The sequence below is a fragment of the Stenella coeruleoalba genome (genome assembly GCF_951394435.1).
Source record: "Stenella coeruleoalba genome assembly, chromosome: 3".
NCBI classification, from domain to species: domain Eukaryota; kingdom Metazoa; phylum Chordata; class Mammalia; order Artiodactyla; family Delphinidae; genus Stenella; species Stenella coeruleoalba.
In genome coordinates this window covers 13,727,821-14,016,178 of record NC_137148.1, presented here as the reverse complement: position 1 = coordinate 14,016,178, position 288,358 = coordinate 13,727,821, and the positions used below count along the sequence as shown (strand labels likewise).

Sequence of the window (288,358 nt, the reverse complement as noted above, 5' to 3'; positions counted from 1 at the left end):
CTTCAATGATCTTTCAACACTTCCTTCCCATTTACCAAAGAGAAATTACTAATTTAGGAGTTCATGGCAAACAAAGTCAAAAATTTCCAAATTGTTCTCAGATCTTCTGGTGAATTCTCACTCTGTGATGAAAAGAATGTTCCCTAAAGAAACCTGCATATGCTAAAGAGGGAGAAGAGGAAGCCTGAGGCACGGATATGTACATGATTAAAACACTATGCTTGGTATTCAGGTTCATATTTCAGGTGTGTGGCTTAAGCATGTGTGTTAAGGAGGGAAAGGCCAGGCAGTTACTATAAACACAGAGTAACACTGGTTCATCACTCTCCACCCCAAGTCAAAAAGTGTGGCTGATAAAAAAGAATGAAATAAGGCCACTTGCAGCAACATGGATGGACCTAGAGATGATCATCTTAAGTGAAGTAAGTCAGAAAGAGAAAGACAAACACCGTATGATATCACTTATATGTGGAATCTAAAATATGACACAAATGAACTTATCTATGAAACAGACTCACAGACGTAGAGAACAGACTTGTGGTTGCCAAGCGGGAGGGGAGGAGGGATGGACTGAGAGGTTGGGATTAGCAGATGCGAATGATTATATATCGAATGGATAAACAACAGGGTCCTACTGTATAGCACAGGGAACTACATTCAATATCCTGTGATAAACCATAATGGAAAAGAATATGAAAAAGAATGTATATATACGTATAACTGAATCACTATGCTGTACGGCAGAAATTAACACAACATTGTAAATCAACTATACTTCAATAAAATAAAGTTTTTAAAAAAGCGTGTCTGATTACGAGACAATGAAGAGAAAGACAGGGAAGTTCAGAGGTCACTAGATTTTCTTCCATCTCACCTGCACAGGGGTATTCTAGCTAGTGATATCAGTTTAGGGAAAAGACCATTTAAAATTAGTTGTTTAGAGAGGACATTTATTTTCAAAATGTTTGGAACAGTAGGAGGATTATATAAAATATAGAATATATACAATAAATCTGGCAGATTGTTTTAAAAAATGGAGCCAGAATAAAGAGAGAGTATTACCTACACTGTGGAAATAACACATATTTCAAATTGATTTCATCAAGACTCTTTTACCTGGTGTCCATGTGCCACAGCATTCAGGGAGCCTGCAGACATGAAAGGGAAAAATTACCTTTCTGATTTTTCTACTCTCTAACTGAAACTGAGCTTTTACTTTAATTATGAATATAGATTTCATTAGACTGTCAAAGGGATGAGTGGCACAAAAAAAGATGAAAACTTCTGGATTTGTAGTATCTTTACTAATAATGAGAAAATAAGGAATTCTCATGTTTGAACCAAAATATCAGTGTACTAAACTAGTATATATATTTATATGTATATACTATATAGATGTATATTTACTAGTTGAATATATATATATAAATTTAGTAAGCAATAGTTTAGATATAAGGATACTGATAATGTTACTCACATCCTAAATATTTTTCATCTTAGTCTCTACAACTGATATTTTCAATTTAATTCTATTTGCTTTTTGAGTATCTACTGTAAAGCAGATTTGTATAAGGTTCTGGGGGCTACAATGGTTGCAAAATCTTCTGGGATTTTGGAGGAGTCTGGCAGGTAATAATGACTATGATATAAAAAAAATGGTGTGATAATTTTTTAAAATTGAAAGATAAAAAGCAGTGATTCAGTAACTTACTTCTGTATGTATTGGCAGGGAGGTTAGGTCCTCCTAGTATTCACATTTGCCCTCTTCCATTCCTCTGTGGACCCAGTTTTTGAGCATCCGCCTTGTACAAGGCATGGGGGGGGGTTAGCGTTTTAATAGGCAGCTGGAGACAGCCAAACCCCTCACCCACAAAAAACTAACATACTCTTCCTGGTGATCTCATGCAACCCTAACCAGGTAAGGTATTTCTACCTCCTTAACTTCCTCATCCGATTCTCCAGGTCCCTTGAACCTATGGACAGAAAACTGCAGAAGATTGTAACATATTCATTCTTTTGGAGTACAAATAAAAGCTTGTTCCCCAACAGTGATGGTCCAGAAGTATCATCTGTGTCTTCAACATAGGCTGCTTTAGAATAATCAAGACCTTATCAGGTTTGGGTAAAGTCGACTCATTTGATTTGTGCTCCTTATTCAAGAAGAGATAATTAATGGGAAGATATTGGACATTTCAGCTGAAATGCTGAGTCTCCTGATTTGTTGCTGAGACAGCTACTTTATTTTATTTTATTTTTTTAAACATCTTTATTGGAGTATAATTGCTTTACAATGTTGTGTTACTTTCTGCTGTACAACAAAGTGAATCAGCTTTATGTATACACATATCCCCATATCCCCTCCCTCTTGCATCTCCCTCCCACCCTCCCTATCCCATCCCTCTAGATTGTCACAGAGCAACAAGCTGATCTCCCTGTGCTATGCGGCTGCTTCCACTAGCTACCTATTTTACATTTGGTAGTGTATATATGTCCATGCCACTCTCTCACTTCATCCCAACTTTCCCTTCCCCCTCTCTGTGTCCTCAAGTCTGTTCTCTACATCTGCGTCTTTATTCCTGCCCTGCCACTAGGTTCATCAGTAGCGTATTTTTAGATTCCATATATATGCGTTAGCATCCAGTATTTGTTTTTCTCTTTCCGAAATACTTTACTCTATATGACAGACTCTAGGTCCGTCCAGCTCGCTACAAATAACTCAATTTCGTTCCTTTTTATGGCTGAGTAATATTCCATTCTTTATATGTGCCACACCTTCTTTATCCATTCATCTGTTGGTGGACACTTAGGTTGCTTCCATGTCCTGGCTATTGTAAATAGAGCTGCAATGAACATTGTGGTAAATGACTCTTTTTGAATTACGGTTTTCTCAGGGTATATGCCCAGTAGTGGGATTGCTGGGTCATATGGTAGTTCTGTTTTTAGTTTTTGAAGGAACCTCCATACTGTTCTCCATAGTGGCTGTATCAGTTTACATTCCCACCAATAGTGCAGGAGGGTTCCCTTTTCTCCAGACTCTCTCCAGCATTTGTTTCTATATTTTTTGATAATGGCCATTCTGACCGGTGTGAGATGATATCTCATTGTAGTTTTGATTTGCATTTCTCTAATGACTAATGATGTTGAGCATTCTTTCATGTGTTTGTTGGCAGTCTGTATGTCTTCTTTGGAGAAATGTCTATTTAGGTCTTCTGCCCATTTTTGGATTGGATTGTTTGTTCTTTTGATATTGAGCTGCATGAGCTGCTTGTATATTTTGGAGATTAATCCTCTGTCACTTGCTTTGTTTGCAAATATTTTCTCCCATTCTGAGAGTTGTCTTTTTGTCTTGTTTATGGTTTCCTTTGCTGTGCAAAAGCTTTTAAGTTTCATTAGGTCTCATTTGTTTATTTTTGTTTTTATTTCCATTACTCTAGGAGGTGGGTCAAAAAGGATCTTGCTGTGATTTATGTCAGAGAGTGTTCTGCCTGTGTTTTCCTCTAAGAGCTTTTTATAGTGTCTGGCCTTCCATTTAGGTCTTTAATCCATTTTGAGTTTATTTTTGTGTATGGTGTTAGGAAGTGTTCTAATTTCATTCTTTTACATGTAGCTGTCCAGTTTTCCCAGCACCACTTATTGAAGAGGCAGTGAGACAACTACTTTAATTTTCAAAAGAGATTGTAAAAATTGACTCTTTTAAATACCAATTCAACTATAACAATATTTTAAGAATAATCAGCTTAGACAATAGAACACTAAGATCACATACCACTTAAGGCTTATGTAAACCAAGAAAATCTCATGCTGTGCTTGTTAGCAAGTGGAATATATTAAGAAAATACTTAAGTTATTTGTTGTTTAGCATTCCTTGCCCAAGTAAGGATTTACATCTCTGCCCAATACTATAAGGAGGGTCTCCAAGCCCTGGTAATCACATTCTCTCTGACACTAAGAGATGGAACCAGTGAAAGTAGGGTTCTCATGGCCATAGAGTTTCAGGGTGTGCTGATTGTTAGGCTACTAGCTTTGCACTAGCCATGTGATCTTGGGCAAGCTAATCTTGCCCCAATCCCGGTTTCCTCATCTGCAAGATAGACATAATAATAATAGCATCTACTTCACAGGGTTACTAAAGGGATCAAATGAGATAATTCAGGTAAAATGCTTAGCAAAATGTCTTGCACACCAAACACTTTTATCACTTTTATTATCATATTGTTATTATGCACTCCAAAAATCACTGGCATATACTGTACTATCTTCCCAGTCTCTTGCCCATATATGAATTTTATTTTCTCCAGCTCATCCTTGCATTAGTCATTCAGTCCTAGGATGAGGTATACTTCCTCCTAACAAGGTGCTATTTACCACCTGGATACTTGACCTCATTTCCTCACATCCCTTCTTCCTTGATTTTCAATTTCTTATTCCCTTTGCCTTATTTTTCTTCAGTCTATAAACATGGGCAAACCCATTTGTTGGGTGCTGGTTTCAGCCCATTGATAACCGGTGTTGTGGCTGGACCAGTCCTTGTGGTTCTTACTATGATTGCAAGATGCCCTTAGCAATAACCATCAGGGAACTTTGAAAAAGAAAAGTTTATTACTTTGTCCTGGTAATTACATGGCACACTTGGGGCCAGAGTATACTGGAGGACGAACCTTCATGATGTCTTTTCTAGGATGTTAGATCAAGTAAACAATGAAGTAAATGAATAGGTAAAAACGCTCTCTCTCTTTCCTACCGCAGAGAAAGTAGCCATCAGTTAAATATGAAAATCTTTAGCTTAGAAATATTAACATAAGTACATGTCATTAGTTTGCTCATCATAAATGAGATTTAGTTATTACATAAGTCAGTAGATGAATTGATAAATGGATGGATATAGTAGAGAGAAAAATGGTCTGGGAAGCAAGAGCCCTGAGTTCTAGTCAGCTGTGTGAATCAGCTCTGTGCTCTTAGTGAACACATTCTCTTAATTTGTTAATTAATTTCTTAAATTCTCCTTACTAATACCTCTTTCTTAATTTTACCATCTATAAATATGGAGATAATAGCATTTGCTTTGTTTACATGATGGAGTTGTTAAGAGTTTCAAATGAGACAATATAATCTGACCTATTTAATGTCAAATTGTCCATAATTGTATAGTGTTGTTGTTAATACAGACACAATTGTTATTCCCAAATAATTTATAATCTAATAATTTACAATTGATTGGGTAGTTATTTCCATTACTATGATGAAATCATACCAAGACCCGCCACTATCTTGTGATTATATTTGCCTGTTTATACGAACATTTCCAAGGTAATTTAAATCCATTCTTTGCATGTCAGATATAACTAGGGATATAGATTTATTTCTTAACTGAAACCTTTGTTATTCTTATTTAACTATAAATAAATACCTTGAACACCCTATTATGTTTTTCAATTAAAATTAAATTTAAACTTAATTTACGGTTTTAAATGGCTATTTTTTATCTTGCTTTTTCCTCAAATTTCAGTTGAAGTTCACTTGGGGAGTGTGGTAGATGTGGCTCTTTCTTAGCCAATTTCCCTTCTTTCTTCTTCCTTGCTAACAGAATACCAATTTTGTTCAGAAAACTGTCAGCGATGGTTTATTGGCCCCTTCCTCTGGAGATGAATCACGATTGTTCTAAGCCAGTCATAGCAACCCCATTTCTCTCTGTCAGTTTAGGGGTTGGCTTGTGACCCAGATCTGACTTATGAAACCTGAGAAGTCTGTTGTTGAAGGAACGAAGGAGGTTCTGGGAAGGGTTTTCTTCCCAGATAAAAAGAAGTAGACATGTAAGAAGAAACCTTCTTCCTCCTTCCTTCTCACTTTTGCAAAAATGTTGTTGTGAGAGGATGTGGCACTGTGGCAGCTGTCTTGAAACCCTGGAAGAAAAGTCAAGAGACCTACAGAAAAGCTGATATTGGTAAGCTACTGAATTCACCAGCTCTGGAACTACTTACCATTAAGAAAGTAGAAAGGCAGGCCACATAATGGGAGAAGGTGTTTTCAACAAAATATAGAGAGAATTTTTTAAAATCAATAAAAAAAGATGAAAAATAGGTAAAAGACCTGAATAGGCATTTTGCAAATAACATACACAAATTGCCTATAAATATATGAAATAGTGGTGAAGTATCATTGTTCTTCAGAAAAATGCAAATTAAAATGCAAGATGCCACTGTTTAACCACAAGAATGGATACATGGAAAAGACTCACAAACCAAAGATATGGAGAAACTAGAATTCTCATAGACTGCCATTGGAAAGGTAACGTGGTACAACCACTCTGGAAAATTCTAACAATATCTACTAAAACTGAACTTATGCATACCTCTTGAACCAGCTGTCCCACTCCTGGGTATCACCCAACAGAAATGTGGAATGTGTTTACCAAGAATATTTAGAGCAGCACTCTTTGTAATAAAACCCAAAAATGGAAACAGCCTAAGTGCTCATTAGCAGTAGAACAGATACATGAATTGTGGTATATTCATGTAATAGGATACTAAAGAACAATGTGAGTATATAAACTACTGTTACACACAGCAACATGGATGCAAATTTCATAAACACAATTTTGAACAAAGGAAGACAAGGCATGTCATATAATTCCATTTATATAAAGTTTAAAGCCCAGCAAAACTAATCTCTGTTGTTAGAAGTCACAGCAGTGACTGGAAGGGGGACCAAAAGGGTTTTTCTGCTGCTGGCAATGCTCTATTTCTTCATATAGTTTTCGATTCCATGTTACGTTGACTTTACATATGAAAATTGAGTTATGTGTTAATATCTGCATACTTTCCTGGATGTATGTTTGTGTCAATAAAAAGATTTAAAAATAATTGAAAGGGAAGAAAAATAAGGTAAGAAGAAATATTAGCGTTGAAAAAGGAATGGAAAATAGGTGAGGAGTATAAAGAGAAACCAGTACAGAAGGTCAGTGCTTTGTCAAGGGCACCTGTAATCCCCAGCAAGGCTGTGCGAAGGCTCTGTAGATTAAAGGCTTCCAGTGTCTTTGATTTCTTCTAAAAAGTTAGAATTCACTATCTGGAGCTATTCATCTGCCAGAAGTGGTCAGATCTTGCTATTCTGGTTCTTGGATGATTTCGTGGTTATGAGTCCGTTTCTATCTCTTGGTTAAGTACCTGCTTTTAGATGCAGAAGTTTAATTTGTGATACATGGAATAATTTGCTAACAAAGTCAATATATTCACCTAATATAGAATACTGCTTTGGATATGGCATATATAATCAATTTGGAATTTAGGTAAAGACTTCATTAACTAACAATTTTTTTTTTTTTTATGTTGCAAGACCTTGACTGATTATTTGCTTCTCTTTGGAATTTCTCTAACTTTAGCCTCTAGTCCTTGCTGTTGACCAATGAGTTATATTCTGCCTTAGACTGTTGGCAGGTTTTGGCTTTTCTTCCATGTAGGCTAGTCTGGGCTCCCTACCTCCACCATAAGCCATTTGAAGGTAGGATCCATGTCTTATAATCTTTAAAAAATTTCTCTAACCTTGGGCTTTCTTCATAGTAAGTGCTGAGTTTTCATTGAATAATTGCTGGTCACTCTCATGCTTAGGTCATTTCAGATAAGGAAGGAGCGTGCTCATGGGCGATTGGCAGGGGATTTTTCTTGGCAACACTGAAGGATAGAGTAGGCATCCTTCTGCTTATAGTCTTACAGAAACTCAAAGAAATGAACTAGGAAAATCATGACAATCTCTATCCGTTCTGTGGCCTGTGTATGTGATAAAAATAACAGGCAAGGTATTGTTTGGCCTACCCAATACCAAACAACCCATTTGACTTTTTTTTTTTTTAAACAGAATTGACTAAATTACCCAATTGTTTTGTCTTCTTGAAGGCAGAGCCTGGGATTCTATTGATGAAACCTTATTTCATGCTCATGGGCTGAAACAGCTGTAGTTCACCGATTTGAAATGACTTAATGAGGTATTGATTTTGCTGCTCAACAGGCTCTAAAACAACTACCAAAATTGTGAAGTCGACATCGTAAGGGAAGAGGGAGAAAGAATGATGAATTTCTAATGAATGCGCCAGAAGAGTTCCTGTTTATTTATTGTTTGAATTGGGTGCTTTAGAATTAGAGACATGAATTATGTAACTGGAGATGAAAAATATGAGTTCATTTTGCTCATTTGGAATTGGAACGGAATCACATGCACTTCAGGAAACATAAAAGTTTAGAAAAAACTAGCTCAGAGATGAATTATAGTGGTAAGTTATTTTTCAAGCCAATTTTTAGTTGTTCAAACTAGAAGAACTGGAGAAAATCTGAGTGGAAATAAGACTCTAGGGAGAGGAAAGAAAGGAACTGTTCCTTTTGCATGTTTCCTGAATACTCCCTGGTGACTCTTAATGAGCTGCATTATTGTGTTTTGGCTCTGGAGTTGGATGGAGTTGCGCCATAAATTAGCGAGCTGAAGGGAATTTGAATGAGGGTACTGCACAGGCAGGTATACTGGAAACCTCTTCCCCATATTCCATTTGGCTAGATTCTGATTCCAGGGATAAACGGTTGGCATCCTGTGGGCTATCTCAAAAATATCCAACTTTGCAAAGTACTTTCTAGAATCAGTGGGTCGAACACTATGCTCATCCGGTAAATTTACATTGACCAGGCGCATTTCCCTAAGCCACTTCCCCACAGTCTTTCCAGTTGCCCCATCTCCTTTCGTTAAGAAAATGTGGCATTGATGATTTGTCTGAATGAAATAAATCTGGTGTTCCCCACAGACATAGAGCACTTCTATTACAGGACAGTTTAGAGCTAGCAAGGGTGGCACAGTATACCACAAGAGGAAATGGTCCTGAAGCAGAGGAGCCCATTGGGTCATAAGGAAGAATTTCCAGTGGATGGCATATGGAGAGGCCTCCTGGGTTAAGAAAATCATTGGGAAGAAAACAAGCAGCCTCCTACCATGAGGGAGGAGTCCTCTTAGGGCCCTTCAACTTTCAAATCTTTCCCAAATTTAAATTTGACTTGCTTTCTTGATTTCAAGCAGTTCCCTTAAAGCAGTGGTTCTCAATCTGGGGCGAGGGTGATTTTGCCTCTCAGGGGACATTAGGTGGTATCTAGAGACATTTTGGTTGTCACAGCTGGGGAGGGCGGAGAAGAGGCCAGGGATGCTGCTAAATGTTGTAGAATGCACATGACTGCCACCGCCCACCCCAACCCCCCACCCTAACAAAGATGGATTCGGCCCCAAATGTGGAGTGACAAGGTTGAGAAAGCCTGGAAGGAATGACAAATTTGTGTGGTCATGGAAGAAGGAAGAACTGATAAAAAAATTAGAAAGACCTTAAGCCATGCTGACTAAAGTAAGAAAAGACATGACCAGGTGATGTAATGCTCTTGTAGGTATATGGATTTCCATGACAGAGGTGTCTGGACTGTGTGGCTTAGAATCACTTTGGCTACTTGCCCAGAACCTCGGGGCTGTCACAGATTTTCATATAATGATATGTTTACAGAAAATATGTAGTGAGAGTTACATAAAACAGCAGTGGGTGTTTTTTGTTTGTTTGTTTGTTTTTTAAATGTATCTCTTCCATTGCTAGATAATGATCATTTTTTGAGCTTCTGTTGGGCTTTGGAACTGTGTTCAGTATATTTTTTCAAGCTATTTGCATTTGGTTTCTTTTTGTTTCCAAAGAGCAACCTACATCAGCTATTCTCCTGAAGATAGTTTAATTGTTCCAGAAACAGAAGGAACTTCTTTCGGGTCCTTTGTTTTTCCATATGTAGAGTAATTTAGTACAGAGGAAATACAATTTTGGGATGGAAAGACTTTCAGGGATTCTGCACGAGGAAAAATAGGCCTCATGCTCTTGAAATATTAACAATCCTAAGGAGCTTAAAGGGATTTACATGTCATAACCTGAAACAACCTTATTCTAGGTCTGTTTCCTGGAGTCTAAAATGAGAAGTTCGTTCTGATGAGCGTGAAAGTTGCTTTGTACCTGAGAGTCTAGGATTCTGTCCTTTTCTGCCAGCCAGTTAGAGGTGAGGGAGTTGGGTCATGCACTCATCTGAGTAGGCTGCAGGATTTGTAACCATTTATTTCAGGGGGTTCAGGAAGTTGGTAAAATTGCATGCCAAGCTTTTTGAATATGTGCATTTTCCTAGGGTGACATTTCATATTTATATGATAATTTAATAGTCTGTGCTCTTAAAACAGTTAAGATCTACCGCAATAGGGTGTGATGCTAATAATTTCAGGATGACAAGCTTCTACCCTCTGATGCATTTGTGGGGAGGAAGGTGATCTCCACGTCTTACTCTTCCGCCATCTTGAAGCTCCTCAAGCTTCTACTCTCTATGGCTATTAATAGAGGAGACTCTATCCTGTAACCCTACACCTCACAACTGACCCTGGGGAACTACACAGAAATATGTGCTATTAATCACAGAGGTACTAGGGGAAACAGCACATGTGGGTCAGCAACCCCATTTCTTCTACTCAACATGGTGGTCTCAGATGAAGAAGAGTTGTAATGAAACTTCATCAATCAGAGCTACATGTGGAATTTTGGAAGACCAATAAATGACATTCATCTTTTTCTCCACATTTTATAGCCAGGAGAGAGACAGGCCAGAGAATACAGACAGATGGGGAGTAAAAAGGAAGTTGACTTTATTATTGATCAAGTTGGTGGGGAAACTTGGCTTTAAATGTGGGCCAAATAGACATCATAATACTCTTGCTGAATTCGGAAAACTTATTCCAGCTGTTCCTGGCCCCGCTCAGACAACAGGTGAGCTCTGTTCCTTTAGCTGAAGAGAATGTCTGATCTGCAGAAGGCCATATCTCTCTAAAGGGACTGAATCTGGCACTGCTCAGCTCTGTCTCCTGACCTCACCAGTCTGATACATCTCTCCTGCCAATAGGAGCAAAGAATGAAAGGAGGAGAATAGTTTTCCCCGATAACTTTCACCTCTGGGGTATTAGATGCACATTATCTGCTCTCTTTAGAACATCACAAGTTAGCAATAATTCCCCGTCCCACCCCCCCTCAGTTTAAGTGTATCTCTGCATCAACTGCAGATCGAAATACAATATTGGTGGGGAGATATCTTGAGTGACTTATTTCCAAAAATGATAGTAAGAGTCCTTCAAGGCCATGTAAATCAGGAAAATAATTGATCAGAGGTTTCTGAGAGCCTGCCCATAGTGAGGTGGATCTCTTTTGCCAATACCTCTTAAGGCCAACTGATGAGAGTTAAACATTGTTGAGTGGAGCTAAAATGTGCTGGGAGGGCGTTTCACTTCTGTTTTCCTTATCTCACTTTACCTTCCTTGACACTTCAAAAAGTTTTCTGACTTTCTAGCAAACATTTTATAAACTTTAAACACTCTCAGAGTGTCAATCTTCTCAAATAATAGCAGTAGTTACCTTTGGGGAAGGTGGAAGACCCAGCCTTTTAGGGGGAAGACCTACCAGGATCTTCTCAAGGTGATTTAATTAGGGTTCTTATTTGTATGGTGACCTAAAGTCCCGATTTGTCTGATGGATCTCAGTTTATACCTGATGTCCTGGTATAACAATTAAATGCACTTCCATTCAGCCTCAAGAGTGTTTTGGTTCAGATAATAAATTATATGGTCATTCAACTTTTCCTTTAATGTTTAGTATTTTTTCATCTTAAAACAGGAATGGATTTATTGTTACTTGTGTAATTAAAATTAGTTTTATGGAAGGCTATGACATGATTTCTGCTTCAAGGAGAACCAACTGATTATTATAATATTAAAGCAAGCATTGATATGGTGCTTTTCAACCCACAGAACACTTTAACAAGTCTATTTAAAGGGTTGAATGGGGAGGGGTTCAATATTTTGAGTAGATGAATGAATAGGTAAAGCTGGAGTAATAGGCATGGCAGGCATCAATATATTAGTTACACATAAATTGTCAATATAATCTTATGCTTGTGTACATTTGTTCCTACCTAACCTGATGACTTTATTGTGTGAAATTTCCTTCTTGACTTTTTCTTGGTGGCCAATGATACTTGAAATTGTGCTGGTCTTTCAGAAATGTAGGCATTCCCCACAACTGCTAATTCATACTTTCCTTAACCTCTAATTCAATCTCTTTATTTCCAGCTGCCATCAAGGTGCTAATTATCACAGGCATTATTGTATAAAGTGAAATAAAACTGGTAAGTGGGTGAATATCACTGGTCTCAAAACAAACTCTTGTGGGGCACTGTTTCCCAGTTTCTCCTATCTGACATGGAGTCATTGAAATCCTCTTTGTATTTGACCCTCCAGCCTGATCTTCCCTTGTATGTTGTGAAACTCATCCAGTCTTTCTCCCATTTATTAGTGGCTGTGTCACACAGAACAGAAGGAAGAGCCTAGATAAATCAAGATGGATTGCCTCTCTCTTTTCCTTCCCTCAGTCTTCTCTGTCAAGGAGGAGGGTGGGTGTGGTGGGATTGGCAGTATCTAGATTCACACTGGTGGTTGTTTCAGGACTGATAGCCAATCCGTAGGCCCCTTCTATGTTGGTACTGCTTGTTAAAATAGGAAAATATTTCTAAACCAGTTGATAAATAACAACTGATTCAAAGGCTCCCTTTAAGTTGTCCTGTCCCCGGTTTTCCTGACTCTCCCCTCAGGTACCCCTGGATGTCTCCAGTCCCAGTAAATAAGGGACAACACCTGGCATAGCAAGGGGCTACTGGGACCTTGCTCTAACCTGTTCTGATTAGCTGGTGCCTATGCTATATAGGTTGTTGAATACTACCCTGGGTTGTTTTCCTGCATCTCCTCTTTAAGGTGGTGAAACATGAATTTGGCATAACTTATCACAATTTAAAAAATAGAAATCAAACTAGTAGTCTGGAATTAAGCTTAATTCTTTCCTGAGTTTGTGTGTGTGTGTGTGTGTGTGTGTGTGTGTGTGTGTGTGTGTGCACGTGCATGCATAGCAATGACCCTGACCCATTTTCTATCTCTTAGGGTGACTACAGTTAACATTACTATTCAACAATTTGGCCAACTGTTCTGTTTTCATAGAAGAGACCCTTTAGAGGTCTTCTCTTTAAACAATATATGGGACTTTCTTCTAGTACCTGACAGATTGTCATCAGTTTTTGGATAACTTTGGTAATGGGGAGATCACTATCCATTTTCCCCTCTGAAGTAATTCACACAGGACCACCTGCCCTCATTTCTCAGAAACGTCTCAATCACAAAGAGCCATATCTGATAGTCAACAACTGGCTTAGTCTCTCTCTACATAAAAATGTTTCTCCAGATCATCTTCTCTTAGCCATTCTCTCCATGTGCATATTCAAGCATGCGTCACAACATTTGAGAAATATCATAAACCTGAAGAGACCACATGGTCTCGAGTCCTGCCTTTTGGATGAGAAATATGTTTTGTACATATTTAGGTAATCAGTCGTCAGGTAATCAGTCATTTCTAGCAAAGGAATGAATGAATGAATGGATGAATGAATGAACAAATGACGGACCCCAGGCAGAAAATTCTTTTTAGTCTTTATAGAAAATTCCACAAGGATAGAAATTTCATGACTTCTGATTGGCCTATTTCAGTATTTTATCATAGCAAAGATCAAGAGTCTCCCCTTATACCCAAAAGAAATCTCTCTACCTTTCATTTAAGCTAATTTCTTCTTCTTCAGTGCTCCGGGTGGATGTCCTTCCTCTGTCTCCATTCCCAGATCATTGTTGGTGTTGACAGGGCAGTGGCAGAAGAAAGGTCAGACATGTATTATAGGAGTCTGGTGTTATAGAGAACTCTATTTATTACCAAATTTATATCCCCACAGAGTAAAGGAGAGCATTTTCCTTTATCATTCTAGATATCTGATTATGTTAAAAAGTTTAAAAAACGCTATTCATTTTGTTACAGCAAATGAGGCCAACTCTCTTTGTAAACCAGGTCATATTTCAGCTTTGGATATTCAGAGAGATGAAAAAGGCTGACACTGTAAACAAGTAGGGGAAAGTGTTGTTTTTTTTATTTTCTTCAATTTCTCTAGAAAAGCTATCTGTTACAGTCTATGCTCAAATCTAAAAGTTAGAATTATGTATTTTGTCTTTTGAGATTGATCTTCTAACTCTTAATTCGGCCAATTAAGATACCTTCACTGACCTTCCCAGAGTATAATCAGGAAAGCACAGAAAGAAGTTTTATCATGAGACTCCTAGCTCTAGGGCTTTTAGTTCTGGTCATGTATCAATGGATTCTTTAATGACAAAACCCATGATTTTACTTGACTTTTAGTTTCTATGATTTTTTGTTTGTTTTGGCCCTGCCGTGCGGCATGTGGGATCTTAATTCCTTGACCAGGGATCGAACACATGTCCCCTGCAGTGGAACTGCAGAGTCTTAACTCCTGGACCACCAGAGAAGTCCTAGTTTCTATGATTTTGAAAGGATACTAAGTCTGAAAGAGACTTTAGAGACTCGATAGCTTAACCCTCTGTTTTGTAGAAGAGGAAATTGTTGCTCATGCATTGACCATAAACAAAGGACTGAGCATTGAGGAGCAGTATTGATCAGTATTGAACAGTGGTATTGGCCTCTTTAGATATATCTGGATCAGATCTATCTCCTGCCACCCCACAGTCATGGCCTACATCAGTTAGAAATAACCCTCCCGCACTGTTGGTGGGAATGAAAGTTGATGCAGCCACTGTGGAAAACAGTATGGAGATTCCTCAGAAAACTAAAAATAGAATTACCATATGACCAAGCAATCCCACTACTGGGCACATATCCAGACAAAACTATAATTCAAAAAGATGTGTGCACCCCTATGTTCGTAGCAGCACTGTTCACAATAGCTAAGACATGGAAAGAACTTAAATGTCCATTGATGGATGAATAGATAAAGAAGATGTGGTACCAAAAAACAAAAAGAAATAATGGCATTTTCAGCAACATGGATAGACCTAGAGATGATCACACTAAGTGAAATAAGTCAGAAAGAGAAAGACAAATACATATTGGCCTTTATTCTAAGGATCACTCTTGCAGCAATATGGCTAAGAGAATGGAAGGAAACAAAACTAGACTAAAGGAGTTACAAGACGATTGTAATCCAGGTAGGGGAAGGTGGTGATCAGAACCAGAGAGGTGGCAGAGGAGATGGAGTGAAAAGGATGGATTTGAGTAACACTTAGGAAGTAGAATGATTAGGCATGAATGAGAAGAACAATTTAAATGAATGATCACATACGCATGAGAACAATTCAAGGGTGACTTCTAGAGCTGCGGATTCTGGATTCAGTCAGCTACAAATCTAAAGACCAGTGTAATTTTCCATCTTTCTGTTTCTCTTCCTTTATTTAAGGGCCTATTGTATATTCAGTTAGTCAGCTAGCCAAGCATCTCTTGCAGGTCTTCATGCCAAGGAGATCCCCTATGTCACAGGTGGGACTGTGTTCCAATGACACCTATTGTTAATAAAGCCTACATAGTTTTTAATTTTTATTGGAATATAGTTGATTTACAATGTTGTGTTAGTTTCAAGTGTACAGCAAAGTGAATCAGTTATACAAAGCCTACATAGTTTTTAAGGTGAGCTGACCATCTTCTGAATTCTGTTCAACAATGAATATTGCTGAACCGAACATCTGAGAATGATTATGTCAGAAGTCTCCATGGCTCTGTCTACATCAAGTGACCAACTTATCATTAACTCACTCAACTCTTCTTCTCAAAGAGCAGGTTTGAAATTTTGTTTTCCTTTTCTGAATAAACTGTTATTGGCGGTTGAGTTGCTCATCACCCTTTGCTTTCATATTGTGAAAACTCAATACATCTACTCCCCCACTGAGTCAGAAGGGGACAATTGAGATTAATATTATATTATTTTAAATGCCTCCAAGATACTATCTGATTCATTCTCATAACAATTTTAGGAGGCAGGAAGGAAGCAGGTAAATGTGCATTTCACATAGTTTTTACTTAATGGTAAATTTAGTGCTGTTTGGTCAAAGATGAAAAATGAAGAAAGTATTCATGTGGACTCTACTTTAAGATCATCATTCTTGGTGACAGTTATGACTTGCTTCTGGCAGGAATTTTGTTTGTTGTATTAATATGAGGAATGTTTTACTCATTGTATTTGAAGGTGACACCTCATAGTTGCACATGTGTTTTGAGATATTTTTCTAATGGAAAGGACAGATTTTCATTAAGCCATTGGCATTGTCTCTTGACACAGCGATGACTGACACACATTTCTGATGCCTGACTTGGGATAGGTTTTACAACCATCACCACAAGCAGAGAAAAGCAAATTGCCTGCCTGGGGATTTGAACTGTTGCCACTGGCCTCATTAGTATGGTGTGCTAACCAACTAGGGTAGACCCGGGCATGCAATTATAAAGCAGCATTAATCAATCCTGGTCTAGGGTCCTGCAATTTAACCTTTGAATATATCCATTAGCCTTGACACGTCTCCATGGAAGAGTGTGGCCTTTCTCTAGAGGCATATACTGCAGAATGTTTTGCAGCTATCTTTCACTGAAATTTATTTTTCAAATTTAATAAAGATAGAAACATTATTGAATCTTGAAATAAAATTTAGTGTTTCTATAACACTAGGTATTTAATTTTGAATGGTGTTTATGAATATGTCATTCATCTGTGACAATTGCTTTCAGTAACTTCTTTTTAATAGTAAAGGCATGCTTGAGCCACATCTGAATTTATGTTTATTCACATGTGGGAGGGAATAACATTTTAGAATTAGATCACAAATGTCAGAAAGCTACTCAAAGTGGGAGCTTCATAGAAAGGTTAGAGAGTGGAAGGAGATCCATGAAGGCATTATTTTTGAAAAGCAAATTCTTTGCAGTCAACATATCCTTGCAAATTACTCTGAAAATGAAACACTCAATTACGTTGTAATATTAATGATTTAAAACTAGTGGAGGTTGTATGGATAAAAAGCTATTCAAGGAAGAGAAGATGCTATGGAAATGGATGTTATACTCTAAACTATTAGTTTGCTTGGGCTGATATAACTAAATACTGTGGAATGGGTGGCTTACACAACAGACATATATTTCTTACATTTATGGAGGCTAGGGAGTCCAAAATCAAGGTTGGACCTGTAGATTCAGTTCCTAGAGAGGATTTCTTCCTAGCTTGCAGATGGCTGGCTTCTTGCTGTGCCTTCACATGATGGAGAAAGAAAGTGCTCTGGTCTCTTTCTCTTCTTCTTCTTCTTTTTTTTAAAAATAAATTTATTTATTTTTGGCTTCATTGGGTCTTCATTGCTGCATGCAGTCTTTCTCTAGCTGTGGCGTGTGAGATTCTCATTGCAGTGGCTTCTCTTGTTGTGGAGCATGGGCTCTAGGCGCATAGGCTGAATAGTTGTGGCTCATGGGCTCTAGAGCACAGGCTCAGTAGCTCTGGTGCACGGGCTTAGTTGCTCTGCAGATGTGGAGTCTTCTGGGACCAGGGCTCGAACCTGTGTCCCCTGCATTGGCAGGTGGATTCTTTACCACTGTGCCACCAGGGAAGTCCCTCTTTCTCTTCTTATGAGGACACTTACCCCAGCATGGGAGCCCCATCCTTATGACTTTATCTAAACCTAATTACTACCCTAAGGCCCCACCTCCAAATACCATTACACTGGGGGTTAGGACTTCAACATATGGGTTTTGAGAGGACGTAAACATTCAGTCCCTAATATAGCTGAAAGTAGCTTGACTATTTGGACTGGCAAACCATTTCCTCTGTCTCCCTCATGTCCCTGATTCAGTCAGATGTCAGGTCCTGCTTATTCTACCATCCATCCAAATATTTTTCTGATTCAAACCTCATGGCAGAACCACTGTGCTGGTCCAGACCACCCCTCATTTCTAGTGTGGATCACAGCAACAGGTCCCAACTTCTCCTGTCTCCAATTCTGCCCCTCTTTAATCCATTTCCCAAAATTGATAACATTGCGAATGAGATGATGTCACTCTCCTGCTTCAGTTCTTTTCAAGGACTCCCGTTGCTCTTATGATAAATTTCCCAATCTTATCACTCCTTACAAGGACGACTTCTTAAGTGGGTATTGTGTGGGCACTGGGCAATGTGTGTGCATGTGTGTGTGTGTGTGCACAAGTGTTTTGAGAGAGGCAGCCTCACACTAAAGGAAGACCACAAATTTATATTTCTTGTTTTATCTCCAAATGAGATTATTTACATAATCATTGATGTTTACATATTTGTGTTGAAGCATTAAAGTGCAAAGATTTAAAATACCTAATTTTTTTTTTTTTATAGAGACCTTTTATTTATTTATTTATTTATTTATTTTCTGTACACGGGCCTCTCACTGCTGTGGCCTCTCCCGTTGCGGAGCACAGTCTCCGGACACGCAAGCTCAGCGGCCATGGCTCACGGGCCTAGCCGCTCCGTGGCATGTGGGATCTTCCCGGACCGGGGCACAAACCTGTGTCCCCTGCATCGGCAGGCGGACTCTCAACCACTGCGCCACCAGGGAAGCCCTAAAATACCTAATTTTTATAACCCCTTTTTGACATTTCTTTATTTTCTTGATACACTGGTAAAGTAAGGAAAAACAAATTGAATTGGCCTTGATTTCTCTCCACTTAGAAGCTCTGCCCACCAAGAACTGCCTTGCTCAAATTTTATTCCTCCAGGCTTATTTCTGTCTGCCCATTGCCCATCAGTGCACACGCTAAGCTCTACCTTCATGAATGTTTTTCGCTTTCTTAACTGCTTGGTGCTCTCTCTCCTACATAGTCCAGGAGAGAATGAAGCATCCCAAAGGCACCGAATACATCCTTGTTCCATAGAAGCTCCATGGGAGCAGGGACGCTGGCCCTTTTGTTTAGTTCATGGGGATATTCCCAAGCACCTGTGAAAATGCTTGGCATGTACTAAGTGCTGTATATATATAAAATGGTTCTTTCTTTTTTTTTTAAAGACTACTTTTTAAAGAGCAGTTGTAGGTTCAGCAAAATTAAGAGAAAAGTACAGAGATTTCCCGTCTAACCCCTGTCCCATTATCAACACCCTACACCAGAGTGGTAACAGTTGTTACCGATGAACCTACATTGGCATGTCATAATCGCCCCAAACTCCATAGTTGGTATTAGGGTTCACTTTTGGTACTGTATCTTCTGTAGGTTTGGACAAAAGTATAATGACATGTATCCATCATTATAGTATCAGAAGAGTATTTTCGCTGCCCTAAAAATCCTCAGTACTCCACCTATTCATCCTTCCCCAAACAACCTCCAACCCCACCAGCACTTGGCAACCACTGATCTTTTTACTGTCTCCATAGTTTTGCCTTTTCCAGAACTTTACATAGTTGGAATCATACAGTATGTAGTCTTTTCAAACTGGCTCTTTCACTCAGTAATATCTTTTCATGGCTTAAAGGTGATTTCTTTTTAGCCCTGAATAATATTCCACTGTCTGGATGTAGCACAGTTTATGAATCCATTCACATGTTGAAAGACATCTTGGCTGCTTCCAAGTTTTGTCAATTATAAAGAAAGCTGCAACAAACATCTGTGTGCAGGTTTTTGTGTGGATATAAGTTTTCAACTCTTTTGGGTAAATACCAATGAACATGATTACTGGATCTTATGGTAAGAGTATATTTGTTTTACAAGAAACCACAAACTGTCTTCCAAAGTGGCTGTACCATTTTGCATTCCTGCCAGCAAGGCATGAGAGTTCTTGTTGCTCCACATTCTTGCCAGCATTGGGTGTTGTCAGTGTTCTGAATTTTGAACATTCTAATAGATCAATAAATCTGGTCAATATAGGTCAATATAGGTCAATAAATGTTTATGAATGAATCTCACCTATGTAATAGGAATAGTAATAGGAATAGTATGACGACAATGAAGGAGCTGAGAGCTTTGTTAAATGCTATAAATATGCATTGTTCACATCAGGAATCAGAGTACAGATGTTATCTTATTGTCATCCTGTTGTAAACATGGACATATCAAGGAACAGCCATCATGTCTTTGTTCTACCCCTATGGCTCATCAGTGTTTTATCTTCAGAGAGCAGGAACTCATGCTTGTCAGTCACCAATTCTTTTTTTAACAAATTTCTTTTTCCTTTGTAATGAATTCACAATAACTTGCTTCACTGGGAAGGAAATAATTTATGATAATTATTTTAAAAAATGGATTGTCTTTAACTCTGCCTAATGAAAACTTAGCTGTATTTTTGCCTAGATAATCCAAAAGACTGCTAACTCTAATTAGCTAAGAATACCAGTACAGCTTCACGGTGAAATTTTTCTACCATAGCCCTGAGTTCATACATATGAAAATCAGAAAGGCTAACCACATGGTTTTTAATGCATCAAAAAATTCAAGTAATAGTTAAATGTTTAAAATGTTTTCTGAGGTTCAGTTTTCTAAGATCTATGTCTATGCTCTATAAAATTAGGAAATAAATCTAAATGATTTTCTCTAAAAAAGCATAAAATAGGCTTTAAATGAAGGTTGACCAAATTCTTAGATGTTAAGATCCTTTTATTATTGGATAAATGCTTAATGGGAATAACAATTTATAATAGCTACTAATAATTGCATCTCTGTTGTCAGGTTACTGTTACTTTTACATATATAAATATAACTTAATCCTCACACTATTTCTGTAAACCAAGTATAATTATTCCAGTTTTGTAGAAAAGGAGACTAGGCATCAGAATGGTTAAGTGGTTTTCCAGAAGGCACATAGGACGAGGTAGTTGTGGAGCACAATGTCCCTTGCTTAGTTCAGCCCCTTCCTCTGAGTGTGTCTTGGACTCCAGTTAATGACTCGCCAAAGAGCTGTCTAAATTCTTGTCATTTAAATATTATTTTGCTGTATCTTATATTCCTGGAAATAAGTGGGCTGTCAGGGAAAGGTTCTTAAAGAGTGGTTTGTACTCAACTACTTCCATTTTCTATTTCCACTACTCAGCTTTCATTCAACACTCTCACTAGTCTTATGATTGACCTTCACATCAGCAAATTTGATGGTGTCTTTATTTTTCTCTCTAGTGTTTGAAAGTGCTAACTCATCTTCTTTTGAAAAACTTTCCCTTCTCACTGGCAACAGTCCAACCACACCTCTGTTAGTTTCAGAGCTTGTTCAGTGGTTCCACAGGCATTTCAAACTCTACATGTCTGAAACCAAACTCATTTTTCTGCTCTAACATTTTCCTTCCTGTGTTAGTGAACTTAATGATCAGTGCTACCATCATACTGGTTGCCTGTGATGGTTAATTTTATACTTCATTTTGGCTGTACTATTGTGCCCAGCTGTTTGGTCAAACACTAGTCATGATGTTGCTGGAAGGTATTTCAGCAACATCATGAAATACCTTGAAGTAAAGCAGATCATTCTTTATAATGCAGGTGGGCCTCAACCGATCAGTTGAAGATCTTAAGAGTAAAAACTGATGTTTCCCAGAGAAGAAGGAATTCTGACAGAGACCAACAGAAGGTAAGATTTCTTACCACAGCTGCCTTCCAGATTTCTACCTGTGAGGTCTGGTGGAAGGGAAAGTGGTAAGACTCCTTTCCTCTCTCTCTAAATTTAGATTAGCAGGAGAAAATACTTGTGGAGCTAGTTTCTTGCAATATAGCAACTCTGGTGTTTGTAAATGAGTACTCTCCATTTTTATGGATTCTTTCCTCCCAGAGATGTTTGTCTTTGCCTATTGTGTCATTTGTCATAAGAAGGAAGAACCATAGGGCAGAATGCCAGGCATAGGGCCTATAAGCTTGCTCTTTGAGCCAGCTGGTGAGTTAATGATTCTCCCCAGACCAACATCTATATAGACAGCCTTTGCCATGGGTCCTATATGTAAAAAAACAGATGGAGTTTTCATTCCATCTTGTTCTATGTGCTGAGAGCTTGGTTTTGTGTCTATTGAGAATATTTGCACTAGTCTCTGCCATCTGGAAGGTGCATTTACCAGGGTGAATCTGGTGGCCAAACAGACTGGAATTCCAAGACACAAAGTCACAAGCAAAACACTCTCTTTGTCTGGCCGTGCCAGCGCTCAGGAGAATTTGTCAAAAGGTGTTCCAGTCCATAAGGGACCTTTGTTGTCTCAACCTTTGTTGCCTTGTTAGTGTTGGAAAAATCCCATTTCTGGAGTGCCTACCTGGTGTCACAGATTAGTGGGTCTGTCACTAGAGGCATCCCATGTTTTCACAGGAAACTGGAGACACCATTTTCACTGCACCATTCTTACCACCTGCAGCAATGAAATGTACCTTATTAGACTAACTCTGGGCATAAACTTTCTAGATCTCATGACAGCTACATATTCTCTTGTGAGATGCCTCTTGTGTCTTTAGCTAAGCCATAAAAAAGGCTCATTGGTTTGAGTAACTATTTGATTTGATTTTTTTTGTTGTTTGTTTTTTTTGCTACACGGCTTGTGGGATCTTAGTTCCCCCACCAGGAACTGAACCCATGCCCTCAGCAGTGATAGCGCAGAGTCCTAACAACTGGACTTCCAGGGAGGTTCCCTGAGTCACTACCTGAGATTAATATGAGATCCTACTTGTCAATAACCAGATGATGGATCCTTTAAATTGGCTATATTTGAATGGAAATTTTTGAGAGCTCTCATAATTAATAAACAGCTGTCATATTGGTACTAATGAGAGAATCAAATTGAAAGGAAAAGAATAGTGGCTAGCCTTAGGGAACCCTTATTCAGATGAAAAAACAGAAATTAGACTTAAAACAAAGATCCAATGTAAATTCCTCTTCTTAAAAAAAATTGCCCCATCTCCTCAGCAATTCCCCAGGTCCTCCTACAAATAATCAGGAAATTGATCAGCTGGAAGCCAGTATTTAAGGACTAATAAAAGCAACTGTCTTTGTCTTGCTAATCTCTACAAAATCAGAACTACACCTCTAAAAACAAGTCAATGCCCACTTACCTTTACCAATCCCAAAATGACACCTATTCCTCTCAGATGCTTGTAGATAATTATAAAAAAGCAGGATATTGGAGCAAAAGTATTCTGTACTTAAAAAGACAAAAAATTAAATAATGATCAACCTAAGACTTATGATAGTAGACAAATATACCCCAAAACCCCTAGGAAAAAAATTTTCTCTGTCCCTTAAAGTTATGAATTTTATCATACCTTTGAAATATAAACACAGCCCACAATCACCTGAGACTGAGCCTGGATTAACTCAATCACTAGAATCTGAAACTAAAAACAGAGGGAAAGGGGACTTTTAAAATACAAACTGCTAGAAGAAGTCTCTTGCCCAAACTCTAAATTGCAGTCTCCTTAAAAATTGCTTGTCAAGGGCAAATACAGATCTTAAAGGTGTTCTTCACAAATAGTGAAAACTTTAGCCGTTGGAGTGAGTAAATGATTTATTCCAACAGTTATTTATAAACTGTTGAGTTTTCCGTTGTACCTGATTCATGATTAAAGTTTTAAAATGAAAATTATGAGATTTCTGGTTGTGTCTATATATATGTGTACATTATAGATATGGTATTTTTTACCTTCAAAAGGTATTGTCAAAAGTAATTTGTAAAAGAGCTCTATTTAACTGGCTTATACACTTACACACAAAAATTCTCAAAACTATAATAAAAAAATACACCCAAATGTATTTCAAGTTCATGTGATCTAGGATAATCTTTGGTAAATAAAAGCTCATTTTAAGCTTGTTGGTTTAATTAATACAGGTATGTCTTCAGAGTTATTAGCATTAAATACAATGCAGATAAACAAATTTTGTTCTACCTCTGTTTACTAGTCAGATGGGCTCACGTTGTCTCTGTTGCAAAGTTTGTCAGCAAAAAACAAACAAAACCCACAAAATTTAAGACAATGACTAACTACTTTAATGTCTCATGAAATTATCATGAGTAGTCTGATTGTTAAGAACAAATGTATTAAATCGATGTAAGTAAGAGTTTTTAGGTGAACTTTCAAACGATAATTGTTTTATGATATGTCTACTTAAATAGTTTCCTAAATCTCTTTGGTAATTTACACCCTTAGAGTTTTGCTAAATTAAATTAAATAATAGGAATTTATTGAATGTCTAGATCATTTCCAAATGATGTAAAATACTGAAACATTAAGTGCTAGACAACTCTAAGTTACCTACTTTTTGACCTTTTGTTACAGAGAGAATAAATATTTTGGGGTCTATTAGTAAATATGTATATCTTGTGCATTATTGAAAGAATGTACTATGAAGTAGCGTATATTTCTAGAAATTATGAAATGTATTTATAAATTTGCCAACCCACAAAACACTAACACAGTTTGCAATTTTATTTATTTTCTCCCCAAAAATTAAGGTTTCAAAGGATTAAGAAATCTAATTAATATGTGTGGTTAAAGCTACTAGAAATAAGAAAAGTAAGATATGTTTTGGGGTTTGAAAAAAACGCATAAGGAATGGAGATTTTTGTTAAGGAAAAAGAAAGTGATTTTGTCCTAAAGCTCTTTATTTCTTTTTTTTAATTTTAATTTTTTATTTTTTGCGGTACACGGGCCTCTCACTGTTGTGGCCTCTCCCGTTGCGGAGCACAGGCTCTGGACGCGCAGGCTCAACGGCCATGGCTCACGGGCCTAGCCGCTCCGCGGCATGTGGGATCTTCCCATGGCGGGGGGCACGAACCTGTGTCCCCTGCATCGGCAGGCAGACTCTCAACCACTGCACCACCAGGGAAGCCCAAGCTCTTTATTTCTAAATGGGAAAGAGAACAAGGGACAAACTAAAATAGACATAGAGAGTTGTAGAAAATTTGTAAAAAAGGAAATATTTGCAAAGGAATTTCATTGGAATAAATTTAATTATGTAAATGAGTTTTAATATCAAAAATAAGCTGGAACAAAATTAAAATTTGTTTTTTCTTTCCATTAAAAGGGCAAAGTTTTTAATTTAAAAAATTATTTATTTTTAATGAGTGCAATTAATTTTATTTATTTGTTCTTTATTTGTTATGCTTTTCTTTTACTGAAGTATAGTTGATTTATATTTTATTAGTTTCAGGTATACAACATAGTGATACAAAATACTTGTAAGTTGTACTCCATTTAAAGTTATTATAAAATATTGGCTATATTCCCTGTGCTGTATGCCCTTCTAGGCTATTTATCTTATATGTATTATTTTTGTACCTTTTAATCCCTTACATTTATCTTGCCCCTCTGCCCTTCCCTCTCCCTACTAGTTACCACTAGTTTGTTCTCCACGTCTGTGAGTCTGTTTCTGTTCTGTTATATTCATTTGTTTTATTTTTTAGTTTCCACATATAAGTGATAACAGACAGTATCTGTCTTTCTCTATTTGACTTATTTGACTAAGCATAACACCCTCCAGGCCCATTCATGGCACGACTGTTGTTGCACATGTTACGATTTCATTCTTTTTTATGGCTGAGCAGCATTCCAGTGTGTGTGTGTGTGTGTGTGTGTGTGTGTGTGTGTGTGTGTATCACAGCTTCTTTATCCATTCATCTGTTGATGAACACTTAGGTATGCTCTTAATGAGAAATTGTAAATAAAGATTTTTTTTTACCTTTAATGTAATCTGTCTAGAAAAACAAATATTCTATATTTTGTTTTCATCAGGTATTTAATTACATAGGAAAAAAAACCTTGAGTCTTTTCAATATTAAAAGAGGTAAGGCTTTTAACAACTGTTTAATTTTCTGTATTTGCCTGTGAAGTCTTTGATTAAATGGATACCTACGTATTGGTTCACAATGATGTATGATTCTATTTGACCATGTGTTTTAAAACCTTTTTGATATTTTTGACAAACTTACCCAAAATCAAATTCTAAATGAAATCTTATTGACCTAGAAATAACGTCAAAGTTTTTCAGAGGGACCCTGCAGTACCTCAAAAGATTTGTTTTCTCTCCTTATAAAAGAGAACTATTTAATGAATTAAACTTATTTGGTATATTAAATTACATGTGAAGCATTGTCAAATTATGTTAAACCTTCTCAGGTTATATTGTATGAGTAAGTGTTATTAATGTAAGTATTCTAGAAATTATATGAAATTCCTAAAATTTGGATGTGTCTTAGTTGTTAGTCATAATTCTAGTTATTATCTTAAGATGTGTCACAGAGATAACCAAATTTTCTTGTCAAATCCATTATAATGAATCAGATCTTTAATAATGTACATTTTAAGTCTTTTATCATTTATAGACTGTTGTTATTTTACTCAGATGCTTTTACAAAAGCTTCCTGCAAATGTGTTTTATTTTCAGAGAAATTTATGGGAAGGAATCTGACAAGTACTCTAGAATACAAATTTCTGATAACTTTCAAATCATACCACTGAATTGGGTAAGAGTTTACAGATCTGTAATTAAAAGAAAACTGATGGCTTCATAAAACTTCTAACAAAAGATCAAGCAGAACAAGAATTAATTATATGGGGCTAAATGAACTGAGGAAGATGATTAATCAATTTTTTGAAAGACAGTGCTGGTTTTTTAAAAATGTTTTGTTTCTCCAAATTTAAGGAAATTTTTTCCTCTTTTCCCTTAAGCTAAGTATACCTTAGAGCAATTTGGTAAATTATAACTTTGTAATCAAAATTGAACCATTTATCTTTTTCTCCCTACCTGATTCCTTCAGAATTCAGAAACTATCAATGAGTGTTCTTATTTTCTTGGTAATAGAGTTATTTTCATAAGTTCAGTAAGAATCTATTCTCCTTATAAAGGACACAAATGGAAATACTGATTATATTACCAAAGCTTTGACTGGAATGTCATATTTGAGAGAGACATACATAGACTCAGATATGACCAGACAGTTTTAAGGAACTAAAAATGTTCCTGTACAGAGCCAATAAAGTCCCTTGGAAAAACAGTCTAGCACCTTGCTTACAGGGTCCCTAGAAGCCTTACCAGGTGAGTAAGGAGGTCACTTCCTGGCAGCCACAGGGACCTCAGGATATTTTAGAGACCCCGAGAAGAAAGGAATTCACCCAAATCTATAGGTGTTGCAGGCAAAGACTGATGGCAAATATTCGGCTTGGCTTCTTAGCCTCAAGAAGCTATTAAAAGCTCAATCTGGAGATTCCTTATGACAAGTTTCAGCAAAACAGACTAAAAAGAGCCTATATGATCAAGCACTCTTCTTGTTAAATCTATGTAAATAATCAGGCCAAGTTTACTGAAACTAGACTTACTTTGCCAACAAATTATTCTTAATTTGGCTATCTTTGGTAGAAATGAGGGTGATTTTAGATAGAAAAATTATGTTTCAGTAGAAACTATAATAAATAATAGTTATTATATTAGGTATTCGATTTTAGTATTATTAATTTTCCTTGAGGTTTAGTTATTTACCTAAAAACTAACCTGGATCATGAATTTTTCTAGTTTCCTCCAACCTCTGGCCACAACCCTCCAAACTAATATTTGCAATTTTCTCCTACCCTTTTGATCTGGAATCATTGAGAACTAAAACTGCCCTTTTTCCTGAAGCCCTGAAAACTGAAGCTGGACAACTTGACATAAACTTCAGAGAAATTGCCACAGCAGTTCGTATTTAAACGAGCTTGAACGCCTGTCACTGTTTGAGCCACTCAGGAAGTTTACCTGAACATCTGATGACATCATCAGAAACATAACAAACTGCAAAAGATGTTTCGCCTCTGACATCTAGAAATCTTCTTGACTGACTGCCCTTGGGCTCAGAAACTGGTTTATAATCTGCTCCAGTCATTAACCTTTGTTTTTCCTTATGTTTCCATAGACGTGCCTCTTATTAAATACCTGATTGCTTGCATAACGTAGGCCTGACTTTGGGAGCTGACCCGCATCACCACCTCCTGAAATGAGTTTAAATGAACTGACCTACGGTCAAGACTGGTTCAGTAAAATGAAACCATCTGCCAGCTCAACTTTTAATATGCAAAAACTTGCAAGGACGTTTCAGAGGAGGTAACTGCTGGGGTCCATGTCAGGCTGTCCCCAGATATGCCTCAATGGCATATTGATTATTTTGAATTAAAGTTACTTAAGAAAGGACCAAGGCAAGAGGGACACTCTGACCCTCCTCCCTGTCTCTCTGAAAGCAAGAACTAAATCTCCTACGTGAAAGGTGCACCCCCTGCATCTGGAGGTAGAAGGACACCCTTATAGCCAGAGATGGGGAACTTGAGGCCAAGAAGGCTATATAAACAAACCCTGTCACTTCTCTAATCTACTACTCCATGCCCAAACTATTTAGATTCTTCACTAATTAAGCACCCAAAGCCTAAGTTTCTTTGTCCTGTCAATTCCTCATATATTTATTGCTTCTTTGTCTAAAAAGTATAAAAGCTGCCTGCTTTGTAGGTCCCATTTCTATGAGACCTCTGTGCCCACAAATTGAAATGTGTTTCTTTTTCTTCTCTCAATCTGTCTTGGGTCAATTTTATTGTTAGTCCAGCCACAAGAACTCAAGAGGCATAGAGGGAGAAATTTCTCCCTCCGTGGCAGTGCTTACAGGAGAAAGCCTCCAAAAAATCCCAATAGTATGAGAATCAGGAAGCTTCCAGGTTGGCGAGCACATCCATGTACTGGGAAGGTGACACACCTGACCTCCACCAGGACACAAGCTCCTTTGCTGGGGACCCTCCTAGAACGTGTCCTGTGCGTCTCTTCATCCGGCTGCTCATTTTGTATCTTTTATCATATCCTTTAATAAACTAGTATATGTAAGTAAGTGTTTCCCTGAGTTCTGGGAGCTGTTCTAGCTAATAACAGCTAGATTAAATAACATAATCCAAGGGGGTGGAGGTCATGGGAACCTATGATTTTTAACCAACTCAGACAGAAGTTGTAGGTAACCTGGGGAGCTACTGCTTGTGATTGGTATCTGAAGTGGCGGATGGTCACATGCGACTGAGCCCTTAACCTTTAGGATTTGATGCTACCTCCAGGTAAATAGCGTCAGAATTGAGTTAAATTGTAGGACACCCATCTGATGTCACAGAATTGTTTGATGGGGGAAAAGTCCCCACACATATGGTGCCCAGAAGTATCAGAAGTGAAGTGTTCTGTATGGGTAGTAAAAGAGAAACCCAGGAGGGAGGCCTGGGTTTTTCCTGATTCGTGTGGAAGACTGCTGAGTTTTTCCCATAATACAAGATGTATATATGTATTAAGAGCCAATCTATAATACTATTTTATACTTTTAAAATTATATGAGTAGCTACACATCCAAACCTGTGTAATGTATTTGAAACTCAACCTTGATGAGGGACATAGAACTATGTGATTCTTTTTACCATTTTCCAGATTCTTCAGTCTAATGCGGGCCAGGGAATATCTCCAGGTGGCTGAAATATAGATTCCACAAGATCATATCTGTCTTGTTAACTACTGTATCCCCAGTCCAGAGCCTTTCCAACACAGATGCTCAGTTAGTGTCTGCTGAAAGGACTGAAGAGAGTGCCAGGACTAAAGGTATCTTCCAGACCAGCTCCAGGGCACTTTCCCATACCTGGTTCTATCAGCACCAAGAGAACTATTGATCCCCAGAACTGTGACACTAGCTCCTGGGTCAGAAAATTCTAATGCATGAAATCTCATCATTCTGGAAGTTTTCCTAAAAATTGGTTTTTGAATTTACGTTAAGAGAGCAGAACTGGTAATCAAGATTAAAAGTAGCTGTTGGATACACACACTTCCGTACTGTCATAAAAGAACATCATTAGTATTTGAGAAGAGCAAGTCTCCATATATTGCTGCTATTAAAACTTCAGCACAAAGCTCTTTCAGGATGTTTGAATGATCAGGGAATGACTTAACGAATGTTGAGCTGGAGGCTATTAACCCTAACTCTGACCTCTATTAGCCATGAATTAAGGCAGAGATGCAGACTGCTAGGAAGGGATCAGAGTAAATATGGAGAGTAATTAAGTTTCGTGGGCCCCGAGATTTTTGCATTTCCCATTGTAGTAACCTGTGTGATTGCCAAAGAGGGTTGATCACTCTTAACCTTAAAAACAAAAAGATATTTTATTCTTTGATTCTGGATTTTCAGGCAGATTAAATGGTGTGCATTCTTCTTTCTCTGAAGACAGTAGGTGGGAAAAGAAAGAGCCTTCAGTAGAAGTAAAATTGATGGCAGAGGAAAGTAACCACCAAGTTTTGGACCATATAATACAATTGTCTGGGGAAATGGCTTAGTATTCATATTTTCACCGAAATAGATGTCAATAATTGGCCAAGTGCAAACACAGAGGTTTTGAAGCACATTTCTTCTAATCAACACTATATCAGATTAGGTAGCGTATTGTTCAACTCTAATACATCAAATGCAATGTTTTTTTGAATATTTATGAATCATCAGGAATTTTATTGGTCAACATATTTACTTTGCAAGATTTTCCATTTGTTTTTAATTTGTATCATTTGAACAAAAGAAAAATCATATCTAAAGGTTATGATTTAAAGGCAAATTTTCCTGTTTCATGAACCAAATTGGGTCAAAATGTATTTACTTTTTAAAAATTGGATTTTTTAGTATAGGGCTTTAAAATTCTGGAGACTTGTAATCCTATTTATCATTAGAAAGAGAGAAAGGAAAGAAGGAAGAAAGGAAGGCAGGAAGGAATGAAGGTAGGAAGGAAGAAAGGAAGGAAGGGAAGAAATAGTTCTTTTTATAAAATTAAATTCTTTTAAAGGGCAACATAGAGCCATGGTGGATACTCTAGGTCTCTGAACTACCGATGTGAAAACTTATGTGAGGGGTTGATTATTACTGATCATAGGAGTCCCTAACTAGGAAAAGGAGGGCTTGCAAACTGTTGGACAGTGCACAGGATTTATGACAATACATAACTCTTGGATTTAAGTTCCAATGTGCATCCCTTATAAAACTGAACCATAAGGGATCACAAGAGAGGCACAGTTCTTCGATAGAAATGTTTGGGGAATCCACCTCCTCTCTACTCCTATCAGGAAGTTGAAGGATTTGCCCCCAAATTTGTATCATCTGAGAACGGTTTTTGAAAAAGCAAACGTGAAAAGGAATTGAATATTATGTATCTGTACTGTATGTATATGTGTATATGCATGTGCACACACACAAATATTTTAAAACATGGGATGGAGGCTGAGTTTATTTTATTTTATTTTTCTACTATGTTCAGCCCCATTAAATCAGGCAGTTTTGGAAGCTGCAAGTTCAAGTTCAAGCTGCCACCAAGGTCACGTTCTGATGAGACTCCTCTTCCTGGTTCACAGTGGGCACCTTCTCAACTGTGTCCTCACATGGTGGAAGGGGTTGGGATCTCTTTGGATCCTCTTTTTTTTTTTTTTTTTTTGCGGTACGCGGGCCTCTCACTGCTGTGGCCTCTCCCGTTGCAGAGCACAGGCTCCGGACGCGCAGGCTCAGTGGCCATGGCTCACGGGCCTAGCTGCTTCACGGCATGTGGGATCTTCCCGGACCGGGGCACGAACCCGTGTCCCCTGCATCGGCAGGCAGACTCTCAACCACTGCGCCACCAGGGAAGCCCTGGATCCTCTTTGATAATAGCACTAATTCTATTCACGAGGGCTCCACCCTCATGACTGAATCAGTTTCACAGGCCCACCTCCTAATACCATCGACTTGTGGGGGTGGTTAGGAGTTCAACACATGAATTTTAGGGAGATACAGCCATTCAAACCATTGCGCATGCTTACTTTCCATGAAGTTGAAAATTTCCGACCACCTGGGGGCTTTGGCTATCTCCCAACTGGATCAAAAGGGCACACACTTCCAAGGTAGATAAAGTATTATTTTTCCAGCTTTACTGATGTATAATTAGTTCACAAACACACACACACACAATTAATGTAGACAATTTGTTGAGTTTGGGCATGTGTATACACTTGTGTTTCCATCACCACAATCTGGGAAATAAACATACTCATCATCTCTGAAGGGCAGATTCAGTTTCAATCATCTCTTTTCTGCCCCAAACTGTTGTAACCATTTTCTCATTAGAAAGTGAGAGCTGAGAGCTTCAGTTCTTCTGACTAGTTATCTTACTGTCAAAACCATACTGGGACAGCTGAGCTGCAGATGTGGAAATTCTAAATGGCATAACTACTTAAAAGAAACTGTTTAGTTGGAGGCTAAAAATCATTTAGGAGAATAAAATGCTGATCTGTATGTAATAGCTGTAAAAATTGTCCTTTCACAGTGTGTCTGTAACAATGGAAACTAAACTTTAGGGATTATTATTATGCCCTATTGAATGTAGCCTTTAATTTCTAAAAAATCCTTTTTAATGCTAATTAGTCATAATTGGTGATAATACTTAATGTTTGTAATTTTAGAAGACATCTGAACAAGATTGTCTTTATGTTCCAGAAGAGCTTTGGAATTTACTTCCTCTACCTCAACGCATAAAGGTATACTGATGATTCCTTATGTTAAAACAATTTGAATAAATGGCTGATTACTGCCACATCACTGGGAAGAGACTTCAATATTGTGCTAATGAGGTAGGATGAAATAAGTAATGTAAGAAGAACCATAATTAAGGGACAAAAAGGTCTTAGAGGTAACAAAGTGATATAGTAACATGAGATTGATAGCAGTAAGGGCTTATGGAAGACTGGGGGAAACTGGTTCCAACTGGGTCTGTTTTGGGGGGAGTTGAAAACATTTGTCCCCATCAAATGCCTCTCCCTTTATATGATCAGCGGGATCATGAAAGGACCCGGCATCTCCATGACGCGTTTTGGTTTTGCTTGAATGTGACATGTCTAAAGAATAATGAGGCTGAATTTTTCTTGTGATTTAAGGAAGTAGGGCAGAGGGATTGCCAAGACCACTTCCACTTATGTTGAACAGAGCAGCATGTGGCTCCCTGGATGCTCAGTCTGCTGAACTCAGGGGAATGTTTTTCTCTGTCCATACAAAAGTTCTGGCTCAGAGAGCAAAGATTTAATACCAAATTTGACACGAATTTCCATAAACCAAGGATAAATTATTGGACATATCAATTATAGTCAATTAAGAGATGGAGTAATGCTACGATCAGGAATTTATTTTTTTGCTGTCATATTGGATTTTTAGAAGGCAGGAGAGCACCCCAGCAGCAATAAGCACATCAAACACCCTGCTCTTGGTTTTTTATGACAGTCTCAAATAAAAGGAACCCGGGCTTTGGAGAAATGGCTTATTCTAGAACTGAGGCAGGACATATACAAGATCAGAGCATCTGGTAACATGAGAAGGTAAAGAAGTGCCTGTTACCCAAACTTTCCCTCCAAAAATATATCCATGCAATGATAGGGTGTGTCAAAGGAGCACAGGAGACAACGGAAAGAGCTCCCAGTGGCCCAAACTAGAAGAATTTGAGCAACAAAACAAACTAGTATTGGATTATAACCCAAAGTATGAAAAAAGTATACATGAGCCCATACTGATATAAATAAATGATAAAGTTAACAAGTACAGGAGAAGAGACAAATCTCCTGTGCAGAAAAATACCAAGTAATTTACACAGATATTTCACCCTCAAGGTGGGAGAGCACAGCTGCCCATTTTGTAGCTGTGGGCTGCAAATAGTGACAGCATTCCAGTATGGAAAGGAAGAAGCAATAAAAGAGTCAGTCTACAGTGGACAAATTTGACAGACACTACTTTAGCCAGGTGACCAAGGTCAATACCAACAGTCTTAAGTCACGTGGATGGTAAATACCCATGATATGATGAGACGAAAATGGCCATTTACCTTTGTGTTCTTCCTCCTGATAACCTATAACCCCAGTCTTATCATGAGAAAAACATCAGAGAAATTCCAGTAGGGAGCATTCTACAAAATACCTGACCAATACTCAAAACACCTGAACAGGATACTCTCAAACCAACTTCATCTATGCTATAAAATTATCTATGCCAAAATCATCTATGCTATAAAATCCCAAGATATCTGAAACCTGAAAAAGTATGCTTAATTAATAGCAAGTGAGGAAAATATTGACTTATTTTGTGGCTGTTGGTACCTTTGATTTTGCAGAATTTACCCAGTATAGGCAAAATATCACATATCTTAGCCAGAAACTTGAAAGTCTCTGAGTCTGTTGATTCAAAAAAAAAAAAAAAAAAAAAAAACCAAAAAACCCTGAGATGTCCCATTGTCTTTTTTTCCTCCAAAATGAAATATTTCAAAGAATTAGAAAAGTGTTAGGTTGTAATATAATGAACACTCAGATTCTCACCAATTTGTCAACTTGTGCTACTTTTCCATATTTGCTCAAATTTTCCTTGCCTTTTTTCCTAAGAAATAAAATCTGATGGATATGGTAGGTTATATATGCCTCCTCATTCCCATGATCCTTCCTCCCTCTCCAGTTAAGTATCCTCCTAAAATTTGTTCTTTATCATTCCCGTGCATGTTTTTATACTATCATTAATATGTATGTAATCATAATTTATAGTTGCTTTGCATATTTTAAAAAACTTTATATAAATTGCATCCTACTGTATATATCCATTTGAAATATTTTTCTGTTGTTAAAAATTATGTTTTTGAGATCCATCCATGTTGATACATGTGGCTTTGGCTACTACAGTATTACATTGTGTAAATATGTCTCTTGACCATTATAAACACTTCTGTACATGTTAGTCCTTGTCTGTATCTCCTTGTGTGTACAGCTGAGAATTCTCTGGGATTGCTGTCTGGGAGTAGGTCTATGTTTCTTCAACTTTACTAGAAATCAACTGATTATTCTCTGACGTAGTTATGCCAATAATGAGCATTTTTCATTAGATCATGGCATATTTTCTACGAACATTTTTTTTTACAAAAATGTTATCACCAAATCTAATCACTCACCTACAACTCTTGTTATTCTTTCTGAGTGACTTCTGACTCTATCCAGAAAGCCCATACTCACAGGTTAAACTTCTATGTCACTGAGCAGTTTCTAAAGGATTTGACATAGGTCTGAAAGCAATTTCGTGAAAGGAGCCCCTCAAATATTTTAAGCAATAGTATCATCTTTGAAATAAGTATATATCTCCCACAGCTTACAACTCTGCAGAGCTATTTCTCATGTTAATTTGTAAATGTATCATTTATTTAAAAACAAAGAAATATTAGTAGACAAAAGCACACAAAAAAGCTTGGAACAGTTAAGAGAGATGAATAATATTGTAAAATCAATTTAGTCAGCATCACCTGTGGATCCTTCTTTCTACCCCAGAGATCATAACCCTGAAAGTGGAAAAACAGGATTCCTGTTGTTTAAATTAGAGCCCGGTTTATTGGGATCATTCTTGGCGGGGGGTGGTTGTCAACACAAGGCACTCATCATTCTGGTCAGGCTGTATTGCCTCCACCTACCCTGTCCCCAACCCCCTCCTCTTGCCCATCCATCAGTCTTTGAGGTGAGAACAGAGAGGACAGAATAAAGAAAGCTCTGCACTGCTTTCTTTTGTAACTTTTATACTGCTTTACTTCAAGCAAAAGTAAATCTTACCCCCTCCTCTTTCTAGCCTCCCCATTTCCCACTCTTGCTGTTTCCTGAGTATATCACCATTCCCTTCTTTTCATTTTTCCCTTCTGTCCTCAAAGTAAAAAATATCAGATATACGATGGCAGGTAGGAACATGCTAGGATGGTGAGAAAATGTCCATACTCATGCTTGGATGGGGCTCGGGGGGAGGACATAGGATTTTCCATCACCTCAAGGGCTGAAACATTCTTTGTTTCACTCCTTTTAAATCTTTTGGCCTTATTTTTCCCAAAGCCTTTCGGGTTAAGCAATGACTGATGCTCTCCTGGTCTCTCCTCCCACCTATAAGAGTACATTACATTTCCTTCTGTGCCTTTCTGCAGTGGGGAGAGAACCTGTTAGACAGCTGATAAAAAAAAAAATCTTCTAAATAATTTGTCCATAACATTAAAATTCTATTAGCGAACAGTGTCATTTTGGGAAAAAGCATCACTTTAATTCAAAAGAACACAGTCCAGCTGTCAACTTACAACTGCTGCCATTTCCCAATCTAGAAAGTGAAATTTAGGAGGTCATTTGGTAGAAAATGGCTTTGTCAATACACAGCTTAATGCCACTGCTTTGCCTGTGTTCTACTCTCCTAAAGCACAAATGGACTTTGTAAAAATGCTTGGTTGGATAGAGGTTAGCATTTTTCAGAACTTTAATGGAATTCCTGAACTTGCCTTTCTGCAAGTAATAAGGTGACTTGACCTCAATAGAACAGCCATTTAGAAAAATACATGCAGTCCTCCTAGCTCTACAAACACTAATTGGGAGAAATGGGGTAAATTAAGGGATTCATCTTCATGTGTCCAGGTGGTTGAAACAATGTTGCTCACCTTTTATGTCACTCACATAAGGCGCATTAGAGTAGGGAAATGGCTTTCAATAGCTCCTTGAATTTTTCTTCATATGGATAGTATAAGGGTCTGAGAAATTTTATACCCATGGACTTGAGATGAGGTTGGGCTAACTCAAAATATGTTTATTAATGCTAATGACATGCCTAGCAACATGGGTGACTCTCAGATAGAGTATAACTCTGAAACCCTAGTCCCCTTCCCCAGTAAGCTTATTACCAAGTGTGTTAGGTTCCTAGGGCTGTAGTAACAAGTTAGCACAAACTGAGTGGTTTAGAACAACAGAATTTTATTCTTTCACAGCTCAGGAAGCCAGAGTCCAAAATCAAGATGTCAGCAGAATTGTGTCCTTCTGGAGGGAGAAACCATCCCATGCTTCTCTCCTAGCCTCTGATGGCTGCTGGCAATCTTTGGTGCACCTTAGATGATGCATGACTCCACACTGCCTTCTTCTCTTTGTGTCCCTGCGTCCCCTCTCCTTCTTATAAGGATACCAACCTTTGAATTTAGGGCCTACCCAAAATCTAGGATGATTTGTTTTTCTCTTTCTGACTTACTTCTCTCTGTATGACAGTCTCTAGATCTACCCATGTCCTAACAAATGACTCAATTTTGTTTCTTTTTATGGCTGAGTAATATTCCATCATATATATGTACCACATCTTCTTTATCCATTCATCTGTCGAAGGGCATTTAGGTTGCTTCCATGACCTGGCTATTGTAAATAGTGTTGCAATGAAAATTGGGGTGCACATGTCTTTTTGAATTATGGTTTTCTCTGGGTATATGCCCAGTAGTAGGATTGCTGGGTCATATGGTAGTTCTATTATTAGATTTTTAAGGAGCCTCCATACTATTCTCCACAGTGGCTGTATCAATTTACATTCCCACCAACAGTGCAAGAGGGTTCCCTTTTCTCCATACCCTCTCCAGCATTTATTGTTTGTAGATTTTCTGATGATGCCCATTCTAACTGGTGTGAGGTGATACCTCATTGTAGTTTTGATTTGCATTTCTTTAATAATTAGTGATGTTGAGCAGCTTTTCATGTGCTTCTTGGCCATCTGTATGTCTTCTTTAGAGAAATGGCTATTTAGGTCTTCTGCCCATTTTTGGATTGGGTTGTTTGCTTTTTTTAATATTGAGCTGCACAAGCTGTTTATATATTTTGGAGATTAATCCTTTGTCCATTGATTCATCTGCAAATATTTTCTCCCATTCTGAGGGTTGTCTTTTGGTCTTAATTATGGTTTCCTTTGCTGTGCAAAAGCTTTGAAGTTTCATTAGCTCCCATTTGTTTATTTTTATTTTTATTTCCATTACTCTAGGACATGGATCAAAAAAGATCTTGCTGTAATTTATGTCAAAGAGTGTTCTTCCTATGTTTTCCTCTAAGAGTGTTATAGTGTCTGATCTTACATTTAGGTCTCTAATCCATTTTGAGTTTATTTTTGTGTATGGTGTTAGGGAGTGTTCTAATTTCATTCTTTTATGTGTAGCTGTCCAGTTTTCCCAGCATCACTTATTGAAGAGACTGTCTTTTCTCCATTGTATATCCTTGCCTGCTTTGTCATAGATTAGTTGACCATAGGTGCGTGGGTTTATCTCTGGGTTTTCTGTTTTGTTCCATTGATCTATGTTTCTGTTTTTGTGCCAGTACCCTATTGTCTTGATTACTGTAGCTCTGTAGTATAGTCTGAAGTCAGGGAGTCTGATTCCTCCAGCTCCGATTTTTTCCCTCAAGACTACTTTGGCTATTTAGGGCCTTTTGTGTCTCCATACAAATTTTAAGATTTTTTTGTTCTAGTTCTGTAAAAAATGTCACTGGTAACTTGATAGGGATTGCATTGAATCTGTAGATTGCTTTGGGTAGTATAGTCATTTTCACAGTATTGATTCTTCCAATCCAAGAACATGGTATATCTCTCCATCTGTTGGTATCATCTTTAATTTCTTTCATCAGTGTCTTATAGTTTTCTGCGTACAGGTCTTATGTCTACCTAGGTAAGTTTATTCCTAGGTATTTTATTCTTTGCTGCAGTGGTAAATGGGAGTGTTTCCCTAATTTCTCTTTCAGATTTTTCATCATTAGGGTATAGGAATGCAAGAGATTTCTGTGCATTAATTTTGTATCCTGCAAATTTACCAGATTCATTGATTAGCTCTAGTAGTTTTCTGGTGACATTTTTAGGTGACATTTTGGTGACATTTTACACATTATCTATGTGTAGTATCATGTCATCTACAAACAGTGACAATTTTACTTCTTCTTTTCCAATTTGTATTGATTTTATTTCTTTTTCTTCTCTGATTGCCGTGGCTAGGACTTCCAAAACTATGTTGAATAATAGTGGTGAGAATGGACATCCTTGTTTTGTTCCTGATCTTAGAGGAAATGTTTTCAGTTTTTCACCATTGAGAATAATGTTTGCTGTGGGTTTGTCATATATGGCCTTTATTATGTTGAGGTCGGTTCTCTCTATGCCTACTTCATGGAGAGATTTTATCCTAAATGGGTGCTGAATTTTGTCAAAAGCTTTTTCTGCATCTATTGAGATGATCATATGGTTTATATTCTTCAGTTTGTTAATATGGTGTATCACATTGATTGATTTGCGTATATTCAAGAATCCTTGCATCCCTGGGATAAATCCCACTTGATCATGGTGGATGATCCTCTTAATGTGTTGTTGGATTCTGTTTGCTAGTATTTTGTTGAGGATTTTTGCATCTATATTCATCAGTGATATTGGTCTGTAATTTTTGTTTTTAGTAGTATCTTTGTCTGGTTTTGGTATCAGGGTGTTGGTGGCCTCATAGAATGAGTTTGGAAATGTTCCTTCCTCTGCAATTTTTTGGAAGAGTTTGAGAAACATGAGTGTTAGCTCTTTTCTAAATGTTTGATAGAATTTTCCTGTGAAGCCATCTGGTCCTGGACTTCTGTTTTTTGGAAGATTTTTAATCCGAGTTTCAATTTCAGTGCTTGTGATTGGTCTGTTCATATTTTCTATTTCTTCCTGGTTCAGTCTTCGATGGTTACATCTTTCTAAGAATTTGTCCATTTCTTCCAGGTTGTCCATTTTATTGGCATAGAGTTGCTTGTAGTAGCCTCTTAGGATGCTTTGTATTTCTGCGGTGTCTATGGTAACTTCTCCTTTTTCGTTTCTAAGTTTATTGATTTGAGTCCTCTCCCTCTTCTTTGTGATGAGTCTGGCTAATGGTTTATCAATTTTGTTTATCTTCTGAAAGAACCAACTTTTAGTTTTATTGATCTTTGCTATTGTTTTCTTTGCTTCTATTTCATTTATTTCTGCTCTGATCTTTATGATTTCTTTCCTTTGGCTAACTTTGAGTTTTGTTTGTTCTTCTTTCTCTAATTCCTTTAGGTGTAAGGTTGGATTGTTTATTTGAGATTTTTCTTGTTTCTCGTGGTAGGCTTGTATAGCTATAAACTTCCCTCTTAGAACTGCTTTTGCTGCATCCCATATGTTTTGGATAGTAGTGTTTTCATTGTCATTTGTCTGTAGGTATTTTCTGATTTCCTCTTTGATTTCTTCAGTGACCTCTTGGTTATTTAGTAACGTATTGTTTAGGCTCCATGTGTTTGTGTATTTTACCTTTTTCTTCCCTGTAATTCATTCCTAATCTCATAGTGTTGTGGTCAGAAAAGATGCTTGATATGATTTCAATTTTCTTAAATTTACTGAGGCTTGATTTGTGACCCAAGATGTGATCTCTCCTGGAGAATATTTCGTGTGCATTTGAGAAGAAAGTGTAATCTGCAGTTTTTGGATGGAATGTCCTTTAAATACCAATTAAATCTATCTTGTCTATTGTGTCATTTAAAGCTCCTGTTTCCTTATTTATTTTCATTTTGGATGATCTATCCATTGGTGTAAGTGATGTGTTAAAGTCCCCCACTATTATTGTGTTACTGTCGATTTCCTCTTTTATAGCTGTTAGCAGTTGCCTTATGTATTGATGTGCTCCTATGTTGGGTGCATATATATTTATAATTGTTATATCTTCTTCTTGGATTGATCCTTTGATCATTATGTAGTGTCCTTCCTTGTCTCTTGTAACATTCTTTATTTTCAAGTCTATTTTATCTGATATGAGTATTGCTACTCCAGCTGTCCTTTGATTTCCATTTGCAAGGAATATCTTTTTCCATCCCCTCACTTTCATTCTGTATGTGTCCCTAGGTCTGAAGTGGGTCTCTTGTAGACAGCATATATATGGGTATTGTTTTTGTGTCCATTGAGAAAGCCTGTTTCTTTTGGTTGGAGCATTTAATCCATTCACGTTTAAGGTAGTTATCAATATGTATGTTCCTATGACCATTTTCTTAATTGTTTTGGGTTTGTTTTTGTAGGTCCTTTTCTTCTCTTGTGCTTCCCACTTAGAGATGTTCCTTTAGTATTTGTTGTAGAGCTGGTTTGGTGGTGCTGAATTCTCTTAGCTTTTGCTTGTCTGTAAAGCTTTTGATTTCTCCATTGAATCTGAATGAGATCCTTGCTGGGTAGAGTAATCTTGGTTGCAGGTCCTTCCCTTTCATCACTTTAAGTATATCATGCCACTCCCTTCTGGCTTGTAGAGTTTCTGCTGAGAAATCAGCTGTTAACCTTATGGGAGTTCCCTTGTATGTTATTTGTCGTTTTTTCCTTTCTGCTTTCAATAATTTTTCTTTGTATTTAATTTTGGCAATTTGATTACTATATGCCTCAGCGTGTTTCTCTTTGGGTTCATCCTGTATGGGACTCTCTGCACTTACTGGACTTGGGTGGCTATTTCCTTTCCTATGTTATGGAAGTTTTCGACTATAATTTCTTCAAATATTTTCTCAGGTCCTTTCTCTCTCTCTTCTCCCTCTGGGACCCCTACAATGTGAATGTTTTTGCATTTAATGTTGTCTGAGAGGTCTCTTAGGCTGTCTTCATTTCTTCTCATTCTTTTTTCTTTATTCTGTTCTGTGGCAGTGAATTCCACTGTTCTGTCTTCCAGGTCACTTATCCATTCTTCTGCCTCAGTTATTCTGCTATTGATTCCTTCTAGTGTAGTTTTCTTTTTAGTTATTGTATTGTTCATCTCTGTTTGTTTGTTCTTTAATTCTTCTAGGCCTTTGTTAAACATTTCTTGCATCTTCTTGATCTTTGCCTCCATTCTTTTTCCGAGGTCCTGGATCATCTTCACTATCATTATTATGAATTCTTTTCCTGGAAGTTTGCCTATCTCCACTTCATTTAATTGTTTTTCTGGAGTTTTATCTTGTTCCTTCATCTGTTACATAGCCCTCTGCCTTTTCATCTTGTCTATCTTTCTGTGAATGTGGTTTTTGTTCCCCAGGCTGCAGGATTGTAGTTCTACTTGCTTCTGGGAACACTCTTCTAAAAGAGATTTAAGGAGCTTGTTCTTATAAGTTTTTCCAGGTCTCTTCTTAAATGTCATCTTCTTGAACACCTTAGCTAAAATGACCACCTCACACATTGATCTCTCTCTTTTATTCTTGGCTTATTTTGATTCATAACACTTATTGTCACCTGAGATTACATGATATACTTATTTGTTTAATTGTTCATGTTCAGTATCTTCCTCTGGAATTTTAATTATGTGAATATATGGATGTAGTCTATTTTGTTTACTGATATATCCTTAGGACCAAGAATGAGACCTCAGTGCTTGGAACATAATAGGTGCTCAGTAAGAATTTACTGAGTGAATAAATGAGTCTAAACATATTTTCACATAACACTCCATTATTTCATAAATTATCACTGTATAGTGTCACTTTATGTCAAATCATGTTTCACAGAACTATACTTCTATAAGGCAAATGCTTGCTATAATAAGGTTAGCAAGTAAAGTAGGCATTAGCCTTAGCTTCAAATCCAATCAAAGAATCTGAATTCCACTCTTTAGTCCTTTTAATTCGACAGTAGCCATGTTTTGGTACCCAAAAGAACAACTGACCTGTGATATTCGTTATGAAAAAATAGTTACGGTAAAGTTTTTTGGCTTGCTATTTGAGCTCATTCAAAAGGGAAAAACGGCACCCAAATGGGTACAATGCAATCCAAGCAGGAAAAAATTGTACCCAGATGGGTACAATGACATCCAAGCATGATAAATTGTACCCAAAGGGAAAAACTGTATCACAGGGGAAAAGTTACTTAATGCCAAGGAAGGGCAAACTGTGTGACTATTGCATTTAAGAGCTTGACGTGGTTGGAAATGAGAGGCAGAGACATAAATGGTTAAGAATAGAATCACAACAGGTGGAGATTCTTTCATAAAAGCAGTCAAGTAGAAGATTATTAGGTAATAGGGAGCTATATGGGTTCTTGAGGGAGAGCAGTGACACGATGAGCATGACATTTACAGCACATGTCCCTGAAGGCTATGTGCAGGAAGGACTAATGACAGGGAATAAACTTGGAGATTCATGTTGGGACTTATATGGATCATGTAAAGGGGTCTGGATAATGGCAGTGTACTGAACTACCCTGGCTGAAGTGAAATTTTGGACATCTATATAATGTGAGAGAATACCTTTTTCTAAAAAATTTATTTTATTGGAGTATAGTTGATTTACAATGTTGTGTTAATTTCTGCTGTACAGCAAAGTAACTGTTATATATATAATCTTTTTCATATTCTATTCCATTATGGTTTATTACAGGATATTGAACATAGTTCCCTGCTCTATACAGTAGGACCTTGTTGCTTATCCCTGCTATATATAATAGTTTGCATCTGCTAATCCCAAACTCGCAATCCATCCCTCCCCCCAACCCTTCCCCTTGGCAATCTTTTGTTTGTTTGTTTGTTTAAGCCAGTGTGAAAGATAAATTCTTAGATTTTTCAAAGGAACTGATATAGCACTGTTCCTTCCTAACTACTTTGAGCAACTGGTAGAATTTCCAGGGTCGACAGGAGGAAAGTTAAGTAATTTATCATGCTTGAATTTATTCTGAGGCAGAAAACACTGAGCAAGGGAGAGAAGTACATTAATAATTCGTCCTTTTGATCGAATAAGATCAAAACTGTCTTTTTTTGCAAAGAACACGAGAAACGGTCTCTTCACTGTAAGTTAAAATTCATGTTCTAGTTTTTATAGACAGAAATATTTCTGCATGAAATTATGCGATTGTCGAAAATTTGCTTTAAAATAATCCAGGAGTGGAATGGTGGTTGTGGTGATTATGGATGAACAATATTGCTAGACCTGAAAATTTATCATGCTTTTTTCCCCCCACTTTTGCATATGTTTGAAAGTTCCCTAAACACTAAAAATGATAAACAACAATAACAAAAAATATTTAAGACTTAGATTGAGTTTTCATAATACCCCAAATAAATGAAAGTAAATAAAATCTTTAAAACTAAACAAACAAGCAAACAAACCTCCCCCAACTCCTCTTACCTCTGTGATACCACCAGAGGAGGTCAATCAATGTCTGAGCAGCCCAGGAGAAAGGAAGGAACTCCAACATTAATTGAGGAGAAGTTGTAGGAGAAGGGGGCCTTAGAGCCTGCTCAACGTCTAAGCATCCCTCCTGCCCAGATGCAATGTTGGCGCCATCACTGGGTGGCCTCTGAATGCTCCCCACTGGATCCTGAAAACCCGATCTGGAGACTTTTTTTAGCCAACTCTCCAGTTTATCTCTGCATGCTGGCTTCTGATTTGCTCTCTCTCTTCCTCACCCAGTCTTTTTCTCTAGTGCGAACCTCCACATTTTCCTCTGAGGTTATTTCTGCCTTGAAAGTTTACTTCCTTTCTGTTAAGGCTCTGATCTACTCCTGGTTTGACACACGATTCCTCCGCGGACTTGGCCTCTATTACCTTCTCTAGCTGGCTTCTCTCCCATATTTGTTACCTAGAGTAGAAGGGGAATATTCACCCCAGGGCTCTTTGTCATTCACTCTGTGTTTCCAGCAGCCGGGACAGGAGTGAAGCCCTTTGGACACCAGTAGGTATGGGAGATACTCAAAATACCTAGCAACTGGTGGGGCAAGGGCACCAACCAATACCTGATACCGGCCCAGAGCTGACTGTCAACACCTGGCCAAGTCTCACCACCACAGACCCCCTCAATGTCAGCCCTGCTCCCGGAGCTCTCCAGATTTTCAAATAATAAATCCCTCCTGGAAGTTGGAATTCCACAGACGAGCAGAAAACAACATTAACAACCATAATCATTTATGGAAAGACAGAGATTGCACACTTTCTAGTAGCCTTACTATCCTATGGAAGCTTGATATATTCTAATGGAACTTTTAAGAGATTTATGTGACTATAAAGGAAGTCCTGAAATTTCTTGGGCTTCCTTACCAATTTAAAGGAGATAACTTGAATTCCTACCTACCTTATTTGGTGATGACAGGCGTGCTAATGCAAGTATGATCAGACATGCATTAGGTTGTTGATCTACATTTGTTCAGGGGTGTACTTACATAATTATATAATAATACTTATATAGTTAAAAAGTAATTAACAGATACAAACTACTGTATGTAAAATAGATAAGCAACAAGGATTTACTGTATAGCACAGGGAACTATATTTAGTATCTTATAATAACCTATAATGGAATATAATCTGAATAAGACATAACGGAATCACTTTGCTGTACACTTGAAACTAACGCAATATTGTAAATCAGCTATACTTCAATAAAAAAGTGATGTAACTGATACTTTTTAAACCCACACTGACATGTTCCTTTCCACATGATCACTGCTCTTCTCACACGGATGTCAGAGAACACAATTCAATGGCTGAGCCATTTTCTGCAGCATCTCTTTGAGAATTGTTTCACATAGATCTTTTGGAATACTTGTGGTCATAGTGGCAGGTTGTTTTCCTGTGAGGATAGATCCAATTTTTTTCCAACAACTCTATCAGTCAGGAGTTCCATTTGTCCTTAAGTGACTCAAATCCAAAATAGCAAATCTTAGACAAGATAGTTTATTTTTCTCTCACTAAGAGTCTGAGCTTGCGTCATGATCTGCTCTGCAGAGTCTCCAGGGGCCCAGGACCTTCTGTCTTGTTGATCTGTCATCACTATAATACTACCCTTTGGTTGTTTCAAGATGCCTCATCATCCAGGAAGGAAGGAGGAGGGGGGGCAAGGTAGAGCACACCCCTTCCCTTTAAGGCAGTAATTCCAAAGTTGCACACATTATCTACACTAATACACAGTTGGCCAGAACCTGGTCATTCGACCATGCCTACCTAGCTGTGTGGAAAGCAGAGAAATTTGTCCTTATTCTCTGTGCTCATGTATTACATACCAGCTAAATGTCAGGGGAGTTATTATTACAGAAAAAAAGGGTGAACTACTGTTAGGTGATGATGGGCAAACTTGGGTAATGTACATCTGGTAAAAAATAATGCCTCCCAAATTCTAGAATCACCATATTTTAATCAGCTGACTCTTGTGTTCACACATATGTGTGTGTATTTGCATGTGTGTGTGCATGTGTATTTGTGTGTGTGTGTGAGAGAGAGATAAACTCTTGAAAGACTGATAAACTCTCCCAAAGAGGAGTTCAGAAGTTTTGGAGGGCATCATTGGAATAAATCTATAACCTCCCAGGGTAATGCCTCTGGTGAGGACATCAGTAATTTGAGTTTTCATGCCTGCTGTGTTTGTACTTTATACAAATGCATGAGGATGAGCCTCATATTCTGTGTATTAAGAACATGAAATGATTGATTCCTGCATAACCAGATATGTGGTCTAACAAAGGACTTCTTAATTTCCTCATTAGAATAAGTAATCATGACTGTAAACAGCTATCAGTATGATTACAGGGTTTAGTAATACCTGTGGATGATGCAAACCTGATTTTAGGTGTAATGGTCTATCCATCCCTCTCCCTCTTCACTTTGCCTTGACTGCTGTTAAATGTTATCATTTTAATCAGTCTTGATTGCTCTGCTTTGCTCCAAGAGTTGCTTAGAGACTCCTCAGAGGCACATTGTTTCGTGCGAGACAGCTGTTCTTTCCTAGCTCAGACTAACTGCAGTTATATATAGTGATGATATTAATAAATTGTCTACACATACGCACACAGCACATGGGCACCCACTGATGAAAATTAGTGTTTTATGCGTGTGTACTGCTTTCCTTTGATTGCATTTACAAACACCCAGCTTCACTGTCTCCCTCCAGCTGCTGCAATGTACCTCCTTAGCTCCCAGAGGTGTCGGAAGTTGCCCCTTCCACCTCCAAGTCTCTCTTGTCATTTCCTAATTAACACATGTATTGTCTAAATTTCCCTTCCAGTTCCATTGTGATAGAAAACGATTCAGATCTCCTAGATCTTTAATTTTGCTTTTATTCTGTTAATATAAACTGATTTCTAGATAAATTCCACTTACAAAAATGCAGTATGTGTGAAATTGATATGTTTGTAAAATTCAACTGTATTTCCTCTTTCTATGAGGCAACAGTGACTATAAAAGCTGAAGGGCCCCTTGGTTTAAAAATATTGATGACCATTGAGAAGAAAAGTGAAATTAGATCCTTATTAATGTGTTTGATAATATACTCTTCTTTGTTTAAAATACCAGTTCAAGTTTCTTCACTGGTCATATAGAATTTGAAATAAACATATACTAAACATGGAGACCACCGATTTGAAATAACATACAGTACAGTATCATTTTAAAGCACCCTCCAGTGCATAATGTGTTTTTTTGTGGTGTCAGCCTAATCAGGTCTCACACACACAGTGACAAATGTCCCCCCTCACTGCCAGATGGAACAACTCTAAAGGAGAAAATACAATTGCTCACCACACTGGCCTTTCAATAACAATCTGTTCTGAAGTCAACAGCTGTATTAAAGGGCGTGACATTTACACTATGGCAAGCATTCTTCAGGGTCTCTGGTTTTTATTTACTTTAGGTCTTCATATTAACGTTATTATTTCTTTTCCTACTTTTGCATATCTTTATGCTATCTTTTCATTGGCGTGGAAAATCCCATTATTTTTCCTTCATTTCTTTTTTTTCATTTTGGACATCACAGCATTGTCTTTAGTGCAATTTACCTCACAGTTCACCACAGCAGCGTAAATGGGGGCTATAATTTCTCCATCTCCTGTTTTATTTCCATTGAGCCATGACCTTAGAGTAACCTAGATGGCCTTCCCCCAAAGAGGGAATTCTGGAGAAGGGCACATTGCGTCTGAGGCCAAAGATAACCCCACTGGCCACGTTGCATGTGATACTCAAGGTCAGGAAAGGGACCTCTCCCATTTAGAACCTTCTTGCCAGTCTTCTGGGCTGGCTTTCCTCTTTCTGCACATCCAGGACATGCCTTTCTTGATGGCCACTTTCTCTGGATGCAATGTACTAAGCTGCACTAGGTAAGGCTTCTCTGGGCTCTAACTCTTCCTCTGTCGATTTTGATATGCTTGGTGGCATCTCGGAACGTGTGTACTTACCTTTCAAGTGGGTGTAGTGTAATGGAAAGAACTTAAAGGTAGGCCGACTTGGGTTCTAATTTTGGTTTGTCTATTGCTAACTGTGTGACCTTGAGCGGCTTACCTCCTCTTCTTAGGATATGGGCACAATGCACGAAGCCAGACGCTTGAAGGGTCAGCCTCCAACCAGAGGTTTATATTTCTCTGCTTTCTTGTCCTACCGACATTCCGCCCCTTGTGTGAGGGTCTGGTTAGATAAAATGAGAGAACCCATTTTGAAAATTGCCTGATAGAGTTCACATGGCGTTCAGTGGTGGAATGCATAGTCAGAAGTACATTTTGATCAGACAACCATTAGTGATGACAATAGTTAAGTTAAAAAAAAAAAAAAACACACCCCAGCCCAGTGACCTCTGAAAGTGATTCAGATGCAGATCAAGTCCTTATGTGTATTTTATTCACTCTTATTTTCTATTTTTCAGTAATCCTGAATGATGTGAATTTCATGGTGTGGCTGATTCCCTCGGAAACTACAGCCAAGGTCCCTGTCCTAAGGTTCCAAGTCTCACTGGGCTCCTGTGACTCTCATTCCCGTCCTTGCCCCTGCAGTCTTAGGATGGAAAAGACTTCCTCTCCTGTCACTCTCTCTTAACCCTAACCCATAACTCTGGGAGAAGTCCCTTCATTAGGACCTCTGTGTTTGAATCATTCAGGGTGGATTCTCTTTCCTGCTGGGATCCTTAACTCTTAGTGCCTTCAATTTACCATAAGCCTAGACAAGAGATATCCAGATTCCTGGCTTCCTCTTCTCAGACCCTGCACCATGTTAGATCATGAAAAAGCTTCACCTCTGGGCTCAATCTGATTGTTCCTGCTAGAAATGCCTTCAGTTTTTTTTTTTTTTAATTTATTTATTTTGCGGTATGTGGGCCTCTTACTGCTGTGGCCTCTCCCGTTGCGGAGCACAGGCTCCAGACGCGCATGCTCAGCGGCCATGGCTCACTGGCCCAGCCGCCCCGCGGCACGTGGGATCCTTCCGGACCGAGGCACAAACCCGTGTCCCCTGCATCGGCACGTGAACTCTCAACCACTGCACCACCAGGGAAGCCCTAATTATAGTTTTATATGTTCACTTCAATTTGGGGGTGAGGGTGGGGTTGAATGCTAAGTACAGGCATGAAAAACATTTTATGTTCTTTAAAATTGTTATCTAAGCAAATCTCTGAAGTCATTCAGATAAGCATCCAGACAATAAACTTCTCCACCATGAAAAAAAATATTTTTCTTGGTCTCAATAACTGTGATTATTGAATATCTAATTTCTCTATAAACTTCCCAAAGCATTTTAGGCAGTACTCAGGGTATAAGTTACACACACATAAAATGACATTACTATTATTTTTATTATGTGATGAAATCAGAGGTCTTTTTTTCTTTTGGTACGTAGGCCTCTCACTGTTGTGGCCTCTCCCGTTGCGGAGCACAGGCTCTGGACGCGCAGGCTCAGCAGCCATGGCTCACGGGCCCAGCTGCTCCACGGCATGTGGGATCTTCCCGGACCGGGGCACGAACCCGTGTCCCCTGCATCGGCAGGCGGACTCTCAACCACTGCGCCACCAGGGAAACCCCAGAGGTCTTTTGGCAGTCAGGAAGAGATTGCTTTTTCTCTGGCTAGTGGACCCTCCAGTTTTTAGTGTTAAGGAGGTAGGGACTAAAATGATGAAATAGTAAGGAAAGTTGAGGGACATAAATATCTATACAATACTGAACCCAACACAGTACAGAAAATGTTTCAGTATTAAAGAAATAAGAGGAAGAGGGAAAAGAGAGATAAAGGTACTCAGGGTTTTTAAGAAAATTGAGAAACAACGTATAAATGGACAAAAATTTTTATATATGAGGGAAGGGCAGAATTTTACAAGATCTCCTAAGTTAAGATGGCCTCCCAACCTTTTGACAAGCTAGATGAGAAAATTTTTTTTTAATTATCTAAGGCTTTATGGAGAAGCTGAATATGAGCGAGAAAGTTTGATTAAGTAAAAGAGGACAAATTATTGGTAGCTGTTAAAAGACTAGAAATTATCCAAGAAATTAAAGTTTAGAGGGAAAAGGGTATATATATGTGGTAAAAAAAATCAGAATGCCAGCATTAAGCCAAGTGGTTGAAACGATTACATTTCCAGTAATATAGGAATAAAAAAGAGAACCTCCAGAAAAAAGCACATATGTTAATGAATGAGAAAAAATTTCATGACTTTTTTGTAAATGGCTTGAAGAAATCAAATTCAAGGTTGTTTTTTTTTTAACATCTGTCATATATATACGAAAGGATATATGCTCTTGAGTATATTGCCACTAAAAAAGAGTTGTTACTATCTTAATGAATCATCTGTGGGATCAGGAAGGAGTTTCCCCAAGAGATCTCTCCACCAACTAAAAAGCAAAATGTTTCAGTTAGTAAGCACTGAGAAACTGTAAACTTCTGTTTTGTGTTCAGTTATGTCCCCCCAAAACAATATGTTGAAGTCCTAACCCCTGGTACCTATGAATGTGACCTTATTTGGCAACAGGGTCTTTGCAGATGTAATTGAGTTAAGATGAAGTCATACAGTGGGCCTTAATCCAAAATGACGGGTGTCCTTGTAAAAAGAGAGACATTTGGACACAGGCACAGACACACAGGGAGAGCGCCATGTGAGGACAGAGGAGAGTTTGGAGGGATGCCACTGAGAGCCAATGAATGACAAGGATTGCTGGCAACTATCAGAAGCAAGGAAGAGGCAAAGAAGGATGCTACCCAGAGCCTCAGAACTGTGACAGGATAAATTTCTATTGTTTTAAGCACCCAGGTTGTGATACCTTGTTACAGCAGCCCTAGGAAATGAATACAACTTTCTTCTTTTTCTTGTCCTTCATGGCGGAGTACTGAAGGTGGGGTCTTGGGAGAGGTCTACCCAGGGTGCAGGGAATAAGGGGGTGTACGGTTTGTAGAGAACTTGTAAACAGTAATTACACTGGACTAAAATTTGTTCTGTTCTTTATCATCACTGTGCATCACCAATTCCAATCCATATCAGTGATCATCAATTATGCCTCCCCACAGATGTGGTCCTGGTATCAGATCTAAACATTTGCTGCACTTCTCGTTGTTAAGATGAGCTTCAGATTAGCACTCTTAAATGCTGTCCTTGAACGACAAATGTATTCTATGTGAAAGTTAATTTGGAGAATTCAGTTACACAGACAGTCTGCACCAGAGACAGGGGTTAGCCACTCACATCCCTTTTGGAGTAAAGCTTCAGAATTGCTCAAGCTCAAAGGATAGCCAAGACCTGGATAGCACTGTGGTTTCTGGAATTTCTTGTGAAATAGGATTTTGATGAATCTCTACCAAAATTATTGTTGCCTTTAAGACTTTTTCTAACTACTTATAGGTCTGTGGCTTAACATGAAAGACACTCTTCTAAAAGGAAATAAATATAAAGGGTGATTAAATCAACTATGATTGGGAATAGATGGACAAATCTTATTATGCTGTGTTTGGAACATGGATAGGTGAAGATCAGTGTTGATGAAGTCATTGACAAATGTGTGAAGTTAAGGTTTGAAAATAGAAACTGTTACGCTATTAATCACTGTGCTAAATCAATATGTAGGCATAAATCTTTTGCCCTTTTTAAAAATATATACTTTGGGTAATAAAAAGTACTAATTCGTTATGGTGTTAGTTTCTTACCACAAACCAGATGGCTTAAAACAGAAATTTATTTTCTCACATTTCTTGGGACCAGAAATCTGAAATCAAGCTGATGGCAGGGCTGATTGCTCTTGGGGACTCTGAGAGCAAATCTCATGCCTCTCTCCTAGATTCTTGTGGCTGCTGGCAAGCCTTCCAAGGTCTGTCTCCGGCTTCTCACACCTTCCCCCTGTGTCTGTGTTTTTCTTTCTTCTTGTAAGGACACTTGTACTTGGATTTAGGGATCACCCAGTTAATCCAGAATGATCTCATCTTGAGATCATTCACTTAATTACATCTTCAAAGACCCTGGTATCTTTTAGGGAGACACAACTCAATCTAATAAAGTAACATTTTTCCTGTTGTGTACTGCAATACTTATTTTATTATTTTAATTTTTTGGCATGATTTTACATGCAAATCTTTATAAAGAAAAATTTCACTGTCTCTATTGCTACTCTGGCCATTATTTTTATTTGTTTAGTGATAAATGATACAATGATATCTGACTTTAGTATGAGTTCACCAAGTACAGAGGTTATTCAGAAGAGGATGCAAGAAGGGGAACTTACAATCGCTTTTTAGTTGCTGTGCACGTCAGGGTGCAACTATAGAGACCAGGTGGGCCCTGGAGAGCCGGCAAGTGCTAAGCGGATCCTGGCTGCTCAAGGCAGAGGGATAGCAGGCTTGGGAAGGGTGGCTATGGACAATTAGAATATGACATGAGGGCGTTGGGACTGGGAGAGAAGGAGCCAGCTACCCTGTGTTTATTCTTTCATGAATAAAGAAACAATGGATAATGAAAGAATGAATGAGATACACAATTAGTAAGCCATAGCATATCAGCTCTAAATGAGTCTTTAGAGAAGAAGTCATCCAAACTGCCTCATTTTAAAGAGGAAATAGAAGTCCATAGAGGTCTAACGTGTTATCTAAGAAGGCTCATTACATTTGTGTGGGAACCACTATTCCAATGGTGTGGGAAAAGCACTTGTTTAGTAAGTTGTCATCATCTGACCTGGGGACTTCTTTTAACTCTGTACTACATATTTGTATGAAACGCAAGCAAATACGCCTCTGCAAGTATTGCCATTATAGTCTCAAATTTATTATAGGAAGATCAAAATAAAGTAAAAATATCAAAAACTGAGTCAAATGATACTTTACTCAGAAATACTCACCTTGTGTATATTTAGTCTCAGATATGTTAAATGGCAACCACTTAGAAATGCATTACAGAATTCCTTTAATAAAATGTAAAATCCAGAGTTAATAGCTATATATATATTTTAATGACACACATTTATTGCCACACATAATTCATTGCATACATTAAGTATGAAATTTCCTGTGGGCAATAATAAATGTGATTTATAAGTCACAAGTTTGTGTGAAGTCTATTTCTTATTCTCTTGACAACAGTTCCAAAAACCATCAAAAATTAGAAATAAAGTCTAAAACAATTGGAGAGTTATTTCTTTGTGGCATAATCTTTGTTTTAGTTCATCCTACAAAATATATTTTAAAATGAAATTAGCTTATTTATATTCCTATCATAAAAATTATACAAAAATTAAAAGATGCAATTTTAAGGCTTTCTTCATTTTAATCATTGGAGTAATATACTCATTTGTGGGGCTTCCCTGGTGGCGCAGTAGTTGAGAGTCCGCCTGCCGATGCAGGGGACACGGGTTCGTGCCCCGATCCGGGAAGATCCCACATGCCGCAGAGTGGCTGGGCCCATGAGCCATGGCTGCTGAGCTTGTGCGTCTGGAGCCTGTGCGCCGCAACGGGAGAGGCCACAACAGTGAGAGGCCCGCGTACCGCAAAAAAAAAAAAAAAATATATATATATATATATATATATATATATATATATATATATACACACACTCATTTGTTTAAAATTTTGAATAAATAATTTTCTTCTGTATTTTATAAATTAAAAACAAACTTTATTAGTACAAAATTAGTGAATGTAAATTGTAAAAATGTTAAAAATAAAAATTAAGAAAATTAAGACACTATATTCCCAACACAAAAAGCACTTTAATAAACATGGCTTTATATTTTTATACATATGAATCTTTTACCACATGATATATAATGTGGTATGATATATAATGTGTAGGGAGTGATCTTCTTTTGTCAGTTAATATTTTTTATTTTTCCATGTAACTAAAACTATCCCATCTGGTATCCAAATCATATTAAATTGCCCCAATTATACCTAAAATGTCTTTATAGCTGGGTTTTCCACGAAGAATCTAAATCAGTACTGTATATTGTAACTTGTTTTAAGTCTGTAATCTAGAAGAGCTGAGGGCAAAGCCATCAGGTTGCCTGTTTTTGTAAATAAAGTTTTATGGGAATACAGACACTCTCATGTATTTAAGTGTTGTCCATGGCTGTTTTCACTCTATAAAGACAGAATTTAGTAGTTGTGAAAGAGGCCATATGGGCCACAAAGTCTAAAATATTTATTATCTGGCCCTTTACAGAAAAAGATGTGCTCACCCCTGATCTAGAAGAGTCGTATTTTTCATGACACTAAATTGTTGATGTGTCTGGATGTGTTATCCTCCAGAACGTCACACCCTCTGGATTTATCTGGTTACTTCTTATAATATCTTAGTTTATTCTTCTTACTGGCTATTTTTGCCCGTGCACTACAATAGTCTCAGTTACCTTAGTGTCAGTGTGACTGGGCTTTCATACACACTAAAAGGACACATGCAAACAAATGAATGTAGGGAATTCCCTGGTCCTGCCAACTTTTTCTTAGTTTTTTTCTGAAATTCCTTTAACTTGGGGTAAGTCTTTTTATTTTCTCAATAGAAAAAAATGATTTCGAATGAAAATGCCTCGGGAGAAAGAAGAATGGAGGAGACAGCACAGCCAAATAGCTGAATATTCAGGCAGGGGATGAGGGGAAGTAGGGAGGATAAAGCATAGTGGGAAACCCAATCAAACAAGGGGTGAATTACAGATAAGGTCCAGGCCGGTGAGCAATAGAAGCAAGAAGCCCACAGGAAGGTTTTGGTTTTCTGAAAGGGTGGAGAGAAGAAAAACTATAAAGAAGGAAAAATGGGAATTTCAATGACAAACCATGTCAGTTCCAGAATTTTGCCTGGAGCCAATTCTGAGCAGTAAATATTGAGTGGGTAAGATGGATTGCAAGCATTTCAAAACTCTTTCATGTTTCCATCTTCCTAATGGGAGGCATTGCATAGTCATAGAGATGAATAAGACAGATGTACCACTTGCCTAGTTCAGATTATATTTCTATGACATTGTTAGCTATAAATTCCAAGTATCCTTTAATGGTCTAACTCTATCCTTTACCCTGCAGTATTCATTTTCAGCCAATGACTTACAACAGAATAATTGAACACTATCATAATGTTTACTACTACTCTAGCTTTTTAAGTACTGGGTAATTCTTTTGCGATCTTTGATTTTAGCATGCTGATTGACTCTAGCCCAAGACCAGCTGATTAAGCAAAGCCAGGTTCACTAAATTTCCTGCAGCAAAGGAGATCATCACCTTATCTTAAAAGGAGGAAGTAAGGGAAGGAGTTTTTTGGTTTTTTTTTTAATAAAGTTTTGAGGTTTAGGCCAAGTGCGTAAGATGGGTCTTTCAAACAGGGACTGACCCCAGCCCTAACCCTAGCCCTCACCCTAAGACCCATGGCTTGAAAATACAGGTTTGGTGAACATAGCAAAGCAAGGTTCTGATGAGCAAGCTGTTGGTACAAGGTGAGCAAATCATTCTGATGGGAGAACTATTTGCCCAGATGAGCAAGTTGTTTGCCTCGATAAACTGGCTTGCAAGGATTTCCTGAAGCAAATAGTAAAGTTAATTATTAGTTTACAGTCTTATCTTCTGGAGCATGAATTACCTGGAACAATCAGGTCACGTTAACATAGGTGGTCTCAGTTTTCAGTCTAAATGCCAAGTTGCGTTGTTTGACTCAGGTGGTCTCAGGCTTCAAGAACTTCAAGTGAAGTGAAATTTTAAGAAACAAAGACATAAATCATTGTCTTAATTGTTTTAATGTATTAATCAGAGAGATTTGTTTTATTATACCAAAATTATGTTGGAAATTTTCCAATTTGCTTTCAGTGATTATTTAATTTATTATGATCATTCACTTTGAATGACATGATTTGTTATTTATAAGAACAAATATTAAGGGTATGGTATTGATGATATGGGGCCTTTTCCCTTAGTGATAATTATAGCTACTTTAGACAACTTTTTTTCATTAAAAGAGTATATCAAAACCAGCATGCTCACTGAGGGCTTCTGGACTCTTGTTCTAGTAAAATCTGTGTTTTTCAATAGATAGTTAAAAACAATTTTGACAATTAAAGTGATTCTTAAGTTACTTTATATAAAAAAGAGTCAGTTTTTCATTTATACTTTCCCTTACATTTATCAGATATTTATTGGGCATCTATCACTTGTAAGACACTGTATAAATTCTCTAGCAATTTCAAATATGAATTTTTCCAGTGCCCTGACCTCCAGCAGCTGATAGTTTAATAAAATGGATAGCACAGAAAACCATGAGTGAGGTAGATTTTGTGGAAATTAAGAGGAGTCATATAAAGCACTTCCAAATGATAGTGTTAAAATATAATTTCTAAAAAAAGGTTAAAATATGATTCTTATGCCAATATAGAATGACATAAGTCAGAGTTTTATTAACTCATTAATGAGGGAAGCACTAAAATGATAAAGCTGCTCCAAAGAGCATTTTGAGGAACTGGGTCTTTCTTGGCACTTTGAGAAAAGTATGTTAGAATGTGATGGGTAGGTTAGATACAAAATTGGTAAAGGTCTAAAGGGCAGTAAAATTGTAACCTTGAGGATTGTGTTTTCTACCAGAATAAAATGTACAAGTAAACATAATTTCACAGAGTCTAAGCCCTTAATTAATAGTAAATAGCAAAGTCAAATGGGGTCTTTCCTGAGATAATTAAATAATCTTTACATGAGCCTATTTTATACATGACATTGAAAGTAGTGTTTTCATGCAGAAATTCCTATATGACATTTCTTGGGGATGTCATTCGAAATCCTGAATCCCAAGAAAAATCACCTGAGATAATAGAAAACAGGAAGAAGTATTCTAATTCTTCTACAAAAATTAAAGCTTCACAATCAATGTAGAGGTATTATTGGATCAAAGGAATCCACTGACACCTACTTGAAAGCAAGAGCAATAAATGATCTTACACAGAGAAGAAGGTTATGGTCAATGTTACTAGGGACCAGGAAAGTTTTAGACAATTTTTCTTAACAGACATAAGAAGAAGGATCAGGGGCTTCCCTGGTGGCGCAGTGGTTGAGAGTCCGCCTGCCGAGGCAGGGGACACGGGTTCGTGCCCCGATCCGGGAAGATCCCACATGCCGCGGAGCGGCTGGGCCAGCGAGCCACGGCCGCTGAGCCTGCGCGTTGGGAGCCTGTACTCCGCAACGGGACAGGCCACAACAGTGAGAGGCCCGCGTACGGGGGGGGAAAAAAAAAAAAAAGAAGGATCAGAAAACACTCTTAGAGAAAACTGTTGACAAGGTGTAATTTAAAGTTGCAAATGCAGATAGGGTGCGGGTAAGGAGAAAAGAAAGGCTTTCTAAGCAGAGGGACCTCTGTGAACAGAAGGTGTGAGGAATCTATAAAACTTTTAAAAATGGGAAATTAAGGTGGGACCAGTTGGTAGAAGGTCTTGAAATTCCGTGATAGGATTTGAGTTTTAATCTGTGAGCAGAGTGATTATATGATTACAAGTGGGTTTTGTGTGGGTAATTAAGGCTGTAGATTGTTGGGAATGGGATGAGTGAAGTTAGGCTGAAGGACGGATGAGGCTGGAGTCAGGCAGAAGGGTTAGGGCGACGTGGGCACAGTTTAGGTTAGATGTAAATCTGGTCTTAGCTAGGTTATGGCAGTAGGATGGAGAATAAGGGGAAAACAGGTATGCTATTTTGGTAGTAGATCCCAAAAGGCAGGGCAGATGCTTCGATGTGTGTATGGGAAGGGAAGGGACCGATAGGAAGGGAAGAAGAGTTAAAAAATAACTGTGAGACTGGAATACTCATATAGGAAGCCTAGATTTTCTGCTTTGCCATGATAATAAGCTTGAATATTCATCAAAGAAGGGTTTTCTATAAATTATTTCATTTGAAATAAATTTTGTTTCTGTGTCGAAGTTGCAGAAAAATGAAAAAATATATTCTGTCTTTTGCACAAGAAGGTCATTTAGATAATAACCAGCATACAGTGAGGGCAGTGGTCTTTGGAAATAAGCCAGCCCAGATAGCAAGGGTCTGGAGAGAACCTCATCAGCTGAAAACCCAAACTTGGGTTCTTTTCAAGCCAGTCTGTGTCTTGGTCAATATCTCTTGGCCATTGGCATTGTGAACTGGCAGTGAGGAAAGCAAGGGAAAGTGTTTTGGAAATAGAAGGGCTCAGGGGAAGGAATAATTTTCCCCTGACCTTGGACAGCATAAGAAGAAAGAGAACAGATCTATTATAAATCCATGAGAAAATGGAAAATTAAAATCAATACAAACTATTCACTCATCAATTCGTTCAGCCCTATATAATAACTCTTATTCTGAGGATCTTGGATTAGCCCTCTGTTTTATGAAGTTTTCTGGTTCTGTACTAAAGAGAATCCTGACTCAGGACACTTTTGCTCCTTATTTTTCTAAGCTATAGAACGCTAAGAATGCTATAGATGTATACGTAATGGGATGTGTATGATGTGTATATTTGGTATATGTGTGTGTATATGTATACAACGCTTAGTTACCTGTGTTTCAGTATTCTATCTTACACAGAAATTATCTTGATATTCAAAGACTCTCCATTAACTAACTCATTTTAATTATTGTCTAAGGTGTAATGTTATCTAAGAACCTTAGAAATTCTGTTCAGGCTGATATACTACAAAACATAATTACTGTTCTAAAAATGTTAGACTCATGCTTCAATCTACTTGAACACATAAGTTTATATTTTTACATTCCGACACATTATGTAGAATGTTAGTTTTCTGGTCAATAAACCAGTATAAGTCATTTAAGATATCAGATGAACTAGTGTCTTCATGTGAAAACAAAGTGGAATTTCGTGCTTGTGTTACATGCTTCACTGATAACCTCAGGGGAAAAGACACATAGTTGTTAGGTGTTATTTGTGTTTTGTCAATCAAAATTATTAAAACAAGTCTGACTTGTCCAAAGATTCACCTTAAATATGGGAACCCGAGTTCCTATTTAAAAGAAGGTTCTGGGGGCTTCCCTGGTGGTGCAGTGGTTGAGAATCCGCCTGCTGATACAGGGGATGCAGGTTCGTGCCCCAGTCTGGGAAGATCCCACATGCCGCGGAGCGGCTGGGCCCGTGAGCCATGGCTGCTGAGCCTGCGCGTCCGGAGCCTATGCTCTGCAACAGGAGAGGCCGCAACGGTGAAAGGCCCGCGTACTGCAAAAAATAAAAAAATAAAGAAGGTTCTGGGAATTCCCTGGCAGTCCAATGGTTAGGACTTGGTGCTGTGACTTCCAGGGCCCCCGGTGATCCCTGGTTGGGGAACTAAGATCCTGCAAGCTTTGCAGGGTGGACAAAAAAAATTAAAAAATTTAAAAAAAAAAGAGCTTCTGAGCCAGCAGTTTCTGATACAAGTTCATTTTGGGTTTTGTTTTACTTGAAAGGCTAGCATAATAAAATATTAGAAACTCTTTTTATTTTCTCGAAAATTTGGCAAATAATTGATTTATATAAGCACACATTTATTTCTGTAAAACAATCAGAAGAGAAGTTTTTTAACTTAAGAGGTGTTATAATCTAACTTAATAACAGCCTCTGAAGATAGGAGAATATTTGAGTGGTAAAGGTCTTTTCTGGTTACAGACACCCAGGTATCCAAAGAGCTTATAGTTTCAGTCACAGATCTCACAGGTCAGAGAGAACACAGAAACAGAAAGCCTCACCAGTCTAGCTCTCAAAAAGCTTATTCTCTCTGAATTGATCTGTGATCACATGTAAGCAAGAAAAGAGAAAAGACTAACCAACTGGAAACTGCCACCCTTTACCAGCTCAATCCACACAACTCATTAAATGGGCAAACCATTAAACCAGGTTCCTAGTCATCATTCTGATAACAACAATAGCAATCGCAACAATAACTTACCAGCTATGTGCAAACACATAAGTGCACAGACACAAAGAGAGCTTGCAGACTTCCACACAGACCAGAACCAGAACCAAATTTGGCCAAGATTTGAAAGGAAAAGGAAGGGCTTGGCATCAGGTTAAAGAAAAAAGAGAAGAAAGAGTGAAGTTCCAGTACTGCTGGAAAATTACCCTGGAGGCCTAGAAAAGACAAGTCCATGCAGAATACTTCTTGGAAAAACACATTAATTGGTTCTGGCTCGGGAGTCCACTTGGACATGTTCAACCATCTCCGAAACAAAGTCTAATTTTTGGAAAGTTAAAAACATTGTCCTTGTTCAATTATAGAAGGATCACATGACAAAAATCGTATTCTTGTTAGTTAATGAGGGAACCAGCAGGATCACAAGGCTGATTCAAAGAAGAATTCATGGAACAAAGATGTATATAATCAGAAAGTCAAAGGAATGCAGAAACAAATTTTCTAATAGATAAAAAATTGGTTAGTGTCTTATGGGACCATACAAGTATAATAATTGGAGTTGTTATTTGTACCAGACTGAAATCTAAAAGTAGACTTCTAACTTCATAATGTCTATGCTTTGATCAAATAAATAGTGAAGTCTCACACAGGTGCATTTGCCTAAATAATTAATTATGACATGTGGGGACCTTGAAGGCTTTGAATAGACTTTGGATTTTACCCAAAGTGCAGTGTTTTCAGGATAGTGACGATGGAGGTGTGGCTTAGGGTATTGGCAAGGGAAACGGAGAATGCTCTGTGGATTCTAGATATATTTTAAGGAGGAAGATATCCAGGATGATGATCAGATTACTGACATGAGCAACTGGGGGTATTTGGGTGTCATTTACTGAGATAGAACTGGAAGGGGAGCAGATGGAGAGGGGGATGGGAAATTTAATTTGGGAAGCAGTAGGTGGGAGATGTTTGTGAAATAACTAAGAGGTTATTTTAAGTAGACAGTTGGACATTTGGGTCTGGGGCTCAGAGGAGAGGTCAAGATAAGAGATAATTGACAATTTGGGGATGGGAAAGTGAGGGCATGGGTGACCTCAAGGAGGGGAGACTCAGAGTGAGATATGTGCTTGGAATGGAGGTCCTGGCACTCCAAACTTGAGAGGTCAGGGAAGAGAGGAGGAGTCCACAAAGGAGACAAGATGAGGGGCCATTGAAATCCAAGAACCTGGGGAGTGAAGAGAAGAGAGTGGGTTTTGAGTGTTTACCAAAGAAAACTCTGAGACTTGGTCACTCTTATGGGTTGGATTGTGTCTCCCCAAAAGCATATGTTGAAGTCCTAATCCCTAGTACCTCAGGATATGAGTGTATTTGGAAATAGGGTCTTTGCAGCTATAATTAGTTGAGATGAAGTCATACACGTGCTGAACATTCATGACTTGAGCTAGAGTGGCCTTGCTAAGGGTGAGGCAGAGCCATACTGGAGTGGTCGGTGGAGTAAGCCATGGACACGTGGAGACAGCTTGCACAGAGCTATGATCCCCAGACTTCACGGGCTCATAGAAGCTCTAAGAAGTTTTGGAAAACTGTGTACCTCCAGCACATTGGTACATGGACAATGTTCATCATAATTTTAAGTAATTTCAAAATATGTATGTTTAAATATATATATGTTTCAGCATTCTTTTGGGTTCTGTACCCAATTTCAATGTGTGTCTGTGTGTGTGTGTGCATCCCACTGAAACTGAGTAGGATCCTGTGGAGGTCCTGTGCATGCAAGCCTTTCTGTCCCCCATTTCTTGTAGGAAACAGACTCCAACCTCCATGACCTTTCCTGAGTTCCAAAGGGCAGGTTCGAACAGTTGCTAATCCAGGAAGGGAAGGGATACAAAGACAAGGGAGGAGAAGCCAAGAAACAATAGTGCAGCCTAGGGGCAGGGTCCTGGTTCCTCCTCAAGGGAGACACGCAACAATGTCTTTAAACTCTTTATAGAATTAAAACCCAACAAATGGAAGATGTCAGCATTCTTCATACCAGAGAAGCTCATCAAGATTACCTGAGACCAGATTAGAGGAGTACACACACCTTAATCTTATCAGCAACCCCACCCTTGAACGGTTGCCATAAAACTCCTTATCAAACTCCCTTGGGTTGGGACACATAGTTTTTGAGGGCAGGAGCCTGCTGTGTCCCCCTTTGCCTGACAAAGCAATAAAGCTATTCTTTTCTACTTCACCCAAAACTCTGTCTCTAAGAGTTGATTTGGCACCAGTGCACAGATGCTGAGCTTTCAGCATCACCACCAACAAGAAATTTTCAGACACCAGCAGGGTGTCCTACAATTCAACTCAATTCTGACACTCTTTATCTGGAGCTAGCATTAGATTCCACATGTTGAGGGCTCAGTCCTATAGAGGGCACCCTGCCTTCCCTTCTGACGCCAATTACAAGTTCAGGTTGTCACCTGTATTTCTGTGCTGTAGATTGGGGGTTCCAATGACCCAATCCCCCTCCCTGGGTTTGATTAATTTTGCTAGAGGGGCTCACAGAACTCAGAGAAATATTTTATTACTAGATCACTGGTGTATTAGAAAAGGATATAATTCAGGAACATCTAGATGGAAGAGACACAGAGGCCAAGGTATGTGAGAAAGGGCTCGGAGCTTCTGTGCCCTTTGAGAGCACACCATTCTCCTCAAATCTCCATGTATTTGCTAACCTGGAAGCTTTCTGAACTCCATCCTTTTCAGTTTTATGGAGGCTTCATTACATGTCCATGATTGATTAAATCATTGGCTATTGGTGACTGAACTCAATTTCCAGTTCCTCTCCCCTTCCTGGAGATCAGGGAGTTGGACTAAAGTTCCAACCCTCTAATCACAAGGTTCTTCTGATTATTAGAGCCCATCCTTAGGGAGAGTCCCAAAGCCACCTTACTAACATAATAAAAGACACCTCCATCACTCTTTTACAAATTCCAAGGGTTTTAGGAGCTCTGTGCCAGAAATGGAGATGAAGACAAAGGGTCTATATATACTCATTATTATAAATCAAAATATCACAGGCATGTTGAAATCTTAAGATAAAACTATTGTATAGTCTTTTAAAATTTACTTAGGAAATCCACATGCAATCACAATTTGATATTCAGAAATTTTACTTAAAATATCCATGAATGAGTTGGAAATTTTATGTCATTCTTTTTCCCTTATAATCTTATTTCCATTTGATTTCTTCTACAGAATTTTATCGTATTATATCTTTATGCTTGGAAATCATTTTCTGAGCAATGTTTGCAGCAAATTATAGACACTGAAATTAAATTTTTAAAAAGTCCCATAACCATAATCTTCTAAGTATTAAATATTTTTCTTCTGGGTTAAATATTTTTTACAATTAATATTTGCATACAGTTAGTCAAGACAATAGGATGCATTATAAAATTTGATAAATTATTGTTAAACATATAAAAGTTACTAGAAATGTGCCTGTTAAAGAGATAAATGGAGGTTTTTCTTCAAGTAATTTAAGTATCCAAGGTTCAATATTATTTTTTGTGAAAATGAGACAGAGTTCTGCATCAATACTTTTCCTGTTTTTTACTTTTATTAATATATTCCCTGAGAAAACTTTTCACAGAATTAAGTAGAAAAGAGCAGAAGCACTTTGGTTCTAGCAGTGCCATTCATTTCTTTAAATGCTTTCTGAGGTTTATGGCAAAAATCAGAGAATATATATCAAAAATCATTTTAAATAGCTTATTGGTTGACAAAACGATGCAGTTTTCCTACAGTTAGGTTGAAAGTAAGAATTAGAAAATGATCTTTTACCCAGTTGCTACAATTATTCACTTTCTCAACATCTATACCAACATTTTGAATTGCCCCTTTGTAAGGCATCGGAAGGGTAGGGTGGTTGATACCTGAAGGCAATGAAATTCATGAAGTTTAAGCTTATTGATCCCTCAGACAAAACTATAATTCAAAAAGATACATGCACCTCTATGTTCATAGCAGCACTATTCACAAGAGTTGAGACATGGAAACAACCTATGTGTCCATCGAGAGATGAATGGAAAAAGAAGATGTGGTAAATATATACAATGGAATACCATTTAGCAATAAAAAAAAGAATGATAATGCTATTTGCAACAATGTGAGTGCAACTAGAGATTATCATACTAAGTGAAGTCAGAAAGAGAAAGAAAAATACCATTTGATATCCCTTATATGTGGAATCTAAAATATGACACAGATGAACCTATCTATGAAATTGAAATAGAATCAGAGACATAGAGAATAGACTGGTGGTTGCCAAGGGGGAGGGGGATGGGGGAGGGTTGGATTGGGAGTTTGGGGTTAGCAGATGCAAACTGGTATATATAGAATGGATAAATAACAAGGTCCTACTGTATAGCACAGGGAACTATATTCAATATCCTGTGATAAACCATAATGGAAAAGAATATGAAAAAGAGTGTATATGTATATATGTATAATTGAGCCACTTTCCTGTATAGCAGTAATTAACACATTGTAATTCAACTATATTTCAATAAAAAAGAAATTATATATAAAAAAATGCACATGCCCTAGCAAATGCTGTGAGTTAGAGTCTCGCTACTTGAAGTGTGGTTTGTGGCTGGGCAACACCAGTGTCACCTGGGCATGCCCTGGGCATTGTCAAATATGTAGACCCTCGAGATAGCCTCATCCCCCAGAGGGCAGACATCATAAGCAAGAAGAACTAAAATCCCACAGCCTGTGGATTCACAGAAAGATAGACAAGATGAAAAGGCAGAGGGCTATGTACCAGATGAAGGACCAAGATAAAACCCCAGAAAAACAACTAAATGAAGTGGAGATAGGCAACCTTCCAGAAAAAGAATTCAGAATAATGATAATGAAGATGATCCAGGGCCTCGGAAAAAGAATGGAGGCAAAGATAGAGAAGGTGCAAGAAATATTTAACAAAGACCTAGAAGAACTAAAGAACAAACAAACAGAGATGAACAATACAATAACTGAAATGAAAATTACGCTAGAAGAATTCAATAGCAGAATAACTGAGGCAGAAGAATGGATAAGTGACGTGGAAGACAGAATAGTGAAATTCACTGCCACAGAACAGAATAAAGAAAAAAGAATGAGAAGAAATGAAGACAGCCTAAAAGACTTCTGGGACAACATTAAACACAAAAACATTCGCATTATAGGGGTCCCAGAAGGAGAAGAGAGAGAGAAACGACCCGAGAAAATATTTGAAGAGATTATAGTCAAAAACTTCCCTAACATGGGAAAGGAAATAGCCACCCAAATGCAGAAAGCACAGCAAGTCCCACACGGGATAAACCCAAGGAGAAACATGTCGAGACACATAGTAATCAAATAGGCAAAAATTAAAGACAAAGAAAAATTATTGAAAACAGCAAGGGAAAAATGAAAAATAACAAACAAGGGATCTCCCATAAAGTTAATAGCTGATTTCTCAGCAGAAACTCTACAAGCCAGAAGAGAGTGGCATGATATACTTAAAGTGATGAAAGGGAAGAACCTACAACAAAGATTACTCTACCCGGCAAGGATCTCATTCAGATTTGATGGAGAAATCAAAAGCTTTACAGATGAGCAAAAGCTAAGAGAATTCAGCACCACAAAACCAGCTCTACAACAAATGCTAAAGGAACGTCTCTAACTGGGAAGCACAAGAGAAGAAGAGGACCTACAAAAACAAACCCAAAACAATTAAGAAAATGGTCATAGGAACATACATATCGATAATTACCTTAAACGTGAATGGATTAAATGTTTCAACCAAAAGACACAGGCTTGCTGAATGGATACAAAAACAAGACCCATATATATGCTGTCTACAAGAGACCCACTTCAGACCTAGGGACACATACAGAAAGAAAGTGAGGGGATGGAAAAAGATATTCCTTGCAAATGGAAATCAAAGGACAGCTGGAGTAGCAATACTCATATCAGATAAAATAGACTTGAAAATAAAGAATGTTACAAGAGACAAGGAAGGACATTACATAATGATCAAAAGATCAATCCAAGAAGAAGATATAACAATTTTATATATATATGCACCCAACATAGGAGCACCTCAATACAAAAGGCAACTGCTAACAGCTCTAAAAGAGGAAATTGACAGTAACACAATAATAGTGGGGGACTTTAACACTTCACTTACATGAATACACAGATCATCCAAAATGAAAATAAATAAGGAAAAAGCTTTAAATAACACAATAGACCAGATAGATTTTATTGATATTTATAGGACATTCCAACCAAAAACAGCAGATTACACTTTCTTCTCAAGTGTGCACAGAACATTCTCCAGAGTAGATCACATCTTGGGTCACAAATCAAGCCTCAGTAAATTTAAGGAAATTGAAATCATATCAAGCATCCTTTCTGACCACAACACTATGAGATTAGAAATGAATTACAGGGAAAGAAACGTGTAAAACACAAACACATGTAGCCTAAACAATACGTTACTAAATAACCAAGAAGTCACTGAAGAAATCAAAGAGGAAATCGGAAAATACCTACAGACAAATGACAATAAAAACCTGATGATCCAAAACCTATGAGATGCTGCAAAAGCAGTTCTAAGAGGGAAGTTTATTGCTATACAAGCCTACCTCAAGAAACAAGAAAAATCTCAAAGAAACAAGCTAACGTTACACCTAAAGGAACTTCAGAAAGAAGAACAAACAAAACCCAAAGTTACCAGAAGGAAAGAGATCATAAAGATCAGAGCAGAAATAAATGAAATAGAAACAAAGAAAACAAGAGCTAAGATCAATAAAACTAAAAGCTGGTTCTTTCAGAAGATAAACAAAATTGATAAACCATTAACCAAAGTCATCACAAAAAAGAGGGAGAGGACTCAAATCAATAAAATTAGAAACAAAAAGGAGAAGTTACAATAGACACCACAGAAATACAAAGCATCCTAAGAGACTACTACAAGCAACTCTATGCCAAAAAAATGGACAACCTGGAAGAAATGGACAAATTCTTAGAAAGATATAACCATCTAAGACTGCACCAGGAAGAAATAGAAAATATGAACAGACCAATCACAAGCACTGAAATTGAAACTGGGATTAAAAATCTTCCAAAGAACAAAAGTCCAGGACCAGATGGCTTCACAGGAAAATTCTATCAAACATTTAGAAAAGAGCTAACACTCATGTTTCTCAAACTCTTCCAAAAAATTGCAGAGGAATGAACACTTCCAAACTCATTCTATGAGGCCACCAACACCCTGATACCAAAACCAGACAACGATACTACTAAAAATGAAAATTACAGACCAATATCACTGATGAATATAGATGCAAAAATCCTCAACAAAATACTAGTAAACAGAATCCAACAACACATTAAGAGGATCATCCACCATGATCAAGTGGGATTTATCCCAGGGATGCAAGGATTCTTGAATATACGCAAATCAATCAATGTGATACACCATATTAACAAACTGAAGAATAAAAACCATATGATCATCTCAATAGATGCAGAAAAATCTTTTGACAAAATTCAACACGCATTTAGAATAAAAACTCTCCAGGAAATAGGCATAGAGGGAACCTACCTCAACATAATAAAGGCCATATGCGACAAACCCACAGCAAACATTCTCAGTGGTGAAAAACTGAAACCATTTCCTCTAAGATCAGGAGCAAGACAAGGTTGTCCACTCACGCCACTATTATTCAACATAGTTTTGGAAGTCCTAGCCACGGCAATCAGAGAAGAAAAAGAAATAAAAGGAATACACATGGGAAAGGAAGAAAAGTGTCTTTACTGACAGTGAAACTGTCACTGTTTGCAGATGACATGATACTATACATAGAAAATCCTAAAGATGCTACCAGAAAACTACTAGAGCTAATCAATGAATTCGGTAAAGTTGCAGGATACAAAATTAATGCACAGAAATCTCTTGCATTCCTATATCCTAATGATGAAAAATCTGAAAGAGAAATTAAGGAAACACTCTCATTTACTATTGCAACAAAAAGAATAAAATACCTAGGAATAAACCTACCTGAGGAGACAAAAGACCTGTATGCAGAAAAATATAAGACACTGATGAAAGAAAATAAAGATGATACCAACAGTTGGAGAGATATACCATGTTCTTGGATTGGAAGAATCAACACTGTGAAAATGACTCTACTACCCAAAGCAATCTACAGATTCAATGCAATCCCTATCTAATTACCAATGTCATTTTTTATGGAACTAGAACAAAAAATCTTAAAATTTGTATCAAGACACAAAAGACCCCGAATAGCCAAGGTAGTCTTGAGGGAAAAAAACGGAGCTGGAGGAATCAGACTCCCTGACTTCAGACTATACTATAAAGCTACAGTAATCAAGACAATATGGTACTGGCACAAAAACAGAAATATAGATCAATGGAACAGGACAGAAAGCCCAGAGATAAACCCCTGCACCTATGGTCAACCAATCTATGGCAAAGGAGGCAAGGATATACAATGGAGAAAAGACAGTCTCTTCAATAAGTGGTGCTGGGAAAACTGGACAGCTACATATAAAAGAATGAAATTAGAAGACTCCCCAACACCATACACAGAAATAAACTTGAAATGGATTAGAGACCTAAGTGTTAGAGCGGACAGTATAAAACTCTTAGAGGAAAACATAGGAAGAACACTCTTTGACATAAACCACAAGGTCTTTTTTGATCCACCTCCTAGAGTAATGGAAAAAAACAAAAATTAAAAAATGGTACCTAATGAAACTTCAAAGCTTTTGCACAGCAAAGGAAACCATAAACAAGACGAAAAGACAACCCTCAGAATGGGAGAAAATATTTGCAAACGAATCAACAGACAAAGGATTAATCTCCAAATTATATAAACAGCTCATGGAGCTCAATATTAAAAAAACAAACAACCCAATCCAAAAATGGGCATAAGACCTAAATAGACATTTCTCCAAAGAAGAGATAGAGATGGTCAAGAAGCACATGAAAAGCTGCTCAACATCACTAATTATTATAGAAATGCAAATCAAAACTGCAATGAGGTATCACCTCACACCAGTTAGAATGGGCATCATCAGAAAATCTACAAACAACAAATGCTGGAGAGGGTGTGGAGAAAAGGGAACCCTCTTGCACTGTTGGTGGGAATGTATATTGATACAGCCACTATGGAGAACAGTATGGACGTTCCTTAAAAAACTAAAAATAGAATTACCATATGATCCAGCAATCCTACTACTGGGCACATACTCAGAGAAAACCATAATTCCAAAAGACACATGCACCCCAATGTTCATTGCAGCACTGTTTACAATAGCCAGGTCATGGAAGCAACCTAAATGCCCATCGACAGACTAATGGATAAAGAAGTTGTGGTACATATATACAATGGAATATTAGCCATAAAAGGAACAGAATTGGGTCATTTGTTGAGACGTGGATGGATCTAGAGACTGTCATACAGAGTGATGTAAGTCAGAAAGAGAAAAACAATTATCGTATATTAATGCATATATGTGGAACCTAGGGAAATGGTACAGATGAACCGGTTTGCAGGGCAGAAATTGAGACACACATGCAGAGAACAAACGTATGGACACCAAGGGGGGAAAGCAATGGAGGGGTGTGGGTGGTGGTGGGATGAATTGGAAGATTGGGATTGACATGTATACAGTGATGTGTATAAAATTGATGACTAATAAGAACCTGCTGTATAAAAAATAAATAAAATTAAATTTAAAAAAATTTAAAAATAAATAAAAGAAATGTGGGTAAAATTCAATTTTTATACTAAATTGTTAGGCTATGTCTTAGAATGAAAAGATAGAAAAAATCTAATTTTTTATTGTTTTGCCTGGAACTCTGAACACAAGAGTATAATGTAATTTTTGAAGTGGAATAAACCTTCCAGATCAACTAACTTAGCAGTTCTCAAATCTTTTGGTCTTAGGACCCTTTTAAACTTAAAAAACTGATGAGAAGCCCAAAGAGCTTTTGTTAACATGAGTTATATCTAGTGATATTTACCCTGTTAGAAATGAAAACTATGAAACTTTTAAAATAGCTGTATATTAATCCATTTAGAAATGAGTAATAAGCCCAATTCATGTTCACATAAATAACATAATTTTTGAAAAGCAGTATTTTAAAAATTACTGATAATGGCATTGTTTTACATCTTTGCAAATCTCTTTCATGTCTGGCTTAATAAAATATAGCTGGATTCTCCTAAATGCTTCTACATTCAATCTATTGTGATATGTTGTTGGGTTTTATTTCCCAATTTTCAAAAGATAATTTAGTAATTCAGTTCCCAGCTGGTCAAGTAACCAGGATCATTGTGAGTTCACACCCCTTTGAGGAACAGTTGGGGGCATAAATTATAAATGGAAACAAAAAAATTAATGATTTTCTTTCCCTTCTCAGACCATTTTTCTATAAGATTGGCGTATAAGAAGGCTACGAACAAATGCATCATGACATTACACTAGCTTCACCCTTCATTCCTACAGCCCGAGTTAATGAAAGGCAAACAAGGCAATTTCTACAAAACACATATATTCTAGGAAAATCTCTCTAGTAAAGTGTGACTAGTATGACGGTGTGTGTGCATGTGAGCACTTCTGGGGTATTTCCATGCCTTTGGGGTGCCATATGGTTCCCCTTTAGAATTAGTAAGATGGGGATCTATCACCTCACATTGGATTTCCTGGTGGTTTTTCCCATACTTAAAAAGAAGTTATGAAACTAATATACTATGATAAATCAACTATACTTCAATAAAAAAAAAAAAGAAGCTGCACCCTATTATTCCTGACAGTGAGATCTTTCAAGTCCAAATGCAAATACACATTTAAAACCTGTTTTTCTTTGGTTTCTTCACTTGAAAATTTTATTTCCCTGAAATATTCTGTTGGCTTTCTCTTTTTCCTTAGGTGTGCTATTTCATTTTTTTAACATGTGAAAGTGGATTATCAGAAAAAACCAGCACAATGGATGTTTTCCTTAATTTGCATTTTTGGTTTTTCTTTGCATACAATATTTCTTTTGTTCTGAATACAAATGATTTTTTTTTTAACATCTCAGCTCGGTGCTTTGTGTCCACCTAGACAAGTGGGATACGGAGGGTGGGAGGGCGAAGCAAGAGGGAGGAGATATGGGGATGTATGTTTATGTATAGCTGATTCACTTTGTTATACAGCAGAAATTAACACACCATTGTAAAGCAATTATACTCCAATACAGACGTTAAAAAAAAAGATATGTTGTTTTAATTGAAGTTTATAGAGAGAATTTGTCTTCATACAGATATGTCAGTTGGAAAGAGAAGGATAGAAAAAGAAAATGTAGACCCTCAGAGACCATCCAGACCTACTGAGTCAAGATCAGCATTTTCACAAGTTCCCCAGAAATTCAGAGGTACTTTGAGGTTTGAGAAATGCTACTCTTGGGTATTCGGTGTTAGGAAGGTAAACCAAATTGAAATCAGTAAGCATTTCTGGTAGATTGTCTAAAGAGATCTCAGAAGAAAGGGACCTGGATTCCGGAGTCTTTAGTATTTGGTGTGTTTTCTTTGCTCATTTAAAATAAATATTCACTTTCAGACCAAATTTTATATTTGTAATTTTTTTTCTTGAAAGGGATTCCCAATACTGTATAACCCCCAGGGCTTCCAAAACTTGTGTCTGTCCCTGGACAAGGACATGTGTTGAGAATAGAGAGCGGACGGGAAGGTGCAGCAAAGAGAGTAAACAGTGGGGAAAGCAGCAAGGCTGAGTGTCGGTGAGCAGGGTCTACTTGAGGCCGGCACACCAGTTTAATGGGTTGTGTGATATTTTTTTAGCATCTCCCGGTGACAGACAGAGAGCTTGTTGGTGAGGGCATTCTTCCTGTGTTGGAGGTTTACAGGATGCATGCAAGAGAGGGACGAGAAGGATGAGAAGATTAAAGTCCCGTGACTCATTTTTATCCTCATGATACTCTTACGACATGGGAGGACATGTATATGATCAGCATTTTAGAGCTGAAGAAACCGAGACGTGGGTCAGATAATTTTCTAAAATGCCACACTGTTCCTGACCCCGTTCAACAACCCCAAAGCCCCCCGGATACGCTTAGCTTTGCCTGTTTCCTGGGACTTGGCCACCAGCTCAGTGGAGAGACCCACTGAGCCTCCATTCCTGGTGGGGTGGGCGCGCCGGGGATGCTGGCCTTGGGCATGGCCTCCATGATGCCTCGGAAGGAAGAGCTGCCCCTGCGTCGAAGATCAGCTTGGCTTAGCCGTGGTCCTGCTTCCTCCCATCACCCCTGGGCTCAGATTAGGCGCTGTACTGTAGGCAACGCAATATGGCTGCTCCAGCATTTGCCCAGCACAGCCAGGTCACGTTGCTCACGTGTGGGACAGTCATTGTTGCCGCGGGTAAAGTGAGGGATAGGACACAAGTAGGAGCTGAAAAAATAAATTCCTCTCCTCTGGTGGATGGATCTGAGGCTCAGGGTTTCTACATGGCATATTTGGATGGCATCCTGTGCTGGGAACTAGCTGTCTCTGCAGCATACGTACCACCTTCAATTTGTTTCTCATTGTTTCTCCCTTATTCCTACTGCCTTGTGGTGGAACCTCCCAAGGAAGCCGTAGCACACAGCTCTGCCTCAACTTCTGTTTCCAAAAGTGTCCTGGACCAGGACACTTACCTAGGAGGCAGCAGAGTTTGTAGCAGAAGTCCTCATTTTGAGTACTCTCTCTGTGTCATGCACCAAGCTAAGTTCTAGGAAGGTAAAGTAAACCAAGAAAATATGACCCCTTCCTTCGGGGGGTACAGATCCAGGTTTTCCCATCTCCTGGTGCTCTGTTCTTTCTAGACTACAGCATAGTGATTGCAATGGATGATTTGTTTCTAAAAACTGGATGGAATGTTTCACTAGATGCATCCTACTGCAGAAAGTGAACTCCTCCTGTCACACTTTTGTTTTCTGAGCAGATTTTATGTGAGAGTATAATATGCTCTTTCTGTGTATATGAAACAGAAAGAGAGCAGCAAACAATATACCTCACAAAAATAATTTACTTCAAATGGGCTTTTTTTTTTTTTTTTTAGAAAACATGCTCTTTGTTCACTCCTTTGAATCTGACACACCTTGTAGTAATTGAGGTTATTAGCCACTCTACAATGAATGACCACATATGCAGCCTTCTAATTCCCTTGTCTCCTATATGTGTCATTATTTATATTCCATTCATTCATTCATTCACAGAGAAAGGGTTGTAGCACTGAATTTAACAAAATAAAACATTGACTTCTGGTATAATCTTAGTCTCTGGTGAAGAAGCAGCCTGCTTTGAACAATGAAGCTGGACACTTGGGAGGATTCAAAGTTGGCACAGAATGGGTCATAGGGATCATCATATTACACAAGAAGAAACCGAGTCCCAGAGAGGGTAGAGGAATTCTCCGGCATCAGTGATAGAGCTGGGGCTCAAGCAGCATCATGCCCTTTTACCATCGTGATGTTTGGGAACTCTTTTCTTTATCAGAAAACACAATTTCTATTTAGGTATGGAAGAATTCATCCAGCTCCTGCAATCTCCTCTTAAGAGTGAACAACTGGAATGAAGCCTACTTCTTAAAGAAAAGGCCATAACCTTGGAGTTACACGTTTATGAAGAAAGCATTCCTCTTTGCAATTGCCACACAAGAATTTGGGAACAGCTGTAGTATAAGCAACAGTGTAAAGTGTCTTCTCTCCCACTCCAACGGCAAAGCCAAGACTATGTTTGCTAAATTTTCTAGGTGATTTCCCCTGCTTTACATTTTGTCCAGATTAAAAATGTCCAGAATACCCCACATGCAATTTTGCAGAACTGATAATATTTAACACTGCTAACATCCTGGTAATCATTACTTTGAAAATGTGCACCTAAATGCTGGCCCTGAACAAGGGAAAATGTTTGTCTCATTAGGCTGTTTAGTGGATTTCAAAGTGATTGATCCACTGGGAAAAGTTTATATGAAATTGTTCCGCTCTTTCTTTTTTTAAGTGAATTTTTTGAAATTTACTACATAAGAATAATAAAATGAACTCCAATGAGATTAATTTAGTATAATGCTTTCTAGAATTAAATCTCAACTTAAGACCAGTGCTGCAAATATGAGTGAGCAACTAAATTAAATATGTTTTAACTATAGGCTTTGATAGTCTATGAGGAAAACCCATGCTGGAACCAAGAACTCAGGTAGTATATCAATGAAACATCTCTCCTATGATATCAAACTATAAAATGGAAACCTTTGTTGAAGTGTTGATAAAAATCGAAATACTTTGCCTTCTTACTTTTTAAACATATTCTTTCCCTAACTCCTGCAATTTTAAATATTTGCTGTTTTAGTGAGAACATTCAGGGGAATATATCCATAGTTAGTATGGAGTAGTTAAAAGAGCCCTACACTTTGATTTAAGGGTTCTAATTCCAATTCTATAATAAAACGGCTGCTTGACAGAACCACTTAATCTGTTTCAGTATCTGTCAAATGAGAGGTTTAGTCTACTCAACAATGTCTGTGTTTCCTGTCCCATTCAATGACTCAAGTGAGTATCAATGTGAACATTTAGCCCTTGCTGTGATCTTTACCATCACATATTTGGAGATACTGGCTTAAGTTACTTTGAGAAATAATGTTGTACAAGGAATTAATTTTACTACTCATGTGTAACAATCAATAGTGGCCCTTGAATTACTGAAAGCCAATCAGATTTTAAACCATTCAAACACTTCATATTCTCAAAATATGGTAATACATATCTTCCTAGGAGACATTTCTAAGTGAAAGGAAATATTGAATATCTATAATATTTTCCAATTAGTGAAGAAAGACATGTGGCCTCTTGTGGTTTACCACACTCAGGTGAAAAGCTTAGGTGGATAAATTGTTCATTTGGTGTATACTTCATAGTACAGCTTTCTAAATTTGCATGCATTCAGTCAAAGATTTTGCAGTCAAAGAGCAAATATCTTCCAAGAGCAAATATCTTCCTGTCAAATAAAAGATGATACAAATATCACATTTGTCTATTGACCAACTCTGTGAGTTAGACTGAAGTCATATTTATATTCGAACTTCACAGTTATTTTAAAAACTGAGTTTCAGAGAGTTTAATCACCTCTGCCAATTTTACACAGCACTTCAGTTGGATCAGAATCTAAGTCTTTTAGTCAGTTACTCTATTCATTACATCACAGGTTCTCTGAATTGCCTAAAAGGAGAAAAATAATCATTTATGGAAGGTAAGAAGTGCCACCGTAAATGGATAAAGGGAGTTACAAAACAAGAGCAGACTGTTTGTCCAAGGGAACCAGGGGGATTTGGAACTATGCAAATAATTTCTCTCACATATAATTGCTCTTGTTTCTCTAGTCCTTATTAGAAATGGAAGTTAACTGTTGAAAAGACAGGTTGAAAAAGTAGCTTTTATAAGCAAAGTTAATGCTTGTATTAGGCAATGGAAGCTAATAAAAGCTCAACTGTTGAGGGAAATGCTTTTCTGCTCCATACCTAGAATGCAGAGCAAGAGACAATGCATCAGTGAAGTGAAGATGCCAGTGGGGACGGTGGTCCTTGATGGAAAGCTCAAAGGGCAACTGAATAAAACCTGAATAAAAATAATTTGATTCAGGGCTTCCCTGGTGGCGCAGTGGTTGAGAGTCTGCCTGCCGATTCAGGGGACACGGGTTCGTGCCCCAGTCCGGGAAGATCCCACATGCCACGGAGCAGCTAGGCCCGTGAGCCATGGCCGCTGAGCCTGCACGTCCAGAGCCTGCACTCCACAGCAGGAGAGGTCATGACAGCGAGAGGCCCGCATACCGCAAGAAAAAAAAAATTGATTCAAACTTATGTAGATTAGAAAACAGAGAGTTACTAGATATTTAATTATGTATTCCAAGTCAGAAAAAATATCAATAACTGATTGCAGAACAAATATAGTCTGTTTGCCATATTAGAATTTTTCCAGATAAGAAGAAACAACTTATCTTTGTATGATTAAATGTTCATTAACACTCATTAACAAAAGGCACAGTTGAATCATCAGCGAACTGATTACTTGAAAAATAAATGCAAAGATTTCATTTCTTTGTTCCACTATTTTGCTTTTTGGGAAATTTCCTTGAGAATGTATTTTTTTCAAATTGTTAATCTGTATTTAACTATAAGAAATGTTAACAAAAGGAGTATAAGGCAGTAATTCTCAACCCTGGATGTCCATTGGGCAATTCAAGTGTACAGACAGGGTGGAGAACTCCAGTTGTAGTTAGAAGGTCATGGACCCTAAAGTCAGAAGAGTTGAGTGTGAAAACCAGTTCTCAAATATATTAATTTAACTTAATGAGTGAAAAAACATTAGATTAATCTTACTAATCTATTGTCTATAACATTTGAATTATACTCCTTACCCGGGGGTGGTACAGGTGTGCCACAGCTCACGTAATTTGGGGGACCTCTTTGAGAAAAAGAATATAAAAATAAATTACCTTTGCAAATACTAGAAAACTGTACATCCAAATGAACACAAGGCTAAATGTCAATACCTTCACAGTAAATCTCACTCTGACTATACTATCAAGTTACTGATGGTGTCTTGTTGAAGAGTGGCTATAAGACTGCATTACAGGGGGGGAGCTTCAAGATGGCGGAAGAGTAAAACGTGCAGATCACCTTCCTTCCCACAGATACACCAGAACTACATCTACACGTGGAACATCTCCTACAGAACACCCACTGAACGCTGGCAGAAGACCTCAGACCTCCCAAAAGGCAAGAAACTCCCCACGTACCTGGGTAGGGCAAAAGAAAAATGAAAAAACAAGAGACAAAGAACAGGGATGGGACCTGCACCAGTGGGAGGGAGCTGTGAAGGAGGAAAGGTTTCCACACACTAGGAAGCCCCTTCACGGGTGGAGACTGCGGGTGGTGGAGGGGGGAAGCTTCAGAGCCATGGAGGAGAGCACAGCAACAGGGATGCAGAGGGCAAAGCGAAGAGATTCCCGCACAGAGGATCGGTGCCGACCGGCACTTACCAGCCCGAGAGGCTTGTCTGCTCACCTGCCGGGGCGGGCAGGGCTGGGAGCTGAGGCTCGGGCTTCGGTCAGAGCGCAGGGAGAGGACTTGGGTTGGTGGAGTGAACACAGCCTGCAGGGGGTTAGTGCACCACGCCTAGCTGGGAGGGGGTCCGGGAAATAGTCTGGACCTGCCGAAGAGGCAAGAGGTCATTGTTTTGGGTGCACCAGGAGAGGGGGTTCAGGGCACCGCCTAAAGGAGCTCCAGAGACTGGCGCGAGCTGCGGCTATCAGCGCGGACCCCAGAGACGGGCATGAGACGCTAAGGCTGCTGCTGCCGCCACCAAGAAGCCTGTGTGCTAGCACAGGTCACTATCCACACACCCCTTCCGCGGAGCCTGTGCAGCTGGCCACTGCCAGGGTCCCGGGATCCAGGGACAACTCCTCCGGGAGAACACACGGCGCGCCTCAGGCTGGTGCAACGTCACGCTGGCCTCTGCCGCCGCAGGCTCGCCCTGCCCTCTGTGCCCCTCCCTCCCCCCGGCCTGAGTGAGCCAGAGCCCCAGAATCAGCGGCTCCTTTAACCCCGTCCTGTCTAAGTGAAGAACAGACGCCCTCCCGCGACCGACATGGGGCCAAATCCAAAGTTGAGCCCCGGGAGCTGTGCAAACAAAGAAGAGAAAGGGAAATCTCTCCCAGCAGCCTCAGGAGCAGCGGATTAAATCTCCACAGTAAATTTGATGTACCCTGCATCTGTGGAATACCTGAATAGAAAACGAATCATCACAAATTGAGGAGGTGGACTTTGGGAGCAACGATATATGTGTATTTTTCCCTTTTCCTCTTTTTGTGAATGTGTATGTGTACACTTCTTTGTGTGCTTTTGTCTGTATAGCTTTGCTTTTACCATTTGTCCTAAGGTTCTGTCTGTCCGTTTCTTCTTTTTTTTTTTAATGTAGTTTTTAGTGCTTATTATCATTGGTGGATTTGGTTTTTGGTTTGGTTGCTCTCTTCTTTCTTTCTTTCTTTTTATATTACATTAAACATTTTTTTAAAAATAATTATTTTTTATTTTAATAACTTTATTTCATTTCATTTTATTTTCCTTCTTCCTTCCTTCTTTCCTTCCTTCCTTCCTTTCTTTCTTCCTTTCTTTCTTTCTTTCTTTCTTTCTTTCTTTCTTTCTTTCTTTCTTTCTTTCTCCCTTTTATTCTGAGCTGTGTGGATAACAGGGTTTTGGTGCTCCAGCCGGGCATCAGAGCTGTGCCTCTGAGGTGGGAGAGCCAAGTTCAGAAAACTGGTACACCAGAGACCTCAAAGCTCCACATAATATCAAATGGCAAAAATCTCTGAGAGATCTCCATCTCAACACCAAGACCCAGCTCCACTCAACGACCAGCAAGCTACAGTGCTGGACACCTTATGCCAAACAACTAACAAGACAGGAACACAACCCCACCCATTAGCAAAGAGGCTGCCTACAATTATAATAAGTTCACAGACACCCCAAAACACCCCACCAGGTGCGGACCTGTCCACCAGAAAGCCAAGATCCAGCCTCATCCACCAGAACACAGACACTAGTCCCCTCCACCAGGAAGCCTACACAACCCACTGAACCAACCTTAGCCACTACGGGCAGACACCAAAAACAACGGGAACTACGAATCTGCAGCCTGTGGAAAGGAGACCACAAACACAATATGTTAAGCAAAACGAGAAGACAGAGAAACACACAGCAGATGCAGGAACAACATAAAAACCCACCAGACCTAACAAATGAAGAGGAAATAGGCAGTCTACCTGAAAAAGAATTCAGAATAATGATAGTAAAGATGATCCAAAATCTTGGAAATAGAATGGAGAAAATACAAGAAACATTTAACAAGGACCTAGAAGAACTAAAGAGCAAACAAACAATGATGAACAACACAATAACTGAAATAAAAAATTCTCTAGAAGGGATCAATAGCAGAATACCTAAGGCAGAAGAACTGACAAGTGATCTGGAAGATAAAATAGTGGAAATAACTATGGCAGAGCAGAATAAAGAAAAAAGAATGAAAAGAACTGAGGACAGTCTCAGAGACCTCTGGGACACCATTAAACACACCAACATTCGACTTATAGGGGTTCCAGAAGAAGAAGAGAAAAAGAAAGGGACTGAGAAAATATTTGAAGCGATTATAGTTGAAAATTTCCCTAATATGGGAAAGGAAATAGTTAGTCAAGTCCAGGAATCACAGAGAGTCCCATACAAGATACATGCAAGGAGAAACATGCCAAGACATGTATTAATCAAACTGTCAAAAATTAAATACAAAGAAAAAATATTAAAAGCAGCAAGGGAAAGAACAAATAACATAGAAGCGAACTCCCATAAGGTTAACAGCTGAACTTTCAGCAGAAACTCTGCAAGCCAGAAGGGAGTGGCAGGACATATTTAAAGTGATGAAAGGGAAAACCATACAACCAAGATTACTCTACCCAGCAAGGATCTCATTCAGATTTGAGAGAGAAATTAAAACCTTTACAGATAAGCAAAAGCTAAGAGAATTCAGCACCACCAAACCAGCTTTACAACAAATGCTAAAGGAACTTCTCTAGGCAGGAAACACAAGAGAAGGAAAAGACCTACAAAAACAAACCCAAAACAATTAAGAAAATGGGAATAGGAACATACATATAGATAATTACCTTAAATGTAAATGGATTAAATGCTCCCACCAAAAGACATAGACTGGCTGGATGGGTACAAACACAAGACACGTATATATGCTATCTACAAGAGACCCACTTGAGACCTAGGGACACATACAGACTGAAAGTGAGGGAATGGAAAAAGATATTCCATGCAAATGGAAATCAAAAGAAAGCTGGAGTAGCAATTCTCATATCACACAAAATAGACTTTAAAACAAAGAGTATTAAAACAGAAAAGAAAGACACTACATAATGATCAAGGGATCAATCCAAGAAGAATATATAAAAATTATAAATATTTATGCACCCAACATAGGAGCACTTCAATACATAAGGCACATACTAACAGCCATAAAAGGGGAAATCGACAGTAACACCATAGTAAGGGACTTTAACACCCCACTTTCACCAACGGAGAGATCACCCAGAATGAAAATAAATAAGGAAACAGAAGCTTTAAATGACACATTAAACAAGATGGACTTAATTGATAGTTATAGGTAATTCCATACAAAAACAACAGAATACACTTTCTTCTCAAGTGCTCATGGAACATTCTCCAGGATAGACCATATCTTAGGTCACAAATCAAACCTTGGTAAATTTAACAAAATTGAAATCATATCAAGTATCTTTTCTGACTACAATCCTATGAGACTAGATATCAATTACAGGAAAAAAATCTGTAAAAAATACAAACACATGGAGGCTAAACAATACACTACTTAATAACCAAAAGATCACTGAAAAAATCAAGAAGAAATAAAAAAATAGCTAGAAACAAATGACAATGAAAACACACGACCCCAAACCTATGGGATGCAACAAAAGCAGATCTAAGAAGGAAGTTTATAGCAATACAATCCTATCTTAAGAAACAAGAAACATCTCAAATAAACAACCTAACCTTACACTTAAAGCAATTAGAGAAAGAAGAACAAAAACCCCCCAAATTTGGCAGAAGGAAAGAAACCATAAAGATCAGAGCAGAAATAAATGAAAAAGAAATGAAGGAGACAATAGCAAAGATCAATAAAACTAAAAGCAATTCTATGAGAAGATAAACAAAATTGATAAACCATTAGCCAGACTCATCAAGAAAAAAAGGGAGAAGACTCAAATCAATAGAATTAGAAATGAAAAAGGAGAAGTAACAACTGACACTGCAGAAATACAAAGGATCATGAGAGATTACTGCAAGAAACTCTATGCCAATAAAATGGACAACCTGGAAGAAATGGACAAATTTTTAGAAGAGCACAACCTTCCAAGACTGAACCAGAAAGAAATGGAAAATATGAACAGACCAATCACAAGCACTGAAATTGAAACTGTGATGAAAAATCTTCCAACAAACAAAAGCACAGGACTAGATGGCTTCACAGGCAAGTTCTATCAAACATTTAGAGATGAGCTAACACCTATCCTTCTCAAACTCTTCCAAAAGATAGCAGAGGGAGGAACACTCCCAAACTCATTCTATGAGGCCACCATAACCCTGATACCAAAACCAGAGAAAGATGTCACAGAGAAAGAAAACTACAGGCCAATATCACTGATGAACATAGATGCAAAACTCCTCAACAAAATGCTAGCAAACAGAATCCAACAGCACATTGAAAGGATCATACACTGTGATCAAGTGGGGTTTATCCCAGGAATGCAAGGATTCTTCAATATATGCAAATCAATCAATGTGATACACTATATTTAAAAATTGAAGAATAAAAACCATATGATCATCTCAATAGATGCAGAAAAAGCTTTTGACAAAATGCAACACCCATTTATGATAAAAACCCTCCAGAAAGTAGGCATGAAGGAATGTACCTCAACATAATAAAGGCCATATATGACAAACCCACAGCCAACATCATCCTCAATGGTGAAAAACTGAAACCATTTCCACTAAGATCAGGAACAAGACAAGGTTGCCCACTCTCACCACTATTATTCGACATTGTTTTGGAAATTTTAGCCACAGCAGTCAGAGAAGAAAAATAAGTAAAAGGAATCCGAATCAGAAAACAAGAAGTAAAGATGTCACTGTTTGCAGATGAAATGATACTATACATAGAGAATCTTAAAGATGCAACCAGAAAACTACTAGGGCTAATCAATGAATTTGGTAAAGTTGCAGGATACAAAATTAATGCACAGAAATCTCTTGCATTCCTATACACTAATGATGAAAAATCTGAAAATGAAATTAAGAAAACACTCCCATTTACCATTGCAACAAAGAATAAAATACCTAGGAATAAACCTACCTGGAGACAAAAGACCTGTATGCAGAAAAATATAAGACACTGATGAAAGAAATCAAAGATGATACCAACAGATGGAGATATATACCATGTTCTTAGATTGGAAGAATCAACATTGTGAAAATGAGTATACTACCCAAAGCAATCTACAGATTCAATGCAATCCCTATTAAAGTACCACTGACATTTTTCACAGAACTAGAACAAAAAATTTCACAATTTGTATGGAAACACAAAAGACCTTGAATAGCCAAAGCAATCTTGAGAAAGAAATTCAGAGCTGGAGGAATCAGGGTCCCTAATTTCAGACTATATTACAAAGCTAGAGTAATCAAGATAGTATGGTACTGGCACAGAAACAGAAACATAGATCAATGGAATAGGATAGAAAGCCCAGAGATAAACCCATGCACCTATGGTCAACTAATCTATGACAAATGAGGCAAGGATATACAATGGAGAAAAGACAGTCTCTTCAACAAATGTTGCTGGGAAAACTGGACAGCTACATGTAAAAGAATGAAATTAGAACACTCCCTAACACCGTACACAAAGATAAACTCAAAATGGATTCGAGACCTAAATGTAAGAGCAGACACTATAAAACTCTTAGAGGAAAACATAGGAAGAACACTCTTTGACATAAATCACAACAAGATCTTTTTTGATCCACCTCCTATAGTAATGGAAATAAAACCAAAAATAAACAAATGGGACCTAATTAAACTTCAAAGCTTTTGCACAGCAAAGGAAACCATAAACAAGACCAAAAGACAACCCTCAGAATGGGAGAAAATATTTGCAAACGAATCAATGGACAAAGGATTAATATCCAAAATATACAAACAGCTCATGAAGCTCAATGTTAAAGAAACAACCAACCCAATCCAAAAATGGGCAGACGACCTAAATAGACATTTCTCCAAAGAAGATATACAGATTGCCTACAAACACATGAAAGAATACTCAACATCATTAATCATTAGAGAAATGCAAATCAAAACTACAATGAGATATCATCTCACACCTGTCAGAATGGCCATTATCAAAAAATCTACAAACAATAAATGCTGGAGAGGGTGTGGAGGAAAGGGAACTGTCTTGCACTGTTGGTGGGAATGTAAATTGATACAGCCACTATGGAGAACAGTATGGAGGTTCCTTAAAAAACTAAAAATAGGACTACCATACAACCCAGCAATCCCAGTACTGGGCATATACCCTGAGAAAACCATAATTCAAAAAGAGTCATGTACCACAATATTCATTGCAGCTCTATTTACAGTAGCCAGGACATGGAAGTAACCTAAGTGTCCATTGACAAGTGAATGGATAAAGAAGATGTGGCACATATATACCAGGAATATTACTCAGCCATAAAAAGAAACGAAATTGAATTATTTGTCGTGAGGTGGATGGACCTAGAGTCTGTCATATAGAGTGAAGTAAGTCAGAAAGAGAAAAACAAATACCGTATGCTAACACATATATATGGAATCTAAAAAAAAAAAAAAAAAAGGTCATGAAGAACCTAGGGGCAAGATGGGAATGAAGACGAAGACCTACTAGAGAATGGACTTGACATGGGGAGAGGGATGGGCACGCTGGGACAAAGTGAGAGAGTGGCATGGACATATATACACTACCAAATGTAAAATAGATCGCTAGTGGGAAGCAGCCGCATAGCACAGGGAGATCAGCTCGGTGCTTCGTGACCACCTAGAGGGGTGGTATAGGGAGGGTTGGAGGGAGGGAGATGCAAGAGGCAAGAGATATGGGGATATATGTATATTATAGCTGATTCACTTTGTCATAAAGCAGAAACTAACACACTATTGTAAAGCAATTTTACTCCAATAAAGATGTTAAAAAAAAAAAAAAGATTGCATTACAGCTTTACAGAGCTTTGTGGGGTATTGCTGTGACAGTAGAAGACCAGAAGGAGGAGGTGTTGGTCGTGACATTTGTAGAGGAGATGGAGTTTATTGTACAGTTTATAGGCTAGAGGAGAATTGACTCTTGCTGAACATATGGTGTCTCCATCATTAGTACATATATGTTGAATGTTTTTTCCCTAATATTTTATAATCAAGAGATAATCACCTACTGTTAGCTTTTCTATTGTTGTTCCAGTAGCTTCCTTTAGGGGTAAAAGATGTCATCCTTGAAATCACTCTCAGAGTTAGGAATGTACAACTTAGATCTGGAACAAGGAAAGTTTCTAGCTTACATAGAAATGATATATTTATAAATATAACATGAAAATCCCCTCTGACACTACTTATGTAATGTTCCCTTTCTATATCGTGGAGATGTCTTCTATTCACATGGCTACATCAGCCACATATATCTTTTTTTCTCATTTTATATATACCTTGGTTGCACATTCATTTCATGTGCTGATGAAACCCAAATATCAGTCTGTAGTCCTCTCTCCTGAGTGCAGGATATATACAAATGCCTATCAGACCTCACATTTCACCTCATACCTCATCAATTCACAACTGCAAGCATAGTAACTCCCTAGTCCCCTAGTGGGACCTCATCTTAGTGAAGGACATACTATCCACACAGCCATCTGAGCAGGAAACCTTAGAATCAGCTAGACTCCTTCCTCTTCCTCACCACTGATGTTGGATCAGTCACTGTGTCCTATGGACTCTGACCCTGTATCCATATGTATCCCTTTCTCTGTTCTCCACTGTCTCTAATTTTGATCAGGACCTCATCGTCTTGCACTAAACTACTGTGATATCTGATGAACAGGTCCACCCTCCCTCAAATGCATGATCAGAGTATCCTTTGCACATTGCAAATTTGATCATGTTTGCAATCCTTCAGTAACTTCCTGTTTTTGAAGATAAATTCCTCAGGAGGATGCCACATTCGGATGTGATCTGTGATCTACCCTGACCCCTCTACCCCTTTCCCCTACCTCTGCATTTCTCTTTGGTCCAATATGGAGGAGCCTCTTATAGTTCTTTAAATGCAAGCTTTCTCGTTTCTGTGCCTTTGGCCATGCTGCTTTCCTGGCTTCTTTGGCTGCTTCCTCTGCATACAACACATGTGCACCCTTCTGGGCTCAGCATAGGTATCACGTCTTCGTAGAAGCTTCCCTGGACTCTCTCCACATCCAGGCTGAGATAGCGGCTTCTTTGCTGGGAATGGGAGAAGAGAGAAGATACAGCAAATTTAAATGACTCATATGAAAGAGAAGAGAAAAATGAGGCAGGATACTAGGATCATATAGTTTCAACTCAGTATAGGATACCTGTGACAGGGCGTGGTAAAACCTATCTGAACTCTCACTTAGCCTCCTCAGCTTCCTGCCTAGCTTAGGAAAGAATGACAAATATCAGTGTTTTGAATTAGATTCTTGTTCTCATTTAGTTTTATCTATTTCCTCAACACAGTTTTTAAGATTTTCATGATTGTCATATCATTTAGAGATTGGGCCAATCTCTAAACCTAGTGAGCTACTCTTAAAATCAAAGAATAAAGACAAAACCATGTTTTGAACTTTAATACATTTTGTAAAATTGATATTATTTTTTCCTTAATTGTTTGGTAGAATTCATGAATGAAATTATCTGGAGTTTACTTTGGGAAGGTTTTTGAATACAAATACATGTCTTTAATTATTGTAGGGCTACTTAGATTTTCTGTTTCCTCTTACACCAGTTTTGGTAATTTGTGTCTTTCAAGGAATTTGCCCTTTAATCTAAATTGTTGAATTTATTGATATAACATGATTCATAAACTTTATTATTCCTTTAATGTCTATGGATCATTACTGATGTTCTTTCTTTCTTTCTTGGTATTGATAATTTGTGCCTTCTCTGTCTTTATCTTAATCAGTTAAGGTTGGGTGTTATCAATTTTGTTATCATTTCAAGGAACCAAATTTTGATTTCATGATTTTCTTTATTTATCAGTCTTCTACTTCACTGATATCCACTCTTACCAGTACTGTTTCCTTCCTTCTGCTTATTTTGGGTTTAGACTTCATTCCCTAGATTCCTAAGGTGAAAGCAGTAACTGTTGATTTTAATCCTTTCCTCTTTTTCATATAGGCAAGTAGAGATATATAATTTCCCCCAAACACTACATCCCACAAATTTTGATAGTGATATTTTTATTGTCATTCACTTAAGAATATGTTCTAATTTCTTCCTTGAGCAAGGGGTTAAGACAAAGATTTCTTAATTTCCAAATATTTGGGAATTTTCTGACATCTATTTTTCAATCACTTTTAATTTAATTTCTTTGTTGTCAGAGAATGTACCCTTCAAAATTTCAGTTCTTTAAATTTTTTTGTAATTTGTTTTGTGGCATGGCATATGGTCTATATCAATGAATTCTCCATGATCACTTGGGAAAAAATGTGTATTATGTTAGTTAAGTTATTGATAGTGCTGTTCAAGTCTTCTGTATCTACACAGAGCATTTTGTATATTTATTCTATCATTGAGGAAAGAGTATTGATGTCTAAAACTTTAGCTGTGGAATTTCCTATTTCTCCATTCTGTTCCATTAGTTTCTTTCTTCTTGTATTTTGAATTTCTGTGATTAGGTGTATACACATTTATGATTTTAATGTCTTCTTGTTGACCACGTTTTTATTATAGAATGTCCCTCTTTACCTCTAAAAATATTATTTTGTCCTGAAGCCTTATTTGATAGTAAGATAGCCAGCCCAACATTTATCTGAATATTTAAGAGGTATACCTTCTTCCATCCTTTTCTCTCTTATAAACAGCATATTGTTTTTTTTAAAAATTCAGTCTGATAATCCTTTCCTTTTAATTAGAGTCTAGTGTTATTTGATGCAATTACCAAATAATTGATTGTGTTTAAATATGCCATCTTGTATTCACTATGTTTTTGTCCCATTAGATCTTTTTTCTTTTTTTCTTCCTTTCTTGCATGCTTTTGGATTAAATATTTTTAAAGATACCATTTTATGTCCTCTACTGGTTTTTCAGCTATGCCTCTTCTCTTTTCTTTCTCCTTTAAATTGGTTGCTCTTCAGTTTACAATATTCATTCTTTACTGACATATATATATATATACATACTGTATACAAGTATACTTGTAACAGCATACTTCCATTTTTCTCTGGAATTAAGCCACAAGAGAAAATAATTTATATTTATTTACATATTTACTTTTTTTGGAACTCTCCATTCTTTGTGTAGACTGAATTTCCATCTGGAAACATTTTTCGTTTAGTCTGAAGAAATTCTCTTAATATATCTTGTAGTGCTTGCCTGATGATGACAGATTCTTTCTGTATTTGTATGCCTAAAGATGTCTTTATTTTTCCTTCATGTTTGGAGGATATTTACAAGATTTTAGGTTTGGTTTTTCCTTTCAGTACTTTAAAGATGTCAGTCTAATGCAGTCTGGCATACATTGTTTCTAATGAGGTTAGTGGTTGCTCTTTTTATGTTTTTTCTTTCTGACTCCTTTAAAATTTTTTCTCTTTGTGCCTTTATCTATTTTGGAAAAAGTTTTTTCCAAAACAGCTATCATACTTCAAAACAATCAAAGTTTTTTGAGATCTATCTCATTTTGCTAAAAATAAACAATTTACATTTATATTGACTGACTTTTCTTTTGGTTCTGCACCACATTTTGCTTCTTCTTCACAATGTTTAGTAATGTTTTGTTATATACTGGATACTGTGGATGCTATGTTGCTAAAGAGCTGGCTTTTACATTCTTCCTTAATAGAATATTGAATTTTGTTCCAGCAGATAGGTAATTCATTTACTTAAGCTGAACTTATTTATGGATAATTTTTACGCTTTGTTAGGGACACTTCAGAGTAGTTTCACTGTGGAACTAGATTAGCATGACCTTCCCTGCATCTCCATTGAATGTCAGGGATATTTAATGAGTTGTTTCCACTCTGGTCAGTACTCAATTGTCTCCCAGACTAGATGACTTCTAATAGTTTTTCAACTCAAACTTCCCCAGTAATTTTTCTTTATTTGATAGCTTTTTTTACCCTGCCTTATGGATTCTGCGTTATGCATACACACTTTTGTATTGCACCAAAGAGTAAGGGGAACCACGTGCAGAATTCTGGAACTTCATTTCTGTATGACTCCCTTCTCTTCATTCCTGCCCCACAATTTCCAGCCACCCTTGCAGCCCAGAGCTATGACATCTGCCTTCTCTGCCCAGTGAGACATCTGCACCCTGCTGGGGCTCCCTGCCCCACCCCCACCCTACCATTTGCAGAATGCCTCCAGGTAGAAGCTTGTATAATTGTGACCTTAAGGCTCCCCTGCTCCCCTTGGGGATCAGAGATCTGTGTTGCCTATAGTCTAACATCTAAAAATAATCATTTCCTATATTTTGTTAAGTTTTATAGTTGTCTCTGGTGAGAGGATTAGTCTGGTACAAGTTACTTTGTTATGGCCACAAGCAGAAGACCTCTAACATGTTTTGAAATATCACTTGTGAGGTTGTAGCTCAGCCAGCTTTGCAAGTTTTAAAAATACATTTGTCTTATGAATATTCCATGAAGAACATGTTTTTTTTTTTCTATTTCAGCAATGTTGACTAGACTTTCCCAAGTCCTGAGAAGTAAAGTTTTCACTGTATAAACCTGAGATACCTTCCCAAGGTTTGCTATTTCAAAACTGAAATGGCAAGAAGAAAGAAAAGATCAAAAGTATACAAGCAATTTTATACTCTGTGCATCTCAGTGCAATCTTAATGCTGTTTTATAAAAGGCAGAGGGAGATATATTTTTTGAGTTTGGAATGGTTGCCAAGTTGTAAAGAGCAGTAGACTAAATATCAAACGATATTGAGTCTTCTCTTGGTTTTATCACTTTCTAATCATGTGATCTTGGGTAAAGGTGACAGTTTCCTCATCTGTGAAATTATATCTGGTTTGTCTGCTTCATGAGATTAACGTGTGGTTTAGATGTAGTTAAATAGATCGAAAAGGACATTGCAGATGGTAAAACACTGTATAAATAAAGTGTATTGCTTCTCATACTCTCAGAAAGATGAGATAAATTTATGAGTAAAGAGGGTAATTTCAAGTGCAAAACTTTCTTTTTTTAAAAAATTTATTTATTTAATTTATTTATTTTTGGCTGCATTGGGTCTTCATTGCTGCATGCGGGCTTTCTCTAGTTGCGGCGAGCGGGGCTACTCTTCGTTGTGGTGCGCCGGCTTCTCGTTGCGGTGGCTTCTCTTGTTGCAGAGCACAGGCTCTAGGTGCGCGGGCTTCAGCAATTGTGGCACTTCGGCTCAGTAATTGCGGCTTGCGGGCTCTAAAGCGCAGGCTCAGTAGTTGTGGTGCATGGGCTTAGTTGCTCTGAGGCATGTGGGATCTTCCCGGACCTGGGCTCGAACCCGTGTCCTCTGCATTGGCAGGTGGATTCTTAACCACTGTGCCACCAGGGAAGCCCTCAAGTGCAAAACTTTCAAAGCAAGGAGGAGGTCAATAATGGAATGAAAATAAGAACTTAGAGAGGATAACTAATTTATTTTTTATTTCTAATAATTTAATTGAAAATCACGTGTTCTTAGAAGGAAAGCAAATTTCACTCAACTTAGTCAAAATAAGTTTAAATGTGATATTGTAACCTAAATTGAGCTCACCGCTTGAAAGCCAATAAAGAGGCTGGGTTGGTGGAAAGGAAAGCTTGCTTTATTGCAGATGCCAGCAGTGTGTGGAGGGGGATGAGGAGGGCAGATGCCTGTCCAAAGGTTTACTCAGCCCCACACTGACAATCAGGGGGCAAGAGCTTTTATGGACAGAGGAAGGGGGCTACATGCAGAAACAGCAGTCAGCTCTGACAGTCATTATGAGATTGGTCATGTGGTGGTCTGATCAGCATCATCTTGATTGTTTTAAATACAGTTAGTCTTTAGTTCCAGGGTCAGTTTGTTCCCATTTCTTTGAGGCCAGTTCTCAGAACTCTGGCAGCTTATGTCATGTCTACAGCCTGGTCCTCATGTAGTTAACTTCTTCCACCTGGTGGGGGTCTCAGTATCTATAAGACAGCTCACAGGATAGGGCTCAGAATATTATCTATAGCCCTTGAGGAGGAACTAAAGGTCCTTGACTCTGCTTAATGACTAAACTATTATTATTTAGTCTTCTTGTTATCTTTTGTTTCTGCATTTTCTCATTTAATCATTTTCTGATTAAACTTGTTCTTTGGCTAAACTTTTTCCACAGACAAAAGGCAGGCTGAAGACATGGGGCCAAGGGCCATAGGGTCCTGCTCCATTTCAATATGATCAATTGTTTTTGGTATTTTAATCCCATATCCTATCTTAGTTTTAATTATGGGGGTGTATTCTGGAAATAGCTATTACACTGATAAAATTTCATTGAAGAAAGACTATCTCAATACCTATGATTTGATCCAGTAGTTCTGACATAACCATTAATGCTATGTCATCAAATTTTGACCCAAATTCAAAGGGGTGTATTGATGTTCTTAAATAGTGTTTTCCAAAAAGAAAATCATACCTTTGAGAACTTCAAAGATTAAGATTTATCCCCTAGTGTCAAAAATAAACTATTTTCATTTTTTTTTGAGCCAAACGGTTACTGCAGAACATCATCAGGGACAGCACTCTTCCTTCCCCAGTTCATGGGCTTATTTACATCAAAATGAACTTGCTTCTCTCAGTAATCTTATAATCATGGAATCACAAGACCTGAGATCCAGAAGACACCACAGACCTGATCTGAACCAAGATTCCATTTTACAGAATTACACACTCTGATGGTGACCAACTCCAGGGAGTCCATGTGTAATGCAGACAGGAAAGTACTGCATACAACATGGAAAAATATATCAATGCCATGTCCATCCACAACTATAGAGCATATCGCTTTGTTTTCTGGAGTTAATCTATTGATATTTTTGAATGTGTTTGTCATCAGTAGTAAAAAGCACTGCACTCAGTATTTTAGAAAGTTACAAAGGAAGGGAACAACAAAGATTCTTCCCTCAAGTGTCTTATGCTGAGAAGAGCAAGAAAGCCCAGTGCAAGGACATTGCATTATCATTTCTATATATATGAGTTTCGGTCGCTGAATTGAACTTAGTTTCATGAGGGCTTACCATGTACCAGGTTGCAATGAGTACAAGAATGTAAAAGAGGCAAGAGGGAAGAGATATGGGGATATGTGTATATGTATAGCTGATTCACTTTGTTATAAAACAGAAACTAACATACCATTGTAAGGCAATTATACTCCAATAAAGATGTTAAAAAAAAAAAAAGAATGTAAAAGAAGAATGTAAAAATGCCCTCTTGTCCCTTAAAGTTTGGCAGTCATGAAAGATATGCAAACAAAGGTGCGCATTATTAGAAGCAGGTCCTAGATTGATAAATACTGTAATATGACAGAAAGGAAATAGTAGGAAATGAAGCTAAAGGAGGAAGGCGTGGTAGTAGGGATGAAAAAAAGTGCAGAGATTTGTGAGGTATTGGTAACTAAATGGATGTGGTAGGTAAGGGAGTGGAAGGCACCTAAGATAATAGTGGTTTGTTTGCTTGGGTAAATCGTTATGAGACGTTTCCACTAAACAACAGAGAGAGTACCAAAGAGATGGAGAATGTGTGGCATTGGAAACGGAAACGAGTTTCACTTTTCAACATGTTGACTTCAAGATGTCTGTGAAAAATCCTGGTAGAAATGCCAGGAAGACCTTTAGATATATATATAAGCTTAGTCAATAGAAGATATCTAGACTAGAGAAAGTGATTTGGGGGTCTATAATGTTTAAGGCGTAATGCAAACAGTGGGCATAAATGAGGTTACCTGGGAAAAGAGTATAGAGAGAATATTAGTCCAAGTAAAGAATCCTGGAGACTGAAATATAAGGGGCCAGTTGAAGTAAGAGGCTTTTAAGAAGAAGGCTGAGAGAGGGCAGTCAGAAAGATAGAAGTCAGCCATGTCCTTCTGCCTGCATGACTGACAGAACCCTGTGTGCTGTAGAATCACCCCTCCCTTATCCCAGGGAAAGTGGATGTTGATTAGACTAAATCAATTGTGGAAATCCCCCTTGCCATTGATATGCATGTGAGGCAGTTCTGGTTAGGAAGAAATAAAGGGAGTCTGAGGGCCACTATTATTTTCTTGCTCCTAAAAAAAGGAACTTGGCTCATAGGTTTGCCTGGTTTCAGCTTCTCAAGGAAAACCTCTGAGGATGTAGCAACCATCTTGGGATTCTGAAGTAACAGGTGTGAAAGTAAATGCCAACAACTCACTAAGGGCATCAGAGGGGAAAGAGAGAGGTGCCCAATCTGCAAGCAAACGTGGAACTGTGTGCCTCTGCCTAGTTTTTATGTGACAAACTATACTTGCTATGGACTAAATTATGGCCCTTCTCCAAATTCATTTGTTGAAGCTCTAAGTTTCAATGTGAGGTATTTGGAGATAAGACCTTTAGGAGGAAATTAAGGTTAAAAGAGTTAAGGGTGGGGCCCGAATTCCATAGACTGTTGGTCTTATAAGAGGAGGAGAGAGAGATCTCTTGTTTACTCTCTGTGCATGCACAGAGGAAACTCCATGTGAGAATATAGCGAGAAGGTGGCCATATGCAAGACAGGAAAAGAAACTTCACCAGGAACTGAATTGGCTGGCACCCTGATCTGGGACTGCTAGTCTCCAGAGCTTTGAGAAAATAAATTTCTGTTATAAGTGACCCAATCTATAACATTTTGCTATGGCAGCCTGAGCTGACTAATACAAGACCCTATATATTGTTGAGAGAGAAAAGACAAAATAAAGAAGGAAGGAGGGAGGGAAGGAAGAGAGGGAAGTCAAGTCAAATTAGGAGAGAGTGATGTGGAAAACAGGGAAGATAGGTTATTTCCAAAGGATGAAATGGTTGAGAATCTCTAAAGGTTTACAAAGAGCAAGTCAATAAGTCTTGGAATAATTTCCGAAAATCATTGGTGACCCCAACCATTCAAATGATGTAGGCAATATTGAGATTATGCTAGAACAAAGAATGAATAGGATTTGAGCAAGGGAAATCAAATATTGACAACATTTTCAAAAAGTTTGGTTGAAAAGGAAGATAAGGAGGTATCTAAAGAGATACAAGGACAAGGAAGAGTTAATCTTTAGAATGGGAAAATTTATAGGCAGAGGGTCAAGTGTCAGGAAAGAGGAAGAGGTTGAAGATACAGAAAAGAGAGTATTATTTATGGAGAAAGCCTCTGAGAAGATGGGAAGTGGGGCTTCCCTGGTGGCGCAGTGGTTGAGAGTCCGCCTGCCGATGCGGGGGACACGGGTTCGTGCCCCGGTCCAGGAAGATCTCACATGCCGTGGAGCGGCTGGGCCGGTGAGCCATTGCCTCTGAGACTGCGCGTCCGGAGCCTGTGCTCCGCAACGGGAGAGGCCACAACAGTGAGAGGCCCGCGTACCGCAAAAAAAAAAAAAAAAAAAAAAAGATGGGAAGTGGTAGACTTCAGAAAAAAGATGAAGATTTTGACTTGAAGTAGAAAAGACACATTATCTCAGGTCATGGAGAGAAGAAGTGAGGAATGTGGTTATACAAATTAGAGGAAGAAATGGGCAGCTAGAAGCCAGAGAGGTGATATTATCCTTTGCCCTTAAGTGGGAGAGAATTTTGTTTGTAGAGAATGAAGGGGGTGGGTGTTGGCATGGAAGCAGGAGTGGCCACATTCTACATCCTTGGACATGCTCAAGCAGCTGCCTCTTGGCTGACTGAAGAGTGGAATTAGCCCAAGAAAGTGACCCTGTTAAGTCATGCATCTCTTTGCATCCAAGTGAATGAGAGGCCATTGGAGTTGCTTCTATAATTAGGTTAAAGTACATGCCACAGGGCCTTATCAAGATTTGCAGTGATCCCAGGAGATATGCTACTGCATAAGCAAGATAAAAAAAAAGTAAAGGATGAATTAATGCGTTAAGGATAAAAAGGCAATTTTTGCAAAATTAAAAAAGACATTGTATCTCTAGGGTTTGATATCTTGTGACTTGAATGTATCAGCCTAGTACCTATGGAGTGATGAGCAATGTTTTTTTATTTTTAAATTAAATACATGGATAGTCGTTTGAGCATGATGTGTATGTTCCCAGGCTTCTGGCTCATGTAGACCATTTGCATCTGAGAAGCCAGATCTTGTCAGTCCTGTTAGCACTCTTAGGAAAGATGGGGAATATAGTGGTCCTTAAAAGGAATCTTGGGCCACTTGATCGAAATATTAAAAAGTGAACATAAGAACTAGACATGATATTATTAACTATTATTTTCTACTGATTTATTAAACAGCAGCAACTACCCAGCTTGGGCCTCTCTTTTTGTACCCCTTGTACTTATTTGGTTATCTATTGCTGTGTAAAGATTCACATCAAAGCGACAAAAATTGCTTTATTATTTTCTCTCATTGTTCTGGGTGTTGACTAGGTTCAGTTAGGCAGTGTTTGCTTGGGGGTGGGGTTTCTCACGCTATTGCAGCAGATGGTGTTTGGGGCTAGAGTCACCTTGTGACTCACCTAGTCACATGTCAGGAGGTTGATGCTGGCTACTGGCTGGGACCTCAAAAGGAGCTTTAGCCAGAAAGTTAGACCTGACCTCCGTGTGGTCTTGCCACTTCCTCATAGCATGGTGACTAAGTTCCAGAACAATGTCTCAGGAGCTCCAGGTGAAATCCATATAGACTTTCATGTCCTAACCTCGGAAGTTCCATAGCATCAGTTCTGCTGTTGTCAGATTCAAGGGGAGAAACAAAGCCCCTACATCTCTGTAAGAGGAGTTACAGCATCACACAGGAAGAAGAAATGTGGGATGGGAGCTTTTGTTGCAGTCATTTTGGAAAGTACAATCTGCATACTGCTTGACTGACAGAGCGGCACTCTGTCTAGATCACAGTCTTAAGGCAAATGCCTTGCATCTCTTCCAACCCTACTCTGCCCTTTGGAAATTTTGTCTTTGTGCGCTTACTAAGGGTGTCTTCGAGGGCCATAAATGGCACCTATGTATGCCATCTCACTAGTTAAATCTGGGATTATTCCTTGTCAGTGACTTCTTTTAAAGTAGAATTTAATTTTTAGAGCAGTTTCAGGTTCACTGCAAAATTGAGTGGAGGTAGAGAGATTTCTCATATACCTTCTGCCCTCACACAAGTATAGTCTCCCCTCTTTATCAAATTCTGCATCAGAGTGGTACTTTTGTTACAATTGATGGACATACATTGATGCACCATAATCACCCAAAATTCATAGTTTACATTAGGGTTCACTCTTGGTATTGCACATTCTATGGGTTTGAACTAATGTATCAGATGTATCCACCATTATAATACCATACAGAACAGTTTCACTGCCTTAAAAATCCTAGTTTTGGGGCTTCCCTGGTGGCGCAGTGGTTGAGAGTCCGCCTGCCGATGCAGGGGACGCGAGTTCGTGCTCCGGTCCGGGAGGATCCCACATCCCGCGGAGTGGCTGGGCCCATGAGCCATGGCCGCTGAGCCTACGTGTCCGGAGCCTGTGCTCCGCAGCGGGAGAGGCCACAGTAGTGAGAGGCCCATGTACCGCAAAAAATAAAAATAAATAAATCCTAGTTTTGCCTATTCATCCATCCCTCCCTCCAACCCTTGGCAACCACTGAGACTTTTTAACTAAAGCCCACTGGTTCTTCTATACTGTACACTGTTATCAGAATTATATTTTCTATAAAAAATTCTGAACACTTATTCTCCTGATGAACAATCTCCAATGGATTTTTCCACTGTGTATACATTAAGCTGAAATGCTTCATTTTTTTGGATCCCGTGTTACAATAGTTAAATTAAAGGAAAATTAGTGGATTGACAAATAGTGGTCACTCAAAAACTAGGTTTGGGGATTACAAATATAGCAAAATGGTATTTTTCTTCATCTCCCATCTTTCCACTTCTGGCTGACCTCTTTCTTGGAATATATTACACACCTAGTTCCCTTCTCAAGCCCTGGCCCAAATGAGCTAAATTAGCAGAAAGATGTCTTTGGCAAAACTAGAAAAAAGAGAGACACTTCAAGCACAGTAACACCCTAGAGTTGTGCTGAAAGTTTTGTCTTCTAGATCCTTCATCTTGAAGTTCAGACAAGAAAAGACCATCCTTTTTAACATTGCCTCCAAAATCAGGTCCTACCCCAGATTCACCAAGACTGGAAATCCGATGATTTCAAATAACTAGCAGTCTTGACTGAAGACAGAGAGTAGGAACAACTAAGATCCTTTGGAGAAGACAAAGGAGTTGATAGTCCTAGAACAGGGGTCCATAAACTATAACCAGTGGTCCAAATCTGGCCTGCCACTTGCTTTTGAAATAAAGTTTTATCAGAACACAGCCACACCATTCATTTACCTATTGTCTATGGGTGCTTTCATTCTTTAACAGCAGCATTGAGTAGCTGTAAAAAAGAATGTTTGACCTGTGAAACTTAAGATATTTACCATCTGGCCTTTTCTAGAAAATGTTTGCTGGCCTCTGATCTAGAAAGCCATGGTGAAGAGAAAAGGTACCAGAAGCTAAAGAGGGGAGACTGGCTTGGGACCCCCTGAGATGGACGCATTACAGGATGAAGTGTTGTCAAGGGGAAACACATGAACTCTTTAGCATCATTTTCTGGATTCTGGATAGTGTTATGGTGGGACGACACATTCTGGAAAGGGAATATATGTATATGTACTTCCAATAATGACCAAAAAATTACAAAAAATAAGTAAGGCATTCCATCATTTTACAGTTTTATCTCCCACCTCATCCCATCACACCCTCTGTACATCCCTCATTGTAGCCTTTTTCCTAGAATGGGATCTGAGCCCTCAAGCTGCTGGGACTTGGTGCAAGTTCCTTCTTAGGTCTGTAACACTCTTCCACTTTGTTGAAGACCTTGGAGCTTCAACTCAATGGTCAACACTCAAAAGGCTTTCCTCAATAATCACATCCTTACCACCCCCAATGAGTCTGAGCTTCCTTTGCATCACTTGGTACAACTCAGTTTGTACCAGATTATTAGGACATGTCCTCATCTCTTCAACAAGATATCAGCAACTGGAAGGCAGAAATATGGCGTTTTGTTTGTCTTCATTTTTCAGTTTGATCTTACCAACTCTTCCAATCCCTGTCTTCTCATTAGTACAGTGCTTTATAGACTTTAAATATTTATTGACTTGAACATGAGAATTTTGAAAATAAAACTTTGTAGTTCTATTCCCCTTCTGGTAGAAATCTAAAGAAAGAATACTTTGGCTCAAGATTATTTTGTGTAGCTGTTCTTGAAAAGCAAAAATTCTTCTCTGAAAAATACTCCAGAGACCTAAAGTCTGTCATCTAATAAAGAAATGAACCTCTTTTACCAAGGACCGCCAACACGGGCCACGTCCGCACCAAAACCATGAAGAAGGCGGCCCGGGTCATCATTGAGAAGTACTACACGCGCCTGGGCAACGACTTGCACACCAACAAGCACATGTGAGAGGAGATCGCCATCATTCCCAGCAAGAAGCTCCACAACAAGATCGCAGGCTATGTCACACATCTGATGAAGCGGATTCAGAGTGGTCCAGTGAGACGTATCTCCATCAAGCTGCAGGAGGAGGCGAGGGAGAGGAGAGATAATTACGTGCCTGAGGTCTCAGCCTGGGATCAGGAAATCACTGAAGTAGATCCTGACACTAAGGAAATGCTGAAGCTCTTGGTCTTTGGCAGTCTGTCCAACCTGCCAGTCACTCAGCCTACAGGAGGGATGAATTTCAAAACACCACGTGGAGTCGTTTGAATCTTTCTGCTGTGCTGTAATATTTTCAGTAAGCCTCAGACAACAACAACAAAAGAAATGGAACTCATGTTCTTAAAGCAACGGGATAAATGGAGATTATGTCTGGAGGGAGAAGCCAGTGGAGAAGTAGAAGCTATTGCCCACCCCGCCTTCTAAACCAAGAGGTCAGACCATGACTGACATCTGCTTTGTGATTCTCCCCTTCAGCTGAGATTAAGCCAGATGGAATGCTGAGTAAAGGAAGCTTGAATCTATCCTAGCAAGTACATTTTGTGCTAAGGGGGAGAGAGTACTAATTTTGTACTTGAAAAAAAAAGGATCCCATTCAAGTATAAACTAATTTCCTCTCTTCAATGGTGGTTGCCATCATTCCCAAACTGAGGTCATCATCATAGTCTCTCTGGGACTTTGACTGGCACAGAAGAAAGTGACTTAATCGACTGTATTAAAATGTTTTTAGAAAACATCATTTTAGACCTGGACAAATGATAGAAACTTTAAATCCAAGACTATTTTTCTTAATAAGACTAACAGAAACTAAGTTAAGGAGAATTATATCACAAAATGTGTTTCTACTCTCTTTGTTGTTCTAAATGCTGGACAGTTTATTGTTATTCCTAGAGGTTAGTCTAATATTGAATAGGTCAGTAAGGGCTAAAATTATAGCACTCAGAAGGATGGATATTAGAAGGATAGTCTTGACAAAAGTAGTTTCAGTAGCAACAGCAAGGGCACTTTGCACTGTTCTTTTTTTTTTTTTTTTTAAGTGAGTAAATAGATTTTTCTTTAGAAAGCTTTAATATTTAATGTAAATTTACTTACAATGCTTGGGAGAATGTTTCTTTAATAAAACACATTTTGTTCTTAGGAGTCTACTATTTCAACATTGTTTATTCCCCTCATTGATTGAATCTTAGAATATCCTCTATTATTATTCTAACTAAGAAGAATAATGCTTATTCTGATGTAAAGAAAGAGGAAAAGAACATATTATTTGCAAAAATAAGGCCCTGAATGGTACAGTTGAAGAACATCATATTGGTGTATAAATCAGTGTTCCTGGTTTAACTCAGTGAAGGTAAAGCTTAGCATCTGGGTCACAGCCAAATATCCTTTAAGAGCCATAAAGTACAGACATTAAATTTCCCTTTACTCATTTATAAACCTACTGCCTAATGTTAAGCAATTTTCATTGAATTGATGTTCTTCCTCTCAACTTATCTTACTTAATCATATTTATTAGGGAAGCTTAGCACATCAAAAGCACATTTGAAAATAATCCCATGATTAACCTTAGGGCAAAAAGTTAATGCAATGTATATTGCCAAGTTCATTAACTATCTTCTTGATGGACTAACAGCTGTGTAATGAAGACATTAGCCATCAATTAAATGAACAGTGATCTTGAGACCAGAGTTTTCAGCAGGGAATAGTCAGCTATGTTATGGGCACTGAGAGGCAACAACTGAATGGGCGTTATTTCCAAGCATTCCTTAATTTTATGCCTTATGAGATAGTATTTGTGAAAAGCCTATGAAAAGTGGTCAATTTGGAAAGTCAAAACACATTTAAATGGTTTGGGAGGATTTTAATAAAAACTGAGTTTTAGAATAGCATTTAACATATCATATAATTACAGATTCACATTCAAAAGTTGTTATTTAAGGTATAAACAGAGGTACATAATAAGACTTATAAATTATTGAGCTTGCAATTTTCCTTACTTATTTATTGAAAGATACCATTAAATAGAAATGCAATTTTATAGAGACAGCTAAAACTCATACAATTAGTGTTTCTTGAGGAAGTAGACAGACAGTTTTTTGGGGACAAGAGTCTACTAACATATGAAAGTAAGAAAGAAATGCTTGCGAATCTTATGTTTAAGTAAAGTGTATTATAACATGGTTACTCTAGGGCTGGGGTAACCACTGTTAAAAGGTATAAAAGCAAAAATAAACAAATGGAACCTATTTAAGCTTAAAAGCTTTTGCACAGCAAAGGAAACTTTGACAAAATGAAAAAACAACATACTGAATGGGAGAAAATATTTGCAAATGGTATGACTGATAAGGGACTAATGTCCAATATATATAAAAAGCTCATATAAGCCAACATCAACAAACAAACAAAACCCTAACTAACCAGATTAAAAAATTAAAAAAAGAACTGAATAGACATTTTTCCAAGGAGGAAATGCAGATGGCCAACAGGCACATGAAAAGATGCTCAACATCACTAATCATCAGGAAAATGCAAATTAAAACCACAGTAAGACTCACCTCACACCTGTCAGAATGGCCATCATCAAAAAGAACACAAATAACAAATATTGTTGAGGGTGTGGATAAAAGGGAGCACTTGTGCACTGTTGGTGGCAATGTAAATTAGTGCAGCCACTGTGGAGAACAGTATGGAGGTTCCTCAAAAAACTAAAAATAGAACTACCATATGACCTAGCAATTCCACTCCTGGGTATATATCTGAAAAAAACAAAAACACCAATTCAAAAAGATACAGCACCCCAATGTTCATAGCAACATTATTTACAATTGCCAAGATATGGAAGAAACCTGTGTCTATCAACTGGTGAATAGATAAAGAAGATGTGGTGTGTATATATACAATAGAATAGTACTCAGCCATAAAAAAGAACAAAGTTTTGCCATTTGCAGCAACAAGAATGGACTTGGAAGGCATTATGCTAAGTGAAATAAGTCAGACAGAGAAAGACAAATACAAAAAGAACAAAGTTTTGCCATTTACAGCAACAAGAATGGACTTGGAAGGCATTATGCTAAGTGAAATAAGTCAGACAGAGAAAGACAAATACCATGTGATATCACTTATATATGGAATCTAAAAAATACAACAAACTAGTGAATACAACAAAAAAGAAGCAGACTCACAGATACAGAGAAAAAACCAGTGGTTACCAGTGGGGAAAGGGAAGAGGAAAGACAAGGGTGGGGGAGTAAGAGGTGCAAGCTATTAGATATAAAATACTGTACAACATGGGGAATATAACCAATATTTTATAATAACTACAAATGGAGTATAACCTTTAAAAATTGTGAATCACTATATTGTATGCCTGTCACATACAATATTGTACAGCACCTATACTTTAATAAAAAAAGGTAATATATCAAAGTATCTCTCTCTCTTCTTGTAGAGTTTGCAGAGAATCAGGGAGGAAGTTGTTCAAATGGTGATATTCATTAAGGGCATATTCCTAGAGGTTATAGACAGTTGCCACAAAGGCAGCAAAAGACCCTTCTGGTCATTGTGCTTAGACTAACCCAAGAGTTGGTCCACGTGAAGCACTTAGCACAGAACCAGGCACTCAGGCTAAGTGCTCGAGATGCTTAGCTATTATCATTATTATCCCAATAAAATTAATGGCATAAAAACTGCAGGTTGTCCGTTCCCACCTTAAGGTATGGTCCCCTTAATGATGTTGATTTACTACAGCATTAACGTATTATGAGAAGGAAAATCAAGGGTGTAACATTAATATTCTCCCTTGACTAAGCAGAAAATAAAATTTTGTTTAGCTGTTTATTAACATTAAGAAGTTTCATTAAAGCTGAGGGCATTTTATCCGGGAGAAATCCAAAGTGTGATTGGAGTCAAACTTTGACTGAGAAATTGTCTCTACTGTTCTAGAGATTTTTAAAAAATATTCTAAAATTGTTACTCTCCCATGAAACCTTGGGTAGATATAAAGACATTTGTGTCCATCAACCACTACTATTGTTTTTTTAACATCTTTATTGGAGTATAACTGCTTTACAATGTTGTGTTAGTTTCTGCTGTATAACAAAGTGAATCAGCTGTATGTATACCTATACCCCCATATCCCCTCCCTCTTGCATCTCCCTCCCTCCCACCCTCCCTATGCCACCCCTCTAGGTGGTCACAAAGCACCAAGCTGATCTCCCTGTGCTATGCAGCTGCTTCCCACTAGCTATCTACCTTACGTTTGGTAGTGTATATATGTCCATGCCACTCTCTCACTTTGTCCCAGCTTACCCTTCCCCCTCCCCATATCCTCAAGTCCATTCTCTATGTCTGTGTCTTTATTCCTGTCCTGCCCCTAGATTCTTCAGAACCTTTTTTTTTTTTTTTTTAGATTCTATATATATATGTTAGCATACGGTATTTTTTTCTCTTTCTGACTGACTTCACTCTGTATGACAGACTCTAGGTCCATCCACCCCACTACAAATAACTCAATTTCGTTTCTTTTTATGGCTGAGTAATATTCCATTGTATATATGTGCCACATCTTCTTTATCCATTCATCTGTTGATGGACACTTAGGTTGGTTCCACGTCCTGGCTATTGTAAATAGTGCTGCAATGAACATTGTGGTACATGACTCTTTTTGAATTATGGTTTTCTCAGGGCATATGCTCAGTAGTGGGACTCCTGGGTCATATCATCAACCACTATTATTGAGAGCTGGCTTTGAACATGGTAGAACTGAGCTAGGTGTTAATTTCTTCACAAAGAGTTAGTGAGTCATTTCTCTTTTCTGGATGATGTAGAGACTGCAGAGAATAAAGAAGCCAAGTTCCTTTCTATCCAGGAGCTTACGTTCCCATAGGGAGTGGAAGGTTAAGTAGAGACAATGTACAAATAATAATAAACAATGGCAATATACAATAAACAAAAAACAATGAAATGAAACGAAGACAGTAAACTCAGAGTGACTGTAGGGTTATGTGAGACGGGTGGAGTTGGCAAGTACCTTGGTGATGACAGGCCAGTGATGACATTTGAGCTGAGACCTGAATGCTGAGAAGGGGGCCAGTGGCCATGTTAAGATCTTTGGAAAGAACATTCCAGGCAGAGGGGTCAGTATGATAAACAGCCTCCAAAGATGGCTTCTGTCAATCCCTTCCCTTTCTATACGGGCATGCCACTCCTACTATCCAGAGGCAGTCTTTTTTTCCTTCACTGGCAGATGCAGCATGCCTGCTCCAAGCCTATCTTTTAAGCCCAGTAGCTCCTGCTTTCCTTCTTTGAAGCCAGCTGCCTTTTAAAAAGTTCAGCTGCTCTGAAACTGCCATGCTGTCAAGAAGCCCAAGTTATAAAGAGAGGCTTCACTGAGCACCATCTGGGTGAAGACTTCATCAGCTTTCCAGGCCAACCCAATTGAATGCCACCAAGTGAGTGAACACAAATGACAGAAAAGAAGAACCACTCAGCTGAGGCCAGTCAACACACAGAATCGTAAAAAAGATTAACGTGTTGTTTTAAGTCACTACTTCTGGGGATAGTCTGTTATGCATGGATGGATAATGAAAGCAATCAGAACAGAACAACTTAAGGAATAGGGTTTTTCTTTGTAGGGTGACTAAATTCCCGAAACGCAGAGCAGTGGGTGATAAAATCTCCCCAAGTTCTGAAGAGAGATACTAGAAACATCCCCTACAGGACTTGCTAGGAGGTGCACGTGGTGCTCATACCAGGAGGGTGTATAAGAAAAGGCTAGAGTCATCGAGTGCAGCATGCTTTGAAGTGTGTTTGCAGGGAAGAAAACGCAGCAGCGCTTCCCTATCTTTCTCCATGGGTAGAAGGGAATTAGTCCTGGTCCTTCCTCTAAGTCATTGGCAAGAGGCAGCAGCTGAACATTTTTTGGGGGTGGGGGGACGGGGGACGGGGGTGTTTGCAAGAAGGGAAAACTGGAATTCTAGTCTAGTCCAATCAAGTCCGTCTCTCAGGACTTGCTTACAGAAGCTCAGACACCAGCCTCCCAGCAAAGAAAAGCGAGGGGCACTTGGAGAATCTGGGATTTGAGTGGCAAGAAGTCGGTTCCCCAGGTTTGGGCTGGAAAAGTCTGAAGATAGGAAGCTGGCTGGGGAAACCGGCCATGGTAGAGCCAAAGGAGAGGGCAGCAGGGCGACACTGGCGGCTCCAGGGCTTGGCGGCGCCCCAGTGTGGGACAGTGCCCACCAGCCCTGTAGGCTCTGCAGAAGGCAGCACGGCCTGGAAGGACCCCGACCCACAGGCTTCCTGACTTCAAGGGAGAGGATTCCAAGGGTGTGCATAGGATGGGGCAGCTGGGGATGTAGGTCTGAATAACCGCTCCAAGAATGCATGGCTCACATCAGGGAACAGCGCTCTACCAAGGCCCCTGTGGTTGGCAGCGGTGCTGCTGTCTCTGAAGAATGTATGGTGAGCCTTGCAGGGAAGAGCTAACACTTGGGTGTCAGCCCGGACTGAGGGCATTTGAAAGCCAGAGACAAATCAAGTTAAGACAACACAGGTCTGTTAACCAGCCGTCGCATCTTTCCCACAAATCCCACTCCTTGGGAACCTGTGCTGCTTCCTGAGCGGAGGGCTAGCTTCACACTGGGGGTGGGAACACATTTTTTATTTAGAAAATGAGCAAAAAGCTAAGAGCACTGTTGGGCATCGTTTTCACGGGAAGGGAAGAGCAGTTCAACAGAGTATTTTTCAGCCCAGTGGCGGGAGAAGAATAAAGCTCTTTTCTGACTGGACCCTCTGTCCCAAGTTTAGTCCATTCAGTTACAAGTTCAAGGGCCCTTAAAAAGAAATAGGTTTACTGGGGATCTGAAAGAAGGCATCTGTGGCGGGGAAATGATGAACAGAAATCAAGGGGGACGATGGTGTGAAATGAGGCTGGAGAGGGGAAGAGGATAGGGGTTGGGTCCTGTGTTCCTTGGTGGCCCTGGAGACGTGCCTGGATTTCATTCTGAGTGTTCTGAGTGTTTCGGAAAGCCACTGGAGGATTCTAGGCAGGAAAGTAAGAGGAAGTTATTTTTCAGAAAACTGGCTGCTCTCTGGGGAATTGGGTGGGAAGAGGCCATCGGAGGTATGGAGGGGAGAGATGAGAGACATCCAGAAGAATGTTCCACCACAGAGAGTGTCACCCTTCAAAGCATTTTGATACCTGGGAGAGGTAAGTGAGAGGTATATTTGGTTTTGTTATTTGATGAATTAAAGGCCATCTAGACAGGTGGGGATTAGCCCGGTGTTATTTTTCAGTGCTTTGGACTGAATATATAAGCAGCTCTCAGAACCTATTGTGCCTATGAATCACGTGGGAGGTGGTTAATATACAAATTCCTGGGTCTCATTTGAGCTCTTCTCACTCAGCAGGGCCAGCACGGGGCCCTGGAACCTGCATTGTTAAGAGCATCAGGTTCTCATGCTGGTGGTTCAGGGATCCTGAAAAAGCCTGAACCCTTGCTCTGAAAGGGTCTCCACTTCCCTGCAATTTTGGTTTTCTCAGATGTCCAGTGAGCTCTGCACCCCGCATGTCAACACTTATTAAACATTTTATTTCACTGCATTCTATTTTTTCACCTCTTTTTTTTTTTCACCCCTGGAGCTTTAAACACTTTGAGGACTAGCTTTTTTCCCTCCTCTTTCTTTGTCTCTCTTTTTAATTTCCCTCCCCACAGAACATAATTCCAGGTGCATAAGTACTTTTAAACTGTTTCTAAAGCAATGCCCTTCTCACAGTGTAAAAGCATTTAAAGGACAATGTATCAATTACAAGCAGAACAATTAAGAGACAGAAGTGGTTTAGTGATACAAATAAAGGACTCATCTTCTTTAGGAAATAAAAGAAACACAGTCTCCAACCTTTCCCTCCCATAACCAAAGGCGTTCTAGGAGAATCGAGTTCTGAGTCAGGCAATAAATGGTAAATGAAGGACACCTTGCTTTTTTATCTACAACAAAATGGAATGCGCTCCAGCTACCTGGATAACCTTGATGCAGCAGGAAATGTATGATTCAATCATACGTGGGCATAATAATGCATATTGGTACAGACTAAAGTTCGTAAATGTTCCAAACTGTCCCAGACAAGATCATCCAGAGGCAGATGGGGGGAGACATTATCTCCTTGATGCTGACGAAGGCATGGAATCATTCAGGTCATTGATGGAGACAGAAGCAAAACGTGGGTGTTATAAGAAGTCTACCCTTTTCTTCCAAAAACAGCTTTGGTTTTTGTTTTTTTTCCACAAAAAGAAGTCCAAATGACTCTTGAAGAACAGAATATTTTTCTAACAAAATTTGTGTAGAAAAAAAATCAAGAATTAGTTCTATCTAGTCAAAGCACTTGATAAAAAAAGAAACGTGGACCTCAGAAAAGCACCACGTATGAGTGAAAAATAAATTTTTCTTCTCTTAATGATTGTTTTCCTAAGCCCAAAGACACTGTTAGTCAATGCAGACAAGTTCTCAAAGAAAATGTATTCACCCCAAACTGAGGCCACATTGACATAAGACAACTCATCAAAATATGGTGCTTGCCACACCTGGAGAGCAGGTGGGGTACATTATAAAAGCACCTGATCTTTTGTTGGGTATAAAAGTACCCTATCTTTTGTTCCACACCCCTGGGCCTCAGACAGGGAGATATGTGAACTGCATGTCCTAAGCTGAAAAGAATTCAACATACCTTGTGTCATTGCTTATTTGATTGCTACACACAGCATACAAGTGGAAATCAAATTGGTGTTCTGTCATTTCTGTTTCAGTAAAGCTAGAATAACATTCATCTGAAACACAACTAAAACAAGAACTAAACAAGAACTAAACAACTAAACAAGAACGAAAACAAGTCATCTATCAGTTGCAGGCCAAAAACTGGATGGCTAATTGATACACATCTGGAAGATATTAGCAAGTTTTATGTGGGGAAAAGTAGTTCCCTAAATATCAATAATAACATCTTCTTAATGTGACTGAATTCCAAAGTAGAATATGGAATCTTTTGACGTTTATACCTACAGAAAAGGAGATCACTACTTCTTCCCTTTCTTGAGGAAGACATTTCTTTCAGGTAAAAATGAATGTCTGATAAAAAGTATTATTAATGTGAAAATATCACTTCCTCAGGTGTTATGTCATAACACAGTGTTAAGAAAAGCAGGGATCATGTACCACAATGTTCATTGCAGCTCTATTTACAATAGCCAGGACATGGAAGCAACCTAAGTGTCCATCAACAGATGAATGGATAAAGAAGATGTGGCACATAGATACAATGGAATATTACTCAGCCATAAGAAGAAACGAAATTGAGTTATTTGTAGTGCGGTGGATGGACCTAGAGTCTGTCATACAGAGTGAAGTAAGTCAGAAAGAGAAAAACAAATACCAATGTTAACACATATATATGGAATCTTAAAAAAAAAAAAAAAGGTTCTGAAGAGCCTAGGGGCAGGACAGGAATAAAGCCACAGATGTAGAGAATGGACTTGAGGACATGGGGAGGGGGAAGGGTAAGCTGGGACGAAGTGAGAGAGTGGCATGGACATATATGCACTACCATATGTAAAATAGATAGCTAGTGGGAAGCAGACGCATAGCACAGGGAGATCAGCTTGGTGCTTTGTGACCACCTAGAGGGGTGGGATAGGGAGAGTGGGAGGGAGATGCAAGAGGGAACAGATATGGGGATATATGTATACGTATAGCTGATTTACTTTGTTATACAGCAGAAACTAACACACCATTGTAAAGCAATTATACTCCAATAAAGATGTTAAAAAAAAAAACAGAAAAGGAGGGAAATATTTGACGAGCTAATCAAGTGGAAAAAAACCCCAAACTTCTTAATAATTGTTTATAATAGTTAGTTTGGTGCCTCAGTGGAAATAGCCTAAAAGGCTGCATTATTTCAATGGCATTAAAATCCAAGATGACACAGAATAGTTTGAGATGATTGATCTATTATCTCAAAGTAATGTCTCCGCCAGAATCTGCTTGACAGTTTTTTTTCTTTCATTTTGTTTTAATATAATTCTTGTTTTTTCTTTTTTTTTATTGGAGTAAAATTGCTTTACAATGTTGTGTTAGTTTCTGCTGTACAATGAAGTGAATCAGTTATATGTATACCTATATCCCTTCTCTCTTGGTCCTCCCTCCCACATCTCTGCCCCGTCTCACCCATCTAGGTCATCACAGAGCACCAAGCTGAGCTCCCTGTGCTATACAGCAGGTTCCCACTAGCTATCTATTTTACACATGGTTGCTAGATAGTTTTTACAAACTCCTCGAAAAGTGTCCAATTTGAAAAAAGAAATTGACGTGTCTGGACGATGTACAGAAGTATTTTGTCATTCAGTTCTTTTCTCAGAGGAAAATCTTTGGGACCAGAATGGTTTTTATTATTATGGTATCAGATTGATCAAGCCACTGGACCACAGGTTTTCAATTGAAAAAGGAATTTGTTTGATCTGGTTAATTAATATGATAGGCTCTAGACTATAGCGGGGCAAGCCAGGATCTAATCTCAGAAAAGGACCTTTCAGGGAACACACTTCATTGCCTTCATTTCTGTGGAATGCTTGCAAAGCAGCATGCAGACTTCAGCAAGGAGGAAATTCTTTAACCTGGTCATTTACATCATTTACCTTGAGGGGTGGGGGCAGGGTATCACAGTTTGTCCCTCCCTGTTTCCCTTAGTGCACATGAAATTCCCTTGAAATATTTACCTTTTTCAAAATAATATCTCCATTTGCCCTTCAGCTTAAAAGTCGTAGAAACAACCTGACAGACAATAGAAAGCAACTACACAAAGACTGAGACTTTTAAAAATGGCACAAGCAAAATATGCTCTTTCTTTGATATCCCATGGTTTGAAATGATACGTGGTATCTGATGAGTGGTTGAAAATTTTCTGTCATCTAAAAAAGTTCAAGGACTTATCTGGCCAGGGAAACCAATGCATAAAAAAGAGAAGCAACTGTTTAATTTTGTTTGTTTTTGTAGCTAAATAAAGTGATTGTCCTAGATATGCTCAAATTTACCATCTGGCTCTCATTCCATATTCTCTTGTTTTAAAAAATCACTAGATCCAGGACTGCCTATCAGGCTATTCTGATTAAGAAGATATGGGAGGACAGATGGTAGAAGTATGTGGTGGAGAAAGTGATGGGGGACAGTGAACTACTTAAAATGAATGCTCTGCTGGTGTAGAGGCTGTCACATTATTGGATGGAAACTCTAAGTTGAATGTCACGTCTAGAAAAATTCCTGTGCAAAAATTATCACTAACAGAGGGTAAAAATGTTTGACGAAAATGTGTGTACGTTAATATAAAAAATCTAATTATGTGTAGATCATTATTATTATTATTGCTTGTTGTAGTTAGTACTTCTTGAGAATGTATGCATTGGAGATTGCACTAATTTCTTACATGCACTATCTTATTCACCCTTCAAACAACCCTAAGAATCAAGTATTACTGCTACTTCATGTTTTCAGACCAAGAAACTGAGACTTCTAGAGTTCTACAACTTGCCCAAGGTCCATCAACTAATAAGCGGCTGAATGGGAGACACAAAACCAGTCTGATTTTGAAGTTCTTACCTACTAAGCACACTGCTTTCTGTAACTTTGAGTAATTGGGAATGCTGCCAGTTTGTATTTATCTGCTTTAATCCTCCATTCAACTTGTTTTCCCAATGTCAATCCTCTCCTTCCATTCTTCCTTTGATATATGACTTCAACTTGTCTGTGATTGAGGGAGTTTCCAAGTGATAACACATCCAATACAATATCAAATTCTAGATGTCATCTCACCAGTCCTCTACATTTTCCTTCCCTACGCTACCTCCTTACTTGCTGTATAAAACAGCATTTATCATTTTCTAGCCCGTCTCAGTTCTAACATGCATGATTAAGTTTGCCATTATCCTCAGGTCTTTTAGGACATTAATATTTGACTGACTTCACTCATCCATTGACAGTTCATGTTGTGAACTCTTTTTCAGTTCTCAGATATATTAGATTGTAACTTGCTAAGTTGAATTTCAGTTACTCTGTGGTTTTCTCCTCAATTTATTCCTCTGTCATTGCAGCAACTCCCAATTTAGAATCAGATTTCATTACTGTGGTGTTTTCACATTCTTCTCGGTTGCCAACAAAGATGTTAAACCAGACCAGACCTTCAAAGTGACCCCTTGGTTCCCGTTTGTATGCTCTTTCAGGGAGCCCATCCAGGAAGAGCTTAGAGTGAATATAAACTGTGAAACTGGATTGCAAGAAGCTTCTAAACTTGTTATCAAGGGTCAAAATAATTCCCCATGCAGTAATCAAATGGAAAACAGCTTGGACTAGAGCATGAAGTAAGAAGTAGAAAACCTAAGGAAAAGGATGAAATAATTTTAGATCTTGTTGCTAGAGATGACATAGGAGCAATGTCTATAGTGGACAGAATATGGTAACTAGTTTTAAAAATCTTTCTCCAATACCAAGAAATAGTTAATGTCGCATTACTTTCACAGCACAGGTCTTGTTTTCACCTCTTTAAAATCATGATACCAGAGGTGAATGTTATTGCCATTTACTTCAGAAGAATAATGAGGGACACAGTGACTGAACAAAGCCACACTCTCTTTGGCTTCAGACCAAGGTCCACTAATATACACTAGGTCTTGACAGGTGTCTGAAATTTGATGATGCAACTAGTGACTTGTACATAATAAGCATGCAATAAATATTTGTTTAATAAAATTCTTTATAATCAAATCAGAAACTCTGTCATGAAGATTTGAGATGTGTTTCTCTAGGATAGGCCATACCTTGATCTTCCCTCACCTCCCCCTCATGTCTGTGGGGCATTTGATTCCTATTTATCGTACCTGAAATGAAGACTTGCTGTCCTAGTTGGCTGAGCTGCCATAACAAAATACTACAGACTTGGTGGCTTAAACAACAGACATTTATTTACTCCCAGTTCTGGAGGCTGGAAGTCCTAGAACCAAGTTCTATCAGGGCTGGTTTCCGGTGAGAGCTCTCTCCCTGATTTGGAGTTGGCCACCTTCTCTCTGTGACCTCACATGGCGTTTCCTCTGTATGTGTGTGGAGAGAGATCCCTGGTGTCTCTTCCTCTTCTTATAAGGACACCAATTCTATTGGATTAGGGCCCCACACTTATGGCCTCATTTAACCTTAATAACTTCCCTAAAGACCCAATCTCCAAATTTCACACTGGAGGTTAAGGCCTCAACATATGAATTTGGGGGGATGTAATTCAAGCCATAACACCTGCTGATGCTTCCCGTCACCTCCAAAGTTGAGATATAATCTGCTGTACATGTGTTACTACTCACCTGTTGCTAATGCTCCAGTCACAACCCTACTCTTCCTCCAGGGCTAAGAGATAGTCTCCATGTACTTAACACTCTTTACCACCTCATTGCAAGGCCAGGCTTCAGAAGACAGTGAGGTAGTTCTTAGCCTCATGAGCCTGGGTGACACCCTTGCCTGAGCCAGTGCTGCCTGAATGTTTACTTAAGAGAGAGCAGTCCCTTGAGGAGAACCATGCAGACCCCCTGGCTACTGTAGTGGGTTGTGTAGTGTCCCCTAAAATTCTTGTCCATCCAGAGGAAATAGGGTTCTTGCAGGTGGAATCAAGTTAAGATGAGGTCATACTGGACTAGGGTGGGCCCTGAGTCCCATGAGTGGTGCCGTCATTAGGAGAGGGAGACACAGACACACAGAGAGTAAAGACAGCCTTGTGAAGATGGAGGCAGCAAGTACAGTGACGCTGCTACAAGCCACGGAATGCCAAGGATTGCTGGCAGCCCACTGCAGAAAATTCACGATTTGTTTCTTTCCCTCCACACGTTCCCATCCAATTCATCAGCAGCTCTCACTGAGGGTCTTTCTAGGATGTGTCCTGGATCTGACAACTTGTTGCTGTTTCTATTCTTGTTGACCTCATCTAAGCCATTGACAGCTTTCACGTAAGCTCTTGTGATAGTTTCTTAATTTGTTTCTCTGCTTTCACTTTTGATGACTTATGAACCATCCTGTGCACAGTGGCCAGTGCAATTTTTAAAAGTTTAAATCTCATCTCATCAGTTTCCTTCTTAAGACCCTACAAAGGCTTCCCGTAGTAATCAGGATGAAATCCAATCTCTTTTCCTGCTCACGATGCCCACTTTCTATGAGCTACCAGCTTACATTGCCACTATCACCTAACACCCTCCCTGCTCATCCACTACATTCCAGCCACATCTGCCTCCTTCCATGCCAGGACTCATATTTCCTCTGCCTGGAGTGTTCTTCCTCCCAGATCTTCCCTTGCCTGCTTCCTATTGCCAGCATACTTGCTTAATTTAAATATTGCCTTCTTAGAGAAACCTCCTCCAGTCACACAATTTAAAATGTGAGATATAGAGCTTTCCTGGTGGCGCAGTGGTTGAGAGTCCGCCTGCCGATGCGGGAGACGAGGGTTCGTGCCCCGGTCCGGGAAGATCCCACATGCCGCAGAGCGGCTGGGCCCGTGAGCCATGGCCGCTGAGCCTGTGCGTCCGGAGCCTGTGCTCTGCAACGGGAGAGGCCACAACAGTGAGAGGCCCACATACCGCAAAAAAAAAAAAAAGTGATATATACATATATATTATATATACACACACACACACACACACACACACACACACACACACACACACACACAATGGAATATTGCTCAACCATAAAAAAGAATGAAATATTGCCATTTGCAGCAACATGGATGGACCTAAAGATTATCCTACTAAGTGAAGTAAGCTTGACAGAGAAAGATAAATATCATATGATATCACATATATGTGGAATCTAAAAAAAATGATACAAATGAACTTATTTCCAAAACAGAAATAGACTCACAGACATAGGAAACAGACTTATGGTTACTGAAGGGGAAAGGTGGGGAAGGGACAAATTAGGAATTTGGGATTAACAGATACACACCACTATGTATAAAATGGGTAAACAGTAAGGATTTACTGTATAGCACAAGGAACTATATTCGATATCTTGTAATAACCTATAATGGAAAAGAATCTGAAAAAGATTATATACATAACTGAATCTCTTTGCTGTACACCTGAAACTAACACAATATTGTAAAGCAATTATAGTTCAAGAAAAAAAAAAGGAGTCACCATCTTGATCCATCCCATCAGGTCTCTCAAGAGCACTTTGTCACCATTCGACATTTTTTGTGTGTGTATTTGTTTGCTTGTTTTCCTGCTTTACCTGTAATGTAAGATCCACAAGAGCAGGTAATGTTTCTGTTCATACAAACAGTATGAACATGGTGTGACACAGAGTAGTTGCTGAGTAAAAATATGAGTGAATAAATGTAGGGTGGAAGAAATTGTCACAATTGTATTCATGGAGGTTGCCAAGGATCATTCAAACTTCCATTCACAGCTGAATGATTACAGAAAGCATGGGCTATGTAGGCTAGTAACACATAAAAGTATTGCAGGGCTTCTCTGGTGGCGCAGTGGTTGAGAGTCCGCATGCTGATGCAGGAGACATGGGTTCGTGCCCCGGTCCAGGAGGATCCCACGTGCTGCGGAGCGGCTGGGCCCGTAAGCCATGGCCGCTGAGCCTGCGCGTCCGGAGCCTGTGCCCTGCAACGAGAGAGGCCACAACAGTGAGAGGCCACATACCGCACAAAAAAAAAAAAAAAAAAAAAAATTGCAGTAAATGGTAATGAGACCCACCTTTCTTTTGTTGAGAAGATCTCCTATAGCCAGCCCTCGGCTTTGCCGACAACCATTACATTATCCAGTTTTGCAACATGCTTAGTCTTACAACATCCTGAATATTTCACTTATTCAACCCTAATAAGTTATCAGCATTGCCAAGTTATATATTTTTGCCTGCCTCAAGGGCAAAAAGATAATTAAAATTATGTAAAATACACAAGTAATAGATTCCATGGGATTGGGCAAAAAAACTTTCTTTGACTGGTCAATGATGCCTGAAATTCCTTTACTGAGACAAAGTTTTACATTCTAAATCAGAGATAAAGTTTCAAGATAAAAGACCTGGGAAGAGACTTAGTGGGCAAGCACTTATTTGGTACCTGAAAAGGGGGATGGGGGAAAACGCCTTTAAACGCAAAAGTTGAAGAACGTCAGTTTTTGCCTGTGGCTTCTGGCAGGCGGATTCTTAACCGTTACACAACCAGGGAAGCCCCCATTTGCAATTTTTATTCTGGTAGAGAGGTGCAAATGTGGGTCATGAGAGCTCTATAATTCTGAATTGTTGGCACATAAACATATAATACTCTGTTACGCATCATAACTGCCTGTGAATCCCTTCCTTCCCTTGTTTTGGTCAAATTTCATTCTTCCTTTGCCCATATAGAGTCTTTTCATCATTTTCTCCAGATCTTGATATTCCGCGTTGCCCTATAAAATTTTTCAGGCTGTTTCTTATGTGTGAATAACATATTTCTCTTAGGCTTTTCTCAGCAAAATCCTTCCCTTGCAAATTTGTTTTCAGAATTATGTTTCATCAGATCTTTTGAATCTGATCCCCTAGTAAAATTCTCCCCCTTGGAGGAGAAGAAACGCGAGGTGGGTCAGGGAAGAAGAGAAATGAGACAGAACGTCAATAACATCTCATCCGTAAAGCTCGCCTTCCTCTGGACTCATGTTTCTGACTTATTTGGTCTATTTCCTATTGTGTCCTTCAACCGCAGTCCCAGTGGACAAAGGCTGTCCCTTCCTTTATGTTCTCAAAACACCCTATAAATAACAAGAACACCTGTTTTCTGTTTTGCTGTCATTTTCTAATGTTATCTGAATTGCGCACCTTACGCGTATTTTTTCGCAGTGATAAATATCCACAACGTCTTGATACGACATCTGTTTTCAATGAGGGACCCAGAGCTAATGTTAGTTCAAGTGTTCAGAGCACACAGCACAAAGCCCAAGACATGGCTCTAAAGGTAGGAGCTGTGCATCCTTACTCTGTACTTGAAATTGAAATTCAGACCATATTTTATCTGAGAACCTCTATTTTATAGTAAGAAAAGGAAAAAAGGCAAGGTGAGAGTTGTATTGGAACTCAAAAATAAAAATAGATGTTCATAGAAATGAATAAGATAAGGGATACAGATTCACTTTGTAAAATATATTCATGTACAAATATAAAATAATAATGTTATACTGACAGTTGATTTTTTTTCACCTTCAGACTAGATGATTGTTTTAATCTTTCAGAGAAAATTTCTTTGAATTTCCTACCAGGTAAAAGAGGGAGGAGGGTGGTAAAAGGCAGTAAAACTAAGCAAACTTAGCTTTCTCCTTCTATGATTGTGATTGGTGGTTGTCGTAGCTTGCTAAAGAAAATGGGTGGAGAATTTACTCACTTATTTTCATAATATGTTTGAGTATTATTTTATTATCTTTATTTCCTCAAGTTATGAATAAGCCAGTCATGATTGTATATGTCCAGTCTATGTCCTGCTCTCAGAAAGTATCTTCTCCTTGACATGTCACTAATAATCAATGCTATTAGTTAAAATTTATTATTCAATATAAATTAAATTCTTTAATTTATATTGTCAAAAGTTACTGAATATTGGAATAGTTTAAAAAAATTTTTTTTTATCTTGGTTAAATCTTAACATCTCTGAGAAGATGGAGAAGCAGATGTGTTATACCCACTTTAGGGATGGGCAAACTGAGGGCCAGGGAAATTTACACCTAGGATTACAATCAGTGGTGTGTTGTTAGATGTTTAAACACCAGCTCTCCTGGGGAGAGGGGAGGGAACCCCAAGTCCCTGAATTGTATCATTTACCAGTTCTTGTGATGTAAATACTCCCACCGTGGCTGACCCAAGCTACCCATGTGAGGTCACTGACATGAGGTTGGAAGAGATGGACATAATTGGTTCTTGCAACAGTAGCTCAGAACCCTAATGCTTCATGGCAACTGACTGCAGCATCTTTAAGAGTGCTTTTCACTCTTCTAGGTTATTTTGAGTGAAATTAAAATAACCAAGAGCCAGCCTAAGCAAAAAACCCAAAAAACAACAAAAAAGGAAGAACGCATAGGATGTGTGTGGTGTAAGGTGGTGTCTCGTGGAACACAAAGAAGAGCTGACCCACTGGACCTCTTGATGTATGAGGACCATGGTAGCTCTGAGGGCCTCTGCAGTGGAATGGGGGGGGGGGTCTTCCCTCTGGAGTGCTGCCATTTATTTCCCTCAATTACTGATAACTCCTAATTCTCTCGTCTGCGATCAAAGTCCAAACTCCGAGGGGAGATCGTCCAGTTGGTCCAACTTGGGTCCATCGTCCAGAGCCAGGGGAATCCACGGCACAGATGCTGCTGCTGGGGCCTCACCATCATGATACATGCAGTTTCTAGAGAAGCACTTCAAGCTCCTCTGCATTTAGGAATTAGGTACCTGGTGTGTGCTATTGCTGGGTCATCCAAGCACCCCTTTTCCAGACAATACAGTGTCAACATGTCCATATTTGAGGTCACGCTTCTCAGGCTCCTGCGTTCTTAGCCTAAATTGTAAATATAATCACCACCAGCATTCCCTGTATACAACCATCGAGGAAGAGGAGAAAAGAGAAAGAGAACTTCTGTTTTAAAATGGGGAAGGAAATAAAAAAGAGAGACTTTCAGTTAAACGTGTAGATTTGATTACAAATGTACAAACAATTCTGCCCTTGCAAAATCTCATTAAGATAATTAGAGAGCTTTTGAAAAGGAAAAAAAGCTCATAGGATAAAAAGAATAGAAGTAAAGAGAATACCAACATAATTTTGGAAGCTGGAAAGGAAACCAGCGAGTGGTAACTGAATTAGCAATGCAGAGGAAATTGAAATAAAAATCGGAGAGGCAAAGCCAAGTCAAGTTTTATCACAGAAGTCCAGGAATGGACATTTTTGGAAATGGAAAACACCATAGGCCTCCAAAAATGGGGTGTTCAGCGTGGGGTTGAAGACGACAGATTGTCTCCAAGTATTTATAAGCAGTTACCATCCTCCTCTGCACATCCCCTTCCCGTTCCGTCCTGATTCCAGCTCTTTTTACCTGGCAGAAGACTTGAGAATTCGTCTATGAAGAATCTGAAACAGGAAATCCAGGCTCGGGAATTCCTGGCTGAGGATGGGGACACTGAAAACAAGGGCATTAAGTGAAACGCTAGACACTTTACGTGGACAGTTAGACCTCCCGACCCCTTTTCGCTACTGGGCTCCAGAATTCTTGCCGCTAGATGGATATCTCTGAGAAAGGAAGCAGCTCCTCGCAGCTGAGAATCAGCTAGCTGCTGGGGTGGTGAGGGGCCGGGCTGTGGCCGGAACAGTCACACAGGAACTCCCACACAGCAAGGCCCCTTGCTTGGGGTTTCCTGCAGTTGCCGCCGTGAAATTCTTCAGTTTTAATTCAATCGAATGCGTGCCGCGTAAGCGGAGCCTAAGGGACGAGGACGTATGCACCATGGGCTCGGAAGCAGGTGCAGATCCACCTTCCAACAGGTTTCCCTCCTGCCTCCCCAGAAGCAGTTCTCCTGGGCCCCTGGGCCCCACTCAGCCTGCCTCTCCATGGCCCTAACCTGTGAGTACCGCTGCCCTCTGCCCGGGACGGAATCCCGTGGGTCAGCTGGGGAAGGCAGCCCTCCAGCCCATCAGGGCCCTGGGCACAGGTAGGGGAGGGTCAAGTTCAGGCAAGATCCCCTGGCAGGCAGTGCCAAGGAGCGTTTGGTGAGTGGCCTTGCAGAATCCCTTCCTCCTTATTCAGGTGCCACCAGCACAGAAGTGCAATCCATTGGAAGGGGTGGGGAGGGCAGGGCATGGGGGCATGTCTGCTGCAGGCTGTGCCTTCTTGTCTTTTTTTTTCCCCACACTTTTATTTATTTACTTTTCAGTAAGTTTAAATCCTTGACGTGTACAACATCACACGGATTCTGTGTCCAGTGGCCTAAGCAGGAAGGTTGCTTCGGAATTTGGCACAAACCATGCCACTGTTTCCATGAGCACGAGTTACCTTTCCGCAGATTACTCTGGTTTTGTTAGGTTTTCCACCAGGAATTACTGTGTTCTTTGCTTTGTACACATAAGCACATCTCTTGCCTAGATAGAATTTGGTTTCATCTCAAGCATATACACCTTCAATTTGCAGGAGATCTGTGTGTTCCCTCTGGTTCCGTAGACCCCACTTATAGCCAGCAAAAATGGCCTTGGACCACAGCCGTCCAGACATATTTGTCATTTTAGAAGTCCTCCACAGGGTCCAAGATGGCTGAAAGAGTGTGCCTTATTTTCTTATTTAGCTATTTAAGAAAATGAAGAGTCCTAAAGCTAGAACCATAAATAACGCCATCAGGATTCTCTTCTATGTTCATTAAAATGTGGAAGAAACAGACAAAGCCAGTTTGTTCTTATGTGAGTGCCCACAGTAAGGGAAGTTCAGAACTGCAGAACAGAAATCAGACTTGCATGATCAGACATGGGAAACTGCTGGAATGGATGGTTAAACAGACATTCTCTTGGTTTCAGTTGGGTTTGAAATAAGCTATTGAATACAGTTAAGAAAATTTTTAGTGTAGACACCGAACATGCACAAAGAACTTCTATGGATTATCTAATTTGGAGAGACAGAGGGAGAGACACCACATGGTGGTTGGTCTGCCTGATATTGTACCAAAGAACACGTGCTCTTAAGTGAGAATTAAATGGGAGGTAACCCTGATGTTGATCCCAGGCGCTTCTGGTTTCATGATCATGTCACAGTACTGAAAAGAATTCTTGTTTGCATATATGCTGTTCATACAAATTGGCCCTTAAATGCAAGCCAGTAATTTCATTTGGTGTGGAAATGATGAAACAAATCCATGGTGATGTGCGAAGAGATCAGGCTGCTTTGGACTTGGGAGAGAAGGAGGGTCTGCCTTTGTTTGGCAGATGGGTAATTTTCTACACATGATTTTTGCCAGATAGGCTGATTTTAGAATCTAACCTGGATACAGTGCAACTCTACTGGGATTAAAATTTATATTCTCAAAATAATCAGTATGTTAACACTTGAATTAGTAAAAGCAAACATGTTTTCAAATACATTAGAAACTATAAAAGATTAAACATAATTTGGATAAAATTAACCAACAACTGAAGCGATCTAGCCTCAAAATCATATGAACACCCTCTTTTCTTCCCAAATCTCGATATAGGTGCAAGGGTATTTATCAAGTATTGAGGAAATTAAGTTATAGCTACTATAAAATAAATGTTGATGCATCTAATCGTAGTAGGTCAGGAGTAATGTTCCAGAAAATATAAAATCTCACAAGAAGAGATTCAGAGTCAGAATTTTCCAGGGCTAAGTAAACACTGTCCAGGAGGTAGACCAGGAAATTTTCTACTTCTTATCACCCAACAGATAATGCATAGACTTGGTGAGCACACAATGGTAGCAAAGGGAGTTGAACTGTTCTGCAGGCTATATTATCCAGGTTGTGGTAGGTTGGACACTCTGGCTATAGAATTATCCTCCTAGGAGGTCCTGATTGAAGACACGGGAAACTTAGTACAAAATCCTAACAGAAAGCATGCAAACTATTATGTATGGACTAGATGTCAAAGGATCCATAGCAATTTGTTGTTTGAAAGAATGTATTCCATATAATTATAAAAGTCACAACTAACCATCTGTTTCCATATCCTAGCATTGTGTTGGTCAACAGTGGAAAAATGAACATCTTGTTGTTTTTGATGAGCTCCATTTAGGTTTATCTGAACATATGAAACACTAATGATAATTTAATTCAGCATTTATTGTGTGTCTAGAATGTGAGCAGCATGGTAATAGACAGTGGGAGAAAGACTTGGGGGAAAAAGTTCCAATTCTCAAAGAGTTTGCAGGCAGCAAAGGAGACAAAGAATGTAAAGTGTGGTCATAGAAGGTGCAATGGGGTTATTTACTTAAAACATTGATTGAATGTCTACTAAATGGCTGGTACTATGCTTAAAGCTGCAGATACAGACATAAGAGACACAGTCCCTGCTCTCAAGGAGGTGGTGATACGGTTGCAGGGGGCAGTGGGAAGAGACAGGGTTACTGACAGTTACAATATGCAATCACAGAGGACAACCCGGGGGGCCGCAGGGAAGATGACCATACACTATCCTCCTTTGGGAGCATCAGGAAGGGCTCCCCAAAGAGTTGACAACTGGGCTGAGCTTTTTAGGACTGAGCGTTTATTCACTGTTTCATTGGACACATGTGGATTGACTTCCACCCTCTTCTGGGCACTGTTCTAGGCATATGGGATCTATAGCGACAACACAGCTGAGGTCTCTGGCTTCATGGAGTGTATTTTCCGGGTGGGGGGCGTCTGGGGTGGAGGAAATAAGTGAGTAGATATACAAGGTCATATTAGCTGCTAAAACTGCTTTAAAATGTTCTATGGGGACAAAACTGAGAAATGTATTTTAACACTGAATCATCTTAATAGTCAAAAAACCTAGATACTTAAATTCTAATACTTTTATTATTATTATGCTGAGTTACAAACACATCTTCTAAATACAGCAATAATCTGTTAATATTTGGTTTATCTAACTCATCTAATTAGATTAGCCATTAAAAAAGGGGTAAAATGGGAGAAGGATATACCAAAAAGATGAAGAAAAAAATAATAGAGCAAAATGTCTCATTGGCAAGTCGTAGACATGAAAGAGTATGATGCACTCAAGGAATTGCAAACATACTTAATGTGACCAGTGTGCAGGGTATGAAGCAGCAAGAGGTGGAATTGGAAAGGTGAGCAGGGATCAGATCATAGAGCCCAGCCTGCCAGATTGAGGAACTTGGACTTCTTTCTCAAGGAAGGTTCTAATCATATCACCAAGATCATCAAATGTTTATTTTAGAAGGATAAATTTTTCAGTGGAGTGGAGAATAGTTGGCGGAAGGGCAAAGTTGGAGATGGGGGTTAATTAAAAGGCTGCTGCAATAGTTGACGGGAGAAATGATGAGGGTCTGAGCCAAGGCAGAGTCAGTGTAGTTGGACGTGAACTAATTTAACAGAGGCAGAATCCTTAGCATCTGGTAATTGATAGGATACAGCGGCTCTGTCAGATGCTTCCATGAGAATAGTCCCCAAGGTGGAAACTTTAGGAGGGACATATTTAATCAGGAAGATGATGAGTTTGGTCTTGAACCTGGAGCATTGGGGCTATCCGAGGGACAATTAAGTGGGTATCTCCAAGAGGCAGCTGAATCTATGAGTTCAGGGCTCAGCAGAGTGGTTGGAACTGGGAAGCATTGAATTGGGAGCTGTTTGGGTGACTGAAGAAGCTACCGGAGTGTCTGAGAGCATTGAGGTGGCCCCTCAGGAGAGAAGCAGGAATGTGTGAGAAGAGAAGAGAATATTTACACAGGTGCAGGGAGAGAAAAGAGGCCACCTCCTTCCCCGCCCCCAAAAACAAATCCAAAGAATGAGAAGGAGTTGCAGGGGTGAAGAGAGAATGGTGTCCTGGAAAGCCAAGGGGGTTGTAAGCAGGGGGAGGTGGGCAACTGTCAATCATAACAGAAGGTTGTGATATGGAGACTGAAAACTGTCTGCAATTTAGCGACAATGAAGTGAGTGGCCACCTTTACCAGAGAAGTTGTAATAGAATAAGTGTGTGATAGGTAGGGTGAGGACTGTGTAGAAGGATGAGGAAGTAGAAATTATATAAGAGTAAAGAGTCAATGAGGGATTCAAAATGGAGATGGTGATTGGAAAGAACTCTTCCAAGAATGTTGACTCTGAAAAGACAAATGAGTGGATTTAGAGAGAGAATTCAGAAGGCTTCTCCCCTTTATCAGTGTGAGAGGATTTGGGTTATTATTTTAAGCTGGAGCTAATGAAGGGGAAAGAGAGACAGAGAGACAGAAATGTTGGAGAAAAAGGGACCCTGGCTCCCAGAGGTCGGGGACTGTGTATCCAGAGCAGAGATGGCGTGGCTTTCAATTGAAGAAAACAAGTGTTCTGTGAAAATGGAGTTAAGGAGTTGTGATGGTTAATTTTATGTGTCAACTTGATGGGGCTAAAGGTTGCCCAGAGAGCTGGTAAAGTGGGTGTGGCTGTGAGAGTGTCTTTGGAAGAGACGAACATTTGAATCAGTAGACTGAGGAAAGAAGATGGTCCTCACCAATGCTGGCAGGCATCATCTAAGTTGCTGAGGCCTCAACTAGAACAAATAGCCGAGGAAAGAAGAATTCGCTCTCTTTGCTTGAACTGAGACATCCTTCTTCTCCTGCCCTCAGGCATTGTTGTTCCTGGTTCTCAGGCCTTCTGACTTGGGCTGGGGCTTACACTGGCCCTATTCTCAGGCCTTCAGACTGGGACTGAATTACACCACTTGTTTTCTTGGTTCTCCAGCTGTTTGGGTGGAGGACCTGCAAAGGGCAGGTCAGGGACTGTCTCATCCTCCATAACTGTGTGAGTCAATTCCTACAATAAATCTCTATCTATCTGTCTGTCTATATCAATATCTATCAATACCTATCTGTCTACCTATCTATCTATCTATCTCTCTACCTACCTGCCTATCTCCTTCTGTTTCTCCGGAGAATCCTGACTAATACAGGAGATTGCTTGCATCACAGATGCGGTTGTGTTTGTGGATTGGGAAGCTGGAAGCCAACAGAACTCAGTGCTCACAGGTTCCTTTTTCTCTATGAAGTAGGTGGAAAGGCCAGATGCTGAGTAAGGATGATAATATGCAATATTAAGCTTGGGAGAGGGGGAGAAAAAGAGCGAAAGTCAAAATAAGGGATGAAAGTAATTCTGCCTAATGGATAAGATAAGGTTTTGTGAACGAGGTGGTGTTGGATTTGGCCCTAACGTGGACACGATTTAGGAAAATGGAGAGGGAGGTGTAAGTTCCAGGGAGAGGGCCAGCATGAGCACAAGCAAAAAACAGAAGAGTGAAGGTCACGTCAAGGCCACCAACTCACAAAAGTGCAAATGTTGGTTTGATAACAGGATACACAAAGGGAATTATACAGATTCAATGATTCAAAAATGTCATATTTGTCTGTGTGTCTCTGGGATCCAACATGATTCCTGGCACCAATATGGGCCCTCAATGAATATGTGTTACGTGAGTGAGAGCAGCTTCATTTGCTCCTCAGCAAATTATGAAAATTAAAATAAACATCCAAGGACAAACAATGAATATTAATTTCCTTTTTTTTAAAAAAAAAATAGCAAAACATCATTACTTCTCACTTTTCATCTGTCTAGGTGCTCCATAGCGTACTAGTGCTACAAAGCAAACCGTCCTAAAATATAGTGGGTCAAAAAAGCAGACTTTTAAAAAATTAAATGTCATAGGTTCTGTAGGCAAGGAATTCAGGCAGGGCTGGGCTGGGTCATTCTTCTGCCTCTAGTGAAGTTGACTGAGATGACTCAGTGGTACTCAGCTGGCAGATGGGCTACTCTGAGGCTCCAGAATGGCTCCTCTCACAAACCTAGCACCTTGGTGAGGGTGGCTGGCAGGCTGGGCTCCAGCTGGGACTGTGCACTGGAGCACCTACGTCCAATGTCTCTAGCACGGCGGTCTTCAGTAGTTGAGCTTCTTCAGTGTTGGCTGGCTTCCTATAGAACAGAGGCTCTCAGCAGAAGGTGAGTTTGCCCTCCCAGAGGACAGTTGGCAATATGATCTGGAGCTAGTTTTGGTTGTTACAACTGGGGGAGAAGGTACTCCTGTCATCTAACGGGTAGAGGCCAGGCATGCTGCTAAACATCCTCAATGCACAGGACAACGCCCACCCCTCCTCCCAACAAATAATTATTCAGCCCAGAATATCAATAGTGCTGATGCTGAGGAACTTGGCAGCAGATCCGGGGAGCCACAAGAAACAGACAACAGCTGCAAGGCCTCCCTGAGGTCAGGCAGAGTCACTTCTCTCCATTGTATACGTGACAAGAGATTCACAAAGCCAGCCTGGTTTCAAAGGGGAAGGGAACAGACTCCACCTGTTGATGGGGGGATGGCAAGGTCACACTGAGTTAGAGCATGTGGATGGCACAGCTTTGAAAAATACAATTTACTGCAATAAAGGTGGAAGCATAAACAGATATGTGGGGTTGGATGTGCAGGGGAGGGGGGCAGTTTAGCAGTCAAGGCCATTGAAGTTGGAGTCCTCAATATACATCATATCAGATGAGGAAAAGGAATGGACCCAGTTAACATGCTTCATGGGAAAAGCTTCCTTCCAACAGGAAAGCTGAGTAGGAAAATTGCCTTTCTCCCATCTCTGTTCCAATTGACATGCAAGAAATCAGTGAAAAGTGGACTCATCAGAAAGAGTTAGATTCTCCCCCTGCTGATTCCTTGGGCCACCAAGGTCTAGAGTCCTCATTGATGCTGAGAGTACTGAGCTGAGGCCACCAATGTTTTCACCAGAGATTCTCTCTCCCTGAGCTCTTGGTGCCCATAGAGGTTATAGAGAGCAGTTTGCTGGTTTGTATTCAATCTTGTTTTGTCCTCTCCTTAAGGGGACTCCTGTGAGGTCTCTCATACTGGGCTGAGAACAATCTGAGTGCCAGACTCAGTGCTGTGCTCAGAACAAGCCCTTCCCTTCCAGCTGGGCCTTTTGTCCTTCCACCAAACCTCCGAGCCTCCACTTTGCCCTCCATTAGCGTGAGTTCTTTCCCAAGAGTCTCCTTTTGTCCTATAAAGGATAAAATAGCCACGTTGGATTTGTAGCTGTATTTTGTGTATTTCTTTTTAAAAATTTATTTATAGTATATTTTTTAAAAAAACATTTGAACAAGTTGTCAACATCTATTACAAATTAGGCAATTTCACATAAAATTTAAAAAAAAAACACCTTTCTTGCTTGTTTTGAATCCCTGGAAGATCTGGAAATATTGAACCCACAATCTTAATGGCAACAACTGTCTAGATTCAGGTAGCATCTGCCATGGAAGATACCTTATTGTCAAAAAAGTCTGTGAAATACTATAAGGAAAATTCCCCATTTTAGGGGTTCCCATTGTATGGTAGTATGTCTAAGTCCCTGAGAAGCCCTGAATAATGCTGATATTACTGATCATGATAAAAATAACTGTTTAATTTTGTTTAATGCAGGATTTTCCAATGGACAAGAAAACACTTTTTTTTTTTTTTTAGAAAGTAAATATACTTTGAGACATGTAGAAGCAAAATGTAAGCAGGACCTCATGGAAGCCAGTGCTCTAGACCTGCATGCAAATGCCTGAATCTGGGATCCTTGGTACATGACATACATGGAATATTTTTTTGCAAAAATGGCTGCAATAATTTCCCTCTCTGTGTCTATGCTCTTGTTAAGTCACCCTCCACAGTGACTTTGGCCTTGGTCTAGTGACTTGTTTGGCTAATAGAGCAAAAAAAATATGACATACACTTAAAATTCCTTGTGCATTAGGTCTTGCCTTCACTTGCTGGGCTTAGAATCCTGAGACCATCATTTGATTAAGCCCGAGCTAGTCTGCTGGACAGATCACTTGGTGGAGAACTGAGGTGTCCCAGACTATGACCCAAGCCAACTGCCAGCCTTCAGTCATTTCTAACTTACTACAAATATATACATGAACCCAGCTGCTATCTCCTGGTGCAGGTAAATCTTCCCAGCTGAGCCCTGCCCAAATAGACAATGCACAGAATCATGAACAAATAAGTGAGTGTCATTTTAAGTCACTAAATTTTGGGACTGTATACCAATGGAAGACAGGTACCCATCACTATCTGAAATTAGTATACTTGCTTATTTGTTGCCCTCCCTTGTAGGATTTAAGCCTTGTGAAGCCAAGAACTTGTCTTGTTTACACTGTGGTCATCAAGCCTAGAACAGAGCCTGGGAAGCCCACAGGAAATATTTGTTGAATGAATGAACCATTTCTCATGGGGTGACCTCATCTGCTCCTCCTTTTTAGGGGAGGGCAGGGAAGAGATTAAAGAGAGGAAAGAGAAGGAGAAGTTAGGAGAAGTGAGGGGATTATAAACCTAGATGTCAACAATGCTCAAAAAATTTTTTAACACTGGGAAATTTCAACCTACACAAAAGTAGAGAAACTGACTTAGTAAACTCCTTTTGAACTTGAATTCCTGCTTCAGTAATTATTATTCACTAATTTTGAGCAAAAATATTTCTGAAATATCTGGATAGGCCAACACCATTAGATACAAGGTGTGTGTGTCTGTTTTTCAACTCAATTGATTCTTAGTCTATTAGAGAGAAAAATGACTTGAAGGCCTTTTAATTATTTTCGTAAATACAATATGACAAATGAAGCAGCCACTCTTACTCATAAAACTCCAATCCTTTCAAAATCTTGGCATGTTATTTTAAAGACTGCTATAGATTAACTACATTATGAACTGAATCCAGCAGTCTTGGATGAAAAACGGCAATAATTTTAACCGGTAAAAAAGGAAGAAATGAAAGAAAATGCAAGATTAAGACCAAGTTTTTTCTTTTTTTTTTTAAATATGAAATCACCAACATAGGTGAAATTATTTCAGAGCAAAGATCAAAGACCTGACAGTTTTCAAGGAAGCTAAAGAATGTACCATATGTGTACTGTGGAGCTACACATATGTAGACACGTGGGCTTACATCCTGGATTGGACAGGTGTTTTAAGTGTCATTTGCTCAAGTTCTGGGTCAATATTAAGTGCAAAGGACCAACGTTTGAGCATTGGCTATTATTCTTCAAAGCTATTTTACTATCTAATGAATTTACTGCCAAGATACCTCTGCAAATAATTTTGCCTCCATTATTTTTTAAAATTAGCCTTTATTTGGTTTATAAAATTGCCTGAGGATCTTAGGATCAAAAGTCATATTACTCCTGCCTCGATTTTTACCATTAAAAATACACAAGCAGAACAGTTGAAGCACTCGTACATAAAAAAATGGGCAGCTGTATTATGCAATCTCATTAAGACTTTGATTGTTGTATTTTTGAAATCATGTGTATGGTCAAATATCAAATGCTACAGAAGCCACAGAGTAAAAAGTAACTCTATATACCACCCTTGCCCACCTGTCCCACAGTGCTTTTTCTAAGAGTCAATAATATGACTTGTATCATATTATTGTTTCTTGTATCTTTTTAGAACTAATCAATGCACATCCAGCATTTAGGTAGGTGCTTCCTTTTTATTTCTCTCAGGTGATAATATGATATAAATACTATCCAGGACCCTGTTTTCTTTTCTACTATTTCCAACGCATCTCAGCAATTATTCTATGTTTGAATGACCAGGGTTATGTCAGTGTTTTCAGTGTTGCATGTTATTCCATCATATGAGGTCCTATAATTTATTTTATGATTTTCCTATTGATGGAAATTTAAGTTGTTTTAATCTTTTGCTGCTATAGAAGGTGCCACAATTAAAAAGTATAGTACACTTTCTTTAAGCGTATGTGTAAGTGCATCTGTGAGATAAAAGCCCCAAAGTGGAATTGCTGAGGAAAGAGGTATACACATTTTAAACTTTAATAGCTATTTACAACATTCATAAAGATTGTACAAAAATTACACCACCAATAACAATGTATGATTTTCCTATTTCTCCAAACCTTTGCCCACTCAGTGTGTCACATAATTTTGCCAAGATGACAGGTAAGAAATGCAATCATATTGTATTTCATTTGCAATTCTCTTATTTTGAGGTAAATATATTTTCATAAGTATAAAAATATTTATATTTCCTTTTCTGTGAATTATCTATTCATGACATTTGCCCATGTCTATAAGATTATTGGTTTCTTTCTTATCAATACATTATAATAAATCAATAATATTTATAGTAAGCATTATATTTATTTATGGACATTAAAGACATTAATCTTTACATGAATATTGCTAAATTTTTTTTTGCTATTTGTCAGTTGACTTTGATCACGTTGTGGTGGAAACTTTTTATACGTTAACCTATTTTATAAGCAACATATTCTACCTTTGAAGTTTCCTGTTTCGAAGTCAAGACTATAAAGAATATATCAGGCTTCCCCGGTGACGCACTGGTTGAGAGTCCACCTGCCGATGCAGGGGACACAGGTTCGTGCCCTGGTATGGGAAGATCCCACATGCCGCGGAGCGGCTGGGCCCATGAGCCATGGCCACTGAGCCTGCGTGTCCGGAGCCTGAGCTCCACAACGGGAGAGGCCACAGCGGTGAAAGGCCCGCGTACCGCCAAAAAAAAAAAAAAAGAATATACCATATTTGTTCCATGACTTTAGATTTAATCTAAACTTTAAAAAAATGTTTGCTAGGGCCATGCAGATCATCATGCTTTCTACGTGAAATCTGAGATGATTCTAACAGCAACCAGGTGCACAGTGAGTCCCCTGAAGCAACTTATATTCCTTGTAATAGTGGGTCTTTGAAAGAATTCTGCACCTCAGATGACAGAGAACATAGCACTTAAGATAGAGGAAAAGCATCTACATTTAAAATTTTACTATGGAAAACAAAAGTTAGCTGGGGGAAACATTTGCTTTGATGCTCAATAAAATTTAAGAGTAGATAAATTCTGGAAAGAAGAGATTGCTGAAGAGATGAAAATCCCAGTCTCACATGAATAAGAATACACCTGAGAGGCAGGTAGAAATAAGAAATAACTGATTGCAAAGGGGAAGACTGAAAACAATGCAAAGAAAAAATTACAGAAGTCAAGCTGTTATTTGAAGACCCATTGATACTGCAAAGAAACAAATCATTAGGTGAAACACACACACACATATCTTAGAATACACAGGAAAGTACAAAAAGGTGAGGCAAAAGAAGAAAGAAAAAAGAAATGAAGATGGAAGATGAAGAGCAGAGATGGAGAGCTGCTGATCTTGATGAAGACAGTAGAAGGAAGGGAGTAAAGTGATAATGAGGACATTTGAGCACTCAGCTTTCTTCACTGGCTAAAGAAAACCATTCTGGTTAATTTAACAAAAAAGGAATTTACTTAAAAATATTGGTTAATTCACAATATCTCCCAGAGGGTCCCAGATCAGGCTTGGAGTCTACGTAACCAGGAAGTAGGCAGATAATCAGGCAAAGATATCACAGCTTGGACTGCAGAAGTATTGAATGCTGGATCCGGAATGCTTCCACCTCGCTGCTGTGCTTGGCACTTGGATACCGCTGCCCTGCTGCCGCCACCCTGTTTCTTCCCATAAGATGCTTTTATTTCAACGTCTGCAGTGGCACACCTCAGTGAATAAGCATAGATCATGTATCTGTATGCCAGCCACCAGGAAGGTAGTGAATATGCAGCGTCTGACGTTTTCATTTTCTGTAGAGGTTTATAGGCTTTTCCAAGTACAACAGGGGATTCTTCAAACATAGAAAAAGCCTAGATTAACAGGCACAAACTTCTATGTATAAAATAAATAACCTACAGCTCAGGGAATATAGCCAATATTCTGTAACAACTTTAAATGGACTATAATCTATAAAAATATCAAATCACTATGTTGTACACCTGGAGCTAATATAATAACGTAAATCAACCATACTTCAATAAAAAAGAAAGAAAGAAAGAAAAAGCCTAGAGGGTGGGCTGGACCCAGGGACTTGCTTCTAACGAAGAGAATACAATAAAAGTGATGGGATATTACTTCCAAGAGTAGGTTACAAAAGACTGACTTCCCTCTTGCTGAATTCCCTCTCTCTGGCTCTTCTCAAATGCTCAGTTGATGAAGCCAGCTGTCCTGTTGAACTGCCCACCTGGCAAGGAGCTGAAGACCCCTCAGGGCAGCAGACAGGGCGGAACTGAGGACCTCACTTCAGTATCCTTTGGAAAAATGGAATTGAGCCAACAAACCCATGAGTGAGCTTGGAGGCAGGTCCTTTCCTAGTGGAACCTTAAGGTGGTTCAGTCCTGGCTGGCACCTTGCTTGCAGCCTGGGACAGGTGCTAAGCCAGGGGCACTCAGCTGAGCCCTGCCCAAGTTCTCGACCCATAGAAATGGTGAGATAATTTATGCTGTAGTTTTAACCTACCAAGTTTTAGAGCAACAGCAATAGAAAACTAATTAACAAAAACAAAACCCAATATACTTCTTAATGATTCTTCAGCCAAAAGTTAATCAAAACTAAAACTCTTAATTATTTAGGGAAAAGTAGCAATGAAAATAATCACAAATCAAAGCATACAGATGAACTTTCACTTCTGACCTCAATGATATGGTTTGTAGTAGACCAATGCTTCTAGGAGAACTACCAGGAAAGCTGGATATATTGAAAGAGGGATTCTGTTTGAAAGCTTAAGAGACAGCTGAAGCAGCTTGGACTTGAGGGACCAAGTTCCTGGAGAGAAAGGAGCTTATTGGGTTGGATTTCTGCCAAGGCTGGGAATTGAGGAGCTAATATCGCAGAGAGAAAGAAGAGGATGGAAGCTGGTAAAGTATTTCCCCTTCCTTGCCAAAGAATGTGCCATTCTTCCCCATTCCCTTCACATCCCCCGACACCCGCACCGCCAAGACTGGAAGTGCAGTTCACATAGCTCCTCAGGGGTGGGTCCTGGGCTTGGAGCGAGCACACCTACAGACAGCCATCTCCGTAGCGCATGCTCACATGGAATCGCCCATCTCCCCCTCTTCACTCCCCTTGTGCCTCTTTCCTGCTCCCAGGAATGGTAATTCCTAATAAACTAATAGCTCATAAGTCCTCTGCCTGAGGCTTTGTTCAGCATTAAAACTAGATTCAAAATAAATGAACAGAAACTAAAACATTTTTAAGACACCAGTGATGGGTAATTAGGAAACATAATGGAAAACACACCCCATAATTTTTATTAGGTTGTGTTTTCATTATCAGTTCAAAATATTTTCTAATTTCCATTGTAATTTCTCCTTCTGAACCGTAGATTAATATATGTGAAGTGCTTAAAAGGTACGTGGTAAGCACTATATAAGTTCTAGCCTTTATTATTGAAAAGCATAAAGATATGTACACACACTCATATATATACACACATAAACATACAGAATTACAAGTAGAAGACAACTTTTACAATATATATGACAGAGAAAATAATAACAACAGCTAGATTTTATGTAGTGCCCTGAACCGGGTCTCTCTATGGCAACATTATGTCTTATTATTCACATTTTGCAAATAAGGAAACTGAGGCACAGTAATTTGTCCAAGTCAAACAGCTGGTAAATGATGGAGCCTAATTTTGAACATAGGCAATCTTATTACATAAAGAACATTTGAATTCTGGTCCAGTTTACATAATGAGAGACATAGTTATCACCTTCCCTTCTCAAACCCTATTAAAATAAGAATATCTAAATAAATCCACAAGATATTGAAAAACCAGTGGGGGGTGCCAGTGGCTTAATAAAACTGAAAATTCTGTGACATACAAAGCAGTTGGTAATTGATTAATAGTAAATGCTAATGGAGCTGAGAAACTACAACCTTACCACTCTGTAACTTGAGCTCCAAAAAATTCGCAGGACCAGGAGAAAGCACTAGTACTGGTGGTCTGCCAGATTCTGAAAAGGCAACAGCTAAGAAAGAATTGTTTTTTTCCCCAACCCCACCCCTAGAGAGAGGCTGCTTCTGGAACTGATTCCCAGCTCACTCCCTCTGGAATTGTGAAGTAGGAATTCTGACGTGGGAGGCCTTGGGAATGGGCCCCGCGCTGGAGCTCATCCCAAGATGCAAGTTTCCTTAGTATCCCAGGTCCCCTAGGGCATGACAAGGGATGTGGGATCTCACATCCACAAACATGGAATATAGCCAATATTTTATAATAACTATAAGCGGAGTATAATCTGTAAAAATATCGAATCACTCTGTTGTACACCTGAAACTAATATTGTAAATCAACTCTACTTCAATAAAAAGAAAGAAAGAAAAAGCCTAGAGGGTGGGCTGGACCCACACTTGCTTCTAACAAACAATACAATAAAGTAATGGGATATGGCTTCCAAGAGTAGGTTACAAAAGACTGACTTCCCTCTTGCTGAATTCCCTCTCTCTGGCTCTTCTAATCTGCACAGTTGATGAAGCAAGCTGCCATACAGAGCAGTTCCACATGGATCCAGCTTTAGATACCTACATAGTTGCGCAGGAAGCCAAGGTCCAGGACCTATCTCAACAAGCACAGCCAGCAGCTGTTGAGATTCTCAAAGTTCAAGGCAGGGCCATCTGGAACCCAGAGAGTAACTGAAGCTTGGTTTTACATCTGTACTGTGTCCATCCCATTATGGCTTCAGTTTTATACTGCTTGGCCCATGGGTTCTCCTTTAGTGATTTTCCCTTAGGAAGTAATCAGAAAAATGTCTGTATTGATGCATATACAAACATTATTGCTAATAGTCCTGGCCTGCCCTTCTCCCATAAAAAACCAAACCAAACCAAACCCAAAAATAGAAAAAAGAGAAAACAATAGGCAATAACCAAAATATCCTAGCAGGAAATAAATAAATGAGACATCCATGTGCCATCTCTCCAATAAAAAGTATATTTTAGAAAGATATGAAAAAAATGATCAAAATATACTGTCTGTAGAGTAGAATTCCCTTAGCTGAGCCATAATGCTTGGGAGGACTAGAGGGTTTAGTTAATTAACTAAAGGAAATCTTTCTGATGAGTGTGCATCCTAAAGACTAGCTTGTAGAGAAGATTTCTTATGCTGATAAGGGTGTTCTTGGTCCTTATGTCCCCTCCTAAAGTAATTGGTCCGTCTCTCCTCTGGCTCTTACTCTAGCATTAAAACCCATCTTAAGGGCTTCCCTGGTGGCGCAGCGGTTGAGAATCTGCCTGCCAATGCAGGGGACATGGGTTCGAGCCCTGGTCTGGGAGGATCCCGCATGCCGTGGAGCAACTAGGCCCGTGAGCCATAACTACTGAGCCTGCGCATCTGGAGCCTGTGCTCCGCAACGAGAGAGGCCACAACAGTGAGAGGCCCGCGCACCGCGATGAAGAGTGGCCCCCACTTGCCACAACTAGAGAAAGCCCTCGCACAGAAACAAAGACCCAACACAGCAAACATTAATTAATTAATTAATAAACTCCTACCCCCAACATCTAATAAAAAAAAGAAAACCCATCTTAAGGTTTCCTTGTCTTTGTCTTCCCTAGAGGCTATTGCAACTTAGTCAATTGGTACCTTCCTGTTTACCCCCACTCCCAGGTGGAATGGAGGGGCTTGTGGAAGGTATCTCTGGGTGCTTCAGAGAAAAGTATGAAACAAAAAGAAAGCATTTGCACAACATAACTTTTCCCTCCTAGCAGACACTCTGACTCTACCTCTGCTGCATCATTATTCCAGTGGAGACTGTGGCTCTTTTCCTCCTCTTACCAAAGATCTTCCTTGGAAGGGATTTCTAGAGTGGAGAGAAAAGTTCCTTCCCTACAAATGCACATGTTTGTTATTACTGGATGGTAGAATTAGGAGTCATTGTTTTCTTTTTCTATTTGGTTTTCTGCGTTTTTCAAAATTTCAGCAAACAACATATATGTAGGGGAGAAAAAAATAATTTTTTCTCTATTTTTCTAGGTTCTTGGCTGAGAAGCCCCCGTTAGTGAAAGACAGATTAACAGGAGAAAAACAAACAGAAGTTTAATGACATGTATACCTCCTGTATACACTTAAGATACGCAGGAAAACTGAGTAACTCCTTGAAATGGCCCAAGCCACCACTTTAAATACCATCTTCAACTAAAGACAAAAGGTAGATACGTGTGTGTTGGGACAGTGGGTACAGTTATGGGGAAAGCACAGTAAACAAAGGTAAGGTTGTTTTGCAGATTAAGGTCATTGCCTTCTCCATTGACAAGAGTTTCTAGAGATTTAGAATCATTCTTCTCTTCCTAATACAGGGAGGGATACAACCTTACAAATGGAGATTTTCCTTATAAAGGTAACTGTCCCTTACAAAGAGCAATTTCTTAGTTTTCAGAGCTTTTCCTGAGTCTGCTGTTTCTTAAAAATAATCAGCTCAAGATAATCCTTATGCCAAAGAGGCATATTTTGGGGTGGCATATTCTGCTCCTCTTCATATATAAATGATAAAATTTGAAAAAAATGCAACTAATATCATATTAAATATTTTCTTTTTGTCTGTTTAAGAGTTACTAACATGATCTTTTTAATATTGAGGATTTCTTCTGTGTGTTTTTGGTTTCAAACTCACTTTATTAGGATAGCATTTTCTTATACTAGTCAGATTTTTTCATATCATCACTAACACCTCTTCTAGAAATACAGATATCATTACCATCATCAAAATATTTATCGTTGTTTAGTACATGTTGTTTAGTAGCATGTCCTTTTACTTTAGGAGTTTCAAAATCTAAATGATCAGGAGTCAATAATTTTTAATGTCTAATTTTTAGCTTCTATAAAGCTAATCTCAGAGCCAAAATATACTTTGAAATAACTGGGAAGGCTGTCCACTGAGCATTGGAAAAGATGAAAAATGAGCTGAAAGAAAGTGACTCTCACCAGTCTGGTTACATCATGTACATGCATTACTTTAATCTATTTTAAATTAGCATTTTATTTTAAGCATATGCTCTTGTATTATGCACAGCCTGTTCAATTAGTCTTTGGACATTGTCCTTTTTTCCTAATTGTTTCTACTTCTTTCAAGATTTAAAAAACTCTGATTTTAAACTTTCTTTTTTTTTTAATTCTAAGAAAAAATTAGAATATCCTCCTTTGTATAATTTATCATTTCCTTTTTAGTGTTGCTTTAAAATTTTTAACTCTTTCTCCTTTACTCAGATCTTCTGGGAAATTCTGCTGTTATTTAGGGTGGGAGTTCTCTACCTCGGCACTATTAAAATTTGGGGCCAGATAATTCTTTGTTTTGGGGACTGTTCTGTATATTGTAGGATATTAGGCTGCACCTCTGGCCTCTACCCAACTCCGGGCCAGAAGCAGTACCCCACTAGTTGTGGCAATCAAAAATGCCTCCAGCCACAGACAAGTGTCCCCTGAAGATAGGAGCAAGAGGGGGCAAAGTTGCTTCCTGTTGAGAAACAGAGAGTTAGGGTAAGTTTTAGGCTTGTGTTTCTGTTTTCAATCATGATTTATGAATGAATTATTCTCTGAAGCATTAAAGTAAATAGGTCTTCTATGGCAGGATTGTTTTTTCAGTCAGTACACAGAGAAGGGTGTGCAAATTAATAAAGGGAAGCCTCAGTAAAACTGAGTGAGGAGATCAGAAGGGAGAGCTGTCATGCACATACCACTGGATATCAACATAAACCCCATTCGGAAGAGACATACCTGCGTCTCTGGGGGGAAGTGACACTACTTTACTACTGCCGGCAGGAGGAAGAAAGATTTTCTCCTAGCCTGGCAACAGCTCAGCCAATCAGAGACTGTCACAACTCAGCCAATGAAAAGCCACTATATTTCAAATTCCCAGTTTCCTCCAATGGAATTTTTGTTTATAACAGTCCTTCCCAGTTTGCCTCTCTCCTCTATAAAAGAGCTTCCTCTCCTTTCCTTTAGTTGCACATCATGAATTGCAATTCTTTGCTGACCCCAAATAAATGCTGGTAAAATAACTGTCTGTCTTATTGTTTTAAGTTAACATTACACCAGGAAATGTATGTCATACTTATTCAACTCAGTGCCCCTCCACTCCTGTTATTTTCTTTCTGCCAGTAGCATCAAAAAACAATTAAAAGAGTATGGTTATGACACTTCATGCTATCAATCTCAAAAGGTCAGGCATGTAACACCCCCACCCCCTAAGTTTCCCTGCTACTCAGGAGCAAAAATCTGAAAATGTAGATGAAAGCTCAGTTTACCTCTGTTAAAAACAAGACAACAGGCCCAAGATGGATTTACTTATGCTAAGTCCAATGTCACCAAATTGAGACATAATTATAGTTTCAGCTCTTCCAGAAATGAAATTTTAAACCAGTCAATCAGGAATCACCTGATCAGTACTAGTTAGGTAATCTGCATGATACCTTGCTGCCATCCCCTAAAGAAAAGTAATCTTCCAATAACTAACCCACTTTGTTTTACCTGATATAACTTGCTTGTTCCTGCTCCCTTCTGCTTATAAAAGTCTTTCATTTTGCAAGACCTCTGAAGTTCCTTTCTATCTACCAGATTGGATGTGGTCCCATATGAATCAATTTCTACTCAAACTATTAAAAAATTTAAATATGCCTCAGTTTATCTTTTAAGACTGTATTCTCATGTCCATTGTGGCATTAGTCACAATAGCCAAATTATGGAAACCATTTAAGTGCCCATCAGTGGATGAATGGGTAAAGAAAATGTGATCTATAAATACAGTAGAATATTATTTAGCCTTAAAAAAGAAAGAAATCCTGAACTGCTGAACAAGCATCAACAGGAAGATACTGGAACTCACCAAAAAAGATACCCCACAACCAAAGACAAAGGAGAAGCTGCAGTGAGGCGGTCAGAAGGGCACTATCACAATAAAATCAAATCCCATAACTGCTGGGTGGGTGACTCACAAACTGGAGAACACTTATACCACAGAAGTCCACTCACTGGACTGAACGTTCTGAGCCCCTCGTCAGGCTTCCAACCTGGGGGTCTGGCAATGGGAGGAGGAATTTCCAGAGATTTAGACTTTGAGGACTAGCAGGATTTGATTGCAGGATTTCGACAGGACTAGGGGAAACAGAGACTCCACTCCTGGAGGGCACACACAACCCAGGGCAAGGAGCAGTGACCCCATAGGAGACTGAACCAGACCCACCTGCTAGTGTTGGTGGGTATCCTGCAGAGGCGAGGGGTGGCTGTGGCTCACTGCAGGAACAAGGACACTGGCAGCAGAAATTCTAGGAAGTACTCCTTGGCGTGAGCCCACCCAGAGTCCACCATTAGCCCCACCAAAGAGTCTGTAGCCTCCAGTGCTGGGTCACCTCAGGCCTAAAAACCAACAGGGAGGGAACTCAGCCCCACCCATCAGCAGACAAGCAGATAAAAGTTTTACTGAGCCCTGCCCACCAGAGCAAAACCCAGCTCTACCCACCACCAGTCTCTCCCATCAGGAAGCTTGCACAAGCCTCTTTGATAGACTCATCCACCAGAGGGCAGACAGCAGAAGAAAGAAGAACTAAAATCCTGCAGTCTGTAGAACGAAACCACATTCACAGAAAGATAGACAAAATGAAAAGGCAGAGGACTATGTACAAGATGAAGGAACAAGATAAAACCCCCAAAAAACCAATTAAATGAAGTGGAGATAGGCAACCTTCCAGAAAAAGAATTCAGAATAATGATAGTGAAGATGATCCAGGACCTCGGAAAAAGAATGGAGGCAAAGGTTGAGAAGATGCAAGAAAAGTTTAATGAAGACCTAGAAGAATTAAAGAACAAACAACAGAAATGAACAATACAATAACTGAAATGAAAAATACATTAGAAGGAATCAATAGCAGAATAACAATAACTGAGGCAGAAGAACAGATAAGTGACCTGGAAGACAGAATGGTGGAATTCACTGCTGTGGAACAGAATAAAGAATAAGAATGAAAAGAAGTGAAGACAGCCTAAGAGACCTCTGGGACAACATTAAACACAACAACATTCGTATGTAGGGGTCCCAGAAGGAGAAGAGAGAGAGAAAGGACCCGAGAAAATATTTGAAGAGATTATAGTTGAAAACTACTCTAACATGGGAAAGGAAATAGCCACCCAAGTCCAGTAAGTGCAAAGAGTCCCATACAGGATAAACCCAAGGAGAAACACGCCGAGACACATAGGAATCAAATTGGCAAAAATTAAAGATAAAGAAAAATTATTAAAAGCAACAAACGAAAAACAACAAATAACATAAAAAGGAACTCCCATAAGATTAAAGCTGATTTCTCAGCAGAAACTCCACAGGCCAGAAGGGAGTGACACAATATATTTAAAGTGATGAAAAGGAAGAAACTACAACCAAGATTACTCTTGCTGGCAAGGATCTCATGCAGATTTGATGGAGAAATCAAAAGCTTTACAGACAAAAGCCAAGAGAATTCAGCACCACCAAACCAGCTCTACAACAAATACTAAAGGAACTTCTTTAAGTGGGAAACACAGAGAAGAAAAGGACCTACAAAAACAAACCCAAAACAATTAAGAAAATGGTCATACGAACATACATATTGATAATTACCTTAAATGTGAATGGATTAAATGCTCCAACCAAAAGACACAGGCTTGCTGAATGGATAAAATAACAAGACCCATATATATGCTGTTCTACAAGAGACCCACTTCAGACCTAGGGACACATACAGACTGAAAGTGAAGGGATGGAAAAAGATATTCCATGCAAAAGGAAATCAAAAGAAAGTTGGAGTAGCAATACTCATATCAGATACAATAGACTTTAAAATAAAGAATGTTATAAGAGACAAAGAAGGACACTACATAATGATCAAGGGATCAATCCAAGAAGAAGATATAACAATGATAAATATATATGCACCCAACATAGGAGCATATCAATACATAAGGCAACTGCTAACAGCTATAAAAGCAGAAATTGACAGTAACACAATAATAGTGAGAGACTTTAACCCCTCACTAACACCAATGGACAGATCATCCAAAATGAAAATAAATAAGAAAAGAGAAGCTTTAAATGACACAATAGACCAGATAGATTTAATTGATATTTATAGGACATTCCATCCAAAAACAGCAGATTACACTTTCTTCTCAAGTGCACACGAAACATTCTGCAGGAGAGATCACATCTTGGGTCACAAATCAAGCCTCAGTAAATTTAAGAAAATTGAAATCATATCAAGCATCTTTTCTGACCACATCACTATGAGATTAGAAATGAATTACAGTGGAAAAAACGTAAAATACACAAACACATGGAGCCTAAACAATATGTTACTAAATAACCAAGAGGTCACTGAAGAAATCAAAGAGGAAATCAGAAAATACCTAGAGACAAATGACAATGAAAACATGACGATCCAAAACCTATGGGATGCAGCAAAAACAGGTCTAAAAGGGAAGTTTACAGCTATACAAGCCTACCTCAAGAAGCAAGAAAAATCTCAAATAAACAATCTAACCTTACACCTAAAGGAACTAGAGAAAGAAGGACAAACAAAACCCAGTTAGTAGAAGGAAAGAAATCATAAAGATCAGAGCAGAAATAAATTAAGTAGAAACAAAAAAAAACAATAGCAAAGATCAATAAAACTAAAAGCTGGTTCTTTCAGAAGATAAACAATATTGACAAACCATTAGCCAGACTCATCAAGAAAAAGAGGGAGAGGACTCAAATCAATAAAATTAGAAATGAAAAAGGAGAAGTTACAATGGACACTCAGAAATACAAAGCATCCTAAGGGACTACTACAAGCAATTCTATGCCAATAAGATGGACAACCTGGAAGAAATGGACAAATTCTTAGAAAGGTATAACATTCCAAGACTGAACCAGGAAGAAATAGAAAATATGAACAGACCAATCACAAGTAATGAAATTGAAACTGTGATTAAAAATCTTCCAACAAACAGAAGTCCAGGACCAGATGGTTTCACAGATGAATTCTACCAATCATTTAGAGAAGAGCTAACACCCATCCTTCTCAAACTCTTCCAAAAAATTGCTGAGAAAAGAACACTCTCAAACTCATTCTACGATACCACCATCATCCTGATAACAAAACCAGACAAAGATACTACAAAAAAAGAAAATTACAGACCAATATCACTGATGAATATAGATGTAAAAATCCTCAACAAAATACTAGCCAACAGAATCCAACAACACATTAAAAGGATCATACACCATGATCAAGTGGGATTAATCCCAGGGATGCAAGGATTCTTGAATATACACAAATCAATCAATGTGATATACCACATTGAGAAATTGAAGAAGAAAAACCATATGATCATCTCAATAGACGCAGAAAAAGCTTTTGACAAAATTCAATGCCCATTTAGGGTAAAAACTCTCCAGAAAGTGGGCATAGATGGAATCTAACTCAACATAATAAAGGCCATATACGACAAACCCACAGCAAACATCATTCTCAATGGTGAAAAACTGAAAGCATTTCCTCTAAGATCAGGAACAAGTCAAGGATGTCCACTCTCGTCACTATTATTCAACATAGTTTCGGAAGTCCTAGCCACGGCAATCAGAGAAGAAAAAGAAATAAAAGGAATCCAAATTGGAAAAGAAGAAGTAAAACTGTCATTGTTTGCAGACAGCATGATACTATACATAGATAATCATAAAGATGTCACCACAAAACTACTAAAGCTAATCAATGAATTTGGTAAAAATGCAGGATAAAAAATTAACACACAGAAATCTCTTGCATTCCCATACACTTACAAAAAAAGACCAGAAAGAAAATTAAGGAAACAATGCCCTTCACCATTGCAACAAAAAGAATAAAATACCTAGGAATAAACCTACCTAAGGAGGTAAAAGACCTGTACTCAGAAAACTGTAAGACACTGATGAAAGAAATCAAAGATGACAAAAACAGATGGAGTATACCACGTTCTTGGATTGCAAGAGTCAATATTGTGAAAATGACTTTACTCTCCAAAGCAATCTATACATTCAATGCAATCCCTATCAAGTTACCAATGGCATTTTTTACAGAACTAGAACAAAAAATCTTAAAATTTATATGGAAACACAAAAGACCCCAAATAGCAAAATCAATCTTGAGGGAAGAAAAAAGGAGCTGGAGGAATCAGACTCCCTGACTTCAGACTATACTACAAAGCTACAGTAATCAAGACAAGATGGTACTGGCACAAAAACAGAAATATAGATCAATGGAACAGGATAGAAAGCCCAGAGATAAACCCACACACCTATGGTCAACTAGTCTATGACAAGGGAGGCAAGGATATACAATGGAGAAAAGACAGCCTCTTCAATAAATGGTGCTGGGAAAACTGGACAGCTACATGTAAAAGAATGATATTAGAACACTCCTTAACACCATACACAAAAATAAACTCAAAATGGATTCGAGACCTAAATGTAAGACCAGACACTATAAAACTCTTAGGGGAAAATATAGGAAGAACACCCTTTGACATAAGGCACAGCAAGATCTTTTTTGGCCCACTTCCTAGAGAAATGGAAATAAAAACAAAAATAAACAAATGGAACCTAATGAAACGTAAAAGCTTTTGCACAGCAAAGGAAACCATAAACAAGACGAAAAGTCAACCTTCAGAATGGGAGAAAATATTTGCAAATGAAGCAACTGGCAAAGGATTAATCTCCAAAATTTACAAGCAGCTTATGCAGCTCAATATTAAAAAAACAAACAACCCAGTCCTAAAATGGGCAGAAGTGCTAAATGGACATTTCTCCAAAGAAGACATACAGATGGCCAAGAGGCACATGAAAAGCTGCTCAGCATCACTTATTATTAGAGAAATGCAAATCAAAACTACAATGAGGTATCACCTCACACCTGTCAGAATGGGCATCATCAGAAAATCTACAAACAACAAATGCTGGAGAGGGTTTGGAGAAAAAGGAACCTTCTTGCACTGTTGGTGGGAATGTGAATTGATATGGCCACTATGGAGAGCAGTATGGAGGTTCCTTAAAAAACTAAAAATAGCACTACCATATGACCCAGCAATCCCACTACTGGGCATATATCCAGAGAAAACCATAATTCCAAAAGACACATGCACCCCAATGTTCATTGCAGCACTATTTACAATAGCCGGGTCATGGAAGCAACCTAAGTGTCCATCGTCAGATGAATGGATAAAGAAGATGTGGCACCTATATACAATGGAATATTACTCAGCCATAAAAAGGAACGAAATTGAGTCATCTGAAGAGACGTGGATGGATCTAGAGACTGTCATACAGAGTGAAGTAAATCAGAAAGAGAAAAATAAATATCATATATTATCGCATATATGTGGAATCTAGAAAAACGGTACAGATGAACCAGTTTGCAAGGCAGAAATAGAGATACAGCTGTAAAGAACAAACGTATGGACACCAAGGGGGGAAAGCAGGGGTGGTGGTGGTGTGATGAACTGGGAGATTGGGATTGACGTATACAACACTAATATGTTTAAAATAGATAACTAAGAAGAACCTGCTGTATAAAAATAAATAAAATATAATTCAAAAAAAAGAAAAAGAAATCCTGCCATTTGCAACAACATGGATGAACCTTGAGAGCATTTGTTAAATGAGACAAAAAAAGAATAATGTATGATCTCACTTATATACAGAATGTAAAACAGTTGAACTTACAAAAACAGAGAGTAGAAGAATGATTTAAAAACTGAGTGTTTTTTCAAACTGGTGAAGCTATGTTGATGGTCTTAGCCACCTCTTGTAGCACAAGTTTCTTTTCGGGTCTGTAATAAATTCAATGACACAGGAGGCAAATAACTGTGTGGTTAAGGGTGCAGGCGTGGGAGCCAGAGTGTCCAGTAGGGAAGGCAGCCCCTTGTCTCTCACAATTCAGCTCCCTGAATCGTCACAACTCATTTTCCTTGGCCTCACTTTCCTCATCAGTGTAATGCGGGTAATAGTACCTGCTTCACAGACTGTGGCTGAGGATTGAACAAATTAACACATGTGAAGTGCTTGGGCCAGTGTCTGACCCAGTAAATGATCAACCAATTTTAGTTATCATTGGTAAGTGCTAAAGAATTGTTCACGTAATTGGAGACTCATTCATTTTTAACATAAATCTTCTCTAAAAGTGTTACAAAAACTTCATTTTTCTTTTGTTCATCATATAAAACTTTTTTGAATACCCATTACGTACCAATGCATTTGTACTAACTGCTGGGGACAAACTATACACTTTATATGTATATAAATGATCTGGCCTCAAATAACTTGCCATCTGCTGGTGGAGTAAGGGGAGGGCGCTGGTAGGGCGTGCTCACAAGGGCGCAGTGCGATTAAATACGGGCACAGCCCAGGGTTGGAGGTGGAGGGATGCCCAGAGAAGGATAAGGGAACTTTCTAATCTGGATATTTTAAGTGGTAAAAATTTGTAATTAACCATGTTGAAAGGGGGTCTTATGAACACGTGTCTCATCATGCTTACAGATTAATCAACATACATGCCCAGGTGTAAATGTTTCTTGGATATTTGCACCCTTTATTAAAATTACCAGTGATCGTGCAAGTCTAAAAGGCAGACAGACCTCTAGTGGCTTACTACACTGCCTATAGAGCTGTCTGCTTTTAAATAAACTCTTAAACTGCAGAGGTTTAAAAATCACTGGATCGGCTTCTTCAAGAGGGCTGGACTATTAGCTGTTGTTTCCTGGAGCTGCTATTCTGCTTACATTTCTAAGTTTGTTATTTGTAATTTGCTGTGGACAGAGAAATTAGGTAAAGCATGTTTATTAGGATTATATGTAAAATCAAATATCACAGATTTAGTAGTCTCACCTGACAGGAAAGTGGAAGCATTTGTAAATGGATTTTCATGCGGTAGTGTGTGGGGTGGACTGTAGTGGTTTTTGGAGGCTGATTTGCTTATTTCCTGGTCCTTAGGTGGCTCTGGTTGCATTTGATGGGATAGTGACTTCTTGGTAATTAAATGATCTAAATTCTACTTATAGTGACAATTTTCTAACAGAAGTTGTGCCTCTCTTCTAATATTTCAGTATGTAGTAGGTTCACTTTTATCCTACTTGTCACCATCTTCATTTTTTATGAGCTCGAATCATATCCTCTCTCATCCTTCCTTGTCTCTATAGTCCTCACACTTAAGTCTAAGGTCCACAGCAGTTTCTCTAACCTATTGAGTTAGTTGATGAGATGGATCATACCTGGCGCACTCCTATCCAGCCTTCAGAGCCCAGCTCAAATACCTACTCTGAGAAACTTTTTCTTAGGATGAATCATCTTTCTCATGCAGAATCGTTTATATCTGTACTTCCATAACACTTTTAATCCTCCTACTGTAACTCTTAATATATGTAACATGTTTATATCTATGTGCCTATCTTCTTAGTTGGTCTAGGGCTTTTTTGAGGTCAGGTCCATCCATCTCTCAAAGTGCATTACCAAAAATTGTCACTTGCTGATTATTGATTGCACAAAAAGATGGTGTTTTATGGCTTGCACTCATTTTCTTTTTGATGATACCCATCATTTGTGACATACCCTACCCAGTCATCCACTCATCCTCTCACCACACAGACATGTGGTCACGTGCGTGTGCATGCACACACCTGTATGTTGAACTCATGCTTATAATATCAAAGGTTAATTTTCTTTACTTGTACTGTTAGGTCCACTTATTTAAAACTTCCTGCATTTAAGAAGCCTTGCTATAGTTGCGGTTTATAACTCTCGATTTTGCATTTCTGTATCTTTTGGAGTGCAGTTTGATGTTGTTGGCTTAGCTGGGAAGGGCTAAGTTCAGGAGTTCAGCTGGACAGGAGGAAGGAGCTGACAAGTACTGTAAATTGTATGTGCTAGATGTCAAATTCCACAATGTGGGGAGAGTTGGCATCTAGTTGTATTTGTCAAGCAGTCATTCCCCTGAAAGCAACATTTCTCTTCGAGGAGTTGCTGTTTACCCATAACGATGTAATTCTGTTGAAGATGACTTCAGCGACTAGTCAGCAGCTCATCTTCCAGACTGAGTCACTCATGGTCCTTTCCTGAAAACTTTAAAGTCTGGAAAAGGGGTGGATTGAGGTAGAACTGGGGGTGGAGTATGAAATTTGTGACCTGGTGTAGGTGTGGAGTTCCTTCCTCTTCTTGTCTGAACAAGGACTTTTCTAAGACAGAGGGAAACAGACCAGTAATCCTAATCTAGGCAGAGGCCCTGTGGAAAAAGTAGAGACCCCAGGATTCTATGGGTAGAGAAACCAGGGTTGAGAGCAGGACCCCACTGGAGCCAAGCTCAGCATAGCATCCTTGCATGTTTCCTGCTTCATTTCCACTCTTCTCAGATTGGTGGTGAAACTGATCACGTCCTAGGTGAGTGAGATAAATCTCCTAAGGGAGAGTGGGCAGGGGAAGGGAGAAGAGAAAGGACACCCGGGTGTTTCACTGTACTTATTAACCTCAGATTGATCCTGAGGGACTCTGAACCCTTTACCCATACAAGGGTTTGTCTTTGTCTAGCAAGTTCTCTGTCTAGTATATAAGCTAATTTACTGCACTTCATCCAAACATCATGGAAGCATAGCTATCTTTGAGTTGTTATTTGTGCAGAACTCTATCAGTAACTTTTAACAAATAAATAGTAGTTCTTTGGAATTAAGACTTCTGTTAATATTTACTTAGTGCATATTTACTGAGCTGCCACTAATGTCAGCCATCAGAGTATATGAAGATAAAAGGTTCACTTAAACAGATAGGCTCAAACTCCAAGTAGCTTACAATCTAGCACAAGAGGGAAAAAATAAATACAAAAAAACGCAGATAAGTGCATAACAAACCACAAGGCAAGGTACAATATAATAGAGGTCATAAAAATTATATTTAATATGTGAGTTTGGTAGAAAAATAGATGATTTTCAGCTGAGGGGAATCAGGGCTAGCTTTATTCAAGATCCTTGTAAAGCTTGGGTGGCCCTGTCAGGTCCTGCTGATTCAACGGCATTCCAGATGTCAGTCAGGTTTAGGATTTCCAGTGTACACAGTGATTCAACATATTTCCATGTTTTCAATCTGTCAGGTAAAAATCCCTTCTACATGTCCAGGTTTCAAGGTAGGGAGACCGAGGGAGACCAAGGGAGACCAAGGCAGGGACAGGGAACAGTGGAGAGATACAAGAGGCAAAGATAGAAAAATGGAAGGAGAGTATGGTATCCAATTCTACAGGTAGAATTGACAAATGTTAGAATGCAGTGTAGTATAAAATCAAAAGAGGAGCATGATTCATGATCAGTGAAATTGGTCGGAGATGGAGACCCTCCATCCACACTCCTTCACTTTACCTTAAGACCAGGGGTGTGCGTTTTCAAATTTCTGATATCTTCATTGAATGTGAGGATCAAGGTCAACCAAGACGTTGACTTCACATACATAGTAGCAAATGACACATTAAGCAGCTAATATAAATTACTAAGGGAAAGAATATTTTTAGGTAAGTTGGTTAAGCAATGAAAAACAATGGCATCACATGGAGTGCACCAAAATGCTGTGACTACATCCTTCTTTGTCCTACAGATTGCATTCCCACCTGGAAACTATGGTTTAACAAGCTGCACAGTGCCTTAAACACAGAAGCTGATTAATAATTACCTGCTTGATTGCTTGAATTCTTCATATAATGGTTCTCTAAGTATTGGCCGAGCACTACTCTGACCAGGCACAGTTCTAGGCACAGTAAGGACAGAGCAGTGAACAAAATAGTCTCCAATGGAGCCAGTGTTCCAGTGGAAGATATTAGACGAGAAAAAATAAAAAAAGCAAAAGAAATGCACACAATATGTAAATATCAATATATAATGTTGAATAGTAAATGGATATGAAAAAGTAAAACTGGGCAAAGGTTAGAGTTAAAAAAAATGGGAGTGGAGGATTCTATTTCAGTTAGGAAGGTTGAGGAAGGTCTTTTGGATGAAGTGTCTCTGAGCAAGATGAGAGGAGTGAAGGAGTGAGCCATGATAACTGGAGGAGTGAGGAGGGAATGTACCTGGGGAGTAGCAAGGAAGTCAGTGGAGTAGGAATGAATAATAGGGACCGACCGGGAGAGGGTGGTGAAGAGGATATGGAAATTGATAGCTTCAGAGATGTAGCCAGGAGCTAGACTGAGGATTGGTAGGGCATGCTAAGATTTCTGACATTGCACCAAGTGTGTTGGGGAGCCACTGGTGGGTACCAAGCAGCGGGATGACATGACTGGACTTACATTTGAATAGGATTATCCAGGCTGCTGTTGGGGACAGATTCAAGAATAAGAAGCAGGGTGACAGGAGGCTATTTTGATGATCCTGGGGCATCACGTTGATTTGAACTGGGATGGCGGGAGTGGAGGTGAAATATAGTAGTGAAATTTGAAGTATATTTTGAAAGTACATGCGAAATAATTTTGCGATACACTGAATATATGACGTGAACAATTAAAGTCAAGGGACGACTCCAAGGCTTAAGTAACTGGATGAGTGAACAACTGGTTTACCGGCATGACGAAGACTGGGAAATGAGCAGGTTTGAGAGTGTTGTGTGCTTTTGGACTGGGTTAGTTTAGAATAGCTCTTAGGTATCTAAGCAGAGCAGTCATAGAGGCGACTTGACACAGAAGGCTGGAATTCAATCAACAGGTTAGAATAGGAGACATAAATTGTGGACTTTTCTGTATATGGCATTGGGCTGACACTGCTTCGTTTCTGGTGTATGACAAAGCTATACTCTGCACCAAGTGCTCGCAATCCACAGATCACACTTCACTGTCCTCTTTAAAAATTACCCTCCCACTCACACAACATAACCTTATTGCTCTATAACATACTTGGAGTTCTCAAGTTCTTTTCTCTCGGGTATTTGAAGACAGTTGAGAATTCTCTGTTCTGTACTCAGTGACCACAGAGACAAATAAATGCACCCCAAAGGTGCCAAGTGAAAAATTTTGGAATATCTCTAAAAGCTAAACTTAAAAAGAATTGAAAGACCATTTTTTAATTTTAATTTTTTATTGAAACTATACTTGGTTTACAAAGTTTCAGGTGTACAGCAAAGTGATTCAGATATATATGTATATATACATTCTTTTTCAGATTCTTTTCCATTATTACAAGATAGTTGAATATAGTTCCCTGTGCTATACAGTAGGTTCTTGTTGTTTATCTATTTTATATATAGTACTTTGTATCTGTTAATCCTAAACTCCTAATTTACCCCTTCCTACCCCCCCCTTTCCTTTTGGTAACCATAAGTTTGCTTTCTAGGTCTGTGAGTCTATTTCTGCTTTGGAAATAAACTCATTTGTATCTTTTTTTTTAAGATTCCACATGTAAGTGATGTCATATAATATTTGTCTCTGACATACTTCACTTAGCATGATAATCTCTAGGTTCATCTGAAAGGCAATTTTAAAGAGCTCTTCAGGCTAACTCTCCTATTGGAGGACACATCAAGGTCATCACAACTAATATAGCTTCAAAGTCATTCTGAAACAACTCTGACCTGGTGTAGCCTGGACTCTTTTCTACCTAATATCCCTGAGGTGACTTCAGGGGACACCTTCAGGACATGGTCACTTGGGAAGTTCAAGGAGAATATCCTACAGATATCCATTAATATCACCAAAGAAATTTTTGGGACATACTTGCCTGGGACCCTCCCACCTCCCCCCCATCCTTGGATTCAACTCAAGAGATTCCTGGTGTCTAAAGAGTTTGCATGTTCATAATGAAAGACCTCTTTTGGTAAAGGGTATATTTAACTCTCTGCATGTATGGGTGCGTGGGTAGGGAGAAACATGAGAATGGAGACTTTTCAAGCATTTGTTGTATTTATATCTCTCTCTTCATTTATATAGGTTGAAGCAGGTTGGATGTGCCTTTCACTATTTGCTCAAATTGATAGAATTGCCTCTCCCTTCAACCATTTTTTAGTTGGTGGAGCCATGTTGGCTATTGGATGGCTGTCAGCAGCTGTGGGTGCCCTGTTGTTCTTTATGCGATGTCTGTGTCTCTCTAGCAGCTCTTCTACTTGGGTCCCAGCAGCTGAGAGTGGTTCATCCTTTATGTGTTCCCCATTGTTCTATATTTTTATGGCAGAGGATGCAATCAAAGTTACAAAGGTATTTTTCCTTGATCCGTTGAAGACTCACTGAGTTAACTGAAGATCATGAACAAGTTTCCCTTTTTCATGGAGAGGTCAGCTTTGGAGGTCACAGACGCTAGGAAATTATGTTTTTATGTGGCTACTCACCATATCAAGGAAGGTTAATCTTCTCTTACCGGAGTTATTTTCCAACAATCAACTGAGAGGATACATCTAGCATTGTGGCCTTCTCCTCTTCCATCCATGTTACTTTGCTGCTTGAGTCACTGTGCATTGTTTATCCAGAACCCACAGCTTTTATGCTGTCCTTCAAATAATAATGTACTTTATCATACTTGGTAGAAATGTATTAGTCATAAATTGAATTTAGACTCCATTTAATTCAAGAATTTAGAATCAAGGTTTAGGATTATCTTATGACTGTGGCAATACTCAATCTTGCGCAATGTCATTTTGACAGGTGAAGACTGAGAATGAAAGCATTATCTACAACCACATTTCTTCAGTGTGATAAGTTCCTAGGACGTTCAGGGATTATGATTTCTAACAAAATGTGCTTGCTGCTTGCCATTTCGCCACCAAAACTAAGTCAGTCTGAGGGTGCTAAGTGTTAGAGGACATTTCTGGGAGCTATTTCATCTGGGACCATTTGTAACAAAGCATTCTTGACTTTTTTTACTACCTCCTTCTCTGCTTTCCAACCAGACCAATTTCTGTCAAAAGAGCTGGACCTTTTTTTTTTTTTTAAACCAAATATACTTCTTACTGCCAAAATGTATACTGGAAAAATTAACTTAAGCTGGTAGTTTATCTTAACCATTTAAGAACAACTAACTAGGGCTCCCCTGGTGGCGCAGTGGTTGAGAGTCCGCCTGCCGATGTAGGGGACACAGGTTCGTGCCCCGGTCCGGGAAGATCCCACATGCCGCGGAGCGGCTGGGCCCGTGAGCCAAGGCCGCTGGACCTGCGCGTCCGGAGCCTGTGCTCTGCAACGGGTGAGGCCACAACACTGACAGGCCCGTGTAACGCAAAAGAAAAAAACAACCCCCCCCCCCCAAAAAAAAACCCATCTAACTATTAATGGTAGTCAGTGCCACCAAACGCACCATGTATTACATATTGTTTTAGGAGGCAGGAGAACTGAGGGGAAAAAAAAGCATTCAGTGTTTGAGCCGGAAAATCTGGAGTCAGGGAGCTCAAAAGTTCTTCGTTAACAGTTGTGACCTTGAACAAGTTACTTTGCCTATCTGATCCCGGCTCTATGCAGCCAAAAATGACTGCCGTAAGAGCAAGTCGGTTGCGTCAAAGACATCAAAGGGTTACACTAGTGAAAATCACCAAGGCTTTGACTAGACACATTGCACTATATATAAATCTATTGCTTTATGCGTTTACACTGTTCGAATTTAGAAACTACTGCCTGTGCACTGTTTTCGTCTACTTTCCTGCAGGTAAGGTAGTTTATTTTCAGAAAAGAATTGAGGGCACTGTTGCCCTGCCGGAAGATAAGTCCCAGAGAGGTTTTGCGGAGTGGAGTTAACTATAGAGAAACCAGCTGGCTTCGGGGTGCATACAACCGAAATCCGCGGTTGCAGCAACTTCTGCACGAGAGGTGTCCTTTGAGTCCTTTCTCCTACCGCAAGGGTGGAAGAGCACGCCCGCCACAGAACGTGGCACCAGGGTTCACTAGGAGCAACCACTGCAGGAAACGATATTTACAAAGTCACCAGAACGGTTTCAAATAAACCCAGATACTCCCTGCAGGAGGGAGAGGGCGAGGAGGGCAGAGGGAGGATGCAGGTTCCAGAGGCGTCTGTTTTGGGGGCTCTGGAAGGTCGGTGAGAGTACCTTTGAGGGAGAGGGCGCACAGGGCTGGAAGCGGTCTCCTGGGAGCGTCCGTTAGTCCTCGGGGCCCACACGACCTTCCCCTCGACCCCTGCTTAGCCGGCTCGGGCGCGCCCGCGGCGTCAGTCTCGCGACCCCCTTTGCCCTCGCGAGTCTCGCGTTCGATCATCCCGGCCCCTTCCAGCCCCGCGCCGCGGAATCCCACTCGCCCATCCAGTAACGGCTTCTGGACCCGTGGCCTCCGACCCTTCCCCCTCTCCTCCACCCGTCCCCCCCGCCCCCGCTCACAAGAGCTGCAGCGCCGCGCTGCTTGGGGAGGGGTAATCCGCCCCGGAACACACGTGAGCGGCCCTGGGGCGGGGTCGGCGGAGGCGGCTGAGGGATTTCCCCCACGCCCCCAATGCCGGCCCGCGGTCTCCGCACCTCCCCCGCGGTTCGCACCCGGCCCTCCACATCCCCATTCCCGGGAACGACCCTCCGCTCCTCCACACCTACCGCCCCGCTCCAGTTCCCCCCAAATACCTCCCCCCGGCCCAACCCCTCTGCTGCGCCGCTCCTCCCCCCTCCCCGGGTTTCCCCGGCCCCCGCCGTCGCCCCCCCCCCCCCCGCCCCCCAGCGGCCCGGCTCTCACGCGCCGCGGAATTCGGCACCGCCTCCATCAGAGCCGAGCCCGCGGTTCCGCGGAGCAGCCGCCGCCGTCGCAGCCGGGCCCTCTGCGTCCCCTCCCCGTCCCGCCCCTCGGCCCCTGGCGCCCCAGGCTCCGTCCCCACCCTCCTCCCGCCCCGCTTTCCTCCCTCCTTTCTTCCTCCCCCCTCCTTTCTCCCTTCGCCTGCAGCCCGAGCCGGGGGCGCTAGCCGGGCTGGCAGGAGGGCGGCGGCGGTGGCCCCACCACCATGAGCTTTGAGGGCGGCCCCAGCGGCAGTCGGCGCCGCGGGGAGGAGAGCGGGGACGCCGAGCCGCCCCCGTCGCCTCCGCCGCCGTCGCCAGGAGAGCCAGCCTCGGTCCCCGCGCCCCCGCGCTACCTGCCACCGCTGCCCGCGCCGCCCGCGTCCCCCGAGCGCCCCGCGGGGCCAGACGAGTCGCCAGCGGAGGTGGTCCCGCGGCGCAGCGGCGCGGAGGAGCTGCCGCCGGCAGGGCAGGAGGTGGCCGCGGCAGGCGACTCCGGGGCAGGTCCGAGGCGCCTTCCGGAGACGACGGTCCCGGAGGCGGCGGCGGGGAAGGAGGGCCCCGGGGAGCCGGAGGTCCGCGCGGGTGGGGAGGGAGAGCGGCGGGGCTCCAGCGACCGGCCCGAGACGCGCTCGGTATGCAGCAGCCGCAGCAGCAGCAGCGGCGGCGGCGACCGGCGCTCCGGGCACCAGCACCAGCACCACCAGCCCATCTGCAAGATCTGCTTCCAGGGCGCCGAGCAGGTAAGGCCCGGCGGGCCCCGGGCGCAGCTTGCTGTGGGGTCCGGCAGGGCTGGGCTGGCTCCCGCTCTCGACGGCGCCCTGTCAGCACCACGGACAGCGTCCGCCTCTGGGTTCCTGGGCTGAGCGGTTGCCTGGCGGCTCCTGCGCGTTCCCTTTTCCTTTCCTGTGAAAGCAGATACAATTGTCCCGGTGGCGAATAGTGTTTGCTTTGGGCTACACTTGATTTTTTCTACCTGGTTTTGCAGTTACACATTCCTCAGGTGTTTTAGTGTTAATGCCATAAGTATCTCTTGTGTGAATTCCTTGATGGGTCTGGTTTATACATAGAGACAAACCTGTATTCCTTTTCTACAGGTGTATCGTGAGGCAGATAGTCTTAGAGGACAAACAGGGGGTGAGTCATGTCAAAACCAAAAAGGGCAGGGTCTTTCCTTATTGCCCATTTTGATGACTCAATATCACTGAGGTGAAAAGCATGTTAGAGTTTTCATAAGAGAACTAAAACTACTTTGACCTTGTGAAAGAAAGAAACACAATTCTAAAATTATAAACTCCATTAGAGGTGCATGCAAACTTACATGCGAGTAATCACGAAGACAACAGGGATAATACATCTCTCTTACAAAATGTGTGGTCTGAGAAAACATTAGGTTTAATATTTTTCAAAGTAAGGAAATTGCATAAGAATATGAAGGCTTTCGGGAATATAGTCCCCTAAGTCAATATTTATGATGCCACAGTTAGAAAAAATAAAAGCATAATGCTATTGCAAGCTACTTTCTGGGATGGCATGCATTTCTTCTTTAGCAATGATTAAAAATAACTGCAGAGGAATTGCATCTGACCGTCCACTTAAAAGTTATTAAAGAGATTTAATAGTACAGCTTTTCCCCTAGGGTATTGGGAGCTGTATCCTGCAGATATTTCGTATGTTGGTAGAACATTTATGTCATAACTCTAAGTAATATCTTTGAAATAGTTTTAAGACTTTAGTTGCATTCCCACCAGAGGTATGAACATTTAATTTCATTTTCTCGGATAGAGTTTGATGCTTGTATCCTTCTGGGTAAATGGCTTTGAAAGAAAAGAAAGCAACTGTTGGCTTTTTAAAATAGAGACACAATATATATTCATACTGAGTTGTTTTCTTTCCAGGGGGAGCTGTTAAACCCCTGCCGATGTGACGGGTCCGTTCGGTATACACATCAGCTTTGCTTGCTGAAGTGGATCAGTGAGAGGGGTTCCTGGACCTGTGAACTCTGCTGTTACAGATACCATGTCATAGCCATTAAAATGAAGCAACCTTGCCAGGTAGACATTTGTGACATTTTTTTCCCCCTGAAATAATGTTGCTAGACATGAGAATATTTGCATATGCTACTTAAGACATTTTATGCAAATCACACTAAAACCAAGATTTAGAATTTGTAGAGATGTGCTTTGAGAAATCTGTGACATTTTTATCTGAGAAACTCAAAAGCCATTTTTATTCAAATGTTCTCCTTTATTTGTTGTTTATTGATGAAATTATACCCATCCTTGTTTCTAAAAGGGCAAGTTGGTACAAATGTCTTACACTCAATTAACTCAATTTTATTCATTAGAAACGTTACACAAATTATTTTGTTAATTTAAGCATTGAAACTCTAAACGGGCTCCATTTACAGAAAATAGATGCACGTAAAGCAAAACTTTACTAGTCTGAAAACTTTGGTTGAACCTATTAGTTCTAATCTGAACAGTCTTTTTACTTAACCAAGCTTTCTTTTTCATATGAGTTTTTTTCACAGTTACATTTTGCCTACTTTCATTCATTGCTCTGTTCAGCTACATAGTGGATGCAGAAGTATTCCCAACAGTTACTCTCAATAATACTACCGAAATTGTATATATTCTTAAAACTTTTAGTGCATAATCACATAATAACATAATGCCCATAACCCGACAAAAGCCCATGGAAAAATAGGCTTTTGGTTTTTTTTGGTATAGTGGAACGGATTCAGGTTCTTGGAATAGACTGGTGGGATGTAAAATAATATTAAGAATGACATCTTAGATTAAAGCAGAATAGTGTGTAGTTGATGAGATCTGACAATGACATGGGACTGAAGTTCAGCAGACATAAAAGAGTAGGTTCAAAACACAGAGACGAAGGAGATAATGGAAGGAAAAGGAAGAGGGACTTAAAGTTAGGAGGGAAACAGTGATAAGGTCTAGTGTTCTCTATTTCTATTTAAATTACCAAGTTTAGTTTGCATTGAGCAATAAAACAGGTGAAATTGTTAGTGATTGCAGAAGGAATCTGGATGCTGAATTAATAATTTAAATTTCATAGTTTTTAGTTTGTGCATCCTTCATATAGTTGCAGTTAATTTGCATCTCTGATAGTCACCATTTAAGGCATGACTAGCAGGTATGAAATGAAAGTATGAATTTTCTCAAGCTGATCTCAGGCTTATAAATAATTTGGAAAGAAGATGAATAACTAATGTGGATGAATGATGTTATCATGGTGAAGATAGGCACAAACCTGACATATTTTCTCAGAACTGCTAATTGATTGAACTACTTGGTATCAATTTATTGATCCATCATAGTTCTCTTGAAAAACCAGAGGGAGACATGTCCAAATACCAGAATATGAGTAGTATAATTGAATCTGCAATAATTTTATGAATAGAGTATGTGGAGATGAGAAATGGAGAGCTTTGAGGCTCCAGTGAAAAGTCCCATGAGAAGTGCTATGGTCAGATGTTCAAGATTGCTAAATATTTCAAAAACTTTAACTTATGGCCACAATATATTAATTCACTTGGGCTGGTTACTTCTGAAGTAAATATAAATAGGTCCTTGATATAATTTTAAAATAGAGAAGAGACAAAGGGTTGGGGCAAAAAATACTAGTTACTAGTTCTAATCCTATAGCAAAATGAGTTATTACTGTATTTTGCTTCATTTAAAAAAATCAATAATCATTTTAACAAAAACAGTTCCCGAAGTGTGTATATGATATGACCAAAAAATCAAAAGAAAACAAAAAGCAACCAAAAGCCAAAAACTAACCTGGTATTACTAATACATTTAAGATTAATTTTATTATGACATATGCAAAAACTGCTGTAATCGGTAGCCTGATCTGTTTGTTGCAGTGAACTGCAAAATAATATTTAGAAACAAAACTGATATGAGTATGATGATGGTAGTTCAGATCATGCCTGAGAACATAACTTACCAGGACTGCATTATACGTTTATAAAGCTCAGGACACTTAATGAACAGAAATCAGTTATAAAACCCAAAGTGTGGATTATTATACCTAGGAGTAGTTTATTCTCAGATAAAATGTGACTGATTGTCTGGCATTTCTATTACTGATGACCCAGAAACTGAGCATTTACTCTGATTTTTGGGTTTCTCCCTTGCTGGTGTGAGGCTAATCAGATTTAGCATTTATCATATTCGTGCTTTTATGGCATGGCAGAGATCCGTTTCCTCATGGCACAGGATCAAACAGGAACCATGTTATGACCCTCCCCTTCACTTTCCATATCCCTTTGTTCTAAGTATAGAGCCCTCCCAGAGCTGTGAGTGGGTGGTTCCTTGGACGTTCAAGAGAATAATAAACATTTACCGAACACTTACTTTGTGCCAGGCACTGTTCTAAGTGCTTTACACATAGTGATACTGATATTTAGTCTTCAAAATAAACCTATGAGGTAGAGAGTATTATTATCTCTATTTTATATGGAGGCAAACTGAGGCACAGAATAGTTAAATAACCTCTACTAGGTGCATATCTAGTAAAAGGCAAAGCCAGGATTCAAACAGTCTGGCTCCGAGGTTCATGGTCTTAGCCACTGTGCCCCCACTGGAAAGTGTTCTTTTCAACTTCCTTGTAGCCATCCTGATGTGTCTGGGTCCACCACGACTAATCCTGTGTTATGCTAAGTCAAGCAGGAACTGGTTTCAGCCTGAGTCTCTTTGAGGGTCTAGAAAGGCTTTGACTATCTATTGCTGTATAGTCAAACTACCTCATATACTTAGTGGTTTAAACAACAACCATCATGTATTATCTCTTAAGAGTCTGCGGGTTGACTGAGATCAATTGGGAGGTTGCTGTCCACATGCGGCATCATTCAGAGTTTTGACTGGATGGGAACATGCAAGGTGGCTCACTCATTTGACTTGCTGTTTGTGCTGGCTGTTGGTTGGAAGCTCAGTTGGGGCTGTCAGCTGGTTACTCACTTCTCTTTCCATGTGATTTGGATGGCTCACAACCGTGATGATTGGGTTCCAGGAGCATAAAAGAGGAAGTTGCAGATCTCTTAAGGCCCAGCCTTGGAAGTGACATGCCTTTATGTCTGCTGCACTCCCTTGATTGAAGCAAGTCACAGGATCAACCAGATTAAAGAGAAGGAAAAATAGACTCCACCGCTGGAGTCTGCCCTTCTTTAAAGGGAGTGGACCTCTTTAATCCACAATAGGAGATAGCTTCTAAAATGGCACTCTCTACCTACTCTGGTCTTTACATTTGGTCCTCATCAGGTCCAGGTCAGTCAACAGGCATCACCATCACTTCCCTCCCAGGGCTCAGAAATCAAGAAGGTTAAAAAAATGTATGGGAGTTTGACTTCATCAGTGGTGCTTGATGCATATACTAAACCACTTTCAGAAGTGATTATTGCCATGACGTACCTCTGGGTGCTCAGAGGGACATGGGGACAGAGAAGGAGAAGAAGAGCTAACCAGGAAGCAGGTGTGTGTGAGGAAACCATGTTGCACTGTGTCTAAAACCTTAGTTTTAGACACAGAATTCTAATCTCAATGAGAATTTGGGTCTAAATCTCCCCATTTTGTGAGATTTTAGTGATGATTAATCTGTTTAATCATGTTTAATGCTTAAACACGACCCAATAGAAAACTGATGTATCCTCTACAATATATTTAAACCTTAATTACTGTATCATTAGCAGTAGGAGTTAATTAAGACATTAGAAATAATTAACATGCATTTACGTTCCTACCTCCTTGCAGAATCTCTTTTATCGATTACCATATTCAAGATGATGCATTAATGATATTTTAAGAGTAAAAGCTAATTCTGTTTTGAATCTCACAGTATGGTATAAAATAAGTGCAATCTAAGAACCTATAAGATCAAATTTATTTTGAGATGGTGATATTTTAAACTAATTAAGCGAGTATATTTAGGGTTATGAATGCTTTCAGTACTTTTTCGAGAAATAGAGATGTTTGAAGAGATGACATTTACTAGATGAAGTGTTGTACGGGAAACTTTAAACTTTTTGTAAGGGATGGACTATAATGCCTAAACACAGGAAAATAGAGCGTTCACGGAAGGCAATAGCTGTGTTACCGTGGACGAGTTACTTAACTATTTGTGCCTCAGTTCACTCATCTTTAAAAGATAATAATGGCGCCTGTTTTATACGTATTTTGAGGATGAAATACATACATACCTATGGAGTGCTTAGAATAGTGCTAACAATAGTAGGTGTCATTTTAGTGTTGGTGCTGATGATTTTTACTTGTTCAGTCAGCTAGCAGATGGGGACCTTCATTTGCTCACAGCAGCAGTGCTCACAGGTCCCCGTTATCTCCTTCAATCTCTTGTCACCAAAATGAAGTTAATGACTCTTCTTTCCATATCATTCTTTATCTCTGGATATTTACTCCCTGCTTTTTCTAGGTGAGCCCACCTTGGTTTCTGACCAAATTTGTTATTGTAAATAAAGAAGGAATCAGCATTTAAAAAATCAGATGTAGGGCTTCCCTGGTGGCGCAGTGGTTGAGAGTCCGCCTGCCGATGCAGGGGACACGGGTTCGTGTCCCGGTCCGGGAAGATCCCACATGCCGCGGAGCGGCTGGGCCCGTGAGCCATGGCCGCTGATCCTGCGCGTCCGGAGCCTGTGCTCCGCAACGGGAGAGGCCACAACAGTGAGAGGCCCGCGTACTACAAAAAAAAAAAAAAAAAAGAAAACTCAGATGTAGTGAGCTATAATGATCTCAGCACATGGGAGCATATTTACTCTCCAGTCGTCCCTCCCCATGGGTCTTCATTGGAGTCAGCTCAGAAGCGGAGTTATGAGATGCTTTTGCATGTGGCCAAGCACAAGGCAGCGCTCTTCGGCGTCACTGGGTACCGGTGTGTGTTTATGCTTTGGAAAGGCCCCTGGTGGTTGGGGTGTATGTGAGTAAAGCAGGAGGTTGAAGGAACCCCCAGAGATCCCGGGCAAGGGGAAATCGCAAAGGACACAGGCAGGTAGTCCAGCATCAGTCACAGCGAATCGTGGTGTCCATCAGCTTGTTTTCCTCCTTTGTTACTCAGAGCACCAGAGGAAAGGACTGGCAAGGGACTTGCGGAGTAGGGATTGAGACTTGCAGATGGGCCACCTGTCTTTGCGGATAGTAGAGCCCTGGCCATCTTTACCAGCCTTTAACTTTTGTATTAGTCTTGCCCTTACTGCTTTTCCTTTAAACTCTTAAAATGGGCTGTCAGCAGCAAGTCTTCTTACAGCAGTGAGAATGACCGGAGAGACTCCTAGGAAGGAGGGTAGTTTTCATTTTTATCCATATTCTTATCATGATGGGGTTCATCATGATAGTTTTGAATTAGAGAGGAAGTTGGCACTAGGTAGGTTCACCTTGGCTACTGTTCTAAGGTGCAGCTTCTGAACCTATTTGTAAAGCATTTATAGAACTTTAATGAAATTCTTGAGGGCCCTCTGATCATTATTTTCCTAAATAGGGCTCTGTCATGAAAGGGGTATTTCCTTCTTCAGAACTGATTAAGTTGTTCTCATGACATAGCTGATGCACTAGAAGAGACTGACAAATCCTCATTGAAAATTGACGTGCGATTTTGAAAGTGTGTTAAGAAAACGTCAGCGCATGACAGTGTTGCATGCTGTCAGTTGAAATACTTCAAGGCGTTTGTATTTTATGGATTAAGAATGTCTGCATACATACAGCCTGGTTGAAGTGGTAAAGCCACCACTTTTACTTCTCTAACTGTTGCTCTTATAGGTTTGATAGCAAATGACAAGCAGAGGGGAAGCTTTTTATTACCATGCCTGAATAACTAAGGAACAATGTTAAAACGTAGTATTTAAATACATGTACTGACATATTTGATAGGTAATTAAAAACGTCAGAATTAACAAAGCACACATCACGAGGCAACTCTCTGGCCTTTGAGGTGATTTTTGTTTCATTTGCTTACTAATTCTCAAAACACTCAAATCTGCATTTTACTCACTAGAACAGATTAATGATCCTCTAGTGAATAAAATATGTAAATTATACTTTGTCTACTACTATAGCCATCTTATTTACTGTATAGACCATATGTACAGTGATTTTACAATTTGTTTCAAAGCCAGATGGTTCTGAGATGGTAGTAAAAAAAAAAAAAAGATGGGGACCATTTAGGGCATCGTGGACTGGTGTTTGCTTTTATCCTTTATGCAGAGAGGATTGGGGCTGATGTGGTCCCGATGGTGATAACTCTCCAGAACTTTCTTCTCCACATGTGTTTGCTTTTCTACATTCTTTATAGCTCTTTTTAAATGTATTTTCCTTTCGACGGCTTTCTCTTCTTTGCTCTCTTGGCCTCTCCACTCAGCTGCCTGTAGAAGAAAGGAAGATCTGAGTGGGATAGATTTTGGAAAAGATTATGTGACACAGCTCAATGTAGCTTGACAGTCATTTTCTTGGTCACTTTGTGGGTATTCAGTGAGTATTTGTGGTATGAATGAGTGAATGAATACATGAGTCAGTGTTTTAGAAAGGTAGAGAGAATCATGGGGGTCATGTTCATATTTCTGCAGTGAGAATATGACTTAAGGAAACAAGTTGCATTTACCGCTCACCCATTAGCCATCTACTGTCAATTTTCAACTTGTTCTTAAATTGATCTGATAATTCTATTCTGAATCTGCCTGGAAAAATATATTCAGTTCTTCAGACCACAGGAAGAAGTCTTAAGAGCAGGATCTATTTTTAAAAACCTAAAATAAAAAAAAAAATGCTTCCAGTGAGACATATCTGCTCTTTTCAGAAAATAAAATGTCATGAGAAAAGCCTCCATGAATGTGAAATTACCCATGTGTGACACACTTGGTTTCTTGAGGTTGTCACTGGTTGAAGGATTTCATCTAGCATTTGTTCAGAGAATTTGAATAATTTGTTGGAAATTTTACTGTATGATTGAAGATATAGATGAACTGCTAGGAATGTCTACTGGGTACAATATTTTTGATGTGAAATCTGCCACTGGGCTGAAAACAAGGTGACGGATTTTTTTTTTTTTCAATGAGCAGTTTGTACAGCTGCAACATAACTTCGAAAATGAGTTTCCACTGGTGAGTACAATACTCCAACACAGGGAAAGGCAGCAAGAGAACAGACTCTTTATCCCTTACTCATTTCCTGCTTTGTCTTGGCGCGTGGCTTTGCTGTGATGTGACTGATGTTTGCTGAAAGGATTGGAACAAAGGAAACTCAGCTTCCTTCTATTTTCGGACCTTCTAAGAGTAGAATGGGATGACTCTGAGGGCACAGCTCGAGTGCTTCCGACCCTTCAGAGTGGCAGGGAGGGGACGAGATAATCACCTACAATTACAAGTAAATGGATGGCAGACACTGAGGACTCGGCCAAGAAAAACTGCACTTGTGGCTTGTGCTTTCTGTATCCTTGGACATTCGACAGCTTCTTGCCTGTGCCCATAACTCATAATTCAACAGCTGTTCTTATGACTCAGCCAAATGAAGTCCCACATGAGTAGAGGTGGGCTGGGAGCAGTCCCGTGGGAAGATGTGACAAAAACCTGGAAGCGTTTCTGTGTAGGTAAAGTCGATAAGAGAACTTACTGGGGAGATATTTCTTATTCAGTCCTTCCTTTAGGTGTATATGCTCTGAAAGCTGCTGTCTGAAAACCTGTTTTTTTCTTCAGTTTTCATCTCTTTGACATAGTTCATTTTGACTGATGACACCTGGGCACTGTATCCTTAACATGGTAACAGAGTTCCATTGCCCTAGTGTGCCTTTTGGTTTCATTTCTCATTTTGGCATGCTAATTATGTGCAAGTGGCCAAGGCTTAATTTGGGCGTAGGGGGCCCTCCTCATATGAACGGAGCATCAAGCTCTTATTTCGGGAACCCTCTGGGCACTCCTTTGTTATATATGGACGTGCAGTTGTGCGCTGACACTTACGTGTCATGGCTCCGAGGTACAAAATAGTTCAGATAAACAAGGAACTATTTCAAGAAATATATACAGGCTTGCCTTGGTTTGTTCAGCTTGTTTTTTTTTTAAAAAAAAGATTTTAAGAAGGATAACATCTCTCACAAATATTAGGGGATTTTACTTATTGTGAAAGAATATTCCAGAAGCCACGGGAAAGACTTTTGCTCTTTTCTCCCCCCGCCCCAGTATTAACTTCTTTTCTGTGTTACATTTGCAGATTTTAATATCAGTATGTATGTAAGTGCCCCCTCTATTAATTTAAAGGAAAAAAAATAAAGAAAATTAAAAAAATTTTACCAAATTTTGGTAAAATTAGTTGCAATCTTGAGAGTGGGGTAGTAAAGAGCACAGGATTTGCCAGGCATACATTGAGCATTCAGTATTTCTCTTACCCTCCTTCCACCTCTTTCTTTCTTTTCTTGACATACCCGTAACTTTTTAGTGGGAGCAAGTAGATGGGAGGTTTCCGGGGGAACCTCCAGTTCTTTGGAGAGAAAGACACAGTGAACAGGGGTGACAGCCCTTGCCCACATTGTGTTCTCTAGGACCAACAAGCATGCCCAAGTGCAAACCTGGAAGGTTAAAGAAAATCTTGAATGAAAAATCCCTTTCAATCCCCTCCCGAACTGTCTTTCTTTACCTTTCATACCACAGTAGCTTCTATGAAAGGCATTTTCAGATCTAGACAAGACTTTTCGGCAATTTGAGAAGTAGTAGAAAGAAGTAGGAAAATGCTAAGCCAACAAAATTACAACTAACTGTAGCTTTGAGTGACACATGGTCCTTAGACTATGGGGGGAAAGACACTGAAACCTCCTTGGGTAGTTTAGTGAAACGTGTAAGGATGGGTGAGGAATCTCTCTACCTCCTGTCTGCCTCTTCTCTCTGACCTACACCCTACTAAGACTGAAGATAGTATATGTTACATAGGAGGAAATCTGAGGAAGAAATACGTTACTTTCATTTTGGACATGATTAAGCTCTACTACAGTAAACTCTAGGGGAAAATTGTCAAGCATTCCTTGAATTGCTTGTGGGGGAAATTCCAATGCCAAGTGATGGTGAATGCGTGGAGATTATTAATATAACAGGGCATAGCGTTGGATGAATATGTGTTTATTTTTCGTTTAGAAGATGATCTTACTCATATCAAGGGGTAGCCTCAAAATATTTCATCTTTTTTCTCCTACTATAAATCAAATAATCAGTACTTCTTTATCGATTATTTTTTCCCTGATCAATAAACCACTACCATGTTGCAGGCACTGTTCTAGGTTCTAGAGCGCCAGAATTTGTTAAAACAGGCAAGACCTCTGCTTCTAAATTTAAATTCTTGATGATAAGGGACAAACAGTAAGTGAACAAACTAGGTAATTTTAGATTATGTTAATAATTCCAGTGGAAAAGAATCTGAGTGATTAAAAAATGGAATCCTACAACGAATCATGTGATACTGGATTAGAGGTGGGAACATCAGTATAAACTCATGTTTTGCTTAATATAGATACAAACGGTTACATATGGAAATATTTTTAGATCTGTGCTTGTGCATGGGTTAGTATACACACATACATTTCCTAGCTCTGTCTATTGGGAAGGCCTAATAGTAACACCCCAGTAACAATAAGTTTACCTAGCACCAGATCTTGGTTTCCAAAACCATTCTCCAATAAAAAGAACCAGTCTCATACAAGGTGCTATTCTTACACGAGATGAGACTGGAGTATCTTGCTCCAGAAAGTGGAGTGCTCAAAAAGACAAAAGGATGAGGCATAGCAAAGGAACATAAGAGCCAACTTGAAAGAGCCCCCAGTGGCTAAACCAGGAGTGATTTGAGCAATGAAACAAATAATGTAGTTTTGGGTTATAACCTAAACTCTAATATGAACATCTATGAGTGCATATTGTTATAAATAAATGACTGAATGATTCAGTAAATGGGGGAAATAGACAATCTCCCTTACAGAAGAATTCCAAATTATTTATTTATATACCGTCCCCTCCAGGAGGTGGACCTCAACTCGCCTTGGCCCTTGAGTGTGGGCTGTACTTGGTGACTTGTTTCCAAAGAGTAGATTGGTTACAGAGTGGAAAGTGGGGAGAGGGAGTAACTTTACAGTGGAGAAGCCTGGCAAATGCTACCTAAGCCTGGTGGCCAAGTTTAACATTATTGGTGATGTCATGTTGATACTGTATGCCTTCGGTATGATGTAATGAGACTACTTTATCTCTGTGGTCTTCCCCCTAAAACTCCATAGCCCTAGTTTAACCATGAGAAAAACAGCAGGTCAAACCAAGTTGGGGGACAGTCTGCAAAATACCTGACCGGTACTCTTCAACACTGTGAAGAAAAAACAAGGAAAGTTTGACAAACTGTCACAGAGCAGAGAAAGCTAAGGAGACATGATGACTAAATGTCATGTGGTGTCCTGGATGGAGTCCTGGAACAGAAAAAGGACATTAGGGAAGAACTAGTGAAATCTTAGTAAAGTGTGGAGCTTAGTTAATATTATAGTAACGTACCAGGGTTGGTTTACTAAGTTGTAAATAAATGTACCTTAGCAATGTAAGAGGTTGACAGTAGAGGAAACTGTGCGCAGCATATATGGGAACTCTTTGTACTATCTTTGCAACTTTTATGTACATCTAAAGCAACTTTAAAATTGTTTCTTAAAAATTAAAAAAAAAATTTATTTTTTGTATGCGCTGTGCGGCATGTGGGATCTCAGTTCCCTGACCAGTGATCCGACCTGCACCCCCTGCAGTGGAAGCACTGCAGTCTTAACCACTGGACCGCCAGGGAAGTCCCCCGTGTTTTGTTTGTTTGTTTGTTTTAAAGGTATGGGGAAGGCTAAGTGTATTTAGATAGAAGGGGTAGGGAAAGTCTTTGAAGAGATGACATCCGAGCTTAGATCTAAAGACTGATGATGATTCCCCTCTGAAAAAGCTCTTCGAAGAGCATTCTGGAAGGGGGAGCAGCTAGACTAAAGACTTAAGTAGGAAAGAGCTTGTTGCGTTGAAGGGAGTAAGAAGAAGTCCACGAGTGAGTAGGAGTAGGAGACCTTGGGGAAGCCGGGATGCACCTTACCACGGAGGCCATCGTGAGGGAGGCGTGTTTCACTCTAGGAGCAATGGGACATCACTGTAGAGTCTCAGGCAGAGGAGCAATATAATAAAAGTAACAAATGCCTTTGGTTACCTTGTAAAGACTGGGTTGGAAGGAGCCTGGGCTGAGAGCAGGGGTGCTGTTAGAATGCTCCCTGATGGCTGGGAAGGACATAACAGGGGCGCTCATATTAGGATGATGGCAGCAGATGAAGAAGAGTGGATCCATTTGGAAAATGCTTTGAAAGTAGAAGCAAGAGTTAAAAAAATTTTTTGTAATTTATTTTGTGACAAAACACCTGAACTGAGTTGAAGCTATTTATAGTCTTTATCTCAGGTAGTGTCAACTTTCATATATTGTGCCATAGAAATATTGTGATTGGTTACAGGATGTTGACCTAGATCCTGCTGAGCATGTGGGATATTACATAATACAATAAAAATGTACCATATCATATTTTCAAAATCTGGACAATTTGGAATTCTGAAACACATATGGCCCAAAGTGTTTTGGGTAAGGGATTTTGGTCTAACATATGGTCTATCTTGTAGAATTGTTCCATGTGCTCTTAAGAAGAGTGCGTATTCTGCTGTTGTTGAGTGGTGTGTTCTATAAAGGTCTGCTTGGTGTAGTTAGTTTTTAGTGTTGTTCATGTCTTTTATTTCCTTGTTGATCTTTTGTCTAGTTGAAAGTGGGGTATTGAAGTCTCTAAATGTCATTGTTGAATTGTCTTTTTCTCTCTTCAATTCTGTCAGTTTTTGCTTTATATATCTTGGGGCTCTGTTATTAAGGGCAAATACATTTGTAAGTGTTAAATCTTCTTGACAGATCGACTTTTTTTTATCATGAGAAAATGGCCTTGGTCTCTAGTAACAATTTTTATCTTTAAGATATTGGTATAGCCACTCCAGCTCTCTTTTGGTTACTGTTTTGTGATGTATCTTTTTCATTCTTTTACTTTCAACCTATTTGGTTTTTGAATCTCTAGTGTGTCTCTTGCAGACAGCATATAGTTGGGTTATTTGGACCTGTATATAGTTATTCCTGAAATAGAGCCTTACGAAAGTCAACGAATGTTGTTGAGATTGCTATTTTTGTGCAATTATCAATTTAGAAGGATCTGTTATTCTGTTGGAACACGTACAGTTCTGCCAGGTTTTGGATTTGTTGTTTATTCATTTATTTATTCATCCATTTAATAATCCAGCAAATATTTATTAATTACTTTACTAGGTGCCAGGCACTGTTCTAGGGACTGGAGATGAAAAAAAGAATAAACAAAAGAAATAAAATCCCTGCCCTCAGAGGGCATACATTCCAGAGAGGGAGATTGATAATATACAAGTAAAAATTCCAAGTAAAAGAATTAGTAAATTAATTAATGGTAAGTACTAAGGGAAAAACACTGGGCAAAGAAGGGGGATATGAAATGTTGAGAGGGGTGGTTAAAATTTTAGATGAAGTGGTTAGGGAAGGCCATCTTTGATGTTGATTGACAGAAATTCTTCATCTATGGCTTTCTAGAAATAAGATATACTAGTGAATGTTTACCATGATTAGTTTTCCTGCTGAAGTACATTTCATTCTGAGTTTTAGTTTTCCACGAGTGGACTGGAGAGGTCAATATTTTACAGACTACAGTTTTATAATTTGCATCAATATATTAAATGCCTCAATAGGGGCCCAATTTCCTTGATCCGTTGTATGTATATCTTGGATATTATGGTGAATATTCAAGACATTGGTTTTAAAAGCCAGGAAAAAAGGGTACGATCAGACAGATATTAAGAGAAAAAGAGTAGTGAGAAATAGTGAAAAATGTATTCTAGATTCTAAGAATCACAAATGCTCAATTTGCTCTTCCTGAGTTATTTAAAATATATGTTTATGTTGTCACATTCACTGTTCAAGCTACAGAATTATCAAGGGGTTAGGATCTTAAAAGCCATCATCACATATGAGAAACATATGAGAAATTCAGCCTATTTGAATTATAACTATTTTAAATACTGATTTTTATGAGTATATTTTATAAATACAGTGATAATAAAACACTCTTCTAGGACAAATACATTTTATTTCTGTTGAAAAACACACATTTTCTGAGATGGATTGTTTTGAAGAGAAGCTCCATCACCTCATGGAATGCCATCAAGGAAACTTGGCTCTTTGGAGAATGAATGTGTGAGGCTTTAATTTTCAAGTTACTATAATTAGGAGCTATTGATGAGGCTTGTACATGACTTGGCCACTATGAGAGTCATGCAGTGGCTGAAAGAGGGGAAATGACTTTTTATGTTGCTCTTAGAGCTACAGAAATTGATATTTGGGCTTCCAAAATCCACTTGACATAAATGGCTTCCATTAATCAGTGCAGCGGAATGCCGGGCAGCCCGTCTTTGTTGAATCTCTGTCACTGACAGAGAATGAACACAAAGGAGTTCTGAAGGTTGAACACTTCTTCCTCCTCTTCAGAAAATGTTTAATAATATGGAGACAAATTTTGTTTGAGCTTATGGTACTTGGAATAATCCGTTCCCCAGATTTGATGGGAAATGTCATCTGAAACTTAAAGCCCCTAGCTTTTGAAGGCATGAGCATAAGTGGGTTAGCAAGATCTTTTATTCAGGAGAAAAGTGATGGTTGTTTCACGGGGAGTGAGATGTTATAGTCATGAACATGTACAGGAAGGAAGATAGATCATTCTTAGGACAAGTATTCTCCATGGAGCCCTAGTGTGGGTTTCCTTTGTTTGTTTGATTGTACTGGACTAGTTTAGATCATCTGTTAAAAGTCTGAAACCTTTCAAGATAAGTCAGTATCTTGAGGGTTTATATAAAGAGCAAGCATCTGATTATTGGTATCCCTTTTGCTAATTAGATGTCAGAAGAGCTTCTCTGGGCAACTCTGCCCTCTAGTGTCTCCTGATAACTACAGTCATGTTCTCGAAATTTGACCCATGGTGCCCAGAATTCCATTAGGTTAGAGATATTTATATATATATTTTTCCATCTCGTTTGAAAATAAATTTGGCCTAGGTTCCATTTACTTAAAAGGCTTTGACATCTGTTATTATTTACCTAATTTGTTTCAGAAAAGGCACTTCCCCCCACCCCCCAATTTGATTAGATTTTGATTATATCAAACATTGTCTGTTTTTTTTTATTCCACTTTGCAAGTTTGGGGGTTTAAACTTTAGTCTGTTCAGAGATTTTGGAATAACTACTTATTAAATAGTTTAAGAATATAAATCATGTGAACTCAAGCAGAATGTTAAATCCATTTAAAGTTATTTTAGGGAGTACATTCACATTTTGATTGCCCGTTGAATATTTGGGTACAACAAGTTTAAACAGAAGATAATTACGACATCTAGCATCTCTGCCAAAGTATTTGTAACACATTGATGATCAAGTATTTTAGATATTTTTGAAATAAGATGAAAAGAATATCCCTTATTTGGATTCATGTATTTAAGAAAAACTGTTGACCAAATATTGGGGCAGTTTTATTATTTGAAAGAGAAACTGATTATATTTCAGCTTCTTTTGTTCAACTTTAGTCTTTTTCAAAGGGGGCCTTTTATTTTGCTCAGGGCAACATTTTAAAAGAGTACTAGATGAGAAGCAATTTTCATGATGTAAAACGTAGGAACTATGTGTGAAAATGAGGTTTTTAATTACTGCTGATTGTTTTTACTAATGGCAGGTCATCTTGCTTGAGGGAGAAAATTTTTTCCAAGAGGGTTAAGTTCTTAGCTAACAACCAGAGGAACCTTAATTAAGCGGTCCCGGCCATCTCCTGAGGTTCATCACTCGGGGGACGGACCATGAAGAGTGAGTGTTTCTGTCTGGTTTTGAGTCCCCAGGAAAGGCTTTGTACCCTGGAAATAACTGGAATAAAAAAAAAGAAATAGAGGAAGGAAAAAGGAAAGATAGAATTTTCTTTTTCTAAATGGGAACTATATTTTTATTTTGGAGGTACAAAGCATTTCAAGAACATTAATAGTGGGTATTAGACAAACAGATTATTTGTCTGGAAGTATGTGACTATCCTTTCCAGAGCAATGAGGCCACAGTTACTCTTAGTTCAATGCTTGGAAAAGATGACCTGTTAGTTACTGAAAATGAACAATACGTAACTAGCTCAAAGAACTTGGTTAGTAACACTGTCCCTGCCTTTTTGGCTGAGTAACTCATTTATTAAGAAGGACAGGAAAGCATGGTAAAAGGTGGAAAGGATGTTATGCTCTGTCGGGGAAAACCATTTCAACACTGTGGTTTCCAGCATCACAGGCCGGGTGGGGGCCTGTAGGTATATGAGGCTTCCAATAGATGACTATGGGAGCATAACGTTCATTAAATATATTTTAAATAGGGGTAAAGTGGGGGGGGGGGGACTTTAAGTGAACAGATAAATATATAAAAGAAGTACACTGCCTTTTACATAAAGATACTCTTGCCTTATTAAAAATTGGAAAGTATTTTGAGGCCAGCATAGATTTCAGAGAAGACTTAAAAAGTTAAACATGATAATGATTGCATAAATTAGCGTGGTTAATTTGTAGCTGAATATCTTGATCGTGTATGTTTTAGTTTGGACAACTAGAAAAATGTTCTTCCTCAGATTTTCATAGGGTGAGAAAAATGGCTTATGTTACTTAGTAAATGCCTTTTTGTCTGAGTAGCAGACCATAGGTGCTAAATGAAATAAACACAAGTAAATTAAAATTATTTCGCGAGAACAATAACATGTTTTCAGCAGTTAAGTCTTTAGCAAAATACAGAGCGTATTCATTTTATGGTGCTATTGCAGCAAAGGATTGATAGCAAATTGGGACAGTTTTCAGTGAAATAGCATGAAGTTTCATTAAGAGTAAGTAGAGAAATTCTTACATCAATAATGTATCTGCATTACACGTTCTGTATTAAAACGTATTCCTTTAACCATTTCCCAGCAGCTCCACATTGACATAAGACTAGTATTTCCATAAAGAACTAGGAGAATATTGGCCATTGTTGAAGGCAGTTTTAGTTTATAGTTTGAAGGCAAACTATACTTCAGATAAGGTGCTAATTATATATGGATGACAGTTCTATGATCTAAAAAGTAACACAGAACTCCTTATCAATTGTGAGTCAGAATTTGGCCAGCACTTTAGAAGCGAGCTCATTTCTCATGTGGTATCAGAGTCTGATAATGGAATTTCTTCTACATGTCTGATCAAAACCAAACAGTGCCAGCAAAGTGACTTTACAATGATTAAATTATACGATTATTATCTTTTAAGGATCTAGTAAATCCATTCAGAACTCAGTACAAAAATTATATTGCTTTGTATACTTAGAGATATTTATGGATTAAAACTAACTTGATTGCATGGCAAGCAACAGTGTAAAGTGATGTAGATCAGACAAGCGTTTACTTTAAGCAAATCCCAATACATCATTTCCAGGACTGAAAGTGTTTCTTAAGTGTGGTTGAGAGCGATCTGGTGTAGGAGGATGTAGGGTATGTTTGGGCATCTCCCCTTGTACACGCTTTCTCAGGCTGACTGTGGCTGAGCCTTTGATGAGCTCAGAAAATAAGCACATTTATTGTAAAGTTTGTGTCGCACTACAAGGACTGCTTATAGAGATTCTAACTGATAATAATAATAACTGCCATTTATTGAGCTCTTGTGTGCTTAAGAGGCATTGCCTGACTTAATTCTCACAAATGCTGTAAGAACGAGCGTGTAGAAAAATGTATCTCACTTGGAGGTGCTTCAGTATAAGTTGTGCCCGCATGTACAGGATCAATCAAACTCTCTGGCGTTCAGAAAAGTTTAAATCATTTTGGGAAAATGGAAAAACACTTTCCGACCTGTTAAGGAGCCTGAGTCCTAGTTTATGAGTCACCACATATCACTGTGAGATTTGGGGTAAATTTAATAATTTACTGAACTGTTTTTAACTACACAAGTAACTCAGGAAAACATAATAAAAAGTATGTTAAAATTTTAGTAATTCAGATAATACAGAGACCAGTAAAATGGATAATTCCTCTCTTTTTTTACCGCCAAGGCCCCACCCCAATCCAGGTAATCACTGTTAAAACATTGGTCTGTAGCCTTCTAGTACTTTTTGAAGAATGCGTTTACACGTATGTACATATATGTTTGTGTATCTATAGTATTTTTCCCTCACCTCGTGCCTTATTCTTTAGTTTCTTTTACTTGATAGTATGTCATCACACATGACTATTGTTTTTTTAACTAATGCATTAATTATATTCTTCAGAATGAATCTAACAGTTTATTTAACAGTTTTCCTGTTGAGGGACACTTAGGTAGTTTATAATTTTTCACTGTTATAAAAATGCTGCAGATAACCCTACACACATGTTGGGAACATTATGGTAGGATTGAGCCAGATGTGGAAATGCTGGGTTATGAAGTACGTGCCGTTAAACTTTTGAAAGACACTTGCAAATTGACCACCATCAGCACTGTATTAATATGACTCTCCGTCAGCAGCGTGAGACAGTGGCCATTTTCTGTATCTTCAGCAACACTGGAAATCATCAATTATTAATTGCTAGTAAACTAAATTATTAATGTTTTATACAAGTAATAGCTTGTTATTTTAAATTGCATTTTCTTAATTATTAGTGAGGTGGAATACTGCTTTCTGTGTTTACTAACCATTGGCATTTCTGTGTGTGTGCAAATATGTTCATATCCTTTGCCTGTTTTTGATCGAGATCAAGTTTATTTGTTTAAAAATTTACGTTCACATCATTACAAACTTTTCCCCTTTTCTTGGCCAGCTTGATCTGTCAGTTTCTCTTATATAACTTAGAATCTAATTGGGATAGAGACATTAACAAGTCATCATGCAGTTAATTTTTAAACGTATGAGGATTATCTTTGTGTTACTGATAGCCTTGTGATTAGAAAACATACTTGATATGAATTCAGTCTTTCAATATTTGGTGAGACTTGAATTTTGGCCAGCTATATGGTTAATTTCTGTAAATGTGTGATGTGTGCTTGAAAAGAATGTGTTTTCTTCAGTTATTGGATGCAGTTTCTCAAGTTTAATTGGATTGTCCAGTACAGCTTGCCCCACCCCTTACAGAATTTTTGAGTTCCTAAGGTGAAGCTAACAGATTTGTTGGACATGTATCTACAGAAAGCTCCTTTCCCAACCATGTCAGATAGGATTTGGTTTAGATGCCAGTGGTGAATATCCAAAATATCTGAAGCTCAGAAAATATAAGAAGTTCTTTCTTTCTTTCATAAAAATGTCAGGTAAGGTGCTCCAGGGTGGTGCAGGTGCTCCATGTGTCAGAGTCCAAGCTCTTCCTCCTATTGTCCTGATATATGTGACCTCCATCTCAAGTTCATCTTATTGCCGATAATGGCTGCTTCAGCTTCAGACATTACATCTACATTCCAGGACAAAGGAAAAAAGAAGGGAAAGAACACTCCTCTAGAGATGTGTGGAAATGTCTAGAGGCCACTTCTCAGAAGTGGGGCACAGTACTTCAGACTATGTCCCATGGGCTACCACTTAGTCTGATGATCACATCTAGCTGCAAGGCAAACTAGGAACTGTTTGGTCTTTATTCTGGTAGCCTGTGACCAGCCTAATTTTGGGAGGACTTTAACAAAAGGGATAAATAGGTATTGAGCAACGATTAGCAGTCTCTGCTATAAGTTCTATCAATACGTACATCTATCAGTTAATACTCAGTTTATTGAATACAAGTGTCCTGAAGTATAAAGAATACCAAACTTAAGTTTGTGTGCAATCTTTGTTAAAATACTTAGAACTCCACCTTTTCCACATCTTAAACACAACTCTGAGCATGCTGTACCCCTTCTTAAGAGCCTCTTCAGCAACTACCAGTTGCCTACAGAGTCACATTCATGCTCCCTAGCATGGTGTTGATGTCAAGGTCTTAACTAAGCTGGCCGTATCTGAAGTTACCAAAAGTATGCCTGCTTCCTGTGCTTCTTCTTGTGATCCTGCCAAAGAGTTATTCTTGTTTTCCCAGCACAAACCGTGAACCCTGTCTTAGTTCCTGTGCCGATGACATTCCTTTGTCATCTAGGAATGCGATTTCTCTGTTTTCTACATGGAGAAATCTCCTCTTACTTCTTGAGTCTAATCTGAAAGCCACATGTCCATTGAGACATCTCTGATCACTCCAAAATGTGCATAATCTTCCTGTTGGAACTACCACGACACTATCTTTTCTGAGCTTCTGTAACTGTGTCCACATTTTGTCTCTCCATTACACCAGGAAGCATTTGAGGGCAGAACTGGTGCCTGAGTTACTTTTCCATCCTAGCCATGTGTATAACATTGGACAATGATACATCAATAAAGGAAGTTAAATAAAGTGAATGATTGATTGATTGTAAAATGTGTGCATTTAGTGCCATAATATTTATTTTATACAAATCCACAATATTACATTACATTAACGTAATCTATTCTCTGTGTGGTCCAAATGACGTGGTCAGTGCTTGATCACAGTAATAAGCAGAGATGCTTTTAGTTCAAAGATACCATAAGTAGCTGCAGGCGGGGAGAGAAAACATGATACCACTTACTGCATATCTTAATATTTTAACAGATTTATTCTTAGCCAAATAGAGGAAGCAGAATTTAGAAACAATGCCAGTTCCTGAAATTGGATTCATCAGGGGGCACTTTATTTCATAAACTTTGGGAAGGAGTGATGAAACATCTTGGGCTCCATTTGTGTCTCACTGAGGGTAAGAAATGGATGTCTGATTTTGCTGTGAAAGCTGTTTATAGGTAATCTTATCCTGTGGTTTTATATCTATCTTGTCTCAAACAGGATTTCTTTGCATCAGACTGGATCTTGCCAAAATGTGGCTTAGTTTCTCTAAGATGAAATTAATAAACAGGGCTTGATACGGTTTGTGACATAGATCTTGATAGTACTTATTATTCTTATGCTGTACATACACTCAGGACATGTGTTTTAACTATATTTTTGCACATTAGTCCAGAAACGTGGAACAAACCTCATGTTTGGACAGAAACTGAAAAAGTTCTTTGTTAGACAGACGGGTAGGCAGGTAGAAACCGTCTGGTTTATATCACACCCATCGTAAGCATCTGAATCAGTGTATATTTATCTTGAAAGATATGCAAAGACTTCATTTGGTAAAAGTCATTTAATTATAAGCGAACTGTGAGTGAAATATAAATAAAAATATAAAGTTCAACTAAAAACTTATTTGTGCTTGATGACCGAGATGCTGGAAATACAACTACTAGTGTCAGGATCAGAACATGCGCGCTGCTGTCATCGCAGTAGTTTGAAAATTTTCTGGAAGTGCTAGCTACCGCAATTAGGAAAGAGAACCAAAAAATGAACATAAGTGTCTTTTCCCCACGCTTGCATCAACAGAGAATATTATTCTTTGCCTTCACCCCCAAATGACAAAAACAACAAGAAAATAAAACCAAAACAGTCATTATTATTTTATTTGCATTCCTTTGATTAGTGGGGACATTGGGTATCTTTTCATATGTTTATTGCCAGTGTTAAGAATGAGAGTTGAAATGTTTACTTGTGGCAGTAACTAGAGACATGGAAGGGAGAACTCTGATTGATATCGCCTTTCAATAGTGCGCGCGTGCACGCGTGCGTGCGTGCACACACACACACACACACACACACACACACACACACACACACACTCTTAAGGCAAAATGCAAAATTAAGCTGCCAGGTTTTTGTCCTTCTAGGAGAGAAAGTAATTAATCAGTCTCAAAGAGTGGGATGTGGCGGAGGAGTGGTTCTGGGCAAAGGATTTGGGCCTATTAACTGACACTGTGTTTTTGGAAAGTAATCTAGGAATGTTTATACAAATATAAAATCTTTGACTCTTTGACTTGGCAATCACACCTCAAGAGGTTTACTCTAAGGATATAATTATACCAGTCTGAAATGGTGTATGTACTAAGATATGGATTTCTGCCTCGTTTGTGATAGAGAAATATTGGAAAACACTTAAACGCTCATCCATAAGGGTGTAGGACTACGAAGCCAATGAAGTGTATTGACTTGGGAGAATTCCTACAACCTATTTCGAGGACAAAAAGGAGGTTCCAGAACACATGTATGCTCTCATTCTACTTAGTAGTTGAATAGATATGTAGATTCATATCTATATATCTAAACGTATCTATGAACGTAAAGAGATAGCTAGAAAAAACATTTGCTAAAATCTTGACGTTGATAATTAAAAATCTAACTGGGAAGATACATGCAAACTCGAAGCTGATGGGGAGTGATGAGAGATACTTAAAATGAACCCTTAAAGGTCTCAGGGTTTCAGCGAAGGGGAAGCTCAGTGTAGCCAGAGAGGTCAAAGAGAGCCTCACACAGGAGGAAGCACTTGAATTGAGTCATTTATCCAAGTTAGGGTTTGGATGGGTGGAGAGGTGGGAACAGCATCTTAGGTTGGGGTAAAGCATTCCTTCGCCAACAAAGTTTGTGTGATGCAGTGAGGCAGGCACCAGGAATCACATATACGTTGTGGCCTTCAGACTCAAGGAGCTTATAGCCTAGCGGAGAATAAAAGCACATAAATTACAATCCAGTGTGGGAAATGCATCTATGAAGCTGTGCCCAGGGCACTGTGCGAATACTGGAAACGGGTAACTACCTAAGCCTAGAGTGTGGTGAATAGGGGGAGAGGGTGAGGGGCTGCATGTGGGGAGTTTGCAGGAGTGACGAATGTGAGCTGAACTCAGAGGATGGGTTAGCAAGCTGGGGAGTAACCAGTGCTAGAAATGAACATGAACGTTTACACGGGCAGAAAAGGCTGCCTGCAGCCTACCAACGGGTAATGCATTTAACTTGTCTGGAAATAGCAGTGCTTTTTCACTCACGGAGACAGCGTAGCTTTAGCAGGCTTGCCCTGGAGGCCAGTCAGCCTGTATGTCCAGTAGCAGCGCATACTGTGCTTCTCAGGTGAGTTGATTTCTGGATTTGAGGGGGCAGGAAACACATTTCTCCTCATCTCTACTCTCTCCAACTGCGTGACGGGCGTCCGGGGCCTGGGGAATCAAGCCCCTCCTCCTACTCTATCCTGGTTCTGAGCTGTGCAGCTTCTTGTCTTGGTGCAACCAGAACGGGTTCTCAGAGCTTCCTGCTGTTCCTGAAGCAGACACTCGACCCCTCTAAAGCCTAAGAATTATGTAATTTATTTGTAATGATGTACTCTTTCATGGAAGAATGATTCATAGAGAATGAAGGGCACAAATCTGGCTTGATGCATTTTTACGTGTGTATACACACACACCTGTGTAAACACCATCCAGGTCAGTCCCCAGCACGCTTCCTGCTGCTCCCTCCCTGCAGATGGTCTCTCAAAGGTAAGCATGATTCTAATGTCTATTAAACTAGATTGGTTTTATCTGTTTATGGACGTCATAGAAATGAAATCTTACCGTATTTACTGTTTATCTTGGCCTTCTTTAGCTTATCGTTACATCTGTGAGATTCATCATTGCATGCATCAGTAGTTAACTCTTTCTTACTGCCGCGTAGTACTGTCGTATGGCCACCCTAGAGATGCACATCCATTGGTCAGCTATACTGCTGTCTTTCCCCTTGGACCACTGGACATGTTGTTTCTAAGGAGGTGCCTTAGGCACAAGGGAACATGACAAAGCATGCAAGCAACATCTGCCAACATTCCATTGGCCTAAGCCAGGCACATGGCTGGGTCCAAAGTCAAGGAGCAGAAAGTGTATCAATAGATGTGGGAAAAACTGCAAAGTTACACTGCTAATGACATGGATATAGGGCAAGGTGAAGAACTTGGGCCGTATGTAGTCAGTGACACTGGGTTATAGGACATATGTATATATAACTTCAGTAGGTTCCACCAAAGAGTTTCCTAAGTGCTTGTACGAATTTATATTCCCACCAGCAGTGTAAGAAAACTCAAGCTGTTCCACGTCCTTGCCAATGCTTTGGTACTTATGACTTTTAATTCTAACCACAGTCAGGAAGCATCCGTAGTGTAAAAAGGCTCCTTCCTCATCTCAACTTTCCATTGCCCTTATTCTTCATTTCACTTAGACACTAGGTCTTTAAAACAAGATGTATTCATGACTTTCTGGGAAGACCTCACTTAGGTTTCAAAAGAAGGCCTTGGAAGTTGGGGTGAGGGCTTGGGGGAAGAGCAGGGCCCCGGGGCAGGAGCAGTGCTGGACAGGGTAAGTAGGACCCTGGGTAAGGAGATGGGTAAGGGGCAGCTCACGAGGTGCCTAGTTGTTGGCTGGGGGAGAATTAATAGGTGGCATGGGGAACTGGCCATGAAAAGATGGGAGACTTATTCTCTCTTTCCCTGTCTTCATCACCAAACCCACCATGGTGCACATGCATTTGGACAAGGGTCAATACTAATTATAGTTGGACTTTGGTGCCAGTGGTAGGGGAAGATGGCCAAATGTTGCTGGGGTCTGTGTAGACTAGTGAGGAAAGAAGGAAAGAGGAGAGGAAAATCCCACATAGCCACTTGAATTTGGTCAATTTCTGGGTAGCCATTGTTTCATAAGGGGTATAGAAATCATCTGGGACCGTGAAGCAGTGTTACATTTATGATGTGTATGTTTTTTGACTCATTGTGTGTGGGTATACACACACACACACACACACACACATACACACACACATATATACACATATATGATTTTCCCATAAATTTAATCTTACCAGTTGTTTTTCTTTTAACAAAAACTAAATTCACGTCCGCTGCTTCCTAATAGCACGCTTACTTCGTACTCTGATCATTCATTAAATAGATATGCTGTTGAATGCAACTGGCCCCCCCATTTTTCCTGAAAATTTCCTAAAGTGTGCAAAATTTTAGAGGCAGATTAAGAAAAACACACTTTATAGAAATTTCCTCATGACATGTTAGTGCCACCAAGGGTGCACCCCAGTGGCCTTGCAGGTGGCGTAGACATTTCCTGGAATATACAGTTGTATAAACCAGCCGTTCCTCCCTGGGTTCCGTAGCTGATTCAGTCCATCGGGGTGTGCTCATTGAATGTGAATCATACTCAAGACACCGGGTAGACAGTGTGGAGGAATGCAGTGATGAATTATGTTTCCTGCCTTCAAGGATTTCTAGTCGAACATAGACATGGACCCAGATAACTACAAACCAACATGCAGAGTGTTAGGAATTGCTATGTGTGCAGCACAATATTAAGTTAGCATAAATAGATCCAGTAGGCTCCACTGCCCAGGACAGGCTTCTCTGAGATAACTAGGACAGAGCCATGGTCTTTCCACATATCTGGGCAATCCCAATTTTAGATTTCCCTGAACACATTAGAGATCATCTAGACCAATCCTCTTTACTCAAAGAAGGGATGAGATAGCCAAGCTCCCCGAGGTAATTAATGGCTGAGCCGTGTCAAGAACTAGGGTCTGCTTTTTCTCCCAAGTGGCTTTGCAGGTGAGGGCCTGGTTTAATAATCCCACAGGTCAGGTTTTGAGTCTGTCTGCTTTTACTTGCTTTGTAAACTTGAGCCAGTTTTTTTAACCTCTGGGTGTCCCAGTTTTCTCTGTTGTCAAGAGCAGATGATAATAATAGTAACTGTGTCACAGAGTTTTGGGGAGGATTAAATGAGATGATGCATGTAATGCATTTAGCAGAGGGATGCATGGAGTAAGCACTCAGTAAATGTCAGCTGGCGTTAGCAAGGTTTTTCTAAAGGAAGGGCTTTACAGTTGAAGGCAAAGGGAAACTAAGTATTGATTCAAAGTGTTCAAGGTGTTCATAGAAGCACCTATAGATTAACCAGTCAAAACCAGTGCTGTCATGGCTGTGACCTACTCTAAGCACAGTCACCTCAAACATGACATCTACCATGATAGCAAATGAAGGGAGTTCTTTGAAATGTCCCTTCTTTTGAGAAAATTGATCTGAGAACTCTTGAGCTACTTCCAGTGGTTCCACTCTGGTTGACTTGAAAGCTGTTATAGCTCAGCATCTTCTCTGTCTCTGTCAGTCAGTCTCTGTTTCCATCTTTTAAAGAGTTTTAGCACAGAATAGCTAAGCTAGAATTTCCGGTTTTACCCTTAATATCTGGTCTCCTACAAAGCACTGTAATAGAAGGCAGGAGTCGTACTGCTTAAGCCACGTGCCTGCTACAGCCTGTATTTCTGCTTCTGCACTAGCTGGACTGCTTTCAAATTGTGTTACAGCAGAAAGCTGAACTGAGATGATGGATTATCCTCCAGTTTAGCTATTGTGCCACAGACTTCAAAACTTGGAAACAACACACCCCAAACAGTTTCTTCTTCTTCTCTCAGCCTTTCAAATCAGAACCTTGAATTAGTTTCAGGTTTTTAGTTGTTCGAGCTGCAGGTACTTCAGACATCGTATACTCCAAACCTTCAAGATCATAGAGCTGGTGGAGTGAGCCCTGAAGTCTCGGTCCCCCAGTCCAAGGATATTTTCACTCTTCTCCAAGTGGTGGTGAACCAGAGAGAATTCTGCAGTCTTGAGTTGAGGTCTTCCTTTCGTAGCATGAATACTCTTTTTGAAACTATTTCAATCATCAGAGCTAAAGAGAGAAAAAAATAGGATGCTTTTAGCAAATCGAAGCCTTTGCTTGTCTGTACCTTGTTGTGATTTTAACTGATGAGTAGTAGGCATCAACTTCGGTGAGTTAGAATGATTGGTATAATACAAAGAAGGCCACTGTGAGAGATTATAGGGATACTGCCTGCCCCTTTATTTTAATAAAATAGAAACACATTGGGTCTTGGCAATTACACAGGGAGATGAACAAGATCATTAGCCGCTCATGATTGAGGAGGTTGACCTTATGTCCCAATTCTTTTAATTATTTACAAAATCAAGCTGTTTTCCCCTGTTCTTGAAAATTATTATGAGCTTTGCATTCAGATGTTCACTAACTGAATGCAACTGGATCATGCACCCCAGTTATGAAATTTGGGGGAGTATTAACTGAATTAGACATAAGGGATTTGAAATGCTTCCACACAGAACCCTCTTTTAAGATCCAGTGCATAAAAATGGTAAAATTTTATCTAATTTTTTCCCTGGATAAATATGGATAAAACTTACCTAGAAAAGGAAGGAAATGTACCGTGTGTAGGGCACCCATCTGAGGGTCATGTGTCACGTGCGTACTGAAATATGGAGATAGTGATTCAGTGAATCACTTTTTTCCCCATAAAGAAAAAATCTTTATGCATTTGATTGGATAAGAGCATGTGCTGGAATGAGAAAAAAAGGGACAGGGTTTATACTTTCCCAAAATACACTCTGTCAACATTGACAAACTGATCTTTTCAACAAGTATCATTTTATATAGAGTAAATATGTTTGCTCCCATATTCTAAAACTACTTTTTCCTTCATAAAGAACTATATTAGTCAGCTTGTGCTGCTATAACAAAATAGCACAGGCTAAGTAGCTTAACCAACAGACCTTTATTTCTCACAGCCCTGGAGGCTGGGAAGTCCAAGATCGAGGTGCTGGCTGATGCGATTCCAGGTGTGGCTTTCTTCCTGGCTTGTAGACGGACATCTTCTTCCTGTGTCCTCACATGGAGGACTCTCTTCTTCTGTCAGATTAGGGCCCCACTTTTATGACCTCATTTAATCTTCATTACCTCGTAAAGATCCTATTTCCAGATATGGTCACATTGGGGATTAGGGCTTGAACATAAAAATTTTGTTGGGGGACATAATTCAGTCCACAGGAAGGACTTACTTTTGGTCTTAAGTAGATAACTACAAAATGAAAGCAGTTTAATTGTTGATTTTCCTTAAGGTCTGAGTAGGACACTGAGATTTAGTTTACACATTCCATCCAGCTGTCTCCTTGAAGAGTGGGCCCTCTAACGTTCCCTGGGCATGATGGAAAAGTCCAGAAAAGCTTGCTTTACCCCCCAATTTATGGACCTTTCACATTAAATTCATTTTGTTGTCTTTAAATGAATTACTCCAGTGACCTGTAGATTACTTAAGAGCTATTGATACATTAACATCCATGAATGGAGCAGTTACTCCCAGGGAACGGGGGGTAGAGTTTAGGGTACAGCCAGGAAAGGGACTAAGTTTAGGGCCTTTAGAGGGAGAGCTGGCTAGAGATGGAGGCCTCTCCTTGGCAGTTTAGTGGCAGCAGAAGAAACCTAGCACCAGGGCAGAAAGGGGGACAAGAAGAAGATGAAAGAGAGGCCTGATTTGGAATTTGAGGATGTAGAAATAGCAATAAAACAAAATTTACCTTCTATTTATCCGAGGCCTATAAAGTGCTAGCAATGAAAGTAATTAATTTTAGTTTTTCCAGTTAATGATCTGTGATATTTTGATAAACTTTTTATTTTAGAATAGTTTTACTTTACAGAAGAGATTCAAAGATAGTATAGAGTGTTCTTCTTAAATTATTTTTATTGAAGTATAGTTCATTTACAATATCACATTCATTGCAGATATACAACGTAGTGATTCAGCATTTTTAGAGCTTATAACCCATTTAAAGTTATTATAAAATATTGGCTATATTCCCTGTGCTGTAGATTACATCCTTGTATCTTATTTATTTTATACATAGTAGTTTGTACCTCTTAATCCCCTGCCCCGATCTTGCCCCTCCCCTTCCCTTTCCCCACTGGTAACCACTCATTTGTTCTCTATATCTGTGAGTCTGTTTCTGTTTTGTTATATTCATTTATTTATTTTTCAGATTCCACATATAAATGAAAACTTACAGTATTTGTCTTTCTCTGTCAGACTTATTTCACTAAGCATAATACCCTCCAGGTCCATCCTTGTTGTTGCAAATGGCAAAATTTCATTCTTTTTTATGGCTAATTAATATTCCACTGTATATATGTTCTTCTTTATCCACATCTTCTTTATCCATTCATGTGTTGATGGACAGTTAGGTTGCTTTCATATCTTGACTATTGTAAATAATGCTGCTATGAACATTGGGATGCATGTATCTTTTTGAATTGGTGTCAGTTTCTTCAGATATAGAGCCAGGAGTGAAATTGCTGGATCATATGGTAGTTCTATTCTTAATTTTTTGAGAAATTTCCTTATTGTTTTCCATAGTGGCTGCACCAATTTACATTCCCACCAACAGTGTACTAGGTTTCCCTTTTCTCCACTTCCTTGCCAACATTTGTTATTTGTTGTCTTTTCGGTGATAGCCATTCTGGCAGGTATGAGGTGATATCTCATCGTGGTTTTGATTTGCGTTTCCCTGCCAATTAATGATGTTGAGCATCTCTTCATGTGCCTGTTAGCCATCTGTATTGTCTTCTTTAGGAAAATTGTCTATTCAGGTCTTCTGCCCATTTTTAAGTTTTTTTTTTGATATTGAGTTGTATGAGCTGTTTATATATTTTAGATATTAACCCTCTATCAGATATATTATTTACAAATATTTTCTTCCATTCCATAAGTTGTCTTTTCATATTGTCAATGGTTTCCTTTGCTGTGAAAATGATTTTAAGTTTAATTAGGTCCCATTTGTTTATTTTTGCTTTTGTTTTCCTTGCCTGAGGACACAGATCCAAAAAGTATTGCTGAGACTTATGTCAAAGAGTGTATTGCCTGATGTTCTCTTCTAGGAGTTTTATGTTTTCAGATCTTACATTTAGGTCTTTAATCCATTTTGAGTTTATTTTTGTATATGCTGTGAGAACGTGTTCTAATTCATTCTTTTTCATGCAGCTGTCTAGTTTTCCCAGCACCACTTGTTGAAGAAATTGTCTTTTCCCCATTGTGTATTTTTGCCTCCTTTGTTGTAGATTAATTGATCATATGTGTGTGTGTTTATTTCTGGGCTCTATTCTGTTCCATTGATCTATGTGTGTCTGTTTTTGTGACAGTACCATACTGTTTTGATTACTGTAGCTTTGTAGTATAGTCTGAAGTCAGGGAGCATGATATGTCCCACTTTGTTCTTTTTTCTCAAAATTGCTTTGGCAATTCAGGGTCTTCTGTGATTCCATATAAATTTTAGGATTATTCTACTTCTATGAAAAATGTCATGAATATCATAATAGGGATTTCTTTAAATATGCTGATGGCTTTGGTATGGACATTTAACAATATTAATTCTTTCAGTCCATGAACACAGGATATCTTTCCATTTCTTCATATCATCTTCAATTTCCTTCATCAGTATCTTAGAGTTTTCAGAGTATGGGTCTTTCACTTCTGTGGTTAAGTTTATTCCTAGGTATTTGATTCTTTCTGATGCAATTTTAAACAAGATAGTGTTCTTGTTTTCTCTTTCTGATAGTTCATTATTAGTGTATATCTCCCTTTATTTCTGTTAATCTTTGCTGTATATATTTACTCCTATATTTGGTGCATACATGTGTATGAATGCTATAGTCTCTTCTTTATTGAGTCCTTTATCATTATATTGCTTATGTAATGCCTATATAATTATTTGTCTTTTGTTATAGACTTTGTTTTAAAGCCTACTTTGTCTGATATGAGTATTGCTACCCCAGGTTTCTTTTTGTTTCCATTTGCATGGAATATCTTTTTCCATTCCCTCACTTTCATTCTGTGTATGTCTTGAGCTCTGGAGTCTCTTATAGGCAGCACATAGATGGGTCTTGTGTTTTTATCCAGTCGGCCACCCTACATCTTTTGGTTGGAACGTTAAAGCCATTGACATTTAAAGTGATTATTGATAGGTCTGTACTTATTACCATTTTGTTGCTTTTTTTCTGGTTGTTTTTATAGTGCTCTTCTGTTCTTTTCTTCTTCTGTTGTCTCTTCCCTAAAGAGTTTGATTATTTTCTTTAGTGTTATGCTTGTGTTCCTTTCTCTATAGTTTTTGTGGATCTGTTGTAGGTTTTAGATTTGTGGTTACCCTGGAGTTCATATATGTTGAATATAACTATATCTACTTGTTTTAAGTTGATAGATCATGCCACTTCCTCTGTCCTGCAAAGTTTCTGTGGAAAAAGCAGCTGATAGCCTTATGGGGGTTCCCTTGTATGACTCTGTTTTTCTTTTGCTGCCTTTAAAATTCTCTCTTTAACTTTTGCCATTTTAATAATGATATATATGTCTTGGTGTGAGTCTTTCTGGGTTCATCTTGTTTGGGACTCTCTACACTTCCTGTGCCTGGGTATCTGTTTCCTTCTTCAGGTTCAGGAAGTTTTAGGCCATAATTTCACCAAATACATTTTCTACCAATTTTGCTCTCTCTTCTTCTGGGATCCCTATAATGAGAATGTTAGTATGCTTGATGTTATCTCACAGGTCCCTTAAACTATCCTCATTTTTTTAAAATTTGTTTTTCTTTGATTGGGTGTTTTCCATTATTCTGTCTTCCAGATTGCTTATGCGTGCTTCTGTATCACCTAGTCTGCTTAACAGTGTTCATTCTAATGTATTTTTCATTTCAGTTACTGTATTGTTTAGCTTTGACTGGTTCTTTTATATATTTTCCAGTTCCTTGTTAAAATTCTCACTGTGTTCATCTGTTCTTTTCCCAAGTTCAATTAGCATTCTTGTTACTGTTGCTTTGAACTATTTATCTGGTAAATTATTTCATTCGGTGTTTTTTTCAGGTTATTTTTCCTTGTTCTTTCATTTGAAACATGTTCCTCTGTCTTCTCATTTTGTTTTAACTTTCTCTGACTCTATGAAATTAGGTGCAACAGCTACCTAGCCCAGTCTTGAAGGGGTGTTCTCGTGTGGGAGCATCCCTATGCCGTCTGTGTGTGCCCAGAGGCTTTGGGAGGAGAGCTGGATCTGAGTGAGCATAGGTCACATCTTCCCCCAGGTGTGCTGCAGCCACCTCCTTGGTAGGAGGTAAGGCTGGAGATGGAAGGCTAGAGCCAGAACCAGTTGTGAGCCAGGGCTTCTCCTATGCTCAGTGGTGGTCACCATCCTATCAGGGGTAAGGTCGGGGCCCAAGGGGCTGGAGGAGAAGCCCTGAGGGATTGGGCTTCTCCCGAGTGTGTGAGAGTAGTCTCCACCTTGGTTGGGGTAGTGGCAAGTGGCTGGGGGCTGCACTTCTGTGCTGGTTTCACTTTGTCCTCACTGTGGGTCCTTTGTTTAGAGGCTGAGTTGGGGCCAGAGGGGTTGGTGCCTCACGACTGAGCTGGCTTTGCTCCTGCAGGGAATGTTATTCTCTGCCCTGGAGCTAGTTTTGCTCCTCCCAGATGTGGGCAGGGACTCGCACACTTGTACATGCCGCCTCCACCCTTGTGAGAGGCAAGGTTGGGTCTGAGTTGGTTCTGTTTCCTCTAAGTATGCACACTCTCCTTGGCAATAGCAAACTTTGCCCTAGTGGAGAGCAGGACCAGAGCAAGAAGGGCCGGAGCAGGTGCCTGGCTCAGGCTGGGCTGCACGCTGGGGCCGTCCTGACCAGCCAACCTCAGGACCAGGCAGTTTCTGTCTGTTGCCTCCGTTCTGTGACCAGGAGTGAGCAAGTGTGCATGTGCTCTTCAGGAGTGGAATGTCGGTTTCTTAGAGCCCTCTGGTAAGTCCCACTGGTGTTCAAACCAGCTAAGGGGACACATCTTCCTGGTGTCTGACCCCAGGGCTGGGGTGCCTAATAAGTGGCTCGAACCCCTCACTCCTTAGAGAGGATCACTGTGCCTGTGATATCCTCCTCCTCTTCTGTGTCCCCTGCTAGGGGTACAGGTCCCCACCCTTCCTACCAGACTCTGTGTGGACCTTTTGTTACAGCCTTGCCTGCAGGAGAGCCTTTCTGCCAGTCTCCTGGTTGCTTTCGGTGAGAGATGCTCCACTATAGTTGTATTTTTGCTGTGTTCATGGTGGGGAGGTGAGCTCAGCATCCTCCAGATTGACCATCTCCATCTCTGCCACCTAGTATAGAGCATTCTTGTATACCCTACGCCCGGTTTTCCTTATTATTAGCATTTATATTAACTATGGTGCACTTTTCACAGGTAGGAAAGAAACACTGGCACATTATTATTGATTAAGCTTTACTAAAATTTCACTATTTTCCCCCGTAATAAATTTTTTTCTCTTTCAGAATCCGCTCCAGGGCACCACTGTATGTTTAGTTGTCGTGTCTCCCTAGGCTCCTCTTGGCTGTGACATTTTCAAGACCTTCCTTGTTTTTGATGACCTTGGCAGATTTGAGGAGTATTGGCCAGGTGCCTGCTAGAATGTTGCTCAATTTGGGTATGCTAATGTTTTTCTCTCTTAGATAGACTGGGATTATGATTCTGGCTTTTGGGGAGGAAGACCATAGAGGTGAAGTGCCGTCCTTACCACATTGTATTGAGGGTACGTGCTACCAACAGGACTTATATATAACCATTGATGTTGGCCTTGAGCACCCAGTTTGTGGCAGTGTTTGTCAGGTTTCTCTGCTCTACAGTTCCTTCCTCCTCCCACCTCCTTCCATAATTTGCTCTTTGAAAACAAGTTGGCAAGTGCATTCCACATTCAAAGGGTGCAAGATTTTTGACTTCATTAAATGAACGTATTAAACTCTCTTCTGTTAACCTGTAACGTCTCAGTGAATCCCGGTTCTGACCTTATCCTAACTCTAACGGGAAGACTGTCTAGTGATCTTCCTGCAAGCTCCATGTGCTTTCTCCTTTTCTCATTTCTGTCAGCTGTCACTCTTAATTTTGCCTTTTTTCTGTTGTGCACGCACGGCATTTAAAATCCAGATTAAGACTGAAAAATTTAGTCAGCTATCCTGTTTCCACTTAATTTAAATGTTTGCCTAATAGCCTAAAAATTCAGATAACAAACTGAAAATTATTTTTTAATCACAGAGTTTGGCGCTGCAGAGTAAGACACTTACTTTGGCACCATGAATTTCTCACTTTGCTATTAAACTATATATAGTTTCAAGGGATGTGGAGCCATGTGACTCATATCTGAGCATTCCTCTGGGTGCTTGATAAACAGATTGCAATATGTTGCTTTGATTAAGAATCAGAGTGCTGCGTGCTTTAACTAAAAGCAAAACCCCCCAAATCAATCAAACGGGCTGATGGAAAAACAAGAAGTAGGATTATGTATGGGATAAAGAGGAGAGAAGGTCGGTGAGCACACATTTGATAGTGCTAGAGAACGAAGAAAAGAGAGAATAAGAGTGTAAGTGATGCTGTTAGAAAGCGTTCCATTATGGAGAGGGAAGTGAGGACCTGCTGATGATGGCAGATGATTGAGATGATAACACACCAGGAGAGGGTGTATGGTCTGGGCGTCTCGGAGCAATTTGATAAATCTTATTTTAAAGGGCATTAAGTCATCTCAACGAATATTTAAAGAGCATTCAAAAACATATTCTTGACTTTTTCCTTTACTAAACTCATTTTACAGTGTTAATTCTGTTTCTCTGAGAAACAATAATTAACATTTTCTTCTTGTTTTTCTGTGTATCAGGTGCTTTCACATGCATTAGCTCAGTAATCCCATGTGAAAATATATGATGTTAATTTCATTAGTCCCATTTTACAGTTGGGTCCATTGAGGCTTGGGGAGATTAAGCAATTTATCCTGGATCACTTGTTCAGAGATAAAGAAGCGGGAATTTCTGTTAGTCAGTTCAAGTCAACTGGCTTCAGTTAACACGAGTGAGTAACCTTCACTGCCAGGGAGGGCTGAACCAGGAGGGAGCCCTGCACGTGGGTCTCTGGACGGCGGCTCTTGCAGTGGGATCCACTGCAATGCATTTAAGCCAAACGACTTCTGACATCCTGCCCGTTTCCTTTTTGAGGAGCTTTACTATCAGGATGTCTCAGCCAGGTTTCTTTTTGGGGAGCAGTCACCCAAACTCAGGCCTGAGGATTACGACTGCACGTGCCACTCCATGCTCACCCTCTGCTAGACAAAGACGAAATTCTCTCAATACCTGCCTCCCTCTTTTTTAAAAAAAAAAAATTATTTTATTTATTTGTTTATTTTAAAAATCTTTTATTTTTGTCTGCGTTAGGTCTTTGTTGCTGCGCGCGGGCTTTGTCTAGTTGCGGCGAGCGGGGGCTACTCTTCCTTGTGGTGCGCAGGCTTCTCATTGAGGTGGCTTCTCTTGTTGCAGAGCACGGGCTCTAGGCGCACAGGCTTCAGTAGTTGTGGCTTGCGGGCTCAGTAGTTGTGGCTCGTGGGATCTAGAGCGCAGGATCAGTAGTTGTGGCGCACGGGCTTAGTTGCTCCGTGGCATGAGGGATCTTCCCAGACCAGGGCTTGAACCCATGTCCCCTGCAGTGGCAGGTGGATTCTTAACCACTGTGCCACCAGGGAAGTCCACCTCTCTCTCTTTGACCTTGCTGTATCTGTCTGGTTGAGGTAAAAAGAGTGAATTGGAGCTGAGGGAAGATTCCTTTGTTCCTGGAATGCTATCTAGGGTGTGGCTCTTGCTCAGGACAGCTCTCACCCGAGTACACGTTCTTGTTGAATGGCGTTCAGGTTAGCTGCTTGCGAGGTCAAAGGGACTCTAAAGACAAGTTCATTTCAGAAGGGGGAACGTCTACCTTCAGTGGCACAGTGAGCCAGCTCCTGGGAGCCAGTGAGGAGGAGCAGGCCAGCCAGGGAGGACCAGGGCAGCCAGACTGCCTTGGCCCGGGAGGCCAGCCAGGCACTGAGTTGTCAGAGGGACAGGGAATGACTGGGAAGCAGGAGCAGAGGGCGGGTCAAGACGTGTCTCCCATCAGCTGTCCTCTCCCATCCCACCCTACCTCCCCGACTCCAGCACGTTCACGGTGCTCCCTGACTCTCCACCTCCCTGTGCTATCTTAGAAACAGGGATGGCACAAAGCAGTCAGCTACAAGAGTCTCAGAGTGGAGAGCCAAGGACAGGTAAGGAGACAAAGGACAGAGAAAGGAGAAGGGAGGAGATAGGGGATGGGGTGTTTTGCCCCTTTTAAGGTCTGATACTCTTTGCTTTTATGCAATAGAAGGTAAAACGCACAAGGTATAAGCAGGGCTTTCCCTCTGAGTGGACTGACAAAGGAGAGGAAGGCAGGGGTAAGAGAAGCAACGATGGTGATGAACTTCCCCTGGCCCACCAGACAGCACAGCACACTGTGCTCCGCTGAAACGCTGGCCTCCGGAACTTGTCGGCAGTTTGAATCCTCGGTGCAAAACCAGGCTGCCTTGTGGTGCTTACTCTATGATATATTGTTTATCTGGTTGAGTTATGAGCCATCTACTTGGCTTAAGACGCTGTTGGACTCAGAAGAGGGAGTTTTGAAATCTGTCCCAATGGTCCCAGAGCAGAATTACTCTTCATGTTGTTATTTTAACAAGGAAAGCGAGTGTGGGTAGAGGAGATGATGAAGGTTCCAGGTGGTCCAGAAAGCCATGTTATGGTTGTCAAGTTCTTGGATGCTTTTGCCTCTTAAACAGCTCACCTCAGAAATGACTTGCCTTTGCACTTTAATAGTTTCCCCTCAATTTTAACTACTTGTTGATAACCATTTTGGTTTCGGAAATAGTGATGTTAGCTCTTCCAGTGAGGTTTTTAGTCATACTGGCCTGAGTTGATACTCTGTGAATAAGATAGAATCTGCTATTTTTCCTCTTAAAAAGGATCACAAGGCTGGCTTCTAAATTCTTGGCAGTGACTCATGTGGAAACCACGGGGAGGCTGTGACTTGACTTTTAAAATCTCTGTATTAAAGTGATTTGCTAGGAAAAAGGGAGAGAAATCTCTTAAAAATCAAGCAACATCCTGGTTGCCGACGGCCTTGAGGGGTCCCTGTGCTGTGAGGTAATGAGCATGAAGTGCTCAGGTACCGGAAAGTACTTTCCACAACGTAGAGGTTTTGAAGGCAATGCCACTCTTTTTGCTCAAGGTCAGAATATATTGTTCTCATGTGCTTCTTGGCTCTGAGCTTCAATTCACATTTTCAAGGTGAATGGAAAGAAAATTTTATTGTTCTTAAAAATGTCATTTTCCTTCAGAATATTAAGGTGATGCTGCCGTGTAGACAAGGGTGTTCCCAAGCCATTATTTAGCTGCTGGTGGGTGTATTTCTCTCCTATTTCTGTTTATGACTTTCCAAAGACATCCTTCTTTTATTTTGCCAATAGGAAATGACTAGGGTAGTCACAGTTCCTGTTTCCACACGGCCTGCACGGCCTGTGTGCGCCGCGGGCAGCTTGGGAAGGACCGCAGTTTTGTTTTCCTTTTACTCAGTGCCTAAGATTTTGGGAGTGTTTGCTACTAATGAAGAGGATTTGCACTACTCACTTCTTCCTGCTTTTAGATTTAGGGCCGGAATGTGAGACAGACCAGGGCAGTTTATTCTACTGCTAAACCTCCAGCACCTAGAACGGTGCCTAGCACCCAGCAGGCACTCAGTGAATATTCGCGTGTTCCGTGAGTGTGTTTGCCATCTGATGGGTTATGCATCAGCTGTTGGATAAAGCAGAGCACTTTGTACACAGTGCCTGAGGTGTCCTGTCTAGAGGGTTGAAAGAATTCTGGGAGGTAGACTTTAGATGTTTCTTCTTCTGGTTTGGCAGCTAGATGATCTCTGCAACGTTCAGAAGAAATCAGGAGCCTAGAGTGTGGGCTCTGGTTCCCTGCATCCTTCGCTCCCACTGCCATTGCCTTACTTCACCATCCCTTTAGGAAAAGAAAAAAGCGCAGTTCTGAATAGGTACACGTCCACCTAAAACAGCACCGGGCACGTAAGAAGCACTTTATAAATGTTAGTCATTATTATGATGTTGCGATGTTGCCGTTTCCTATTTTATTAAGAGTTTTTAAAAATCAAAAGTGGATAAATTTTAAATTCTATCAAATTTTGTCCAGTTAATTAATTAGTGGAAAACATAAATTTTCTCCTTTTACTTACTAATACAAAGAATTATGTCGACATATGCTCTAACGTTGAACAGTCCACGAACACCTGTTGTGAGCCCCAGTGAGCTGCACAATTGGTTCATTGGGGCTCACGGCACATATTTAAAATTTTTGCATTGAGAATGTAAGTGAAATTTGCCCATAGTTTCTTTTTCTGTGGGTGTGCTGTCTCTGTCAGATGTTGGTGTTGATGTTATGCTGGTTTTGTCGAAATCGTCAAAAGCTTCTCTTCCTTTTCTGGGTGCATTGTAAATAGCATTGAAATTATCCGTTCCTTTAAGGATTCGTAGAATTCACAAGTGTGAAATTGATTAAGTCTGGTGCACTTTGGGAGGGATCATTCTTTTCTTTTTTCTTTTTATTAACATCTTATTGGAGTATGATTGCTTTACAATGTTGTGTCAGTTTCTGCTGTATAACAAAGTGAATCAGCTATACATATACATGTATCCCCATATACCCTCCCTCTTGCATCTCTGGGAGGGGTCATTCTTTAAACATGTACTACAGTTTCATTTGTGGTAATTGGTAATGTACAAAAATCATCCATTCGTTTAGGTTTTTACATTTATTATAATATTTTTCAGCCGATTCATATATTTCATGAACAATTTGTGATTATTTCTATATTCTCACTTTATTTTTTTTCTTTATTTTGGTTAGTCAGAGGTTTATCTCATTCATTGGCCTTAGCGTTCTTAACTTGAAAAGATGACTCTTTGTTCTTTATTGATATAAGTAGTTTAGGTGGTACGTTTTCCTTTGAGCACATCATAGCTATATCCCAGAGACTGCAATAGAGAGCACTCCGTTTTATTATTTTCTGCGTATTCTGTGTTCTTAGCTTTAATTTCATTTTTGACACAAAGTATATCTTGGAGAAGTAAAAATTTTTCAGATGGTGGGATCTCTTGATTTTCTGGTTTTTTACTGTGAACAGAAATTATTTTTATTTCATTTTAATTTTTGTAATTAATTGAGGCTTTATTTTTGACCTAATAAATGGTCAAAATATTCCATGGAGATTTGTGAAGAAGTCATATTTTCTGCTTTAAGATATGGAATTCCGTTTATATATCAATTAGAACAGCTTTGTGATTTTATTCTTATTTCTTGTTCATGTGATCCTTCTTCAGCGGAAATAAATTTCAATAGTCTGTATTTCTTACGCTTTTGTATTTCGTATAGGTTTTGCTATACAAATGATGATGCCATATTTATAACTGCTTACTGTGGATTGTATTCTCTTGCAGTTTTAAAGGAGCCTTTTCTTATTGGATGCTATTTGCTTTGAATTCAGTGTGCTTGATACTAAGATCAGGATTTCTGATTTTTTGTTGGTACTTGCCTGGCATGCCTTTACCCAGACTTTTATTTTCAACTTTTCTGAGTCACTTTATTTTAGGTGTTTCTGACATAGAGAATACAATTTGTTTTTTTCTTTGGGAACCAGTCTGAGGCTTTTTGTTTTGATTTTTGCACATAATGCAAATGTGTTTTTTACTATAATGGATGTATTTAGTCTTAATTCTGTAATTATACTTTATGCTATTCTTCGCTTTATTACTTAACTTTTAATTATATGGTCTCAGTTTAATTGTGTGTTTTTTTCCTGTTATTTGGAAAGTTCTTGCCTGAGTTATGTCATAACTCTTTTAGTGATAACCTTTATAACTATAGCTTCATAGTTATATTTAGCTAATTATACTCTTTTAACCAGTATTTATTTATGCCTCCTAAGACTCATGAAGAAATATGTATAATTCTACTTATTTCTACTTTCCATTCCTTCTTTCTACCACCTAATTTTAGTTGATTACACTACATATTTTTAGTTGTTCTACTATTTCCCTTTATATTTTTAATCTGGTTACATTTCTTTTTCTTTTCCTTTACCGGATTTAAATGTTATGTTTTTACCCTGGCTATAAAAGGTGAGTCAACCAGTGCATTCTGCCACCTTTTGGCTTCTCTTCCTGTTTTCACGGTGGCTTTAATTCTCATTCCTTGATTAAATGCAGTCAGTGATCACTACTAGGCATTTTGCTGAAGGTTTTTATTTGCCTCTTGGCTTTCTTTGCCCAAGGACTTTGGAGGCCTTATACCATGTCTCAATATTGAATGTTTCTGGGGAGAAGCCAAGGTTAGCTCATGTCTTTTCCTTCAAGATATATTTATCTCTTTATCCTACCTGGATGCCCAAAGGATTTTTCTTTATTGTTGAATTCCACTAGCTTCATGTTTATTGTTACTTACCTTTTTTTTTTTTCTGGTACCCAGTGTGCACTTCCAGTCTGTTTATTTCTAAACATTTTCTTGCATTACTTACTTGTATGTATGTACATACGTATGTATTTATCTGTCTCTTTTGCTTTTCCTTATTCTAGGACACCATTTATGCAAATATAGCATCTCCTTATCTAACTTCTATCACTTTCTCCCTGACTTTTTAGAGATCATATTTCATTTATCATCCTTCTTAATTTGTAGATGAGAAACTGAGGCATAGTAAGAGACAGGACTGGCTAGGATTCAAACCCAGGTCTACCTTCTCTCTGTCTTTTTAGAGGGGCACCTGTCTTCCTATTGAAGACCTTTCCAAGTTTGTTCCTCCTCTTTCCCTTCTTTTCTCTGCCCACCCCCTCCCCCAACCACACACCTCCCACGCTCTCCTTCCCTCCCCTCCTTCATTCTTATTGTTTTTGATATCTTTTCCCACATCTTTTACAGCCAAATAAAAATGTGGCTGTAACTGTCATGTCGTTGGGGGCGTTTTCTCAGTAGACATGGAGACCACCTGGTCACTGGCAGCTTTCACCTATCCTAAGACTTCTAAACTTTTCAATAGTGTTCCCTTTGGGCTACATGATCTCTACCTGAAGAGATAGTATTATATAATGTTTTCCTTTGAACTTTTCTTTTTTAAACTCTGGATCCAAAAAACTATAGATGATATAAAGACTATATATGGTCAGTAGGGTGGGGAGGAGTTAATCTCATGTTTTATTGTAGTTTTGATGTAGTCTTCAATAACGTACTTGACTTTACATACAGCTTTCTACTTCACATCCGTTCAGCTTCTGGTCCACCAACTCCTGGATCTGTATTAGATACACCTGCACTCACTCTCTGTATTGCATTGTGTAATTAGTGCATCCTCTGTAAATGACCCAGCAGACGTCCCTTTCGGATCTCATCCTGTTCGTTTCCGATCACTTCAGCATTTAACAATGTCATTCTGAATTCATAAAGTCTTCTGGTTTGGTGAAAGATCCAAAGTTATTAAGTTTATATACTGTGCCACTGTGTAGTGACCAATGAAGAGATTGTAAAATGTACTGGGCCAGGAATTGACTTCAAAAATTCATCCAAACCTGTAACAATTGCTTTTTTCTTCCAGTTTTATTATTGACATACAGCACTGTATGAGTTTCAGGTGTAGAGCATAATGATTGGACTCACGTACATCGTGAACTGATGACCACGGTGGGTTTGGTGAACATCCATCATCTCATAGAGATGCAAAATTTGAAAAATAGAAAACATATTTTTCCCTTGTGATGAGAGCTCTTAGGATTTCCTCTCTTAACAGCTTTCCTGTAGAACACAGCAGTGTTGATTATATTTATCATGCTGTGCATTACATCCCTGCTACTTACTTATCTTATGACTGGAAGTTTGTACCTTTTGACCACCTTCATCTAATTCTCCCTCCTCTCACCCCCCACCTCTTTATCCATTCGTTTATTGATGGGCACTTAGGTTGCTATATAACTAATTGTTTAAAAAGTGAACTTATTGGTTGCATTTATAAAATTAATGTATGCTTACTGTAGGGCATTTGAAAACTCTGTGTATGTGAGTGTGTGTGTGTGATATCACCCATAATCATACTCCTACAGGTACAAAGTTTACTTAGCATGATTGTGTGTTTCCTTCTGGTCTTAAGTATATATACACACATAATTTTATTAAACTTTAGTCATGATTTAAATACCTAAAATTTAGTATTTTTTCTCTTTGTATTGCTATGTTATCTCATTTTGGTAAATATTCTTTATTTATAGTTTTTGTAATGGCTGCATACTTTTAAATGATAAGGCTATACCAGAATTTAGTCAGTCGCTCCCTTACTGGTAATACAAGGTCTTGTATTACCAAATTTTGTCCATATTTATAACTCTTTTATTAAGATAATGTCCGAGATGTAGAATTAATAAGTGGAAGAGCGTGAGGATTTTTTTTCGGTGCCAATTTGCTTGTTTGTTTAAGTGTTTTATTGCGAAGTACTACATGTACAGAAATATAACATAAGCATGAGCATTTTTCAGGCTCAAAATATGAGATTAGTCATGAGAATGGCCATTACCACTTTACATTCTCACCAGGAATGTGTTTTGAGTGGTTGCCTTCCCATGCCAACCTCAGCATGTAGCCTTATGAGTTTTAAATTTTGTTGTCAATTTAATATAGGAAATGGAAAACTGGCATTTCTTTGCTTTAACTTTTCTTTCTTTCATCTATGGAATTGTGTAAACTGTGATATTTATTAGCCATTTGTATTTTTTCTGTAAATTGTCTAAAGAGATTCTTTGCCCAGTTGTCTGTTGATGTATAAAGTTTTGCCTATATCCTTTGAAGGCATTTCAAATGTTTCAAGATTTTTCATATTTTTACAAATATATGTGTATGAATATGTGGGTGCGTGTGTGTGCATGTGACGATTTTTTGTTCCTATTTAGGTAAATTAGTTAGCTAGCACTGTGTAACAAAAAATTTCCCAAACTCAGTGTCTTACAACAATAATCCTTTGTCATTGTTTATTAGCCTTTGGGCAGTCTATGTGGTCTTCTGGTCTTGACTGGCGTGTCTCATGCCTCTGCAGTCAGCTGTGAGGGAGGGGGTTGTTTCTGCTGATCTTAGCCAAAATCTCTTGCATTTTGGGCAATGGCAGGCTGGCTGAATCCTGATGGCCTAAGCTAGGGCAACTCAGTTCTTTCTTCTTCAGCAAGCTAGCTTGGCTTGTTCAAATGGTAGGGTTCCAAAAAGGCTTGGAACTGGTACACAGCTATTTCTGATGCATTTATTGGCAAAAACAAGTCACAGAACCAGACCAGATTCAAGGAGTGGAGAAATAGCCTCCACCTCTCAACGGGAGGAATTGCAAAATGCATTGCAAAAGGCATGGGTAAAGGGAGGAGGGGATAATTGTGGACATTCTTTTAATTTTCCACAGTAGGTGCTAGTTTGGTTTTTGTTTGTTTGTTTTTTGTTTTTGTTTTTTCACTGGATTCTTTTAGGGTATTTCCTCATCCTTTTGTTTCAAAGATTTTTCTAGGATGTATCTAAGAGACATTTTAAAATTAATTAATTTTACTCTTTTTTTTTTAAGTGCAAGGAGATTTTCTTCAGTATGTCTTTGATTATTGTATCTATTCCTATTCCTTGTGTTGATGTCAGTTGCTTACTCCAATGTGAATTTTGATTTGCCTATTATGTGTTTTTATTTCCTTGCAATTATTTATCTTTACCTCTTGTTTCTATCTGTTCCTGTTGACTTTTCATCTGAGGATTTTCTTTCCTTGTTATTTTCTGCTTCTAGTTCTTATAGGCATTGCTTCTTTTATACTTCTGAGGCTTCCAAGAAGTCTTCTAAAATGTTCTTTGGGTTCCTTTAATAAAACGTCAGCTTTCTTATTTTTGGTCTCCAGGCTAACACTCCACACATCTTGTTCTCTGACACTTTAAATATAAATCATCCAAATCCAAATGCAACCCTTCATTTGCCTGTTACTGAAACTTTTTCCATATCTTATTACCTTGCTTGTAAAAAGCTCTCCATATACAACTAAATTTCCATGTACTGTTGACCCTTGAACAACATGGGTTTGAACTGCATACATCCACTTATACGTGGATTTTTTTTTCATATTACAGTACTACACATCCAAGGTTGGTTGAATGAACAGATGCAGAACCTCAGATACAGAAAGCTGTCTATGGGACTTGACCATGCACAGATTTTGGTCCTGGAACCAATCCCCTGCAGATACCATGGAGGACTGTACAAACTTTCCATCATTAAACATCATTGGTCCTGGCAGTCCAGACACTATAGGGGGGTTATGAGGACCATGTTAGGGAGGAAGAAGCCAAAGGTGGATGCAAAATGGAAGCTTCTAGACCAGCAAGGAATGGAGCCCTGAAATAGGTACTAAGTTGGACTGATAGGACACACTTCACTGGCCTGAGGCTGGTAAGAACAGACCAAAAGGAACATATTCAGAATGGTGCTCATTATACTTTATACCTTCTCTTTCTCAGCCAGATAATTATTTCCTCTTTGCTCTTAAGCCATTTAAACACCTTGAGAATAACTCACGTTATTACGCTTGGTTCTGAACATGGCAGCTGCTCTGCTTTAAAGGTAAGAGGAAGGGCTGCCCTTGCCACATTGTCCTGCCACAGCTGGGGATGCTTTGAGCTCTTGCCCTGGGGCCATGGATCAGAGATGAAAGGAGTCCTCCATAGCTGGCTCTGGACTACACTCTTGGGCCGAAGTCATTGGCTTCCTCTCTGCTTTTCTTTTCTGTTCTTTCTATGTGGGTGAACCTTACCTTACCTCAGAGCATCTGTGACTTGATTATTGTGTCTCCCTTTTAAATGCCACATCACCACTATTTAATACCTCACATCAAGAGCTGGCAGAAGAGAGAACTGAGTAGGTATTTAGATTAAAAAAAGGACATGTATTTCAGCTCCTAAGCACAAAGTAAAGTGATCTTTCTGTTTAAGCTGTTCTTTGCGAGATGGCAGTGTTCCCAGAATATTTGAGCTGAAAGGGATCTAAGAGATCATCAGGTTTAACTGGAAGAAACTGAGCCCCAGAGGGGTAGGAATGATTCATTCATGATTCCAGAATGGGAAATCAGATCCAGGTCCCATCAATCCACTGCCTTTTTATCCTTTATTTTCCCCCCAGCTCTTTACACTACTTTGCTGATAACATATTTTATTTTAGATTGTATTTTCTTTTCTTTCTACTACCAGGGTCCAAAACTTTTTCACATTTGTCCTGTATAATTACAATTTTCTATATTTTCTATATTTCAAAATCAAAAATATTTCCAGAATCTATTTCTGGTTGTCTAGAAAATCATAAGTAACAAATTGTAATTTACTATTTTCTGCTTCTATTTCTACACAAAAGGTAATTCTACTGGGATTATGTTACTGCTTGTGAATTAAACTACATTACTGCCTGCTATTTCTTTCATAATGATTGTTTGGTTTCTTCCTTACAAAGTAATAAGGAGTTATTGCCATTAGGATTAGAGTTTGGAACTTTTTAAAAAGGAATTATGTTTCACTGTTGCAGCACTTGCCTTAATATTACATGTGCGTCCGTGTTAGTTGAGCCTGTCCTTCTATCCTAGTTCTCCAGGCTTTCCTCTGTTAAATGGAGGAGTCAAGCTACTGCTGGCTTTAAAATGCGTATCTAAAGCATGTGTAAATATTCACCATTATTTCATCTATTTAAAATGAAGGATCCCATCAGATCATATTTGCCTGGTAAATTAACATGAGCCTTCAGACATAGAGATCACAATAAATTTTGTGAGATGGAAAAAGATTTAGGAAGTGAACTAATTTCAGTAAGAATGGAAAATGTAGTGCCTATTATGTAAACACATCTGGAGTTAGACTGTCAGATTATGGTTGGATCTTTGACAGCGTTACTGGTTTGATGTGCGAGTGATGACGATTGTCTTCTACCTCAGTAATGACAAATTAGAAGTATATTTTGAGCACTCTGACTTTGTTTAATAATGCCTTCTCAGTTGTTTTCATCTATGAAATTGTTATTGCCTTTTGCCCTTTTATGTCTATCCCTTTAATGTATGTCATCATCAGATTTTTTCTTAATGTTTATTTATTTATTTGTTTGTTTATTTTCTTATTAATTATCCATTTTATACACATCAGTGTATACATGTCAATCCCAATCTCCCAATTCATCCCACCCCCACCCCCACCCCTCTGCCGCTTTCCCCCCTTGGTGTCCGTACGTTTGTTCTCTACATCTGTGTCTCAGTTTCTGCTCTGCAAACTGGTTCATCTGTACCATTTTCTAGGTTCCACATATATGTGTTAATATAGGATATTTGTTTTTCTCTTTCTGATTTACTTCACTCTGTATGATAGTCTCTAAATCCATCCACGTCACTACAAATGACCCAATTTCGTTCCTTTTCATGACTGAGTAATATTCCATTGTATATATGTACCATATCTTCTTTATCCATTCGTCTGTCAATGGGCATTTAGGTTGTTTCTGTGACCTGGCTATTGTAAATAGTGCTGCAATGAACATTGGGATGCATGTGTCTTTTGGAATTATGGTTTTCTCTGGGTATATGCCCAGTAGTGGGATTGCTGGGTCATATGGTAATTCTATTTTTAGTTCTTTAAGGAACCTCCATACTGTTCTCCATAGTGGCTGTATCAATTTACATTCCCACAAACAGTGCAAGAGGGTCCTCTTTGCTCCACACCCTCTCCAGCATTTGTTGTTTGTAGATTCTCTGATGATGCCCATTCTAACTGATGTGAGGTGATACCTGATTGTAGTTTTGATTTGCATTTCTCTAATCATTAGTGATGTTGAGCAGCTTTTCATGTGCTTCTTGGTCATCTGTATATCTTCTTTGGAGAAATGTCTATTTAGGTCTTCTGCCCATTTTTGGATTGGGTTGGTTGTTTCTTTAATATTGAGTTGCATGAGCTGTTTATATATTTTGGAGATTAATCCTTTGTCTGATGATTCATTTGCAAATATTTTCTCCCACTCTGAGGGTTGTCTTTTCGTCTTGTTTATGGTTTGTTTCCTTTGCTGTGCAAAAGCTTTTACATTTCATTAGGTCCCATTTGTTTATTTTTGTTTTTATTTCCATTTCTCTAGTAGGTGGATCAAAAAAGATCATGCTGTGATTTATATCAAAGAGTGTTCTTCCTATGTTTTCCTCTAAGAGTTTTATAGTGCCCAGTCTTACATTTAGGTCTCTAATCCATTTTGAGTTTATTTTTGTGTATGGTGTTAGGGAGTGTTCTAATTTCATTCTTTTACATGTAGCTGTCCAGTTCTCCCAGCACCACTTATTGAAGAGACTGTCTTTTCCCCATTGTATGTCCTTGCCTCCTTTGTCGTAGATTAGTTGACCATAGGTGCATGGTTTTACCTCTGGGCTTTCTATCCTGTTCCATTGATCTATATTTCTGTTTTTGTGCCAGTACCATATTGTCTTGATTACTGTAGCTTTGTAGTATAGTCTGAAGTCAGGGAGTCTGTTTCCTCCAGCTCCGATTTTTTCCCTCAAAACTGCTTTGGCTATTCGGGGTCTTTTGTGTCTCCATACAAATTTTAAGATTTTTTTGTTCTAGTTCTGTAAAAAATGCCACTGGTAATTTGATAGGGATTGCATTGAATCTGTAGATTGCTTTGGGTAGTAGAGTCATTTTCACAATGTTGATTCTTCCAATCCAAGAACATGGTATATCTCTCCATCTGTTGGTATCATCTTTAATTTCTTTCATCAGTGTCTTATAGTTTTCTGCATACAGGTTTTTTGTCTCCCTCGGTAGGTTTATTCTTAGGTATTTTATTCTTCTTGTTGCAGTGGTAAATGGGAGTGTTGTTTCCTTAATTTCTCTTTCAGGTTTTTCATCATTAATGTATAGGAATGCAAAAGATTTTTGTGCATTAATTTTGTATACTGAAACTTTACCATATTCATTGATTAGCTCTAGTAGTTTTCTGGTGGCATCTTTAGGATTCTCTATGTATAGTATCATATCATCTGCAAACAGTGACAGTCCTACTTCTTCTTTTCCAATTTGTATTCCTTTTATATCTTTTTCTTCCCTGATTGTCGTGGCTAGGACTTCCAAAACTATGTTGAATAATAGTGGTGAGAGTGGACATCCTTGTCTTGTTCCTTATCTTAGAGGAAATGCTTTCAGTTTTTCACAATTGAGAACGATGTTGGCAGTGAGTTTGTCGTAGATGGCCTTTATTATGTTGAAGTAGGTTCCCTCTGTGTCCACTTTCTGCAGAGTTTTTATCCTAAATGGGCGTTGAATTTTGTCAAAAGCTGTTTCTGCATCTATTGAGATGATCATATGGTTTTTCTTCTTCAATTTGTTAATATGATGTATCACGTTGATTGATTTGCGTATATTGAAGAATCCTTGCATCTTTAGGATAAATCCCACTTGATCATGGTGTATGATCCTTTTAATGTGTTGTTGGGTTCTGTTTGCTAGTGTTTTGTTGCGTATTTTTGCATCTATATTCATCAGTGATATTGGTCTGTAATTTTCTTTTTTTGTAGTATCTTTGTCTGGTTTTTGTATCAGGGTGATTGTGGCCTTGTAGAATGAGTTTGGGAGTTGTCTTTCCTCAGCAATTTTTTGGAAGAGTTTGAGAAGGATGGGTGTTAGCTCTTCTCTAAATGTTTGATAGAATTCACCTGTGAAGCCATCTGGTCCTGGACTTTTGTTTGTTGGAAGGTTTTTAATCACAGTTTCAATTTCATTACTTGTGATTGGTCTGTTCATATTTTCTATTTCTTCCTGGTTCAGTCTTGGAATGTTATACCTTTCTAAGAAGTTGTCCATTTCTTCCAGGTTGTCCATCTTATTGGCATAGAATTGCTTGTAGTAGTCTCTTAGGATGCTTTGTATTTCTGCAGTGTCTGTTGTAACTTCTCCTTTTTCATTTCTAATTTTATTGATTTGAGTCCTCTCCCTCTTTTCCTTGATGAGTCTGGCTAATGGTTTGTCAATATTGTTTATCTTCTGAAAGAACCAGCTTTTAGTTTTATTGATCTTTGCTATTGTTTTCTTTGTTTCTATTTCATTTATTTCTGCTCTGATCTTTATGATTTCTTTCCTTCTGCTAACTCTGGGTTTTGTTTGCTCTTCTTTCTCTAGTTCCTTTAGGTGTAGGGTTAGATTGTTTATTTGAGATTTTTCTTGCTTCTTGAGGTAGGCTTGTATAGCTATAAACTTCCCTCTTAGAACTGCTTTTGCTGCATCCCATAGGTTTTGGATCATCATCTTTTCATCATCATTTGTCTCTAGGTATTTTTTGATTTCCTCTTTGATTTCTTCAGTGATCTCTTGGTTGGTTAGTAATGTATTGTTTAGCCTCCACGTGTTTGTGTTTTTTATGTTTTTTCCCCCTGTAATTGATTTATAATCTCATAGTGTTGTGGTCGAAAAGATGCTTCATATGATTTCAGTTTTCCTAAATTTACTGAGGCTTGATTTGTGTCCCAAGATGTGATCTATTCTGGAGAATGTTCCGTACGCACTTGAGTAGAAAGTGTAATCTGCTGTTTTTAGATGGAATGTCCTATAATTATCAATAAAATCTATCTGGTCTATTGTGTCATTTAAAGCTTCTCTTTCCTTATTTATTTTCATTTTGGATGATCTGTCCATTGGTGTAAATGAGGTGTTAAAGTCCCCTGCTCTTATTGTGGTACTGTCGATTTCCTGTTTTATAGCTGTTAGCAGTTGCCTTATGTATTGAGGTGTTCCTATGTTGGGTGCATATATATTTATAAATGTTATATCTTCTTCTGGGATTGATCTCTTGATCATTATGTAGTGTCCTTCCTTGTCTCTTGTAACATTCTTTATTTTAAAGTCTATTTTATCTGATATGAGTATTGGTACTCCAGCTTTCTTTTGATTTCCATTTTCATGTTATATCTTTTTCCATCCCCTCACTTTCAGTCTGTATGTGTCCCTAGGTCTGGAGTGGGTCTCTTGTAGACAGCATATATATGGGTCTTGTTTTTGTATCCGTTCAGCAAGCCTGTGTCTTTTGGTTGGAGCATTTAATCCATTCAGTTTAAGGTAATTATCAATATGTATGTTCGTATGACCATTTTATTAATTGTTTTGGGTTTGTTTTTGTAGGTCCTTTTCATCTCTTGTGTTTCCCACTTAGAGACATTCATTTAGCATTTGTTGTAGAGCTGGTTTGGTGGTGCTGAGTTCTCTTACCTTTTGCTTGTCTGTAAAGCTTTTGATTTCTCCATCGAATCTGAATGTAATCCTTGCCAGGTAGAGTAATCTTGGTTGTAGGTTCTTCCCTTTCATCACTTTAAGTATATCATGCCACTCCCTTCTGGCTTGTAGAGTGTCTGCTGAGAAATCAGCTGTTAACCTAATGGGAGTTCGCTTGTATGTTATTTGTCATTTTTTCCTTGCTGCTTTCAGTAATTTTTCTTTGTCTTAAATTTTTGCCAATTTGGTTACTATGTGTCTCGGCGTGTTTCTCCTTGGGTTCATCCTGTATGAGACTCTCTGCGCTTCCTGGACTTGGGTGGCTATTTCCTTTCCCATGTTAGGGAAGTTTTTGACTATAATCTCTTCAAATATTTTCTCCGGTCCTTTCTCTCTCTCTTCTCCTTCTCTGACTCCTGTAATGTGAATGTTGTTGCGTTTAGTGTTGTCCCAGAGGTCTCTTAGGCTGTCTTCACTTCTTTTCATTCTTTTTCTTTATTCTTTTTGCAGCAGTGAATTCCACCATTCTGTCTTCCAGGTCACTTATCCGTTCTTCTGCCTCAGTTATTCTGCTATTGATTCCTTCTAGTGTATTTTTCACTTCAGTTATTGTATTGTTTTTCTCTGTTTTTTTGTTCTTTAATTCTTCTAGATCTTTGTTAAACATTTCTTGCATCTTCTCGATATTTGCCTCCATTCTTTTTCTGAGGCCCTGGATCATCTTTACTATCGTTATTCTGAATTCTTTTTCTGGAAGGTTGCATATCTGTATTTGATTTAGTTGTTTTTCTGGGGTTTTGTCTTGTTCCTTCATCTGGTACATAGCCCTCTGCCTTTTCACCTTGTCTACCTTTCTGTGAATGTGGTTTTTGTTCCACAGGCTGCAGGATTGTAGCATTTCTTGCTTCTGCTGTCTGCCCTATGGTGGATGAAGCTATCTAAGAGGCTTGTGGAAGTTTCCTGATGGGAGGTACTGATGGTGGGTAGAGCTGGCTGTTGCTCTGGTGGGCAGAGCTCAGTAAAACTTTAATCCGCTTGTCTGCTGATGGGTCTGGCTGGGTTCCCTCCCTTTTGGTTGTTTGGGCTGAGGCAACCCAACACTGGAGCCTTCCCGGGCTCTTTGGTGGGGCTAATGGCGGACTCTGGGAGGGCTCATACCAAGGAGTACTTCCCAGAACTTGTGCTGCCAGTGTCCTGTGTGAGCCACAGCTGCCCCCTGCCTCTGCAGGAGACCCTCCAACACTAGCAGGTAGGTCTGGTTCAGTCTCCTATGAGGTCACTGCTCCTTGCCCTGGGTCCCAATGCACACACTACTTTGTGTGTGCCCTCCAAGAGTGGAGTCTCTGTTTCCCCCAGTGCTGCCAAAGTCCTGCAGTCAAAACCCACTAGCCTTCCAAGTCTGATTCTCTATGAATTCCTCCTCCCATTGCCAGATCCCCATGTTGGGAAGCGTGATGTGTGGCTTATAACCTTCACTTCAGTGGGTGGACTTCTATGGTATAAGTTTTCTCCAGTTTGTGAGTCACCCACCCAGAAGTTATGGGATTTGATTTTATTGTGATAGCGCCTGTCCTACCATCTCATTGTGGCTTCTCCTTTGTCTTTGCATGTGGGGTATCTTTTTTGGTGAGTTCCAGTGTCTTCCTGTCGATGTTTGTTTGGCAGTTAGTTGTGATATCAGTGTTCTCGAAAGAAGGAGTAAGAGCATGTCCTTCTACTCCACCATCTTGAGCCAATCTCCATATTTTTGTTTGTTTGTTTGTTACCAGAACCAAGGATGTTTTATTTTCCAAAGAGTGAGTAGTCTTCCAGTGAGTGGCACCCTGCACTGATTTTGTTCTGTAACATCCCACAGCTCTACAGAAGTCTGGAAAACAGCAAAACTATGTTTATAAAGCCCAAATATCATCAGAACAGTATTGTGTGTCACAATATCCTAATTTTTGAGTGTATTTAGCATAGCAGAAGTATTCAAGTTCAAGGTCTGTACACACAGTCTTTTTGAAGAGCTCATGATCTTCATTGGTTAGAAACATTGACCAACGTTTAACAAATGGTTAGTAAAAATGTGAACACACCTATAATACGTGTGTGTCTATCACATAGAATTGGTGGTGCTTCCATCAGTACAGCAGTTAATATGAATTATTAGCTGAGAGGTGGACCAAATTTCCAAAATTGAATCTGGATATAATTATTGAATTTACTAAATTGAGATTTTACCTATATTTACATAATTCAGTTAGGTAAAGTCTTAAGGGCAATAAATATCTCATTTTCTCTGTAACTGATGAAATATTTTGTCTTTATTAATTTCCTAGGAAATATATCTTGAAATGCTAAGAAAGGGAAAACATGGAAATTTCATCCTCTTTGTATTTCATAGCACAAATTTGACTGCATTCTCTTTTTTTTTTTCATTTTGATTTATTTTTCTTTTGGTCCTTGTCTCACTAATAGGCATTCCTTACTCCAGTAACATAGTCCCAGTGCCATGTGAGGGCAAAATTAAGTTGGGACAAGTGGCATAAAATGACCTCAAACAAAACAATTATGTAACTTACTGCGATGAATGTCAATTGAAAATTACTATTTCTGTATTGAAACACCTGAAAACAAACTCAAGAATGGTACTGTATTAATACACGTGGCCTGCATCAGCCCTGGTAGGAAACAGATGGATCACTGGATGTGTCTTGTAGATGCTGTGAGCAGGGTTAAGAGAACCAACAAGAGATGGTGGACACCTAGGGTGTGAAGGGGCAGGTGGAGGCTTCCTGGAGACTGTTCAGAGGTTTGGCAGTGGAAGAGGAGGTGAGCTGAGGTTAGAAGAATGTAGCCACTGCCACGTTCATTGTCAGGTAAGGAAAAGCAGGGGGAGCAGATACCCCGACTTCACTCTCCTCCCTCCCTCTGACCTCCTGCAGGCTCCTCCCGTAGCTGCATCCAACCTGAAGCCAGAGGGCAGGGGAGCTAATGTGATGGTTTCATAAGAACAGAGCAGGAAAAGACAGAATTGAGATGTGGAGGCCCAAACTAAGAGTATTTGGCACATAGCTTTTCCTTCCCCTCCCCTCTCCCACACTGCACTAGACATGGGTCCTAGGAGCTGGGTCAGAGCAGAAATCTGCAAAACAGATGCCTTGCCACACTCAGAATAGTCCCTCTTCTCTGCAGAGCAATGAAGATTGTAATTGTGGTGCTTGAGTCCTCATCCAGGGGACTGGTTACTCAGGCAAGTAAACTTCTCCTACATTGACCCAGGCACTTCACCAGACGTGCCCAGACATGCCACGTATTAATCAAATGAGGTTAGGTTTTGATGTGGGTCAAACCCCCAAATCTCAGTGACTTAACCCAAAGAGAACTGCCTGCTCATGTTCCAGTCCAAGATGGGTCAAGTGCCTTCTGTCTTGTAGATAAACCGTTTGCAACACGGGGCCTCCAGGATCCAGAGAAGAAGGAAGATAGAGGGGGGATCACATAAGATGATACTATGGCCAGGCCTGGAGTGGCTGACATCTCGCCACTCATATCCTCTTGACCACTTAGTTACATGGCTCCACCCTGAATGCAAAGAAAGGCAGGATTTTGAAGAGTTTTGACAGTCTGTGTTCTGTGCCTGAATCCCAACGATGAATGTAACTTAGAGTGAGTGGAACTCCTTAGCCCAAGTTAATTGAATACTCAGCCCCCATGATTGCATATCCATTAATTCTTGTTATTCTAGGGATTTCCACCATACCCTGTGAAACCTGAATGTTTAACTAGTTACTCTAGATATGCTACTTTAATTATCTAATTATTTAATTATATGCGACTTTAATTATCTCCACGATTCATTTTTGGAAGAACCGTGGGAGATGCTTTTTATTTTTTATTTTTTTGATTGAGTCGAGATGATGTAAGTAGGTAGATTTATGTTGTTATTAAAGATTTACAACTCTTCAAAAATATGCCCCCAATTTTTAGTGCTTTAATCAAGTTATTAATTTAACTCCATATAAATCGTCCATGGCCATTAAAAGTAGATGCTTATCAAAGCAGGACTTCTGAAGATGTCATATCTTAAGGTTAGAACAAACAGTATTATGCTGAGCAGTTAATATGGTGAATTGATTTAATGTCAGTACTTATTAGAATCTTAACTCTGCAATTAGAATCTTAATTCTACATGTCCCATTATATGAGACTCTTGAAATATTCGAAACCAAATATTTAGAACCAAAGAGAGGTCCAGAGGAAGAATATATCATTTAGCTTTTCTTGCCCTAAGAAATATAGGACCATCATGTAATGCTAATATTTTTCTCTTTTTCTTTTCAGGAAAATTCTGCCAAAGGCTTTTATTTATTTATTTATTTATTTTAAATATCTTTATTGGAGTATAATTGCTTTACAATGGTGTATTAGTTTCTGCTTTATAACAAAGTGAATCAGCTATACATATACATATATTCCCATATCTCCTCCCTCTTGTGTCTCCCTCCTATGCTGCCTATCCCGCCCCACCTATCCCACCCGTCTAGGTGGTCAAAAAGCACCAAGCTGATCTCCCTGTGCTATGTGGCTGCTTCCCACTAGCTATCTGTTTTACATTTGGCAGTGTATATCTGTCCATGCCACTCTATCACTTCATCCCAGCTTACCATTCCCCCTCCCCGTGTCCTCAGGTCCATTCTCTACATCTGTGTCCTTATTCCTGTCCTGCACTTAGGTTCTTTTTTTTTTTTTTTAACATCTTTATTGGAGTATAATTGCTTCACAATGGTGTGTTAGTTTCTGCTTTATGCCCTTAGGTTCTTCATAACCTTTTTTTTTTTTTAGATTCTATGTATATGGGTTAGCATATGGTATTTGTTTTTCTCTTTATGACTTACTTCACTCTGTATGACAGACTGTATCCATCCACCTCACTACAAATAACTCAATTTTGTTTCTTTTTATGGCTAAGTAATATTCCATTGTATATATGTGCCACATCTTCTTTCTTCATTCATCTGTCGATGGACATTTAAGTTGCTTACTGGTCCTGGCTATTGTAAATAGAGCTGCATTAAACATTGTGGTACAAGACTTTTTAAATTATGGTTTTCTCAGGGTATATGCCTAGTAGTGGGATTGCTGGGTCGTATGGTAGTTCTATTTTTAGTTTTCTGAGGAACCTCCATAGTGGCTGTATCAATTTACATTTCTACCAACAATACAGGAGGGTTCCCTTTTCTCCATACCCTCTCCAGCATGTATTGTTTGTAGATTTTTTGATGATGGCCATTCTGACTGGTGTGAGGTGATACCTCATTGTGCTTTTGATTTGCATTTCTCTAATGATTAGTGATGTTAAGCATTCTTACATGTGTTTGTTGGCTGTCTGTATATCTTCTTTGGATAAATGTCTGTTTAGGTCTTCTGACCATTTTTGGATTGGGTTGTTTGTTTTTTTGATACTGAGCAGCATGAGCCGCTTGTAAATTTTGGAGATTAATCCTTTGTCAGCTGCTTCGTTTGCAAATATTTTCTCCCATTCTGAGGGTTATCTTTTCATCTTGTTTATGGTTTCCTTTGCTGTGAAAAAGCTTTTACATTTCATTAGGTCCCATTTGTTTATTTTTGTTTTTCTTTCCATTTCTCTGGGAGGTGGGTCAAAAAGGATCTTGCTCTAATTTATGTCAGAGTGTTCTTCCTATGTTTTCCTCTAAGAGTTTGATAGTGTCTGGCCTTACATTTAGGTCTTGAATCCATTTTGAGTTTATTTTTGTGTATGGTGTTAGGGAGTGTTCTAATTTCATTCTTTTACATGTAGCTGTCCAGTTCTCCCAGCACCACTTATTGAAGAGACTGTCTTTTCCCCATTGTATATTCTTGCCTCTTTGATCAAAAATAAGGTGACCATATGTGCGTGGGTTTATCTCTGGGCTTTCTATCCTGTTCCATTGATCTATATTTCTCTTTTTGTGACACTACCATACTGTCTTGATTATTGTAGCTTTGTAGTATAGTCTGAAATTAGGGAGCCTGATTCCTCCAGCTCCGTTTTTCTTTCTCAAGATTGCTTTGGCTGTTTGGGGTCTTGTGTTTCCATACAAATTGTGAATTTTTTTGTTCTAGTTCTGTGAAAAACACCAGTGGTAGTTTGATAGGGATTGCACTGAATCTGTAAATTGCTTTGGGTAGTATAGTCATTTTCAAAATGTTGATTCTTCCAGTCCAAGAATATGGTATATTTCTCCATCTATTTGTATCATCTTTAATTTCTTTCATCAGTGTCTTATAGTTTTCTGCATACAGGTCTCTTGTCTCCTTAGGTAGGTTTATTCCTAGGTATTTTATTCTTTTTGCTGCAGTGGTAAAGGGGGGTGTTTCCATAATTTCTCTTTCAGATTTTTCATCATTGGTGTATAGGAATGCAAGAGATTTCTGTGCATTAATTTTGTATCCTGCTACGTTAGCTCTAGTAGTTTCCTGGTAGCATCTTTAGGATTCTCTATGTATAGTATCATGTCATCTGCAAACAGTGACAGCTTTACTTCTTCTTTTCTGATTTGGGTTCCTTTTATTTCTTTTTCTTATCTGATTGCTGTGGCTAAAACTTCCAAAACTATGTTGAATAATAGTGATGAGAATGGGCAACCTTGTCTTGTTCCTGATCTTAGTGGAAATGGTTTCAGTTTTTCACCATTGAGAGCGATGTTGGCTGTGGGTTTGTCATATATGGCCTTTATTATGTTGAGGTAAGTTCCCTCTATGCCTACTTTCTGGAGGGTTTTTATCCTAAATGGGTGTTGAATTTTGTCAAAAGATTTTTCTGTGTTTATTGAGATGATCATATGGTTTTTCCCCTTTGGTTTGTTAATATGGTGTATCACATTGATTGATATGCGATACTGAAGAATCCTTGCGTTCCTGGGATAAACCTCATTTGAACATGGTGTATGATCCTTTTAATGTGCTGTTGGATTCTGTTTGCCAGTATTTTGTGGAGGATTTTTGCATCTATGTTCATCAGTGATATTGGCCAGTAGTTTTCTTTCTCTGTGACATCTTTGTCTGGTTTTGGTATCAGGGTGACGGTGGCCTTGTAGAATGCGTTTGGGAGTGTTCCTCCCTCTGCTATATTATGGAAGAGTTTGAGAAGGATAGGTGTTAGCTCTTCTCTAAATGTTTGATAGAATTCGCCTGTGAAGCCATCTGGTCCTGGGCTTTTGTTTGTTGGAAGGTTTTTAATCACAGTCTCAATTTCAGTGCTTGTGAATGGTCTGTTCATATTTTCTGTTTCTTCCTGGTTCAGTCTCAGAAGGTTATGCTTTTCTGAAAATGTGTCCATTTCTTCCAGGTTGTCCATTTTATTGGCATATAGTTGCTTGTAGTAATCTCTCATGATCCTTTGTATTTCTGCAGTGTCAGTTGTTACTTCTCCTTTTTCATTTCTAATTCTATTGATTTGAGTCTTCTCCCTTTTTTTCTTGATGAGTCTGGCTAATGGTTTATCAATTTTGTTTACCTTCTCAAAGAACCAGCTTTTAGTTTTATTGATCTCTGCTATTGTTTCTTTCATTTCTTTTTCATTTATTTCTGATCTGATCTTTATGATTTTTTTCCTTCTGTTAACATTGGCGTTTTTTTTTTGTTGTTCTTCTTCTTTCTCTAATTGCTTTAGGTGTAAGAATAGGTTGTTTATTTGAGATGTTTCTTGTTTCTTGAGGTAGGATTGTATTGCTATAAACTTCCCTCTTATAACTGCTTTTACTGCATCCCATAGGCTTTGGTTTGTTGTGTTTTCATTGTCTTATGTTTCTAGGTATTTTTTGATTTCCTCTTTGATTTCTTCAGTGATCTCTTGGTTATTAAGTAGTGTATTGTTTAGCCTCCATGTGTTTGTATTTTTTACAGATTTTTTCCTGTAATTGGTATCTAGTCTCACAGCATTGTGGTTTGAAAAGATAACTTGATACAATTTCAATTTCTTAAATTTACTAAGGCTTAATTTGTGACCTAAGATATGATCTATCCTGCGGAATGTCCCATGAGCACTTGAGAAGAAAGTGTATTCTGTTTTTGGATGGAATGTCCTATAAATATCAATTAAGTCCATCTTGTTTAATGTGTCATTTAAAGCTTGTGTTTCCTTATTTATTTGCATGTTGGATGATCTGTCCGTTGGTGAAAGTGGGGTGTTAAAGTCCCCTACTATGATTGTGTTACTGTCGATTTCCCCTTTTATGGCTGTTAGCATTTGCCTTATGTATTGAGGTGCTCCTATGTTGGGTGCATAAATATTTACAATTGTTATATCTTCTTTTTGAATTGATCCGTTGATTATTATGTAGTGTCCTTCTTCGTCTCTTGTAATACTCTTCATTTTAAAGTCTATTTTGTCTGATATGAGAATTGCTACTCCAGATTTCTTTTGAGTTCAATTTGCATGGAATACCTTTTTCCATCCCCTCACTTTCAGTCTGTATGTGTCCCTAGGTCTGAAGTAGGTCTCTGGTAGACAGCATATATGTGGGTCTTGTTTTTGTATCCATTCAGCCAGTCTATGCCTTTTGGTGGGAGCATTTAATCCATTTATATTTAAGGTAATTATCGAATACGTATATTCCTGTTACCATTTTCTTAATCGTTTGGGGTTTGTTATTGTAGGTCTTTTCCTTCTCTTGTGTTTCCTGCCTAGAGAAGTTCCTTTAGCATTTGTTGTAAAGCTAGTTTGGTGGTGCTGAGTTCTCTTAGCTTTTGCTTGTCTGTAAAGGTTTTAATTTTCCATCGAATCTGAATGAGATCCTTGCTGGATAGAGCAATCTTGGTTGTAGGTTTTTCCCATTCATCACTTTAATTATGTCCTGCCACTCCCTTCTGGCTTGCAGAGTTTCTGCTGAAACATCAGCTGTTAACCTTATGGGGATTCCCTTGTATGTTATTTGTTGTTTTTCCCTTGCTGCTTTTAATATTTTTTCTTTGTATTTAATTTTTGATAGTTTGATTAATATGTGTCTTGGCATGTTTCTCCTTGAATTTATCCTGTATTGGACTCTCTGTGCTTCCTGGACTTGATTGACTATTTCCTTTCCCATATTAGGGAAGTTTTCAACTATAATCTCTTCAAAAATTTTCTCATTCCATTTCTTTTTCTCTTCTTCTGGGACCCCTATACTTAGAATGTTGGCGTGTTTCATGTTGTCCCAGAGATCTCTAAGACTGTCCTCAATTCTTTTCATTCTTTTTTCTTTATTCTGCTCTGCAGTAGTTATTTCCACTATTTTATCTTACAGGTCACTTATCCGTTCTTCTGCATCAGTCATTCTGCTATTGATTCCTTCTAGAGAATTTTTAATTTCATTTATTGAGTTGTTTGTCATTGTTTGTTTGCTCTTTAGTTCTTCTAGGTCCTTATTAGACGTTTCTTGTGTTTTCTCCATTCTATTTCCAAGATTTTGGATCATCTTTAGTATCATTATTCTGAATTCTTTTTCAGGTAGACTACCTATTTCCTCTTCATTTGTTAGGTCTGGTGGGTTTTTACCTAGCTCCTTCATCTGCTGTGTGTTTCTCTGTCTTCTCATTTTGCTTAGCTTACTGTGTTTGGGGTCTTCTTTTTGCAGGCTGCAGGTTCGTAGTTCCCGTCGTTTTTGGTGTCTGCTCCCAGTGGCTAAGGTTGGTTCAGTGGGTTGTGTAGGCTTCCTGGTGGAGGGGACTAGTGCCTGTGTTCTGGCGGATGAGGCTGGATTTTGTGTTTCTGGTGGGCAGGTCCACGTCTGATGGTGTGTTTTGGGGTGTCTGTGACCTTATTATGATTTTAGGCAGCCTCTCTGCTAATGGGTGGGGTTGTGCTCCTGTCTTGCTAGTTGTTTGGCATGGGGTGTCCAGCACTGTAGCTTGCTGGTCATTGAATGAAGCTGGGTCTTAGCGTTGAGATGGAGATCTCTGGGAGAGCTTTTGCCACTTGATATTATGTTGAGTTGTGAGGTGTCTGGTGGACCAGTGTCCTGAACTTGGCTCTTCCACCTCAGAGGCACAGGCCTGACACCTGACCGGAGCATCAAGACCCTGTCAGCTACATGGCTCAGAAGAAAATGGAGCAAAAAAGAAAGAAAGAAAGAATAAAATAAAGTAAAATAAAAGAAAATGAAATAAAAAAGTTATTAAAATAAAAAATAATTATTAAAAAGGAAGGAAAGAAGAGAGCAACCAAACCAAAAAACAATTCCACCATTGATAACAAGCGCTAAATACTATACAAAAAAAAGACTGACAGAACCCTAGGACAAATGGTAAAAGCAAAGCTATACAGGCAAAATCACACAAAGAAGCATAAAGCTACACACTCACAAAAAGAGAAAAAGGAAGAAAATGTATATATCGTTACTCCCAAAGTCCACCACCGCAATTTTCGGATGATTCATTGTCTATTCAGGTATCCCACAGATGCAGGGTACGTCAAGTTGATGGTGGAGATTTCATCCGCTGCTCCTGAGGCTGCTGGGAGAGATTTCTCCTTCTCTTCTTTGTTTGCACCGCTCCCAGGGTTCAACTTTGGATTTGGACCCGCCTCTGTATGTAGGTCACCTGAGGGCGTCTGTTCTTCACTCAGACAGGACGGGGTTAAATGAGCAGCTGCTTTGGGGGCTCTGCCTCACTCAGGCTGGGGGGAGCTAGGGGTGCGGATGTGGGGCGAGCCTGCAGCGGCAGAGGCCGGCGTGACGTTGCACCAGCCTGGGGCGCGCTGTGTGTTCTCCCGGGGAAGTTGTCCCTGGATCCCAGGACCCTGGTGGTGGTGGGCTGCACAGGCTCCCGGGAGCGGAGGTGTGGATGGTGACCTGTGCTTGCACACAGGCTTCTTGGTGGCGGCAGCAGCAGCCTTAGTGTCCCATGCCCATCTCCGTGGTCCGCGCTGATAGCCGCGGCTCGTGCCCATCTCTGGAGCTTCTTTAAGCAGTGCTCTGAATCCCCTCTTCTTGCGCACCCAAAATAGTGGCCTCTTGCCTCTTAGGCAGCTCTACACTATTTCCTGGATCCCCTCCCAGCTAGCTGTGGCACACTAGCCCCCTTCAGGCTGTGTTCATGCTGCCAACCGTAGTCCTCTCTCTAGGATCCGACCTCCGAAGCCCGAGGCTCAGCTCCCAGCCCCCGTCCACCCCAGCGGGGGAGCAGACAAGCCTCTCGGGCTGGTGAGTGCTGGTTGGCACCCATCCTCTGTGCGGGAATCTCTCCACTTTGCCCTCCGCACCCCTGTTGCTGCGCTCTCCTCCACGGCTCCGAAGCTTCCCCCTCTGCCACCCGCAGTCTCCGCTCGCGAAGGGGCTTCCTAGTGTGTGGAAACCTTTCCTCCTTCACGACTCCCTCCCACTGGTGCAGGTCCCGTCCCTATTCTTTGTCTCTGTTTATTCTTTTTTCTTTTGTTCTACCCAGGTTTGTGGGGAGTTTCTTGCCTTTTGGGAGGTCTGAGGTCTTCTGCCAGCGTTCAGTAGGTGTTCTATAGGAGCTGTTCCACATGTAGATGTATTTCTGATGTATTTAAGGAGAGGAAGGTGCTCTCCACATCCTACTCCTACACCATCTAGAAGGTCTCCATATTTTTTATTTTTATAAGCACTTAGTTCTTGCTTATAAAATGTTTCTGCAGGGCATTAAAAAAAAGTAGCTATTATAACAATAAGAACAATCTAAAGAGGCTTTGCTATTAAGAACTTAAGTTTAATTCCAGCTGCGAAGTATTATAATTTGAAATAAAGTACAAAATAATTCACGTGTTAAAAATTGGTCTATGTGCCAACGTTTTCTTGTAAATGATTTAGTTGTTAATTAGCGGCGTTTATATGGCACATTCTTGGCGTGTGACTTCATGGAATCGGTGAGCGCCATGCAGATGAGAAAGTGATTTATCTTTATTCTTTATTTTCCTTTCTGTAAATGTCAAGTGATCCCCATGTGGTCCTTCCACCCACCACCCCAACTTACAACCATCCATAGTTTATGTTAAAATGATGACTCCTTTAGTCCTTCGTGAACAATTTCTCCTTGACTGCATCACATTGCAGTGCCTAATTTGCACAATAACCATTAGCTGGAGTGATGTTATTTAAGACACTGAAGCTCAACTGAAACAATTAAGGGATTCATCTGAATTCTTTCCAGCGAGCACATATTCTGATCACTTTCTAAAAATTTGCAAGCAAGAAGTTATGTTCACAAATCAGCATGATAAAATTCTCATCACATTGGCTTAGTGTATAGAGGTTTCAGGGGCAACATGTCTTTGCTGTGTCTTTTTTCTCATAGAGAAAGCGTAGGTTACCTCACACGCCTCCTGACATTTGTCAGCTGAACTTGAAAGTGATTTGAAAGTGATTTGTACTAAATTTCTTACCACTTATTTATGTAACTTTTCGGTCCCTCACAGAGCAAATGTAGTTAGATTTTCTCATAACCAGGCCACATATTCTGGATTTCCTGACATGGATCCCTTAGATAATATTATGAAGCAGCGGTCAATATGAACTTACGGGTAGCCAGGGTTCCCCAGCTGAGAGGTGTCCATGGATGAAACAGTCCTAAGGTCTTGGCTACTTTTACAAGCTCCAAATCCATGCTTAGATGCCAGCCTTGGGGCTAGATTCTTCATGGCAGCTCAACTATTGCTGGAGAGTTATTTCATACTTTAAAAGCCACATGGCAGGGGTCCAATTTGGAGACTTCACAGCACTGAGGGCTCTAGGATAATGACAATAATAGGATTTATTGAACTTGAACCACGTGCCATCCCAGTTCTAGGACAGTTACAGTCCTAGATAATACAGTTATGTATTATCCTCAGTCCACACAAGAGCAGCTTTACTGATGTTTAATATACAGGTTGGCTTTTGTGCCAGTGCTCAGTTCAAACGTCAGCTGGTCATGAATATGCTATCAGCAATGTTCCAAAGAAGGAGCGGCTGGCAGTGTCACCCTCACCGGAGTTTCATTTCAGCTTAATGTGACATATCACGTTATCAGGACCCTGTGGGATTGATATTGTAGACGACAACACTTGGTTTAAACTCCGCTTTACCATCACATAACTGACAAGAGGCTGAAAAATATTCTGGCAAAGAAACCTTGGATTGAAGGCAATTATAATAATACACACATAATCAAACAATAAGAACATGGCTCAGCTGGCCTTCCTCATACCAGTGCAAATCTAGCAGATCTGATGAAAAGTCAGCCCAAAACTTAGAAATGATTAACAGATTATTAGAAATCCAAAGATGTGGATTTGCATCTTCTACTGTTAATTATGAATCTTGTCCCTAAGTGTATTGTTGTGTTTGAGATATAAACTAATGATGGTATAAATCTCTGGCTTGGAAATTTATGCCCAGAAACTTCTGGGGATACCACCGGATATTGTAAATTTTCAAGGAAAATACAGCACCACCTGTTGGGAATTGGGTGAATTACTAGCTCAAGGTAATTCATGGTTTCAGGTTTCAAGTTTCCTTTTGATGATATCATAGTTGGTAAAGTCAGATTTTCAGGATTGCCGTGATACAGTGAAAGTGACCCGTGAAGACAGATGTGGAACAGGGAGTGGCGGTGTCAGTGTCTTCTCTCAGTCCAAAATTTGAGAAGCTGAGCAGTGCCCAGCAGGGTCACATGTTCTATTACAAGCAATTGTGGTCATTTAATGATGACAATTATTAGTATTTTTTCAAATGGCTGCGAAGTTGTTAAGAAATAAGTACTTATTAAATTGTCTGGATCTGACTACTTCATAAACAGAACTGTAAGCTATTTCTTTTGGCCTAGGGGCAGTGTGAGAAAATTTACTGTGATGCTAGGGGCTCCATGAACCGAGAAAATTTGGGAACCTCAGCTGTAAATCCATCATTACACAGACCTTTTCAAAAATTAATATGCAAAACAGAGAGACAGATCTATTACATTGTTTCTGTAAAGATAGTTTCCAATCACGTTTGAACAAAGCAGATCATTTTTATTCATGTGCCTCAAACCTTTTGAAGGTCTTATGAAATCTGATAGTTCTCACCATGTCTACAAATTTGCATTAGACTAACCTCAGTTCATATCTTGAGACATTATTTACCCTGAATTGGTGACTGAATTTCCAAAACCATGGCTTACCTTGGGTTTTAATTCGATTATGCAACTGAGATGACACAGGATGAGGACATGCCTCAAACACCAAATTCCCTGTAGCTGTCACTGAAGTGAATGGATGTGAGGTTCCTTAGTAGGGTCGCATGTTTCAGCCTGCCCTATGGGACGTAGTGAACTTTATTAATGGAGCATATAGAGAAAGAGGCCATGCCTCCAGTTTTGATTCCACTTCTAGAAAACATGCTTTTGTATTCCCTGCTCGTCTACTTTCAGTCCCTTATGCTGGCCTCCAGATCCAGCTCTCCATCCCGTGTAGAACTGTTTGCCTACAACTCACGGTTCTGTCCTCTCTTGGATTAATGAAGAAGAGGGTCATTTTTGTCCAGATTACTGAGTCTCATCTTTGAATTCCTTGTCATCCTCACCACCTTCTAACAATACCAGGCAACCAAATCAAGTCATAAGATAAAACCCTAGGTGTTCAGTGACAAGGCAGCACAGGACATATCCTAAGCCCATTTATGGTGTATGAGTTTGCTAGGGCTGCGGTAACAGAGTGCCACACACTGGCTGGCTTGAACAACAGAAATTTATAGTCTTACAGTTCTGGAGGCTAGGAGTCCAAGGTTAAGGTGTCAGCAGGATTGACTCCTTCTGAGAGCCATGAGGGAAAGGTCTCTTCCCGGCCTCTGTCCTTGGCTTGTAGATGGCTTTCTCCCGTGTGTTCACATGGTCTTTCCTCTATATGTGTCTTTGCATTTCAAATCCCCACTTCTTATAAGAACACCTGTTATATTGGATCAGGGCCCACCCTAATAACCTTATTTTACATCAGTTACCTGGTGTTATGGACTGAATATATGTATACCTCTCAAATTCATGTGTTGAAATCTAGTCTCCAGTGTGATGGTATTAGGAGGTGGGGCCTTTGGGAGGTGATTAGGTCATGAGGGTGGAGCCCCATGATGAGATCATGGCCCTTGGAAGAAGAGGGAGTCCAGAGAGATGCCTAGCTCTCTTTCTGCCTTGTGAGGGTGCGATAAGAAGGCAGTCTGCCACCCTGGGGAGGGTCCTCACGAGAACCAATTATGCTGGCACCCTGATCTCAGACTTCCAGGCTTCAGAACAGTAAGAAAAAAAGTCTTTTGTTAAAAGCCACCCAATCTATGGTACTTTGACATAACAGTCCGAATGGACTAAGATGCGTGGTAATACCTGTAAGGACCCTATCTCCAAATACGACACTGAGGGTTAGGACTTCAATATAGGAAATTTTTAGGGGGGCACAATTCAGCCCATAACATGTGGGAAATAAATGGAACAAACAAGAAGTGATGAGTTTGAAAGAGGGAAAGGTTTGCATTGGAGGAGGTGGCTTCTGAGTTGAGTGTGAAGAGTGGCGGCTTTTCAACAAGAACGGGCAAGGTGAGCTCGTGAGGAAGCGCCTCTGAATTTACAGGCTCTCAGCACAGTTGCGGAAAGAATGGCTCATTGTAGGTAACACATGCAAGACTGAGATGGCGTAGACTCGCCTTTCTGCTTAACAGAGCTTGTCTTACCAGTGGTGTTTTCTTCAGGGAACATGGACGTGTGTGGTCTGGTTTTTCTCAGACATCTCCGTGGCCCTCTCTCTTGGTGATGTGCCCTTCATTCTGAAATGGGGCAAACAAACCTCCACTGTACCGGGCTCCTCGCCTTACTGCCCAGGCGGTTTAATCTGCAGTTAGAAAGGGACACGCTGGGTAACCAAGGCAGAGGGAAGCCAGGGCCACTGAGGTGTGTGGTGAGAGAATGCTAGAGAGGAGGGGGAGAAAGTCACAAGGCTGCATGGAGCATCCAGGCTGGGTGGAGGAGAATCGTCGTGGCCACCACTGTAAGCTAGAAAAGCGAGGCAGTTGTTAGGCACAGTGAGAAGAGAGCCATTTTGTGAGCTTCTGGCATTTGCATAATTCTTCTTGTTTTAAAAAATTTTCCTAAATGAGTCACAGGTATAAAATGTACAGTGTGGGGAATATATTCAATAACTGTGTAATATCTTTGTGTGGTGACATATCGTAACTAGACTTACCACGGGGATCATTTTGAAATGTATGGAAATATCAAATCACTGTGTTGTGTACCAGGGACTAACGTAGTGTTGCAGGTCGATTATACTTCAAAAACCAACCAACCAGCAAACTCATAGGAAAAGCGATCAGATTTGTGGTTACCAAAGGCAGAGGGTGGAGGAGGGGGAACTGAACAAAGGCAGTCAGAAGACAAAAACCTGCACTTATAGGATAAAAAGGTACTAGGGATGTAACGTACAACACGATAAATATAGTTAACACTCTATGTTACATACGAAAGTTGTTGAGAGTAAACCCTAAGAGTTCTCATCACAAGGAAACACGATTTTTTAAACTATTTCTTTAATTTTGTGTCAATATGAGATGATGGATGCTCACTAAACTTATTGTAATTATTTCATAGTGTATGTAAGTCGTATGGTTATGCTGGACACCTGAAGCTTATACAGTGCTGTAGGTCAGTTATATCTCAATAAAACTGGCAGAAAAAATACATAATTTTTTTTCCTTAAATATGACTTATTTCTGCTGGGCTCTTAAGAGATAATGAAACATGAATATCACATATGTGATGAGCACTGGTATTTCAGATTGCTGACCAAACGTGGGTTCTGGAACTTGAACAGTCAGTAGGTGGCACAAGCCTGGCTTTCACCTTTCACTGTGCAAGTGGAGAAGCTTTTCCGTTCTCTCCTGGGAGACTCTGCTCCCTCTCTCTAGACCCACGCCCCGTGCCTGCTTCAAGGCTTCCCAGGGAAAGCATGATGCTTAGGTCCCAGGGCCCCGAAGTTTCTTTCTGTCAAAGTTCTGAGCAAGGCATCGGGATCCACGTGAGGCCGTGTGTAGTGGATGAGAAAGGGTGTGGGTGACAGAGCCAAAGTGCCTGTTTTTACTTTTTTTCTGTATAAATAGGTACTTTATGTTTTTCAAAGCACCTTTTTATTGAAGTGTAGTTGATTCACAGTGTTGTATTAGTTTCAGGTGTACAGCAAAGTGATTGTTTTACATATACTTCTATTCTTTTTCAGATTCATTTTCATTTTAGGATATTATAAGATACTGAATATGGTTCCCTGTGCCATAGAGTAGGTCCTTGTTGTTTATCTATTTTATATATAGTAGTGTGTATCTGTTAATCCCAAACTTCTAATTTATCCCTCTCCCAACTTTCCCCTGTGGTCACCATAAATTTGTTTTCTATGTCTGTGAGTCTATTTCTGTCTTGTAAATAAGTTCATTTGTATCATTTTTTGTATCATTCCATGTATAAGTGATATCATATGATAGTTGTCTTTCTCTGACTTACTTCTCTTAGTGTGATAAACTCTAGGTCCATCCGTGTTACTGCAATGTACTTTTTAAAAAAATTTTTATTTTATATTGGAACATAGTTGATTAACAATGTTGTGTTAGTTTCAGGTATACAACAAAGTGATTCAGTTATACATATATCTATTCTTTTTTGAATTCTTCTCCTATTTAGGTTATTGCAGAATATTGAGCAGAGTTCCTTGTGCTATACAGTAGGTCCTTGTTGATTATCTGTTTTAAATATAGTAGGTGTACATGTCAATCCCAAACTCCCAATATATCCCTCCCCCCACTTCCCTCCAGGTAACCATAGTTGTTCTCTAAGTTTGTGAGTCTGTTTCTGTTTTGTAAATAAGTTCATTTGTATAATTTTTAAAAGATTCTGCGTATAAGTCACATCATATGATATTTGTCTTTCTCTGTCTGACTTAATCACTTAGTATGATAATCTCCAGGTCCATCCATGTTGCTACACATGGCATTATTTCATTCTTTTTAATGGCTGAGTAATATTCCATTGTATATATGTACCACATCTTCTTTATCCATTTGTCTGTCGATGGACATTTAGGTTGCTTCCATGTCCTGGCTATTGTAAATAGTGCTGCAATGAACAGTGGGGTGCATGTATCCTTTCGAACCACGTTCTTCTCTAGATATATGCCCAGGAGTGGGATTGCTCAAATTGCCTGTGTTTAAATCCAGTCCTACTGCTTTTGAGTCCTGTGCCCTTGGACAAAGTACCTATATTCTCTGTCTCCTAGTTTCTGTCTGGACAATGACGGTAATGACAGTACCAATGAGGTAAAGCCCATGATGTACCTTGGACATTGCCTGGCACAGTACAATCACTTGAAAAGGTTCATGTGATTGTTGGCAGCTGTGATAGTGTAGCTATAATGATATTGATGGTGTAATTGATGAAGAGGACAGGAAAAACTACCTACTTCAGGACGGGTACAAAGCTTTTCCTTGCTTTTTGGATCTATCAATGGACACTGTCCCTCAGCCATTGTAGCAGAGTCAGCTGCAACTGGGGACAGTGCCATTATTGGTGTGACACTTACATGCAAACTGAACCTTGTATAGTTAGAACTTGAATTTATTCAGGTGTCCACTCAAATGTCACCACCTCGGTGATGCCTTCCGTCGCCACTGAGTCTAAAGTGAGCACCTGCTCACTTACTACCTTATCACCCTATAGTAGTTATTACTATGCTGTATTTCCTAGTTTGTTTCATTCACTCATTGGCTTATTTATTTAACCAATATGTATTGCATTCCTACCATGTGCCAGGCGTTGTCTTAGTTACTGGAGACATAAGGATGACAAAACAAGAGAAAGTCCCGGTCCTCATGGGACTTATATTCTAATGGGAAAGGTAGATTTAAAACAAATAAATAGGTTAAATATATGGTAAATTTCATATGTCAGATGGTGAGAAACGCTATGCAGAGAAACAAAGAAGTGCTGGGCTGGAGTGGTGGGTTTGCAATTCTATATAGTGTGTGCAGGGAAGCCCTCCCTTAGGGCTCACAGCTGGGCAGAGATCTCAAGAGAGTGATATTTGTGGATATCTGGGTGAGGAGTGCTCTTAAGTATTGGGAGTAGCAAGTGCAAAGGGTCAGAGGTACAAAATTTACTTGTATTCATGTAATGGTAAGGAAGCGGGCGTGGCAGGGATGAAACAGATAAGGGGAGACGTATCAGTTAGCTTTTGCTGCATAATAAGCCACCTCAAAGCTGAGTGGTTTAAAACAATGACCATTCATTTAGCTTAGTAACCTATTTGTGGGCATTTGGCTGGGCTCAGCTGGGCAGTTCTTCTTCTGGTCTTGACGGGGCTCACTCATGTGTCTCTGGCAGCCATCAGGAAGCTGAGTGCTGATTGGCCTTGGGGACCACAGGCAGGATGGCCAGTCTCTGGCCCACATTGATATTCCAACAGTAGGTTATTGGATGCTTGTTCATACGGCGGGTCACTTCTGCCACATTCGGTTGGTCAAAGCAAGTCCCATGGCCAAGCCCAGATTCAAGGGGTGGGGAACTGGCTCCACGTCTTGATGGGACAAACTGCCAAGCACTGTGGCCATTTCTTTGCAATCTACCCTGAGGGGAGTGGCAGGGCATGAGGTCAGAGAGGAGTGCAGCCTTGCAAGCTGTAAATGTAGGTTTGTATTTTATTCATAATGTAAGTTGTAAATGTAAGCTGGAAAGCCATCTGAGGCTTTGGAGCAGAGTTTGACATATCTGAATTAATAATTGAAAAGTGTTTCTCTGGCTGCTCTGTGAAGAGATCATAAAGGGGCAAAGTGGAAGTTGAATGTCCAGTTAGGAGGCTGTTGCAATAATCTTAAGAGAGACTTGGTGGCAACTTGAATTAGGGTGGAAGCAGTGAAAGTCGTGAGAATTGACCACATTCTAGATATATGTTGGAAGCCATCCCCTGCTTATTCTCGCTCTCTGTCATCTTGAGTGAAAGATCCTTGTGGGCAAGGAATGTTTTATTTTCCACAGTTTTCTCAGCACCTAGGACCATGGCTGCCACATGGTGGATGTTCAATACATACTTGTTGAATGAGTGAATGAGTAAATGAATCTGTTGGACTTTAGATTTCCAAGGTGAACTTACAGAAAGAAATGGAGCCCCGTTCTCAGAAACTCCTCCAGGGACCCCACTGGCTCTAGGATGCTCATGGATGCTGCTCAGGTGCAGGCCCTGCTTGTTGTCCTTGGACCATCTGCTGGGAGGAGATTGTCCTTGAGTTAAGCACTTAGTGGCATAAGTATGGACATAAAGCCTAAGGGAATCCATTTGTGAAGGGTTATTTAGTACACAGTGCATTTTAAGCTAGTTCATTTTACTTCATTTCATTCTGCATCTTTATTTGAATCTGTGGGTTGAGTTTCTATTACTATAAATAGAAGTAATAAAACACAGAGCCTTGGGTTTCTTTGCCTTAGAGGAATAATTGGTGAAATAAACTCAGACTTGGAGGATTCTTAAGAGGTATTGTCAGCAGTCAGTAAACATAATTGTTTTGTTGGCTGATAGGACTTCAGCATCCCCAAACGTATAGTCTTCGTGGGTAGGCATCCTTCAACATTTTAAAATCTCAAGGCTTCCAATCTTCATGGCTCTGGGAGTTTGGATTAAAATCAGTTTTTTTCCAAGCCCTGTGTGTAATGTCAGTGATGCTTCCTGCATGATCCCTCCCCACCTTGTACCAGAGAGAACATAGTAGCCTCTTCAGGACTCATGTTTCTTCTCTTCTTTTGTTCCCTGGTTGTTTCTTCTCTTTCCTGACTCTTCAGCATCTCCTCTTCAATTGGATTATTTCCAAGACTAGTTGTATAGAGTTCTAGAGTCTCCCCCCGATTCTAAGAAACAGAACAGAAAAAGCAAAAAGCTAACAAATAAACCTTCCTTTGACCCCCTCAGCTACTGCTCTCTTTTTCTTTCCCATCACACTCCTTAAAAGTATTGCCCGTGATTAACTGTTTCTACCTCTTCACTTCCCTGTCATTCTTCAACCCACTCTAAGCGAGATTCTTCTTCTGCTACTTTGCTGAGAATGTTCTTGACAAACCCAGTCATGGCCTGGAAGAGGGGTCTTCAGACATCGCAGAGCGTGGCACGGTGGGCAGTGGGCTCTTCCTTTCTTCTGTTGCTCTTGATTCCTCTCTCCTGGGTTCTTATCTCTCTGACTGCTTTGTTTTGTTTTTTGTTTTGGTTTTCATCCTGGTTCTTCCTTCTCTATCGAATATGGTAATTCTTTCATGCTCATAAGTCCAACTACCGACTTGATAGCTCCCCTTGAATGTTTAACGGGAATTTCAAACTAAATGTCTATAACAGAACTCTTGGTCTTTCCCCTCAAACCTCGTCCTCCTCCAGTCTCCCCATCTCCATGTGCTGTGCCCCCATTCACTTGCCGTCTCAAGCCACCGTCTGGCCCGAGTCATGGCCACCTCTTATTTGGACCAGTTGAATGACCTTTTACATGGATTTTCTACTTCTCTCCTGCTCAGATCCATTCTCTGCCTATATGGCAGTGAAGGAAACATCACCCCCTGCCTTAAAACCCTTCAGTGGCTGGTTCCCCTGTGAGCTTGGAAGAAAACCTCAATCCTTAAAAGGACTCACAGGCTCTGCCTGACCCAGGCCATGCCTGCATCTTCGAGCTCCTTTCATGTTACTTGTATGTTCACCGGCCATATTTCACCTACGGTTCTACGTGTTCCTCAAAATCCCCCCAGGTGCTCAGTGCTTTTCCCTTTGCCATGCACACCTGTCCCCCGGCTCTTCTCCTGATGAATTCTTTATCCTGAGACCTTAGACCCATCCCTCGGGTCTCAGGATAAAGAGCCTTTTGATTGAAGAGGCTTCCCTGAACCCCAAAACCCAGATGAGTACTTTCTGCTTGCCTCCTTCAGAGCAGCCTGTGCTTGCCCATAGTAAGTGTCACAATGTATAGTTACATGCCACTTTCTTTGTGCCATTTTTGTTCTAATGTCTGCATCTTCTGCTAGCCTGTAAGCATCACATATGCAGGATCTTGCCTGTCTTTTCACCAACGCACGTCCCACGTCAGACACATAGTAAGCACTAAGTTATAGGATGAACGAGTGAGTTTTATTTCCTAGTTTATTTTGGAAGAAAGCGGTCATCAGTTTCCTTGGGCCTGTGACCATCCTGAGGGACCAAGTCCACATGTGGGTGTGACTGTGCTCTGTCGCTTTGTGTAGAGCACTTCCTACATGTATGTTTTTTTCCGGATGTATAAATGGAAGTTAGTTCAGGACTGCAAAGAAAGAAGCTGGTCCTGAATCATATCTACCCAAATGAATCAATTTAAGAAGTTTGCATCATTTTATCAGATGGCTTTAAAAGGTTAGTGAGTCAACATGCCAAATGGGTATGCAGTCAGGAATAAATAATTCACAGCATCCCAAATGAGCCGTGTTACAGCACAGCTGATTCAGTCATATTTTATTTATTTATGGATTGAAGGAAATCAATTTGAGGAGATTTCCAGAGCAATCCTGGTCTCCTGGTGCTTACCCACTTCCCCTCCTCTGTGTGTTAAGTTAGGTGGTTCTTTTCAGATGGAACAGCTGTAAAACTCATCCTCTCTCTTGCTCTTGTTACCTCTCTGGTAAGATCCCCACTGCCGGTACTACTGCAGTGTTTGCCCATTTGTCCTTCTCAGTGTAATTCTGACTTGCAATTTAAATAATTGCTTTGAGGTTCTAATCGCCAGAATGACATTTACAGTAGAGTTTAGTTCTTCTCCATTATCTGTGTCCTCCTTAAATGTCCTAGCTGGACAGTGTCAGCTCTTTTCCTTGAGCTTTTATCCCTGTGCCTGAAAAAAGTCTTAGCGCTTCCTGCTGTCTGACCCTTCATGAGGTGATGGGACTCTGAGAAAGCAACTTCTATTATAAGAGTGCTTTTGGGAATTTTACCCAAATTCGATTTCTTAAACATTTGTCCCTAGGTTTAGATAGTTTTGTTTAAATTTCCAGAGCCATGAAAATTACAAGCCTTGAGATTTTAAAATGTTAAAGGATGCTATTCATGAATACTATTTGTTTTGGGATGCTGAAGTCCTATTCATCATTGCATGAAGTGATACCTTTGAGTTCTTTCCAAATATTTCAAAATGTGATATAATTGTGCACAGTAGCATAGCAGCTTTTACTTGTCATTCCAGTAACCTAAGATTAATTTTTCTAAAGTCCTTATAGGATCTTTTTATTCTGTCAAAGTAGACAGGGTACAATCAGTGGTTCAGTATTGCTTTCTTTGAGGAGTTCATATGGTAGCAGAAACGATTTTCTAAATCACCTGTAATATCAGTTCTCTGCAATTGGGGGTAGAGGTTACAGGGAACTAAGCCATTGGAGGTACTCAGAGTTGTTTGATGAAATCGTAAGCATGGAAAAGCAGGCAATCCCAGCTCCCTGTTAGACGGGGCACATGTCATGAAGGTAGTGTAGTGGGTGCAGTACATTTCCTGGTGAGAGGGAATCAATCCCAGGCTCTAGGCACCAAAATGCAGCCAGTTTGATTTCTTACAGATAGATTCAACTTTGTGATTGCCGACAGACAGATGAGATTGAGGACACTAACATCAAGAATACTATTCACTGACTTGATATAATTAAACATAAAGAGGATGATTTTCTTTGCTGCCTGCAGCGTCTCTCTATTGACGGTCATTAATAAGTACATTTCTGAAGGCAAGAATCATGCCACTAAACTTTTGCCATCTCACTGTAAGCGATGCTCAGCCTCACGAAATGCATGCAGAATGCATGTCAACCTGTGCTTCCTGTTCCCACAGAGGAACCTGCAAAACCAGTCTCAACCCAATTGTTTATACTGAAATTTCCCCAGATAAAAAGATGAGGTTTAAAAAACTAAACAAGCTCCAAGTTTCAGTTTAACTGATAACAAAACTTTTAGGTCACTCTTTTTATTCCATCCCTCTTACCCAATTTGTTAAAAATTCCAGATGACTCCTAACTCGCATGCTTCCTGTAAATGCTTCTTTAAGAAGCAGGATTCTCTTTGCTTGTCACTGCTTCTGTCCTCTCCTCTGCCTTGCTGGGCTTTTGATTCAGATTTTACTGATGAGTTCATTCTTCTCTCCTAAACTCACGAGACTGTGACATCAAGCTGCACTTGACGGTGCTCCTTAGCTGAGGAGAAAGCCAGCAGCACAACAGACGCAATTCAGGGAAGCACAGGAAGAGGATCTAAGTGCATGTTGAATGCAAGTGTTATGATGGAAATGGGCGAATTAAGGAATGAGAGGGCACTCACTATAAAATAATGTTTTAAATTCGACTCACAAATTTTATCATAAGAAATAGATTGAGTAAATATTTTATTTCAAGTTATGCTCATTGCAAAATGCCCTTTACAAAGTCCCACCTCAGCCTCCATTAAAAATGTTACTGCAGAGTCAAGACTCACAACCTTATTCATGACTTTCACTGATGACAGGAATTTATTCACTGCAAAAGGATGAAATAATTGCAACGGGGTAAGCCATGGTGTGTCGGTAAGTGCTATAGACAAATACCATCAACTAGAAAAGCCTAGAATAATGGCTTTTGATTCCATAGCACAGGTCTTTTTTTATTCTTAAAAGAACAATCCAAGTAGTCAGAGCAGATTTAATCAAGGGGAAACATGAGAAACCACATTGTATTTCATTTTCATATTTATAATTATGGCAACCATGTCTTCCTTATAATAAAAGACTTCCAAGAATGTCAGCCCTTGTGCACATGACAGAAGGTCTTCCTAATCTACTGTTTGGGCAATGTGACACCTCTGGACCAAAAAGGGAGATTACTACCCAAGAACAATGATGGACCTATTTGTAATGAGGTGGATAGACCTAGAGTCTGTCATACAGAGTGAAGTAAGTCAGAAAGAGAAAGACAAATACCATATGCTAACACATATATATGGAATTTAAGAAAAAAAATGTCATGAAGAACCTAGGGGTAAGACAGGAATAAAGACACAGACCTACTGGAGAACGGACTCGAGGATATGGGGAGGGGGAAGGGTGAGCTGTGACAAAGCGAGAGAGAGGCGTGGACATATATACACTACCAAAAGTAAGGTAGATAGCTACTGGGAAGCAGCCGCATAGCACAGGGATATCAGCTCGGTGCTTTGTGACCGCCTGGAAGGGTGGGATAGGGAGGGTGGGAGGGAGGAAGATGCAAGAGGGAAGAGATATGGGAACATATGTATATGTATAACTGATTCACTTTGTTATAAAGCAGAAACTAACACACCATTGTAAAGCAATTATACCCCAATAAAGATGTTAAAAAAAAAAAAGAGTAATGATGCTTTACTGGAGACAACCAAGCTGGAAGTAAGAAAAAAGGGCATGTTGGCAATCGACCTACAAACCTAATCACTGCACAAATGAAACACAAAAAAATCTTTTTCAGATTTTAGCCTCTTTCTGTATTTTTTTTTGAGTTGCATAAATCTCAGTTTACATATTAAAACCAAGATTTCTGTTAACTTTTAATTCTTGCACTATAAACCAGCTCTGTGAAAAACTAAGATAATAGCTTTCTTTTGAAAATAAAAATATGCTCTTGATATAAAGTGTTGTTATTAGGAGGGAGGATTATATTTTTAAAATTTTTTCAAAGACATCATGGTGCTGAGATTTTTAAAATTAAAGTATAGTTGATGTGCGATATTATATAAGTTACAGGTATACAATATAGTGGTTCACAATTTTTAAAGGTTATACTCCATTTATAGTTATTATAAAATATTGGATATATTCCTTGTGCTGTATATTATATCCTTGTATGTTATTTATTTTATACACATTAATTTGTACCTCTTAATTCCCTATCCCTGCGCTGCCCCTTCCCCACTTCTCTTTCCCCACTGGTCACTACTAGTTTGCTCTCTATATCTGTGAGTCTGTTTCTATTTTGTTATATTCACTAGTTTATTGTATGTTTTACAGTCCACATATAACTGATATAATATGGTATTTATCTTTCTTAGTCTAACTTATTTCACTTAGCATAATGCCCTCCATGTCCATCCATGTTGTTGCAAATGTCAAGATTTCATTCTTTTTTATGGCTGAGTAGTATTCCATTGTGTATGATATATTCATTCATCTGTGGATGGACACTTAGGTTTCACCCATATCTTGGCAATTGTAAATAATGCTGCTATAAACACTTGGGGGCATGTATCTTTTTGAAATAGTGTTTTCATTTTTTTTTCAGATATATACTCAGGAGTGGAATTGCTGGGTTATATGGTAGTTCTATTATTAGTTTTTTGAGGAATTTCCGTACTGTTTTCCATAGTGGCTGCACCAATTTACATTCCCACCAACAGTGTAGGAGGGTTTCCTTTTCTCCACACCCTCTCCAATATTTGTTATTTGTGTTCTTTTTGATGACAGCCTTTCTGACGGGTGTGAGGTGATATCTCATTGTGGTTTTAATTTGCATTTCTCTGATGATTAGTGATGTTGAGCATCTTTTCATGTGCCTGTTGGCCATCTGTATGTCCTCTTTGGAAAAATGTCTATTCAGATCTTTTGCTCATTTTTTAATCAGGTTTTTTCTTTTTTGATGTTGAGTTGTATGAGCTGTTTATATGTATTGGATATGAACCCCTTATTGGTCACATCATTTGTAAATATTTTCTCCCATTCAGTAGGTTGTTTTCCTTGTATTGTTGGTGGTTTCCTTTGCCATGCAAAAGCTTTTAAGCTTAATTAGTTACCATTTGTTTATTTTTGCTTTTATTTCCTTTGCTTTAGGAGTGGGATCCAAAAAATATTGCTGAGATTTATGTCAAAGAGTGTTCTGCCTATGTTTTCCTGTACGAGTTTTATGGTTTCTGGTTATACATTTAGGTCTTTAAGCCATTTTGAGTTTATCTTTTTATACTGTGTGAGAAAATGTTCTAATTTCATTCATTTTCATGTAGCTGTCCAGTTTTCCCAGTACCACTTATTGAAGAGACTGTCTTTTCTCCATTGTATATTCTTGCCTCATCTGCTGTAGATTAAATGACCCTAAGTACGTGGGTGTATTTCCGGGCTCTCTATTTGCTTCATTGATCTGTGTGTCTGTTTCTGGGGCAGTACCATGCTGTTTTGATTACTGTAGCTTTTGTAGTATAGTTTGAAGTCAGGAAGCATGGTATCTACAGCTTTGTTCTTTTATCTCAAGATTGCTTTGGGAATTCAGGGTCTTTTGTGGTTCAGTATAAATTTTAGGTTTATTTGTTCTATTTCTGTGAAAAATGTCATGGGTATATTGATAGGAATTGTGTTAAATCTGTAGATTGCTTTGGGTAGTATGGACATTTTAACAATATTAATTTTTCCAATACAGGAACACAGTATATCTTTCCACTTCTTTGTATCATATTCAAATTTCTTCATCAGTGTTTTACAGATTTCATAGTACAGGTCTTTCACCTCCTTGCTTAAGTTTATTCTAGGTATTTTATTCTTCTTGGTGAGATTTTTAAACATAATTTTTTTCTTGCTTTCTCTTTCCAATACTATATTATGTAGAAATGATGAGAGCTGGCATTCTTGTCTTATTCTTGATTTTAGAGCAAAGACTGCTGAGTATGATGTTAGCTTTGGGTTTGTCATAAGTGGCCTTTATTGTGTTGAGATATGGTCCCTCTATACCAACTTTTTGTTTTTTTTTTTTTTTTTGGCGGTATGCGGGCCTCTCACTGTTGTGGCCTCTCCCGTTGCAGAGCACTGGCTCCAGACATGCAGGCTCAGCAGCCATGGCTCACGGGCCCAGCCACTCCGTGGCATGTGGGATCTTCCCGGACCAGGGCATGAACCCGTGTCCCCTGCATCAGCAGGCGGACTCTCAACCACTGCGCCACCAGGGAAGCCCCCTCTATACCAACTTTGATGAGGGTTTTTATTATGAATGGATGTTGAAGTTTGCCAAATGCTTTTTTCTGCTTCTATTGAGATGATCATGTGATTTTTATCCTTCTTTTTGTTAATGTGCTATATCACATTAATTGATTTGTAAATATCAAACCATCCTGGCATCCCTGGAATAAATTCCACTTGATCATGGTGTATTATCCTTTTTATATGCTGTTGGATTTGGTTTGCTAAGATTTTGCTGAGAATTTTTGCATCTATATTCATCAGAGATAATGGCCTGTAATTTTCTTTTTATGTAGTGTCTGTGTCTTTGGTTGTGGTATCAAGGTAATGGTGAACTCATAGGACGAATTTGGGAGTGTTCCATCCTCTTCAAGTTATTGGAATAGTTTGATAAGGATAGATATTAGCTCCTATTTAAATGTTTTGTATAATTCCCCTGTGAAGCTGTCTGGTCCTGGGCTTATTTTTACTGAGAGTAATTTTTATTACAAATTCAATTTCACTACTAGTTAACAGTTTTCCAGTTTTTTATTTCCTCCTGATTTGGTCCCAGCAGGTTTTTGTTTCTAGAAATTTGAACATTTCTTCTAGGTTGTCCAATTTGTTGGCATGTAACTGTTCATAGTATTTTTTTTAAATTTTTTTGTATCTATGTGGTATTAGTTGTTATTTCTCCTCTTTCATTTCTTATTTTGTTTATTTGGGTCGTCTCTCCCTTCTTCTTGATGGGCCTGACTCAAGGCTTATCACTTTTGTTCATCTTTTCAAAAAACGTGACTCTTGGTTTCATTGATCTTCTCTATTGTTTTGGGGGCCTCTGTTTTATTTATTTCCTCTCTGATCTTTATTATACTTTTTCTTGCAGCTGACTTTGGGCTGTGTTTATTCTTCTTGTTCTAATTCCTTTAGATGGCAGGCTAGGTTGTTTACTTGAGGTTTTTCTTGTTTCTTGAGGTAGGCTTTCTGCTTTGTTTTTGACCTCCAATATTCTCTAGTTCAAATAAATATCTATTTAATATTATATAGTTTTATTTTATTGTATTACAATTGTGCATTCATACGTGAAAAATGCTGGTCTTCACCCACAACTAGTAGCCCACATATAAGCAGTGGAAAAGTGCAGTAGATGGCTGGGCTATATGGTTTTCTTCAACTACATCTGGTCTCCTTTGAGTCCAGTGACAGGATGTAATGATTCACGTGCGCAAAACAACCTTAAAAGTACGGAAACTGAATTCTGTGATCTTGGTCTCAGTTAGTGTCCTAAACAATATTCTTTGTCTTATCATTTCTGTCTTCTAAAGGAGACCTTTAAAATTGCATATATTATAAATTTTCTAAATTAATAAAAATATATGAATATAACTTGCCTAGTTTTTTAGAGATCTGTGAAGAAAATATATTCCCTAAATGAAACGTCAATGGTATGTTATACCAGTGGTCCTGGAAAAAAAAAAGTGACAATTGCTGTTTTTGCCTGTTGGATTAAACATGCCTGGGCCTGCCTTCTCTCAGGGCTCAGCTGGTGAATTTCTGGGAACTCTGTCATTTTTACAGTTAATAGCTAGATGCAGTTCACTGAGCACTTCTGTTCCAGGGATGCTGCTAAGCATTTTATGAAAATTGTCTCCTGTGATGCTCACAACAGTCCTATGAGGTAGGTATTATTATCCTGTTTTGCAAATGAGGAGACTGAGGCTCTGAAAGGTCAAGCAAATTTCCAAGGTTATATAGGAAATAGCAGAATTAGGACTCTCATTGAGGCTGGACCACACTGAGGCTTGTGATGTTAACCATCACCAGCGCCAGGAGGACACAGGTATGTGGTCATGAACACACACACACTCACCCACACGTACACACGTGTGTGGTGACTGGAGAAAAACGCACAGCATACCAGTTGTGAGTTAAGTTATTTGGGGACCTTACTGAGGACTATAGCCCAGGAGCCAGCCTTTCAGAAAGCTCTGAGGGACAGTTCCAGAGAGGTAAGGGAGGAGCCAGGGTATACAGGAGTTCTTGCTGAAAAAAACATGCTGTCAAACATCACAAGTACTGCTAATCACAAAAAAAGGATTATAGTGATTTTCTATGTACGGGAGATGCAGGAGTCTAGACTCATTGAAATTGTTTCTTAGATATGCATCTTAACTATCTAGGGCCAGTATCCAGAATATAGATCATTTCCTGGTTTTCTTCATTCTGCATTCCCCTCAGGGCACACCATTGGATGCCACTGCAGGGGCTGATGGCTTGATGGTGGGCAACAATGGCAGTTTACTGGAATGGCTGGCAATGTTCCCTTTTCATAGGCACGCGCGCACACACACACACACACACACACACACACACACACACACAGACACTACACACACTATACAAACGTTCTCTCCATAGAGCTCTTTATGCAGAGTTCTGTTTCTGCAGCTGCAGGAGAAACACAGACCAGAGCACACTTTTCTCTCATGTGCCTCAGCTACTAGGAAATACATTGGCCTTGTTTTGTGTTGCCTGCTCTCTTGGGCCACTTCAACTCCAAATCTCTCACTTTGCAGCCCCCTCTTCACCCTCCCTCCCCTGCCCCAGGCCACTGGGGCTTATGGAAGTGAACAGATCTGATCCTCTGTGCCCCTCCTTTTCTCCATCTGGAGCTTGTCCTGCGTAGGGACAGTTCTGCCACCGGCAGGTCCCCCTTCTCTTCCCTGATAGACGTTAAGACAGGACCTTCCAAGTTCTGCATCTACCACTGCAGCCCTGTGCCTGCCGTCCCTCTCCAATCTCTTAGCTCTAACTTGCCCAGATTTAGGCGTTATTTCTTTTAGTGGGGAGGCACATTTAATATTGTTGTAGCTATTTAATAATTTATTAATTATTTGGGGATACAGGTTGCCTTATTTCACTGTCTGCAAAGCATGCTTAGTTTCAGTCATTCACTCCTGCTTCCAATTACAAAACTTTTGTCAAAGAAGTTTGTTGAAGAATAAATTATTGTTTAATAGGGATATAACCTCCTAAAAAGCAATAATGTGGTAATCTAATTTCCAAAAAAATCAATAGTACTTCCCTCAAGCCCTTCTCTTTTCTCTAAACCACTTAGTTTATTTTTCTCACTCTAAGCATTTCTTGGGGGAGGGAAAGCTCTAGAAAGGCCGCCTTCACATCTCCTGTCAGATAAATCCTGTTTATAAGTAAAATGGCTTAAAAGCTAGTTCAGCTGTCATATGAATAATTTCATATTCATTCCTTCTGTAATGCGCATCATTTTGGAATGTTCTTCAGGATAGACAGAGATTTCCTAAGAAGAAGTACAGGAGCAGCTTCGTGAAACATCTGACCTGCAACCAGGTCCCTGGCCAGGGTCGAGGGTCCTCCCCGAGCTGCCTCTGACATTGTGGGTCATGGGGCAGGTGGTTTCTGCCACTATCATAAGTAATGGGCTGTCTCCGTGGGACTGGCAAGAAAGAATTTAGAGTGAATAGTGCATTAGCCCATAGGAGTGAGAAGATGACCCAGTTTGAGACAGGGAGAGGTTTCAGGATGAGTTCAGAGGCATCATGGCAGAGTAAAAGGATGGCTGGATCGATGCCAGTGGTCATGTTGCTGTCCCGCCAGCCAGCTTGTGGCCTTGCCCAGCAGCTTACTTCTCTACTTGGACCACTCTTTTCCCTTCTGAAGAGCTCTCTGCCTCCTTCCAAATGTGTTTTGATGAGGACAGGTTTTCAGATAGGTATGTTCAGATCTGGAATAGGCTGATGTCCCTCCTCAGTAGACACATTTTTTTTTCATCCGTGCCCATCATCTGCCTCAGAACCAGACTGATTTTGCTTTTCTCTCTTATCTGAAGAGCTATCCATTCTCTAGAACAGCACAATCATTTAGTTTGTAAGGTAGTTTCCCTCTCTGATTTGCCTAATCTGGAAGCTGTTTGGTGTCAAAATATTAGAATTATCCTAACATTTTTGAATAGCTTTCTTCCAATTCCTAATCAAAAACAGAAAAGGCCAGCTGCTTTTACTAATCTGGGTTATTTCAGTGAATAGAGACACAGTGCAGGATGACCATACAGTTATTGATGTTATAGTGACCTTGGCTGTGGCCTTGGATGAGGGTAGCTCAGTCTGTCTGTCCATCTATCCATTTATCCATCCATCCATTTATCTGCCTATCACCCATCCATCCACCCATCTATCCTTCCTTCCTCCCTCTATCCCTCCCCTCCCTCGTTTCTTTCCATGCATCCCTATCTATCTATCCCATGTTATAAAGAAATCTTTCCTTAAGCAACATGCTTTTCCTTCCTTTATCAATGCTTCATTGAATCATCTATCATTCATTTCAAAAATTAGCGTCCTGTGTTACTATATAGCTGTAGCTTATTTCATGCAGGATCACAAGGAATTTGAATTTGTTTTTAATTAGGCACCTTGAACATATCAGCCTATTAGTCACCATCTGACATTATCCTCCCTGCACTGTTTCTCATGCATTTTCTGGCTGAGTCACCGTGTAATGCAGTTTGCTGGCTGATGAGATGACCCGTGACACATTTTGGACATCACTGCTGTTAGGTTTCCCAGGAAATTAAGTGCAATTATCTTGAAAAGAATCAGGCTCTTTCCCCCTCGTTTTTTTTTTTTTTTAAAGATAAGCGTGCTTTAAGTTCAGAAGAGAGTACAACTAAAACAGCCACAGTCCAAACACAGCATCTATTTTAGTCTTACGTGTGATAGACTAGGGTTTATTGACCTTGGCACTATCAACATTTTGGGCCTGGTTGAGAACTAGACTAGAAAGTTACAGTGACTTTGGGGTCCTTTCATGCTGTCAAAACAAATCACTCACATAAAGAGGTAAAGCAAAACTAAGTCTCCTTCAATGACCAAATGTGAGTTCTGTTGATGTGCCAGGCACTGTACCAAGTAACAAGGACTCAGTCAGACATCCATAAGGTCCCATCCCTGCCTGCACAGAGCTCACAGTGAGGTCAGGGAAGCAGACGTGTAAACAGATAATCATGTATCAGCGTGACTTAATAGGGAGACAGTTAGTCATATTGCTGGATGTTCTGTATCTATCAGATTGTTCTCTATCTGTCACTTATCACTTCTCAAATGGTTCCTCGGGGGTTCTGCAGACACAGCCTTACTTTAAATTGGGCACCACAGAAACATCCCTTGTTCATTTCCCCACCTTGGAGCCGTGCTTAGGTTGCTCCTGCCTGGAAGGTCTTAATCTCAGACTTGTACATCTCCATGTTCTCCCTGCCATTCATAGGCAGGCCAGTCTCCTCCAGGAAGCCATTCTAGATTGCTTGAGTTTGTATTGATGTCTGACCACCAAACTCCCATTATGAAACTCACAGTCTCTTCTGCACGGTTTATGGCTTAACTGCATGCTGCATTATTTGATCCCCCTCTGTTTCCCATGTAGTGGCCTCATCACTCAAGTAGATTATGGGCTATTTGAGGTGGAAACCAGGTCTTATACTGGGATATTTACGTTAATGGTCTAAGAACTCACTATTTGACTGCTACTGGCTTGCAAAACTAGGTGTGGGAATGGAACTCAAATCTATTAGAGAAGATGCGTGAAAGATAAAATGAAATTAAAGCAAAACCTGTAGCCAAAGAGTGAGAGCCGCTTGGTCTTCTGTCTGGCACGTTCTTTTCTGCCTAACGCGCCTCTACTGATGCTTCCAAATCCCAGAGCACCTTACCTCCTTCTTTATGCTTCTGTGGCTGCCTATTATGAAGGGTACCTATGCTCTGCACTTGGAGAACGCTGTGTGCACAGATGTGGTTGCTGGGAGATCCCCTGCGGGCACCTGTCCTGTGTCTCGACGCTCAGGTATCCAGAACAGGGGCTGACATATCTCACAGTAGTGCCCCATCCTGTACTTCCGCCTGGCCTGGCAAATAGTAGGTTCTCAATTCAAATGTGAACAAATGACCTCAAGTTTAAGCAAAGGGAAGCTCTCTTTAGTGAGGAAAAGCTTCTTCTTTGTTATTCATATAAAACCTTTATGATGGGGAAACTATGAGACAGTGAGGAATTCCAGGAACTAGTAGGAAGCATTCGTCTCTTTGTTTTGTTCAAAATATTGCTCAGAGTAAAGAATAAGATATGAGAAGATATCATAGCTATTCTTCCCACCACTCGCCTCCCCCTTACTGGCGATTAATGAGTTGCCAAATCTTGCTTAAGGAATTTATAGTTTCTTATGTCAGTGGAAAGGATTTTTTGCACTTAAGCAAAGTGTTATGTTAACCGTGGCAGGATGTCAGGAAATGGGTCACGGTTTGAGGTGTATCTGGGAGCTGGGTGGGGCAGCCGTCCCCAGACACACTGGTGGTGGTTCTCCACCAGACTTCATCTAGAAACATCTAAAAGTGGAGGGCTCAAGGTTTCCCTGTCTCAGAGAAGTTTTCAATTAAGGCTCTTTTGCCTTTGGAATGATAATTATAGCTGCCTGAGCACCGGCTATGTACCCAGGCATGGTGGTAGGTGTGACGGGACTAGGAAGCATCCTGTCACCTTCAGACCTCGCTCTTTCTTGTGATTATCTAACAGCCGTTGCCTGACGGGATACAGTGCAACTCCACAGCCACATCCTGGAAGCCCCTCCTGAGCTGGCCTGCACCGCTTGCCAACATGAATTCTACTCTGCAGTGACAATAAAAATCTCACTCTTTCCAAAATATGCTAGCTCCTTTGCACATGCTTCTTTTTGCCTGCCCTTCCCATCTCTCTGCCAAATCTTCAGCATACTTTCTTTCCACCGAGCCCTTTTTCTTAACCTAAACTTTTAAACTCAGCTCACTTGTCCTGGAAGCCTTATGTATTTCTTTTTCTATTTGTGAGTGATCCCATGAGAAAAAGGCTTTTTCCTCAGTCTACTGCCTTCTGTAGGGCCTGGCACGTACCAGGCTGCCAGTAAGTAAGTATATGTTGAATGAACAACATATACATGTCAGAAATTTAAAGGCGGCAGAATTCCGTGCACCTTTGCGTTGGTGGTGTCATCCCATAGTGAGACTTCTCTAACCAAGAACTGAGGCAAAGCCCAGTTTCACGCAGTGGACACTGCACGTTCAATGCTCAGTTTTTTGGGCTCTGTCCTCCCTGTTACTGATTCACCAGCTTCACTGTCTTACAGCCACTGGTTCAGAGTCTAGAACCCAGTTAAGGAAGGAGAGCTAGGTATGGAGGTGTCAGTACACAATTATTCTGAGACAGCTATGTCAGATGTCACTTTATAGTGAAGAACACTGAGGTCCTTATGAGAAGAATAACTCACTTGGTCTAAGAGCCAATTCACAGCTCTCTGTTTGAACCAGCACATTATACTGCCTCCCCAGAGCCAAGGAAAACCACTATGTAAAGACTCTGCATAAATTACACAGAAGAGGTGACCTTGACTCATGCTGTGGTCCTTAATTACCAAGGGTGCTCTTCTGACCACCAGGAGAATATACAGTGTTCGGTCTTGTCGATGAAAATAATAAATAAACAATCTATAATAAGAACAGAAAAGAGTTTATTTGAGACAAACTGAGGACTATATCCCAGGAGACACCCTGTCATATAACTCCAAGGAACTGCTCCAGAGAAGCATGGTTTTCAGCACAGTTTTGTATCTTGTCAGAAGAAAAAACATGAAACAAGTCAGGGATACATTCCTTCAAGGTTTCAAGAAAAACAGACCAGCATATACACACCCAGACAGTATGGCCTTGGCACCTGGGAAGACAGTCTTATTATCAAAGAAGTACCGGCATTGGCATCCGGGAAGGGAGGCATTTAAACTTTATTTTTAACCTGGACATTCTTTACTTCTGGTCAATGCACCCTTTTCTTTAATAATTAAAGCAGGTGTACAATGTATGTTTGATGGGCCGCAAACAGGATGTTTTAGTTAGCATAAAATTCATGTTAACTCATGTATAAGCCAGAATGATTTCCCCATACCTCAATATGTGAACATTTCTTTTATCAGTCCGCATGAACTGAGTATTTCAAATGGGAAGGTAGTTGCTTTCCATGAAAATTCTGTTCCAAAAACAACGTTGAAAACAGTTAACAGCCCATTGAGAGTTTTAATAAGCTCCTTTAGCAAAGGTAGCTTTCAACTCCTTGTGGAGAGAACAAATAAATACGATTATGACCACCTACTAATTACTTAGAGATCCCCTGGGGAGCTTGTGTTCAAACATCATTAATACCAAATACTGAGAAGAATATTGAAACAAAAATGCATTACATGCAGACATACACTTTTAATTCATATGGGACAAAATCTGGTTACTGAGATTAACTATATTAGACAGTTGACACTTGGGGCAAATTTCCCTGATTTGAAATAATGGATAGCACCTGCTTTTGCAAGAAAGAATGAACACAGACAGGGAAAGTGCAGTATAAACTCTTGAACACTGAAGAGCTAAAGTGTATTTTTATTTCAACATTTAGACTGTTGAATCTGGATCAACATGCCCTTGAAAAATATGGAAATCTGTAGCAATCAAAACAAACAAAGAGATTACATTGAGAAATGAGATATGGATGGTTTTGAAAGAATTAGGAGAAAAAACTGGAGGAACAAATATGCTTTTTCTTAAGTGAGATCCAGAATTATGGTGTCCTCATGTAGACTCCAGACCCTAGAGTTGCTAAAATAATGCTTGTTAGTTCAAAAAGCTGTTGCTCCTGTTGATTCAGTCACTTGAGAGACTTCTCAGTGAGGTGAAACCTTCCAAACTAAGGATACTCGTCCCTTATGAGAGAACGTCACACCTTCTACTCCTTTGATCTGCTATCTTCCTGGGCATCTGGAGACAGCCAGATAGGATAGTCTTTGGGACTCAGCCTCCTATTTCCAAAGACTTTTTCTCTTTTAGCTTTTAGTTTATGATCAATTACATTGATTTTTTTTAAATTAGTTTTTAGTGGAGTGCAGTTGCTTTACAACGTTGTGTTAGTCTCTGCTGTACAGCAAAGTGAATCAGTTTTACGTATACATATATCCCCTTTTTTTTAGATTTCCTTCCCATTTAGGTCACCACAGAGCACTGAGTAGAGTTCCCTGTGCTATACAGTAGGTTCTCATGAGTTATCTTTTATTTTTAACATCTTTATCAGAGTATAATTGCTTTACAGTGGTGTGTTTATTAGTTTCTGCTTCATAACAAAGTGAATCAGCTATACATATACATATATCGCCATATCCCCTCCCTCTTAGGTCTCCCTCCCACCCTCCCTATCCCACCCCTCTAGGTGGTCACAAAGCACCAAGCTGATCTCCCTGTGCTATGTGGCTGCTTCCCACTAACTATCTCTTTTACATTTGGTAGTGTATATATGTCCATGCCACTCTCTCACTTCGTCCCAGCTTACCCCTCACCCTCCCCGTGTCCTCAAGTCCATTCTCTAGTAGGTCTGCATCTTTATTCCTGCTTTTTTTTAGACATTGATTGATATTTGAATGTTATATTAACCTTACATTCCTAGGATAAACTCCACTCACTCGTGCTGCATTATTATTTTTATATATTGATGGATTTGATTTGCTAATATTTTGTAGAGGACTTTTTTCTTCACCTATACTTATAAGGAATATGGTCCGAAATTATTTTTTTCTTGTAATGTTTTTGTCAGGTTTTGGTATCTGGTTTATGCTGACCTCATAAAAAGAGTTGGGAAATATTCCGTCCTCCTTTATTTTCTGAAAGAGTATATGTTAAATTGACATTGTGTTTTCTAAATGTTTGATAAAATTCTCCAGTGAAACCATCTGGTCCTGGAGGTGTTTGTTCATTTGTTTGTGGAAGGCTTTTGATTAAAAATTCAATTTATTTTATATAGCGTTATTCTGTTTCTATACATTCTGTTTCTTCTTGAGTCAGTTTTGAGAAGTTGTGTTTTTCAGAGGACATGTCTATTTCATCTGTATAATTGAATTCATTAGCATAAAGCTGTTTATAATATTCTTTTACTTCTCTTTTCATCTGTAGGATCCATCATCATATCCTCTCTTTCATTTCTTGGTTAGTCCTGCTAGTTTTATCAGTTTTGTTAACATTTAAAAGAAGCAGTTTCGTGTTTCCCTAATTGTTTTCTCTAGGTGGTTTAGATTTCCCCTTTCTCAGACAAAGTAAATTTCTTTTGTCTGACTTTTACCTCATGTCTGATAAGTTTATGAAAATGCTTTTCTCGCAGAGAAGACGCAAATTAAACCATGAAATCATTTTTAATATGCAGCATATAAATACAACTCTACAAAGAATGGGCATATAATTAACTGAATGTCTTATCCGCATGTCAAATTGATTACACGTTGAGATGTTTTCTGCCAGCATTTCAAATCCCAACTTTAGTGGTTCAATTTAAACACCATCTAAAGATGACTGAAAATAGGTCTCAGCTAAATTCATTTTTCTGAAGAGGACACTTCTTAAGAGGAGGTGTTCTCTCCTGTGACACTAGTAACTAATCCCACCTGTCACACTGCGTGCTATAAATCATTGTACTACAAATCTATTAGCTAAGATTCATATCTGGCCTACCTTGTAAAAACAAAGATGAAACAGTGCTTCAGACTGAGTGATCTAATGCATACTGAAAGATCTACTTTCTCTGAGTTCAGCCTCATTCCCTCTGAGCATGTGTTATTTTCAGGGAGGAAATTGATTCTAAATTGAGAAGCTGCATCAACTCTTTCAGACAATGGAATGACAAGAGCATCTTTCTAAATAGCTTCCTGGAGGAGGCCTGATGGAGTGCACTCCTTTCTCTGGTTCTTATCTTACTGGCTAGAAGTGATTTATACAAGGGGAAGACTCGGGCTTGTCATGGCTTGGACTCCCATCATTTCTTTAAAGAAAATTCCGAGCTTTTTCTTCTATCCTTTTTTGTCTGAAGGCAGTAGTAAACCTGGGATATAATTTCATTGGTAAGGGCAACAATTAGTGCCATGGTTTCAGAGCAGTCTGTGGTAATTATTGGGGTACTTATCCAGTTTCACAGGAAGGGTGCCACACCAACGTGGACCCTCACACACAGTGATGCCCAGTTTGGGGCCACACACGTTGTATCTTTCCAGGGCTGAGGGACCTTACTTGGTGCTTCTCTGAATAGTCATATATAAAGAGAATATTAAATAATTTCCAATATGAGTTTATTTAATTCCTTCCAAACTTCACTAAAATTAAAGAAGTATAACTCCTTGAGAGTGTCATCTTTATGTTAATACTCATTTAATAAACTGCAGCTTTCAGACTCAAGAAGTATGTGAGGATGCCAGTTGGGAAGTTATAGGTCAGATTTAGTCGATACTCTGCTGAGCTGCGTTTTGTATTTGTTGACTTTTTTTTTCACCCCTACAGCTACCTTTTAGATAGGTGTAACTATGTCCTTTTTGGTTTTGCTTTTAGATGTAAAATGTGTCAGTTTAAGTAGGCAGAGAGAAGGTGTGAAGGGCAGATGTTATGCAGAGAGAAGGACACATTAGAAAGAACTTACGCTTTGGAAACAGATCTGAGTTTAAATTCTCACTTCTCTACTCACTGGTGGCTCAGCCAGAGCTGAACTTTATCTTGTAGGCAGTGATAGAATGGATGTGGAGAGAACGTTAATCTGGCAATCAGATAGGTGATGGAAACGAAAATCAGCCTCTGGTGTATTTAAAGCATTGACTAGGTGTGTTCAGCTGTTTGGTGAACATAAGGGGAGGTGAGACTCAGCTTCTGCTATCATGGTATGCACTCCGTGGACAACAGGGAGAGAAACAGCTATCTGGGATTCCAGTGAAAGAAATACACACTAAGCAGAAGTATACATAGTGGATTGTGGGGTCCCTAAGGAGGATTTCTGCTTAGAAAAGGAGGGGCAGGAGGGGGACAGCTTTTTAGAAGAGCTGGCATCATAGCCAGTTATGGATGGATGAGAGATTTCATCAAGTGAGATACATGCTCAAAGGCACAGAGGGACCAAAGTACCCGGCATTTGGGAGAATACGAAGAATCAGATGAAGCTAAATTGAGGAGTGTGCCTCTGTCTCTCCTCCCTCCCTTCCTTTTTTCCTCCCTTCCTTTTTTCCTTTCTTCCTTCTTTCCTTCCTTCCTTCTTTCTTTCTTGCCCTTCATCCTTCCAACTTTCTTCTTCTCTTCTTTCCTCTCCTCCTTGTAATATTCCTACATCTCTTTTCTTCATCCTTCCTGCAGCAGTCACATGCCAGGCACTGGGAATATGTGCTGAACCAAATATTTAGCCTCCTGGATGGAGCTTGGAGTCCAGCCCAGCAGGGGCAGCTTTTCTTTCATTAGGAATGTAGACTGGGGAGCTACATGGAGGATCAGCGAATGACTCACAGCTGGACATCCAGCTAGAACGCTATCTCGGTAGACCGGAGAAGACAGACTTGAAGCTTTTATCAGGAAATTGCCATGGCACTGAAATGATGGGGGGTATGCAATTAATTGTTATCAGAGCTCAGTGGAATCATTACACAGAATAGTATAAGGGTGAAGAGCATGAGCCTAGAAGTCAGACTTATCTGTGTTTATATCTCGACTCCAGTCCTTACTAGGTGTTTAACCTTGGGCAAATTGTTTATCTCTGCTTGTTTCCCTATCTGTAAAATGGGATTATAATAGTACCTCCCTCCTAAGGTTGTTGTGGGAATTGAATGAATTGAATTAGTACGTAGGACTTAGAAAAGTGCCTGGCACGTATTAGCCCTAGATAAATACAGGCTGTGAATATTCAATGACTTCTTCTAGTACAGAAAATTAGAATGAACTTCCCAAAGAGGAACCAATTGGGCCCATTTTTGCTAGAAACAATAGGTTCAATAGTTGTGTAGAAGTGAACAGCTTTTCAGGGCTATAAAAGAGTCACACACACTCACATATTATGGAAAGAAAGAAAATAATAGCAATTATTGGCTCTAAGCCAATCTGGTTATTGTTATATTACTTTCCAAATATGGGAAGAAATTTAAGTGAAAAAAATGTATATACATACTTATATATCAGGTTTTAGAGGAGAGAAGTGTGCTCAGCAGTTGACAAATTTTGTTCAAGATTCAGAAGTGCTTTACAAACTGAAATTCAGGCCTTGCGTAGCATTGGGGTAGAGAGAGAAGACCCAAGACACTCCTCTTCTGTTTATATTGTCCAAGCAAATGGTGCATTAACACAGCTCCTTTAGGCTGAGCCTAGTAGCTGATGTGTGTCTTCCAGGGCAAGGACGCTAGGTGGCTGTTTCCTAGTGGTAGGAAGCAGCATTATTTTTCCTAGGGGAAGAATGTGAGCTATCCCACTTTTCACACATAATGGTAAAAATAAGAGAGCAGTGTCTAGTGAGAAAAGAAAGTATCAAGATGTTATCAGCGTTCAAAGGGAAATCGCTAAGTTCATAATTGGTTTAATAAACTTTGTTTCCATAACAGTTTGTCCTCATTAGCTATTCAGTGAAATGGTATTAATTTTAGGGTTCATCAGTATGTGAAGAGTATCTATGCACTTTCAGACACATTTGCACACCTGCATTATTAGCGAAGTGACATAAAACTAAACTTTTAAGGGGCTCATTATAGATTTTAAACAGTTTATCCTTCTTTAAAAGTAAACTTCAAAAATCCCAAATTACTTCTTATATCCACAACAAAAATAATTTCTGTGATAATAGTAAATAATTGAGCCTCCCAGTGTATTGTAATCGAGTTGTTCTTTTTTTCCTAGCTTTCTGACATAATTTTAAACACATTAATTTCAAACGACCAGGCATTTGAATTTTAAACCATTTTAAATTTGGTAACACCAAACAAGTGTGAAGCATTGATGTTTCTTTCTTTTTTTATTGAAGTATAGTTGATTTACAATGTTGAGTTAGTTTCAGGTATACAGCAAAGTGATTCAGTTATATAATATATATTATATGTATTCTTTTTCAGACTCTTTTCCCTTATAGGTTATTACAAAATATTGAGTAGAGTTCCCTGTGCTATACAGTAGGTCCTTGTTGCGTATCTATTTTATTTTTATTTTTAATTTTTTATTTGCGGTACACGGGCCACTCACTGATGTGGCCTCTCCCGTTGCGGAGCACAGCCTCCGGACACGCAGGCCTAGCGACCATGGCTCACGGGCCTAACTGCTCTGCGGCATGTGGGATCCTCCCGGACCGGGGCACAAACCTGTGTCCCCTGCATCGGCAGGCGGACTCACAACCACTGCACCACCAGGGAAGCCCACGTATCTATTTTATATATAGTAGTGTGTGTATATTTTAATCCCAACATCCTAATTTATCCCTCCCCCTACCTTTCCTCTTTGCTAACCATGTTTGTTTTCTGTCTGTGGGTCTATTTCTGCTTTGTATATAAGTTCATTTGTATCAATTTTTTTTTTAGATTCCACATATAAGCCATATCACATGTTTCTTATTCCTAGCAAGTCTGTCCCTTTGCTCATTCACCTTCCTTGTCAAGGAACAGCTGAGCCTCATGTGTGGGAAGCCTGCCACCTGAGCATGGCCTCCGGGTCCTGGCAATCATGCTGACTCTGAGACCAAAGCCACCAGTTTCCTTGTCCCAGGACACACCACAGCACCATAAAACTATACCCACCAGTTCACCCAAATCCGAGTGCCTACTAGGGTCCACCATGTTGTTACTGAATTGGCATGCAGGCAGCCTGGATCAACTAATTAAATAATAAGCCTAACTGAAGCTAAATATAATTAATTATACAATATTGAGCTGTCCAAATTTAACTCCACTAAAATCACATAATGAATCTGGAACATAAAGGATTCCTGGCAAAAGGAAAATAGATTTCAGTATGTAAAACGCATTCTTGGTGAATCCTCTTCACTCATTTTTGATTCCCCGACTTCTGTGTTTCAGGCATATGTATTTTGAAACATGTAGGACATCATTGGAAAATCAAACACACACACACTCACACAAGTTGGACACCTTTGCCTCATGGATTTAAAACGATGATTTGTTTTCATTTATTTGATGTGATTAATAAATTGACAAAGGCTAACGTAGTGCATACAGACACGATAGCATCCATCTAGGACGGCTATTAGTTGGAAGTAGTTTTCTATATCATTTACCATGTTGTATTTAATGCAGATTTTAATGAGCATCAGAACTAAACAAGACCACAGACATTGACACTTCACACTTGTGACACCAAATTTAAAATGGTTTAAAATTCAAATGCCTAGTCATTTGAAATTAATGTGTTTAAAATTATGTCAGGATGCTAGTAAAAAAAAAAACTTCAAATACGTGCTTGAAATACAGCATTGATTCATTTGTAATGATAAAATAATATTGACTAGTTCAGTTATTATTCATGCAAAAGCAAGAACCACTTTTCAGTCAATGAATCTTAGTATTAAAATCGTGAGAAATACCTTTCTTATAGAATCTACAACCTTTGTCATTTGGTTCTGTTCTTTTTTAAGAGAAACATGAAGTAAATGACCTGAGAGAATGAAATATTTCAAATGCATTTTGATATTTAATCTTTAACAAGTATAGAATTTAGAACCTTGCATCTAAGAATATGCAAGACTCAAAGCATATTTAAAGTCATTATATGTTAATTCTTTATGATGAGAGACAGAGGCAGTGAGGGAATTTATGAGTAGTGATAGACCCCTATCTGGGGATGCACATATTCAGACTTCAGGTAAGTAAAGAGGTTAAGGAGATATCTGATTCACCCAATGGATGCTGACTGTTCAAGTTTGTTGTTTTCAAGGTTATTTAAACTGTTTAGGGATTCTGCTGACAAGCCCCATGTTGCAGCAGCCATAACTCTCACACACAGGGAGATTGTGCAGGTTGTTTTGAGTTTCATTGTTTACTGGCAGACTATAACAGAAATTCTAGTTTTGTTCCTGTCTCAGCGATGCGAAAGTGAGAACATGACTAATAAATTCTCTCAAGTTGATAACACCCTTGAAAGGTTTTTCATCATTTATACTATAAACCCTCTCAAACGTTGATGCTTCAGACACCAAATTACTTTCTCCATTGAATGGTGTGTGCTTACACAGTTTGTGAGTTTCAAAGATACTCCTTCAAGTACAAATTCTAAATCTTGACAAGAATGGCTTCATGGATTACTCATTAGATAATGAATGGCCAGTAATATCTGAGCATATGAAATGTACCAGTAACAGATAACATACAATTTTCTAGTTCCCTTATAATTATTTCAGTGTGTTAAATGACTTTTTCACGGATGTTCTTATATAGCTTATTTGTTTGCTTTTTACATTTTTTTCATAAAAAAGGGATAATTCCCTTTTTTTTGCAGTAGGCAAATGTGTTAAGAGCAAAATAAATTTCCGAATAGAAGAGTCCTCACCATATTTCTTCAGAGTGTATTTAATTTCATGCACATGTGCAAGATGATAATGTGATTCCTAGGTACTAAACATTCCTCACCATTCACACTCAGTGTGGTTATCTGGAATAAAACTAGATTCAACTTGTAGAATGGTGAATTACTGAAAATAATGAAGTAGAGGCCATTCATTAATCTTTATCTGCTTGTCTATTTTTTATAGCCTGGATGAAATGGAAAAATTCATTTGGGGGCCAATCAGATTGAAAAGGGTCTAACATGAAGAGAAACATGGGGCTGAAAAATGTTTTTTTTTTTCTTTTTCAATTATACACAGCACCTTTTTCTTACCTGCCTCTGTTTTTCTTTTAGTGGCAAAGCATTTCTATAACACTGGTTGAGAAAGTTCAGATGATTGCTGTAATCCTAGGATCCCTGTTCTTAATAGCGAGTGTGACCTGGCTCCTCTGGTCAGCCTTCAGTCCCTATGCAGTGTGGCAGAGGAAGGACATCCTTTTTCAAATCTGCTATGGAATGTATGGTTTTATGGATCTAGTGTGCATAGGTAAGATCATGACCTTCAACGTTAACAAACTGTCAGTAATCCATTTCTTGCAGCTCTTACGTTTTCATCAGTTGGATCTAACGCAGAATGTTGTGGTTCACGTGATCTCGGTTATCCAGCTCATTGACTATCTGGGGCGTCACAATCTCGCCACTTTTCTCAAAAAGCATAGCATCTCTATTCTCAAGTAGTCTGAAAAAATGAACAGGATAATGCCCGTTTAAAGTGATCTGTTTTGCAACACAAGGAAAGTGGAGTTGAAGAAATTATTTGGAGTGGGCGATGGAAGGATAGTCCTTTATTTCTGAGGGATGGGAGCACATAAATCCCCCTCACAAAGCTGGGAAAGCACTGACTAGTACCACTGGCGATATGGTACATCTGGGGAGAGCACTGATAACCTGGAGGTCTTACGTGGTGGTGTGGTGACTCCGAGGGCATAAAGGGCCCCTTAGAAGGGTAGGGACTTGGGGACAGTTTTCCTTGCTGTCCTGTGCCTCTTTGTTTCACTTATTAAATTCAGTGGCTTAGAAGAGAAATAAAGGATAGAATATTTTACCTTAAATAGACCGTACAAAAAAGGTTCCGTACGTGTCTCACTTAACCAATCTCTTGTTTCCCTTATACCATGAGAAAATGGGGGTCGATTCAATTCATGCAGCGTCTACCCAGTGTGTGTGAGGTGCCACAGGCATTGTGATGGTGACCAGTTGGCAACAGGAGATGGGGATGGAGAGAGGCAGCACCGTATCCAGGAGATTCCCTGCTCTGATGTGGTTTACAGCTTAAAGGATGTAAAAAGAGCCGAGGGAGGCAGCCGTGGTTTGCAAAGAATGGTCCAAGGACCACCCATGGCAGCAGCACCTGCAGTGCTTTTTTTGAGAAATGCACATTCTCAGGACCCACCCTAGCTCTGCCGAATCAGAAACTTCCGGGTGCCTCCCACCCCAGCAGTCTGTGTTCACAAGCTCGCCAAGGTGCGATGAAGCTTGAGAGCCACTGTTTTCAGGGAAAGGCTTCCCGACCTGGGATCAGGTGCCTTGGTTTGTAACGCTGGCCTCTGCTTGGATAGATCAACTTCGTCTCTCCATAGTCCTCTCTCTCACCTATAAAAATGGGAATAAGCATCCCTAGCACACAGGCGTACAGGAAATAACTATTATAAAATAATTATGCTGTTAACTGGAAGTTGTAGATTAAGAGTATTTAAATAAGTCACGAACACTGAAATGCTTCAAACCACCTAAATTAACGCCTCTACTCACTAGACCCTTAATTTAACTCGCAGTTTTAATAGCCTCATTTTTTTCTAAAAGAACTCTATACATTTAAAAGATATGATCAGCTTGGATTTCACCTCCTTTTCTTCTTTTCTCTCTTGTTACTAATATAAGACTAATAAGAAAGAAATGTATAAAATTTCAGGCCAGAAACAGAAAAAGAAGGGAGGGAAATGTCATGAATAATGTGTAAACTGAACAGATGTTGCCTGAATAACTGAGCTAATCATGTATATGAACAATTTGCGTTAAATGTGACAATGCATATGTAAGCATTTGGAAATTCTAAATCTCTGTACAAATATAGTCTCTGGGGTATTGCTCTAAATTAAGAAGGATTACAAAATTGTTCTACAAATCCCTCAGCAAATTCAGAAACAGTGTTTATTCTATATTTCAACATAAAAGTTATAAAATGTGGTATTCCACTGATATTAAAAGGGGAGATGAAAAGCAAAAGAGCCATTAGGCTCCCAATCCAACCTGAAGGGAAAAAAATTCCAGTTGACTTTATTACAGCACTGAAAAGGGCCATGTATTTCTTGGTTAGGAAATCATTTTCTTGAATTCCGCAGCCTGAATTTAATGCTGAGTTATTATATCTTAAATTTTCATTGTTAATGCCAGTCTTTTAATCAAGATTATTAGGATTCTGGTTTTAAGAGCACATACGTATAAACTAACGATCTTTTGACAATGTATGATGTCTTTGGGCCTCCCTTTTGAAATTTGGGTGTTTGCCCTTTTTATAAAGTCAAGTTTCTTAGGGACAAAAACCGATTGACATTTTCCTGAATAAGCTTTGGAGAGTGGATTTTTATCTAAGTTTTAAATATTGACAATACTTTTCATTGTCTTTTTGTTCATCAAATCAAAATCCCATCATACAATAGTTTATGCATATTTTGAAAAATATTAAAGAATTCAGACTGAACAACAGTGCTCATTTCATTTGGCAATCTCATTCATTAGCCTGTTTGGACCCAGAGAAAATCTTATTTTTTTTTCCCAAGAAATTGAGAAACCATTATAGTCAGAAAGCAAATACGTGTAGGCTACCAACAGCCAACTGGATCATAGCAGGTAATAGCTCCTGCTACCATTTCAAATGAATTAAAATGTCTTCTAATTAGATGTGGACGGTAACAAAGTAGATTACATTGATTATACCTCAGATACATACCCCTGACTGCAAGACCAGAGTCAGAGTTAGGGTGAAAAGCAGGCTTTTCAACTTTGAGTCCTATTTGTTCAGCTCAGTTCAATGAACTTTGTATGTGTCAAACAGAGTACTAAGTGCTGGGGATGCAGATGAGAGTCGGTCACTTTCCTGTCCCCCTAAGGGCTCCCAGCCACAAGAGCAGGACAGACGTGGAAATAACTAGAATTCAGCTGGATGTGCAGAGTGATGGACATATGCACAGGAGATGGTCGTTGGACAAAGCAGGGGGAGATTGATGCTGGCTGTTTTATGCAGGGAGGGAACATTTTCAGGCAGATTTCATGGGGGAAGTGATAGCCAAGCAGGCTGATGGATGAAGAGATGCTTGGCAAGTGGGGAGATGGCCCCGCTGTCACCATTGGAGGATGTAAGATTGGCTCCCCATACAGAGGGCTTTAAAGTAGTTGCAAACATTCCCGTATTCCTGTTCATCCAAGCTTTTCAAACTTGTTTGTACCTAAACGAGGAGCAGATTGACAGCTTCGTAAATGTTCTTCTTAAAAAAGAATTCTGCGAACCCACTGAGGACCATTGCAGAACCAAAAATATGTTATAATCCAGCCAGTGCATGTAATGTTTAGGAAGAGATTTTTATTGGATTGTTAAATAGAAAAGTAAAGATTTGTAGAAAATTTATTTACTTGGGGAAATTTACTTATTTCCAGGCAAAGTAAATTTGTTTGTTGCTTTCATTTATTTTTATGTAAAACATTTTCTGCTTTCCCAAGATCCAGTTTCTTCTTACTATTAAAGTTTGAATTATCCCAAGGGTCTAGGTACCATTATTGTTCAAATACCTAGATCAGGGCTGTCCAACAGAATTTTCTGCAATGATGAACATGTTGTATATCTGTGTTGTCCAATACCATGGACACTAGCTACATTAAGCTGTTGAGCACTTGAAATGTAGTTAGTGAGAATGAGAAACTGAATCTTAAATTTAATTTTATTTAAATTAATTTAAATTTAACTCAGTCATATGTGGCTAGTGGCTACCATATTGGACAGATTTCTAGATGATGGAATGGTAAATGTGTGAGGGTTTGATGAACAAGTTTCACCTTGTCTATATAAACAGGCTGTATTTCCTAAATGATAAAGTAACTCTGTTCCATGAGAGATGAATAAAGTGAAAATGAGTTCAAGAGGGTTAGGAGAAGGGTGTTAAAGGTGAGAGGGTGGTGGTCAAGAGATAAACAGGGAGCTGTAAGAGGGAGACGTCTTAAGGAAATGGAAGTACAAAGAGATATAACTCTGTATTATGTTTGTGGCGCTCTTATAAATATTTACATAGATGGCATTCAGGCTATGATTGTGCACCAGGAAAACTAATATAAAGGATTTAAATCACCAAGATGTTGTAGCCCAGGGTCAGCAACTTAGGGAGAAGTAATAATCACAGCAGACCTGCATTGGCTCCCTAAGAAGATTTGCACAGCGGACAAAGAAAGATTAGCAAACTTAGAAATGAAAAGCAAATGCCTGGCGGAAGGCTCCGGGCACAGGACCTGGGTCTCAGCTCCACACTTTGCACATAAAACACTTCCATCGGCCGTGTAACTCAAGGGAAGCTTGGGCCACGAGAGGAATACGTTTGTGAATGACTCACAGAAATGAGGGGCTAAGTAAGACTCAGCCATAAGGACGGGGGGTCATTTGATTACGTTGCCTCTGGAAGGTGAGGGCAGTTTACCAAGTCTCGTCAGTGTCTGGTGGAACCTCATGAGGTGAGTTCAGTCTCTTCGTAGGAGCAACAAACTAAAACGAAAACCCTATTATGTTAGTGGGATTCCCGAAACAGAGGTAGCAGTGCCTATACCTAATCACATTAACACTCCAAGTTAGTGCCAAAACCGCGTCGGGAAAATATTTGTATCTTCCCTGGGATGGTGAGGGAAGGAACTGGTTATGGCTACAAAATTTAAAAACTTGAATTACTTTTGTTTTTTTTTAAAGATTTTCTTAATTGTCCGCACAGTATAAATATATGCCTATTCAAATTTAAAATATTTTGTGTTTACAACTGTGAAATACGTAACGTTTTTAAAAAGACGATTTCCCTTTTGTTATGTCACTGCCCTTTTGTTATGTCACTTCCTTTGCAGAAATGTCCCCTCTCAACATTTTGATGTGTATCCTCCAAATCTTTTTCACAGTTTGCTTTTTGACATTTGTAGCTTGGACTGTATTTAACCCCATTCTAGTGGTTTTCTTAAAAATCCATTCTCTGACAATTTAGGTTTGCGGGGCAATTTTATGTAAGAAAGTAAGAGTGAGCCTTGCTGCTATGCAGCTCATCCTGCCTGGCATCTCTGGGGGACACCAGGGATGCCACGTGAAGCTTTCTAAAGCAGGACGGCATAAACAACCATCTTATGCTTTATCTCATTATTTCAAAAGCGCCCTGAGAGGTACTTTTGGTTGCTGCTTGTTTCCTGTGTGTGTGTGTGTACCTCTTCTGTTCTGCATGCTTGCACTTGAATTTGAGAAATAGAATAATCAGAAGATCCAGCAATAACAGAATCGGTACTTTAGCCACAGAGCCGTGCGACAGAGGGAAGCAATTTTTCTTAAAGCAATTTCAGGGAGCATTTACTACATGAAAAGAAGAGATTGAAAATTGAAATCCCCTCCGTGTCAACAGTATAATAGGTAGGAGAAACTGACCCCAGAGCTCCTAAACGTGCTGGCGAAGCCAGGGGTTTTGAGAGGCAGTGATCTGGACCACCCCTGCTGGATTTTATCTTCTAAAAGAATCAGTGCAGTGTTCATAGCGCAGATCCGGTATTTCAGTATGGTATTCAAAAATAACCTGAGGTATACTAGGACGAGGATCTGATCAAAGTTTCTTCTTCTTTCTGTATCAATTATAGTCAGTATTGAAGAATGTTTCTTCTGCAGAAATCTCATACTCTTCAACATGAAGTTTTCTTTTCCTAAGTTTCAAATCTAAATAATTTTTTTAAAATTCAGATAAATTCTTATATATAGCATGGCCCTTTTGAAAATCTGTTTTTCACAGTTGGTAATATACCAAGCTAAAGCTACTTAGGCACATGTAAGAAAACTATCTAGAGTTACCAGTTGGTAACTTTTATTCACATTTCATTATAGAACTTTAGAACAATAGATAAATACAACCTATTCCTATGGTTTTGGATTAGTGATATAAGACCTATATTTACTTTTTAAAAGACACAGTAGGGCTTCCTTGGTGGCGCAGTGGTTGAGAGTCCGCCTGACCATGCAGGGGACACGGGTTCGTGCCCCGGTCCGGGAAGATCCCACATGCCGCGGAGCGGCTGGGCCCGTGAGCCATGGCCACTGAGCCTGCGCGTCCGGAGCCTGTGCTCCGCAACGGGAGAGGCCACGACAGTGAGAGGCCCGCGTACCGGGAAAAAAAAAGACACGGTAATTCTCTCTTGCTTTTGGTATTGCTTTACTTTGCTATTTTTTTCTCCATATAGAGCAGCTAACAGTAACACATGATTTAACATTTTATTAATGTGAAATGTAAAGTGTACATTTTCTATTTTTTTGATATTATATGAGGAAAGGTGAAGAAGTTTGACAAAGAATTTCAGGATAATCAGAGTCTTGGTTACCACAAATGAGTCCTTGCCATGGAGGATGACCAGTTGTCTATTGAATGCCAGGGTTACTTCCGCCTAAAATGGTGCATTTAGGTCATCTTCCTTCCTGTGGCTCATTTTCAACACGTATAACCCAATTAGCATAAGCAAAGCGTAAGAAAGTGAATCAACTAAGGGAAGAAAATTCTAATGCGTTCCAAACAAAATATAAATGACATTGAAACCATCCCCTGTTTAAAATTGTCCATGCTCGCTGGCATCTCCTAGCATGATTCAGAAGGTGACAATATTTCTTAAAGTGTTTTAGGTGAAAAACATATTTACTGAAAGAAAGTAACATTGGAATTGAAACATGCCGTAACTTAGAGCAGAGAAAAATGGGTTTGCTGGGGAGCGCCCTCCAGAGGGCTTCTGCTTCTTACCTTGTCACACAGGGTCATTACCATACAGATGTGTGATTGAAAGGACAGCAGTTGGCGAGATTTATAAAAAGTTCAGCTCCCGGGTCGTGATAGAGAGATAGCATTTTTTTTAAGCTGCAGCATATTTATGGGCAAATGTAAAAGTTATCAAATAGTTCCAGGAGAAAAATGTAAAATTACCGAGAGAACACTCAAGCTTACCACACTCTCTAGGGCCTGTGGGGCGCTCTGTTTCACAGAAGGGGTTGTGGATGTTGGACAGACCTCTCAGCCCTCCCAGGGGACAGCCTAGACCACGGAGTCAGTCCAGTGTGACCTGACATGGGGCGTCTCCGCATCGAAGAGACTTTCTCTCTGGGAAGTGGGGACACCTCTTCTCAGGACCGCCAAATGGTACAGCGCCAACTCATTTAAAATTGTCAGGGAGTTTGATCGTAAGATTTCAAATCTACGTAAAGTAGATTTTTTTGGTGGGCGGAGCCCACCTTTCATCACACTCCACCCGCTCCCACCCCAGTCACCACCACTACCACCAGGTTTGGGATCTGAGCCACTGGGATCACTCAGGAAAACGGAGCTTGGACGTCAGTGGGTCCACATTCGGCCACGGAGGGGAGGCGGGGGGCTGGGGGGAGACGCAGAAGGCTGCGCGAGTGCCTGGCTGGCGCTTTAGGTTGCAGCGGATGAGGGGAGGTGGTGTTGCCCTTGTCTCACTCTGAGTTTCATAGGAAGCACGGATGTGGGTGAGTCTGCGTGAATCATATAAGGCGTGAGAAAAAAGCAGCTCAGCTTGAACGGTGTCTGGCAAAATAACTAAGGAAGTCGATTAGCCCGGTGTTTCCTTTTTGAATCGTCCTATCACAGTTTTCCCTCCAGACGGGAGAGGACTGTCAGCCACCTCTGCTCCATTTCCTGCTTCAATTTCCTGATCTCTCATTTGATCGGGGACCAACGTCCCTCTAGCCTCTCAGTTTGGCCACTTGGGAGACCCTTGCCCAGCAGCTGGACAGAGGCCTTCTACTCTGGCCCAGAGCCCCTCTGGGTTTCCCTTCAAGCTTCCTCCCAGGCCGGGACTGGGCTGCGAGGTGGGCCGCGCTGGTTGGTCTGTCATCCTTGCAGCCTGTTACCAGATTCGGATGCTCTCCTGGCTTGTTTGGAATCGTTCCTTAGAGCAGAATTCCTTTACAAGCACAGATCATTAATTCCTGATCTCAGAATGTATTTGTGGGCTTGATGCCCCAGGAAGTGCCCCAGCTTCACTTAGAATCTAGCCAGGCCCCTTGGACAAGAGGCAGAATGGGCCCTTGTAATTCAGCATCGTTAGAGAAAGAACAGAGCTTTACCCTTTATATGCTTTGAGAAGCAGGCCGTTATTATCTCTTTACTCTGGAAGTACAAATTATAGGCTATTCTGTGCCTTGATCACACTGATGTTTACCAACTTTTCCAAAGATTATTATCATAGTTTATGATTAGTATCATAGTTATTAGTGGTATCGCTGCCTTTAAAACCCCCGGAGAGAAAGCAGAAAGGAACTTGCTTTTCCTACTTGTCCTCAAGGCTGTGCCTGAAATGGTCTCTCAAAGTGAGTTAACTCTTCAGGCCTCCTCCTGGGGGAGAAAACCCAACCCAAACCTTCCCCTCTTGTGACCTTGTACAGTTCAAGTTCTTTTGGAGAAACACGGACATGATAAGCCGAGCAGCAGACCAAGTATATTGTTATCGTTGACTTTTCTTTCCTCCATAGGAAATAGTGTGAATCTTTCAGCCTGTCTCAGTTGGGGCGGTTTAGCCAAATAAGTATTAGTCATCTATTAGGCCAACATTCACTGGGTATTTATTGTGTCCCAATAATAAAGTACAGGATAGAAATACAAGTAGTTCACAGTCTGCTACCTGTTTTTGTATAATCCATGATCTAAGAATGATTTTGAAATGGTCAAACAAACATTAAAAGAAGAATATTATTTCACTGCCTATGAAAATTATATCATATATAAATTTCAGTGGCCATAAAAAAAGTTTTCTTGGAACCCAGTCATATCCATTCACTGATATGTTGTCAGTGAGTGCTTGCAGCCTCATCAAAGAGGGACCATGATGTATGCATGACCTACAATATTTACTATCTGGGCCTTTGCAGAAAAGCTTTTGGAATATAGCATCCTCCCTGCTCTCCAGCTGCTGACAAGAGACAGTCAGGGAAATTAGCAATTAAAATACAACGTGGAGGGCTTCCCTGGTGGCGCAGTGGTTGAGAGTCCGCCTGCCGATGCAGGGGACACGGGTTCGGGCCCCAGTCCGGAGGATCCCACATGCCGCGGAGTGGCTGCGCCCGTGAGCCATGGCCGCTGAGCCTGCGCGTCCGGAGCCTGTGCTCCGCAACGGGAGAGGTCACAACAGTGAGAGGCCCGTGTAATGCAAAAAAAAATAAAAAATAAAATAAAATACAACGTGGAAAGTGCCAGGAGAGAAATATATGTGAGTGCAGGTGGGGGAAGGTTAATCATACTTAGGGTTGGAAAGTTGAGCTGGGGACTTGTGTCTGGTGGTTGAAACCAGCGTCTGCGAGGGCAAGTGATTTGGGTGATATGAGCAGCAGTTTGCGGAGCACAGTGAGACACAGAGCAGGCAGGGAGGGGAGAGCGGCCACAGGAGGAAGGGACCGGGGCAGAGGAGCAAGTGGCCAACAGTGCCAGATGCCTTACCAAGAGCAGGTGAAATCCAGTCAAAAACGTATCACTGGATCTGGCAATACGGGGGTTCGGTGGATAGACACGAGATTGCTGAGAACGGCTGGGATAGGCAGAAGGGGCTCAAAATGTAAGTTCATAAGTCTTGGCTGAAAAGGGGCACAGTTAAATGAGGGTAGAATCTGGGGGGTGGGTGTAGAATTGAGGAAAGTTCCTGTTTATTTGTTTTAATGGTGGAGCCAGGTTTGAGCAAAATGCTGAGAAGACAGACCCAGAAAAAATCAGAAAGGCAGGTTGAAGATCCAGGTGGGAGGGGACAGCTTGATGCCCCTGAGGTGCGGAGATAGAGCCCAGCACACAGGGGAGGGGTCCGTGTCTTGCACAGGAAGGGCGCCCTCACCCCTGAGATGGGCAGGGGGGAGGAGAGGGCGGGCGCAGCTGGAGATGCCGCACACGCTGCTCTGGGAGGGTAAGTGGATGGTCCTCCTTGCCAAAGATCTCCCCTTTTTCAGGCAGGCAGATAGTATGGTCATCTGTGGAGACAGGGAAGGCACAGCCTGGGGACAGGAGTCTGTGGAGAGAATTAAAAATGACAGCAGCGCAGGTCTTTGGGGAGGGGAGCTGAGCCAGGAGACATGAAGAACCACTGGGCGTGATTGCGTGCCCTCCCGAGGCTGGACCGGGGGTGGCCCCGACATCCAGGGCTATGAGGCTTGTATTCTTACCCACTAGCGCTGAGAGTGAGTGCAGAGCGGTGAAATGGTGAGACTGGGCTAAGATGAGGTTTTATATACAGAGCTGCTGGGAGACCAGCAGCGAGATGAACCTTGCCCTTCACCTTGAGTGGTGGAGGACGATTACAGGATGGGGTTGCTTTCTCAGTGGCTGGGGAAGCAACCAGAGCCAGAAAGAAGCTGGCAGAGTGGAGAAAGATTGCCCAATAGAGGGGCTCCAGGTCTTCAGGAAGTAGAACGGGTGCACTCATTGAAAGGAAGAAAGCGGGTGAGTGAGAAGCAGTGGAGGTGGTGGTTGTCGGCAGTGCTGGTACAGTGTCAGGGCTTTTGCGCTTGGACCTGTTTCTGGAAGGGAAAGGCCCGGGGTGGAGTGAAGGAGGGACAGCGGAGGGCAAGGGTTATGCAGGTCAGGTCACGGTCAAGTCTTCCACATGGACCTGAGGAGTGTGGGTCTGTGGGGCTGAGGAGATCCAGGAGCCAGGGGACAAATCATCTGAGATTGTAGGGGTCAGCTGAGGCATCAGGAGGGGACACCCCTTGTGGCTTCGCTCTGTATGTGAGCATTCGCACATTCACGCGTGCGCGCAGGTGTGTGTGATTTGTGCGACTTCACTCTTTCTTTGTCTTTACTGTTTTCCACGAGAGTGGTTGTGTGATTTCTAAACACGTGAGGGCTGGAACAATTGCAACTACTTTAGAGAGATCTGAGTACATCCCTAGGCTACTCTAAAATGAGGGTCTTGAAGAGGCCAATTCAACTTGGACATGGGACGTTTTCCTTGCAAGAGAAAGCAGAGTAGACCGTGGTAATGGGAACCATGACAAGATGACACAGCTCCCTTTACCTGAGAAGCTGGAGATCGTTCTTCAGAACTGGCACCGACCTCTTTGGGAGCCTCCTGGCTTCACACAAAGTTCTTCACAACAAAGAACTTTCTCACGACGGAGAATGTGAACGTGATTTTTCTAAACGATGCTCCTACGTAGCACACGGAGGATGTGGGACTGCGGCACGCTGCCAGGGTTTCTCTGGGGTCATGAGGAAGCACACAGAGGAGCAGAGAAGTGGAGCCTGTATATGTTTTCAGCTGCTTCCAAATACGTTGAAAGGAGGTTTTAAAATCAAATCTCCAGTGATGACTAAGAGTGTGTTTACCCTGGCCCAGGCAACATTCTAAGCACTTTACCTGCATTTTCACACTCAGTCCTCACAGCACCCCAATGAGGTGTAGGTACTGTTCTCCTCACCTCAGAGATGAGAAAACTAAGGTGCCGTTAACCAGTTTCCGGAGGTCACACAGATTGGAAGAGGGACCCAAGATTGGACTCCGGACACTGCGGCTCCAGAGCCTGTGTAAAACTATTTATGTGATTAATTCTATCATCTATCTCCTTATACGGTGAGCTCAAATGGCTAACTTACAAAATGTTGTCTATTCAATAAAGTGAAACTACTTCGTCAGTTGCTGTCTCGAACACCTAAGGCACGGAATCAGGAATAAATACTTTCTTCAACTACTGATTTTAGATCAGAAATAGAGAAAAAATTTTCCTTAGAAACCCAAAGTAATGTAGCTCTTTTGTGAAGCCTTTATGTATTGTAAATTCATAGAACCACAACATACAGAAACATTAGTAAAGAGAATGGAAAATATACCATACCCAAAGCCATATCTCTCTCTGCATTGTTCTGAGTGAAACAGTTTCTTGATAAGAATAATTTATGTAAAGAATCACATCTCAACCTTGAATTTTCTTGCTAGATCACAGAATAGAATATTAAGGAAACTTAAGGTCTGAGCATTTTTATATTCAGGATAAAAATTTTTATTGCTTTTTCAATTAAAAATCTTACTGATGTTATGTGGATGAATTCAGAGAGTTAGAAACTGTACTTATGCTGAGATGGCCGCTTCTGTTTGGAATTTTTACCCACAGTCTGTGTGATTTAAGAGAAATGAAAAGCAAAGCCAACAAATGTGAAATAGCAGGTCCAGAGAGAAACAGGTTTTTGGGGTTTTTTTGTTTGTTTATTTTTTGCGGTACGCAGGCCTCTCACTGTTGTGGCCTCTCCCGTTGCGGAGCACAGGCTCTGGACGCGCAGGCTTAGCAGTCGTGGCTCACGGAACCAGCCGCTCCGCGGCATGTGGGATCTTCCCGGACCGGGGCACGAACCCGTGTCCCCTGCATCGGCAGGCGGACTCTCAACCACTGCACCACCAGGGAAGCCCACAGGTTTTAATTAGATCAATTAAAACTTTTAAAATGCTGTTCTCACCCCTGAAATGGAACAATCAATACATGTATTGTTTACCCCAAAGATTAATAAAATCATAATCTGCAAGTTTGGAGTAGACAGTTTATCCATTGGAGATGGAAGGGAACATTAGTTGTACATATCTTGACTTGCCACTAGGAAAAGTCCACTAATAAACTCCTTCTAAGAACTGGCTTTGGTCCAGAGTGTGGGAAACAAATGGAAATCTACCAAAGTAGATTCCCAATCCTTGAGGCATTAATTAACCCAGAAGATAGACATTGATAGGCTTTTTAACCAAATACTGTAATATTGAGGTTTGCAGAGTTATTTATTTTATAAACTGGGAGGATCACTCCCATCTACCATCCAGATGCTGCAATGCACACTTTAGAATAAAGGCCAGAGGAGAACTGACCATCTTAGTCTGAAAAGAGATTTTGATTCTGTCTACTTCATAGTCAGTATAATATCCCATGGGCCAAATAGACACTAGCGAGGACCGGCTTCAGCCAGGGGTGGCTCCTGAGATATGAGTTCTTGCAGAGGGAGTGCATTGGATCAGGCATCAGGGGTCTGGCTCTGATTCTGGGCTTGGACACTTAACTGTGGCCCGTTGGTCAAGCCGTGTCACTTCTCTGGGCCTCAGAGACTTCATCCCCCCCCATGTGAACAGGTTGGGTTAAATCATACCCAATATTTCCTAATTTTGAAATTCAGTGACTACATTTGACAACTTCTCATCTCTGTGATATGATGTTACTCTTTGCTACCAGGTGTTCCATCTGTCCATGAATTGGAGTTGCATTCAGCTGAAATTAAACTGATTCTAAATCATGCTCCCAGTTACAGGGGAACTCTAGGATACCTTTATTACCTATAAAAGTATTGGACTCATTCCTTTATTTCTTTTATTGAAATAATCATATCCATAGATCTTTTTTTCCTCAAGCCCTTTTGGATGGAAACTTAGATAATATAACAATTCTTCTCTCCAGTGAATTCTTTTAATCCTTTTTTTAAAAAATTAACATATCATGTATTTTATAATGTATAACAAGTTTGCAGCTTTTGAGGAATATTCTGTGAATATGCCTATGGTAGATTTGTGCTCCAGGGCTAGTAATTGAAAGTTCAGCGGAATCTCCTCTCTACTAAGGAATAAAAAAATTCATTAAAATAATTGATTGATGGATTGGCTTCTCAGAAGAGCAAGTGGTCAGATAAATGGACAGCATTTTTTTAATTCTCCTGTTTTGCCTGGAAATAGAAGAGAGGAATCCATGTCTGCCTCTTAGGCTTTTGGCCTGGGCACCGTCATTTTGTGACTATTGGATTCATGACAGTAATTGAAGTAGGAATAGGGTTCCTGTCCTCAGGGAGCACATGACTGGTTGGGGTCACGGAGAGATGATTCTGTGTTTCATGGTTTCATCTCAGATTTGCTAAGAAGAGAGAATTAGCAGAATTTCATGCAAGAGGATAGACTAGTCTAGGTGATTCTTGGGTTTCAGCTTAACTGACTTGGGGGATGATCATTAACTGAAATAAAGATGGTAGGTTAAGAACCAGATCCAACCTATGTCAAGACCTTCTAGAAAAGGGGGTGCTTCCCTCACTGCCGGCTAGTGAGAGGTTACACTCCATGTTAAAATTTGCCTTTGCATCTTGTTCTGTGCCCAGGCAGTGTTGGTCCTCAGCATTGAAGGAACAGCACAAATGTGTTCTTTGCAACCAGGCTGATGACGGCAGATTTCATTGAGTGGAGAGAGGGAGACATAGAGGGTGGCAGTGTTGTAAAACAAACACCATGAATTTCCTTTGGTGTGCTCTCAGAGAAACGGTCATTTAGTCTCTGTTGTCATAATCGTTGTCATAATCATTTCTTCATGTGTGCTGTTCTTTACGTTGGGGGTGAGGTGGATTAGATCATCCATATTTGGAAACTAGCCAGCCCCTAGTGTCAAGGGTTTTCATGTTGTGGAAAGTTTCTGAATAATTCGTTGTCCTTATCACATTTCTTAGCAAAGCAGATCTTACTACCAATGCTAATGATGAATCTGTGTTTGAACCCCTGAGCTTTAAACTTTGATGACCAACCTGCCATTCTCAACTTGGTTCTTATTTTATATATATATATATATAAAATATTCAACAATAGAAGAATCAACTCATCTTTTAGAGATATAAGTACATTTTATGCAGGATATTTCTTTTCTTTATTTGTTCTGATGGGCAATATTGGAAATATGTTTCACAAAAATCCCCATGTATAATCAGGATACTGTAGTTTGCAGAGGCCTAGATTTTAGGATATCAGCTGATGATAGCTTTCTTTTGTGAGCTTAGTGATTTCTGTAATGGAATATGTATTGTCTTTCAATCTTTATATCTCTCTTTAAGTTTTATATTTTTGCTTTTTTTTTCTTTCCTGGTTTTTGTTTTACTTTAAGCTTCATATATAGTTGAGTCCCAACAAAAACCATTCAGTGTATATAGAAATGACTTGTGGTTATTTCTTCAGGATTCATATTAACAAGATTCAACAATGGAAGAGTAACTTTTAAAGTGATCACCTCTACACTTACTAAGTTTCCATAATGGTTGGGCATTTAAATGTAGAGTATCTTGGGAAGATGTGCCAGGAGGATTCACGCGTTTGATTACATTCTAGCAATGATGATTCCCAACAAAGGGTATCTTGGGCCACAGTCGCATTTAGTTAACCCTCTTTTGTGCAACCACACTCTGGTCTTCCCCAAGTTCCAGTGGGAATTAAGGACTAAAAAATGGAGCCACTTTATGAGGTTGACTCTAATCTTCTCTAATCTGTTCTTCTTTTATTTTTTTTGAATTTTATTTATTTATTTATTTTTGGCTGTGTTGGGTCTTCGTTTCTCTGCATGGGCTTTTTCTAGTTGCGGCAAGCAGGGGCCACTCTTCATCACGGTGCGCGGGCCTCTCACTGTCGCGGCCTCTCTTGTTGCAGAGCACAGGCTCCGGATGCGCAGGCTCAGCGGCCATGGCTCACGGGCCTAGTTGCTCCGCAGTATGTGGGATCTTCCCGGACCAGGGCACGAACCTGTGTCCCCTGCATTAGCAGGCGGATTCTCAACCACTGCGCCACCAGGGAAGCCCTGTTCTTCTTAACTGTAACCATAGGGGCCCCAAAGTCACCATTCCGCTCTGGTGCACGCTGACTTTCCAGAATGAAACTCACTGAGAGAGGTAGGGGGAGAGAGGGAGAATGAGAATGAGAATCTTGGCCAGGGAGAATGGTTAAATTTAACTGAGAAATCTTAGACATTTTCACACAATCAAGAGAGCCTTTTCTGGCCAAATATCCGCTGCGAGCTGCGAGTTCTTTAGCTTTCCCAAGGGTCTCTGTGATTGAACAGCACACAGGCGTTTAGGCTGTGTTATCAGGATCTTACATTTCTTGGGAAAGCTCAGGATGAGTGCAGCTTACCAGATGGAGTGTTCACCACTTACAGTGTTGCCTTCATATGAGGTTCCTCAACCCTTTTCTCTCCTAGGATGGGGACAGATGGAAGGCACTGTTTTATTGGCACTCCTAGAGATGAAACAGTGTCAGTGACACACAAGGATATTAAAGATGGCAACTAATTGTATAACTTTGCCCAAATCATAGTCTCCGGGGCTTAATTTACTCATATTTTAAATGAGGATGATGTAGTTTTTATACCAGGTCTGTCTTAGCCTGTTTGAGCTGCTCTAACGAAATACCACAGCCTGGGTGGCTTAAACAATAAACATTTATTTCTTACAGTTCCGAAGGCTGTGGGAAGTCCAAAGTCAAGGTGCTGGCACATTCAGTCTGGTGAGGGCTCTCTTCTTGGTTTGCAGACAGCCATCTTCTCGTTATATTGTCACATGGCCTTTCCTTGGTGCATGCACACACACACACACACACACACACACACACACACAGAGAGAGAAAACTTATGTCTCTCCCAATTTTTATAAAGGCATTAATCACCCTCATGAATTACCTCCTACCTCCAAATACCATCATGTTGCAGATTGGGGCTTCAACAAATGAATTTGGGGGAGATGCAAACATTCAGTCCATAGCAATATCTCTTTCAGTTGGTCATTCTGTGACTAGGAGAGGCTGCCATCCCCTGGATATTTAGAATGAATAGCACTGTAGCACTCAAGGTTTACATATAGACAAATTTTGGGGCTTCCTTCTCAGAGCTGATATCTTCATAATGTTGGACAATTGGCTAAATCTCTCTAGGTCTCAATTTCCTTAACTATGAAACTATTCAATAATATATATTTGTAGAGTCGCAGTCAAGATTAAATGAAAATTGTGCATGTGAAAGCACTTGGCACAGAACAGATCCTTGATAACAATTTAGTTTTTAAATTATGAAAAATGAGCAAATCTATTCAAACAAAAGCTGAAACAAGCAACACAAGAAGTGAAATGGTTAGACTGGTGGTTTGGTAGCTAATATCAACATTTGTTTGTATTTGAACATAAATTTTGCAAGTCTCCGTTAATTGTAACACACCATTTGTCTATATTGAAATAAACATAGACAACTGGTGAGTGTGCGCACACATGCACATGCGTGAGTCTGTGTACCTTGAGAGTCTTCCCATTATTTCATGGGTAGTTAGCCCATTTTCTACTACCTTGTAAGAATTTCAACTAACACACCATTTCCAAATTTGGGATATATTTTACTTACATAAACACTGTGCTCTTATTTCAATGAAACCAAAAAATACTTAAACCTGCTCTGTCGTTAAAGATTATTCCCTAACAAAAATGTTCCTTTGCACATCAATAAGGGAATGCTCAAATTAATGTTACTGGCAAGAAAATGATAAGAAGCAACCAACTGCACACACAGGGACACCTACACACACACGGTCCTCAAGTTTCAAAACCCCAAGTTCCCATGAATCACACCTTGTTGACACCTTTGCCATTAATAATGTAGCAAGTAACATATAATATTTACATTTTATAGAAATTATAATTGCTTTTCCCTTCAGAGTTAGTGACTCAGATGAAGCAAATCCAAGCCTGTCTTCCTATGACCTGAAATGTCAAGGTGACAGATTCATTTTAAGGCTTAACTTGAGGTATTACACAGAGAGTGAAGGCTACTCAAGGATGTGAACTGATCAGATACGAAACAAGAGGGGACCTATCATCAGTAAGACAGGAGAGCAGTACGATTTTTAATAGCCAGATTCTCAACACATTGTACTAGAGTTAAATGAATCCTTACCTCTGGATTTCAATGATCACAGTAGTCAAGTCTTCTCATAACCACTAGTACAAATGGCATTTGCCACTGCCCCAGAAAAATCTTAAGGAAAAGGGGAAAAGTTTACATTACAAAGGAGGGTGAGATGGGGTTCCTCCTATTTCAGTAAAATTTAAGCCTCTAGAGGATGAGGAGTAATTCCAAACTTTCACGGGGGAATAAAGCAAAGTCTAAATGTCACTCATAACCTGAATGCAATGAAGAAGCAGCACATGGAGCTGGAAATTCAGGAGGGCTATGTCTTCATGAGAACTTCAAGTAGTTCTCTTTCTTTAAATTTAGTTCAAAATGTACTATAAAGACCTATGGGATTTATTTCTACACGTTGGGTAGATTTATGTATAATATTTAGAAAAGTGCTACCAGGAATATATTCCCAGAAAATGACTTTCAGCTTGAGTAAATGATCTGATTTCTGGCCTTTCAAAGGAAATCACTAAAAAAAAAAGAAGAGGATCCTGTGAAACAAGTGGTTTCCCCTGGTGAAGTCAGCCCCCCATCACTGCACTTAACAAGAATGAACCTGTTGCAGACTGTAATGGTCTTATGATTAGTGTGAATGAATGCTTCTCACCACATAGATTCACTATTGATTTTTTAATCAATAATAATGTCTTGTATTTAGATAGTTACCATCTCCAAAGAAATCTGAGTGCTTTATAGTTCATGAATTCCAATTTATCTTCATACCATCCCACTGAATGTATAGATTAGGCATTCCAATTGCATTTTAAGGAGGAAAAACAGAACCAGAAAAGTTAAATCATTAGCCAGGGAGATTTCAAAAAGCTAATATTAGAATTACCAATTAAATTCTGGTAGTCTTGACTTATAATTCTGACTGTTTCCCCAAAACATCTGGTCAGTTGGGTCAACTCTGATTATTCTTTAGGAAAAAGGAATCAAACCATTGAATTGCTATGATTAGCAGAAGTTTACATTACTTCTCATTATTTTGGTGATGTACAAAAATTGGGCTTAAGACGTTTTTATCTATTAGAGCATATGCATTTTTTAGTGGCCTATGTTAGTATCTTTGGAATGCTCTTAAGTCACGTGTGCCAGACGTTTATCTCCTGGTAAGGGATAGATGTAAAATTTAAATTCTCATATTAGGTAGGTGTGATTTTTCAAAGACTTGGTATCTCCATCATCTCTGTGGCATTGTTTTAATTGACAAAAAAAAAAAAAAAAAGAAAGAATCTCCTCAATAAAAACTTGTTCAAAACCCGTACTCATTATACCTCTGGGAAGGTTACTATCATCCTTTCAGTCACCCAGTCTTCTAGCCTTAAAAATGTGAGCCTCTGATTTTTTTTTTCCCCTTCTTGCATTTACAATTTCTGTCAGTTTTTCCTCTGACAAGTTTATTGCTTTGTTTCTCTGTGTTCTCCTTACTGCTAACGCTCTGCTCCTCACATATAACGTGGTAACCTCCTTACTTGTCTCCCCTACTTCTGTTGTCTATTCTTCAACCCATCTTAGGTCAACTTTCCTAATAAATTTTCCATAACTTTTGAAATTATGAATTATTTGGGTACGTGAAAAGTATATAGAATAACACGTTAAACATCATATCCCCACCACCCAGCTTAAAAAAACCGCGATATTAAAGGCACAATAGAAAGCCCTCTTTGAAGCCTCTCTCCAATTTCACCCCCCACCACTATCATGAATTTAATGGTTATTATTCCCATGCACATTTTAACATTTTAACCATATGTATCTGTATCCATAAAAATTTATAGTATTTCTTCACTCCAATCATTTATACTTCTGAAATTTTCATTTGTTATGTGGCTTTGAGATTTCCACTCTTATTTTAAGATTTATCCGTGTTAGTGCATGTGACTCTGTTCCCTTCTCTTTCATTGCTATAGTCCTTTGGATCCACCCAGGACAATTTGTCCATTCTTTGTCCATTTGTCCATTGACAAATTGTCCATTTGTCCATTTTGGACAAATTGTCCAATTTGTCCATTCTTTGTCCATTTGTCCATTGACAAATTTGTCAATTTGTCCATTCTTTGTCCATTCTTTGTTTGCGTTTTTTTTCTCAAACAAATATGTAATAAACATTTTTGAACATGCTTCCTTTTTCATATTTATGAGAGCTTCTCTAGGACATACTCCCGAGATTCTAAATGCTAGGAGGTGGTAAGATCTTCTCATTTTCAAATTTTGGTTAAAAGTGATTGTGTCAAAACTGACACATCCTCCTTACGTGCCATATTCCATTCTTCAGAAAGACTTCATTGGCTTCTCCTCCAACTTTCAATGGAATTGCAAATTCCTCTGAGAGAAGCTCCTCCTCACTTTTCTACCTGAAGGGACCTCCCCACCAGGAACTCCTTTTTGTATTAGGTCACAGATTCAAAAGCTTTTGGACTACACATTGAAATATAAATGTGTGAAAAATGCAGGGTATGGTGGGATCTGGAGTGGATGGTGGAGATGGAGCCATGCGACAGGGCACCATATCCAACTTACGGTTGGCTAGTTTGTAGTCCCCAAGGTTCCCGTATTATTTTGTTTACTTTCCTGAAAGTTCGTCTCAGAAATGTGGAATCATCAATTCCCTGTATAGCAGCAAAGAGCCCTCTGGAGCCCGCCTGCTTGGGTTTGAATCCCTGTTCCACTGCTGCCACCTGTCTGCTCTTGAGCAACTTCTTGTTTGTAAAATGGGGGACATGCTAGTGCTTACTTTGTAAGGGGGTGGTGAGAAATAAATGAGATAATATACATAAATCTCTCAAGTAGGCGCTTAATAAATATTTGTTGAATTGTTGAGGAGAGGAAAAATAACAAAAGGTTCGATCGTATCTCCTGTGTGTCAGACATTGTTCTAGAAGCTGGGGAGGTGGCAGTGACCTTGATATTTGTCTCTTTCACAAATCAAGTTGCCAACTGGGACCAAGTCTCTAACACATTGCTTGGGCTCACAGTGGGCACTCAAGAAAGAGATGCTGAATGAAGAAACGAACCTAATGGTTCTCCTAAGGCAACGTAAATGCCTAAGGATGTTCTGAGCCATAATGGAGCAAGTAATTTATACCCATGATGACTTTACTGTCTGCATGGCAGTAGATTCTTATTTTTGAATATTGACAACTCCTATGTAATACAGGTAATAGCTTGCCATTAGACATAGTGTTTGAGCAGTCAGAATACCACGTTTTTGATGATGATGCGTAACAGAGAATAGACTATATCTTTAATCTTACTTATATACAAAATAACATTCTCAACTTTTAATGATGACCAGTCTTTTTCATTTTTCCCTCAAATTTAGGTCTCATTGTCCATGAAGGAGCTGCAGTTTACAGAGTGTTTAAACGCTGGCGAGCTGTCAACTTACACTGGGATGTATTAAATTATGACAAAGCCACAGACATCGAAGAAAGTAGCCGGGGAGAGTCTTCCACAAGCAGAACTTTATGGTTGCCATTGACGGCTCTACGAAACAGGAACTTGGTCCACCCAACACAGTTGACCTCCCCAAGGTTTCAGTGTGGCTACATGTTATTACATCTGTTCAATCGGATGAGGCCCCATGAAGATTTGTCAGAAGATAACAGCTCGGGGGAGGTTGTGATGAGAGTGACTTCAGTGTGACAAAGCTAAGAAGGTGCGGTGTGGACCACCCTGCACATTTTGGAATGTAATTGCAGTGAATGGCAAAACCATAGCACTTCTAAAAACACACATCTATGAACTTTTTAAAATTTATGCTTTTTATATGAACATTTGAATTGCAAATACATTTTTCTGAAAAAAAGAGTCTTCCTGTTCTTTGCTTTCTGATTTATCACATCTTTTATAAGTTGGTACTTGAAATCATTATACATATTATTTAACTCTACTTGGTTAAAAGAATGGTGAACATTATCCTTAAGGTCAAAACTATTTTTTTCTTGCTTGTTTTAAATATATTTTTATCAAACGTTTTGCTCCATGTGTAATTTTTCAGGCATGCTACCAATGGGGAAGAGTTTAGAATGCTGTGGGCAAATTCCAAAGTGCCCATCAAGGGCGAAGCACAGAGGTGATTCTGTGATGCACTGGTCTTCCTCATGCCTCAGGCTGGTTGGCACACTTGAGCATGACTTTTTGTGTAGGATGAATTAACCTGTCACCAGGAATGCAAGTTCTAGGAATTATGGCTTGTTTTCTAACTTCTGAAACAGTACAGAGAGCTTGTAAAAAGATAAAGATAATTGGAATAAAATAGTCTTACAGGCATACTTTGAAGATATTGTGGGTTCAGTTCCAGACCCGCAATAAAGTGAGTATCTCAATAAAGCAAACCACTCAAATTTTTTGGCTTCCCAGAGCATATAAAAGTTACGTTTACACTATACTTCAGTCTATTAAGTGTGCAATAGCATTAATTCTTAAAAAAACAATGTACATACCTTAATTTAAAAATCTAAAATATGCTAGCCATCATCTGAACCTTCAAGTTGTAATAGTAACATCAAAGATCACTGATCCCAGGTCACATAACAAGTATAATAATGGAAAAATTTGAAATATTGTGAGAATTACCAAAATGTGACACAGACACATGAAGTGAGCAAATGCTATTGGAAAAATGGTGCCAATAGACTTGCTTGACACAGGGTTGCCCTAAACCTTCAATCTGTAAAAAAAACACAATGTCTGCGAAGCACGATTAAAAAAAAAAAAAAAGAAAAGAAATGAAGCGCAATAAAACAAGGTGTGCCTGTTCTGCAGTACATATTACACAGACAGGGCACCCTGCATACTTATAACCCTGAAAGCTCACCAAAATGTTGCACCATTGCACGTGTAATAATAACACTGCTTCACATTTGCATAGCCCTCTCATAGACCAGCCGCAATTATTTTTGTTAATTATTCGTGTCTTGATTTCTATGAGTACCATCTTAATTAGATTTTCTTTTTGTGAAAGCTTATATACCTACTTAATCATCTGAACACTGATTCTATTACTTGGTTTAATGAAGCAATATTCTCCAGCAGCGAGAAGTGTTTCTCTTTGACTAGATAAGTATTTTTCAAATGAAAAGAGGAAAAGAAAAATGAGGCTATTGACTCCCCATGAACAGGTTGCTAAATAGTGATACCTGGGGATTTTGCACCTTTTTCTCCTTCTAATGGAGGTAAATGACATATTTTAATGGGTAGCAACAGAATAGATGAGGCCGGAGGTCATGCTTTCCTTAGAAACAGAAGTTGGACATGTAGGTCATTTGAAGTAATTGATGATTAGATTTTAAAGCATATGAAATAAAATGCTTTACATTCTATTAATATTTTCTAAAAAATAACCTTTGAATGATTCATAATAGAATAGTTAACATTTACAGGTAGCATTGTGATTCCTACATAGCAAATTCTACCAACACTTGAAATAATATTTTCCCAGTTAAAAAAGTGTGTCACAAATGAATTAAAGATGTGACCATTTGCAGAAATATGAAGAATCAGTAAGTAACGAAAGAAGGAAAATTCAGCCACTCTTTCGGGGCACATATAGGAAATGAGAGTGTTGTTGATTGTTTGATGTCACGTGAGCACAGTCCTGGGTGAGGCACTGAGAGGTGGAGATCAGTCCTAGCAACCTGGTCTCTGCCCTGAGTTTAGCCACCTGGGACAGGAAGGCAGACTGTTTAATAGAGAAGCCAGGGATGCAGACCTGCTGTCAAAGCAGCAATCCATTATTTGTGTCCCGCAGGTGTGGGTGCTTGTCCTGGACACTTTAATCACTAAGGGAAGTCATCAATGGTGCCACATTTAATGGAGAATAATTGTGGGTACTGTTGTTTAGAGCATTGTGTTAAAAATACCAGATAAAGAGACTTTAGACACAGATTAGACTATCACTGCTCCAGTATTTAGCAAGCGTACACGTTTATATTCTAACTAGTATGCACCTTTGTATTCATATCAACTCACTCAAAAGCAAGGAGGGGCAGAGGATGGGAAACCCTCTCTCTGTAACCCCTGTATGGGGTGCACAAGGCAGAGACCCCTGGAGATGAGATGCACAGCGGGTTTGTCAGCCTGAAAGGAACGTGTGCCCCGAGCTTCCCCTCCTTCCCAGGGCCCTGCCCTTTGGATGCCCCTTTTGTCTACACCCATTTTCTTCCTTCACCATCTTCACAGGCCCCAGCTCCTAACACGCCCACACACACTCACACACCCATATGTGACACAAATCAATATTGGAATAAGGATCTGGCAGAATTTCCACTCAAAATGTACAATCCATGATATGATTACATAGAGACTCCAGCAGTCTGGGTGAAGGGTGGGATGGGTGCATTTAGAGAATTGAATTCACTGCTTAAAAATAAAAATTCTAGGGACTTCCCTGATGGTCCAGTGATTAAGGCTCTATGCTTCCACTGCAAGGGGCGTGGTTTCCATCCCTGGTTGGGGAACTAAGATCCCACATGCCACGCGGGAGTGTGGGCAGAGGACCAATAAATAAATAAATAAAATTCTAATATGCTGTATGAGTTATGATATAAACAATTAAATTTCAATTGTGAATGCTGTAATTCAAACTCAGCCTGTCTTAAATCGCAAAACCATTTGTGGTAAAAAAAAAAAATTAGTTGGAAATACTTTAAAAATCTTTTCAAATATATAGAAACTTAGACCTGTATCCAGTCTGTCTCTTTTCAACCACTAATCTACAGAACAAACATTGATGGGGTACCTGCTGTGTGCCAGACACCATGAGCTGTGGCCACGGAATGACCCAGCTTCACAGGGAGACTCAGAGTGGGTGAAGTGCCGTCCAGCATGGTAAGTGTCAGGTCACAGGTGAGTGGAGGGCAGTGACAGTCCACGGGAGCAGTCAGGTTGCCCTGAGGCAACTGGAGAAGGCATCACTGAGGAGCTGGTGGGACCTGGGCGTTGATGCATGAGTAGAAGTTTGCCAATCAGGTAAGTGGAGAAGAACATTCTGGGAAGAGCTTGGGGGTAAAAGAGAGGCGTGTCCCAGTAATTGTGGGAGATTTCATGTGGGAGAGCATAGCGCACATCTGAAGACATGACACAGCCCTATGGGGTTGGCTCGGTAGCTGGGACTGAAGCCCACAGGGACCCATGAGAAGATGGTGCTCAAGAAACAGATGGTAAAGGTTGGCAAGGTCATCTCTGGGGGATGGATGTCCTCTCTTGACCTTATACCTATGGGTAACACTCCCCAGTTCTCAAGGTCAGGGGTAAAATGTAATGAATTGTGACCCGATCCTCAAAAGCGTTTGAAGACATCCTACAAAATGAAATAGTAGGCAGCAGTCACATGCAAGCACTATTGCAATAAATTAGCTAAAAGAGTAGAAATATTGGAGCATCAAACGGCTTTCCTCTCTCCCAGAAGACAGCAAAACCCTTAATTCAGAAGAGGAAAGCATATCGTAGCTCTTGTGAGGTAGAATATAGTTTCTCCGTTATTGAAAGCACTTCCAAATATTTCCCAGAGTAAATAAATTTTATCCTCTGATTTTTCTTAAACATCATTTAAAAATGTTTGAATGCTATATGTTCAGCTAAAAATATGCCAAAATAAAGCACGCTCTCGCTCTTGCTTCTGTTTCCATCTGGGTCTGCTATTCTTTTCCTTATTTTCCCATAGACTAGCAATGTTAACATAGCCTATTACGTTTGATTCTCAGTCCTTCTTTATCTATGGAGTTAAATCGCAAAATCGATTTGTCTTTGCTAATCCAGAATTTGATTTGTTGTCATCTAGCAATTGATGTTTATTTTAAACAGAGGTCACTATTTGTCCATATTTTCCTTTAAGACTTATTTTTTTTTTTACTTACACATTTTAATGACAGTAGATTGCAAATATCCGATATTCTATCATTTTCTTTCCAAGATCTTTCCAAGATCTTTCCAAGATCATCCTTTATCAAACTTCAGTGGTGAAATTTGGTTTTTATTTTCAATATATATGTTTGTATAAATGATGTAACTCATAAATTTATGTTCTGTATATTTAGAAATAATTGGTTAAAGATCTTAAGGAGATACTTCACACAACTAGTTTAGTTCCAGTTTATCCATTCAGAAAAAAATGTTCCCATCATGTGTGTGGTACAGGACTGTAACAGGTACCATAATTTATAGCAAAGCTCAAAGTTCCAGGCCTCAGTGGAATCTACAGAATTACTCACCATCTTCATAAAGTTGCTATTTTATACACAGTGATTTTATCTAGTAAATTAGTCAAAGACTAATAAACAAAGTTATTTTAAGGGATTTTCCCCTGGGAGCCCATTGGAGAATGAAAACAATGCATGATCTCCCGTAAAATTTTGAAGGTGTATTATATTTTTTAATAAACCTTACGCCAAAGCATTTCACAGTGATTTTCCAAGACAAGTTAGCAGTCCCTTAGTTTTCTTGAAACTTTTTCATATTTTTGAGACATTTTTCAGGGCTTTAAGGGAAAATTATCTTTTTCTAGTGCCACAAGAAGAAAAAAGAGGTTTGCTCTCAGATGCACAGGCAATGAAGCCTAATGTATGTAGGCGGGTAATGATGACCTGGGCATTTTATATCCTGTCTTATGGAGCCATCAAGCAGGAACATTCAGCCTGACTGCTGGACCACAGAAAGATGTCACCCGTGGGTGAGTAACCAAGGGAGAAATGTCTTCTGACAGTGCCACCTTTACCTCCTCGTCACAGCTGTACAGGGGCTTTGGGAATACAGGAGATCTGCCCAGAGGCTACTATGGCAACAAGGGCCATGTGGATAGAGCCTGGAGATGCTCTGTTGGACACCCTTCCCATAATAGTCTTGGGAATGTCAGGACTTAATAATAAGAAGGAGCCAAAGCATTGATTCAGAGAACAGGAGAAGAAAAATGCAGCACCATTTAACTATGCTCTTCACAATGTGATGGCTTTGTTAGCTGCAGCTCTCAGGATGCTTCCTTCTGTACCTTCCCCTCCTTATTAATTAATCCTGCCTTAGGCAAACGAGGTGGCTTCATCCCCATTAGGCCATTCTTACAAATATTCTGACCCAGGCACACAACAGGCTGCTTCTGGTGGGCACATTACTAAGGACCAGCTTCCCAGATGGGCTGCACAGAGTGCCTCCCTTAGAGAGGTCAGAAAGAGGTCAGGAGAGGCAGCAACAATGAAGGGACAGGAAAAAGTGGGGCATGGTGGCAACAAGTCCAAGGGACTGCCCAGGAGGCAACAATGAGGGAAGGCCACCTGGGGATGAGGATAAGAGACAGGCTGATTTCAAGAAGTTCGTGGTCTTGGGGAGGATGAGGTCAAGTAAATTGGAGATTCAATTAGGTGGTTTTAAGTGCTGTGATGCCACAAACAAGAATTTAAGAAAGGAATGCCTAAGAAGGGCAGATGACTCAGATGGAAGGTTCAGGGAAAGTTTCGTACAGAAGGTAACCTCCAAACTGAGAACCTGAAGAAGCAGAAGCCAGGGAGCGTTCACAGGAAGCCAGTACATCTGGAGATGAGCAGAAGACTTGGAGATTTAAGGGGTGGAGGGAGACAGAAACTGAGAGCTGTCCAGGGTCTGGAGAGCAGAGGGGCAATGTGCCAACAGGGAGCACAGGGCAGGAGGAGGTGGCAGAATGATTCTAAGTTCTGCTGTGGATTCACTGAGTTTGCGTGGCTGTAACACAGCAGCATGGAGATGTCCAAAAGGCATTTGGATGTGTGAGTCCAGAGCTCAAGAGCAAGGTCTCTGCGGGATGTACGTACGTGCAGGAGTGATCAGCGTATAGATGGACCAGCACCTGGGGCCCATGTAAGAGCAGCAGCCAGAGTGGGAAAAAAAAAACCAAAGGAGTTGAATGTATAGAAGTCAAGGGGAAAGACTGCTTCAAAAGGGAAAAGGAGGTCAAGAGTGTCAACTGCAACGAAAAAGTCAGCTCGGGACTATGGAGTATCAGTGAAGTTGTTGGTGGGGAAGAAACTGTGATCTAATTATGAATGACAGTACAAAATGGCTGTATTCTCAGAGCAGAGTTTTCATTTCTCCCTCCCTTAAAAAATTTTTTTCGACAGTTGAGGAAGATGGCGGAAGAGTAAGACACGGAGATCACCTTCCTCCCCACATATACACCGGAAATACATCTACACGTGGAACAACACCTACAGAACATCTACTGAACGCTGGCAGACCTCAGACCTCCCAAAGGCAAGAAACTCCCCACGTACCTGGGTAGGGCAAAAGAAAAAAGAATAAACAGAGACAAAAGGATAGGGACGGACCCGCACCAGTGGGAGGGAGCTGTGAAGGAGGAAAGGTTGCCACACACTAGAAGCCCCTTCGCGGGCAGAGACTGCGGGTGGCGGAGGCGGCAAGCTTCAGAGCCGCGGAGAAGAGCACAGCAACAGGGGTGGGGAGGGCAAAGTGGGGAGATTCCCGCACAGAGGATCGGTGCCAACCAGCACTCACCAGCCAGAGAGGCTTGTCTGCTCACCCGCCAGGGCGGGCGGGGCTGGGAGCTGAGGCTCGGGCTTCGGTCGAAGCGCAGGGAGAGGACAGGGGTTGGCGGGATGAACACAGCCTTAAGGGGTTAGTGCGCCACGGCTGGCCGGGAGGGAGTCTGGGAAAAGTCTGGAGCTGCCGAAGAGGCAAGAGACTTTTTCTTCCCTTTTTCTTTCCTGATTCGCGAGGAGAGGGGATTAAGAGCGCTGCTTAAAGGATATCCAGAGACAGCGCGAGCCACGGATAACAGCGAGGACCCCAGAGACAGGCATGAGACCCTAAGGCTGCTGCTGCCGCCACCAAGAAGCCTGTGTGCAAGCACAGGTCACTATCCACACATCCCCTCCCGGGAGCCTGTGCAGCCCGCCACTGCCAGAGTCCCGGGATCCAGGGACAGCTTCCCTGGGAGAACGCATGGACGCCTCAGGCTGGTGCAACGTCACGCCGGCCTCTGCAGCTGCAGGATCACCCCTCACTCCATGCCCCTCCCTCCCCCCCGGCCTGAGTGAGCTGGAGTTCCCGAATCAGCTGCTCCTTTAACCGCGTCCTGTCTGAGAGACGAACAGACGCCCTCAGGCGACCTACACACAGAGGCGGGGCCAAACCCAAAGCTGAGCCCCTGGGTGCTGTGAGAACAAAGAAGAGAAAGGGAAATCTCTCCCAGCAGCCTCAGGAACAGCGGATTAAAGCTCCACAATCAACTTGATTTACCCTGCATCTGTGGGATACCTGAATAGGCCACGAATTATCCCAAATTGAGAAGGTGGACTTTGAGAGCAAGATATATTATTTTTTCCCCATTTCCTCTTTTTGTGAGTGTGTATGTGTATGCATCTGTGTGAGATTTTGTCTGTACAGCTTTGCTTTTTCACCATTTGTCCTAGGGTTCTGTCCGTCCTTTTTTTTGTTGTTTTTACTTTTTTAAAAAATTATTTCTTAATATTAATTTTTATTTTAATAACTTTATTTTATTTTATCTTACTTTATTTTATTTTATCCTCCTTCCTTCTTTCTTTCCACTTTTTCTCCCTTTTATTCTGAGCTGTGTGGATGAAAGGTTCTTGGTGCTCCAGCCAGGAGTCAGTCCTGTGCCACTAGGTGGGAGAGCCAAGTTCAGGACACTGGTCCACAAGAAACCTCCCTGCTCCACGTAATATCAAACAGTGAAAATCTCCCAGAGATCTCCATCTCAACACCAAAACCCAGCTTCACTCAACAACCAGCAAGCTACAGTGCTGGACACCCTGTGCCAAAAAACTAGCAAGACAGGAACACAGCCCTACCCATTATCAGAGACGCTGCCTAAAATCATAATAAGGCCACAGACACCCCAAAACACACCACCAGACGTGGACCTGCCCACCAGAAAGACAAGATCCAGCCTCATCCACCAGAACACAGGCACTAGTCCCCTCCACCAGGAAGCCTACACAACCCACTGAACCAACCTTAGCCACTGGGAGCAGACACCAAAAACAACAGGAACTACGAACCTGCAGCCTGCAAAAAGGAGATCCCAAACACAGTAAGATAAGCAAAATGAGAAGACAGAAAAACACACAGCAGATGAAGGAGCAAGGTAAAAACCCACCAGACCTAACAAATGAAGAGGAAATAGGCAGTCTACCTGAAAAAGAACTCAGAATAATTGATAGTAAAGGTGATCCAAAATCGTGGAAATAGAATAAAGAAAATGCAAAAATCATTTAACGAAGACCTAGAAGACCTAAAGAGGAAACAAGCAACAATGAACAACACAATAAATGAAATTAAAAATACTCTAGAAGGGAAAACTAGCAGAATAAATGAGGCAGAAGAACGGACAAGTGACCTGGAATATAAAATAGTGGAAATAACTACTACAGAGCAGAATAAATAAAAAAGAATGAAAAGAACTGAGGACAGACTCAGAGACCTCTGGGACAACATTAAATGCACCAACATTCGAATTATAGGGGTCCCTGCAGAAGAAGAGAAATAGAAAAGGACTGAGAAAATATTTGAATAGATTATAGCTGAAAACTTCTCTAATATGGGAAAGGAAATAGTTAATCAAGTCCAGGAAGCACAGAGAACCCCATACAGGATAAAACCAAGGAGAAACATGCCAAGACACATATTAATCAAACTATCAAAAATTAAATACAAAGAAAACATATTAAAAGCAGCAAGGGAAAAATAACAAATAACACACAAGGGATTCCCAATAAGGTTAACAGCTGATCTTTCAGCAGAAACTCTGCAAGCCAGAAGGGAGTGGCAGGACATATTTAAAGTGATGAAGGAGAAAAACCTACAACCAAGATTACTCTACCCAACAAGGATCTCATTCAGATTTGATGGAGAAATTAAAACCTTTACAGACAAGCAAAAGCTGAGAGAGTTCAGCACCACCAAACCAGCTTTAAACAAATGCTAAAGGAACTTCTCTAGGCAAGACACACAAGAGAAGGAAAAAACCTACAATAACAAAACCAAAACAATTAAGAAAATGGGAATAGGGACATATATATTGATAATTACCTTAAATGTAAATGGATTAAATGCTCCCACCAAAAGACACAGACTGGCTGAATGGATACAAAAACAAAACCCACATATATGCTGTCTACCAGAGACCCACTTCACTCCTAGGGACACATACAGACTGAAAGTGAGGTGACGGGAAAAGATATTCCATGCAAATGGAAATCAGAAGAGAGTTGGAGTAGCAATTCTCATATCAGACAAAATAGACTTTAAAATAAAGACTATTACAAGAGACAAAGAAGGACACTACATAATGATTGAGGGATCAATCCAAGAAGAAGATATAACAATTGTAAATATTTATGCACCCAACATAGGAGCACCTCAATACATAAGGCAAATACTAACAGCCATTAAAGGGGAAATTGACAGTAACACAATCATAGTAGGGGAATTTAACACCCCACTTTCACCCATGGACAGATCATCCAAAAGGCAAATAAGTAAGGAAACACAAGCTTTAAATGATACATTAAACAAGATGGACTTAATTGATATTTATAGGACATTCCATCCAAAAACAACAGAATGCACATTTTTCTCAAGTGCTCATGGAACATTCTCCAGGATAGATCATATCTTGGGTCACAAATCAAGCCTCGGTAAATTTAAGAAAATTGAAATCATATCAAATATCTTTTCTGACCACAATGCTATGAGACTAGATATCAATTACAGGAAAAGGTCTGTAAAAAATTCAAACACATGGAGGCTAAAGAGTACACTACTTAAAAACGAAGTGATCACTGAAGATATCAAAGAGGAAATCAAAAAATACATAGAACAAATGAAAATGGAGACACTACAACCTAAAACCTATGAGATGCAGGAAAAGCAGTTCTAAGAGGGAAGTTTATAGCAATACAGTCCTACCTTAAGAAACAGAAAACATCTCAAATAAACAACCTAACTTTGCATCTAAAGCAATTAGAGAAAGAAGAACAAAAAAACCCCTAACTTAGCAGAAAGAAAGAAATCATAAAGATCAGATCAGAATGAAATGAAGGAAATGATAGCAGAGATCAATAAAACTAAAAGCTGGTTCTTTGAGAAGGTAAACAAAATTGATAAACCATTAGTCAGACTCATCGAGAAAGAAAGGGAGAAGACTCAAATCAATAGAGTCTTCTCTAATGAAAAAGGAGAAGTAACAACTGACACTGCAGAAATACAAAAGATCATGAGAGATTACTACAAGCAACTCTATGCCAATAAAATGGACAACCTGGAAGAAATGGTCAAATTCTTAGAAATGCAAAACCTGCCAAGACTGAACCAGGAAGAAACAGAAAATATGAACAGACCAATCACAAGCACTGAAATTGAAACTGTGATTGAAAATCTTCCAACAAACAAAAGCCCAGGAGCAGATGGCTTCACAGGTGAATTCTATCAAACATTTAGAGAAGAGCTAACACCTATCCTTCTCAACCTCTTTCAAAAGATATTAGAGGGAGGAACACTCCCCAACTCATTGTATGAGGTCACCATCACCCCGATACCAAAACCATACAAAGATGTCACAAAGAAAGAAAACTACAGGCCAATATCACTGATGAACATAGATGCAAAAATCCTCAACAAAATACTAGCAAACGGAATCCAACAGCACATTAAAAGGAACATACACCATGATCAAGTGGATTTATTCCAGGAACGCACGGATTCTTCAATATTTGCAAATCAATCAACGTGATACACCATATTAACAAATTGAAGGAGAAAAACCATATGATCATCTTAATCGATGCAGAGAAAGCTTTCTACAAAATTCAACACCCATTTATGATAAAAGCCCTGCAGAAAGTAGGCATAGAGGGAACTTTCCTTAACATAATAAAGGCCATATATGACAAACTCACAGCCAACATCGACCTCAATGGTGAAAAACTGAAACCATTTCTACTAAGATCAGGAACAAGACAAGGTTGCCCACTCTCACCACTCTTATTCAACATAGTTTTGGAAGTTCTAGCCAGAGCAATCAGAGAAGAAAAAGAAATAAAAGGAATCCAATTCAGAAAAGAAGAAGTAAAGCTGTCACTGTTTGCAGATTACATGATACTATACATAGAGAATCCTAAAGATGCTACCAGAAAACCGCTAGAGCTAATCAATGAATTTGGTAAAGTAGCCAGATACAAAATTAATACCCAGAATTCTGTGGTATTTTTATACACTAATGATGAAAAATCTGAAAGTGAAATTAATAAAACACTCCCTTTTACCATTGCAACAAAAAGAATAAAATATCTAGGAATAAACCTACCTAAGGAGACAAAAGACCTGTATGCAGAAAATTATAAGACACTGATGAAAGAAATTAAAGATGATACAAATAGATGGAGAGATATTCCATGTTCTTGGATTGGAAGAATCAACATGTGAAAATGACTCTACTACTCAAAGCAATCTACAGATTCAGTGCAATCCTTATCAAACTACCACTGGCATTTTTCACAGAACTAGAACAAAAAAATTCACAATTTGTATGGAAACACCACAGACCCCGAATAGCCAAAGCAATCTTGAGAACGAAAAATGGAGCTGGAGGAATCAGACTCCCTGACATCAGACTATATTACACAGTCTACAGTAATCAAGACAGTATGGTACTGGCACAAAAACAGAAATATAGATCAATGGGACAGGATAGAAAGCCCAGAGATAAACCCACGCACATATGGTCACCTTATCTTTGTTAAAGGAGGCAAGAATATACAGTGGAGAAAAGACAGCCACTTTAATAATTGGTGCTGGGAAAACTGGACAAGTACATGTAAAAGTATGAAATTAGAACACTCCCTAACACCATACACAAAAATAAGCTGAAAATGGATTAAAGACCTAAATGTAAGGCCAGAAACTATCAAACTCATAGAGGAAAACATAGGCAGAACACTCTATGACATAAATCACAGCAAGATCCTTTTTGACCCACCTCCTAGATAAATGGAAATAAAAACAAAAATAAACAAATGGGACCTAATGAAACTTAAAAGCTTTTGCACAGCAAAGGAAACCATAAACAAGATGAAAAGACAACCCTCAGAATGGGAGAAAATAGTTGCAAATGAAGCAACTGATGAAGTATTAATCTCCAAAATTTATAATCAGCTCATGCAGCTCAATAACAAAAAACAAACAACTCAATCCAAAAATGGGCAGAAGACCTAAATAGACTTTTCTCCAAAGAAGATATACAGACTGCCAACAAACACGTGAAAGAATGCTTAACATCACTAATCATTAGAGAAATGCAAATCAAAACTACAATGAGATATCATCTCACACCAGTCAGAATGGCCATCATCAAAAAATCTAGAAACAATAAATGCTGGAGAGGGTGTGGAGAAAAGGGAACACTCTTGCACTGCTGGGTGGGAATGTGAATGGGTACAGCCACTATGGAGAACAGTATGGAGGTTCCCTATAAAACTACAAATAGAACTACCATATGACCCAGCAATCCCACTACTGGGCATATACCCTGAGAAAACCATAATTCAAAAAGAGTCATGTACCAAAATGTTCATTGCAGCTCTATTTACAATAGCCAGGAGATGGAAGCAACCTAAGTGTACATCATCAGATGAATGGATAAAGAAGATGTGGCACATATATACAATGGAATATTACTGAGCCATAAAAAGAAATGAAATTGAGTTATTTGTAGTGAGGTGGATGGACCTAGAGTCTGTCATACAGAGTGAAGTAAGTCAGAAAGAGAAAGACAAATACTGTATGCTAACACATATATATGGAATTTAAGAAAAAAAAAAAACTGTCATGAAGAACCTAAGGGTAAGACAGGAGTAAAGACTGTGTCCTACTAGACCTACTAGAGAATGGACTTCAGGATATGGGGAGGGGGAAGGGCAAGGTGTGACAAAGCAAGAGAGAGGCATGGACATATATACACTACCAAACGTAAGGTAGATAGCTAGTGGGAAGCAACCGCATAGCACAGGGAGATCAGCTTGGTGCTTTGTGACCGCCTGGAAGGGTGGGATAAGGAGGGTGGGAGGGAGGGAGACACAAGAGGGAAGAGATATGGGAGCATATGTATATGTATAACTGATTCACTTTGTTATAAAGCAGAAACTAGCACACCATTGTAAAGCAATTATACTCCAATAAAGATGTTTAAAAAAAAAAAAAAAGAAGCCCAGTCGAATTCACTGGCAATGAAATGGAGTCAGATAGACCTGCAAGCAGAATCATGTCACTCTCTATATTTCCCTTGCTTTTGTTTTTATTTATTTGTTACTGTTATTTAATTTTAGAATTGTTTTAAACATACAATTTTATTTGACAAATTATAGATGAGAATGTTTTTTAGAAAGCACAGCTTCAGAATAAAAATCAACTGATTACTTCTTTAAATGTAATTTTCCATTATAATAATTAAATGTAATGACTTGTTTGAAGACCTTCAGAGTGCATGATTTAATAAAAGCAGCTGACATCAGTGAGTCTTTACTCCGTGCTAGGCAGTGTTTGGAATGTTCATTATTTCTATTTTATGGATGAAAAAACTCTGGCACAGGAGGTAACTGAAATGTGGAAGGCTACCACTTGGTGAGTGGCAGAGCTGAGTGGAAACTCAGGCAGCCTGACAAGTTTCTTTCTCTTCAGCTCCAAGATATCCCACCTACCACTTGGTTGTTTTAGTATCATATAAAGATAAAGCTCTCCAAATCAGTTTTTTTTTTAAATTTCCCTAAATATCTAAATAAGGGGTTTAAAAAAATCTATTTAGTTAAGGTATTAAGACCTTGCATGAAAGGCAGAAATAGAGACACAGATGTAGAGAACAAACATATGGACATCAAGTGGGGAAAGTGGTGGTGGTGGGATGAATTGGGAGATTGGGATTGACATATACGCACTAATATGTATAAAATGGATAACTAATAAGAACCTGCTGTATAAAAAAAATAAATAAAATTAAATTTAAAAAAAAGAACTCTTACAAGTCAATAATAAAAAAAAATAGAAAAAGACCCTTCATGATTCCCTTTATAGACTTGTCCAACTTGCCTCATCACTAACACCTGTGTGTTGCTTTGGACTCTGCAAACACTGCTGCTTTGTCAACCCAATATCCATCTCCTACTACCTTGTATCTTGTCTCTTGCAGCTATATATGTCACTTCATAAGTATACTCACTTTTCCACCTTTTTGGCCAGGATTGGCTATGTGCCACCACTCTGGGAAAAGAGACACAGGCACAAGCCAGGTAGGGTAGCTCTGGAGAAGTTTCTGATTTCTTAATAAAAAGAATCAGAGCAGTGATACTGTCTCCTCCTTGCTTTGAATGGATATGGTGGCTAGAGCTGAAACAGCCGTCTTGAAATTGTGAGGATAACAGAATTTCAGATACATTGGTGATAACATCATTGAACAACTGAACCAATGTCAGCACCACTTACCTCTTAGCTTTTTCTTGAGACGAATAAAACTCTGTCAAGTAGTTGGATTTTCTGATTTGGTTTTGTTTTTACAAAAAAGGCAATCTTGTTGCAAACTGAACACCCAATCTTCCAATTCTCCTTACCACTCCATTGTAGAATTTTCAGGCAAGAATTTACTTTAGTCCTTTTTGATCTCTTTATTTTCTTTAACTTCAGGCCAAAACTCTTTGCTGAGTTTTAAAACCTAAAATGCAACAGGACCTTGGAGGTGTCCCCCTGAATCGGCATCTCACTGTAACAGGATAAAAGCTAAACTTGTCATCTTCCTCCTTCTGTCCCTCAAATCCAACCCTCCTGTATTCCTTCCTCATTGAATGGCATCACAATCTACCCAGTTGCCCAAGCCAAGATATAGGCATCACTCTTTTTTTTTAACATCTTTATTAGAGTATAATTGCTTTACAATGGTGCGTTAGTTTCTGCTTTATAACAAAGTGAATCAGTTATACATATACATATACCCCCATATCCTTCCCTCTTGCGTCTCCCTCCCACCCTCCCTATCCCACCCCTCTAGGTGGTCACAAAGCACCAAGCTGATCTCCCTGTGCTATGTGGCTGCTTCCCACTAGCTATCTATTTTACATTTGGTAGTGTATATATGTCCATGCCACTCTCTCACTTTGTCACAGCTTACCCTTCCCCCTCCCCATGTCCTCAAGTCCATTCTCTAGTAGGTCTGTGTCTTTATTCCTGTCCTGCCCCTAGGTTCTTCAGAGCCATTTTGTTTGTTTGTTTGTTTTTGTAGATTATATTCTGCCTTCCTGTGGATTGACTTCCTTGATCTCATTCAGTGCCATTTTATCCACACCCACTGCCACTCTCTTAAAAACTACCCTCACGATTCCTTGCCTAGCTTTCTGCAATAACCTCTTATCTAGTCTCCCAGTTTCTAATTTTGCTCACACCAAACCCCATACTTCTGTCAGAGTCATTTTTCCAAGTCACAAATCTAATTGTGTCACTCTCTGATTTAAAAAATGTCAAAGCCTCCTCCTTTCTGCCTTCAGGATAAGATCCAAACTCCTGAAATTGTACCCAAGGGCTTGGTTCCTTTCTCTCTCTCCAGCCTCATTACCTGCCATGATCCCACCTGTCCCAGCCAGAATGAAGACTGAAAATCAGAACGAATCAAGATTGAAATATACATACTGTAGCCCAAATGTTCAAAAACAAAACAAAAGAAGGGATTTTCATTTTTATAGCTGTGGATATGGAGTTTTGGCGCCCCTGCTGTCCGCAAGGGTATAGCCTGGGTCGGGTATTTGAATTTGCTGGTTAAGGTGACTCCAACCTCTTCTGCTTTAGAACACAAGTTTCTAAATAAAAGCTGTATCGTGTGAACAAGTATTTTTATTAAAAAATGATTTTCAACACTCCTCCTTTTTCTTCTCTTTTATTCAGGAGGCAGAAGGGAAAAGGGGAAAGATTTGTATTATATACCACTGGTGGGAGGAGGTTGTCTGGTCTGCATGTGATCTTACTTTGCAGGCTCCACTGACCCCAGTCTGTGGTGTAGCTAGTTGCCCTGGGTCTTTGGGCATCAGCCATGCTGCCTACTACCTCTGCTGCTCCAGTAGCCCACATGCCTCCTCTCTTACTTGGGCTTACGTGGTGATTGCCCCAAGGAAGTCTGGTAATCACTCCTGGCTGAGTGACACCCCAACCTGGGCTCTCACCCGGATCCTTCAGTCAGTTCCTAGCTTTGGGCTGCCTGTCCTATGGGATTTGCTTGTCCCAGGAGTTGAAAACTCCCTGCAGACATGCTAATTAATTTTTTCTTATAAATTAATTCTATCATTTTAATGTACATACAGCAAAATGCACCCACTTAGTAAGTATTGACAAATGTATACACCTGTGCAACAAGTATCCGAATCAAAATGTAGAACATATTCATCACCCCAGAAAGTTCCTTTATGTACCTTTTCAGTCAGTTTCAGTGCCCCCCAGAAGAAACTGCTGTTGTAGTTTCTATTGAGATAGATTAGCGTTGGCTGTTCTTGAACTTTATGTAAATGAAATACATATATACTCTATACTACAGTATGTGTACTTTGTGCCTGACAACTTTTGCTCTTCAAAATGCTTTTGAGATTTATCCACAATATATGTGTATCAGTTATTTGTTCTTTTTTGTATTTTGAGTAGTATTCTACTACACGAATAAACTGTTTATCCATTCTCCTTTGACGGACGTTTAGGGTATTTCTAGTTTGGGGTTACTACAAAGAAAATGGCTTTCTTGTACAAGTCTTCTATGAACATATATTTTAAAGTATTTCTCTTAGATAAACGTATCTAAGATAGAATTTCTGGTTGTAGTTTAGTCCTGAGAACGTTTAGTGTAAGCCCTCCAACTTTGTCTCATTTCTTCCAAAATTGATTGGATTATTTTAGAATCACTGCATTTCCATATGCACTTTGGAATCAGCTTGTCAATTTTGCAAAAAAAAAAAAAGCCTGTTGGGCTTTTGTTTGGCATTGCATTGAAGTTATAGATGAATTTGGGGGCAAATAGTGATTGTAAGAATATTGAGTCTTTTATTAACACATAAACATTTATTTAGGATTTCAATTAATTTATCTCAACCACATTTTATAGCTTTTTTTTGTTGTTGTTGTTTGCGGTACCCGGGCCTTTCACTGTTGTGGCCTCTCCCGTTGCGGAGCACAGGCTCCGGACGCGCAGGCTCAGCGGCCATGGCTCACGGGCCCAGCCGCTCCGCGGCATGCGGGATCTTCCCGGACCGGGGCACGAACCCGTGTCCCCTGCATTGGCAGGCGGACTCTCAACCACTGCGTCACCAGGGAAGCCCCCACATTTTATAGTTTTAAGTGTAGGGGTCCTTTATATATTTTGTTAAAGTCATTTCTATGTACTTTATACTTTTATGCTTTTGTAGGTGGTATATTTTAATTTAGCTTTTTTATTTGTTTATTGCTAGTATGTAGAAACATATTCATTTTTCTATGTAGCCCTTGTGTCCTGAGATGTGACTAAATCTCCTCGTTATTATCAAGGTTTTTGTTGTTATTATTGACCTGATGTTCTCTAATACATAATCAGGTATGTATCTATAAATAATGACTGTATTATTTCTTTCATTCTACTAAATTTGGGTTTAATTTTTCTCTTCTTTGTCTAGTTTTTTAAGGTAGAAGCTTAGATCATGAATTTTAAACCTTTATTCCTTTCAAATATAAGCACTTAAAACTATACATTTCCCTCTAAGTGTTGTTTTAACTACACAGTATATCATGACATATGTTTTCCTTATTATTCAGCTCAAACTAGTTTATAATTTCCTTTGTGGTTTCTTCTTTGATCCATAAATGATTTAGAACTACATGCTTAATATCAAAATGTTTGTAGGCATATAGATGTCTTATTGTTATTGATTTATAATTTAACTCACTGTGGTCAAGAAGATGCTGTGTATGATTTAAATCCACTGAAATTTGTTGGGATGATTTTATGGCCAAGAATACAGTCTTTCTTAGTGTATCAGTGATCTGTTGCTTCATAACGAGCTACCCCTAGCACTTAGTTGCTTAAAAACAATAAATTATTATTTTTCCTGATTCTGTTGGTTGTCTGGATGATTCTCATGCTAATTTCCCTTGATCTCACTCATGAGACTGCATTCAACTGGAGGGTTAGCTGGGGGCTGGGCCCAGCTGGGACACTGGTTTGGCTGGACCTCTCTTCATGTGATATTTCAGTCTCTTGGAGGTTAGTCTCTGCTTCCTTGCATAGTGGCAGCAACGTTGCAAAAGGGTGGAGATAAAGTGGCAAGGCCTCTGAGGCCTTGACTCATGAGTACTATAGCATCAATTCTACCATATGCCATTGGTCAAAGCAGGTCACAAGACCAGCTCAGATTAAGAAGGTGAGAAAGTAGATTCTACCATTTGACAGGAGGAGGGACAATTAATTGGTGGCCTTTTTTTTTTAACATCTTTATTGGGGTATAATTGCTTTACAATGGTGTGTTAGTTTCTGCTTTATAACAAATTGAAGCAGTTATACATATACATATGTTCCCATATGTCTTCCCTCTTGCATCTCCCTCCCTCCCACCCTCCCTATCCCACCCCTCCAGGCTGTCACAAAGCACCGAGCCAATATCCCTGTGCCATGCGGCTGCTTCCCACAGCTATCTACCTTACTACGTTTGTTAGTGTGTATATGTCCATGACTCTCTCGCGCCCTGTCACAGCTCACCCTTCCCCCTCCCCATATCCTCAAGTCCGTTCTCCAGAAGGTCTGCGTCTTTATTCCTGTCTTACCCCTAGGTTCTTCATGACATTTTTTTTTCTTAAATTCCATATATATGTGTTAGCATACGGTATTTGTCTTTTTCTTTCTGACTTACTTCACTCTGTATGACAGACTCTAGGTCTATCCACCTCATTACAAATAACTCAATTTCGTTTCCTTTTATGGCTGAGTAATATTCCATTGTATATATGTGCCACATCTTCTTTATCCATTCATCCGATGATGGGCACTTAGGTTGTTTCCATCTCCAGGCTATTGTAAATAGAGCTGCAATGAGCATTTTGGTACATGACTCTTTTGAATTATGGTTTTCTCAGGGTATATGCCCAGTAGTGGGATTGCTGGGTCATATGGTAGTTCTATTTGTAGTTTTTTAAGGAACCTCCATACTGTTCTCCATAGTGGCTGAACCAATTCCCACCAGATGTGGCCATTTTTAATGTACTACACTTCATGGAGTTTTCATGGCTTCTTGAAAAAAAGTATGCTCTTGCAGTTGTTGGGTGTGGTATTCTATAGATTTCTATAATGATGAATTGGTCAGTATTATTCAAATCTATATCCTTACAGATTTTTAAAATTTACATGTTGTTATAAATGACTCCACTATGATTGTAGATTTGTCTATTTTTCACTTGTAACTTTTTATTTCACATATTTTAAAGCTTTGCTTTTATAGATATCATTTGTCTTCTTGATAAATTGACCTTTTTCATTATGAAATGCTCTTTATCTCTGATATGGAAATTTTACTTGGTCAATATTAATTGTGCCATATCTGCTTTCTTATAGTTATTATTTGCAATGGTATATATTCTCTCATCCTTTTACTTTAAAATTATTTGTGTTTCTATACTTGAAGTTTACCTCTTGTAAACAGGATATAGTTAGGTCCTGTTTTTTTATTCACTCTGAAACTTTTTGCCTTTTAACTCCCCTTTGCCATGTAAAATAACATAGTCACCAGTTTCTGGGATTAGAATTTGGGCATATTCGGGAGGCCATTCTTTGACCTAGAACACATCATCCCTGCATCTCTCACCTCCCATCCCTTCCAGGACCCAGTGAAATTCTCCTCATGGAAAGTAATAATAATAATAAACAAAAATAAACTGCCCATAACAGGAAAAAGGTGCCAACACAGCCTTGAAGATGGGGGGAGGAGTATTATTCTCTTATATTTTAGTTTCCCATGGACATAGGGGGAAAAAACAATTAATAGTTAATAATTAATAAATTCGATCTCCACAGTTTGCTTTCTTCCTCCCCCCCCCCATTCATGAAACTCTCAAAATCTCTAAAGATAAAAGTACCATTTAAAACAAGTTATATAATTCTTTGTCAATATCTATGCCCACAACACCAAACATGAGTTTAGGTAGAGATGGATTTCTTGAAGCTGAGGGATGTTTTAGATGTCAAAGAACATTCAGGGAGAGGGTGCAACATTCATTTCTCATGGTTTTAATCCCTGTTGCTTGCTTTGGATCTGATACCTTTAGAGGAAACAGAATTCCGAGTGCAC

The 288,358-nt window shown here is 39.5% G+C and overlaps 1 protein-coding gene and 2 pseudogenes across 3 annotated transcripts in view; 2 read left to right on the top strand and 1 right to left on the bottom strand.

Moving 5' to 3' along the window:
- The window catches only part of LOC307184108 (small ribosomal subunit protein eS17-like), a 125,126-nt pseudogene extending 27,495 nt beyond the window's left edge, over positions 1 to 97,631 (top strand). Inside the window, exon 3 of the transcript in view lies at positions 97,175 to 97,631. The product of the transcript in view is annotated as a small ribosomal subunit protein eS17-like (transcript). The remainder of the gene's footprint in view (positions 1 to 97,174) is intronic.
- Positions 97,632 to 117,277: 19,646 nt separating this feature from the next.
- LOC307184641 (large ribosomal subunit protein eL33-like) lies at positions 117,278 to 117,622 on the bottom strand (annotated as a pseudogene). Its single transcript has one exon. The product of its transcript is annotated as a large ribosomal subunit protein eL33-like (transcript).
- A 33,184-nt stretch (positions 117,623 to 150,806) lies between these two features.
- On the top strand, positions 150,807 to 267,717 carry MARCHF11 (membrane associated ring-CH-type finger 11). The gene is made up of 4 exons (XM_079918894.1): positions 150,807 to 151,349; positions 152,505 to 152,660; positions 246,353 to 246,545; positions 267,352 to 267,717. Exons 1-4 carry the CDS (start codon positions 150,834 to 150,836, stop codon positions 267,672 to 267,674), a joined length of 1,188 nt encoding a protein of 395 aa, XP_079775020.1. The 5' UTR covers positions 150,807 to 150,833; the 3' UTR covers positions 267,675 to 267,717.
- Positions 267,718 to 288,358: the final 20,641 nt, after the last annotated feature.

Bases quoted from the DNA above. Each gene is read 5' to 3' on its own strand.
- MARCHF11 (XM_079918894.1), top strand. From the start codon at position 150,834: ATGAGCTTTGAGGGCGGCCCCAGCGGCAGTCGGCGCCGCGGGGAGGAG. The intron at 152,661-246,352 runs GTAGACATTTGT...TTTTTCTTTTAG, and splicing joins AAATGAAGCAACCTTGCCAG to TGGCAAAGCATTTCTATAAC. The intron at 246,546-267,351 runs GTAAGATCATGA...CCTCAAATTTAG, and splicing joins TATGGATCTAGTGTGCATAG to GTCTCATTGTCCATGAAGGA.